The sequence below is a fragment of the Scophthalmus maximus genome, chromosome 20 (genome assembly GCF_022379125.1).
Source record: "Scophthalmus maximus strain ysfricsl-2021 chromosome 20, ASM2237912v1, whole genome shotgun sequence".
Taxonomy (NCBI): domain Eukaryota; kingdom Metazoa; phylum Chordata; class Actinopteri; order Pleuronectiformes; family Scophthalmidae; genus Scophthalmus; species Scophthalmus maximus.
The window spans coordinates 13679163-13967520 of record NC_061534.1 but is presented as its reverse complement, the minus strand read 5'-3'; the positions used below and the strand labels follow the sequence as shown (position 1 = coordinate 13967520).

The 288358-nt window shown below is 42.6% G+C and overlaps 8 protein-coding genes and 1 long non-coding RNA gene across 19 annotated transcripts; 7 read left to right on the top strand and 2 right to left on the bottom strand.

Moving 5' to 3' along the window:
- The first annotated feature begins 51742 nt into the window (after window positions 1–51742).
- lamc3 (laminin, gamma 3) lies at window positions 51743–147483 on the top strand. 4 transcript variants are annotated; one of them, XM_035608548.2, is made up of 28 exons: window positions 51743–52356; window positions 60517–60821; window positions 75864–75994; window positions 78298–78464; window positions 90239–90427; window positions 91441–91558; window positions 96014–96112; window positions 96975–97111; window positions 97370–97489; window positions 107800–107998; window positions 118798–118907; window positions 121531–121758; window positions 132726–132914; window positions 133287–133532; window positions 134714–134867; window positions 135040–135182; window positions 135367–135545; window positions 137784–137964; window positions 139043–139287; window positions 140363–140439; window positions 140731–140865; window positions 143009–143213; window positions 143655–143801; window positions 144425–144527; window positions 144872–145074; window positions 146185–146325; window positions 146438–146537; window positions 147127–147483. In XM_035608548.2, the coding sequence occupies exons 1-28, from the start codon at window positions 51969–51971 to the stop codon at window positions 147387–147389; spliced, it is 4902 nt and encodes a 1633-aa protein (XP_035464441.1). In that variant the 5' UTR covers window positions 51743–51968; the 3' UTR covers window positions 147390–147483. The 4 variants fall into 4 exon arrangements, with proteins under 4 accessions (XP_035464441.1, XP_047185478.1, XP_047185477.1 ...); XM_047329522.1 differs by lacking the exon at window positions 51743–52356 and adding an exon at window positions 55320–55474; XM_047329521.1 differs by lacking the exon at window positions 51743–52356 and adding an exon at window positions 55452–55589.
- On the bottom strand, window positions 71902–74132 carry LOC118285145. Of its 3 annotated transcripts, XR_004785035.2 has the most exons (3): window positions 73891–74132; window positions 73573–73718; window positions 71902–73384 (listed from the first exon to the last, which is right to left on the bottom strand). It is a non-coding gene; the product is annotated as an uncharacterized LOC118285145 (long non-coding RNA). The 3 variants fall into 3 exon arrangements; XR_004785034.2 differs by lacking the exon at window positions 73573–73718; XR_004785037.2 differs by lacking the exon at window positions 73573–73718 and having other exon boundaries at window positions 71902–72474.
- A 17385-nt stretch (window positions 147484–164868) lies between the features above and the next one.
- aif1l (allograft inflammatory factor 1-like) lies at window positions 164869–179622 on the top strand. 2 transcript variants are annotated; one of them, XM_035608760.2, is made up of 7 exons: window positions 164869–165056; window positions 165203–165264; window positions 168381–168447; window positions 172155–172182; window positions 172347–172388; window positions 173508–173670; window positions 178008–179622. In XM_035608760.2, exons 3-7 carry the CDS (start codon window positions 168409–168411, stop codon window positions 178093–178095), a joined length of 360 nt encoding a protein of 119 aa, XP_035464653.1. In that variant the 5' UTR covers window positions 164869–165056; window positions 165203–165264; window positions 168381–168408; the 3' UTR covers window positions 178096–179622. The 2 variants fall into 2 exon arrangements, with proteins under 2 accessions (XP_035464653.1, XP_035464652.1); XM_035608759.2 differs by lacking the exon at window positions 172155–172182 and having other exon boundaries at window positions 164870–165056.
- A 4001-nt stretch (window positions 179623–183623) lies between these two features.
- On the top strand, window positions 183624–193008 carry prkaa1 (protein kinase, AMP-activated, alpha 1 catalytic subunit). The gene is made up of 9 exons (XM_035607205.2): window positions 183624–183837; window positions 185254–185395; window positions 187089–187182; window positions 187446–187590; window positions 188332–188419; window positions 188543–188767; window positions 188883–189399; window positions 189496–189622; window positions 190219–193008. The coding sequence occupies exons 1-9, from the start codon at window positions 183741–183743 to the stop codon at window positions 190500–190502; spliced, it is 1719 nt and encodes a 572-aa protein (XP_035463098.1). The 5' UTR covers window positions 183624–183740; the 3' UTR covers window positions 190503–193008.
- A 754-nt stretch (window positions 193009–193762) lies between these two features.
- ttc33 (tetratricopeptide repeat domain 33) lies at window positions 193763–207429 on the top strand. 2 transcript variants are annotated; one of them, XM_035607206.2, is made up of 5 exons: window positions 193763–193916; window positions 194368–194602; window positions 199780–199861; window positions 203084–203215; window positions 206376–207429. In XM_035607206.2, exons 2-5 carry the CDS (start codon window positions 194370–194372, stop codon window positions 206748–206750), a joined length of 822 nt encoding a protein of 273 aa, XP_035463099.1. In that variant the 5' UTR covers window positions 193763–193916; window positions 194368–194369; the 3' UTR covers window positions 206751–207429. The 2 variants fall into 2 exon arrangements, with proteins under 2 accessions (XP_035463099.1, XP_035463100.1); XM_035607207.2 differs by lacking the exon at window positions 193763–193916 and adding an exon at window positions 193967–193989.
- Window positions 207430–209199: 1770 nt separating this feature from the next.
- Window positions 209200–219053, bottom strand: ptger4b (prostaglandin E receptor 4 (subtype EP4) b). Its single transcript, XM_035607204.2, has 2 exons — window positions 214323–219053; window positions 209200–213012 (listed from the first exon to the last, which is right to left on the bottom strand). Exons 1-2 carry the CDS (start codon window positions 215100–215102, stop codon window positions 212428–212430), a joined length of 1365 nt encoding a protein of 454 aa, XP_035463097.1. The 5' UTR covers window positions 215103–219053; the 3' UTR covers window positions 209200–212427.
- A 33933-nt stretch (window positions 219054–252986) lies between these two features.
- Window positions 252987–272307, top strand: map1b (microtubule-associated protein 1B). 2 transcript variants are annotated; one of them, XM_035608719.2, is made up of 7 exons: window positions 252987–253369; window positions 255513–255614; window positions 262453–262535; window positions 263287–263427; window positions 263763–268932; window positions 269026–269264; window positions 269923–272307. In XM_035608719.2, the coding sequence occupies exons 1-7, from the start codon at window positions 253186–253188 to the stop codon at window positions 270076–270078; spliced, it is 6075 nt and encodes a 2024-aa protein (XP_035464612.2). In that variant the 5' UTR covers window positions 252987–253185; the 3' UTR covers window positions 270079–272307. The 2 variants fall into 2 exon arrangements, with proteins under 2 accessions (XP_035464612.2, XP_047185529.1); XM_047329573.1 differs by lacking the exons at window positions 252987–253369; window positions 255513–255614 and adding an exon at window positions 260970–261179.
- Window positions 272308–275672: 3365 nt separating this feature from the next.
- Window positions 275673–279683, top strand: ptcd2 (pentatricopeptide repeat domain 2). Of its 3 annotated transcripts, XM_035608257.2 has the most exons (10): window positions 275673–275989; window positions 277266–277358; window positions 277452–277581; window positions 277786–277903; window positions 278018–278096; window positions 278180–278271; window positions 278378–278491; window positions 278587–278661; window positions 278750–278863; window positions 279134–279683. In XM_035608257.2, the coding sequence occupies exons 1-10, from the start codon at window positions 275872–275874 to the stop codon at window positions 279353–279355; spliced, it is 1155 nt and encodes a 384-aa protein (XP_035464150.1). In that variant the 5' UTR covers window positions 275673–275871; the 3' UTR covers window positions 279356–279683. The 3 variants fall into 3 exon arrangements, with proteins under 3 accessions (XP_035464150.1, XP_047185430.1, XP_047185431.1); XM_047329474.1 differs by lacking the exon at window positions 275673–275989 and having other exon boundaries at window positions 277260–277358; window positions 277481–277581; XM_047329475.1 differs by lacking the exon at window positions 275673–275989 and having other exon boundaries at window positions 277260–277358; window positions 277478–277581.
- A 747-nt stretch (window positions 279684–280430) lies between these two features.
- cacfd1 (calcium channel flower domain containing 1) lies at window positions 280431–286903 on the top strand. The gene is made up of 5 exons (XM_035608258.2): window positions 280431–281064; window positions 282663–282735; window positions 283639–283764; window positions 283907–284014; window positions 284464–286903. Exons 1-5 carry the CDS (start codon window positions 280956–280958, stop codon window positions 284552–284554), a joined length of 507 nt encoding a protein of 168 aa, XP_035464151.1. The 5' UTR covers window positions 280431–280955; the 3' UTR covers window positions 284555–286903.
- The last annotated feature ends 1455 nt before the right edge of the window (window positions 286904–288358 follow it).

Here is a 288358-nt window from a genome sequence, read left to right as displayed (position 1 = left end):
ACTAATATCCTTTGTCTGGAAGAGTTCGGTATAAACAGAGTCCAAAGGTCAGTTCTACTCAAGACAGCTGGGTCACCTTCTCAGTCACAACACACTCATCAGATTATTAAACCCGAATAGCTGGAGACACCAAAAATGTAACCGCATATCAATTCAACCGAAGGAACAAATGAACTAAGAAGGTTCAATAGCTGAGTTATTTGTCAATGAAAGACTCTATGGGATATTAGGATCTGGCCTTATGAGCAACTAAGTCTTACTTTTTTTTGTTCTGTCCTTCTTGAAAACAGTTAATTAGTTTGACTTAATAAAAGGTACTTTCGAAATGATACTTAATTTGATATACTTTGTATATCTAATTTTGCATGCCAAAGAGTTTTTCCCACACTGCTAAAACTTTGTCAAACTTTCAATCTTCTTATGACTGCTGTTAGGGTTCTGCCCCCACTTACTATTGAACTTTAAAATATTTTGGTTGTGAACTATTTTGTTGCTTTTTGCTTGCTTTTGTGATTCTGCTCTGTGGTTGCCCTTTGGTGAGGTCGAATTGTCAAATTGGCTTAGAAGGTTTCCTAAATCACAAAGTCACCAGGAAGTATTTGATCACCAGCCATGATAAGAGCTGTTTAGAATCTCTAGATGCAAAGGAAAGGAGCTTCAGTGCTTCCTTTCCTATCTCCTTTAGCATAGGGTACACTGGAGCTTCCTATGCAAAAGGGTAAGAGATATAGACGCCCCACAATTCATTGCGGCATATTGCGATAGGCGATATTTAACGTGATGTGCCATGCACGAACTTTAATTATTTAATCCGAAATAGAAGTAAAAGAAGTAGAAGAGTATGAATATGACCCAGAAGTCAAGGACATCATCATGTAAGATACCGTTACATCTGATGTCACACGGTGGTACAACACTCCATCTTCGAAAATTTGTAGTTTCACCACGGCAGGTGCACGTCAATGACATCCACCGTCGCGTGATGACGTAGTAAAGTGGAGTCGGATTCTCTGAGCAGCGCTGTTGGTTTTTTCTAATTCCTATCAGTCCTCCTTCAGATTAGATTAGATTAGAAAACTCTATTAATCCCGAGTAGGGAAACTCATTTGCCACCCAACCAAGCCACACAGACGACAAACAATACAGACATTGCATTTGTAATACAAAAACTAAAAAACAAATTCATCCACACTCAAATAAATAACAAAATAAAAAAAGCCACTTGAGACAAGATTAACAACTGAGAAGTGCTATGGATACAGGTCACAACTAAAAATGTTGATTAAAAAATCTGATTGCAGCTGGAAGAGAACGTTTACACCTTTCCTTGACCTCATGACGTTTCCCACTGAGGTCAAGGAATACTAGATAGGAATACTAGATAGGAATACTAGATAGGAATACTAGATAGGAATACTAGATAGGAATAGTAGATAGGAATACTAGATAGGAATACTAGATAGGAATACTAGATAGGAATAGTAGATAGGAATACTAGATAGGAATACTAGATAGGAATAGTAGACAGGAAGGACATTTCGACCGCACCCTGTGTCTCCTCCCCCTGTGATTGTCTGCACCTGTTCCTTATGTGTCTCACCTGTGTTCAATTGGCCCCGCCCACCTTGTGTCTATTTAGTCTCTGTGCTTCCCTTCGTCTACGTCAGTCCGTCTGTGACCTCCAGTCTCTTCCTGTGTTCTTGGCTCCTGTGTTTGCCACCTGTTAGATATGCCTGAGATTACCTGTTTCTGCTCGCACACCCATGGACACCTTGAGTTGTATTTTGTTTTTGTTTTTTATATGGACGGATTAAGTCTGTTTTATGTTTCATTTTATTAAAAATAGTTTTTCTTCTGAAACATTTGCATTTGGGTCCAGTTCCTGCACCACCGTAACAGACTGCAATCACAACTGAGCCCATGAGGTCTCTTATCAGGAACATGCAGTGAGTTGAACAAATGATAGACGTCAGAAAACACTGCTTATGAAACATCATCGGAGTTGTGTAACGTTGCAAACGTTAATCTGCAGTTATTTTAAGATTGAAGCAGTGATTGCCTGTATTCATTTGAAACTTTCTAATATTTTGTAACCTTAAAAAAAAATCCATTTCAAACTCCTAGTTTAATATTTTGTGCATTTCCTCCAATGGTTTAACCCCATAGATTCCCAGCTACCTGTCCATTCTGTGTGGAACTAATATATATTATTAATGTTAGTGTATATTCATGTGTAGCTAGCTTTTTTTCTGCACCTCCATATGGTTACTCTCATTTAAAGACAAAATGCTGACCTTGGTAAGACGCAAATGGATCTTTAAGAGACAAGCTCTTCCATCACAGTGAAATGGAGCGCTCCCCATCTCACTATACTGCTATTAAGTTTCATCAAGGCTCATTACATGCTGACTATGTCATCCCCTGCGTACTATAAAAATAGTGCAAACACACAATACCACAATATTATCACACATCCTTGCTTTTGTTGTCAGGGAGTGCCTTTTTTTACAATACAAATTGATTATTTGGAGGTTGCTAATATAGAAATGTGCAGGGCAATAGCCACTGTAGGGGGACCGTGGTTCTCCGATTGAAAGTACACATTAAATGCTATTCACTGTGTGATCTGGAATTTGCTACAGACACTTAATCTAGTATTTAATGGCAAAAACTACAATACAGATTTAAAACACAATGTAAAAAAACAACAATGTATGACTTTAATCACTCATCATTCATAGTACACGAGATTTTATCCCATTCACCCTCTGATTGAATTAAATCCACTGGTACAGTATATCCAAGGCGCAAAAGCAGAGCAATACACTAGAAAGAGAAACAGAGAAACTAAAACCGAGAGAGAGGGAAAGCTGGAGAGACAGGCATGATAGTGGGTCGCCGTAGCAGCATGCTTATATGATCTTGACCCAGGAGTCGGTAGGAAAAGGCGGTGAAACCTGATTACAGAGAGCCCACATCCCAGCCTGCTGATTTCATTTCCCTCACTCTGCTCAGTTGGGTATAACACAGAGGTGTGGTGCTCTGCACCAGTACACCAGCACTGGCTTAATTAAACTTCAAGTTCTTTTTGCGATGTTGTGTACACATCTGTTTTACTCACTATCTGCCTTTTCATTTCACGAAATGCTTTCCTGGCCAAAGAACAGAACGTGCTGCATATTTTTGAAATGTTTAGACACTAAAAACTAAAGAGTACACCTTCAAAGGCTGAGTAGGTGTACTAGGGGATTTTTCTTAAATACATTCACAGCACTTGGCTCCACTAAATGGATCTGAACAAGGTGATGAAACGGGTGGGAGTCAAACAGTCTGTGAAGGTGGTTGTCCATCCAGCTGCCTGATGAGGTACTGTATGAATTAAGACCCATCATGCCTCGTCAAGTGCACTCTCCGTACCAGAACTAGCTGTAGTGTCCCACTATTGCTTTACCTTCGACTCTTGACTGCACACACAGGTTAGATTTGTCCAAGAGGCCTGTCACCACTTGCGATTTTGTGCGACCTCATGGTTTTGATCTCTCTCTCTCTTCCTTGCTGTAATGCAGAATGTGAGGAAACGTTCATCTCAACTTTCCTCCACGCCCTCCCTATTTATGTAGGGTTATTTTTACCTATCTTTGCAGAAAAGCACACCACAGTCATTGGTGGATAATGAGCTCTAATTGCAGTGAAAACAGAATCAAATGTCCTTTCCTCCACTTGGAGCTTTTTACTCAAACTCTGTTTTAAATAATCTTGTACCGATGACCAAGAAATCATTGAAATGTACTTTTTGAAATGCACGAGCCACTATTTTCTGTGGAAAAACATCTTGTAACTCAATCAAACAAACCCATAAAGGCACCATTGAGAATTATTTAATCACAATAAAGAGCAAACCATTCGAGCAATACGCATTCAGTGAAAGAGTCTAACCCAGTGAAACATTTTAATGTTATGGACAGTAACAAAAGTGCCCACTTGTTCTGGGCCATAAAATGAGTGGATGAATAAGATTAATTTGAGACCATCTAACTTTTTAAGCATCGCCAAAATTCTTCTCTATTCCCTTGTATCAGCAGACAATATACCTTAAAACATGGCTTTTCATACACCAAGTAGGAATATTGTGCTGTGTGGCCATGTGAACACAGCTTGGTTAACTGGATTGAATTTGTTTATTCTGATATCAGATCCTTCCAAGGTTCCACTGCCAGTTTATTATTCTAATGTTTTTGACTCTTTTGGCAATTTTTATAAAGGAGTAAGTGGTAATGTGCATGTACACGAGAGGCCAAGTGTTTGACATCACAGAAAAATTGCAATTGACCTCTGTTCCATTATCCACTGGGAACAGATGATTTAACAGCCAGCTGGATGGCTGATGTTTTGATGTCAGTCCCAGTGTTGCTTTTTGTGTGGTTTTATACTATGACTGTGTGATAGAATATTCAATTTTACGACCATAAAAGCATTTCTAAAAGGGCAAATATCACAGACTTCTAATTAGAAATGGATATGTTGAAATCATAGACAACAATTTCTTGATTTCTTGAAAGTAGATGAGAAATTATAATGAACTGGACATTTATGTTGTAATTACTGCTTTTCCAAAGCCAAAGAAGTATTTAAAGAGGAGAAGAGAATAACGTTTAAGGCCCATCTCTACGACACTTACCGAATGAGTTTAATTTTACTTAATGTTTGTGTTCTCAATGTTTATGTTGTTTTAGGACGCTGCTAAAGGCAACAAAAGGTTCATTGCAATAATCAATCAGTTTCTGCTGCTTTGGACTTAGCTTGCTAGGTTAGCTAGCATGGCTGTAGCGATGACAAAGGCAGCATCCTTCAGAGGTTGCAATCGAAGATTATCTGTGTCACAGGTGCACAACTCGGCTATCCCTTTTCAAAGGCTCCTTCAAACATTGCCAACACATTTTGTCCTTCCATTCCCGGACAGCAAAGGATACAATGGTTGGATTCATCTCTGGCCACCCAGGATTGATTGTGCATCAGTGACGTAGCTAATAAGCTCACTATGCGGATGGCTGGGCAGTATGTGCAGCGAATGTCGTGGCCCCTGAAATAGGACATAGCTTATGTTGGTCTGTAAACCGCTTTGGACATGACTGAAATATTTCATTAACTAATGGATGGATTCCCTTGCATTTTTGTACAGGCACAGAATAAATCCATTTACAATTTTCTTTAGTGCAACCATGAGTTGGACATTTTCTTTTTTTAAATGAGATGTCTCGACATCTACTAAATAAAAGTTTACATACCCTGACTTACGACCTCATTCCTTTTAACCTCGAGCAAGCATAACAGATTCTACATAACATTGCATAAAAAAAACAGACAGAACACAAAACAGCTTCTGATATTTGATGAATGCCATTTTTTGACACAACACCTTCCAACACTGGAATTTTCCTTTTTGAATATATAGCTCATAAGCATGATTCTTCAAGTCGTGCGAAAGTCCACTATTCAAACAGATCATTCACGGGAAATAGTTTTCTTGGTGATATTGTTATTTTTTTCAGGAACTCTGGTTCTGTAGAAAATGTTTTTTTTCATTGCACAATTTGGAAAAATTAGCCAAGGTGAATGGCAGCCCCCCCCCCAACACCTCTGTCAAACTAGGAGGCTACTAATGATAGGGGCAGCACACTTTCACCCCGAATATATATGAATTCCCATATGAGGACACTGTCAGCTTCTGTTCTCAACCATCCACTACCGCTGTCCTTAGAGAAATATAATTTTTTTGGTATATATTTCTTTATGCATACACATAATTAGATGAGCTATTTCAGGCTTTCGGTTATGCCCTTTACAGATCATTGTAGTGGAATATTCCTCAACCTGTAGCATGTTTACTATCAGCTCACTGTACATAGCTCTGGTTATACTCCAAATTTCCTTGTAGGACAAAATATGTAGTAACACTTTAGATCATAGCCCGCAACATGCAGCGTAATCACTCCAGACTCCATCACGCTTAAAACTATACATTTTCTACCTCATAGTGCTGATGAACAAACTTCATCAACTAACACCGTCTTTTGAGGTTGCTTTTTTTTCATACAAGAAATACTTCAGATAAAATGCAGGAGAAATAAATGTAAATAACCCAACTTTGAAAAAGCTAATTCGGTATGCATCTTAACATCCAGAATAAAGAGGAATGTAAATACAGTAACTTTGATAGAATTCAGTTGATGTGGACTGTTGAACACTAGATTTTCATGAGTCACATTTTTCAATCAGTGATGGAAAAGCTTTGAAAAAAGTGAAAAAAGTATCTCCTCTATATTGAAATGCAGCACTAATCCACAGCCATTGTTTGATAAGAAAAACTTTTGAGCATCCCATATAGGAGCCATATAGAGTACCTACTGCAAGTAGTGATAATCAGGTAGGCTATTTTTCACACCATGGATATGTATAGTAAACACACTGCATGGAGATCAATCTATTCTACATAACCAAGGACTCAAAGGCATATCTGACAAGGACAAATTACTGCCAGGGAATAATGTGGATGTGTTAGGGCCATTGAGAGTCTGCACAGTCACTAGTAGTTGATATAGTGACACATTATTATTTTAAAAATCACTGCTGCGTGGGTTCGAATGCAGTCCAGGGTCACTGCTTTCACTCCTACCCTCACTTTAAGCACACAGCTGTTTTTAAATGTTTTATATATAAGATTTTAAACATTAATATACAGTCACAGCAAACAGATATGGTGGAGTAATGGTGTCCTGAGCAGAGGATGAATGAAGTCACACTCCCTCTGTGGGTGTTATGATCCCAGCTTCTCTGTTCTTTGTTTTGCAGTCAGGGCACGGGTGTACATGCCCATCAGTGCATAGTGTCTTCATGTTTGTGCGTGTGAGTCCTTCCCTGTGAAACCATCGTCCCTGCACACACACTGATCCATAGAGTCAGATGAATCCAGCTCCAATCTGCTGTGATGTAAACATGACACATAGGTGGACTCACTAATCTCAATGCTATGCTAACTAGCTGCCATGCACGTCCGCTGAGAGAGTGCTATGCTCGAGGCTGCAAAAGTGAGCATAGCTCTAAAATACACTTTTAAAGGAGGCATATAGTGCTCATATTCAAGTTCATAATTTCTATTTAGGTTATTACTTGAAAAGGTTTGCATGCTCTAATGTTCTGTTAACACAATGGTTTCTTCAGACTGTCCATTTCTTGTGACTCTTTTCAGCCTCTGTCTGAAACACTTGGTTATAGCTCCTGTCTCTTTACGACCACCGTCGCAATGAAGACCATTCAGCTCTGATTGGCCAGCTGGGGTGTGTATGTGTGTGTGTAGCGGTCATAAGCTACTTTTGGGGACAAATATTAGATTTAAGAATTGCTTGCAGTGTTCCAGCTCCAATTAGGAAAAGGCTGATTTTTAGGTCAGTGGTTAAGGTTTGGGTTATTCAAGTAGTGGTTATGGTTAGAAACTTAATGCAAGTAGATATAATGCCTCCAATTGCCATATGTCAACTGCAAGGTTCTGCAGTTTTATGGAAGGGAGAGAAAATTATTTGATTTTAAAAAGCATATGGCGCAGGCCTTACTCCAATTTAAACCGGTTATTTTAAAAATATATTTCTTGACATTTTGTGTCAAGAAATACAGGGAAATACAGTGTATAACTATACAGAAATGTATTACACAAATAAGGTCATGTCCATGTTACCAGTTTCACGGCATTCAGTTTCTGCTCATCTCTGCTGCAGTTTGTATGAATTTTATCTTAACTTATTTTGTGTAAGTGCAATCTCACCTTGAAGACTACAGGTTTACAAATATGAAAAGACTGAGTGATGATGATGGTTATGATGCAGGGTTTAACTTGCTGCATTATCTACTGAGTTTCCATTGAAGCCAGTGTTACCATTTAATGAATTATATAATAATAATTGAAGGATGTGTTTCTGAAAGAAAAACTGTAAATTAACAAGGTGTTTGAGTCTCATATGTTAGCTTCTTAGCTCACTGGGGCATAGTAAACAGAAAGATGAATCATCCAAATACTATACCAAGGTGACCGTACTCTTCCTTTCTTGTCCTGAACGAACACCCTCCGTTTCAGTTCAGTCTCTCTATGCAGTCTCAGCCGTCTTTCAGAATCACATATGGCAAGCCCACCAAAGGTAGATGCAGCCATGTGAGCAGGACTGATGGGAGCGCAACCAACCGTAAGGCACACACTATGGCAAAAAAATAAAAAATAATGCTCCAGTTCCAGTATCATCCCATAAGAAAAACAATATAGCAGGCAGGAAAATGTTAGTCTTGACACACTCCAGTTGTCTCTGGTGAGGGGAATGCATGCAGTTTGCAGTGCTGAACCTCATAGAAGCCGTCTCTGACCTGGGGGCTTCACATTGTGTGTACATTAGAGCCCAGGCTCAGATGTGTATGCAGTGTGTGGTAATGAGAGCACAGGGGCAACACCAGTGAGGTTTGTCGGAGGACCGGGTAAATGATAAACTGCACAGGGTGGGAACAAAGACAGATCAGCGAAAAATGTATTTTAATAGCAGAGGGTAGGCTCTTCAACTGTTGTTGTTGTTGTAGCTTCGGACATGCTCTTTCATGGCCTTTCAGAAGACAAATAAACTACAGAATACCAAAAATATGAAGAGATTCCTTCAGGCGTTTTCAACACCTGAAAGTCTGGACCAAGGCTCAGTTCTTTGTTTTATTTTAAACATTTGATCCAGTTAGTTTTGGTTTCACATTGCAATTTAGGGAGCACCTTTCAAGAATTGTGTATACATTCACCCAGTTGTCATCACCCATGTGGGCTGCATCTACTTATATTTGACATTCTTTGTTTTGTAGACAGGCCTGCTTCGGATGTCAGTGTGTCGTCAATTCGGCGGATAGTGGGCCTGCCACTTGAAAAAAAAGAATGAATGAACAGGTTCATTTGTTAATTGCCACAGTAACATCATTATGGTGTCCCTAGCAGCATCATCAACTTCTGGCGCAGAACTAGACACTAATTTGAATGCACCAAATGAACGCCATCGTCGTTCAAACGTATTGTCACACGCAATAGTGTCGGATGTGATTACCGCAAGCATCGTTTTTCAATCAACTTTACATGTCTTCTGTTTCTTTCTTCTATTGTTTAATGCTGTCAAAAAATGGGTTCTCACACTGCAAATGAACCGAACCATGGTTCAGTTTGATCCAGACTGAGACCACCTCTTTTAGTCCGACTAAATTGCGGTCCGTTGGTCCGGACTGTGGTTCCAGGCACCTTTCACACAAATGTTATTTTGGATAGGACTAAACTGAAAAGGCTTAACGTCTGGACCAAACATGGGAAGTGTGAAAGCGCCCTTTGACTGTTATAGGGACTTCTGTGACGTCTTCCTCTGTCTGTACCTGTCCTGTTCACTGCCTTAAAAACCTGACTCACCTCCTTGAAGGCCGCACGTATACACATATCTTAACCTTCTGCTTCCGGCCTATAACTGTTTTCAAAATCCCCATAGCTACACGAAACAATCTCAGAAATGCTACCTATTGGTGGATATGGCAAACTGACAAAGATTTGGACTGTTGACACACAACTTTGTTTTTGTGGCATATCTTTGTAAGTTCCCAAGACACCATTTTGCAGGGGACACTGTCCCTGCACCCTGGGCATTGTGAGGATAATCACAAGACTATTGTGATTGGTTTCAAGAAATACAAACAACCTAGACTTTTTTCCCCCCCTAAAGCAGAATGATAATGGATATGGTCAGACCATTCTCTAGCACTGACAGTGCTGTGGAGATAGGTCTGGCAATGCGAGACTACTGCCTGAATACAAATATTCAGACCCCCCTCAAACCTGAAGACTGGCTGACTTAAAAGTGCATGTCTCCAGGAGTGTCTCACATTTAATTCAAGGTATAAATATACTATAGGTATATGCACATTTTAAATACTGTTGTTTAGAATTTCTATATTGTAATCTGTAGAGGCAAATGTTGATTTTCCTCCATGTAAGAAAACAAGCTGACCTCCTTTTCATGGAATTGTGGATTGCCTACTGCGGGTTTACTGTCAGTAGGCTATAGCATTAACAGCGCTGTCAATGGTTAGCTATTTAAATTATTGGTAAATGTTACAATGTACATCCAACATTATACTGTCACATAAATAAGACAATTGAGCCAGACTCTGCCTCTGTGTGTGTGTGTGTGTGTGTGTGTGTGTGTGTGTGTGTGTGTGTGTGTGTGTGTGTGTGTGTGTGTGTGTGTGTGTGTTACTTAAAGAGATTATGTGCTTAGAAAATACTTTTAGAAAATGGAATACCATGGTGAGAGTTACAGCATTGAACATGTCCCTACTAATACTTGAAGATCAGTGGACTTCACATCACTCATCGACACAATGGACCCAGTGGAAATGTGTATGGTTCAGCATTTGGATTCAGCATTTGTGTTGTTTTTCATCTTCCTGCCTCCTGAGCTGCTTCTTATAACATAATGAGTAGTTGTTTTAAGCATTTCTGTCTTTTTATCTGCCTTATGACGTGATGACATATACCCTGTCTCTCACTGTGATTGATTCAAAAATGAGGAGGAATTCATACAGCGAGGCTTACAGTGCAGATGCTTCATGCAGGCAGCTACTCACAGTCCACCGTTTCAACAAGTAGTCCCACAGTTTTTAAATGCTGGTCTGGTTATGCATTTTTTGAGAATGTCCAGACATGACCAGAAGCACAAACTCAATCCTGAGGCCTGTGCAGGATACGAAGCAGGATTTGAGGTTAGCGAGGTGCAACCCTGGGTTTTCAGCATTGTGTCAGGTTTTTGTTGAAGCAGGACCCCCAAAATGGGGAAAAGGAGTATTCACTAAAAAGTAACAAAAAACAGACTTCCACTTCCAGAAAATAAACAAAAATCTCCCAAAACTCAAACTCAGCAAACACCAGGGAATGGAGCAACAAAGTGCAGAACTGACACATAACTATAAGCAGACCAACCTACAAGAGCAAAGGGTGGCACAAAGACTATACACACAAGAGGGCAGAGATAATTGAACACAGGTACACAGGACAACAGGAAGTTAATGCAAAATAAAACAAAAAGTACCAAACTCGATGATGAACAAACCACAAGGTACCACAAGAAAGTAACCTCCACTTCCCCCTGTTGTTGTCAGAATTTTCAGGTTTCAGGAGGTCTGCAGAAAGACAAGTCAGGGAAGCCGATGAGCAGTTCAGCGGGAGACATTTATTCCGGGATGTGGTTCACAGCACAAACCGAAGATGAATCAAAGTCCATATGTGTGTACGGTTCTTGTGTACCCACCATCTACGAAACAGGCCTGTGGTGTCACATGTTCAATTGTTCACAACAAGGAGACATCTGCGTCATCATACTAAATAAAGTAACTATCTATCGATCCAGATAGCCTCAACAAGAAACTGGTCACAGCAAGGACACGTCGGCGCCAGCATGATTATGTTAAGCATCAACAAGACATTGCTCACATCGCCCACAATCAGGACGCCGTCTGCCACTACATTGTACACGAATGAAAATATGGATGCCGCCATCTTGTGCTTTTTATGTAATTTGGAGCCATAGTCTGCGCAGGAGTGATCTTGGTTTGGAGCCGCGTTGTCGAGGTCCTGCCGATACATGTGCTCGGCCAATCCCGAGTCGGTTTCACCCGTCAATTATGACATTTCAAACTGCTTTCATAGTAATAACTTAATAACACCAGGAAAAATAATTTCATGTGAACTTGACCTGTATTGCAGTCAGCCACCAGGGGGCAATTAAAATAATGTGGCTTCAGTTTTTGGGAGCTGTCATGTCGTCCATCTCTATATAGAGTCTGTGGTTATGACAGTAGTTCACTTCTTACCAGGAAATATCGCTCAATATCAGCTAATGCTACACACCTATCCTTACCTGAGCAGCGTAACTTCAGAGGATCAAATCAAAACATGTCAACAGCCCTACAACCAATCAGACCACTGCACAACCAGAGTCATCCTTCCTACAATAGATATTTTTAAAGATAAATGGTTCTTGCCGTTCAAGAATCTCCCATGTGTCCATTCTGTTTTTTAAAAATGCTTCAAGATTATTTGATTCCTAACAGAGTTGAGGCTTTTACTCTTATTCCATCACTGCAGCTCGGAACAACACGAGGCGACTGTGTGACGATAATTGGAAATAAAAACTCAACCCTCTGATGTCTTTTATTAGAAAAAGGATCCACACATTGTTAAACATTCCCCGTAATTATAAATGACCATTTCAGTCCGATTGGCCTCATCAGCCTTGAACGACTGTCTGCTGTGCAGCAGAAACAGTTTGACATTAGTTAAACTCTTTTTTTTAAATCTGTATCACAAATTCATAATGGTCTGTTCAGCAGAGAAAAAGAGAAAAGGACAGAGGAAAAATAATAATTCAGTAATAAAGTTTATGATCCCAGAACATATTTTTTCCCAAGCCTGACTTTAATACCCGCCAATTATTTCTAGTTTTTTCTTATCTTTTCTGTTCTAGTTATGTGATCCTATCATTTAAATTTCATCTTGTTTAATGTCACTTTTGTCTATCGATATAATAAATATACCTGTAGGTATTTCTCCCCTTGTTGGCTACTTTATTTGTTCTGACAATGTCAGACTTGTAATTGGCAACTCTGCACTTTTGATATGAACGTGTGCGTAGCTGAATATGAAAAGCCAGGGTTGACTGAGCCACTTGATACCAGCCTTCATAGGTTATCCAGGACGGCACAAGGTTAGGCTTAGTTTAAGCCTGATGATGAAAGTATATCGTGGGTATGTTGAGCTTGTTTTGTATTTCAGGTTCAGAAGGCTGCCATCCGGGGAAAAGAGGTTACAGGCCAACTTCTGCCAGGAGAAATCTGTTTCTCGATTTACAGACACAACAACACAACATGAATATTTAACACCAAAAATGGCACCAAGGTAAAATGTGCTCATCAATATTATACTCGTCCTGTATGTACACTTGGTTATTTTTCAGAGAAAGATATCTTTGAAGTTGGATTACAAATGGAAACCTTTGCCTGTGTTGCATTTGCAGAGCGTGTGCGTGTGTGCGTGTGCGTGTGCGTGTGTGTGTGTGTGTGTGTGTGTGTGTACATGCGTATCTATTCTATTTAATACAAATGCACATGTTTGCAATATTGATCCCCTGATACTTTAGCTTGATCTTATTCCATAGAGAGGTGAAAGGGTGAAAACTGCTGGGGAATGAAAGCAGTCATTACCACCAAGTGAAGGTTTGATTTTATCATTGTAAAGGGATCATGGGTGAAGGTTAATAGACCTGGTTATCGTGCGCTTCGTCCGGGGTCAGCAGCTCAAGGCTGGGAGACAAACACAATCCGCCGCCCCTCGGCTTGCTGCCGTGTGTGCTCCTGTGCCAGGGGGAGGATGGATCAACAGGAGCGAGGGGCATGGGGCAAGGACAAAGCTGTCAGATGTTGATTCTTCTCCCTGTGTTTGTTCATAGTTGGGTTTTAAAGTACATCTGGTTGTTATTGAGTGCTTCAAAATTGACTTGGTAATTTTCTGAGAACCACAGAGTGCCAGCGAAGAATACCAATGAGGGAATGATGGAAGCTCGCCACAGGGACAGACAGGGGAGGACGGACGGGGGAAAGAAGGGAAGGACAAAACCTATCAATATGCAATTAATTCTAATAGGTTAAAGTTGGGTGTGCGCAAATAGAATCGGTGATGCAGTGTCTGCGATGATCTCCTCTTTATTGTGTTTGGAGTCAGATTATTTTTTGATGAAAATACTGTCAAACTCATAAACACATGATTCAGCTGAAGGGTATATAACCAACAGATTTAAGCAGCAGAGGGTTTGCCGAAAATCTGTGGGGGGGGGGTTTTAACCCAGGAAAAATGCAGATCTGTTTTCAATCGTTTCTTCTTCAGACACCTGTACAACAACTGTTTATCTTGGCATTGTCATGCTCACGACATACCGTGGGCAATATTTTCCTATTTATCCCATAGCCATGGAGCAACATCAATCATCAATATCCTATTCAGATAACCACAGGGATTATATCACAGTGGCCTCATCCATATTTCCTATTTCTTGCTTGACTGTTTGTATGAATTGGCTTTTGTGAGACTGCGATTGATTTTAAGGGATAGTCTCTTTAGTCACTCAGATTAAATTCTTCTCGTTCATGAAATGGAATGTCATAGTTAGAGCTGACCAGAGGCTGCCTTCCACAAAACATTATATCTTCTAGGGCTCCCTAGTGGGTTCTTTTCCTCAACTCCACTCTTTCTTGGACATTTTTTTTTTTTTTTTTTTACATGCTGATGGGCTGTGGATCACAGCACAGGATTACAGACATACATGTCCCCGTCCGTCCGTGATCCACGCAACCATCACAGGTCGCATTTCAGTCCATCAGCCGTATACAGTGCAAGACTGCATAAACTGGAGAAATGTATGTGACAAGCTCCCTTTGAAATGCTAATTTTACTATGGAGGAAGTACAGAATTTTAATTAGATTGTCTTTGCAGTGTAATAGTTGCTCTTTTGTTGCCGCTATCAAGCACTGATAATTCGTTAATTGCCCTTTCGGCTATAGCTGTGGCATTTAATTAGAAGTTCTGTTGGAATGAAAAGACTTTATCGAGACTTGCTTCAAGACTTCTCAGTGTGTAAAGTGGATACAAACATTACCCGATGCTGATGAGGCTGACTCTTCATTTAAAATTTAAGAGGGAGGTTAAACATGCTGTAATCGATGGTGATAGTGGTGCGCACGTGAACACACACACACACACACACACACACACACACACACACACACACACACACACACACACACACACACACAGTGGTGCCGTCAAGGCGCCCCCCGCCCATGAAATCAATGGCCCCCCCAGTGGCCCCCCCAGGAGAGTTGCGGTAGCAAACGCATAATATGCTACATGGTGGTAAAATGCTTCTATCTGGGTACTATTCATTTAAAATATATTTTTATATATATAATATATTTTTTTGTAATAGTTAAATATTTCTATTAATTGTGCATACAGATTTTTCTTTTGTGTGTGTGCGCATTTCTAAACCTTGAGAGAGGCCTGGCGATTTGCTGTTTACCTACGTAACTCCAACTGTTCTACCTGCTAAAACCTGTCCGACTGTGTGTGTGTGTGTGTGTGTGTGTGTGTGTGTGTGTGTGTGTGTGTGTGTGTGTGTGTGTGTGTGTGTGTGTGTGTGTGTGTGTGTGTGTGTGTGTGTGTGTGTGTGTGTGTGTGTGTGTGTGTGTGTGTGTGTGTGTGTGTGTGTGTGTGTGTGTGTGTGTGTGTGTGTGTGTGTGTGTGTGTGCGGCCCTACCTAGGAACTAGCTGTCACATCTGATCAGGAATCATATCACTCATGTTTCCCAGATTTAATTAGCAGAGCCCGGCAAAGCTGCCCTTGGGAAGCCAGTTTTCCTTTTTCTTAATTGGTGCATTAATTAGATCAGAAAAGCACATTGTGTTTGCCCACTTGAAACTTGACACCGTCGAAGCATCTTGTGTATGTAGGTGTGTCTCCGCATGTAATATGAAGGATAGGAGGAAACTAATTATGGCGTCAAGATGGTGGGGTAGACAGGTTCGAGGGGCTGAGAATGGCGTCTAATTCCAGACAAGCTACAGGTGACGGGCGCAAATTATCGAACATGTCCCCACTCTGATTTCTTTAGAGCTACTGCACTTCACCGAGTCATTACAAAAGGCGCCCACCGTACGCCGTGGTTCCGTTGCCATTCAGCTGTTCAGCGTTCCCAGATCTCTGCGTTTGCCATATCTAATCATGCTCCAAAACCCAGACAGAATATTGAGAGGGGGGTCATTTTCTGTGAACCCACGGAGATAACGGCTCACACTTTGCGGGGGCCCATTATATCCAGATGACAAAAGCCCACAAAAGAGCCAGGTGACGCCCAGCTGCCTACACACACACACACACACACACACACACGTTCTTCCTGCACACACCTGTCTGTATACCATCTCACACGGGCGTTAAACTGCCCACATAATGTGTCCAGCGCAGATGTTTCTTCAATAGAACCGTGTTTTCTTCCTCTGGAATGCCAGAGAATAGTAGCAGCATTGCTGGCTTTCACAGTAAACAAATCTTTTAGTATTTCACACACATCTTGTATCATTTTATCCCTCAGCCCACAGATTTCCGCCTCACTTTAACACAGTAATGACCCCTGAAAGGAAACATAGTTATGACCGGATTTAATAGAATCCGGCATCTAAGAACATCCTTTCTTTCGGTTAGCTGACCCGTTCCCAGTACTGAATTTCCATGTGTAATGGTTGTGCTTAATGAGTGCTTTTTTTTCTGATTTAGTTTTTCAGCCTGACTTTTACCATCTTTTCGTTCCGCAGCAGATTGGTATTCTAGTGGATGCACATGTCCAGAATAACGGACGCTGCATCCTCAAGTGACTGAAGAGCTCTGGCACTGCTTCGCGGCAGCAAGACACATGACACTGGCTGTTCTTCTTGTCGGAAACAGTCAGACAAGGAGGTGATGGTAAACCAAGTCCTCCAACTCATATGACGAACTAGGTCGTATGTGGTAAAAACGACCAAAGTGACCGTTTTCCTTAAATAGTGCCTCTGCTGGTGACAAGAGGTAAGCCACAAATGCTCATTGCCTCAGAGCATTGTGGGACTTTATTTGCTTTACCGACGCATGGTTGGTGAGCTTGTGAGCTTGTTTAGGGTGACATGGCAGAGAATAAGTGCGATTACTTTAGAGAATTTAAGCAAATCCATTTAAATACACAAACTCGAAAGACTTCCCAGGTCCACAGTTGACCTCTAGCGGCCGTGTACATAACTACCGCTAGAGGACTGCGCTCTTAAAAACGATCACATAAGTCGTAACTACGCTGGTTGCTGGAGGACAGTCTCTGGTAAACATATACAGTCTATATACACACATACTGTATATAAGTAGAAAGTGTTATAACATTGCAATTCATCCATTATTTCCTCTTTTTTTTTCTTTTTTGTTGTTGTTGAATTTTTAAAAATTCAAGTGAACAAACTCACACCTGGAACAAAAGGTAAGCGGTTAAGTGCCTGAGGTAAAAAATGCAAACTTTAGGTCACCAAAAATGGGGGAAGAAAACATTCTTAGATCGAGCAATGGGTCAAGAACTTGCTTGCAGCTTCTCTTCAGTGAAGTAGAAAGTAAAATTATAAAGAAACGAAGATTTTTTTTTGAATCACTTTGTTCAAGCAGTTGAACAACTGTTCCCCGCCCCCGCCCCCCACGGCCACAGTATTGAATGTTGCTAAATGGTGGTCTCACAGACCGTATCACTCATCCCGAAGCAAATCAAGCGCATTATAATCCACTGGTGATCGTCTCAGGGTTCCCTGTGGGCTGCGCGGAAGCATCGCTCATCTCAAACCTCAGCGAGAGACAGGTGGCCCTCAGGATCATCTGAAAGTCTGATCATTTTTGGGGATATTGCCAGTGCGGCTGAGGGGGGCGGTGTCGCTAGACCGCACAAAGCATCATCGATTGAACAGCTAGCCCGTGATGGGTGAGGAGAGAGTTGCAGGTCACGCGGTTCCGCCTTATATGTGTAACTGCCTATTTCAGAAGTGAGAAGAGCAGGTCAATTGAAAAAACTGTTGGTACCCAGACAGTGTTCCAGCACATATGCATGCAGCGGATCCCCTCTCTGATGTGTTGCAGACCTACATGTAAAACCCGGGCATTCGGCTGTCGTTCACACAAACCCCTTATAATTGACTCAATTAGCCATCCTCGCTGTCCCAGTTCTCCAGCCCGGGGACTGGGGGGGAAATATGTTCAAATGTTTCCATCTAAACCTCTGCCCGCCTACGAAGGCAGACGGCCTGAAAACTGCCAAGAAATTAGTCCCAGTGCTGCGATCAAACTGCAGCTCAGCTGGAGAGAATAAGTGGAGATCCAACAGTCTTGTCATGTTCCATTTTACACTCCCCCTACCCTCCTCTCCTCGCACTCGGTTTTTAAAGTGCACCATGCCCGTAGCTGTCCAGTGCAATGCCTCAGTATCGAGTGCACCCCCCTTTTCTCCATCCCCGCTGTCAATGTATTCATCACACAGCAGGCCCCATCCCCATGGAACAGGCATGTACGACTGGAGACTTAGGGCTCAAACACGGTTTTCCTGTGAAACAGCCTTGCGCACATTAGAGAGTGGCACTTTGACCTAACTCCAATACTCTACCTACAAAAGGAGACATGATTAATAGGAAATGTTAAGATGAAATCCAGAGTCAAACCCAGCACTTGAAGAATACAGATACTGAAAGAATTGAAAGAGGTGTGATTTTTGCACAGAGCACATTCAACACATACTGTAGCAGCTGAGAGGCAAGACAGTAGAAACCACCTTGACAAGTTGAGTTGTGTTGAATGTGTACTGCTCCCAGTAAATCAAACCTCCCACTCCCTTTCTTCTCCTACATTGCTCACTATACGCGTCAAGACATTTGACTTTCCAAAATGATCGGTCACACAAAAGATCATTCAGTCAGCTTGCAAAGTCAGTAAAGGTAGTAAAATGCTGTAAAGAAGGAAATAAAATAACTTACAATGACGCCAACAGTAATTGTAAACCATTCCCTAGTGAGTCACAGGATTTATTCGTCACATGGGCATGCAGTTTCAAAACTGCACAACGCGTTCTCTGGCTATTACGTCAATGGGAGGATCATACTGTTTCAGAACCTTGGAGAGAGGCAAAGAGGCAGAGAGGCAGCGAGGGAGGAGGCGTTGACAAAGCAGAATGAGCAGACTGAATACAGGGTGATTAAAGAAGAGGAAGAGTCTCTTATTACTTGCACTAGAAGTGGTCACACAGGCTGTAGGTCTGACATTATGGGACCAAGTAACTATACAACTCGGGAATGCTGGTTCACGTGTCTCTGGATAGTCGGCCTTGTGTACCGTCGCGGAGGAGGCGTTGTGCCACGGCTTCACACAGCGTCGTTCACACACATACCTCGGAGCTGCCTCACCGTGTGCCTTTTACAGCCGGAGCTGGAGAGCCCTGGCGGAGCCCAGTAAAACATCCTGCCGACTCTTCTGTTCACCGACAGGGCAGCAACAGAAGTTTCTCCTCGCAACCAGGCATCACAAACACAAACATGACCACATCACGATACCATGGAAGATCAGATTCAAGTCATTTACGCGTCTTGGTATTTGTTTGAACCCATCACAGTAGTCCCGTGTGTCCCTGCTGCATAGTAGGTTTGGTCTCCGCTTTTGCATTTCATTAAAATCGAATAATTATGAACATGTCTATAAAAGAAAAACATAAGAGGCCAAAAGCAGAAGCAGAGGGGAGTGCCAAGTGAGACAGACAGCCAATGGCTACATGACCAAAGCCTATATGTAGTGAGTCAGACCACTAGATACATTATGAGCAGATAAACTTCTCATTTCTGTCATTGAAACGACTGATGTTCCCATATTTCTTGGGAGGATTTTCTCTCAAATTATGGTTCCAGGTTGAAAAAAACCAAAATCCGGTTTTCTTCTTCATTTGAATGCATCTCATCGACAAAGGAATCGAAAAATCAGCGGACTCCTTCAAGTCCTTTTTGGTTTGTGTCGGGTTTATTTTTAAATTGTTGATATTGTTTGTTTATTGGGGAATTCTTGCAGCACTCTTTGGGTTGTTCTGGACTCTTGTGTTACTTTGTGTCTGGTATCGTGGTGTGCGTTCGTTGTCTTTCATGTTACCTTCCCTTAGTTAGGTTAACTTTTGTTTACTTCCGCATTGTCTCGTTTCCTTTGTCGGTTCGTCTGTTCTGCGCTCATGTGATGTCCTCTGATCCGTTCATTTTGACCTCTTCTTTCTGCTCCTTGTGTTTCCCTGATTACCTGTGTTAAGTTTTTGTTATTTTCCCCTTCAAAGAGTGTAAGCTTGTTTATTGTTTCTCCCTTAATTGAAATTCTGCGTTTCCTCCATCTGTTTTTTTTGCAGCAAAAGCTCCTGATGCGTTGAAACAGGTGGTAGGGTTAAGGCTGTTTTCTGCTCATTGAATTCATAATTGTTCAAATGAACTCACTTTGACAAAGACGCTGTTCGGCCCATGGCCCAAAAAGAAATCTGACCAGTGATAAAAGTATCTTGCATGGCATCGAACAGCCACTAAAGGTGGCGCCCAGCAAATGATTTGGGTTTTGTAGATAATTGGTGGACTTTCGTTGGAGGAGAGATGCATCACCTGATGGATGGAGCAGCTCATATATATATATATATATATATATATATATATATACATATAAAAAAATCCAAATTTGATAATGGGGGGGAAAAAACAACTCAGTGTTGAGACCAGGAGGCAGAATTTCAATCTTGCACAGCCGAGACAGCCTCAAGCATCGTGGGGTCTACTTCAAGAGCTAATGTGGGGTCTCACCCCCCATAAAAAGACATAAAGTGGGGGGTGGTTTCAAGTTGGTTTAGTAATGGTGTATTTTCAGACTGAAAACTGAAATGCATCATGTGCACTTTCAGAATCATGAACAGCTTAACATATGCTACAAATACTCTCTACAACAAACTCTCTTGATTATAAAGTGAAATTGACAATCGTTGCTTCGGAATGAGGCGAAGCCTCGTCCCCCGATGGAACTAATATTCGGCAACTATATTCCAATTATAGAGGAAGGAGAAACTGGCCATCACGAAATGGTCACATATGAAAAAAAAAAAAAGAATCGCCTACTTCATGGAATTAAAAATTGTGGCATCTTTACACAACTTTTTCTAAAATGCAATAGGAAGATTCAGAGGGCAGCAGCAGGTTGACGGGGATGAATTGTGAAAGGAGTGATCGACAGGAAGAAAATATTATATCGGCAGACACCCTAGTCGTGTTCACATTAGATGAATCTGCCAACTGTTTCTGCCCCTGAAGCTCCTAAATTAGCGCCTACACCTTTGCCTGGTGACAATTAATTAAGTTCCTGGGATGTATGCATGTTTGTTTACTTATATACATGCAGTACATCTCCGTCTCGTTATGGATAGCTTACACTCCTCAGTCGAACTTCCGCAACGTCGTCCACCATGCAGCGGCCTGTTGGTCGTCCCCTCCAACCCTGTCAGGCTCCGAGCTCGGCCGGCCCTGGACCCTGTTGTGAAGCCTCAAAAAGGGAAGGGGTGTGTCCCTGTGTACAGTGAGGGGTGAAATAGAGTACGTGCTCTGGACTACTGTCGCCACAGGATCAGTGCAGATGTGAGAGCAGTGATCCTCAACTGGAAATGATTAAAAAAAAATAACTAAATTCATGAAATAGGTATGACTCCCAAATGGTGTACCAACAAACTGAAAAAAAGCTGACTCAGATTAACATAACATACATGGCAGCCCACTGTAATGCCATTCCTAATTAAAAGAGGGAAATAAAAACAACCCCAGGCTTCTTTGCAGGTCTTTGGCTGGGCTGAGTCACAGCTCTACTGATCCATTAAATTACAACCAAATAAGCACAAGATATGAATAATTCTGCTCAAAGGCTGACAATTCCATCCTTTGCTTTCATCCACCTCAGAAAATCATTTTTGCTTGTTCCGGAGACTGTGACCCATGTATGTGACCAAATAGTAATCCGTTTGGCCTCACATTAACAAATTGGGTATCATAATCGTTCTAACCGGAAACTTACAATTTAGGGCACAATGTTAAAAGTTGGAGGATTATTATTTCTGTATTCTTTCCATGACTCCATTCCATTCCAGAATTTTAAAGAAAAAGTTGAATTATAAACTCCCTTATTAATGTTTTTTTTTTTATATTTTAAAGTACCACAGACTATTGGTAAGGGATTTCATGATTCGTTTTGTCTTAATATTTTTCAGAATTTGATCTTTTGTTCTTTAGGAGGAGCCTTGAAAAAGATGGATTTCCACCAGTGTTCTTAAACAGTATTTTTAATTCACCCTGCTTTATACAAACCTATCACCCAAAGATGTTATTGTGATGAAAGAAATCTATTTTGTATTATTCTACAACAACTTCATACAGGAGCTCACCCTGTCTTCTAAATGTTAATAAAGCAATAATTTTATTTGCCTGATGTGAAGATCAATCTTCAATCAAATACAGTTTGTTTTACTTTGGTTTTAAACTTTTATCCAGATAACACCCTATTATACTCACCATATTTTAACATTCATGTTAGTTGAATTGGTGGCATTAACTGAAAGCTGACAGATATTTGGTGCTTTGAGATAGGATATATTTAATGAGTTACAGTTTATCTAGGGTCATTGACCTGGGTTTGATTTCTGACAGAAATTAACATTAAATTTAGAAAAGTGGCCAGGATCATCTCAAATGATCTGTTCAGATTAAAAAATAATTAAAAATGTCTTTTTTTTTTGGGGCAGTATGGTGGTGCAGTGTTGCCTCACAGGAGGAAGGTTCTTATCACATGTATGCCTCATAATGCTTGTGCAATGTGAAACAAATAGAGGACACAAATTTTGGCCTTTTTTTTAAATTAAGTAAAACAATCAACTAAATGTCACAGAGCAAAAGAAGCTGGATCAACTCATCGTCAGTTGATAGTTTTAGAAACAGACTCTATAAATCCTTTTTCTTGTCAGTCACATTCTACACGAGCATAACTAAGAAAAAAAGTATGCATCATCGGGCAGATTCTTCACGCATTTGTGAGAGATGGATTTGACAAAAAAAGATATTTGCCTTATTCGTCTCTTTATGAATGGCATACTTAAGCCCCCTTTTTTTATGATCTTTTAATGTTGCCCCTTTCCAGAAATCAATTGTCCTTTTATGATTCATGCCTGGTCATATCAAAGAGCTGAATGATCTGCACAGAAAGTCAATGTGTCTTGCATGGCTGGCTTTGTAGCAACGCTCCTGAATGTGAATATCCCCGAATCAAAGGTTATAAACATGCATCGCCACGTGGCTCCTTATCTCTCACCGGGGAATAGCTTAAGCCTCAGATAAAACAGTGTTCTTATGCATCAGGATCTGGCTGCAACATGATGTAAGTCCACAGTCACAGTCCTTTCAGACTGACTGTCACTCATCTAGTTTTTTTAATACATATAGTTGAATGCGGCAGTTTAAAGAAGTTGGTTTATTTCTTATTCAGCTGCCTTGGTAACATGCAACTGGCAATGTTTTCAAGTAATAAAGTCCCTTATCACACTCTTGTAAAAAATGTATCACTGATATTTAGTTGCCATAGCCACATTGTCTGACCTACTTGTGTTTACTTTCAGGGACTGTGTTAAGTCACAGTGATGTTCCAGTTTTGGAGTTGTGATGCAAATCTTTATCAAAGCATGCACATTGCCCCGACCCTCAAAGGAAGGGCAAAATGTGGAGACCACACATTCGTCTTCGACGTTAAAAAAAATCAAACCATCATCCGTAATGTATGCGGTGTGGTGTGTGTCAACCAATAAATCAACCGTCAGCAGTCACACCGTCTCAGGTATCACCTCTAATCAGCCACAACCCAGCGACAAGGATATTGGTGTTGGCCGAGGGGCAGTCTCGGTGTGCAGAGGAGGGGGCCGAGAGTGCACAGGGGCCTGCCCCTTTGCCCCTCGACGTCCAAAGTGCTCTCTTGTCAGTGGGCATATTAAGGCCTGTCTTGAACATTCATCAAATAATTCTTGAGTTATTCTTGTGTCCAGTCTTACAGGTGGCAGCAGTTGCTTCTGATGCATTTGCAAGCTGAAAGACATGGACCTGGCCGCATTTACAAAATTGTAGATGGAGTTTTGCAGTGGCTGGCCCACGGCAGGAGTCTGAGGAGATGTACAAACAGGCTACAGAGAAAAAGCTTCATCTGTGGGTCTGGATCAACCCCAGCTGAAGTCCCTCGACGAGCCGGGAGGAGAAAGTACCACCAGTGTTCAACTTCAGTTCCACACCAGCAAAAACGCAGACCATGCTTTCCCAGGTCTGCAAGACTACTACGGCACAATAGTGCACTGTGCTTTTTGGACACGACGACACTAGAGCTTCCGAGACGCTTCACAAGGAGGACATAGTTCCACGTGGGAAATCTTGTATGCCACCCACTGCCTGTCAGTCTCACCCGACTGGAAAAACAGCAAGAAGGCGCTCCGAGCTGCGAAGAAGCTCTTTGTGTAATATTGGGAAGAAAACGACAAATTGCAGACAGAACTTTTCACACAACACACTCGTGTCCCCGAATCAGTCAATTTGACATCTATGCAATCGGTGCTCAAAGAAAACAATGCACTGCATCTGGTTCACACCCTCTGAGCTGCCCAAGACAAACGGCACATTTCAACTGTCCACAGCAACTGTGGAACGTTCTCAAAACTGAAGCTGGTGAAAAAAAACATGGAAATCTGACCAGTGATTTTTAATAGGGGATGAAAAATAATATCCTGTAACATGCTTTGTTTCAATGATACAAGTATGTTTCAAAACATATATATATATATATATATATATATATATATGTGTGTGTGTTCAAATATGGGTTGCTATAATTCAACAGGTTCGGCTGTGAATTATGTCGATGTATGTTGTTTTCAAAATATTATTCCACATGCCCACTTTAGGACCAGCTGCTGCTCTGTAGGTCTCTGCATGGCCCTCATCAAATGACAGGAACACACAGTGAGAGTGAGAGTGAGCTGATGCCTCTGTAATGATTGTTATACTGGTCACATTTACTTTAACAGCCTGCTCGGATTAATACGAGTTCATCAAAAATAGAATGTTTTCCAGCACCCAAACTGTATCCAAACATAACACTTGTTGGCTTTGCGTATTCTTAAAAAATATTTCTCTTCTTCGAAAAGAAGCCACTGGAAGTGATTCATTTTTTGACAAAGAGCCCTGCGGAATAGATCATTTTATTTTATTATTTCTTCCATTTGGGAGTCACAATGGTAGGTCCCGGTTAATGCACACATTAGTTACAAAAAGCTCTCAGCATGTCTTCTGATTTTCATCACCGTTGTCAAAACAATGTTGCAAAACAAAATAAAACCCCTTGGGAAATTTTTTTTCTTCCTCCTCCATTTTCCCCCATTCTGCTGTTTTCCCCTCCTCCTTTTTTCCGTCTACCCGCCAATGATTTAAAAGCTCTTGATCATATCAGGTATGAACACCACTGCAGGGAGCAAAAACAATAGGGGCAGTTGACTGGCGGGTTTTTAATTAGATTCCATTAGCTGAGTAATTGCATCAGGAATGCTTATAATGAAGTATAATTACTTGTGGAGGTCTAAATGAGAAAATCAGTGGCGGGCAGCGGTGGGCAGGGGGAGAGTTCAGGCGGGCCGCAGGTGTCTCTCCTTGGGGAAATGTGCATGACAAATGGCTCAATGTTCATGTGCACTTATCCAAACTCTTAACAGGGTCTGAAGCCATGTTTATTAACCCTATTTTTTTTTTTTTTTTGCATAGATGTCCTTCTACTCTTTGCTCCCTCTATATATTGTCAATCACTGTTTTTCCACTGCACTCTATTTCGACGTCTCTCTGACTTTCTGCCTATATCCAGAGGCTGAATGTCCTGCAGCGTCCCTCCACCTCCGCCGGGTCTTTGTCTTTGTGTTCTTTCAGTCTTGTTGTGCTGTCAGAACAAGAGATTAGTCTTTCAATCAGGCTGAAGAGGGACTCGTTCTGCAGATAAGGGCCCGTGCAGAAGGAGCTCCTGCTCCACGCTGCTCCGTATGAAGCATGAGATTGCCTCCCTACTTATCGACACAGGACACTTGCATCTTCCCCACTATTTCTTCCCCTTTCTGGCTATCTTTTTTTTTTTGCACTCTCCCTCAAACTCTGCCTATCTCTGATTTCCTCCCCAAACTATCAGAATGACATACTTATTCTCTCCCTCTCTCCAATTGCTTCTCACTCTGCTCTCATCCAGCTATCTTGAACTAATGCCTTGTCGAATTCTGCTTTTATCTAGCATGAGAGGTTGGATAAGTAAATGGATGTTCTCTCTCTCTCTTTATTTGCTGCCTATACAATCAATTATATCCGTTTCATATTCACATATTCAAAAGACACAAGAGTGAAATTGTTGAGCCTGCAGCCATGTGTAACCCCCCCTCTGTGTATTATAGTCATTTCTGCCTAAGTGACTGCTCGGTGTGCCTCTGTTATGCATGAGAGAGTAGACCGACGGATGCAAGTGACAGAAAAATAAATGTGCAACGTGCATGGAAATAAACATTTTAAACTGCCGAAAGTAGGAGGTCATTTAAACAAAGGTGTTGTTTTCCCGCTCGCCTAATGTCTGTCTGTACAATGAGTTTACCTTTGGTACTACAGGTGTGTGTGTGTGTGTGTGTGTGTGTGTGTGTGTGTGTGTGTGTGTGTGTGTGTGTGTGTGTGCGCCCGTATTCATGTTGAGTCATCTTAATTGAAACAGGCCAACTCTGCATTAAATGACTTTACCCATAAAGCAAAGCAACATCTGCTGTCATGCCTCCATCACAGGACCATGAATAAAGATGGGGCTTTTCAAGCAGTCCGTTTCAGTTCTTTTGGTTTTCATCATCACAGCACGGTGCGTTTCGTCAGCGAGGACGAGGCGACCAGCTCATGTTGTTTGCTAATGAAAATAAAAACTGGCGGATCTGGTGAGAGGAACATCAATTAGGTGTTTTTTATCGGTGATCATAAAGAGCGGTTGATAGCAGCTGTGCCTCCATCATCCCACACCGAATGGAGCCATCTTGCACATGAACGGCAGTGGAAGCCACAGCCTACAGTCATGTCCGCTCACATCTCATTCGCGCCCACACAAGGATATTCATTCCCTGGTTGACACCGTCAGCAACGTTGTCTCTCCTAAATCACCTGCTGTTCCTATTTCCAATTTCTTCAGTTAATGAGCGCAACACATTTCCCCTCCTTTTTTGGGGTCGATAAGATAAAGGATGTATGAACACACATCATTCCCTTCTTTTCCCCCTCATTACCTTGCCCCTTGCATTTTTCCACTATCTCACCAGAAGAGCTCACTGAGCTGGTCAGTACTATATTCATTCAGCTTCATCTGCTTTCATACATGCACTGAAGTCCATGCAATTTTTTCCCCCAGAGGAGCTCTGTACGTGAGACATACGCAAATGTCTGCAAATGCAGCCGACATTCCCTGGAACTTTTCCTACCAGCCCCCTCGTCAGATGTCCAGAGCGTGTCCGAGTGAGCCCAATCTGGGACTGCGGCAGGAGAATCTCCGGGGAATTCACAGCGAGCGAGTGGGGGCGTTGATGACTGAAAACAATAACGCTGCTTTCTGCAGTGGAGTTATCGTCGTGCCCTGCCTCCATACCCTGCTGCCTTGGACGCGTCCGACATGGACAATCTCTCAAACGACAAAATCGCGTCCAGGGACTTTCAGTCTGTACGGAAAAAAAGCTTTACACTTAATCAAGGCACACATCAACATCAACATTAAATATCCATCCCTCCATCGTCTACCGCTTTATCCATTTAAGGGTCACGGACGGGCTGGAGCCAATCCCAGCTGACATTGGGCGAGAGGCGGGGTTCACCCTGGACAGGTCGCCAGCCTATCACAGGGCCACATACAGAGACGGACAACCATTCACTTTCACATTCACACCTACGGTCAATTTAGAGTCTTCAATTTACCTAACCCCATTCTGGTCTGTGGGAGGAAGCCGGAGAACCCGGAGAGAACCCATCCATACACGGGGGGAACATGCGAACTCCACACAGAAAGGCCCTGATTGGTTTGAACTGGAATTCACATTAAATATAAGTTTCATATTTATTTTTCCAAAGATCCATGATGGGCTATCTTAATATGTGTAGCAAGTGCCTGAGGCAGGTACACGGAAACCGTCCTGCTGCTGCTACTCTATTCGAGGCCTTAGCGCGGCAATTCTTATTCCGGGGACACGAAACAATCATCCGCACTTGTGAACTTCATTCCTCCCCTTTTTCGTCTCTTCCCGCTTTTTTCTCATCCTTCTCATAATCCTCGAGAAAACCTGCCCCTCACACTCTCGCGTACCCTTCCTCCTTCCTGCGCCGCATGGCATGAAATATGATCCTGTTTGCAGAGAAAGGCCCAAACAGTGCAATTTATCAGCGTCAGACACATACAGGCGGTAAGACACAGCCTAAACATCCTCCTGAATGAACCAGACCTCCTGTAGGTAATCAGTGGCGGCACCACGTAATTTCTGTTTGTTACACTGCATCTCAAAATGACTCTTCCATTTGAGAAATGTGCAGGATTATACATGTGTAATAAAGAGTTACAGACACGTGTGTACATTAATCCAAACTCCCTCTTGTATATTCCATGTCTCGTTTGCTCTCACGTTCACTTCTTCTTTCTCCCTGCATCTCACTGTGTTTCTCTGTTTATTTATCCTGGGTCTGTCCAGGCTATCACCAGAACCTTTTTTCTGCCTCTGAGCCTACCATCCCTCTAATCATTATTTCCCTGGCATCCCGTTTCTGTGGTGCTAGTCCAGAGAAGATAAAGACCCCAGTCTGCCTCGACAAAATGCAGGTGGCCCTGGAGACCATGTGGTTTTACTGTAGACCCACGGTGCCTGCATGTAAAATGTGTCCATTTTCTCCCCACTCACACCAACTATTTGGCTCCTTGACATAACCTCTTAGTGCATTGCATTGACATTCTGTATGCAGCATTTGGATTCGTGGCTAGTTCTGCAGAGGAGCTCAAACTATTTGAATAGCTGAAGGACAAATGGATGAGGATTGGTGAAAAAGAAAAATGTTACAGTGAAGGATAACAAGACTAGGAATTCTACAGCTATGCTGTCTATTAAAGGGGCAGTAAGCGATCTTGGAGAAAGATTGTTTCTCTTTGTTGTTGTTGTGATTCTGCTTCCCTGTCCGGGCCGCGGACCAGCGACCTCCGGTATGGGAGGCCGATGCACTGACCACTAGGCCACACCAACGACATTGCAACTCATTAACACGTCTATTAAGGTGTTGTTCACAAACTGCACTCGCATTGTTGTGTGGTGGGGTCCGCACCATTTATTTGTTTTGTCGATTTACAGAGCCTGGGCTGCGCCGAACACCCAGATTATTTTCCTTCGCACACACAAAATCGGCAGCTGAGGGACGGTGAGGAGATATTCGCTGATTTTTACAAAAACGTATATTGCTTTAGAATCCCTTTCTGCCCCTTTAAGCTGCACATTGGCACAGTGGTGCTTTGAGCTAAATGCTAACCTCAGCATGCTGACACGTTCACATGGACTATGTGTGCCCTGTTCACCATGGTAGAATTTGCAAAAATTAGCACTGATAATATATTAATGCTGAGGCTGATGGGAATGTTTTTTTTTAGTTTTCCAAAGTTTTGGGCAAATTCAAATGATGATTGTAATGTAGGAAAAAGTCACGCCATCACAAAGGTTAAAATGCATCCTGAAGAAGATGTATGTGCTCCAAATGTTTTGCACCAGTCCACCCAATGGTTTTTAAGACAGTTCACACAAAACAATAAATCAACCATGGAGGAGAAAATGTTAAAGGAATTACCAAAGGCAGTGGGCTTCAATCCCTGGCAACCATAGATTTCATGAATGAAATTAAATTACATGACAATATATCCAGTGGTTGCTAAATTGTTTCACTTTGAACCACAGTACTATTGGCATTCTTCTGCAACTGAGGCAAAAAAAAGCAAACCAGAAAGGGGCATTTTGAATTTCAATGAATTGAAATGTATGAACTGTGACTTTCTCCATAAAATTATCAATATTTCATAAAGTGCTATTGATATAATTTGCATTCCAATGTTTAGTTTACACGACAGACGACACTCTGGACGGATTTCATCTGGTGCGGGCGGACAGGACAGTGCACAGCGGTAAGAGAAAAGGAGGAGGGCTGGCTGTGTTTGTGAATGATAGATGGCGTAACTCTGGGCACATCACTGTCAAAGAGCAGCTGTGCTGTATGGACATTGAGCTGTTAGCCGTTAGCATGAGGCCCTACTAGTTACCCAGGGAGTTCTCACATGTTATTGTGATTGCGGGGTATATTCCCCCCTCTGCGAATGGCGACGCAGCTTGTGATGTCCTGCACTCAGTTGTGAGCAGACTCCAGTCTCAGCACCCGCAGGCCCTCTTTCTTATCTCTGGAGATTTTAATCACGCTTGTCAATCCTCCACTCTGCCCACATTCAGCCAGTATGTCAACTGCCCCGCCAGAGACAATAAAACACTGGACTTGTTCTATGCCAACACCAAGGAGGCATATGAATCAACACCCCTCCCTCCCCTGGGGAGATCAGATCACAACCTGGTTCATCTCCTGCCTGTGTACAAACCTCTCGGTCACAGGCAACCAGCTGTGACCCGCACAGTTAGAAGATGGTTTGAGGAGACCGAAGAAGCTCTGAGGGACTGCTTCGATACAACTGTGTGGGAGGAACTCTGTGATCCTCATGGGGAGGACATCGACAGTCTCACTGACTGCATCACAGACTATATAAACTTTTGTGTGGAGAACACTGTACCCACCAGGACTGTACGGTGTTTCTCTAACAACAAGCCCTGGATCAGTCCTGACATTAAGGCTCTCCTTAAGGAGAGAAAGAGGGCCTTTAAGTCAGGAGACAAGGAGGAGCTGAAGACTGTGCAGAGGGAGCTGAGGAGGAAGATCAGAGAGGGGAAGAATGTGTATAGGAGGAAGATGGAGGAGCAGCTGCAGCAGAACGTCAGTGGAGTCTGGAGAGGCCTGAAAACCATGTCAGGTCACAAACAGCCAGACTCCCAGACTGCGGGGGACCAGAAGTGGGTGAACGACCTGAAATTGTTCTTCAACAGGTTTGATCAGACCCACTGCAGTTCGCCTACCAGCCCGGCATTGGGGTAGATGACGCCATCATCTTCCTCCTCCAAAGAGCTCTTTCTTACCTGGAGAAAACCTCGAAGCACTGTGAGAATCATGTTCTTTGATTTCTCCAGTGCCTTCAACACCATCCAGCCAGTGCTCCTGGGGGACAAGCTGGAGTACTCAGGAGTGGATCACCACCTCACATCCTGGATTATAGACTACCTCACCAACCGCCCACAATATGTGAGGACACGGGACTGTGTCTCTGGTACAGTAGTCTGCAGCACAGGAGCTCCACAGCGAACAGTATTCGCCTCCAGATCAACAAGGGTAAAACCAAGGAGCTGGTGGTGGATTTCCGCAGGCGCAGTCACCCCCCCACAACACCGGTGTACATCCAGGGAAAGGACATAGAGAGAGTGGACTCTTAGAAGTTCCTGGGTGTTCACCTGAACAATAAACTGGACTGGACAGACAACACCATGGCACTGTACAAGAAGGGCCAGAGCAGACTGTACCTGCTCAGGAGACTCAGGTCCTTTGGAGTGCAGGGGGCGCTCCTCAAGACCTTCTTTGACACTGTGGTGGCATCAGCCATTTTCTAGGGAGTGGTCTGCTGGAACAGCAGCATCTCAACAGCTGAGGAGGAGACTAGACAGACTGATCAGGAAGGCCAGCTCTGTCCTAGGATGCCCCCTGGACACAGTGCAGGTGGTGGGAGAGAGGAGGATGATAGCAAAGCTATCATCAGTGATGGACAATGACTCCCACCCCATGCAAGACACTGTCTCTGCAATGAACAGCTCCTTCAGCGACTGGCTCCTTCACCCTAAGTGTGTGAAGGAGCGGTATCACAGGTCATTCCTTCCTGCTGCTGTGGGACTGTACAACCAGCACTGCTCCCATTAGAACACACACAAACACACACAGGACTCAACCACTCTACCTGTGCAATATTTATATTTTATATTTTTTAATATCCCATGTGCAACTATTGCTACTGCTCTGTATATAGCATTTATATACCTTTGGTGTTTTTTTATTTAATGTTATTTTTTGTTAAATTTTTGTACATACAAACCCTTTTTTGTAAATTTCTTATATATTCTTCTGTCCACTTTGCTGCTGTAATGCCCGAATTTCCCCTTTGTGGGACGAATACAGGTATATCTTATCTTATCTTATCTTATCTTAGTTTACAGTGCTTTGTTTGAATTAATTAATTAAGTATTAGAAATTATAGTCAATCTTTGCTCATGTGGTATTGTAACAGCCTTGAGTATAATATGAAATCTATATAGATACATTTCAGTTCATTTTCAAACCAGAATATAAACCCAATGTTGTTTTCTTTTTGTACCTGGACTGGAGAGTGATATCACATCTGGACAGGAAAAATCTAATTCTCTTTCAGTTTATACAGATTCGTCTCAACTTGGCTGAATTAGCTAATATTCGTATATCATTGTCACATCCAAAGTGCAGTCCGCTGTGATGGTGGCATGAAACATTGCTGCACCTCTTCTGTCTCTGACGACATCTAAATATCTCTACAATGAAACGTACCAAAGGACACATTGTGATGTACACATGCCGGCATGTGGTGTTACCATAGCAACAAATGCAGAAGACATGGGCACTGCCTTGACACACAATTCAGCCTGATGGCTCGCAAATTGCAGCGCAGACAGTCAGCCCCTAAAGGTCAAATTTGACAAACAAATTGGATTTGCCAGGACCAAATGGACATGTTAATTTGTCTGTTATTGATGCCACAATGTATCAAGAAAAAGGGTGTCAAGTCAGCTTTTGTAAACTATTAACTCGCTGCTATTAATAACAATTTGGCATGTGTTTTTTTGGAGCATCACGGCGTCAAATTCCGGATACTGCTAAAACCAGTCTGCTACGCACAATCATGAAAAGGACTCTTCTTCGTGGACTTTGTGCTGTTGTGGTAGGAAACTGGCCAATGAATGTCAATGACTCACAATTACAGCTGCTGTAGTTACATGCCAGGATCTGCCGAGCATGTCGAGGAGAGGAAGGAGGCAGGTTACTCCGACTGCTGCGGGACTCCTTCCCCCAGGTGCCGTGCTGTGTTGTGTGGAGAGCCCTTTTATCGATTGCACTGGAAACAGCTACTTTATTAAAAATCCACATCTCAACCATCTGGTGTAAAGATCCTGCAGACTGCGCGAAAAATTCAATCAGCAGTGTCCGTCAAGTGTGACTGCATTTATGTAACATGTATCATTTATGCATGCAGGCTCTACCGCAGATGTCCTGTTGACCTATGAACTATACTAGCCCCTCGGTAACTTCATGTGAATACACTTAGCTGACACTGAAAATACGATACTGTTGACCTCATAAAGCACTGAGTAGACGGAGGATGTTCACCAAGGTCGTCCACTGCCAGCAGAAACATGTGACATCAGCTCTTACTCCCTCGATACCCAACTTTTGTGTCACCGTAAAGGCGCAGACGTGTCTATATGGAATCCATTGTGGTGCAACGGCGTTGTGATTTAAAGATCCTAGAGCACGCACACACTTCCATGTGCACACAGTCACATGCACATGCAGAGGACACAAACATATACACTCCCCATCGGATGGGGATTTAATATCGTTTAGAATGTATGTCATGACTGCAGCAAACAGCTCCAAGAGTTATTGCCCGGCGTCTCAATGCTGCAGCCAACACATTCATGGTCATACATCACAGAATGTCATATATATGCACAATTTAACAGTATCGGATAACTCATTAACGTCCACCATGTGTTAAACAAGCCCGGTCTGCATCAGTAAACGAGGCCAGCAGCTGTCATTTGACAAGGACTATGGGTGATCCAACGTCCAAAATCACAGGACTTGTATTTCATCTTCAAGATGCAGACACATTAAACTGGTCGGTTGCCAAGAGTGCAAGAAAAGCTTAATTGTCTTGGCCAATGAAATAGCTGCAAGCTAAGCTGGGGGCTAAGCAAGAATGCCTCAACAATATCACAGCAAAATGAGGGGTTTAAATACTTTTGAATGCATTTGATGTATTTTAATTGGTACCATGATGCTCCATTGATTCAATTTCATCACAGTTGTCAATATTTGATTTCTCTTTGTTTTGTTGTTTGGCTTTGTGGGTATTTTTTCCCTTCATAACACAGTTTATTTATTTAAATCAGTTTGTTTGACTTAAGCAATATATCCTATATCTTACATTAAATTATACAATTTCATATTATCAGCCACTTAGGTTAAATTGCTGAATACAGATAGAAAATCCCAAATTAAGCTCTACATCTTTTTGTCTTTCTTTCCCTGAAACAAAAATGAATTCCTCCATCTTAAAAGCCATCACAAAACTTTAACCTTGAGTTATCCACAGAGGAGGGCATGTGTCACTGCCGTACACAAATAAACCCACACTCGCATGGCATGAGAACTGTTTGCCAAAGTCACTTGTGTTATTGGAAAACTGAATTTACTGTCAAAATCATAACATGACTGAAGTGTTTCCCTGCCCCACAGTGTTTGACTTTAACCAGTTTTCATTCACACCCGGAATCCAGGATAAATTATCAAACAAAAAACAGGAAAATTATTTTGAACTTCAAATTTACTTCCATTAACTCATTTGTTTGAAAGAGACATTAAGACGCAATCAATGTGCACACCGTAATAATCTCAATAGCAGATGAGTCATGTGTAGAGGAATAACTGACTGTAACATTTCTGTCGTCACCAGTTGGAGTTAGCCTAGCTCAGAGGCAGGACGCGATGGAGCAGAGGCACAGAAAGGGTTTAATGAAATGGAAATACAGAGAAACTTAGTGAAATGACTGAAAAAAGGTCAGGAGGAGATACAGAGGGAGCGAGAACAAGGAGGAATGAAAGGGGGGAAAAAAGAGCAAAGAAAAGAGATTGACCAGGATCTGCACTGGCCCAGCAGCAGCTGTCACTAGACTTCAGGCACTCCCCGCAGGGCCACAACTGAGCCCGATGACGAATAATGAGCTTTAGAAATCCACAAAGGTCAGTCACCGCAAAGATCTCCCTTCCCAGGCCAGCCCAATCAGAAATGCCAACGCTCGAGCTCAAAAAGAAAATTCTATAGTTAGGAGAAGGGGATGAAAAAGAAGAAGAAAAAAACCTAAAGACGGAGAAAAGCAGAGCCAAGCACTCTAAAAAGAAGATCTTCACCTTTATCTGACAACCTGAAGAGCAGAAGAGCAGTGGGGGGGGGGGAGATGAGAGAGTTGAAGAGCGAAGAGAGACAGGGAGGAAAGGAAAGGAAAACGGGGAGGAAAGGACAACATTAAGGATGATACGAGGGACACTGTGTACTAATAGGGAGGCAGAAATTGTGGAACTGAGACAGCATACGGCTTTGGTGGCGCGGCAGAGAGGGAGATGATGGGATTTTAATCATGAGAGGCAGAGCAGGGCAAGACTCAAATGTTGCTCTCAAGCCTCAGTGTGTGAAAGAGAGCAGCATCAGTGAGGATACACAGAACTTCTTCAACCCCGGGTAAGTGATCTGTCCGTCCACTTCTTCACTACTGCATCAGTGGGAACAGGGAAAGAAAGAGCGGGGAGAATGAATGTATTATCTCTAACCTGCAATACATCATTCGGGACCATATGGCACTTAATTGTCTCACTTGAACTTTACAACAGCTGAACTACTCCGCGCTATAACAGTGCCTTACATTTTAATGCCCCAATATGCAATTAATGTACAGAGCTGTTTCTGCCCAAGTGCAAGGGCCCATATGGCCTGCATTCACCTCACAAATAATATAGCGGAAAAAACCTGAGCTGCAACTTAAAAGGAGCATTATTAAGATTTTAAAAAGCTAGATGCTCCCAGAAATCCATATGGGAAAAATCATTAAAAAAAAATTAAAAAGCAAATCACATAACACAAATTGAGCATAGCGTTAGTTCAGGCAGGCCATGAAGTCAAGTGCCGCCACTGTGCAGCACATCAGCTGACAGTAGAGTTCTCTATGCCAGGCCACATCAGCTGACTGCTCAGTTGATCCTCTTCTACTACGCATTCAATTGGCAAAGCTCATATTGTGCGTTGGCTCTTATCGCTTGGTGCACGGCCACTTCGCAACCCACCTCCATCCCAGCACCTACTTTTCATACGTATCTGACTTAAAGGTGACTTTTCTATGCAAAAAAACACTTTTTCAATGTTTTGGCACATACATGAATGTATCTGTGGAGCCTGCGAGAATAGAACTGTGAAAAAGACCACCCTGTTGTTTTTTTGTGGGCTGGCTAAACTTTTCACATTGGCCCTGAACAACTGGTTCAGATTTCGCCCCCACTCTGATGTCACAGTTGGACTCTTTTGGAGTAACCCCGCCCGCAGTCTGAGAATCTCCACCTTTCTGGTGAAGGGGCGTGACAATTTCTCTACATTTTGAAATCGGTTTACCAATCACAACAGACTGGGCCAGCTGGCCAATCAGAGCAGACTGGGGTTTATTGGGAAAAAAGTGGCTAAAAAAAATCCAGGCGTTTTAGACAGAGGGTGAAAAGAAGAGCTGCAGGAACGGGCAGTGTGAGAACACTGATGCCTTTTCTGAACATTAGAGCATGCAAACCTTTCAAGTGGTAGCCCAAATCAAAAGTATGAACCTGAATATGAGCATAATATGTCACCTTTAATCAATGTCATGTGTTGTCATTAATGCCTGCTCCGTTCTGCACTGTTTGTTTTTTTTTGCTGCGACAATCCGTGCCTCACATTCCATGAAGGCTCATGGAATGGTAAGGAGATTCTCTCCCTATCTCAGACTGTCCACGTAGGCCACGTGGAAGGGTAGGGAGGTCCCAGAACAGAGCCATACCCCCAAACATTATTATTGAAATGAATCTATTTTGACCATAGTGGTCCTGACTTAACTGAAACCATCAATTAATTTTAAAGAAGTGGGATTTTGTGAAATTTACTAATTTGCCTCCTTGCTGGGCAGTAGATACCTCATAACACTCTCTGTGTACTAAGGAAGCTGCGAGCAGCGAGCTTTAGATCAGCATTAGAGGCTGGAAACAGAGGGAGGTGGCTCTGTTCAGGGCTGAAACAAAAGATATGTGAAGACCACAAGACAGGCAGTCACATTCTCCATGTACCTACCCACATCACAAGGACTGCATCTAGGGGCACGTCCTTTGATTGGTGCCCATCACAGTGAGAAATAAGTCCAAAATTAGCAACTTCAAACTCTGCAAAACATTTAGATGACTCAACTCTTTCCAAAGCTCATTAGCAATTATGGGAGTTAACTATTGTACACATTACTAAAAGTATTATAATTTGGGAGACATCTCAGCCTGGGTGCAGCCAGACTAATATTAATTAATTTTATTCGTCATGGTATAAATCCCCGCCCATTATGAGATAATCAGTTGTGATTGGACCGGCAAGATTTCTGCCGGTGGGAAATCACTTCCCAATGGATGGTGGCAGTCATAGTCTGGCAGAGCAAATGAAATGAGCTCCCAGAATTCATCTGGGTGCCAGGCTAGAGAAATCTGGCATGTTCAAAATGATTATATAGATTGAAAACTCGAAGCAAAGACCAGTGACGGCTCAGAGTGATGTGCGTTTTGTTCAGTCAAATGTAGGAAAAGGGGTTCATGTGAAGACGAGGAGAAATGTCAATTATCTATTGGACTGCCTCTCCGAGAAGTTTGTCTCAAGCGTAGTCAGCCATGGCGCTGCCAATGCACGGTGGGGAAGGCAAATATTGTGGATGGCTTTCCAGACTCAACAGCGCTCCACACCAGTAATTCTATACACTTCGGATACACCTCACATAGAGCAGGACATGACACAATACCAGCTGAACTCTGACAGGATCCTTCAATAAACAATGGCTAAAAGTTATGGGAAAAAGTTAGTCTTCATTCAGTATGTTGAACCTCTGGTTAAACCAAAGTATTTTATACAAGGTTAATGTAATCTAATGTACTCATGTAGTCTACTCATTAAGAAAGTGTCCATTAACAAATTCCAACCGCTGTTAGATCTGTATGTTACCATGTAGAAAAAGAACAGTTATAGCATAGAGCGGTATGACATCAATATTAAATAAGAATAGAAGAGGTAACTCGATTCGAGTGCCTTTGTTCCTCTGCCTCCTCCCGAGAGCGTTGTACCTGGTTATCAGTTGACTCATTGTGTATGAAGTTAGGGTGAGTAGGAGGTAGTAACATATTTCAATCCCAGCGTGGACTCTGCAGTACGAGCCTACTGTTTTGTTTTGTTTTAATCACAGCAGCTCAATTTTAAGCAAATAGATAAATGGAAAAAAACAGATGTTATGCAGTATGTGCCCAAGTCACTCATTATTAAGTTTCTGCACAGACAATGATGATTTGTAAAGCATTTTTCATGAGGCTCTTTAATGAGAAACCTGTCTGGGCTTTCAGATTATTTCGTAGTCCCACCAGAAGGCGAAATTAAAAAAGACAAATTGGACTGTAACAAACAAACACTGACTATACATAAAATGTCTGTTTAGATCTTTATTTCTCAAAAGCCCGGCCCTTCATCCTACACCCCTGAAACACAAGAGGCGTGCCTGTTCAAAACGCCATTGTATTTGCAATTGAGTGGGAAACTATTATACCTCATAAAAAAAATGAAATAAGAAAAGAATCGAGGACAAACAATTCACGGCATTGGTACAGTACATGTTATCTATCACACACTGGTCGGTCCTGGAAGTGGGGGGCCTCCTCCGTTGGTTTCTCCCATTCTGTCCCCGTTAAAGAGGTTTCAGGGATTATTTTTTCCTTTATCTGCATCGGGGGTCTAATGATGGTGGGCGTCATTTGCTGTACAACCGTGGTAGTAAAGCTCTTCGGGGTTTCATTATTATACCATGAATAAAAATTGACTTGATTTGACTCGAGGACAGAGAACAAGATTAACTTGTGTCCAGGGGAGACACGGGGAGTCATTGATGAACGCAACGTCCATTACCTGGAACAGCGGCGGCGGCGGCGGCTGAGGACAATGTTGCTGATGAGTGTGTCACGGGTGAACAGGCTAAAACGGTAAGAGGCGTGCCCCCATAGTGCCCAACCTCACTCCCCATTAATCTTTTTGCTATCAACTGAACTGTATAGAGAAAATTCCCCCCAAATATATGGCACAATGCCACCTGATTGGGCCTCTGATTGAGTGCATTGTCTGTCTCAGCACGCTGGAATTCAAGACTCTCAACCGCATGGAGCCTATAGTATTGATCTGTGGATGCAGGTACTTACACAAACAACTGTTGCTTAGTTTTTTTTGTCTAAATTGATTGACACTTGAGTCCCTTGAGCACAGAAAAAATAACAGTTGATCTCAGTATTACTAGAGTAACACTGGGGATGTGTTCACCGCAGTGCTTGGATTGGTATGATACACACGTAGAAGGGACGGTAACAGGAAGTCCAGCACTAGGACCCCGGTGAAGGGGCAGAGTCTATGAAAAGGCGTGGGATCTCACCTGGGCCTCTCCAGCTGAGAGAGGCCGAACACCTGAGGCCAGCATTCTTTTTTGAAATCATCACCTCGATAGCGAAACTGTAAATTAGTTTTAGCTCACAGAATCAAAGTTAAGATTTGTAAAATACTTCCGTGTGAAATGTGTAATTTGTTAGATGCTTCGTGTTTGGTGAGGGATTAAACTTGGAGTGATTGATGAGGCAGTTCAGCCAAGTAACAAGGTATGCTCAAGCATAATAAATATGCTTTTGATAGATGTTTGGTCCCTTTAATATAATTATAACATTACTATCTATGAATATAGATTCCAGTCACCTGCAGGTCAAACTGGGGGAAAGGACTGTGTTCCAGTGGAGCAAGTTATAGCCTATTTATTACAAATGTTTGGGTTTTTTTGTATTGTGTTTGTAAGGTTTTCTTTTGAAACAAAATCTGCATATTCTGGTACAGCAGACTCTGGTTCCAGTTTATTCTGGGTCTTGTGCATTGAGACACCCTTTACATTAGTGGTTGAGTCTTGAATGAAAGATTATTTTTGGGGTAAACAAGTCGATTAATTGGGAGACTGATGAAATGCTGGAATGAGATCATAAAGGTTATAATATAAAATGAATACGAGGGCCGAGTACGAGGGTGCACACTGATATATGCTGAGGCGTGTACTGTCCTCCAGCTGAGCTCCGGATGACTTTTTTCCAGTGCAGCCTCCCTAATGATTCAAGCTTCAGAAGTGCTGAGATCATCACGAGTGTGCTTTTACGCAACACACTCGTCCGAAGTTCGCACCCGTTTAAAAACACCCACGACACCCACGGGCTACATGAGTCGACGCAGTACTGACATTCAGGTTTAAAGAAGCTCCCCCTGAAGTTGAAATGTCAGCAAATGAAATGAATGATCTCCCTGCAAAAAAAAGAAAGAAAAAGTAGTCGTTTACCACCAAAGGCAGAAACGGCTAAGTCTCTGTGTAGTTGCACCTGACATTATTAACTAAAAAAGAGCAAACCTTTCCTGTAAGGCGTGGAATTAATTCACGTTATTAGGTTTTGTGCAGGCTTGTGTGCAATGCTGGAGAACCCGATGAGGGTGAGGTCACCCATGATAAGCAGCAGATGCCGACGTTCACCATATAATTCCTGATCCCCTCCAGAGAATCACTATTTGCTGATTTGGGTAAGGGGTTAACACCAATAGACGTGATGGGGCCATTCCCCTAAGCACGTGTCCGGTGCATAAAGCCACATTCATTCAATAAAGCACTCCTTTACATAAATCAATACCAAAAGCCCCTTTACCTTTCCTGTCACATACAAACCAGGTACATACATCGGTAGTCGCAACTGGAACACGGGGGCAGTGCAGCCAGGTTCCTTTGAGGATTGAAATATCCAGTGCACTTTAAACCTAGCACCTGTACAGAGTCATTATTTTTTGCCTCACGTGTGAATTATTGTAGAACGCTCCCTGGTGGAATTTTTCCTTTTTTTCAAAGCATCAACACTATCGCAGAGTGTAGGGTGAAGCCATTTTGAGGTACGTGCACAGAGTCGGTGACATGCAGCTGCAGACAGGGCGGAAAAATTCCCGCCAAGTGTTCCCACCAAAAACACAGGGTGAATCAATTTCTTGGCGCGGCGAAATTTTTATCGGCTGTGCTCTTGCAACCACCGAGAGAATGTTGCAACGACTTTTGTTTTTCTCGAGGCTTTGCTGTTAAGAGTGCCTGTTTCTCTCAGTCGGCGTTGAGATAACGGTTTTGTTTGAGCGAGAGAATACATGACAAGGCGGGGAATGTCACTCGTCCCCCCCAGTAACATGCAAAGTGGGAGAGTTATCACAAACAAACAAATCAAGTACAGTGAGCACATTCCCATGAACGCACATCTCTTCAATTGCACCAAGGAGAAAGCAGACGCGTGCCGTGCGATTGCACCAGCGTGCACGAACATCTGCATGAATTCTCCCCCCTGTGCTATTCATCATACCAAGAGCCCTTCCAAAACAGTGAAGGACACACACACGCACACACACACACACACACACACACAGATGGAGACAGTCTGGAGATGTGCACGGACCAAACCCGGTCAGGTCAACCACCCACAAACATTTCTACAGTTGAGAGGAATCGGGTGGTTAGGAGAGGGGAAAAAGAGGACTTGGCCCTCGGGACTGATCACAGCCACCACGCCGAGATAAGCCTCTGAGGGGTCAATGAGGGAAGTCATTAGCTGACAAATAGCCGCCGCCGTCACGTCATTGTAAAACTTGGCCTTTGGGAATCCGAGGGTGCATATCAGCACGTGATGAAGGAACGACGGCAGCCGAGACTGTAAACTCAATGCTCCTCTACTTCGAAAACGATCCTTAAGTCGCACTGCTCGGACGTACACGGGACTTTGCGGTCAGTCCGGTGCTTTCATTTTATGCTCACGAGCTCCAATCCTACTGTTCAGGCTCACAGCTCAGAGGGTGTCCCTTAAATGCAAGGTGGGCCGCCAGTATCAGGCGAAAAGGACTTTTTCTCCTCTCAATTTCTGTGCGTCCTTTCATCTCGGGCTTGTGCTATTATAGCACCGCGTGAGACCAGACAACACCGGACACTGACAAGCAACACAGGCCGTGACCCCCCTGTGAGATCTTCAGAATATTCAGTGCACCCCTGTGGTCTTGTTTAAACCTTCACATTGATAGCCCTGATGTAGGATTAATGTTGTCATTTGCTCCTATTGTTCACCAGCCCGTCTCCATCCATGTGTCCCGTCCCCCTTGTGTTGCGGTTTTCTCCTGTAGCCTGTAGCCTTTCCGCAAATTCCCGGCTCGCTTCCCGTCCTCCCTCCACTGACTTTTAAATGATCCAATGGATACATCACTAACTCCAGTAAGCAGACACTGGTAGCCTTGAGGTGCGCCGCCGCGTGTGACTATATGTGCCCCGTGTGTGTTTGTGCGCACGTTCATGCTCGTGTACACGGTGCGCTGAATGTGCATAGAGAGAGAGAAGGGGAAGAGAAGGAGGGGGGGAAAAGACTGGAGGTAAGGAGTGTTCAACGGTGTGTGTAGTGTGTGTGTGTGTGTGTGTGTGTGTGTGTGTATAAACGCACGTGTATGAGTGGGCGTGCTGCTGCGGTCCAGTACCATGGAGGTCAAATTTTCAAAGATTCAACATAAATACCCACATTCCTCTTTTCCATTCATCTGAGGTACAACAGCCATTAGGTATCACCGCCGGCACGTGTGTGTGTGTGTGTGTGTGTGTGTGTGTGTGTGTGTGAGTCCGTTTGTGTGTAAATAATGCATGTGGTTATGCTGGAGCACAAACAAGAATTCCAAATCATGTAAATGATTTGATGAAAGATGATAACATGATTTATCGAGCACGTTATAAAACAAACCATGGTCCAGCTCTTCGTATATAATAAATCATGTTTTATCTGTCACAGTATCCATAGTTATAAAGGTTACTGGAAGATATTTTCATGTTTCCTTTTTGTTTGCCTTTCCTAGGGAACTCCTACATGTCGCCTGTAGACACAGAAGAAACTTCAAGAGAAGGGATCTGCAGCAACAATGTGCCACCACCTTAAGGTGTCATCTCAATGATGGAGTCGGACACGACGGGTAATGCATTCTGGGTAAGTGTTGCATTCCCGGTATAATGTACAGGCATCATTGAGGTGGATCAGAGCGATGGGGAGAGGTTATTAGTGCCATTAGTGGAGGTGAACCTCGTTCTTTTTCCTCCCCCAGTTTACACAGCTCTCAGGTGTATTTCTTTCATTCGCACCCCGCACAGCACTTTGTCAAGCGTCGCACAAAATTCTTGCCACATTACACATTTATTAAATACTGTGGCCAGTAGGAACCAGGCAGAAATGAGGTGTTTCCATGCGCGTTAGTGATTGTGTTTGTGACTTGGAGGCAAACTTTTTTTTTGTCCTGTTTTAGCCCCACCGCTGCGGTAGCTGTAATTTTGAAAAATTTTAACAAATTGAACAGAACAGTGGTTCCACTTACAAACCAACTCAAGCACAAAGCAGGTATGTCCAATTATGGGCGGCGTAAATTAAAAGTGTAAATTGCGGTGTTAAAAAAACCCAACCTCAGAGTCAAATTTAAATGTAAAACTTGAGGCCGGGCTACACGGAGCATTCTAATGAAGCCACTGAAGGGGATTAATATGCCTGGTAATTGCTGGAACTCTTCTTTCTCTCCAAAGCCCTTCTTTAATCAACAGTCCACTAATAACTAAACCCAGGGGCGTTATGAATAAAGAGCTGTCGGTTTCAGGAAGATGAGTGGACGGAGAGATAACAGAATGTGGTCTCCCCTCTCCGGGATTTTTAAAAAAAGTGTCTTTTGGATATTACAAAAAAAAAATAATGGAAGGAATCACTGGAGGACGTGAGAGCAGGGGCGAGGCCACAAATTCTGGGCGTCTGACAACAGCTTAACAACGGCTCAGACACAATAAATATCTACAATCCCGGCTCTGTTACAGGGCCTCTTGTCCGGCTCGTCGCTCCCTAAATCTTTGAAAAGATTTCTCCCCTCAATGGCACCCCTGGGCAGGAACGTCATGTTGCCGTGTTTTGTCAGGTTCTCACGGAACTTTGAAACAGTTTGGGAGGACTCGCCAAATCGATATGTTTATTCTGTACAGTGTTCCCATGGCATTTTATATCAGCCTTGGAAGCTGACGAATCACCCGAGGAGGAATGACACCGAGTGGACTAACACACTTTATAGTGCAGAAAAAGTGGGGTGAGTTACACGTGCGTTATCTCCCATTGACGATGCACTTCCAACATTAGGACGGGCACAAGATGTCCCTGGTGAATCAGTTTTGCAATTTGTTGCAGAGCTGAACAAAAGACGAGTTCATTTTCTTGTTTGTTGTTGTTTTATAGTCAAAGGTACCAAACTGTGAATCAAAACTGTAGAATTTAAATTGAAGTCCCAGTGAGCACTGTTGTAAGAGAGACTGAATTAAATTCTGTCCACAGCTCCATTCATTCCCGGGTTTGCAGTCGGAGGTTTAAGCTCAGCTGTGAACAAGCTCTGTTTGAGTCCGAAAGAACAAAACATATATATATATATATAGGACGAGTGTACGTAAAATAAAGGATAATCATGGCTGTTTCAACCTGTGTGTCGCGGCTTCAGGCAAAACTTTCTGGCACTACGCTTGTCCAGCTTACAAACCTCTCCTTTGATTCCCGACCCCCAGCACTCCCCTCAGCTGCCCGACCGATGGTCTCCAGCGTGTTACGCACCCCAGGCCTATTACCCAACCAGTCACCTGTCTGCACATCCATCCCTCCATTAGAGGTGTCAAGCAAGGTGCTTGAGAAAATTTAATAAATGACTCATTATGTATTCCCCACTGAAAAAGTTATTAAATTAATTGCCTATTTATTAATCACCCAGGGGCAAAAATAATTACTTATAACAGCAACAACGTCAGTAAGTGGCCCCGTCACCGTTTGTACCATGGATACATGCAAACAAAGATGGAGGACAAATTAATAAATTCATATCCGAGATACGGGGGCTGCCATCTTGCACTTCTGACAATTGGAGTGATCGTTAGTAGTTAGATAGTTCCCCGAAGGGAGCAGCAGCGCATTAGAGTAGCAGCGGAATGGAGTCAATGGACTCATGTTAAATCAAATCAACGTGCGCATTAAAGTTACAGTGTGTAATATTTAGAAGAACATATTCACAGAAATTGAATATACTGTCCATAACTGTGTGTCCATACATGTATAATCCCCTGCAACAAAGAACAGATGTTTTTTCGTCAACTTTGAAGGAGTTAAATATAGTAACATTAGGGGGACCCGACCTCCGTGTAAATCGCCATGATTGCTACGTCGTGTTGTGCTGCGTTCCAGTTCCCCTGCGACTCGGGAGGTCGGACAAAAATCACCACCCCGACTTCCAGGGTCCGAGTTCCGAGGTATAATCGAGCGCAGCATGAAATACGGTTGCAGAAAACGGTCCAGAATACGCGCATTTGCGTAGAATGGAATTGGCGGTGCGCCACCATAAAATGTCCCGTCGGATGCTCAGTTGGTTGCGGTTTGCAACTTTACCACCAGATGCCGCCAGAAAAGTAAAAGAATTGCACACTGGGGCTTTAAAGCATGTTAGTGGATTATGTCCAGATAAATTAGTAAAAAGAAAAATTGTTTAAAAAACTTATTGACTAACTACATAGAGTAACTACATAAGCATGTCTGTCTGCTATATTGTAAATCGATACATTTATTGATTACTAATTACCAAAAATCACAGTTCTTTCTCTCTGAATAATGGATCCTAATTGAAGTCCAAATGGTGACGTGGAAGCATTTTGGACTTGCCGTTGTCGCTACTCTCTCTCTCAACGGCTCTGGTGTCGGCCGGTAGTTCTCTGCCAGCAGCTCCGCTGACACTCAGCAGCGTTACTAAAGCAACCTGGTGAAGTCGCCGGGGGCGCCTGTGATTTCAAATTGTTTGTCGCTAGCCAACAAATTGTCACTCTGTTAAAAAACACGTCAACTTGTGTGTGACACTTTTGCGTCGTGATAAAGGACAACTGGACACTAGATTAGTTAGTTTGATCTAGTCAATTTATGCACCACACTAGATAATTGAAAGTATATTTTGTACTCGGGAGTTATGGGTGACGGCCGTCTTGTGTATTGTTATATTTAGACAGAAAAGGCCAGATAGGTTGTTTTGTTTATCTACTCATAGTTCAATTACAAGATTGTTGGCGATCTCCTTGGATTGTGTGTTCACTATTGTGGCTGATGGCCTTATTCCACCCTTGGTTTGTTACTTCCCTTGCCCCTAGACAAACCGGAGGGTCGTAACAGCTACCCTCAAATGACAAGCCATCTTTGAGAAAAAGAAATCGATCGTTTTTACTTTTACGTGGTAGCTTGGTCCATGTCCCATCTATTAACATGGAAAGGGTGGGCTTTCTGACCCCTACTGCAGCCAGCCACAAGGGGGCAATCCAGATGATTTGGTTCACTTCTTCACTTCACTAACATCAGAGCGATAAGAACTGAACTAACTAACGTTCCGTCTGCAAACATGTTCTGGGGGCCTCCGTGACAAACTGACACGCCGACACACAGAAGTTGTCGTTGTGGCGGCACTTCGTTAAAACAGAACAATGAACAGGCAGGCAGCAGTTTGCTCATCACAGCTCCACATGGACCATGGCATATCTTCTGAAAACAGTAACTTGTCTGCGTCAGGATGCTCTGTCAACTTTCATGTTTAATGCTTGAAGCTTTGAGTGACATGTTTTCAGTATTTGCGTATACTTTTTTTTAATGTTTATTTATAATGAATTCATGCTGATAAGGCCACCGGGAGCAGAGGACTCGGTACGCGTTAGTTAATCTAGAGATGATATGCATAACATGCTTTGTACGTTTTTGATACTTCTGACTACTAGTTGGTTCTTGGACCAAACAAAGACTGATTTTCTCCTCTGCCCCATAAGTCATAAGTCTGCGTTTGGATCCACGGTGATCCGAGCTTCCTGAACTGTGACATTGTTTTTCTTGTTCTGTGAAATATATATATATATTTTTACTTAAAACACTTCAGAGCTAGTACTACCATCCCCTGACATGGCCCAAGTGGTGCCGATCACCACCATCTCCACCAGTCAAATCCAAAAAGCAAGTAAAATAAATGAATTCAACCTTTAATCCTTTGATCACACGTGTGTCCTTTGCTTGCAGCTGGTCTTCTTTCACATTGACATCATAGAGAGGCGGGCTCTCATTGTGACAGCTTGAAAGCATTATTGTGTTTCACTCATTTGAACACCCACATCAAGAATGACTGCAAGTATGCAATCTATGAATGAAATCAAATCTAAATAAAGGTTTGACGTCGCGTCTTTCGATTATTTGGCTAGGGTGAACATGACAGAGGAATATGACTTTGATTTGAGCTTCAACATTTGATAGACAACCACTGTTTTTTGAAGCCAAACACTCCTATTCTTGTGTTTAATGTGTATACAGTCAGTGCAGTGTATTGCTTTTGGTCTGTGGCTTAATGGATAATCAGCCAGTTATATGCAAATGAATAGCATGGATTTTTATTTTACTCATCTTCTTCCAGTAGACACCCATGGTCATTAAGATTTACAGGTTTTTTTTTACTGTATTATATGAAGTTTTATTTCATTCAACATTTACTCCAGTGACTTATAATATTGCACTTGGACGAAGATGGGTGAGAGACAGATTAAAGAAGAATGATCAACTTCACTGCGACAGAGCCTGGAACATCCTGACGTCATGGTCCCATTTCCAAAATGTGTGATCCTCAAATTCCCATAATGCACCTCAGTAGCATTTTCTTTTCTTTTTTTTCTACATCAGATTATCTTGACTGAGTAAAGGTCTCCATCTTTCGAAGCCGATGTCACAAGTTTGCAATGCAGCCTCCCTATTAAAAATCGTTCACCTCTGTATTTCTTGTGAGAGAAGTAATGACATATGTTCACTATATTCACTTTGTTGTTATTACTGTATTACTTATGCAGAAAACCAACCACATCCAAAATATTTACTCCAAGTTAAAATTGGAAAAGTGACTAATGACATGTTTGTTTGTTTTTTGCACGCATTAGATGAAATTTTAAAATGTTAAAGTCTGCGTTTCATGACAAATGCTGCTACTCACATGCCGCAGTGCATGTTTGAATACAAAAGAGTTGTAAAACCAAAAAGTATTAAGCTTTCTGCAAAGTTCATTGTACGTTCACTGGGAGCACTTTAGCTATGTGCGTCTATCAATATTGTGACCAAAATATCACACCGCATAAACCGGGTTATTATGCATAAATGCAATATGGTTTTGTCAGGCTAGAGAGGACTCTTCATAAGGAAGCGTGATGGCAGGAAATTTATATGGCGTCGCGGAGGTTGTGCAGCGCTCATTAGTTTGTCAGATATCCCGTTCCCTGTGGGGATACGGCAGCCGCCTCCTGCATTGCTAAGCGAAGCGCTGACAGCTGTGACATCAAATCACTGTTTGAAAGCGTAACTCATCGCTACGACATTGTGTCATCATAAAACGGAGGCCATACCTGCTCGTCTCGGCGCAACAAGCTCCACATTATGACAACCACCTGCACCAATCTGCAGCATGAAAGAGGTGGGTGGCAGGTGGGGGGCCTACAGCATCCGTGGCTTTGAGAGGAGGTGCGGCGAGGGTGAGAGGCAGGGGGGGTAGCACGGGAGACTGCGGGAGGGCAGAGTGGAGTTTGAAATGTATTCAATGGAACTGAGGGAGTAGGACATGAGAGGAAAGGAAAACAAAAGGAGAGAGACACAAGAGGTTAAAGCAGAGACGGCAGATGGACGAGAAGACGTTTGAACTGTAATCTCATTTAAAGACAACATTTGAAATGTCCATATTCACAGTCGTACTGTGTCATGGCGGTCTTTGGACACTTTGTCCAATCACAGGCTTAGGCACAGAATCAAAAAGGAGCCGCAGCCAGATGGCTGCCAACGCATTGTGTTTCCTCTAGTGTCGAAAAACAGAGATGCATTTAATTAGACCGTGACATTGTGACGTTTCCTTTTTTGCGGCTGGGGGGGGGAGCGAGGTGGTGTTTTCTAAGGCAAAACCACAGATTCCTAGGCGACACAGGCGTGACACTGATTCACAGAAAGCACGTGAAGGCAGCATGAAGGGTACGTCTCGGCAGTCGTGTGCCACTGCATGTGTTTTGATGCGTGACGTTCCACGAGAACTAGCTCTTGTGAAGTCAGCACGGTGACTTTGACGAGCCGAGTATCGCGCTCTCGGGTGGTTGACTTGTGTGAGTGGTTTCAAAACAGTCGGGGGTCCCAGGCAATACCCTCCGGGTGCTTCCCCCCCACTTTCGGCAGGTTCCACGCTGAGCTCGTTCAGTCAACTCGTAGATTGGCCACAGTTCTGAAGTCGAGGATAGGTAGACTTGTTTTTACCGAACTTTTTTTAAAGACTTTGAATTTGCAGTTTCATCCTGATTTACAAGACCCAGACAGGCCGCTGCAGCCGCCTCGAGAAGAAGAAGAAAGAAAAAAAGCACTGCAGGTTTCTGCTGGATCCCAACATTTCACCGCATCCCCCTTCCCTTCGGTGCTTCCTTGGTATATGATGCTTTGTTTGCATATTGCTCAAACGTGTTGCCCCATGCAACGGCTGTGTCCTCTCGCACAGGCGGAGCAGTAATGAGCCTGCTTGATGAACAAAAGTCTGTTTGCAGAGGCATTGGATTCTTCATTATGAAGGCTGATCCGCGTCCAGCCAAAGGGATTTGCAATCAGGCCTTGCTCTCGTCCAAAGCCAGCAGAGGATTTCGCTGCAAATTGATGTGGTCCCTTTTACAATGTCCCTGCCTGAGCACTGATAGATCCCCAATAAATCAAGGCAATCACAAGGAGATATGGGAGAGACTTTGCAGTAAATCCCGCCGGGGATCATAAATGTACGGCGTGTAAATGTGTCTGTCCACTCTACCTGTCTCTCTGTGTTTCTCGCAGTCCATTTTCTCTTTGGCCTTTTTTTAGTTGTTCCTTCGTATCTTCAAATACTCCCATGTCAACCTTGAGCCCATCGTTTATCATCATATTTTCAAGCGCTGTATTCACTAGCTTTCTGGATGATTGAGTCAAACTTCAAATGGAATTCAGTAACAGTGAAATCACAGGAACAGGATCAGAGTGATCAGTAGTACACATCATTGCGTGTCGCTCTCTCCACAACCACTTGTTGCACTTGTGAGACTCATGCCACTTTGACACTGCAGTCGGTTCCTGTGCAAAGACGCACGTAGAGAAAGCACACTCAAGGAGCCACCACAGCGTCATGATTTTCAAACTTGCGCTCATCTCGACAGTTCCACATTTCCAGCGTTTGAAAAATTGAGACTATTGCCACAGCTGGACCCGCATTCATCACAAAGAACATGTGTTCTACATCCCGTATGTCCTCATGTGTTTGTGTACTGTACAGTGGAACATGCACAACATTAATAAAATAAAAGAATTCAATATTTGACTGTCCTGGGTGACTAGGAATTGATTAGTTGGACAGACTATATAGGAGACAATCATCAATGTGCAGACATTTCATGTCAGGATTTGCATTGCATCTAACCAAAGCTGCAAAATTGTGCAAAGAGCGCATCAGCTGGCACAAAAGACACGCAGTGGCCTTCAGACAAAGATTCCCAGGCTCACTCCTGCCTTTGCAGATTTCATCCCACTTCCCTTTGTATAAACTGATGGATCATTTAAGATGCCACTTGCACACCGACTAATTTGAAATGTGTTGTGAGTTTTGATTGATCTTGATGTCCAATACAACTTTTTTAGTAACCCTTGCTCAGTAAGTAGTTGCATTGGTGTGAACATTTTGTATTAAGATAAGATAAGATAAGATAGGATAAAACATTTATTCATCCCACGCTGGGGAAATCTACTCAATAATAGCAGCAGAGTATCACAAAGAGTAGCAGAAATATACAATAAAAAATACAGGAAAAAACAATATATATATATACAGTATACACAAATAGTCTGTTTTTCTGACATGTTAAGTTTATAGGAGGGACTATGAATTAATTACAATAACCTGTCATTGACTTGCGACCTTTACATCAAACACTGATGGATGGGTTACATGGGACCCCGGGCAGTCAGTAAGAATTACACAGACAGCGGGTCTGGAGAAATCGGGGGGGGGAGAAAAAAAGCACTGCAGTTGTCTCGCTCCATTCTATTATTATAAATTTATCCCCAAAATGGATAAATTGTCAATTCATCCCCCTAAGTGACATCCCTTTATGTATATAATCTGTGCCTGCTGAAATATGTTCCCGGTAGTCTCCACTGTGAATCACCACAGTCAGCATCTACCAGACTGTCCTGCTGCGGGGCCCAGCTGCCGGGTACGTTGACCACCATGTCGGTGATATTCTGTGGTGAAGGCCGGCGCTTCGGCATTTGTTAGCTGAACGCCCAGAGGTGTAATAACCTCCCTACTGCATCGTTTTTGCGATGTCATACAATGTTACCCACGTCCGCTTCACACCCAAAGCTAACGGTGGGTGTGGTGCTTATGTTGACCAGCAGGTGGAGAAGTTTTATGGCCTTTTTTTCTTTTTTCTTCTGATCCTCCAACCAACCCCCCGTCCCCCCCCCTGTCCTGCCTGCCTGTCTCATGCTGCTCCCGGTGAAAGGAGTTCCTGCACAAACTTCATTCCAGTCCACATAGGGAGAACACATGTTGGAGACAGAGGCAGAACAGGGAGAGCAGTGGGAAACAGAGCTCCCAGACTGGACTTCTTTTCTGCCATTGGATTACTTCTCTCAAATCAGGGTCTGTATGTGTTCAAATCCCTGCACCGAGGTATATGAGCGCGCGAGTCACTGTGTGAAGTGTGAATGGGATTTTAAGTGTTCTCAGACATGGGTGCATCATCTGCCGTGAGCTCTCTTCTCCTGGCCCTTCTCCTCTCTCTTCACCTACACCGCCACCTCCCTGTCTGGGCCGCGATGGACTCCTGCGTCGACGAGGACGGCGCCCCGAGCCGCTGCTTGCCCAAGTTTGAAAACGTCGCCTTCAATCGCACCGCGGAGGCGTCGAATGTGTGCGGCTCGCCGGCTGAGGACTACTGCATGCAGACGGGCTCCACGCGCTCCTGCCACCACTGTGACGCGTCTGACCCCGACCTGAGCCACAACTCCGGCCTCCTGACAGACTTCCACAGGAACGAGGAGCCTACATGGTGGCAGAGCCAGTCCATGTACTATGGTATCCAGCACCCCACTTCTGTCAACCTCACCCTCCACCTTGGTAAGAGCACAGCAGGGCGTCCCAAGCCCGGTCTGACCCCACAGAAATCTTAAGTTTGACTTTTCCTCAACTTGCAGTGTAGTTAGTGGTCAGGGTGAGTGATCCCAGTCGAGTACCTCGTTTATGTGCTCAGGGTTCAGATACAGTCTCCGTTCTTAAAATGTCACACGGTATATGATGTCCAACTATACTTGTAAGTGTTTTGTGCACACTGCATTTCCTGTGTCCAGGAAGATAATATGAATATCAGGGATAGATTTAGCTCTCCGCTAAAAGAAAATGGTTTTCGGGGGTAATTTAAATTTGACTATCATCAGTTTCTCACTTTTATTTTCCTTGTGGCAGAGTGCATTGTTTCCTGTACTGCGAGAGTATTGACCGGGAAACCTTCAACACAAGACAGATGTCTTCAACAGCACATTATGTTTATTAATATTTAGTCGCAGCTCTAAGCTACATGTCTTCATAAAAAATAATAATAATCTTCGGCGCAGACAAGGATTATGAGTGAGTGCATAGCCACAGGGGCATGTCTGAGAATTTGTATGGATTTAGTGTGGATGAGGAACACACACAGTTGCATTTATGTCCAGATAGCAACTGCGTGATGACCCAGGTTTGTTTAAATTTTGCACAAATGGAGTATTGGTGACAAAACCATGCAAATATGGCAATAAAACTATGAGGCTTTTTTTTTTTAAGGCATGATTAGGGCCAGAACTTGACTAGAATACACCCACTTCATAGAAAACCTGTCTCCTGCTTGACGGGTAGTAGGCCGTGGCCACAAAGCAACTAATGTAATCGTTTTTGCTTTGGAATCTACATTTCACATCATATCAAATTATAAATGCAACACTGATCTTTTGCGACAAGCTCAACACATTGTTCTCGTTTCATGATTCATAAGGTTTTACTACATCTGACTGTGAAAGGAAACGGCAGCCACTCAATATTCTGTCATAAGCAACTGGTAACCTGCAGAAAAGCCCCAGTGTTTTGGCAGGAATGAGTCACAGATAGGAAAAGCAGGACCAACCTTAGTAAGGCAGGCGTTTACATAAATGCATTTGGAATTCAGAAGCTACATTTGCTTGTCAGAATTGTAAATGTAAATTGCCCCACCAGTTTTTTCTTTTTCTCACACAACCAGGAACTTGGTCAGCAGATCTACTGTCGATTGAAATTATGGTCATTTTCCATTCACTTCAATGAAAGTTGTCACAAACATTTAAAAAAATAAATCCCTTCAGAAATTCATACACTGTAAGATTATTTTGGAGCTTTGTAATGTAGTCAAACCTCAATAGTTATTACAGTTCATTTCTAAGCCAATTGTGACCAAAAGGTCAATAGTTATTACAGTTCATTTCTAAGCCAATTGTGACCAAAAGGAAAATCAAAAAAGTTGGTCGTGTGTTACTTTTATAAAAGTTGAAACATTTTCGTCAAGGTTAAGCCTAAGATCACGTAAGGTAAATGTTTGGATGTTTGGTTTAGTCATGACAAATCTATCAGCTTAAACAATTTAACTTCACTTGACTATAAGCAAACATTTATCACACTGCATTACTGTACTTCAATTCTGGTAAAGCAATCTCCAGGATTTCCTCCTTCACCCAATCTCTTCTTTGGAGAAAATGCATTCCCCTCACTTTTTTTGTGTACTGCATATATATTTGCATTTGACGACATTCCTAATTTTTACAAATTTTTATGGGACCGGCCCGAGCCATAAGCATCATTATCCGAGTTCCATGCTGCGAAAAAACTGCCAAAATATGTAACAGAGCCCATTTGTCACTTTAACTGAATTAAATTGAGGCGATTAATGTTACAAAGAATTAATACAAATCTTTCTATGAAATTATGTTTTCCCACTTCCATTTATTTTCTCAGCCGTGTTTAAGGGTGTGTGTGAGTGTGTGTCTGTGTGTGTGTGTTTGTGCGTGCGTTTATAATGTGGGGGTTTGATATTGACAAGGGTGTTCTCACAAATTTGTGGCCCCCTGTAAAACTATTGCTCCTCCTCTCCTCCTTTATTATTGAACTTCATTTGATACATTTTTTTTTGGAGGGGTGAAAGTATATTTATTATAAATTGAATTTGTTCTCAGCTTGTATACAGAGGCAGAAAACAGCAATCCCCTTGCTGTTTATCCTGTCTCATCTTTGCTTATATTCACAGTTATTCCTCTCTGGCTCTGCAAGCGACAAATTGCACAATGTATAAACACCAAATATAGCGCCCAAACAAGACAAGTCACCGGCGAATTTCCTGTCCTGTGTCAGAGGCAGGTTGCTTCCAATCCAACAAAACCCACAACACATTAACCTCCCTAGGAAACAATTATTACAGCCATTTCAAGAAATGATCTCATTGGCTTTTTAAAAAAAAATAAAATACAATGATCATTTTAAATAATATTATGACCTATAATGACCTGACTGTTTTGTAAATTAATAAATACCCAGTGAGTGAAATATGAACGGTATGGAAATCAATAATTCCTTCATTTTTCCCCAAAGTAATGTCACTGTCTGGTATTAAAGTTGTAAGTTGGTACACAGCCTTTTTAGAAATTATTATTAATCTTTATTTCAGACACATACAGTAGGTCCATATAGGCGATAAAGAGAATGGATTGCCCTTTGATGAACAGCTGGAATGAATCCCATATGTTTGAATGTGACCTGTTCTAGAGACCCGTACTGGAATATACATCATCATCACCCTCACTGCTTTGTGCAGCTCGAGTGGATAAATACAAATAATAATACTAAAGAGCTGACAAATTGATAATTTTGGACAGCCCTTTCTTTCCAACAGTACAGATAGGCCACACATTGGGGTCTTGAATTGTAGATTCAACAGGTTGTCAGCTTGTTGAACAATGTGTTGCAGAACTCAGTTGGAGTTTCAAAGCCGGTGTTATAATCTCAAACATGCAATGACAACTGTTGGCCACCAGGGGACAGAGAAAACGCGCTGTAAACGCGACACCGGCGCATTATCATCGACTAATTAATACGTCAATATGGCGACCTTGTTAGCCGGCGGTCACAGAGGCGACGGGGCATCTTCGCCTGTCCATGTGGAGTCAAGTCTCTGGCGGATGTGAGTCCAAGAAGTCCAAACCCTCTTGCTCCGGCTCCTGGAGGGAGCTAGCTCTGCTAAATGCTAACGTTGCGTTCAAAGACGCCGCGAAGCTCCGTTTGTCTCGATGAGGAGGGTCAGTTTGTAACAGCACTGTTTATTAGAGCTGCAACAGTTAATCGATTAGTAATCGACTGCAAATTTAAATGGCAACTATTTTGATGATAGATTAATCGACTCAAGTAGTTTTTATGGGGGGAATAAGTCTAAATACTCTGATTTCAGCTCTTGAAATGTGAATATGTTCTGGTGTCTTTGCTTCTCTGTGACAGTAAACTAAATATCTTGTGGATAAAACCAAACATCATGACCGGGTTTTGGGAAACACGTTGACGTTTCATGGACCAAACAGCAAATGGATTAATCGAGAAAATAATCGACAGATTAATCGGTGAGGACAATAATCGGTAGTTGCAGCCCCTATTGTTTATCCCCTCTTGAACTGCAGTTAGAATCACCTTCACTTCCTCCTCACTCAGTGTAATCCAGCCCCCTCCATTAATTAACATCAGACAAAGTGCAGCAGACAGAAAAACAACAACAACGACTAAAATTCAAAAAGCTTTAAGGAACTTGGCAGAACATCTCGGAGAGATTCAGGCTTTTCCCCATCGCTTCTGTCTGACCAGCCCAGGGCCAGACCCAAGTTCTCCTCGTCACTGAAGATAGTTCTCTGTGACTCTGGCTGTGTGTTTGGGGTTTGTTGTTGTTGTTGTTGTTGTTGTTGCTGTTGCTGTCAGGCCGCAGATTTGATCTGGATCAGGGTAGGGAGATTCCTCCTCTCCACTGTCACCATGGTGCTCTGTGTGCATGGTGCGGATTGTTGGGGTTTCTCTCTATAATATTGTCAGGTCTCGACCTAACTTTTAAAAGTTAATTCAGATAATATGCTGTACGTCGTGGTTCGGCACTATATATAAAATGTATATAATTGAATCAGATTCCTCCGCCGAAAGGTATTGCAACCACCTCAGTTTCTTTAGTACCTTAAACCTTTGCTCAGAACTGTGTGTGTGTGTGTGTGTGTGTGTGTGTGTGTGTGTGTGTGTGTGTGTGTGTGTGTGTTTTGACTTTCAGCGAGGGAAGGCAGCTCTTGCTCAAAACTATGAATTTTCTTGACAGGTCAGATCTCAGCTCCCCGCCTCAGTAGGTGGAGAGTGGGCGCTCCCCCCCCCCCCCATGAAAAAGCTCTGCTTCAAAGGAACAAGAGACAGGGACAAAATGACGACAGAAGATGGAAATGTCAGCGCTTTGAACGCAGACATGACTGTTATATCACGTGCTCTGGAAGCAGGAAGTGCGTCTGTCAGATGCAGAGTATTGATTTCCAATGTCAGGCAGTTGTCTGGCAGTGTTTAGACGCTTTGTTGTTTTGTAATCTCTGGGTAGAGTTCTTTTCTTTTCTTGCAGAGTTATGGTTTGCATTATCTGCAGGGTCTGTTGTTCATCAGAAGTACCAAACAGTCTCAAACAGTCAGTCTCACGCAGCGTATAGCTTGACCTTCGCTCCTTTCTGCACTACTCTCAGACATGTTTTTCTTTTATTCCTTCCGGATTATTCCGCCATGGTCTCGGCAGTCTTAAAATAAGGATTAATATGTTTTCATATCACACAATTTTGTGTTACTGCAAACCCCTAAATGTTGTGTGGCCCCTCTGTGGCCAGTGCGAAAGCTCTTGTGATCCATCTGGGTTGCTGGTGGGAGGCGCCTTTTTTTCGACACGACTGTTTTCCTTTGCCTCTCCAAACACAACAAAGTCTCTCTGAAGGGAAGACAGGCAAATGCTGGGATGATAAACACAGCACCGGGACGCGGGGGCACACATTGCGGCCAGGTCAGCATGGCTCTGTGGAAGAGTAGAAGGAGGACGGGGAGTCGGGCTGCTTCAAGGGGAGTAAACAAAACATAATGAGGAGGAAGGGGTGAGGGGAGAAGAGGGGGGGAGGGAGAATGCAGGCTGGTTTGCTGGTGAGGAATTGGGGTCAGCTTTTTCCCACAAAGACTTGGTGAGAAATAACACACACACACACACACCCAACCAACCAGCACACATTGACGTCTACAGCTGGTTCTCATTCAGCGCCGTCAAAGAAAAGCAACATCCTGTCTCTGATGTAAAACAATGATAAAAGTCTGCCACAGTTGGCGTGGCGCTTCCCACTGGCAGATTATTAGTGAGCACATGAGACATGACCCTTTTGCAAGACACTGAGAATTTATCTTTAAACTTTGAGACGTACAGCAGCGAGATTAGAGGACTTTAATCCACCCCAACATCTGTGTATTTGGCGATCGCACAAAAAAAAATCCCATCTTGAAGTAAACAGTAAATATTGTGTCTACAGTTCTTGTGGCGAGTTTAGTCTATCAGGTCGCCTCAGCATGGGGCGACCGGAGCAGCTGTGTTGAGTTGACAAGGATGACTCAGCACGGGGTCAGACGCTGCACATCTGCAGCCCCCGGCCCTCGCTCTCAAAGTAGTCGCTGTCCAAACGGTCCTTCAGTTACTGTGCCTGTGTCCGTCTGGGAACAGCTTTTGACATGTGACGTCACAAAGCTCTGACTCAGCCCCGTAAAGTCACACCAGGCCTTATTACTGCGTTTCCAATCTTACCTTTTAATTCCCCCCTGACTGGAAGACATGTCACTTGTCGGACAACGAGAGGCCCCTGCTTCAAAGTGAGATGCCCAATGTGTGGGAGGGGAAATGTGACAGTTCTTTCTAGGGCTGCAACTAACGGTTATTTTTGCATTTAATCGTTTAATCTGTTTATTATTTTCTCCGATTGAACGATGTTGTTGGTCCATAAAATGGTGAAAAATGTTGATTGTGCTTCCCAAACCCCAACATAATGTTTTGTATAGTCCACACCCCGGAGATAATGTCACAGGAGCAAAGAAACCAGAAAATATTCACATAAAAGCTGAAAATTATTTTTTCATTAAAAACTACATGAACCGATGAACCTATTATCAAAATAGTTAGCGATTGATTTAGTAGTCGATTTACTTAACGATTAATCGGCCAACTGTTGCAGCTCCAGTTCTTTGACAAAATGAATTTTCCCTTTTTGACTACTTTTTTTTTGTTTTATGTCACTCTGCTTTGTTAAAAACCCAACAGCTAAGATGCCTCTCTGCCATGCCCGTCTAAATCTATATCCCTCCTGAAAGTGATTGAATCACGAATCATTATGCACGAAAATATCCTTTGCAATTAGTCTGCAGTTCATCACAGGGGGGGCATTCAACGAATGTTTCATCTTCTGCTACTTTTATGTTTCTTCTGCCTCCGTCTCAGCAGGGCTGAGCTCACCTCATGCCGGGAGTAAATGAAAGCTAAATGATCTTTGGGCTCCTAAAGGAAGGATACCATTAGTGTTTGCTGCAGAGACAAGACACTTGAGTTTGCCGGTTTCTGACTCGCCAGAGAAAAAGCAACAGATGTCATTATGGCTGTACCAGAGGATGTCATCCCCTGTATGAAAATGTAGAGCGACTGAGACTTGGTGTCTAATGATGTAGAGAAAAATCCCCCAAGAGTGCGACAGAGACGCCTGTTAAGAGAGTTCCAGCATGTTACTTCTGACTCTGGTCTCAATATGGCTTCAGTTTGTGTCTGCTCACTTAATCCCTCCTCGAGTTGCACAACATTTGACAAATTCAGAACGTGTGTTTGTACTCGGGGAGGGAGTACAACTCTGCAAGTGCAAGAGGAAGAATATGTCAACTTTCTTACCAAACCAAAATAAGAACACTCAAATTTGGAAGCACTGTAAGGAAAAACTTTCCCATCAATTCAAGCCATGCCAGCTTAAAATATGCGAAAAATGCATAAACCCTAATTTAATCAAACCTGGACCTGGGTAATCCTGTCTCCTAAAAAGAAAAGTATGTAACAAAGCTAAACTGTACAAGTAAATATTTTTGTGCGAACTGTGAATCCCTGTATTTAGCGGTTAACAAATGATTACATTGACATTCATTCAAAAAAACATGTTGCCTCTGAGCATAATTTAGGCCAGTTATGATGATTCCTTCAATTTTGCTGTTTCAGGTTAGATGTATAGAAATATAATATCTAGGACACAGGGTTGAGCGAGAGACTTGTGCCTCCACGTATTATGCACCTTAAAAACGACTTTACAGACATTTCCTATGCTGCGACACCAATTACAGCACAACTTGGTCTGATGTGATAAATCCCCTATCGCAAACCCAAAATGGAGATCCTGGTATTTCTCTTGTTTGCTCCGGATCCTTTGAATGCACAGACCCATTTTGAAAGTGAAACCAATTTGACCCTTTTCACGGATTGAAGTCAAATCACTGTTTTATAGGGGGATACAAATCTACGAAAAGTCTTACTTCTCCTCCTCTCAGTTTTTCCCTGTTGCCGCCACATGGCCAACGTACCACTGATTCTCAGCAATGCTGTTCAGTCACAGACATGAAGTGTGTGCCATCCTCAGCCCCTCATGGCTCTTCTTAATCGAATAATAACTTTTCTGTTTGATCAGATTTGTTGCTTTTATATCACACCTCAAATGTAGTGTCAGACCAGCAATTTAACAATACAGGCAATTTCCCCCCTTTTGGGTGTTTGAACTCATTGGCCTTTTCTATTATATTAGCTAATATTTTGCCGAAAGACATTTTTGTCTCTTTCCTTTTTGACCTATTTTTCACTTCTTTGGTCCATTATGATTTGGATAATAAAATAATAATCCCGGGGATTCTTTGACTCCTGCAGGGACGACATTCTTTAACCCTGCACAGAGGCACGGGAAATTAAGCCTGTCCCCCATTGTTTTCCTTCTTTCTATAATGCAATTATGTCAGTTTGATTTCTTTGCTCCAGGGCCTTAAACTATCACCCCACGGAATTTGCCTCTTACACAACCAGCCCTGATCTGGCTGTAGACTACAATGGATGTGTTTCTAACACTCCTCCTTCCAGCGATTCCATTCAGAGCTTAATCGTGTGTGTGTTTTCCACAGGCAAGGCCTTTGAGATAACCTACCTACGATTGAAATTCTACACCAGTCGGCCGGAGAGCTTCGCCATCTACAAGCGAACGGAGGAGAATGGGCCCTGGTTACCTTACCAGTACTACAGCGCGTCTTGTAGGAAGACCTATGGGAAGGATGCTAAGGGCTACATTCGCCCCGGAGATGATGAGAGGACTGCCTTGTGTACGGACGAGTTCAGTGACATCTCCCCGCTCAGTGGAGGGAACGTAGCCTTCTCCACCCTGGAGGGACGGCCCAGTGCATACAACTTTGACCAAAGTGTGGTGTTGCAGGTGAGGCCACATGTTCCAGTGTATCTTGTATATACAGTAAACATATCAGAGCTATGATTTTTTTTCCCCCATATATTTTAGTGGACATGGCTCCACTTCAATCTGCCACTGATCGAAGTGATTTTGCAGAAAGAACTTAAAGATTCCCATTCAGATTTTGACCATAGCAAATAAAAAAAGTGACAAAAACTATTGAAAACGATAACTAAATGAAAATAAATATTTCTTAGAATAGACAAATGCATATTATAGATTAAACATAGCTTGGCGTAGCCAGACAAATACTCAAATGAGTATTAGCAAATAGAAAAAAAGTGAGAAAAAACTATTTAATACGTTTAATAAATGAAAAAATATATATTTCTTAGAACAGACAAATGCATAATATAGATTAAGCATAGCCTAGCGTATACTATATAATACTCAAATGGGTAGTAGTCTGGGACTGCTTTGTTCATTTTTGATTTCCAAGAGGAGTTACCAACGGACGCATACGATGTGATGATGATCATATCTTTGATAATCGGTTGTGATTGGACCGGCAAGTTTTCTGTTGAGGGGAAATCACTTCCCAGTGGAGGGGATCCAGACCGTGTTCTGGCAGAGCAAATTTAAATGAGCTCCCAGAATTTGTCTGTGTCGCAGGCTAGATTAAACATGAACAAAAAAAATGTTTACTCCTTTTTAATGCATTACATTCCAAACCCTTCATGATAATCCATAACGGACCATAGATCCCCATAGTGTTAAACTTTCTGATATTTCTTTTTCAACAACTACTAGCAAAGGAATGTGTCTCGAGCTGCTTTCAGACATGCACTGAAGTCTGGACATTTTCCTGAACTTCTCTGGCGGGGGCTTATGTGAGAAAGCAAATATCCACAAATGTCGCTACGGACATCGTCCAAAACATTTCCCTCCAGGAGAAGCAGGAAAATCTCCAGAGAGCGAGTGGGTGTGTTGATGACTTGTGAACAAACCACTGCTTTCTGCAGTGGAATCATCGTCATGTCCTGCCTCCTGTATGATCTGCCTAGATGCCACAGAATGGTCCGGAGATTTTTCCTGCTGTCGTGAATGCCTCTGACATTTTCACACAAACAAACACTGTAGGCGCTCAGATATGCATGCCTTTGACCCTTTTCTTCTTCTACGAAGCAGTTGAATATAATGTTATGTTTAGCTCTGATTAACATTAATGAAGCCTTGAGAGGGCTGTGCCGAATTAATGGCCACCTCTTGGGGGCGAGTCTGGGAGGGGTGGGCACAGTAAAGCAGGGCTAAAAATGCAAATAAAGCCCCTAATGCAGCCACTCTTTCTTTCTTTGACACGGCTGTGAGTTATGCACTCGCGCATTTGTCCATGCGCGTGCTTCTCATTTCTCCTGAAATTGACGAATTTTCTGGATATTTCTTATTAATTACTGAGCATTTCACTTTGTCGCTTGTGCGTATACAGCGTCTGCCTTAAGGGAAATCTATATACTTCCAGGTTGCCATATTGCTTGCAGCCACGTGTAATGGTCCAGATACAATAATTGCGGTTATTAGAGCAGAGATCCTACAGAACCACCCTACTGAGGGGAGCTATATAGAGCAGATTTGTGTGTATAAGTCTCAAGAAATAGCAGCTCAGGATATAAAATTATGATCGTCCTCTTCCAATAAGCAAGGAAATCTAGTTGCAGGAGATTGCAGGTCACAAATCGTTATCAAAACCAATATTTAGTCAATAGTCGAGAAATAATTTTCCATTTATAAAGTATGCTAGTATCTGGACTATTTTGAGCAGCACCCTGCAAACCCTGCAGGGGTTAGAGTTTATGGTGGGCATACACAGCACATGACTGACAAGATTATATTAGGTTATATTTCCTTAACGTACTTTGACTGCCTATACATAATCATAAAAAATGCTGTCAATCAAAGATGAGGTAACGGCAATAATACAGTAAAACTGGTCGCAAATGACGCCAGCAGGAGTGATGTGAACAAACCTCATTCAAAATCGCATTTATTGTTCCATAGGTCTGATTCAGATGACGTGGGCAACATCCTGGCCAGCAACAACAAAACCTCCGTCCTTGTCGTTTTCATACGTCTTCAACAATATTCTCCCATTAGTTCAGGGGGAGATTCATGTTGCGATGATCGTGCCCCGCTCCTGCCACCAGCAAAATGCTCCTTTTAGACAATAATAATGAAAACACATTCTTCTCTCTGACCTCTCTCCGAACATACAGTAGGTCTGGAATAGGTCCGGAAATGCAAAGACTGTCACCTCTGTAAGCGAAGCTGTCCTCCTCCACATCATTAAATATGAAGAGTAAGAATGTTTTTTGGAGTATATTTGGAGGATATGCAGTCCAACCCTGCATAACCAGCTCCTACCTCTATGGAAGAAAAAAAAGACATCTTCCTAAACTTAATATCATAAGGAATATGCATATGCATATGTATTTCCTGTGTACTGAATATGACCGTTATACATCGATTTAAAGAAAATTCACCTCTAGAAAATTCAAATCCCAATATCTCTTCCCAGCTCTCTTTTTTACGGTTTAAAACTGGTCTTTGAACCAATCAAATCTTTGTATACAACATTCGAGAAGAGAAATGGCTTTTTTAATCGCTGCTAGTTCTGTAGTCCTCGAATTATGTTTTATTAATTTAGGTCAGATTTAAAAGTCATGACATTATATTATCATGAAAGTTTGTAAAATCTTCAAATAATTACTCTTGTTGAAATATAGAGTACATGAGCTGATTGTGATTGTATGTCAATGATGAGGATTTATTGTGACACCCTTATTGTGTCATCTGAAGTATTGTTTTCAAATGTAAACAAAGACTTGCAGCTGACAAGCCCTATCTCTGTCTGTACAAATACCTTAACCCCACCCACCCCCTCACATGATTTGTGCGCCATTTGCTGTCTCCTCATACCCCCCCCCATGCTCTCATCAACCATGGAACTTCAAACGTGTGACATATCTGCAACCTCTTAGAGAGTAGAACGAGGATGCCTTCCTCGAGAGCGATCCCGTTTTAAACTGGGGAAGGATTGAGGGGCGGACAACAGAAGCGGCGGAGCCACATCAGCTCTCAAGCATCTGCTAAGCTATGCTGAGCAGCAGGATAAAGACATTTTCTCCTCATCCCAGCTACGGGAGGTCCCCAATGCATCTGCAGCATGTGAAAATAGAATTAAAGAGCACTATTGGATTAGCCTCAGTGCTGCGGTACGGGTCGGGCACATTGTGTGACACGCTGCTGTCAGTTACGACAACATGCAGCCGCGTGAAAGAGGAATCTGTACGCCGGACTGGATTTGCCTCCTTAGCCTCAAGCCCAGAGATTCTGCTCTATCTGTCTTGCAAGGACAACACAGAGGGTGAATTAAAAAAAAGATTCCTGTGGCTTAGCAATAGTCACTTAACACAAACTCAAAAAGACATCTCTGTTTCCGCGAGTACAAGGATCTTCTCTCATCCACCCCGTTATTCCCTGGTTCATCCCTTTTCTTCCTGCTCAGTGTGTATTACTTTGCTTCACCCTCTTGCACTGCTACTTCTACATTTATTTATTTTTTTGCTTGAGAGCAGTCTCAAAGTGCTTGGAGGAAAATGTATAGCTGCAGCACACTTTTCTGGTTGAGAGATTATTAAACTGTTATTTTCCGATTAATCCCTTCATACTCGCCCTCTACCACTGTGCCATGTTGTCCTCTCCCTCTCTACATAATCTGACATAAATGTGGAATCTGGTAGGCTGGGACAACGGCAGGCAGGAGTCCAGGTTTGTATGACATACAGGGTTGAGCCTAGTCCGCTGTAATATATTTAAGCCAGCATTGCATTTCGTAGTTGGACATCGCGCTCCCTGCATGAGCAGAGTACTTTTTCCTCACCACAAAAAGATGATGTGGGATTAAGGAATTAAAGGGACTGGTAATTTTGTGAAGGCGGCATGTTCAGAAACGGTTCAGGAAAACGGGTAGGGAGTCAATAGAGTGATCAGAAGAAAGAGGAATGTGGTCAGGGTGGTGGACACTTGCCTTAATCTCTAATGACCCAGGTTCTGTTACAAATAAAGTAAGGAAAATAATTATTTTTTAACTAGACTGAGATTAATTGAAGTTATTTTACCTGCTTATATTCACTTGTTTTTTTATGCATTTATCCAAGTATTTTAGTTATACTGTGTTGCTCTGCATATGGCAATGATGATTACTTGTTGCACCATATTGAAATATATTAAAAAATAATGTAAATAATATATGAATTTATAATTTTGTGCCACATCCATGGTTCCCAGGCGACGTAGTTGAAGGAATTGAGTTATCTGCATTCTACTTATTATTTTAAATAATAAGAAAGAAGTAGAAGAAGAAGAAACTCAAGTAATCTAAAAACTACACTATATATTTCAATTTTTATATTTATAGTGTATTATATTTTTAAATTGACTTTTAACTTGATGTTTGAAGACATTTTTGTTCAGCGGCACTGATGCCAGCTATCAGACAATTCCAGATATCAGCCTGATTAATCGGACAAATGATTAATCAGTCCGTCACTTTCAAATACCCTTTTCAATTCCAGTGAATATCGTAATGTCTAATCAACCAATTTAACCTTTTGGATGTATTTAATTTTCCCAGTGGGGCCATGTCAAGACGCGAGGCCTGTGTATGGGTGGGTGACTGGTCCTAGCTACGTTTCAAGCTGATTACTAATGGCGTCGCTGGCTTTATTTCAGTATGCTTTGGATGACATCGACCCGCTGATTATGGAGCTGTGGGGGATCAATATAAGCCAAGAATACATAGATTGGGTGGCAAGTCTCTCAACAGACCTGCCAAATACCCTCTCTCCTTCACGCCGCTGCTCCCTCTCGGCCTTCCCCTTAAACAACCAGATGAGAAAGCCCATAATCGAGTGTGATCTGTTCTCCTATTAGAATAAAAGGTGGATCAATTCCACCATTTCGCTCATTAAACCTCTCATTCCTCCTCTATTTTTAAGGGTGATGGGACAGATGGGGATCGTGAGCACAGAAAAAAACTCCAGCCATTCTCTTGATGAAGAGCGAGTGGAATGCAAAAGAATATTTATTTATTTATTTTTACCCCCACACGGTGAATCAGAAAAAATAATGTTGAGGCTCCTCTCCCACTTGAGCTACAAATACTACAAAAACAAGAAGACGGCGGGAAGCTCGATACAAAGGGGCGGGGATGGGAGTAGTCAAAAATATCATACCCACTACAGCACTATTTATTGAATATAAGATGAAAGGTGTAAAACGCAGGGAGGAGAGAGAGAGAGAGAGAGAGAGAGAGAAAGGGAGGGAGGTACATGGCAAGCTATTTGTTTTAGGCAGTAAATGCAACCCCTTGCACAAATCCAAAAAGCCCTTTCTCCACGTACTGTAAATGGTGAAAAGTTGACTTTATTTTACCAGGATAATCCGTTGGTATCATTTCAGGGAGTCCTGGGAACACGCAATATACATATACGTATAAGACGCTTAAATCATATCAAACAGATGGTACAGTCTTTTGATCATGTGAAGCGGTGTCCAGATTTTAGTTTCTATTCAAAGGCATGTTCTTTTGTAGATGTCCATCCATCCATCCATCCATTATCAATACCGCTCTATCCATTAAAGGTTTGCGGGGGGGCTGGAGCCAATCCCAGCTGACATTGGGTCGAGAGGCGTGGTTCACCCTGGACACGTCACCAGCGTACGCAGGGCCAACGTACAGAGACGAACAACCATTCACTCCCACATTCACTTCAATGGTCAATATAGAATCTCCAATCTACCTAACCCCAATCTTATATCCACCTCTCCAAAACCATTTCTGCTAACGTGACGAGCAGGGCCGGGTGGTAAAAGCCCATCTGAACACTTGTGTCGGGTGTGGGTGAGGCGGTGTGATGCACTGACCTATAAAGGCCACTGTCAGTGAAGTAAGTCAGGCTATACACTAAAGCTTGTCATGAGACGTGCAGCTCTGTCGATCGCTCACTGCTCCTGGTCTAACCCTTTTACTGCTTTAGTGTTTGGAGCCAGGTCCTTCCACACTAATCTGAGGAAGGAAGAAGTACATTGTATACACTGATGATGATGAGGAGGAGGAGTAGGAGGAGGACTTTTCTGTTTGCGAGCACCTTTGCTCTACATATCGCATCCAAACCTGCGACAACATTTTTGCTGACCATGGTTCCACTACAGCTTCCACTGTAGACAAGTATCAGACCTGCGTGAGCAAGAAGCCGGCAGATGAGAATCCCATGAGTAGTTGTCAAATTGCTTCAAAGTTTCTAAGAAGCCCAAAGAGCATGAAGTTTGGTGTTTCTTCAGGAATAGTTCCTTCACTTCAAACCTGCACTTTCCACATCCTGTGCGAGCGCCTGCTGACATTTGTCTGTCATTTTTGCTGAGTAATAAAGATCCGTATCAGCAGCCAGTGTTTCCTCAAGGATTTTTTATCAGCAGTGCCCCAACGTATAAAGGTTGCGCTGAATATCATCAGGTATTAAAAACTTGGCAAAGCTTGCAGCCTTGGTGAGAGCATTTTTCGTCTATAGTTGGATAGTACACATTTCAATTCAGTGGAGAATACCTGGGTTTAAAGGGTATGTTTTTCACCTTGTTGATGAACGTGAAAAATAGATGGGGTGAGAGTTGTCTTTTCACAAAGTATCCACCAAAATAAACACGGTTGAGGTGGAGAAACTTTTATTCGACATGACTGTTCTGTATCAACAATGTGCATTGTTGAGTAAAACTGGACCAATCCTTATCATTTCTGGTTAGAGTCGGGATGGATTAGGATTGTCTTTCCTATCTCCCGTCTTTTCCTATCTACTATTCCTTGACCTCAATGGAAAACGTCATGAGGTCAAGGAAAAGTGTAAAGGAGGACTGATAGGACTTAGGAAAAGCCTCATTGCTCAGAGAATCCGACTCCACTTTCACTAAACTACGTCATTATGCGACGGCGGATGTTATTGACGTCCATCTGGTCCTCCACTGCAGTCGCTACCAAAACTATCCCAGCTTTGTTCATTCTAGATTATCAGAAATTGTGACAGTAACAAAATTAGCTCTCAACTTGGGTTGCCATGGTAGTCTGTGTTACCGGTGTTACGTTGTGTTCAGGCACATACTGGTTACATTACTTGCCCACTTGCCACACTGTCTGTTTGGTTAATTTTTGTGTATACGTGGAGCTAATATGTAAAATACAAATGATTAATACTAAGTCTGACACTGCTGTTATAACGTGAAAGTGGAGCAGCCGAGTCCCATCGCTCTGGCACGGTGCGAGGCAACCGAGTGGCGAGTTCTTTTCCAATCTTGAAGCATCGGCCGAGGGTCTAAGCACGTTTCCCTGCGGCGTGTTGTATCTGCCATGGAGCAAGGCTGGACGGGGCATTTTGAAAAGGACCGTGCTGACTCCTTCCTTGTAAATGTGTTTCAAACCACTTAATTGTCGGGTGCGGCTGCAGAAGGGACTTCCTGTCTCTTTGAGGCTGATTTAATATCATAAATCACTCAAGGGTCAAATAACTGTGTGAATAACATAACTCCTAAAAAAAACCCCCATCATGATACTCTAATCATGTCTCAGTCTCAATGGAGGTTTTGTGAATCCCATTATGTTGGTCCACATATCAAGTGCACATCTGCTGTCATCTCCAGACGAGTCTGGCAATTTTGCTAAATAGCACTTTGGCAGCAGTCGCTCTCCCTGAAGGAAGTCAGTCCTCTTCACATACCTCTTCATTAAGCCAAACCGTGTCTGTATGAATATGATTATGTTGGAATATGCAGGTGATATTGGCTCACTTGGAGGTTTTTGTACGGCTAATATGGGACGAGGGTCGTAAATGGAGGGGCAGCGTCAGATTTGAGCACCTTCATGAGTCTCCTCCACTTTGAGCACCTTCATGAGTCTCCTCCACTCCGCCACACGACACGTGATCGCACGTTGTCATTGTCACGAGCTGACCTTTTTTGTCACGGCGAGCTGAGGTACAGCAGCTGGAGAACGCTCCCACCCTGCAGTTAGATGTTTTGGGTCGAACTCCCGAACGTTCCTCCGCATGCAAGCCTTCAAGAGCTCTCGCACAAGTGGAAGAGAGGCAGGAAATATTTTGAGTGTTGTGATTGTAATCAGGGATTGGCTCCTGGGAAAACACATCTATAAAACATGCCTTTAATCTCTGATTTTGTGGAAGCTGTTGCTCAGGCAGAATGTGTTTTTCATAAAGTGGATGTAATCAGAGTATAAGCCCCAAGCAGTTTCTGCTGAGTTTCTTTTCCCAGAATTGTTTATAATGATATTACATTTCTCTATACACGAGCAGTGATCCAGCTAGTGCAGTAAAATCAAGCCTGGAGGTACGTAAGAGGCCATAGCCAACCATATTTTGTGTGTCTGACTGTCGGTGTGTTTTTTGTTTTGTTTTTGCCGATTACATCAGAACAAGGGGAAACATTTTCAAGTCAACATCAGCATCAATAATTAGTCTTGACGTCTAGTTTGCACATACACTACATTATGTTAAAAAAGCCACTTCAAAATGCTTTTGGTGTGGACAGATCACTGCAGGAATTCCTTTTTATTCCCACATTTCACATCTCAGTTGGCTTTTGTTGCTGGGAGGAAAATATTGGGCATTTTTGTGTTTCGGGTTGAAACCCCACTCTTTACATTCAGATTGTCAACGGAGCATAAAATGATCCCTGTTCCTCTCTGTGCCATGTCGGGGTGCCACTTCCTCTGCATATGGCTCATACCGAGCCATGCATATTTCATGAGGCTTAAAGCAGGAATTGCATCCTGCCTGGTTTATTAGCATTTTAATCCCTTTGCAGATTTGCCGCGTGTGCCTCAGTCGGAGGAGTGCGTAGTTTCAATATAGAGACTTCACACGCTTCATCCGCCACTTTTAAGATACACCTCCTTGTCATTTCGAGAGGTCAGAGCAAAATTACACTGCGTAAGAGAGAACGACGGGCGGCACTTAAATCTGCAGGTGCGCCTGTCTCATGTATGCTGCATTTCATCTGCATAAATATCGTGCTCTGTGTTGTACCAGTGATCTAAGTCGTTGTGTTTTCGTTGGTAGATGATTTGATTTGGAATAAACAACGGTCACATTCGTAACGTGGCGTTTAGACGTGTTCTCAAAAGTAATGGCTTACTTCAAAGATGGGGGGGGTTTCAAGTTTGTAGAGCTCTCTTTTTTTCAATAATCAGGAAGAAGATGAAAGCTGCTGTATGAATTCAAATTTAATTTGTTCAGTCATCCATTGAAACAGTTTGTCTGTCTCCCCTGCCACCAGTCCGTCCTCTCTCTCTCTCTCTCTCTCTCTCTCTCTCTCTCTATCTCTCTTTCTCTCTCTCGCTCCATCTCTCTCTCTCTAGAAATCTTGTGTGGCAAATTTGAGCTCCAGCATTGAATGACAATGAGTAAAAGGGGAAATATATATATTGAGGGCACAGTGAACTTAAGCAATTATATTAAAAAGTTATTAACTTTGGAATGAGGCACACACATCTCTTTCCTGTCACCGCCGGCAGCCAGGGGCTTCAGAGTTCAGGAAAACACACTGAAACGGGGGGAGGAGGGAAGGAGCCAGGCAGGGGGAGAGGGAGACGTGATGGATTTTTACAGGTAAGGGCGAAGGTTTATGAGGCCCCGAGCAGGTGATGACCCCTTAAAAACAGCGTTTGACACTTCAAAAATGTTTCCGAGCGCGAGCCCGATGCGTGTCTGCGTCCGAGTGATCCTGCTCATTTGTTCATGAGGCGGCGAAAGACTGGCTCATTGCCACTCTCAACGCCTAAGTCAGCATCATTGGAGCATTTTGAGCCCGGGAAGTGAGAATCAAAGTTAATTAAGCTTTTGCTGTGGTTTGCACAAATATTAAGTAATGGGCTGACTACTAATTAACCCTAAGAAACAGCTTCCTTTCAGTTGCAGTAAGTGATATTTGGAACCATGTCTGCTTTTTCCTTACACAATTAGTACTGTTCTACCAAGCCTAACTAATAACTCTTCCGTATGATATGGTCTCGTACTCTATGATAAATGGAAGGGAGTCTTTGGTTTTTGTGGCATGAAAGAATTTTGAAATGCTAACAATGCATTTTAAACATTTTTGTCATAAGCGAGTGTAAACAATAGCAATACACCACCAGCATCCAGAATTTCCCCTCATTAGTAGAGAGACATGAATCTCATGTATTTACACATTCACACTGTGATGATCATGAGTGTGTGCTAATCATTTATTTAATAATTTAACAAAAGGTCGGGTCATGTCCACCGTGCCCTTTCCTTGTTATGAATTGAAAACATAATTTCAGTGGAGTTTTGGTCACATAAAAACCCAATTAAATATAGGTTTGTCTAAAGACGGACATAAGAACACATAAAAACGAATGAAACGGTTGTCATGTGACGAGTGCACAGTTGCACTCGTCATTTTAAATAGATTTGATCCTACGAAGAGCAGGGACACAATTCTTTTGTTGTGAAATGATGTCGCTGTCCTTGAGTCTTTCTGTTGTCAAACCCAGCAAGGTGAATATCAATGTTTTGCATGAAACAGGTTCTACTTTTCTTTTCTTTTTCTCGACAGTCAAATCGCTTGTTGACGTTTGGCATATTTGTCTTTCTTCTTCATTTCTTTTTTTCACAGGCTGTGTCTGCTTGTATTCCGTAGCCCCTAGCTAGCAGCGAGGCTCTAGAGACACCAATGTCAATCCATCACTTTGGTCCAGACTAAAACAACTTTTGAGTGAATGACCAGGAATTTAACACTCGGCGTTCCCAGGAGGATAAATGTTATTGATCTTGGTGATCCCTTGACTTTTGGTTTTGGCTCACGTTAAAGTGTCTCAACATCTACTCAATGAATCTCTGTGATTTGTGATGACTTTCATGATCCTCTGACTTTTCCTCCAGTGCTGTCATCACGTCACGATTTAAATTTGTTGTCATGACCAACTCAGGATGACGATGGGTGACCCAGGTGTATACATTCAGTTCAATTCAGTTCATTTGAGTTTTATTTGTATAGCGCCAATTCCCAACATACATTATCTCAAGGCACTTAACATAGCAAGTATTACAGAGAAACCCAACAGTTGCCGCAATGAGCAGCCACGTCGTAACACTGGAGAGAAAAAAACCCCTCTCTTTTAACAGGAAGAAACACAGAGGGGTGGCGAGGAGAAGGAGAGGAGAAGTGGGGAGAGAGGGAGTGAGGAGCGTGAGGGGGGGCATCAGAGTGGCTAAATGAAGAAGAAAAAAATCTGTTACTCACTATAGAAAATTGTTAAACAGTCTGTAAATTGGCCTCTGTACAACAGAGTAAAAGATCAGATGTAACGCCAGTCCACGACGCTGACCTCTGCCCCTTTTGTGTTCCGCAACATTGCTTCCGTGTCGGACTGCTCCCTCTTTCCATTCATGTTTTCCATTTGCTATACAATGTGAAGCTGGCCTCATGTGGACTCCATGGGCTTATGGTTATGAGGTGGGAAAGTTGTGCACGCGGGAGACTTGGCGCTCAAGCGGTTCAGTCGTGAGAAGACCGCCGCCAGGCACCAGCAACATGGACGCTGGAGATGTTAACAATTTAGAAAACTATCAGGCAGGTAAAGTAATATATGAAATACAAAGGCATGATGTCAGAAGGAAAAGAGCAGACTATTGGGAATATCAACAACACCCTTGTATGTACTGTAAAATTACAAAGACAAACTCTCAAGCAAACACGTCACTTCTAATGAACTCTGAGCTGTCAGAAGATTCTGAGATACGGGTTAGGGTTCGATACGTTCATATGGATTCTTCTCATGCACACGGTTAACACGACGCCGATTGGAGGCAGCAATTATTCTCATTACACTGAATTTCAGGAGAGCACACTAACCCAATATTAGCTGTAGTTGTGGGGATTTACAGCATGATTGAGAGGCCAGAAAAAAAGAATGTGCAATCAGAGTGGATAGATGAGGAGAAATTTAGTGAGCAAGTTGCTGTTGATTCATTTCTTCACCCTTGCGCCTCCTCCTTCTTTCATCTGACCACTTTTCTCCACTGGAAAGTGAAAAGTGCAATTTCTTTTTCAATTTCTTCAACCTTACTGCCCCTCATTTTACTTCAAGTTTTTCCCATCTCAAACTTCACAGCCCCTCTTATAAAACATGGGTGAAAACCGTGTCATATCCAGGTAGTGTAACACAAAATGAAGAACGAGCGTCTGTTTTCCCTGGCAGCTGCAGTGCATCAGGGTCCTTTGCTGTTGTCCAAACCCCATTAGCTACCAGAGCCATGTCAAGCAGGGGCAAAGTCGATAAGCGAGAGCCGGAACAACAGTGCGGCAGCCAACTGCATTCAATTCTGCAACGCTGTAGTTACGGTTACTACAAAATAGCAGCTCTACAGCCTTCAATGGGCCGCCAAGGCACACGACTCTCTGGATATTCTGAAGTGCACTCCAGCCAGAAGGAGAGTGTAGATGTTAGGCTGGCAAAGGTAGACAGAAGGAAATAAAGAGGTGAAAAATGAAAGGATCATTTCAGGTAGGAAAACTAAAGATGGGATGAGTTACAGCTTCAAAACTGGCCCAACAAAATGCATCTTATCTCCCTACAAAGACCTGTTAATTAGATTTTCTCATTTCTCATTAGACTTTCCTGACAAAGATAACCTACAGGTGGCACCGCAGTCCGGTAGCCGTGCTGACACCCCGTCCGTGCAAGGGTTAAACCAATCAGGAATACATGCGTAACGGATTCCCACCAGATGTTCCAATAAGGGGCTGTGACCTCTTGATGCCGCAGCAGTAAGTCTCTTGGAACTGCAGGCACAGACAACGCAGGTGGTCTGAATCCCAAGACCCTCTCCTTTGAAACGGGGGGTGGGGGGAAAAAGCCCCTAAGAAGCGACTCTTTAAAAGATAACTCGGTTCCAAACTTTTTTTTCTGCAGTGCTGCACAAGCTATTTTAAGCTGACAGATCATGTTAAGTACCTGTGAAGAAAGCCTCAGAGGGCTCAGTCGTGCCATCTTTTTCTTGTTTCCAACCAATTAACTAACTTGCTGACTGAAGAGCAAAGCTGTATTGTTTTGCATGCACTATTATGAAGCAAATGAATTGGAATGTCATTACATTTGATTAGTGATCACTAGCATCCATGCAGATTATGTCATGGTACTTTATCCACACCGTGCTATGCTTTTTCGTCTATAAACACTGAATCTTGTAAACTTAATTTTCCCCCTTTTGTCTACAGTATGAGTATCAAAGGGCAGGCATTCCTGCCCTTTGATACTCATACAGACAATCCTTTAAAGTGGACTGCTTTAGGTATGACAATTGCATGATGACGCGTTATCTGCCCCGACACAAAAGCACATGCTGCAAAAACCCCTAACCTTTTTTTTATTCACATTTGTTTTTTATTCATCTCTTTCTCACAGCATCCTTGTTTGTTCAATACTTGGAAGTGAATAAAATAAATTAAAAAGCATAGCAAATTGGCGGCTAATGTTGGAGTATCCCTAAATGTGCCATTCCATTTTCCTAATGGTCCCTGTATTTCCACATTAACAGCGGTAACCTTTAGAAAAACTCTAAAAGCGAAATGCAGCTGAAGCAAATGGTAATGTCATTAATTACAAACTAAGATTTTGGACAAATTTAAATTTCGATGTGCTAGATGAAAAGTCAGGGGACCAGTACATTTATCACTGCTTATCTGGAGGGTTCATGAATGTCGTGCCAGATTTCTTGCTAATCCATCCAACAGTTATGAAGACATTACACTCAAAGCCAGAGAAAAAAGTCAGGGCATCACCAGAGTCGTTGAGATGCACCCTGGGTGTGGATGTCTGTACCAAATTTCACGGCAGTTCATAAAGTTGCGATCACCAAAATCCAAGTTGCGAAACCAATGGTCGCAAGATAAATAGAAAAGGTAACATACATGGTTTGAATACATCATTTTGTACTTACTGTATGACAGGCAAAGCCAGTCCAAACAAAGGACAAAGGATTGTCTGATCGGCTTCAACGCTGAAACAGACAAAACTGTGGCGCCTGAGAAAACCGTGAATGAATGAACCCGTCACACATGCTTTTGGTCTGAGGCCCATCCGCTCCAATCTCCTTCTCTCCCATTGGCACACTTCAAAGACACCTCTGGGGAGAAGCTTCAAAACGTAGCGCATTACAAGCTTTTCCAGGACTGCCACAGAGTCCCAAACCAGCCAAGAATCTGACAGAAAGTTTCTCTCCAGCTATTTGTTTTAAAGTTGCTTCACAGGTAAGAGATTCCTCATGTCATTTTCTCCCTTTACCTGGTCTGACTTTTATCCTCCACCCACTATTGCACTTCCCCGTTTGCGTTTCCTCTGTTTGCGTTATCCCTCTTTACTTTCTTCCCCCGCTCTTCATCCCGTCTTTACCTTCGCAGTGGGTTCAAACAGAGGAGCTTAAATCATATCAGGCAAGGGAGCTTTGCCAAGTGCAATCCATTATCCTGAATTAGCGCTGCAGTGTTGTCTCTTTTCTCATGTTTTTTTCATATTTTCTTTTGTCTCCATTAATTCCCTTCTCCCCCCCCCCCCCTTTCTGACATTAACTCAATTTTTTACACCATACTCATTATACCACCATTACATCTGCTCTCTCCCCTGCCATCACCCCATCACCCTGGTCTCCCATTTGTGATCCACCAACTCTCTCTAACAAACTTTTCTTTTCTTCGCTCCATCAGCGTTTGCTGTCTTACAAATCCTTGGATTCTCTGGTCTCTCTTCACTAAAGCTTAGTTCCTGTTCTTCTTTATCTTCCTTACTGTCTGCCCCCCCCCCCCCCCCCCCCCCCACCCAGTTTCTCTTTCATTCCAATTTTTAAAAAATGGGCAACATCAAAAGGTGTTTTCTTACTTGTCTCTCACCCCGCTGGTCCTTTCTTCTTCCCGTCCTTTTTTCTTTTCCAGGAATGGGTGACGGCCACTGACCTGCTCATCTCTTTGGACAGGATTAACACCTTTGGAGACGAGTTCTTCAAGGACGCTAAAGTGTTGCGCTCGTACTTCTACGCCATCTCTGATTTCTCTGTGGGTGGCAGGTAAGAGACACCTAAACATGTCCCCTCCAAGGCAATGTCACCCCGCATAGCCAACCACCTCTCCAAAACTTTCCAATTGGCTTTAGGCTTGTCCAGTAACAGCTCAAAAACGTTTTGGTGTCCATCTTTTTCTTTTCTGGCATTTGTGGTATCAATATCAATATCAATGACATTCCTGTCTCCAACAAAAATGCATTTATGTAATACAAATTGCCTTCGCCTCACAGCAAGAAGGTTCTGGGTTCGAATCCAGGTTCAAACCTGGAGTTTGCATGTTCTCCCCGCCTCTTGCCCAATGTTAGCTGGGATTGGCTCCAGCCACCCCGCGACTCCTAAATGGATAAAGCGGTAGACGATGGATGGATGGAAATTGGCCTACCCAAATATTTTTTTGGAGGAAACACAACTGCTGTTTGAGAAGATATGTGGCATTTGGGCATACCAAACTCAGATTGGACACAAGAATGCAGGACTCATGTCCAGCATCTCGCATGTTAGATTGAGTTCAACTAAACCCTAAACCTTGAACTAAATATCATTAAAGAATCCATTGGAGGCAGCGAATACGACCTATTCTGGACCGTTTTGTGCAACCGTATTCAACACGACATAGCAAACATGGCGACTTACACGGAGGTCAGGTCCACCTGATGTAAGTTTATTTAACTCATTCAAAGTTGAGGAAAAAAACATTGGTTCTTTGTTGCAGGTGATTATACATATATGAACACATAGCTATGTGGACAATATGTTCAATGTCTGTGAATAATTTCTTCTAACTACTACGCACTGTAGCTTTAACCAACATTACAAGCTTTTTCAGATGCGTTCAGTCTGAACACTTTCTGTTTGCAATGAATAGTTTTTGCAGTTGCTTTATGTTAAAAAGACTGACATTTTCAGGTAGAATTACCTTTCCTTCGAAATATATTTGATAGTGTAAATTGGCTGTCTAAAAATATTCTTTAGAGGGACCGCTGTTTTCGAAACTGATAAAAAAAATTAAAAAGACACCTTGTTGCCTGTCAGGCTGCCATCAGATAGGATAAACCAAGATAGTCCTCCAACCTCCTTTCCACTTTTGACTTATTACTCAAAGTAATGAGAGAGGACGTGGTGCCAAGGACCTTGGTGCTGCAGAAAGAAGTGGACGATTAAATAGTTGCAATGAAGCCTTCAGAAAGAATATAAACTTGATCTGACACCTGTCATAAACACTTAGGATCTCTACAGCCGCATGACAAATTACCCATCAATGTCACAACACCTGGGGGAGAGACCCACATGACGACATGTTAGCTTTGTACCAGTGCTCTCTGTACGAGTACACATGCCTTTACACCTCGCTGCTACACCTCAACAATTCGACCAGTCCTGATGCTGATAATGGGAATTCTTTTACACGATATTAGTGCAACTATAACCCAAGTTGGTCTAGATAAGTAAATGCTGGAATTTGTTGGTATATATGGAAAAATACATTTTGTGCATCATTCTGGTGTAACTCGGCATGTTGCACATCACTTTTTATATTTTTTTGCACTGCACATACGCTGCCTGGACAGTCCAGGTCGCCAGCCTCATAACATATGCAGTTAGAATTACGATTATGAGGTGTGATATGTGGATTCGGAGCTACAAGGTTGTTGTCATCACGGCGACCGCAGGACTAACTGGGTATGAGCCTCAGGCAAAGCATCCGTCTGGATTGAAGACAGCTGGGTAAATTTGACAGAACCTGCCACTCGGCGTCCCCTTCCCCTTTCACAGCCACTCGACAGGACCAACAACGCTGCCGTGAAACAACACACACACACACACACACACACACACACACACACACACACACACACACACACATAGTGAGGTATTGCTGCTTCATTGGAAATGATAGGCTTTTTACATGCAGGGGAGAGGTGATTATCAGATATTAACAATGTTGTGAAAACAGATCTTTATAATGCATTCTGACTTGTGTTTTTGAAAGTTTTACAATTCTCTAATTTGGATTTTAAATAAGTAAATGTACACATTGAATACAGGTGCAGTTGATGAACAGTTATGAAAAGCCCACCTCATCTCAGGCCATGTTCGTAAGATAATAGAAAGTGACAAGTCCTTACGGTGGAAATACCTTATTACTTTACCCTCCCCTAAGGCCTCTACTCCATTCTCTGTGAAGGCAGTTGAATCAGCAGAGAGAGAGAGCGAGAGAGAGCGAGAGAAAGAGAGAGAGAGAGTCTGTGTGTATAGGAAATGTACTTGCAGCCTTTACATAACTATCTGTCCACGTTTCCCTTTAGATGTAAGTGTAACGGTCACGCCAGCGAGTGCGTTGAGGGCGAACACGGTGGCCTGGTCTGTTCCTGCCAACATCACACTGCGGGAGCAGACTGCCAGAAATGTCACCCCTTTTACCAGGACAGACCCTGGGCCCGGGCCACTGGGGACTCCGCCAACGAGTGTCTGAGTAAGTAGCCTGTTTCTGGGCCGCTGTCACAAGCCCGTCGGGTGCAGCTGTCTGCAAAATCCTTTAGGGCAGTGTTAAATTCAAGTGTCAGACTCAAGTCATGCTTTCAATGCCCCCCCCCCCCCCCCCCCCAAAAAAAAAACCAAAAAACATCAGCCTCCAGTCTGTGTTGATTTCCTCACGTGCAGCTTTTTATATTTGCTGCATGGGTGAGCTGATACTACACTCCATCACTTTGGAGAGAACAATTCCAGTCCGACGGTCTGTGTGGCATTCAATTGTTTATGGAAACTCAACTTTATTGACTTTCATTATTCTGTGAATTGAATGGTGCTTTATTATGTTGAACTCCGCTTCACACGGCATTTAACTATTTGTCTGCCGCCACATTGTAGGAATCACTTTTTAAACAAACACAAACGGCAACGGAATTGATTTTGTGGCTGCACCGCAGCACATAATGATCTAAATAAGGCGGTATTGTAAAGCCTTAATGCTCACAAGTATTGGTAATAACAGCTTCCTGGAAGATATTTGTATATTTTAATTTATTCTTATGTGTGTATGAATTAGCATGAGCTTCATCGGGTCTGGCTCATCTCACTGCACTTTTACCGAATGCTGTCGAGGATGAATTTGTAATTGGCTCAGGAGTAAAAAACCATAAAGGAGAGTGACTCATAAATTGTTTTTTTTTTAATGAATTTTGGTAAGTAGCAAGCTTGTTTTAATTACTCTTTCTCTCGGTTCCAAGCAGATGGTGTCTTAAATAGAGTACAGCACCCAACTTAATTAATATAGTATATTAATAAATAAGTCTACGCCATATAGAAGAGACACAGAACGTGAAAGCGTAACAGTGAATGCAGAGTGTAATTGCACATCTCTGTGGCGTTTTGACACAAAATTATTTTCACCAAACTGATACATTTCCGTGTGATGCACCAGAACAGCAATTATGGCCGTAAAAAAAGACACACTAAGGTTAGAATTACATATGTTTTTAGACAATGTTGTACATATATTAATACAAAAACAGTTCGGCATTAAACAAACAGTTTAGAATTGGGGGGGGGGTGTATTTGTGCAACACAGTTTTGAAATATTACAAATTTGCTTCTTAACGTTGTCTTTAAATCTTTGTATTTAATCTGGCAGTGGCATAATGAATCTTTAATTGTCTTTCTACTTTTGAAATCAACTGTTTTTGCTGCATTGCCTACAGTGTCCACACACTCTTATTTTGTAACTTTTTGGACGTGTGAAACAAGGTCAACGTGGTCCTGCCTCTCCACTCGCTAGTTATGGGGGAGATGTCTTCATGCTAACGAATACAGGCTGAGCTGTCAGGGGTTTGAAACATCTGTGGGCTTCAGGGGGCTGGGACGTTAGCTGCACCAGAAATCAAAGCGCGGGTTAGCAGCAGCAGCAGCACCATTTGCAGTGTGAGACTGTTGTGGCTGCTTGAAACTCGAGACGCCACTGAAATATGGTGATGTGAATAAGTTGCCTTTTCAGAAAGAACATGATCTCTGGCTTCTTTGCAGGGAACTGAGGGAAAAGGTTTTATTTTTATTGCATGCATTAATGAACTGTACTGTTTTTAATTGTGGATTTATTTTCAAATTGGGACTTGGGGATGTTGAACACTATTGGGTTTCTACTACTGGATAACTAGTCGATAGTCACGTACCCTGGCACCTGCTTGTGTTGTTGTTATGACTCAGATTTGACCTGGAAAACCCCCGGAGCCATAGAAAATAAACACAAACCGAGAAGGTCTTGTGTATCACATACCTTGTGCATTTAATTAAATGGGTCTGTGACCCAGCGGCTGAATACAATTAGTAATTGGAATAAAGAGAAGAGCTCAATACTGTAGTTTTATTTTCTAAACGCTGATCTTCTTCCTTGTGTAAACACTGCTGCAAGATTTAAAATGCAGAAATTGAAATTAATCAAACAAAGAATTACACTGAAATACAACACACACACACACACACACACACAATTCAGTTTTTTTTAATTCAGGCATTTTTCACACTAGCCACTGTTTTAATAATTGTTTTCAATCGTGCCTGAATTGTTAAAACTTGCATTTATTAAGTCACATATTGTCAACAATAAAACACCCTTTATTCTTACTCAGCCCTCATTCTGATCTCAAAGGTCAAAAGGTGTGTGATTGGTATTTTTGCAACAAGAAATCTAGAGTGATAATTACATATGTCTATGCAGTTGTAGCATGACCTTTTGGTATTTTCATAAAGCTATGCAAAAACACTATATGGACATGGGCATGGTCAGCTTTCAGAAACCTGACAGACTTTCTTATTGACACACGAGGAGTTGGATCAAAGTGAGACTTCACTTGAACATGACCTAAATACGAGAAAACTCCCACACAAAGTGTCTCTTACTACTGGAATATTCATTTACGACTTTTTTGGTTTTGTTTGCCCTTCATCATGAATCTGTATATATTTGGATATGGCTTACAGAAGTTAAAGACCAGAAGGGTCCGCAGGGTTTGTAGACTTACTTTCATCTTTTTTGTCTTTGCTGTAGTCTTAAAAAAGACCTAATATTAGCACATCTTTCACTGAAGCATTTTCCCACATTAGCCCACTCCTCTCTCCCTTTCTTCCTTTCTCCCCGTCTCTCTTCTTGCAGAGCTGGAAGTATCTTAGTGGCCAACAAAAATAGGTCTCACTGCCATGTCCGTCACTGAAGCGCTGCCCTCCCTTTCCATCGTCCCTCTCTACTTGCATCCCAGGCTCTTTTGTGGGTCTCAGCTGAAACATTTAGAAACAAAGTGCAGGGAGTCAACTGAGAAACTGCAAGTCTACTTGGGGCTTTCTTGACTCATGGTAGGTAGTGGTTCTTTGGGGGTTTAATTTTTTTTCTCAAGACAGTGTCAAGCTAGTAACTTCCCCGTCTTTCTAGTGTTCAACTCAGCCAGGTGCTCTGTATTTAGCGTACAGAGATGAGTGGTATCAAACTTGTCACCTAACTTTCTGCACAAGTGAATAAGGATGTTCAATATGGGGTTAATATTGTAGCAATATTAGTCTGTGTGTGTGTGTGTGTGTGTCGGGGGGGGGGGGGGGGGGGGGGGGTGTGTAACTGTATCTCAATCCCTGTGTGTGTGTGTAAACAATCTGCAAATGCGTGTATAGATCTGTGAATGTGTAGATAAATCTGTATATGTGAAATGGCTGAAAGGACCTGGAAATACAAATCCCAGCTGACATTTGGAAAAAGGCAGGCTACCTCCTGGACCAGCTGATATATAGAAGTTGAAATGGCAAAATAAACATCCTTTTTTTTTTACATGCAATGTAAGCATAAATGTACATCCTTTCTGCTTTGTTTATTCTTTCTGTAAATGTTTTTTTTTATCAGAAAACAAACGCAGATACCGATATACCTGTGAAAGGCTTGTATCGTCCAATTTAATCAGCCAACCATATACTGTATTTTTTTTTTTAAATAGACGCATACTCGAGGTCTAGAAAGTGAAGTCAAGTGCCTGAAGCCTGTGTTCACTCAAATGACCAGCAGATGGGGACTCCACTGGTTGCAAAAAGAAGTCAGTTTCTATAGAAGTCAATGAGAAAATGACTCTGCTTCTCACTTGATATTATAACATCTGTAAATATTTTCCTTAGGAGTTTATAGTCTCAATATATAGTTTCAAGTCCTCTTCAATACATCATGATGTTAAGTTTGGTTAATTATGGACTCATTTAGAGTTAAATAAAAATGCAGTACTTTGAAAGACTAAAATAATCAAAATTGCAATCTATTTATTGAAAATATAAGAATTTGAATTGTTATGTAGTACTCCTTCTGAAGCACATTACAGCAGCAAGGATTGACAACACAACAGCAGAAGCTGACTGAGATATTAGAGTTGGGTATATGTGCACTCATGCAAATAAGAGGCAATAATTCAATTCAATAATTCACAAACACATCAACTCCAATTATTGAAGCACAAAAGAGACACTTTGAAAGGTGCCGGCAAGACAAAGCGCATGCCGTGCGATTATACAGGCCGTTTATGATGACTGCCGTCACTGCTGATAGAAGCCGTCAATTTACGACAAATCTGGCAAAAATGTCAAGTGTCTCTTTCAAGCAAATACACTCATTCTTTTAGCTGGGAGGATAAAGTATAACCGGCGCATGACCTTTGGAGGCTTATAAAACCGTGAAAACGCAACAATAAGAAAATAATTAAGATAAAACCTGAACTTTGCAAAAATAAAAACAAAGTGATATACAATTTATAAACAACTTATCAGTGTGACGGCTGTGGATTATGAATTAAAGCGCGTTGTCCACGAATCAGAAGGTCGGTGGTCCGAGCCCAGGCTCCTCGGGCCCATATCGCTGTGTGTCCGTTTGAGTGTGTGTGTTGGAGAAGCTGTATTAGTGTGTATGAGAATGGGTGAATGTGACCAGCGGTGTAAATTTCTCTTTGTGTGCCTGTTAAGACCAGAGCAGCTCTAGATAATCGCAGTCCATTTACCACTTATTTTCTGTATTTGTGTCTTTTGCCTCTTGAACTCATCGACTATGGATCCTTTTAATCCGACTCTTCTGGCAGCGCATGCAGTAAATCACACTGTGAGGATGTGAAACTCACTCCTCATATATCGTCTTTCACAAAATCAACCTCACATTATCATATTATACCAGTTCAGTCATGAAAGTCCGACTGCAGTATGGGTTTATCGTGCTCTGTGCACCATGCGTTTGGATATTTACAGCTTTATGCAACTGATATGAATCAAACATCAAAATCCTCCGACGGTCTGTATGTCAAGACAGGATTAAATGGTCGTGTTATGCGAATGACAACCTACATGTTAAAGTAACCCCACTGATGTGACCTTTGATGGTGTCAGTATAATGTTTTCCGACCTGCCATATGCTATGACTCAGCGCCGACCTACTTTAAAGACACAGCATGGTTCCATCATATTATCTCACTAAATACCATCAGACGGCAACACTGTCAGATGATATACTTCCTTATAAACATGTCGCATGTACCGTTGATAACAACATATGCTTCTTTTTCCGTCCTTTCTTTTCCGTTTTTCACCCCCACATGATGAAAAATAAACAATGATTATTACATATCCGCGCCATTTAAAACAAACAAATAAAAAAAAACCTGTTGCGTGCCGATAGCAATTGTTGTAATTTATGGAGTGAATATCGTGCAGACTGGTTTAACTTTCAGACTAACAACGTCTTTCAGAAAGCAAAAAAAGTAGAGAAGCGGTGACAATCATATGTGATTATTGCCGCCATCTTTGCTTTTGCTGTTGTGTGAATAGTAGTAGCAGGTGGTAAATGGAAGCTTTAGGGGGCCCGTTACATGAGTTTACCTGAATGTCTCAGTGTCTGAGCGTTTTTATTTGGTAATTTCACTATCGGTCAAGGTTTGCTTGTCTTAACTTGATATTGGACTGCAGATTTTTTTTTTTTGTGCTTGCTGTTTGCTTTGTGGTCTTCAAATTGGTGTGGAGAAATATATGCAAAGGGTTGTGGTGCAAGAGTTTACTCTCTCTGTGTGTGTGTGTGTGTGTGTGTGTGTGTGTGTGTGTGTGTGTGTGTGTGTGTGTGTGTGTGTGTGTGTGTGTGTGTGTGTGTGTGTGTGTGTGTGTAATGGGGTGTCAATCTCCTCAAGATTCTCACCCTCGGAGACTGAAATCATTAACAGCCCGAGCAGGTTCCTGCAGGTCTTCATGATTTCCGTTGTTTGTTTGACGCCGTCATCGGCTTAGCCCGAGGCTTTTTCCAGTAGGTAGACGCTTTAAATCCCTTCTTGCCACAGATTTAAAGTTGAGGGCTGCGGTTGAAAGCAGGACACTGTGATCACTTTCTCAAATACCAATAGTGTGCATTATAATACTGTAGATAAATCCAATATTTACAATCTAAGCCTCCTAACAGTGGGAGATATAGAAATAGTATTTATGAACCTAAAATCTGTTAAATCTTATTCGCTTGGTGGACTATAAACTTATGATCCACTGAATTTTTTTAATCTTTCAACAGGCAAATGGCAAAAGATATTCCAGGCACTCGTAAGGGAACTGTCAATACATGACTTATTAAAGATGCAATGTGTAATAGTAGTTTCAACATAGTTTAAACTGATCAACTCAGATTTTCCTAATATGAAGAAATAACTATTTGGACATTCGTTGTGTTGTAGCGATATCCCCTGAAGGTGGCATGCTAACCAGCTAGAGCTGGCCGATCATACCCAGTCCACAAGTACAACGGTATTTTCTTGTGCCTTTCGTCTGAATGCAAACGACATATTATGCTGCTGAAAAACAGAGCTTTTGCAAACCTCCATCCAATTTTGCAAACCCAGTTTTCATTGTTGCTGTGAGTTTTCACCTTGTAGCATCATTGTTGTCAGTCTCCCCGAACTGATAATAACGACTCATGAACAACTCAAGGGTTAGGGTTGTATTATATTGACAGCTGTTTTTTTAGCTTTTATTCGGACAAAGGTTTTTTTTAATTTTTTTACAAAGTTTTGATAAATACACACTTACATGGTCAAGGCCAGATTGTCAACTTTGGAAAATACTTTACAATGCTCCACATAGACTGCTTTCTTCCTGTTTGATCATTTTCAGCTGATAGAGGCCTGTCCTCTCCAAACTCACTTGGGTCAGACAGATGTTATATCACACTGTTGAGACAAAGACAGCAACTCCTAACTGCTGCAGTAGCTGTTATGATTATGTAAACATATGAGTAAATGACCCCGATACTCCCACAGACCTGTCAAATGACAGGGACTGTATATTTAAGCATGCAATGCTGCCAATATGACCAAACAGTTGCCATCCCTTTTTCCTTTGGTTGTAATGAACACATATATTTTTCTACTCTTTAACATGGCATATCCCAGTTCTGCATATATCAATGCAGACTCATTTCTGTGGCGTGGGTGGACGGTAGATATCAAGGAACATAAATTATGAGAATTTTTATAAAATCCTAAAAATGTTGATGGACAACTGAGCCGATCTTGTTTGTAAATGCTGCTCTCTTTTCCCGAGGCCTCTTGTCAAAAGTCATATCTCAACCTGAATAGATGATTAATGTGTGAGGTAGACAGAGGTCTGATTTGTCTTTAACACTACTCTAAAGGTCGTACATACATACATACATTCAGCATAGTCCCTCATCGCTGCTGATGTTCTACTGTCTCCGCGAAGGCTGACATCTCATCCGTCCGGCAAATTCGATGCAAAAATGAGAAATTGTTGTGCCTGCAGGGGTTGTGTTCCCTTTTTGCAATGCGTTCTGCAACAGGACTGGGAAACTATTCATATCAAGGGCAAAAAGACAACAAGATGGTGGATTGCATCACCTCTAGCAGGTAGAGAGAGCAATGGCCGGTGTTACGCCGAGGTCTGCATGCTCCTCGTGAACACGTGCACAGCCAAAGCAGAAACTACCCATGCTATGCCTGAGTTTTTGCCTGCCAAGGACAGTGAAAACTTTATGGATTTTCCGTTGGTCGACCGGCGCACTGATGCGGCAAGATTTCTCCCCTCGTGCTCCCAATGGCCCGTCCGACTATGACAGACAAGTCTGTTGCCAAGGTTTGAGAGATAGAGAGACAGAGAGGCACCAAGGCAGATGATACCACAATACAGTTTGAGATCAACCGTTATATAATTCAACAGTGCATCTATGATTTCATTTGTCTTTATTCATTTATCTTTGATTCTCATAATTTTGCGTAGCTATGCTCTGCTATGGTCATTTATTCTGAATTTTTTTTTTTTAAATGACTAGAGATGAAAAAGAAAGAAAGAAGAACGTGGCTTTAATTGTGCCCAGGCTAATCTCTGTGGCCCTGTTCCGTCTCGTGTGATCCCATCCCAAGTGGACAGCTTTAAGTACTGGCATGAACGCACCCAAGACTCATTGAAGATGCATCTGAGGGCCGCTCACTCAGGCCGCAATCGGAGGTTGTCTGGGACGCATATGGCCAAATGATTACAGCTTTGTGAATGCTAATGCGTCAGCGTCGTCCCACCTGCTGCAGTTTCATAATGGCCTGAAAATATTTCTACACTTCTCGGTGTTTCCCACATTGATTTATTTGTGCCGGCCTGCTACAATATCAACATTGAACGCCGCGTATTGATTTTCAATTTTTTTCTTATTTCATTGTAGAGCTGTGCACAGTGCATTGATTTGCCCAGTCCCTTATTGCTACTCTTTCCCCCTCTCGCTCTCCCTTTCTCACACACAAACACATTGACAGTAGATCTGTCTGTTATAGTCACACTGGCTAAAAACAACACATTTGTTCCTTGTAAACAGCGATGATGTATGTGTTTATTTAGATACAGAGCGAGCAAGTTGGATTGGGGAGTGATGCATTTCCCACGCCAGCTGTGCACTGACGTAATCGAAGCTGTCTGCGGTGGGATCACCTGAGATGCATGTTGCTACCAAGAATGAACACGGTCGGTTTGACAAAAGGCCTAAATGGGCATGATAATCAAATGAAATGTCCTTGGAAGCCCTCAGCTGGATTGTGCCACTGCAGGAAGTTTTTTCTGTAGCTAAGAAAAGTTGGTCAGACTATGTAGTGAAGGTTGATTTTAGATATTTCCAGATGGGCCCTGACCTTGATCTTGTCTCTTGACCTATTGTACTGACAGCTGTTACCAAATAAACAGCTGTTACCAAATAAAACCACATGTGCGACACAGGATCATAAATCTGACCGTTCGTACCAGACTTCTGTGACAGGTTGCCATCTTTAACACTAACCCTGTTAATAACATTAATAACATTTTGGTTTGTCAAATACTTTAGGTTCTGCGGCATCATCATTTTGACAGGAGGAAGTGCCACCTTCAATTAAATTTTATTTGTATAGCACCGAAATCGCGACATGCATTATTGCAAGGCACTTTACATAGTAAGGTCGACGCCTCACAATATTACAGAGAAATTCCCACATTGAGCAAGCACTTGGCGACAGTGGAGAGAAAAAAATATTCTTTGCTGTACTGCGCGCAGGGTCATAGGGATGTGGTTGAAGCAGAGGACATGCTACTACCCCAAACTGTACCTGAGAAAAATAGAATTTATGGTTGTGAAGACTTCAATGTACACTTCGTTCTAAAGTATTGCTAATTAATCCTTTCTTTTCTTCAATGCTCTTTGATAAATGTGCAACATACTTTAAATTATATATTTTCGGTGTGGACTACATCAGATATAATAAGTAATTCCGTATTCTCCATTCCTTCAGAAAACCGTCATTGTTTCATTCTGTGTATTTAGAGCTAGAAACCGTCGACTACACCTTTGTGGTCCCAGGTTAACAGTTGGAACAGCTGATTTAACAGTTGGTGATGGGTGGTGGGTTGTGAGAGGGTATCGGCTTATCTAATCAGATTTTTTCTGCTCCAAACTATCAGTACTGTATCGCCCTTTAAAAATCCACAGTCGCTCGACCTCGAACGCTGAGTGTGAAGCTTATGTCTGCCTCCTCACTCGCGCTGAGCCTCCACAGTGGCGACCACGCACATGCTGTGTGGTCCCCAGGACAGGATTGACGGAAGCGGCATGTGGAAGACGCGGTGGTGTGTGGGCAGACCTATGAATGTGGTCAAGATGGATAAACGCGGGGCTCTGCAAAGCTGTGCAGTGGTTTCTATCTTAAACCTGTCAAGTGATTTGCCCTGTGTCACTTCGTATGTGCGCCCTCTTTGTGTGTACCCCCTTTAAAGGATTCTGCCACCTGGCAAAAACATTAAAAACTGATGCGTTCGTTACAAATTCACATACAGCTACATGTTTAAAATGCATTTAAAGAATATTTGTGTTTTTAGTGGAGACAAATCAAATCAACTGAACGAAAACAAAAAGTTAATGGGATCAGAAACGTAATTTACAGCTTGCCATAAATCTCATTTTAGCATGATGAACCATAATATAGAGATATATATTTTTAAATCCTCACTGATCTAACTTATTGGTAGACCTGAAGTTTCATGAGAATGGCCTTGGACTATCACCCCCCCCCCAGAATAACAGTAAAACATAATGGATCACACCACATTTTGAGAGATGTCAACATGATCACTGAAGGAAATCCAGCAGGGGCTCGGGTGGCTGTTGACAGTTTTTCTACCTGGGTAACAGCCAGCCAGACCAGCAGTGGCAGCACAACTAGCAGGTATTATAAAGACACAAGGGGACGGGCGGAGCTGAAGAGTAGAGTTGGCCGCTCGCATTTGTGCACTAGTTGCCTGCCAGTGCCAATCAGAACGGAGTCGTGCTGGAGCGCCTTTCTACGTGAGGTGTCAGATTTTATTTTTTTTTCAGATTCTGTTGCCCCATGGGCAGAGGGATTGCAGATGTGATTACAAGGGACTCGGCATTCGTCAAATGATGCATGTTGTGTTCAAAAGACTACGCCTGGCGGTGCAGAGGCTGGTCCCAGCAGTATCTCAGTTTATTCATCAGACCCGCAATTCCAGGATCACTATCTTTGTTATCGACAACGGGACGGATAACCATGTATAATGTGAAAGGAGTCGCTTGTAGTGAAAAACTCACGGAACTCAATTTCTCCCCAGCTCTATTGAGCTGTTTAGCAGTTCACTCTTATTTATCATCAGTGGAAAAGACAATTTCCTTGGAAAACACATTTTTAAATGTTACTTTACTCAACAGCAAAAATATGTTGTTACATAATTTGTTGCATTGCTTTCTTCACTCACACCTAAAGGTGAAATGAAACACGAGCCATGTCATGTACATGTCATCATCCTTATTCAGCACATGTACAAACAGAAAATGAGACATTGGGATTTAATAACGAACCAGCCTATGGTTTTGAATGACCGTATTTACTATAATCCATAGCCGGAGAAACATAGTACAGCATTTAGCTGCTAAAGAGACAAGATATTTCCACCAGGAGTTGGTAGAGACCAAAGTGGAGCTAATCGAGAGGGAGTGTTCGATTGACATTCACTAGCGAACCAAAGACATCTGGTGGATTTGTAAATAGTCAATTGACCGCTACCAAGTTAGCCATAAAGGGAGTCTAATCACAAGGTATGCATGCTTTTTTTCTAAGACTAATACTACCCTTATTGACTAATTAGAATTTAATTTGAGCAGAATTACTTGAGTTTTCAAGCAACTCCTTCTCATTTTTCAAATGAGGTGAACCCGCTTGGACTTCTTATCAACGGGGAGGAATAATCATATGAACTCATATCCAGCACAACAGACAGCTTGATTCATAATAAAATGGGCAATTTCACCTCAACCCCCCCCCCCCCCCCCCCCCCCCCCCCTCAGGGTAACTGGTGAACTAAGGAGGGATTCGATGTGAGGGGCTTGAGAGCTGTGATGGTGTGTTATCAGCTGAGTAATTTGCTCTTGTATAAACATGAATTACTGTTATCTAAGTGCCCCCTGACAGCAGATTGGCTCCTCATTAGGCCCGTGTGAAATGAGATTAGCAGCGAGCCTCTAAATTATGATCCAATCCCAGAACGCATAATCTCTCTCACATATCCTCTCCCGCGGTCTCTCCCCTTTGTCTATTTCTGTCGTTCTCTTTCTTCACCTCGTTGCCTCTTCTGCCGACTTCTCCCCCTGTGGCTGCCCTTTCCTCGATCTCCACGTCTCCCCTCGCTTGACCTCTCCCTCTCCCGCGCTTCCTCTCCCGCCACACGCAGAGTGCAACTGTAGTGGGAGATCAGACGAGTGCGTGTTTGACGTGGAGCAGTACCGCAGCACTGGCAGTGGGGGGCGCTGTGTGAGCTGCAGAGACGACACCGATGGGCCCCATTGTGAGCGCTGCAGAGAGAACCACCACAGAGAGTCTTCTCAGGAGCCCTGCCTGCCCTGCAACTGCAACATCAATGGTAAACTGCAGATACAAAAGCCCCTTAATTGTTTTGATTATAATGAGAGAACTCTAATTATAATCCATGCCAACACCATTACTCACTACTTTTCCCCCCTGGTAAAAGCACATTTAATTATGTTTAAATTTGAATGCTGTATTGGCACAGTAAGGCACCATAAGCAAGATTTAGCGACAGATAAAAAGGACTGAAATGATTAATAGTTGCTAATTTGATAACCAAATGTTTCTAAATCTTTAATCACATTGCTTTAATATTTAGTCTAACTCAACTGCCAAGCCTTGCCAAAGAGTAGAATCTTTTCTAATTCATAATTTATACAATCTTGTTCCTCTCATGTCTTGCACATCTCATCAGATTTATCGCCTTCGCTTCCCAAATGATCATTAAGGAAATACACGTCTCTTCTCGGGCCCCCGCCGTTGTAAATTGATCCAGTCGAGTCCCCGAACGTGATCAGTGAAAAGACTCTGTGCTCATTAAACACAGTCTAATTTTAGGTGGAGCGACATTAAATGTTTGGCCTCCTAATTGCACCGTCCCCCGGGTGAAGAGCGAGAACCAGAGGGAGAAATGAACAAATACATTAGCCATCTCTCCCTCTGCGTTTCCTACACAGTGTAAGGTGCTTGCACAGAGCTGTTGGAGTCCATTATATTGATCAAAGGTTAAAGCAGACTCCATCAGGTTTCCCTTTTCTCCCGCGTTCACAATGCCCCAATGGAGCTTTTTTTTCTCCATTAACTAAAGCTTCAGTGTGGCAGCTACTTTGTGGTTGCAAGGTTGTATTCAGATCTTCAACGCTCATCTCTGGGTTTTTGAATATGAATCCAATAACAGGTGCTAAGTAATCCCCGCCGTGAATAATTATGAATTAATATATTGATCCATTTCATTGAGGTTTTACATTTTTCTTGAAAACGGTCCTCTTATTACTCCTTTGCACCTTTTCCATTCACTTTTTTCCTTTTTTTCCCCCCCCTGCACTATCCGTCTGCTGTCCCTTTCAGGGTCAGTGAGTCTGCAGTGTGATGCAGAAGGACGGTGTGCGTGTCGAGTTGGCGTGACGGGGGAGAAGTGTGACACGTGTCGGGCCGGGTTTCACTCGCTCGGGCCTGGTGGCTGCAGGTGAGCAACGCACACAGTCGCACAGCATCAGGGACGCGCAGGCATATTGACATTCATGAAATGAAAAGGAACTGACAATGTCGCAAAGAGCTAAGCTTTTAAAAAGAGGGAATGGGTTAACAGAAACACCAAGAAAAAGGACCTAACTATACTGTAGATCGGCTTATCAGGCAGACTTTGTTCAATAAATCTTCCCTGTTTTGCAGTAACCATCAAACTTCCCTAAGCCTGAATTTATCAAACTACAAGGCAGCTGTAAACAAGAGGATTCTCATTTGTCTATGTGACACCTCTGTGAATCAGCGACCTTCTTATCATGGAGTATCAGGATGTGCCAAATGCAGTGTCAAACCGCTAACAAGTATTCTTACTGCCCAGAGCGCTGCAGTTTTCCACATTGAAAAATGAACTGGGGGTAAATTAACATTTCAGTTCCATCAAGATTTTAGCCAACATTTCAATCTAACTCAAACATGTGCGGTATTTTATTCATTCATTGATTTAATCCATAAAACTCTAATAAGTCATCCTAATACTAGCTGAGTTGTTTAGTCAATATCATCTCCTCACTGCAATTAGCGTCCATTTCATCCTATCTGACAAGGTAGTTTGACAGTGGTGATGTTCACTCAAACAGATCAATCACCATGGCTCCACATTTTTACATACATTTATCTGTCTGCATTTCATGAAGCAAACTATAATTATTTCTTGGATTAATTTGAACCTGCACTCTTTGCATTTCATTTAATGCAGTTGACAAGAATGAGAATATGTTAATTCTTAGGCAATATAATATTTACGATAAAGTTAAATACAACTTTCCCATCATGCATCAAGTATGTAAAGTGTAGTGCTAAGGCCACAGATAATTCACATCAGACTCTGCAGTTCCCCTCGACTAGACTGAGCTTTTCAGCGTCTTTCATCCGATTGTGCTGTTTTCATAGCCCCCAGCTTTATTGTTTTGTTTCTGTCTCGCTGCTCTCATTACCCCCTGCGGGTATCAAGCAGGCCAATGAAATTAGCCACTAGCAGGTGAACATTGAGGAGTATTTATCAAATAAAGAGCCAGATACTTGCCTCTGGAGTTTTCTGAAAACAAAACAGAGCTAAAAGGAAAGTTAATATATGACATGGAATGAATGATAATGTTGTACATATATCCTTGACTAGAAAAGGCAACTTCATAAGGTGATGTGCTTTTCTCCGACCCCCTAAATGGCCAAAAAAACATGTTGCAGTTTTCAGAAGTAATATACACAGTCCAGCGTTCAAAACATATGGCATGTGGCAAGCTTGATGGTGAGCCATCTTTTGTTTGGACGTCTTTTCGTGTAGTGATTTCCATATGCCCGTGTTTAAAGGTTTGCCACATTATGGCAATACCAGCCTATTGAATGATTCAATAAATCAGAACACCACTCTTAAATACTCTAAAGCAAAGACCGGCCTGCTGCCGTCCGATATGAAATAAAACCACAACTCCCAACTTTTGCCGTAAATTCTCAATACTGCACATGATCAGTGTTTTTAGGTTGGTCACCCAGACATCCTGACCAACAGGCGAGGATGATCTGGTGAAGATCCGTTAGAGCCAAGCCAGAAACTATGCGGGCGTCCTCCATCTGTTGCCATGGTTACTGGATCCAGCCTTCGCTGGAAACTTCGGATGATGATTGAATGCTTAATGCATAATATGTGAGATTGGTTTCATCTAGTTTTGTATAGCGCACTTGTTCCCCATGTTAATATTAGTTCTCTGACCAAGACCCCCCATTATCTGTTTTTACTATAATTTGGACTGTTGATAATTCAACTTCTTAACCCTTTTACTTAATTAATGAGTGATTTGTTTTGTGTGTTTGACGACTAGAAAACCACAGGAAAGGTGACTCAAATGGACAATTCAAAAAACAGGCACAACAGGCAATCAAATCTAGCAAGACGTTGGCAGAGGTGAGGTCAGAGTAAGCATAACAAAAGTCAAAAGGCAGAAACACATTAGGAGAAATAAACAGTGAAAACCACACAAATGGGAGGAAAATAAGGAAATCATGACCTAAGCAGCAGAGCGGGGCGAGACTGTGTTGTCAATGAATGCCTCTCTTTATTCAGAGAAGTAAAGTTTGGTGTTTTCCTTGCACAGAAAAACTAATCACCGATGTCACAGTGGTCAGATTGGTGGCTGATTGTAATTGTTCTCCAGAAAAGTGTAGAAACACTGAGCGGGAACAACACAGTACATCTATTGAAATATTGTTTTGCTGTATTTGTAATTAGCTCTGATTTTGATCGTTTCATTATGCTAAGCTCAGTGGGTGAAACTCATTGTAAGATAAGCAAAGCTGCTTTCATCCCTAGGATGTGGGAGTGCTTTAAATGCACACACACACTCACACACACTCAGTCTGGGTGTTTTTCGTCTATGGTTGCAGCATGCCTATGCAGTGACCTGCTGCATACATTTTGAGGATGAAAAGCAAATTCCAACTTTCTCTGACCTGAGAGCTCTTCTGCTAAGTATGTGTGCATGTGAGGCTGCATATTGTAGTGTGTGTGTGTGTGTGTGTGTGTGTGTGTGTGTGTGAGTGTGAGAGAGAGTTTGTGCATGTGTGTGTGTGTGTGTGTGTGTGTGTGTGTGTGTGTGTGTGTGTGTGTGTGTGTGTGAGCATGTGTGTGTGTGTGAGCATGTGTGTGTGTGTGTGTGTGTGTGTGTGTGTGTGTGAGCATGTGTGTGTGTGTGAGCATGTGTGTGTGTGTGTGCGTGCGTGTGTGTGAGCGTGTGCGTGCGCGTGTGTGTGCGAGAGAGAGAAAGAGAGGTATGATGCAACATTTGTATTCATATACCATCCCAGCTCTCCCTGACCCCCTGTACCCGCCGAGGGAATGCTAAGTTGCGATGGTGCTGAATCGCATATCAATGACTGTTTGGTGTTAATATTATTGCTACCACTACCTAACTGAGGATACTGTGACAACAGGTAGTGCGCTGACTGTCAAACAGACAAACACACGTTCAGTTTTTTGGGCTTTTAAAAACAACGCAGGTGAGCGGTTTTGATCTTCATTCTTGCGACATTAAAGCTGCTCTAATAAATATTTATACACAACCCTAATGACTACATGCAATGTGAAAGGGGTCACTCATAGAGACAAACCCACACACAATTACCAGACTCTCAGTTCACCGGAGCTTTTTAGCATCTCTGCTGCTTTTTTTTTTTGAATTTACAGCCCCCTTAGGTTCACTCTCACCGCTGTTGTTTACAGCCGCACCACTGACCCTTTTTTCACCTCTAAAAAAACTTTTGTACACTTCCTGTCCAGCACCAAACACACAAACAATGCTGGTGAAACATTTAGCGGCTATGGAAGTTCAAGATTAAGAGCCAGTTATGTTTCTCAGGAGCTGGTGGCGAACAACCCAGAGCTAAAATTAGAGTAAAAAAAACACATCCATATCTAATGGATGTGTAGGGAAATGTTGGCTTAGGTGTTTGCCACATCAGCTTAAGGGGTGAGAACATGTCGGTATTGTGTTTTACACTTCATTGCCACTGTCCACACGCTGTGGCCAAAAACATCAATAATGCCGGTTTAAAGTTTTGCTGTAGATGCAGGCAGCTTTATTGAAAATCATTACAGAATGTCAACTTACTTTTAGCCCTCGAAACTCATTCATTGTTGGCGATAACACATTTATAAATCCAAGTGTGCAATGGTCTAATTCTTTTGATTTTAACCTTAGTTTACTTGTAATTATTGTCACGGCAGTGCTTAAAATACACACACGTAAGCCCGCACACACACACACACACACACACACACACGCACGCACGCACGCACGCGCGCACACCTTTCCCTCATTCATGCACCAAACTCAGGCTGTTGAGTTGAGGTGTGAATTACTCAGACCACTGGAGCAGAAACGAGCAGAGGCAGCTTGCCTTGGGATAATTGAATTATTTGTGTGGCACCTCATTAAAAATAGATCCCGTGTTACATTTTCAAACAAAAGTAATCAATCAGGGACGGTGATCAAACATGTCTTGACATGATCCGAGACACTGCTGACCCGCACTACCTCCTCACTTGCTTTTATCAAGGTTGTTTTCACAGCCTTTACATTTTGTATGATGGATTGTGTGCCATCAGGCATCTCAGCGATCCGCTACAAGAACACTTGTTACACTTTTTTGAATGAGTGCAGGGATGACGGGGGAAAAAAGCCAAAAACCATTGACACGGTCAGCTAGTCATTAGGGCCCCGGACAAGTATCCATGTTGTCGAAGCGTCCATGAGCGAGACACCTCACAGGTTACAGATCTGCCCTGCTCTCCAGTGTTCTGGGTCTCTCTCGGTCAAAAGCACACTTCCTCTCACGTACACATGACTGTGAAGTGTAGTGGATATAAATCTGTCGTCTTCACCTCACCTTTGTGTCTGTATAGGCCGTGTGAGTGTAACCCCAGTGGGACTGTGGACCTCTGCTCTCCTCTGGACGGACGTTGCCACTGCAAGCCAAACGTGGAGGGACAGAGCTGTGACAGGTGGGTTACAAGCTTGTCGCTCTGGTCACGTACTGCATGCACATACGTGACATGTGGTTACCTAGGCAACTGTGAAATCCCTGCCCTAAAGGGCATGATAAATGATTGGTTGTGTTCACAACATTGGGTTTTTGATAATACCTGATGTTTTGATTTCTAGAATAAAATGATTTGCATTGTCCCTCCTAAATACAGTAGTGATGTAAAATGTGTTCATTTGTTACAAATTATGTATTAAGCATATTGCAGCAAATGGGTCAGGTGCGTCTTACAGGTGCAGCACCACACTAAAAGAAAAGCTTTGGAAAAATTAGCTTTTGAGGCTATCTCTCATTTTGGACAGTAAATATAACTGTTACAATACTTACAGTAACCAAGTCTCCGCTTCTCCCCGTGTGCTTCTCTCTTGTTCCTCTGGGACGCCGGATAAACTCACTGGGACATTAGTAATGCACACAGCTCCGGGTCTCCAACTATTGAATAATTCTGTGCTCCCTGTTTGTTGACTCTTTTTTGCTGATTTCACGGCTCGTTGGGCAGGCCCCCTCTCCTGTGTAATGTGACTCGTGTAGTGCCCGATTTTTTTTAGCAGTGCTCCTTTTAGCAGCTTGTGTCTGTAGGTCAAAGGTCAGGGTCTGTGCAGCTCCGCTCCATTTTGGTCCTGTCTTCCTTAATAACGCAGTCTCCAAGGGACCAGCATCCTCCACTGCTGCGGTGACAACGACTTAAAGAGATTAGTAAGAATAACACTGCAGCGAGGGTGTGGTATACAGCTGCATTGTGGAGAGGGTGCAGCATAAGCGTGTTGATAACATTTTATGCATGAAGGTGCGTGTGTGTGTGTGTCTGTGTGTGTCCACAGGTGCAAGCCAGGCTTCTTCAACCTGCAACAAGTAAACCCCGCAGGCTGCCAACCTTGTTTCTGCTTTGGCCACTCGCTGGCCTGCTTCTCGTCCTGGCACCATGCAGCTGTCAACATCACTTCTGACTTTATCGAAGGTATTGTCTCAGGCTCAGCAGCAAATTAATCGGGTCCCGTTATTAACAAAATATGCAGTTGACATTAACCGGTAATGTTCTCTCAGAATTCTAACCCTCTTTATGTATTTACCATCTATTTCACCGTGCTATTATCTATACAAACAAATAAAAAGTGAATCACAGACACTTAAAAGACTACTGGGTATATGGTGATCTTCTGTGATGCAGAGGGGACTAGCTGATTCATGTTTTCAAATGCCTTCTTTTATTCTCCAGATCAGGACGGCTGGTTGGGAGAGTTCTCTGGGGGACAGGAGTATCCCCTGCTGTGGAAGGAAGGTGAAGTCTACCTGCTGCCGCTTACTGAGGAAGACATTGGCTTCTACAAAGCTCCTGGTGAGTCACAAAGGAAAATAGTAGAGATTTGACTTTTATTCATGAGGACAAATTGTTTCCTCAGTTTGGGCCGTATGGGGGAGGAGGAGTAGCGGGGGGGGGGGGGGGGGGGGGGGGGGGGGGGGGGGTCTGTTTTCCCGCATTAGTTGATAATAAATCCTCCAGTTGTTGCTCTTCTAGCAAATATAATGGATGATATTTGTGTTACCAGCATCCGTAATACCCATAGCTTGTTCCTCTTGTTCCTCACTGAGATTAATCAGGGTTTTTGGCAGTGGGTCATACGCTTGTTATTCTGACACCGCTCCTTCCAGTCCCTTATCATAGCCATTAGAAGATAAGGGAATAAGTTGGCCCGGCAACAGGACTTAGGGCCCATTTCTATCAGCATCCCCAGCAGCGAAGGCCTGATGGAATTGGACGTCTTGGCCATGCTGGAGAGGCAACAAAGTGAAAACTGGCTTGGTTTCCTCTTGTCTCCACTAAGTCAGTTCTAGACATACACTCCCAGCCCCTCCGGGCCTCCAAAGTAGTTCACGGCCAGAAGCAAAAGAGGAGCAATCCCATTAACTCCGCATCCTGGAGGTTTAATGCCCAAAACGCGCAAATACAGAGAACGACTCCATTTGGAGGCATCTCTTTTTTTAGAACGACGGAACGCTCAAAGCTGACAGATGTGACGGTGGTCAGGCATAATTTGTAGAAAGTATGCTCATAAGTTGTGGATATGCAAGTGTGACTGTTTTTTTTTGTGTATGTATGTGTGCGCCAGACATGAGCATAAGTCCATAATTAATGCTTTCATCCTCTGCGATATATATAAGTAATTATAAATGTACATAGTTATTAGTGTTTTTTAAAGTCGCTTTCTTCTTCACACAGTGCAGAGTGATGTCTCAGTAGGCCACGCAGATTAGTGGCCCAACTGGCCAAGAGCAGCTTTGTGGCTGCCTGCTTATCTGCTTCACCCAGTGCTTGTTTATGTTGTTTCTCCACGTAATAAAAGCACAAATCTATTGCCTTGCCATCCCTATTAATGATCTCATTTTCTCTCGCCTTTTTTTTTTTTTGTAGTGGAGCATGTGTATAGTTACTTTTAAGATTAGACTAGAGCGGCAGAGGCTTTGGAAGTAGCTCTGGAATGCTCTCTCACACTGGCACTGCCGCTGCTCTTTTTACTTTTAATTTGTATTTGTCCTGAAATCCCTTCACAGTGTTCTTCAGCAAAGTGCAAGATAATTCTGAGTGACAACTCAATGTCAAACATCATACAAACTGCAATTTCTGCTGTTCCCCGAATGTACATTATTTGTGACCGTAGTCTTTTCCCCCCTTGGCTTAAGCTGCCATATAGGAGACGGGATTGAATCAGGATTCTTTTTTTTCTTCTTTTTATTGAACTGATGAAGCAAGAGAGAAAAAGTGTTTGGAACCTGAGTAGCTCACCTGGCTTCAGAAATAGTTGATCCTTGGACAAGGAGAGGACATCACAGGTTCAGTCTCAATAATGTTTGACAAGGTGTTGATGGACCAGGCAGAGCGAGGGCCAGATAGCATGAGGAAATGTATTTCACTCGACTTTCCTGACAACCATGCCAACGTTGCACTTGTGCCTGCCAGGACATCAGAATTGTCCCCTCTTTTCCATGGCATGAAAAACATTGAGTCTTCATTAACATCTTGGATAATCCTAGCCTGCGTAACAAGTAATGAATCTCTGGCAGTAGTAGTGATGCTCGGGATGACCGATAACCACCGGAGGGGTTGGGGTAAACTTCCTAGAAAAAAGTTGTGGTTTATGTGTTGGTTGCAAAGTGCCAATGTAGCATTTTGATCATGTTATTGATAGCCTCACTGTGTTGATGTTGTTGTTGATATAGTTTAACTTTACTGTACTGTAGATGTTTGGTGCAATGTGGAAGTGGGGCAGGTAATGTGAGTACAGTTACCTGCTGCGACCTCACCACGCTCAGCTGCTGCGGTTACATAATTCAAAGTCATTTAACCTAGAATGACTTTGTCTCACAGGCCCGTGTGTTGTGTGGAGCATTAATACTGTATGCAGTGATAAAAAAAAGGACAACAGGGAGAGAAGGAAGACAGGTTTAACTGGACAAAATACAACTGTAGAATTTGAAATGCCACAGTTACCGTTACTGCGTCCTGCTATAGCCAGTTGGATCGGGGTTATAGATGAAGACATATTTATGGGTGGGGTCGTAAAAAAAACCTTGTGCTGCGCATGATTAGTAGGTAAGTTTGTGTGAGCATTTAGGAACACGTTTCCTCCGAAACATGTGCACTGCCACTTGCTTTCTTCCTGGTTCCCGGACATCTGCTTGATCGTTGACACTGGCAGAGTTCAAGTCCCTCTGGTGACTCAACAGACAGAACACTTGAGCGCAGCTGCCAGGAACTATCATAGACAAACACGCTGTAAACCCCCCCTCCTTAAACAGATGCTTTGACCTGCCTCCAACAACTGTGGCCACCACTTGAATCTGCTGGACAGTAACAGTGGTGCTCTTGGCTGCGCAGCGCTTCATGCTGAAGGGGACAACATCTAACAACGGTCCTTACAGCCATCTGTTGAGAAGCTTGCAATGTTGATACTTTTCATATCTACAGCACAATCCAACCTGCCTAGCCTGTAGCAGCAGGGAGGCTGCAATAAAAGAGGAAAGAGTGGGAAAGGGAGACAGAATTTTAATGAAATCACCCTCCCGTCGAAGGTGAGAGAGCAGCATATGGCTGCTCTTGTGCTCTGTTGAGGAGTGGAAGGGAAAGGGAAGAGCAAAGATCCATGAGAGCAGCTCCAGGCTAACTGTCACTCTGATTCAAGCAGCGATTGCAGCTTCACACGACCTGAGCGCTACCTGCATTTCAGGTCTGCATGTAATCCAGTCTGGAGGAGCCTTGCCGTCTGGTAGAATAAGCAAAAATCCAAAAAATGAGTGGGACATAGAGATGAGAAGAGGGACGCAGAAGAGGAGGTAACATCAACTGACTTGGAAACTGACTTGAATGACTTGATATAATTATTATTAAATGGTGCCTTTATACCTATTATTAAGGTATTGCTATTATTCTGGTCACTGGAGCAACCAGTCAGAGAGCAATAGTATATATAACTACCCCACCTCTCCCCCCTATTCCTGCCCTATTAACCCATAAAATCCATAAAATATTAAAAATATAAAAGTATTGTAAGGTCTCAACCTCAGTAAGGTTGAGACCTTACTGAGATAATGTGTGATTTGACACTATACAAACAAAACTGAATTGATTTAAAATTGAAATTAAATAGAGCGCTTGAGTGCAGGTCAACTGGGAGAGAAAAGGAGTTCAGTATAAGGAGAACGGTGTTTCGTCTGACCACATTTTGAAATAAAAACGTTGATAGCCATTCCAAATGGCCACCTTCAGTGGCCTGGTCAAAAGCCTGCCACTGTGGCCCCCTCCTGGCTGCATCCAACTGCCTCCCCAATTTTCTCCGAGAGCCTTCTGCCGTCTGCGTTATTGATTGGGCAGTCTCTTGCTGTAATTCTCATTCAAGCTTAGAGATTAAGAAAGAGAAAACTCAAACCGGGAATATTTCTCAACGCGACACACCTGACCAATGGTTGGAGTATCCGTTTTAGGAGGTCAACAAAAATTGTTGGCGCACTATCAGTAAAGTGTGGGATGCTGTTTGACAATCTGACAGGTACTTTGATTAAAGCTACCAGGGGCCTTAAGGCTTGCATAGGGTTGTCATTCATTTCAGACCACAGCATTTTAATAAGCCCTCTAATAAAAGAACAGTACGACTCCTGCATTTACATTTGTGCCAGACCTCTTTTGCGTTTGTTGGATTAGAACCCTCCGAGACAGCACGAGTCGTTCTCTGCTTGCGCGCGACCCCAGGTTGACTCCGCTCCACACTCCCTCTTGTTCCCTGTTACTTCAACCAAACAACAGAGCTATATATTTAGATATCATCGATGCTATCATGGTGTTTTGAATTTGCATGCATATCAGTCTGCATATGCGATGTACTGTATATTGCTTTAGCAGTTCCCTTGAATATAAATAAAACTAACCTCATTTTGTGTAATTAGGTTTTGGGTCACCCATACGGAGATTGCTGGCAGTGCAATTCAGTGCTGGACGTCGTGTCCTAACAGTACTCGACCTGTTTAAAAGTTTAAAGGCGGTCCATCCAGCCTTTTCCCTTCCAAATGTCTGCATGGTGGTCGATGTTAGGGCCTCAGTGGGACTTGTGTTTGTGCAAGGCGGCAGCGATTTAATTGAAACGGAGTTGATTTAATTTGTTTGGAGCAAAGTCTAAACCCCCTGATTGATCGTGAGCTCCTCCGCCATTCCCCTAAAGTTATACAGGCATCCATCACTGGCTGTGATGGTGGCTTTGTGTGTTCCTGGCAGAGTGTCAACGGCAGCGCAGTCAGTGGACTTCACATCATTCTGCCACACTCATAGAGACAAAATGGAAAGAGAGTGGCACAGACCGAAGCTCTGCTTTATTGCCGTTCTATTGTTTCAATACGTTGACTGAAATACAAGCATCATTTATTTGGAGTACCACAGGGCCGGAACACTTAATTTTATTACCAGATAATCTTCTGATCATTTTTCAATTCCTGGTGCCCAAGTTGACATCTTAAAACCGCTGGTTTTGTCTGATCAACAAATAGAACCCCAGAGATATTCAGTGTTCTATGATAAACAGACAACAAACAACAAATCCTCATATTGCAGAGGCTGCAACTAGACAATGATTCCTGTCTAGGAACTATAACTTAAAGTAGACAAATTATGCTTTTTTCAGTTTTTCCCTTTCCTGTAGTGTGTTGTATAGTTTTTTTGTATTAAATAGCCAAAAGTCCGTGGTAAAGGGAGCTCCTCTCCCGACAGAAAACACTGCTCCTGAAGCTCCTTAAGTCAGTTCGTCGGGGCCGATACATGCTTTATGCACTTCCGTAATATGGTGACTCACCATGTAACGAAAGTGCAACAAAGCTGTGTAAAGCGAGAGTGAGAGAACTTCCTACATGCGCTGGAAGCGGTTGACCAATCACCACAGAGTGGGCTAGCTGGCCAATCAGAGCAGACCGGGCTTCATCGGGAGGAAGGGGGGGGGGGGGGTCCTTAAAGGGACAGGAGCTAAAACCAAATGTCAGGACAGAGTCTGGAAAGAGGAGCTGAGGAAACTGATGTGTTCACTGAACATTAGAGCATGTAAACCTTTTCAAGTAATAACCCAGATTAAAATTAAGAACCTGAATATGAGCATAATGTGTCTCCTATAACATATTTGGAAATAAAGTACACCTACTGGGGGTATGAGCACAGCTAGCGTTGCCCCGTCCAAACTTTAAATCCAACTGAGGAGTGTGGTGCTGGTAGGCAGGTTTTTACCTTTTATTAAATTTTAGGCCAGCTGTGTTTCCCAGTCTGTGTGCCAAACTGAGCTAATCATTTTTCGGCGGTATCTTCTTTAGGACAATTTATAATTCTGTGTTGAACTGACGTTGCATGTATGATGTAGCCGCATAACCTAAACCATGGCCTGACGTGCACCTCCCTAAAAATGTAACTACATGTAGCCATGACGCAGATTGCAACAACTCTGATCGGTCCGCTTGGTAGAATGTTTTTTTTACATGTTTCTCAGTGGCTGTACCTTCACCCTCCTCCAATGCTTACTATCTTTTTTTTGTGTTTCAGTCATTTCAGTAAAATGAACTGGTCGTTCAACATAGTTACCTCCCAGTCCAAAATGATCTCCACTGATTCAGTTGCCATTGTTTGAAGAACACACACAGTGGCATAGGAACTCCTATGCAGGTGATTGCAGAGCGACACAGACACACCAGTGCATAAGAATAAATGCTTACAATAATGTAAGCCTCTTGCGTAGGCTAAGGCGTTGATCCTACCCAAAATTGTAAACCAGGCAAGAAAAGCAAATAGGTAGGTGTATTTTTAGTCGTTTATTTAATCACTTGTTTAAGTCATGGTAACTTTATGTTGACAAATTAATTACTTGACGAATGGTTACTGTAATACACTGAATGTTACATTGTAAGAGGAGATACATTGCATTCTCACACAGCTTGCACACTGTTATTTAGGGATCGCTAAACTTTTTAATACGCTCCAATTTGTCATGTGAGATAAAATAATGATTATAAATACACGGACAGCAGATCAGACCTACACATTATTAATCCTTTCATTTTTGTTTTTTTATGGTGATTCATTACTTTGGAGAAGGGCCCGCCAGTGGGGCCTTTCTTGGATGGTCTATTAAGGTTGTGAGTAATTATTGCTGTGGTACTTCTATCATCACAGGCAGAGAGCGAACACCCAGGAAAGCCACACTGACCCCAGCAGAGTAATGGCCAGCAAGCTACACCTGAAACATTAACCACTCACAGCCATTAGAGAGCACTTTATGGGAGAATATTAGCTTAGTCACACAATAGCATTACGGGGCTCATTACCCACCGTTATGCAAGGAATGTGCAGTATATATTTTCCTATTAATCATTTCAAAACTAATATCCATTGACTTTTATTTTTCTCTGAACATGAGTTCTTACATTACTCATTGTTACTGTGCGTCACTCCCCAAATATAGGTAATTGCCTCTTCTCTTTTCACAAAAAAATATGGTGGCTCTGCTAAGACTGTTGTCATTTATTAATTAAATGCAACAATGATCATCTCCAGGGAGATGCTGTTCTGTTGAGTGCAACTTAAGGAGCATGTGTGTGTGTGTGTGTGTGTGTGTGTGTGTGTGTGTCTGTGTGTGTGTGTGTAGAGGCCAAATGTTATGAAATGGTGAATAAACAGCCATATTATATTATCAGACAAGTCAAAAATATCCTCAGTAAAGGAATCAGTTAGTTAAATAATGAAAATGGAAGAATTAATATTTTGTTTTTTCCTCTTGATTGACATACTGTATGTATGTTGAATAGATAACAACTTTTATATTTACTTCATCCCCGAAGGGTGAGTGAATTATTGTTTTGGGAGTATATGTGTGTCTGTCTGTGTATATCTATAATATTAATACCTAACTGTAGAAGCGGTGGGTGGATCTTTATGAAACTTGATATACAAATGAATATGTTTATAATTATCTGCATGCGAATACATTTTGGGTCACCAAGGTCACGTGGGACAAATACCCCCCTAAATTATATTCTCTTACATCTCATGAACAGTGGTCATATTGACATGCGATTGGTGGAGTTGGAAAGCTTATTGAAAGACCTTTTGGGTTTGTGCATCTGATTGGACCCTTGCAAAAAAACTAGAAAAACAAAGTCCACCTACCTATCAAAAATGCATTTACTGGTGCCCTATCATCCACTTGACCATCCATATCAAAACCAGAGCCAATTCAAAGGTCATATACCACATTTGACCTGAAAGGGGCAAAGGTCAGGGTCACAGTACCAATTTTCATGACTATAACTTTGAATTTGAAGGAATTGCCCTTAGAGGTCCTCATTCAATGGCCCTATTGGTTCATAGAATCAAATCTGTACTGAACTTGACAATGACGTCTGCGAATAAAACTTTGGCTGCCAGGGAAAGTAAAGTTAACCAACGTCAGCATCATGCATATAAATAAATGGTAATGTAATCTTTGTGCTATGTTCTGCTGAAGGGACAATGTGCCAACTCTATGGTAAAGCTCATGTAAAAGCGGAAGCATCTTAACTTGCAACCCGATGCTAATAGAGTTAGAACTGGACAATCTACAGACTTTTGTGTCAACAGTATTGATTTTAAATCGTGCCTTTGAAAACTGCAGACAGCAGTGGGTAAGAAAATAATTATTTGGAAATTGTCAACTCAAACAGTCATGAAATACTCACATTGTTTATGTCCATTCACCACATCCTATTAAGCCATTTATATGATTGGGTCTAAATTTACCCTGGTTATTAGTGGTGGCGTGTCAGACTCACGAGCGTGTATCGATCAATTGTTTATTTTTCCTATTGTTTACACTGTTTAGATGTGAGAGAGCTCATTTAAAGCATTCCTGTCGATGTAGATTTAATCTTACCGTCCCTTCTTTTTGGACTTGTTTATTTAAAAAAAACATATATATAAATATATCCTTCACCATCAATATGCATCGATTCTAAAGCTACAACCGAGGTCTGTGACAGCTCATTTCACTTGAGAAAAGGGTTTTGTCGTCTCTGGTGATGATTGGTGGATGTTGAGCCGCTCCCCTGCTTCTGATTGGCTGTAATTACCTATTTCTATCTATTCTCAAGTCAAATTGGCATGAGTAATGTCTTGTTGGACTGAAAAGTGCTATTGATTAGTCATGTAATTGAAGCGTTTCCCCTATCAGCACGGCCTGTTTTTCATTTCCTACAAATACTGATCACACAGCTGGATGATAAATATTCCTGTTGCTCTTCAATCATTTGTGTGTCCTCACACTGAAATTGAAATTGTTTTAACAGGTGAGAACAATGATGAAAGCAGGATTTGTTGTGTCATGTGGTAAAAATAAAAAAAAGGTTGGGGGGAGCTGCAATATTTCACTATATATTATATATTTTCACATATTCATTTATAAGCTCACACAAAGAGGGAAAATAAAAGCATTGAGTAAAAACAGGAGCTGAGGAAATGCTATCTCACTAATTAAGCTTTGAGGAAACACTAGAGGCAGAATTAAAAAAAAAAAAAAACAATTCACAATAGGAATTTTTTTTTTTATAAAATATACATAGAATTATTATTCAAATAGAAATAAATAAAGAAGATATAAAAAGAAGATACAAGTATAAGATCATGAGAGAGAATGTGTGTATTAAAGTGAGTAACATCTAAGAAATAGTGTGTTCAAAGGAAAACAATCTGGAAATAATAAAATTAAGTTAAGTTGAAGGCCATACTAAAATGGTCTTGGGTTTGCCTTTAAAAAATACCATCACTGTGCTGCCTTTGGGGTTAGTAATAAAACAATATGATAAATGATAAACCACATTAAGTGACTTTTAGAGCAAATATCAGTATGTATTGGACCATGAAACCCATGACATGAGAAGAAAAAGCTGTTAGGACTTCACTTAAACAATAATTGAATTGCATTTTATTTCAAGAAGAAATTACCTTTCACCTAAAATAATCACTTTAACACATCGCTGAGTAATACATTACTAACAGCAGCGCAAAGCCCCAATTCAGAGTTTCACAAAGTGGGTCCTCACAAAAGCATTGCAGGTCCAATAAAAAAGAGCAGAGATGATAAGAGGGGGCTGTTGGCCGAGCAGATATTAGACGATCAGACAGTTTGAATTGCTCCGAATGACGCAGCGGGCCCCCACTCGCAAGCAAAATAACCCCCTCCACCCCACCCCAACCCCCAGAGGAGCTCGAGATGAACCTCACCCACGATCACACTCAAAAACAAGGTGGCAGCCGACCATGCACCCTGTCGGTCTCGCACACTCACTCACCCGGGAGCTGGCAGAGAGTGGCAGCGTAGCGGTTTTTGTTATAATCTCCACTTCTGGAGCTCCTACAATCGCGTTGTCTCGTGTCTTCGTGCAGATGGTGACCGAGACTTCTGTGTATTTTTGGTTTTAAAGTACAGCTTGTGTGTTCTTCCTTTTTCTGGGGGGTTGGGAACAGGGAGGGTGGGGTGGGGGGTCTTTGAAGTCCTGTTAATGTGCTGTAATGAGCCATAGATGAGAGGGTGGGTAATTACACTTAGACTCCTGCAGTGTTCCGTGTGGACTCAAGAAACGCATGCCCATGCATACAGGCTGAAAGAGAGACGGGGAGAATATTGCTAAATTTTAATTTCTAAATTAATCCTACTTTAGCTTCCGCCACAACACACTTGCCTGCATACAATTACATCCCTGTGTTTACTGCATATTTTGGAGTAGAAGTGGTTTGGGCGGCTGTGGTTCGGGCGGCTGTGGCTCTAGAGTCGGACGTCCACCAACCCGAAGGTCGGCGGTTCGATCCCGGCTTACCCGAGTCCGCATTGTGTCCTTGGGCAAGACACTTAACCCTAAATTGGCTCTAGCAGCTCCTCCGGCAGTGTATGAATGCGTGTGAATGTGATAGAAAAAAATTGCGGTAAGTGGCAGCGCTGTATGACGGAGAATTTTAAAAAACAGGTGAATGTGACTTGTGCTTTAAAGCGCTTGGGAGTGGTCACTAAGACTAGAGATGCGCTGTATAAATATAGTCCATTCAATAATGAAGCTGCCTTCATCCAACCTCTGACCCCACAACTTCTCCCCCCCCATTAGATAAATTCCTGGGTCACCATGCCCACAGCTACGGCCAGCTCCTCTCCATCACCTTCACCTCCGAGACCCCCGAGCTGCTCCCCGGCCACGTCGCCCTGCTCCTCCAAGGCTCCGGAATCGCCCTGTCTGCTGACCTTTCACCTCAGCCAGTGCTCGACCACGACCCTGGCCTCACACCGCGGCGCTCCTTCATCGTCAGGTACAAGGATGCGTGCTTGTGGCTGTCAGTTAGTGAGTCTGTGCACATGTTGTTCTTTCTTTCCTTTTCTTTTCTTTCTTTTTTTTTTTTTTTCTTTTTCTGTTCAACTTGAGCCTCTGCTGAAAATACCAAAGTGTTTGTCTGAATGTGTGTGCATAACAATGGCTGTCGTGATGTTTGTTTTCCCCCTGCATCCCACTCGTCCCCGCTTCCTGACTTGTTCCTTGTTACAATATATATAGAGCCTGCAGAGTAAGACTATCCTGGACACCCATGTACTGACTTCAGCTCACCCACACTGACTGTGCTGTCACGGTCCCAGCAGTGTCAGGACATGAATTTAGTGATGAGCCAGCTCCCCCCGTGCGCTGGCTGTCATGTAGGTCTGGCAGGTACAGAGCAGCGGCATTACATTTCCATTTTTACACTTTATACATCTAGCAGATTGTCTCACCCAGCGTGACATGGAATGTGTGCCGCAGTGAGCAACACAAAAAAAGTGAGACTAAAGGGTAGCGACAATCAAAACTCTCGCTCAACTAAAATGATCATGGCAACGGCAACAACTGCTCCTCAAACATACTAAAGCCTCTTGAATATGTTGAGTGGAGAAAAGGGGACATTCGATACTTTTTCAACAAATTAAGCTCACAAAGTCTTAATTTTGTGGGAGGGTCACTCAACTATTAGGCTCAAGGAGGCAGAGTAGGGGGCTCCTGCTGAAATGATGACCACGTCGTAGCAGCGAAAGGCGAGCCAAATGGATTATCGCTCCAGCATGCAGAGCACCGTGGCCTGAAGGCAGAGTACGTGGGTAGTGGTCCCTTATATGCCGACACCAGGGTTTCACATTTGGAAAAGAAGCAGCCCCAAAAATCAAGGATGAAATGAAATGTGGTTGATCTCGAATGAGAATGCTTGGCTGTTGAAGGAGTAAAGGCAAAGTAGAATATGAATAATATTGCACCAAGATATGGTTAAATGAAAATTATGCATGTAAAGAAATATGAATACATTTTATGTGTGTGTTTTTTCAAGTTTCTTTCCTTGGGTGAGGCACTTTGTAAACTGGGTTGGGAAAAGTGCTTTATAAACAAAGGTGATTATTTTTTATAACCATTACTATTGTTAACTAGATCACATGCAGAGAGTGTGATGGTGTGACCTAGGATGAGCACATGGAGAGAAAAGTGTGATATCACAGCTCTGTTCTCATCATGTGAAGATTAAAAGCTACAGAGGTTTGTTGGTGGGGTGAGTGCGTGTGTGCGTGTTGCACAGAGCACTGCGGAAAAACGTACCCCGCGTGCATATGGCATTGGCTGCTGGGGCTTGACGTCTTTGGCTCAGTGATTTTCTTAGTTAATGGCACAGTTAAGTTTGAATTAAAAAATTTGTTCACATTTTTTAATCTCTGAATTTATGAGTCGAAACGTCTTTGACCTACCGCAGCACTTTACTGTTAAGAGCTGCAGTTTTGAAATGTCAAAGTGGGCATAATGGATTCTATATCCTCCCACACCTACATGTACTATAGAAGAACCCTTGTTCACAGTCGTACACCTCCAAATATAAACTCATAGAGCGATTTCATATGAATGCATATTTTTTGCACTTTTTCACCAGTACTTTGTGACACATCTTAATATTATTTAGACCTTGCAGGTGGGTATAGTTCCAGGACAACTGCACCTCCCTGAACACTGCAGCAATCAGAGGCCGGATATTGTGATAAAAATGGCAGCAATCAAATCATGCCGCGACACAGTTCCTGTCAAACAGAGCTGATGGCGTTTACGTCACCCTTAGTTGCTCTCTGTGTTCCTGGTGTCTACTGTTGGATTCTATCAAGTTGTACATGTGTCAGTTGTAATGGCTTGTTTGTGCCGCAGACGGTTGATTAGCATCTCCGTTTGGAATCTGGAACTAAAGCACTGATTGAATTGTCTTGTGCCAACTTGCGTGTTGCTTTTACTACGCAGGGTCCTTGAGTTTATTTGTTAAACTTTCTTTTTTTTTTATTTATCCAAGCAAATACAATACACAGTTGAGTTAAAAAAAATAGGTTTACATACTGTATACTGAAAAAGTCATTGTAATTTTCCCCCTCTACATACTGATTAGAAATGATCCCTTTGTGTAGGCCACTAGCCTGGCGTAGCAAAAGTAATACCCAAATGCATATTTGTCCGGGACGTCTCGATTTCCAAGAGGCGTTACCGACGGACGCTGACCGAAAATGCCTCCGGATGCAATTGTATAGACCCAGAACCAGTGAGAGCGACGAATCATGTGACGTCTGTGAGCGACGCGAAAATGTCAACAGACCAAAGCCGAGAGGAGATGCCTGTGAGGAGGATTCCACAATGTCTGTGAACCATGTGTAAATATCAGGTACTTTTGGTTAGTTTTTAAATGCTCGTTCATCAGCGGAAGCCTTGGTTGTTTACAAAAAGTCTCTTCTCTCCACGTCACTGCATAAACCCCGCCCATTATCAGATAAACGGCTGTGATCGGACCGGCAAGTTTTCTGCCGGGTGGAAATCTCTTTCCAATGGAGGGGATCCAGGCGTAGTCTGGCAGAGCAAAAAAAAAATGAGCTCCCAGAATTCTTCTGGGTCCCAGGCTCGTAGGCGTTATGGTTGGGGACAACAATCCACAGTCCTCATCCTGCTCATCAATTCATTCCTCAAGCTAATATACATACATAACACATAATGAGGCTTCAGCAGTATGCAATTATAAGTACAGTCTGTTAAGTGTGAAATCCCCTCTCTGTGTTTCCCCAGACATTGCTCTCTTTTCTGAGCCGTGGCAGTTGCATAATAACGCAAGGAGAGACTCTCACAGAAACAGGTTGTGTCTTTTGAAGGCACCTGCTAGATTTGACTAACCCAGACCGCTAAAGCCTCATATCAGTGTGGGCCTTTTTTTTCCCACAGAGCATATGGGTTGGAAAAATTGTGAAATGAGCTGTTGTTTTCAATTCAGTGACAAAATCAATCCGTGTCCTTCAGGTTGTTCCAAAAAGAAAGATTTGTGGCTGCCCCTTGAATGGGATCGTGGCTATACCACTTTTATGTGTTGAAAACTTGTCATCTCATTCCCAACCGGCTGTGACTTTAGCTGAGCCAAAACGCAGAGTCACCAAGAATCAGGGGCTCAACATCCAGCAGAATAGAGTAAAGAGAGTGCATGAACGTGAAAGGAGCACAGAGGTGATGGCCAAAAGGAACGTGTGAGGAGACATCAGGTATGACAGGAGAAGCTGAACACTGGCTAATGAGCACATTCTTCACTGACCCGATCGTTCTGTGCTCTCGGGTCAGTCCGGCTTGTTGCTCCTATTGACCCTCAGCTATTTGCAGGATTGTGCCACCGCCACTTTCTCCGCCGCGAATCCTCTTGCCGGATCTTTCATCTCAAATTAGACTTGCAATGGCTCTCCTCGCACCTCCGTTACTTTCTCTCTAGCAAGACCCCCGCGGGCTTTATCAGTCACTTTGGTGTGGAGAGTTCTCTGTAAGTCTGTCAACCCGGGGGAGTGGGTGCAGCTGTCCTGGTCTCCACATTGAACCTGTTTATAATCAAAAGGAATACAGGCTTTCACTCTATATTTGTTCTCTTCTCCCGCTTGGCCTGGCGTCGTGAAACCAGTAATCCTCCTCATCCCACTCAGCTCCTCCTTCATACTGTTTTGTTGCACTTTGTCTTCAATCGTGCCCCTGTGTTTTTATCTTTAATTTCAGCACCCACTGAACAACTTATCTTCATCCCTTGAGCCCACCCTGGCAGCCCTCTTGTTCCCCAAGAAGTGATTTAATTTTCCCATGGTTTGTTTAAATTGAACCAAAAGAAATAGTTGAATGGGAACCTGTTGGGTTCACATGGAAAATGACATGTTACGCAGAGGCAAACTGCTTTTGTCGTCTTCGTCTGCTCCACAGAGTATATTCAAGTTCATTATTTCAAAACTGAACCATAGAGCCTCCACATACTTCTGGGGTCACATTCTTACAGTTTGATAACAATGTGCGGCTGGCTGTTGACTGCTGCTGAAAGGAATCTATAAAAGCTGCGATATAATAAGAAAAATGATAAGTTGAAAAAGAGAAAGGTAAGTTTCAGCAATGTGAGCAAGCGTGTTTTTTGTCTGTGGAGGTGGAAAACCGAATTTGACAAAGGACAGTTCAGTCTTGTTAAAGCTTGCTTCAGTGTGGTGGGTAAAAAGCAGAGATTACCACTTCATCCCCAGGCAGCGTCAGGTGACGGTAAAGAGAGGCAGAGCGTCGCGCTAGCCAGAGTTCTCCGTAAGCACCACCTTTTGGCCGGTTGGCCAGACATAAAACCATAGACTTTGAATAAAAATAGACATAGTCACCGGGGCCGGAAAATGGCTAAAACCTGTGTTCTGTCGAATGACCAGCAGAGGGCGACTCCAATGTTCTGCAAAAATAAGTCAGTCTCTATAGAAGTTTATGAGAAAATGGCTCCACTTCTCACTGGATTCCCCCCCACCCCCCACTATTGTTTGAAGGTCTCAAAGGCAGGGAGCAGCTGCATGAAGAATTATATTCATACAATCTGCATACACGGTTGAAGGAAACACATTTACAGTTGACAATTTCTAATAGTGGGAAGAAAGGTGGCAAACCGTTAAGTTCTTCTGAATTTCTCAGTATCTAATTAGACATCAAGTCTGCCGGTGTTTTGGTCCAGATGCTCTGCGGCTCTTCTTCAGAGGATTAAATGGTTTAGATGGTCCATTGTGACCATAGACTGTATATGAAATGGAAGAAGTCACCGGGTCTGGAGAGAGAAGCCAATGCGAAAGTGCCTGACACCTTTTTCCTGATGAGTTTAAGGTTCAATCTCTAGTTTCAAGTCTTCTTCAATACGGCATGATTTTCATTTTGAAAGTGATGGTGCCATTTAGAGTAAAAAAGACAATAAAGCACTGTATGAATCGGGCCGTCGATACAGCGTGATTCACAGAGTACTGTCCAATGGGTGCAGGTTGCAGGGGTCTGCGGACATGCAGTGGATGAGTTCTCAGTCAGACCCACCCCCTGCTCCTCAGCACTTCACAAACCAATACCTAACCTGACCCTATTTTCTCACTGTTTCAAGTAACTGTCACCTACTACCTTCAACCTTTAGTCATCGGACGGCCGGATCTCACGTTATGAGACAAAGAAATCGGAGAAAAAATAGCTTGCAGCCCCACTTGGAGCCCGTCCTCCTATCTAATTTCTGCCCAAGCGCATCAGAGAATCACAGTTTTTAATTTAGAACTGCTTTTGATTTATTTTTTTTTAGTTTTAATTATCGGTCTGTTTGTGTTGGAGAGGAGGAGACCTCTGTGGATAATTCGGCTCCCAGTAAAAAATGTTCCAAATAATAAACATTGAAGCAGTCCTAAATACAAGCTGAGCTAACATTAGCAGCAGCTCGGCCAACTGCCCGGAGCCCCTCTGAGATGTCCCGTGATAAACACAGTTTTTTAAAGTGAAACTGGTTCATTCAGTGTTTTAACTTGTTTTAGTTATCAATTCTGTTTGGGGGGGGGGGGGGGGGGCTCTTAGAGGTGGAGACTTTTGTGGATGATTCAGCTGCTGATGGAATCCTCGGCAACTCATGGCAATGAGGTGTTTAACAATGAAGACATATTACACGGAATGTTGCAAACTAGTAAAATTGAGATGAAATGCCGCTTGTTACAATCTTAACATCAAATAACCCCCCAAAAAGTTACAGCCTCAAATGTGTGTAATGATAGACAACTTTAGCTCCCATTGTTCAGTGTCCCTCAACATTTCCTTCAATGGAGAGGTCAGGCAATCTGCTTTAACTCAGTCATGACGTATCACACATCTACATCTACTAATATTACCTGAATTGTAGCAGGGGAAAAGCTACTGTGGGGGAGAAATCCCTCGAAACCAAGCACTGACAGTGACACTGACTGCTTGTGTCGCTGTTGTTGGGTGGCTGTGGCTCAGGAGATGGAGATGTAGTGAGTCATCCACTAACTGAAGGGTCAACGGTTCCATTCCGGACTCGTCCACTTCACACACCAAAGCGCCCTTGGGCAAGACTCTCAACACCAAATCAACCGTGCGGGCGGCGTGTGAATGGGATGCATGATGCTTCTAGATATAGATGCGCTGCATGAATGTGTGCGCGTGAATAGATGCGGAGGACACCTTCTTAGAGGGGCAGTAAGCGATTCTGGAGCAATACAAGTTTTGTAAAAAATCACAAAACGCCCTGGCTCTGTAAATAAATCGAAAACAAAAAAAACAATTTCTTCATAATAAAAAAGGTCTAGGAGCTCTGTTAGTACTGTAAAAGTGTCAAAACGGTCAATAAACTGCCTGCCTTCAGCAGCTGCTTTTTTACGATACCCAAGGACCTCCGTATAAATGTGATGTCATAGCAACGTAGTCCCTGCCTTCAGCCTTGCCCCCAGCGCTCAGCCGTCATTCCGGCTCTGAGCACGGTGGACAGACACGCGGTACAAATTGACCTGTTTCTTTGCAGAGCTCCTTAAAAAGAGCTATAAAACCATATTGAGATGGGGTTTTTTTCGGTACTAAAAAACCCAAATATATCTTAAGGATATCAGAACTTCTAATAAAACATCAGAAATGGGTACAATATGGGACCTCTGAGAGATGTGCTGGCGGGTGACGCTGCAACTCCGCGGTTTTGGCCTAGTGGTTTTGTGCGCCGGTCCCCCATGCTCGAGGTCCCGGGTTCGTTATCCGGCCAGAGCAGGGAAATCACAACAACAACAGAGAGAGAGAGACATGCTCTCTCCAAAATCGCCTCCTGCCCCTATAACCCCGAAGCCCCGGACTGGGACAGAAACTGGGACACGGCTCGCCTCTTTCCGCCCCCCTCTAATACTTCCAAGGCACGCTCTGGTGTCTGCGCTTCAGTAATGACTTTCCCCCCTTGGCACAAAGAGCCCAGGCCAAAGTTGCTCTGTGGTTCCCCCGCTGAAATGCTGCGGAAGCTTGGGGCACAGAAACTGTCATTAAGTGTTCCTCTCTGGAGAAGTTCTCCACAGATCTCACTAGACTTCTCAGGTACATGCACAGCTGCACTTCAGTACGTCTTTTCCTCATACTCCCTCTGTCTTTCTTCTTTTCTTTATCAGACACACACACACACACACACACACACACACGTATTCAAGGGATTGTGCAAGTTTGAGCTCATCTCACAGTGTGATTTCCATGTCAGGTGCAATATGTGCATCAAGAATAATCATGTGAGGGAATAAGCGATTCATTAAAGGCATCTGAAAGTATGAATAAACATGAGTAGGAACTCACACACTCCACGTCTCCCTTGACTGGTAAACACAGTAACCTGTTAAGTGGCTGCCTGTTCCCACCTGGAGAGCCGCGATCATTTCAAAATCAGATTAAGAAGAAACATATGATAGCGTGGGGATTCACGCTGCGGGGATTGGTGAGAGGAGGAGGAGGTGGGGAACGGCTTATATAAGGCATCATCCATTCTCTGATGTTCCCTCTGTTCCCTCTCTGTTCCCGTCAAACCAGTGGGCGGGGATGTTTTATTGCCGTTCGTGTAGCGCTATGTGAACGTCTGCAGCGTGGAAGCGTAACATTTATGCCACCGGGCGCCCCTCGGATGCTCAGCCACTTTGTACAATTTACCGATAAATGTTGTACATGCGGTGATTCACTGCTGATCAGCTGCCCCACTGTTCAAACGGCCGAAAGAAGGGTTTCAGGAAACTGCTCACATGAAAGAGGAGCGGGCCAACGCGCAGCAGTCAGTAGAAGCACTGGTAGTCGTGCGGGCATGTGGTCCGTCTAGCGCTGAGCTCATTTCTGTCATGTTTTTTTTTTTTTTGAATTCACTGACTTTGATCATAGATCAGCGCCAGCTAAAAATATTGAACGGAAGCAGACGTTGCTGCCAAAACACGTTTGCTATAGGTGACTGAGCAAAGCCAAGAGATACTTCATATTACCATATGCTTTAATACGTGATTTATTTATGATTTAGTAACCTAGGCCTAAAGCCCCATCCTTGTGCTGCTTGCATCTACAATACCGGATAACCATGAGGGTTGTTGAAGAAATTACTTAAAATGAATTACAGCATGTCACATTTATGGATTATGTACTGTATAAGCAGACTGTGAATTTACATTAAAAAAATATTCTGTGACTAAATCCAACAGATCCATTGGAAATCTGTCATGGTTTTAGTTGCGACTGCCTACAACAGCATCATACCAATAAATACAACATTGATAAAAATAAAAAAAAACAAACAACAACAGCAAACCTTCACCCAAAGAATTTTAAACTCAGGTTTCACTCGACTTTAAACATTTCACTGGTCTTTCTGTCTTCATAACTGACTTTTGAAGTAATTACACACAAGCAGTGGTGACGGATTACTTTTGCTCTTGGCGACGAGGGCTTTTTAGTTGTCGGCAAATAGAGAGATATGCTGATTTCTTTATTCAGAGCAAGCCTAATTTAAAAAGCCTTGTCCACACTATCTATTTGTTATTAATAGATAATCTGATTAAAGTGTGTTGTTTTTCAAAAACAGAATGACACAAAATACATGTTATATTTGAGAAACACTGTAATTTTCCATGTTACAATGAATTATATCCTGCGCCTCATCGTTTCTTTGCCTCGCCATCTGTCACACACTGTTTATGTCTTGCTCTCTTGCTCACCTTGTATCTTTATCTCATTTTTTTTTCCCTAAGGGTGGACACATACACTGCCTCTTTGTGTGTGTGTGTGTGTGTGTGTGTGTGTGTGTGTGTGTGTGTGTGTGTGTGTGTGTGTGTGTGTGTGTCCAGTATTCTTCTGGGCTTTTCTCTCTTGATCATCTCGCACTCATCCTCCGCGGAGCAGGCTTAATTACAGCATGGCTCTCTGCTTGGTGCTGATTAAAAGGGACGCTGACGCTCCATAGGGAGAGCATGACACGGAGTTTGTTCACTTTCATGCGCACTCCGCTTATCGCTGTCTGACCAGCTCCATTACCATGGCTTTCAGGGCCCAGTTTGTAATTGCCTCTCTTTATTACTGTGGCAACATGTTAGGCCAGGGAAGGAGGACCCGCCGCATCAATGGAGAGTCTGTGTGGCAGGCCAGGAATAGACACACACGTACACACTAACACACACGAACATTTTCTCATTTGCACAGTGTAAATGTGAATCTAAGACAGAGGCCATTTGCAAAATAAAGCATTCTGAGAAACAAGTGCTGAGAACAATTGACCTAATAAAAAAGAGGCCAGTGAACACTTACACATGAAAGGCCTGACTTCAGGTCAATATGGTCAACACACCAAAGGTTTTACATCCTCTTCTTTTATTTCAGGTCTTTGCCTTTAATTGCAAGGTTCACGCATTTTAATTGGATACCAATTCAATTAAAGTGGCCTTTACAAATGCGGTTTATAAATTGTAACAGTGGTGGTAAGAGGGAAATCAAGGATTCACCCATTGGGAGCCAATTCATGTCCATACAAAACGTTATGGCTGTTTATCCCATAGTTTACATTTCTGTTTGAAACAATATGGTGGAGCAATGGAGCAATATTGCTGTGCATGGAGCCGCACAAGTGGTGCGGCTTACAGTAAGACAGCATGTGTTATAGATAGAGATTACAATCAAGCGGCAACCCGCCGTGCGCCTATTGGGATGGTATACTAGCTGTCAATCACGCTGTAACCACGCTCCAATGCATGCGATGCTTTATAGTCTATTTTACTCTAAATGAGACCGTCATATACTAAATGAACATGTGCTGTATTGAAAAAGACTTGAAACTATAGGTTGAGACCACAAACTCCTCAGGAAAATATTTACTGACGTTATTATCGAGAAGTAGATTCATTTTCTCATAGACTTCTATAGAACCTGACTTCTTTTTTTGCAACCAGTAGAGTCGCCCTCCGCTGGTGATTTGAGAGAATAGGGATTTCAGGCACTGTCGCATTGGCTTCATTCTCTGAAACCCGATGACTACGTCCATTTTATATACAGTCTATGGTCACAATGGACCCTTTAAACCCATAAACCCTCTGAAGAAGAGTCGCAGAGCATCTGGACCAAAACACCTGCAGACTTGATGTTTTATTAGATACTGAGAAATTTGCAAAAACCTTTTTCCCAATATTAGAAAGTGTCACCGGTAATGGTGTTTCCTTCAACCGTGCATGCAGATCGCATGAATATTATTCTTCCACGCAGCTGCTCCTCGCCCTTGAGACCTTCAAACAATAGTGTGTGTCGGGGGTGGGGGTGGGATCGTAACACAAAATCAGCTGTGTGGAGCTGACGCAGCACCTGTCATCGAGATGGAAAGAGTGCACAACACCTGGAGTGAAACAGGCAGATGTCAGCTGCACAGTCTGGCTTTGCAGAGCAACCTTCAGCAGATGGCAGAGCTCAGTGATCAAGACCCTGAATATGTGTTGAAGTCAGCACTTTACATTTTTTTCTTCCTCTGCTATATGTGTCGGCTGGTGGTGCTCTGTATAGCCTGCCATTAAAAAAATGCAATCACATGTGTGGCAGGGCATTTCACATCCTCCTAGTTAGTTGTGCAGAGTAATTAAACTCCTCTTAACTGCTCCAGTTGTTCATAAATCTGTCTCGCAAACAAATTAACTCTGTTTGGGTTTTTAACATGTGACGTTTTTGGTGTTTAATCAAAGTTCATTTGCGTTTGAACGAACTGAACAATCTTTTTTCTTCGTCTCTCTCATCATTTCTCAGGCTCCATGAAAATGAGTCGAGATTCAAACCTCCGCTGTCTGCCTTTGAGTTCCAGCATCTCTTGTACAACCTGACCGCGATCAGGATCGGCAACGCTGGAGGACAAAACTGTAAGTTTGTGTGCGGATATAATATTATGTTTGATATGTTAATGATGTTTGTCTTTCAACCTGAAGACCACTTCGTTTATGTGTTATACTGCAATGACAGTTTACAGACATGCATAATGCATTATTGTTGGCATTTCTACACACTGCTACATACCTAAAAGCAAACTATGTACATCTGTAATTGCATTTGGTAGAAAAATAAATATAATTTGATTAAACCTTTTATATTTGTGGCTCAGGTAGAGTCGGATGTCCTCCAGCCCGAAGGTCGTGGTTTGGTCCTAGTTTCCCCCAGTCCGCATGCCGATGTGTCCTTGGGCAAGACACTTAACCCTTAATTGTGTATGAATGTGATAGGGGGGAAAAAGCAAGGGAAATAGCAGCACTGTATAAATTTGTGTGAATGGGTGAATGTGACTATATAAATACAGTCCATTTAGCAGTTTTCCTTTCCAGCAATGAAATTGAAAAAGAATTCCATCACACAGTGGCACAAATTGTTAAATTTGCACCAAACCATACTTTCCAAAACAAGTGTTTGTGTTCAGGGAATGGCTCAACTCTTCCGAATCCGGCTTAGCCGAAAAACAGGCCATTTATTCCCAGATGTTAGGAGCTGCTCCTTGAAATCCTCCTCCTCTTCTTATCGTGTTCCTTCCCCCGTTCTATCTGATAGTCGGCATTGTCGAGCACAGGCCTGATCTGAGAGGCATTATGGCGGATTAAAGCACCGGGACGACGGAACAGCTGGCCCAAAATCACCAGCTCTCGCGCTTACTTACACCCATTTTAATTAGTCGCAGGCAGTGCGGGCAGGATGACACACTCTCATGTGTAGCTCCGCACGCGTGCAAAGTAGAGACCGACACTGGAGTTTGTCGAAGCACAGTCATGCATATTCCATTAAACTGTTTTCCTGTAACCACCCACCCACATGAAAGTGCAAACAAAGTCAGGCACACAGTTTGCACTGCTTCCAATGCACATGGCAAAGCGTGGCAAACTTTTAACATCAAAATCCCTTAAAGTTGTCCTCATCTTTCTCCGCGTCGCTCTCCTGCAGGCCCCAAAGTACTCTCTCCTCCGCAGAAGGACTCCCGTAACAGAAGTGTCTTATTTTAAATGACAGTATTGTCATTAGACTATAAAGACAGACGTGTGTGCAGCAGTCACATTGAGGGCCTTTCATTTTCTCCGCCACAAAAGATGACGTTTTGAACAGGGAACTGGCTTAACGACTTAATGTAAAGGTACCTAAAGGATGGAAATTGTCATAATTGGCAGGGCTGCAGTGAGCCATTCAGGGGGGATTTAAACTCTGGTCGCCTGACAAGGTTTCCTGGAAGAAGGATTGATGGGGAGAACTCGGACGGCGTGACTTAAAATGAAATGTGTTTAATTAACTTAAATCACCCATTCTCTCCCGGCTAACTGAGCTAATAGAATTCGGAGGGTAGAGGAGGGTGAACGGTGGAGGCCAAGGTTCAAATGTAGAGCAAGAAGAGAGACTTGTCCACTCATTATCCTTCAGAGCTGCACATGAACTGGGTTTCGTCACCGCTGAAAGAATGGCTGGATTGCGACTGGTTAGTCAACGTCCATCCCCTCCTCTAGTTCTTCCATTTTCCCACTCCTAACTGTTTTCCTCTACTGTGATTTTCCTCATTATGCAGCTGCTAATGCCTGCCTGTCAATCTGTCCGTCCTGTGCACTCTCTGGGGCCACGAACAAATATATATTTGTGCTCAGTGGTTTAGAGACTGCAGGGTGAAAGGGATCCGATTCAGGATGTCCTGCCCCATCACTATTCATGAGAGGGAGCGGGGGATCTTGAGACCCCGCGGGAGCTGCACGTCCGACATACCTCCACCAAATCTCCTCTGTCTCCTTTTCTTCTCTCCTCTCTTCTCGTCCTGCTCTGGTGCAGTGATTTATTCATTTGCTATATCAGAGATTCCCTGTGTGTGTGTGTGTGTGTGTGTGTGTGTGTGTGTGTGTGTGTGTGTGTGTGTGTGTGTGTGTGTGTGTGTGTGTGTGTGTGTGTGTGTGTGTGTGTGTGTGTGTGTGTGTGTGTGTGTGTGTGTGTGTGTGTGCGTGCGTGCGTGCGTGCGTGCGTGCCTGTGAGAGAGACTCTGTCTGTGTGTGTGTGTGTGTGTGAGAGAGAGACTGTGTCTGTGTGTGTGTTTGTGTATTTGTGTGTGTGTATTTGTGTGTGGGCGGCTGCGTGCACATGATATGCATGTGCATTAAATATGGCATTTATGGGCATGTGGGTGGATGAACCTGTCTGTCTGTCTGTGTGTGTGTGTGTGTGTGTGTGTGTGTGTGTGTGTGTGTGCGTGTGCGTGTGTGCTTGTGCCTGTCTGACTGTAAACTGTAAACACAGGCCAGAACCTGTAATGAGACTGGGAGGGAGGGACAGCACCGCAACAAATGCTAATAACCTACTGTTTAATGAGATAGACACACACACACACACACCTCATTCCAGAGGAAAGCAGGTGCCTCAGACACTTCAACAGGTCTCCGAGGCAACAATTATCAGTTTGCCACTGACTTCTGTAAGCGTCCCATTTTTGACAAAGCACTCATCCCATTTTTTTCCCCCTTCCCCCCTCTCCAGACACGTCGCAGCTGGCGGGTGTATCCCTGACCTCGGCTCTCATCTCCTCTGGTCCAGCCAGCCCTCCTGCTCCATGGGTGGAGACTTGTTCCTGCCCCCCGGGTTTCGCGGGGCAGTTTTGCGAGCGCTGCGCGCCGGGATTCACGTGGGAAGTCCCCGCACGAGGGCCTCTCTCCACATGCGTGCCGTGCAGCTGCCATCAGCATGGGACCTGCCATCCCGAGACAGGTAAATAAGTGAAACATTTTACAGTGTATCGGGCTCGTGCACAAATGCGTCCAAACAGTCAATCCGGAAAATGTCAGCAGGCATGATGACTTCGGTGTCACTTCACTGACAAACAATCAGCAGTGTTTCTGTTCCAGCGGCTATCGCCCAGGTAGAAGCAGCCTGCAAAAGTGAGGTTATAAATCAATTGCAGAATATTTAGTACTCGTGGGGGTCGTTTCACACTGCCTGTGAAAAAACAGCCGCACGATGTCAGCGATGGTTTTATCACCGAGTGTCTCGGCTGAAGCTTGACACTGAGGAGAGACGACGGAGAGTAAAGTTAACGTTTTTACGATCTGGGACAGTCGAAGGTTGTGTTCACGTCTACCAGTTTCCAACGTGTAAACAGCATTCACGTCAACATTTCAAGTCATAATTACAACAAACAATATCACTATCATTAGGATTTTTCTGCTAAAATATGTACCTGGGGACTGAACATCTATAGATGTTTCTTGTTTGCCAAAATCTCTGAGTTGTCCAGTTGCTTGCGAGTCGTTACCATTGCAATCTTTCCGATCTCTATCCATTTCCCATTTCACTTGAAGGCAGCATGATTAGAGATGGCTATCGTGATAGCATTATGGGATGTGTATGGTCAAGCATTTTTGGAATTTGACCCATACAAGGAACCAAAAGTCAACTTTGACCATTCTCCATCTTTTCCATGTTGCTTTGTGTGAGTACAATACCGAAGTGCTGGGGGAGTCGCTTAGGAATGGTAATTCAGAACCATCCCCATATGACCCAAGAAAAAACATAATTTCCCATTTTACACTAAATCCCGACATAACAAACTGTAGCTTGAATAGCTTTACAGAATTTTCAAAAAGCCATTTAAAAGCCTGGCCACTTCATAAGTCACCGCCTCAGTGTCGCTGCTCTGGGGCTTGAATATGGCAACATATCCTCATCGGTAACAGAGCAATTTGGAGCGGTGCTGTAGTATTATGCGACATAAAAGTGATCCAAGTTGCCGGTTGGACAATAAAGCCGTCCTTCTGAGGCATCCGGCCTGTGTAACACGAGATGAGCGATCATCAGAGGTTGTCGAGACAATATTTTCTGTCGCCGTGCCTCTCGCAGAGCAGCGGGAACAGAAAGAGATGCAGGCTGTTCGACTGAAGCATTTTTTCTGTCTTTCCAGCACTGACATTCAGTCATCATCGCATCAAGGGGAACATAACGCAGTCATCCCTCGGGGGCACTGGCAAGCTATCACTCAAAATGAGAACTGGATGGCTGTGCTAATACCGCTATATCCTCGTCTCACACGGCTAATCTGTGTAATAACAGCCAAACTAGAAGTGTGTGTTTTAATGCACCTGACCTTTTTTTTTTATGGGAGATAACAACAGCAGTTGAAGCTCCCTTTCAGGTTCCCATCCTAAACACAACGTCAGTAAAACGACAGACGTAAAACAACAGCTGTTGGTTGTGTGTAAACAAGTCAACTTCAATGCGGTTATTTATACGTGTGAATATTATATGCACTTTTTTTCTTCCCTTGAGATTTTTTCCACACTATCTCACTCTCACAGCTTTAAACAAGTCTCTCCATCTCACCAAGAGCAGACAACTATCCCCTCCAAGGTCTCACCCTCCATCTTTTATCTTCTCCCAATATCTCTCTTCCCCTCGATCTCACTCTCCTACACCCCCAACTTAAAGTCTCAGAGATCTGACCTAGTTAGGAGACGCCTGAAGCTTTGGCTGAGAGTGTGTTGTGATTGTGTGTGTGTGTGTGTGTGAGAGAGCGAGACTGTGTGTGTGTGTGTGTGTGTGTGTGTGGGTGTGTGTGTGAGAGTGTAAGAGAGACTATATGTGTGTTTATATGACCGTGTGTGTGTGTGTGTGTGTGTGTGTGTGTGTGTGTGTGTATGTGCGCGTGCGTGCGTGCGTCCGTGTGTGAGTGAGTGAGTGATAGAGAGACTGTGTGAGAGACTGTGTGTGTTAATATGACCGTGTGTGTGTGTGTGTGTGTGAGAGTGTAAGAGAGACTATATGTGTGTTTATATGATCGTGTGTGTGTGTGTGTGTGTGTGTGTGTGCGCATGCGTGCGTGCGTCGTGTGTCCGTGTGTGAGTGAGTGAGTGAGTGATAGAGAGACTGTGTGAGAGACTGTGTGTGTTAATATGACCGTGTGTGTGTGTGTGTGTGTGTGTCTGAGGTCCGGAAGCAAGTCTGGTATCACTGCCTGCCTGCCTCCCCCCTAATTAGACTTGTTAACCGCCTCTCGGCTAATGATGTCTAATTTGCTTGCAGATTTCCTGCGTCTCTCATGTCTCTTCTCAATCTGGTCGTCTCTCTCACTGTCACGCACACATTTCTGTCAGACTCCCCTTGTTCCCCAGACTCCCTAGTGAGCCACTCGCCATCCTCTACTCCTCAGCTATAGGATTGCGACTGCTCCCTCCAGTCACCTTGATTTGTTTTCTTTTGCATCCTTGACTCCCCCCTTCTGTGCGGACTCCTCTCAAGTTCCCACTCTTTTGAATTACTTGCTGACTTTCCCAGGTGTATTCCCAATTTGTAATAATACAGTACGTGTCTATACAGCTATACAGTTGGACCCACAAAGTTATTTCATGCAATGTTTAATTTGTAAGTGATTTAATAGTGAACAGGGTATAGTGTCAACAATTACCTCGACTTGTGAGAGCAGATTCAAATAAAAAGTTGGCTTTATTTTTGGTTTTTCCTAACAAGGCCTGAAAGTGTCAGGAGGAAAGATTTATTTTTTATAGGTTTTTTGGGTGGTCTGAACACATTGTGCTTGTGCTGTGGAAGGAGAACTCCATTATTTATGAATGAACCCGTTTAACTGTTTAACATTAAAGTAGCATTGGTTTGCACGAGGCAGGTTGAGTCGAGCAGCATTTAGTCAATCTTTGTACAGAGTTCACACCTGACGAGTCCCCTCAGGCCAAGATTCCTGTTCAGCGCACGGACATGCTCCTCAGGATACTTTGGAAAATATTAATAGAGCCTCACAAATGATGAATGAGCGTTAAATATGGAACACCATGTGTCCTCTGAGTCACGGATCCAAAAATCCCTTGTGTGCTGTGTCCTTTGGCATGGAGCTCTTGGTGTGAACGGCATTAGCTGATTATCGGCAAAAGGGAGCTGGTTAAAATTAGACCTTCTTTTTGAAATGGACGACGGCGTGTCATCTTCTGATGGCCTGCTGGCTTCTCTTTTAATAAAAAGTGAAGCAAACAAGCTTCTCCATAAATCGTTAAGTTCAGGTCAAGGGGAACTATCAAAGTGAGCCGACGATCTGTTCATCAACTGTCACCAGGAGGGCGGACCAACCTGCTGTTTCCCCCATCAGAATCCTAATTGCTGTATAATTACCAAACCACTTGAATCATCGCGCAGGGTGTGCCCACCGACAGAATTGGGAGGGAGTTTGTTCTCCGGCTGCCGAGGGAAGCCGCGGCCAATGGTGCTTCATAATCATGATTTATTAACGCTCTCTGAGTCGTGTCGGTTCTGTTTGCCGTGGAGCAACACAACAGATTGCAAATGTTAATGCTTGCGGTGGGACGAGCGCATCGCGCTTTGCGCCGGGCACTGGTGCTGCGGGGAGGATGAAGTCAGACATACGGTATGTCCCTTTGATGCATGCAAAAAAAATGTGTCTGTAGCACAGTTTTGGACATGCTTTTCAGTGGACTGCGTGTGCTCGGTGTGTACACTGTGTTAATTCGATACACAAAATACAAAATTGAGCTCCGGCCATAATTCACAAGCTCCAGGGAAGGTGTGGAGGAAGAAGAGAGATGATTGCAATGTATAGACAAAATGGAGACACTCAATTTTCTCTGCCGCCCCACACTGTATGGGAGGGCTCATTAATCACCGAAACAAATGAAACACATGAGGCCCCCGACACTGTCCTCTCTGCTCGACGGTGCCGCGTCAGAACTCCCCTGTTAGCCCTGCGTCCTCTTGTGTTCGTCCTCTGTGGGGCGCCAGCACCTCTGTGCCCAATTCCAGCCTCGCAGGGCAGCGAGCCTGGCCCTGGACTCTAAGTTGTGTTCAATCAGTCTGTCTCACAACATTGAGGAAAGTGCAGTGTCTTTACTTGTATGATATCTAAAAGAATAAACTAAAGCTGCAACAGTTGAGTGATTAATCGATTAGTAATCGATTACAAAATTAATCGCCAACTATTTCGATCATGGATTAATTGATTCAAGTAGTTTTTAGGTGGGGGGGAGTCAAAATTCTATGATATCAGCTTTTTAAATGGGAATATTTTCTGGGGGTTTTTTGCTCCTCTATGACTGGTCTAAACTCACCAAGGGAATGGCAAGATCCTTTTCAAGTGGGGAGGGGGGTTCAGACGTGTGCCTAGAAACCGAGGCAGGCAGTCGAAGTGTGCACATTGTCTATCTTTCTGTTTATTTTTGTGAGGAGATAACTAAAGCGTACTGAATAGGATCAGCAGGAGAAATTACATGGTAGGATTCATTCAAGCCGACTACATCTGTCGTTTTTACTCCCTCTCACTTCCCTTTTCCCCCCGTCGCTGTCGCTGCTCGTTTCCCATCACGCTGATACAGGCCAGGCATCTCAGGGCTTAGCCTGCAACAAACACAACCCACCAGAGAGATTAGGGAGTTGAATAAGCCAGCGCCGGAGCCAGCTCCACTCCCAATCAGTTTGTCTGACTCAACTTTCTCCCATAGATTTTTGTAACTAATGACCTTAGAGGGCTGAAGATGGCATTTAAGCAGGCATATGGGAAATGCACGCCTCGGCTTCCTCTCTCTCTCATTGTAAAGCGGCCCTTTGTTGGTAAACACTGAGTCACAGTATCCTCCATTTCCCCCCCTGCATTCTAATGAGTATTGTAATGAGCAGCATGTTTGGTCATTTCTTCATCTGTAGCCTAATTGATGCAATGAGACGGGGACTCCAGGTGATGGCCTTTGTGGGGCCGACTTGAATGCATTTTCGCTGCAGGAGCCCCTGGTGGTCCGTTCCCCTCCACGGGGCCGAGACCAAAATAAGCTTCTGTTCTCCAGCAGACTGCAGTGGGCGTGACATTTAGCTATGCAAAACCACCGTGCGTTATTCCAAAAAATTTGGCCCCACACAAATGTCAAAGTGAGAAACAAGCATATGCTGTTATGAAACAGAACGAGGAACGCAGAGACATTATTTATGCAAGGGTTTCCAGAGCAGATGCACAAGGTACTTGTGGTCAGCGGAATACATCTTCCTACAGCTGGGCCACACGATTATAGCTAGATTTAAAAGGAAAGTGGAGAAAACATAAGGCCCTTACATCGATCCACATCGAATTGCGTCTTCAAATATTCAAGCGCATCACATTCTAAGTCTCAGAATGGCCAACAGGCCTTCTGAGCAGGACATATGATGAATAAAGCTGAGGTGTGTGGTTAAATCCCTTTTAACCTCATTGATATGTTTTGTCTTTAATAATGTGCCGTCTATAATTAATCAATTGATCCCTTCCGTTTGCTTAATTAATACAGAATGCACCAGTGTCGCCTTTGATTGTGTGACTTTTGAAATAAATTAAAAAAGTACTGAATCATAGTTTTGTGCCACATCAGCCTGCTTTTGTGAATGTTAATTATACTCCATTCTATTGTGTCGTAGTGCTTATCGTTGGAGACAATAAGCAAAGCCATTGAGACAGAGTCCCTCTGCAATAATCTTCATGAATAGGCTAATTTAGTTTTTTGTTGTTGTTTTTTTTGTCCGCTCACGCCGATTTTAAAGAGTCTGCGGCTATGTTAGCAACTCTGAGGCACTGTGGTGCTTCGACCAGAATGCTAACATCAGCTTGCTTGCAGTGACAATTTTAACATGCTGATGTTTAGCAGGTGTAATGTGAACAATCTTGGCTTGTAAGCACGGTTGCAGCGTGCTAATTGAAAGTATTGGAGGCTACAGTACGATTCATCCAAAGACGGGCAGGAATGTCTGTATCAAATGGCATGGCAACATATCCAATCCTCATAAAATAATTCACTCCAACTCAAAAATGTCAACCTCATGGTTGCAGGAAAGTGACGGGAGGACTGCAAAGTTTAGTCCCAATCAAGCAGATATTGAGATATTTCAGTGTCGTGACACATTTGACCTGCAGTACACGAAAGGTCAGTTGGACTCCTATGGCCATTAGCAGCTTTCACACATGCACCGCAGTCGGCAGGCGTTGCACTAGAAATTCTCTGAAATTGTTCCCGCCGTCCCCGTAGTCAAATGTCCAGAGAGTGCCAGAGTGAGTAAGAAAAGCTCTGTAGGATTCACAGCGAGCGACTGGGTGTTTTGATGATTGCGAACAAAAACTCCGCTTCCCGCCGCGGAATTATCGTCACGTCCTGCCTCCCGCACGCTCTGCCGAGACGCCGCGTGGTGTTGCCGAGATTACCCCGCTGTTGCGATTCGTTCGGGGTTCATGTCTGAAAGCAGCTCATGACTTCTGTCATGACAGACTGCCATTACCATCCGCTAGTTTGGCTTAAGAAGAGCAGAAAGTAAAGTGCGATTTAAAGTTCCAGACGAAAGTCTCCCCCTAGTTGTTAAATGAGCCGGATAAAGGTGTAAACATTCGAACACAATTAATCTATGATAATTATCCGCTTGCTCATCTTCCATTTCGTCAATGCACTGGCCTTCGATCAGAGGAGGATGCGGAGTAAAGTGGTTAACACAGCTCCTCTTTAGGTGACCTGGGTACTTTGGGCGAGTCGACATGAGCTACAGCCACTGTTGTCAGTGTTCCCATCCCTGTTACCCGAGGGCCTTGGCCATAACAATTTGGCTGACAGCCTCAATGCACAAAACGGGAATTGATGCATTTATTTTCCACAGTCACAGTGTGACAAAACATATTTCCCCAGTCATCTGCGTTGTGCACATTATGCATGGGGGGGGGGGATATACAGCCCCTCCTCGTTTCTCGCCACATCCTCCCTCTCTCCTCTGCAGCCGTCCACTCATTCAGACCCCACTTACGAGTCACATCTGCAGCTTCCGGCGATGGCAGCATATCTGTGTTGAATTAGAGAGTAACATCCCCCTCAAACAGTCCTGCAGCAGATTTACCCCCCAACTTCTCCCCTGGAGGCCTCCGAGCGGCAGACAACATTTTCTCTCTCTCTCTCTCTCTCTCTCTGTCTTGTTTCTTCTCTCCTTCATTAAACAGGGTGTTCACATGCATTAGTAAATAGATTCAACAAGGTCGAGCTTAGTCTTGGATTATCTTTGCTCGAGGTTCTTTCCAAAAGCACTTGGGCTGAGGGGCAAAGCAAAACACAGCCTAAGCAGGCGGAGAATTGAGCAGCCACGTGTTGCTTTGAACTCGTGCGACTTTATTTTCCTTGCGTCCCTGGGCTTACACACTCATCAAAGACCTCACATGTTGCCCCCTCTTTAGAAAAGACCTCCCAAGATGGTGCGGAATGACGCACAGTGATCTTTAGGAACTCAGTTTGGTTAGTAAATAAATGTGTAGAGTTCGAGAGCAACAATGGCAGAAGCGAGGTGTGCTCTCATCTTCTCCTACACAAAAAAAATATATATAAATCCATTTCTCCTTGGATTTTCTTTCACACTTTTCTATCCCCCATTTGGTGTTCAAGCTATCACCGCCCTCTGCAAACATTGATAACCACCATCTTCGGAAGATGTACTCTCTGCACTTGTTTGAGCGGAACACTGAATGAAGGAGTGTTAATACGGGGAATAAAAAAGAAACGTGGAGTGCAAAAGCACCAGTCTTTCATTCATCCCGTAGTGCCTGTCCTCGCGTCTGAGGCTTTCATAGACTGATGTATCCAATGCATTCTCATCCTCCACAAATGGCTACCCTAATGTAGTGCATTAGTCCGGAACATGTGTGTATTACTGTGGAGAGAGTGCACACAGAAGGGATGGAGGGAAAAAAACCCTCAGACGGTTTGATTCAGGCGGAGTGGCGAGCTGGAGTGGCGAGCTCTGTGGCTTAAAGAGGAGTAGTGCATGAGCGCGAGAGCACAACAGTGGGACTGTGTGGATCTGTCAGCGAATTCAAATGTTTGCAACTCCACTGGAGTATCACAGAAAGCCCAGTTCATCACGGCGGGATGAACGGCCGTCGACTCATTGATAAAACAATGCGGATGAGATGCACTGATGTGGATTGGTCCTGACGACGACCAGGGATATGGCGGGGGGGGGGGGCGATCCTGCCGCCCGGCGACGGTTTGTGGCGCGTATCGTTAGCTTTTTCTCCGTGGAGCCGGCGGAATGATAATAGTGTCGAGGAGGCCCTCGGTGGCTCCACTGCCTCATATCACGCTCAGTCATCTTCACACTCAGTAAAGTCAGCACATTTCTGCTGCCATTAAATTTACCATGGCTCATTGGGGATTGACACTGCACACCATCAGTGTCGCTGTAATGCCGTGTGAAATTCAAGAAAGATTCACACGGCTCTGAAACAATCATTATTACCGAATGCTAATATGGTCTTTAATAGAGTTGCGTTACATGCGCGGTGGTCATGTATTATTCACCCCACCTAACTGACGAACTAATGCTTTTTTTTTTACCCAGACATCTATACTTCATCAGGCAATAGGATAATTGTTGCCCCTAATGGCTATGTGATCAATTCATCTTTGCAGCTGTTATTCTATCTCATATACTTGACTTACTGGTCTGAAGTTAACGGGGGACCTTTATTTAGCAATGGTAGACATTGGTTGCAGTGACCCCATGACTACAGGCAAGGACTTCTTTGCTCAAATATTCAGCGGAGCGAGCTGATTTTTAAAAAATGCCAAGTGAGGAGCTTCTCGCTGTTCAACACCGTAGGCAATGAGGGAGTGTTGGCAAATTTTAATGAGAACTCTTAAGTCGCACGCCTGCGGATTATTTGCCATGCATTGAGATCTTATTGCTGTTCTCCGGGAGAATCGGCATGATTATTGTTATCAGCACATGCTGAAGTCATTTGAGAAACTTTTAGACATTTTAGAAATGTTTTATATTAGTCTAGTGTAGCTGTCTGATATCCAGGCGCTCGGTGAATACTGAAAGCAAAAAAAAAAAAAAATCATGCAGTGTAGCAGGAATGTTAATTATCTTCTTGCAGGTACACGCTGCAGAACAGAAGCACCTATTGTTAGTGTTACACACTAAGATGCACAAGTGGTGATTCGATATATGCTCGTTGTGATGCAGGATGAATCAAACTTTGTAACCATCTGCTTTTTTTTCTTTGTGGTTTTCCAAGAACGTTAACACACCGCACGTTGTGCTGCTCTGTAAGCTTTGTATGTAATTAGATTAGAATGTGAACTGTTTCATTTCAGAGGTTTGAAGTTTCTGGGGGATCTATACGGGTCCTACCATCTCTGATCGTGTCATTAGAGCCAAAGCAGGTCACTGATCTGCAGCAGGAGACAGGGTGGTTTCACCCTAGATCTTTTTTTGGGGGGCTATTTTACAGTCATGCTACCTCCTACCTCCTCACTTCACTGCTGTGGGTATTTTCTCTGATTATCATGTTCCATCATTCAGCACTGCCTGTAGCTTACTGGATTAGAAATGTGGCATACATACTGAGGACTGAAAATCTGCTCAATAAACTGAGCAGAATTCATCAGAGAGTTGGTGTGTGTGTGTCTACGTGTGCTGTATATCAACACGTGTTTGCACGAGAACAAATTACGAGTCCGCTGAATATCAACTTTTTAACCTTGTGAACGTTTCCATATGGTGTAGAGTAAAATAAGCGGTCACCGCCAGGGCTAGTTATTTCCACCTTGGAACTGTAGCGTACCAATCTCCACAAAGAATAGTTTGAGACAGCCAGGATTTCATAGGTTACGTAAGTAAGGCAACAATCTTGCATACACATCATATCATTTACATATCATTTCACCATGGCATACCTCTAATAGCCTTCGGATTGAAAGCAGTATCCAAAGTCACTGGTGGCAATCGGGACCAAGGTTTATCTCACATTAGAAACACATTATTAGCTATTTGATAGTCAAGGCAAAAACTGTAATATTTTATGTTTTGTAATATTTTAGAGGGATAAAATACATTCAAATACATTGACTTGTAGGTGACCCTGTACAGCTCGCTCTTCCTCTCTTAATAGTCTGGTTCCAGACCTTGATTCTCTAAATTACTCCAATTTTACCCCTTGTCATTTCGTAATGTATCGAAACATTAAAAACAGGTGGAGGATTGTGTTTGATGAGCAGACTCGGAGCTGCGGACGAGGGGTGGGAGGACATTGGCAGGGCTAATAAATAAAAACTCATGAATATGTAATTTTGAGGAACAGAGATGGGTTTTTAGGGGGTTTAGTCAATGCCAAGAGACAAACTTTAAAGTTGCTCAAAACTCTTGAGTTGTTTCTCTTCGGCATTCGAAACAACAGTTTCTTTTTAGGACATCATAGAATTGGTAATCTCTCCTGCTCGGTAGGGGAATTGCTTTACTTCTTGAAGGTCTTTCGGACTGCATTTGGCTCTTATATTTCCCAAAGCAATTATAGCCAGGGTGAATTTAGTTGTCTTCTGCTCTCCATGGTGGGCTGTGGGGAATGTTTTCTTACCGGGTTGGGCTGTAGAGTGGAGCAATATGTGCGGGGGAGCTGCACGTTGTGGTCAGAGACACAGCGCACTCTGCTGGAGAGGCCTCTCACTGCCGTCTATTTATGTCAAAACCTTTATACAGTCTATGGTCAAAACTCAAGAGTGACAAACAACAACGAACAGTATGTGAACAGGTGCTCTTTTGTGTGTGTGTGTGTGTGTGTGTGTGTGTGTGTGTGTGTGTGTGTGTGTGTGTGTGTGTGTGTGTGTGTGTGTGTGTGTGTGTGTGTGTGTGTGTGTGTGTAGCGGGCAATTGTTACACTCCTCTCTTTGTTTCAGGCGTGTGTGATTGCTCAGACTTCACCTCCGGGAAGACCTGTGAACACTGCCAGGATGGTTACCATGGCAACGCTTTGATTGGCACACCGGGCGATTGTCAGCCCTGTCCTTGCCCGGACCGTAGCAGCTGTGCGCAAATTGCGGAGACGGGACAGGTGGTCTGTACCAACTGCCCCCCGGGACAGACAGGTGAGACGATCGGCTGAAACTGATCACGTTGTCATGGACAGCAATGAGTAACCTGGTTAAAACAATAGTCTGAATAAGTTGGAATATTGCTCTCCATGTAAACATAGTCAATTCAGTATCATTTAACGGCAAACGCTGTTCATAATTATTTCGTGCAGAAATTGATATATACATTTCGAAATGAGATTGTGTTGCTGAAAACGTCTGTGGCATTAAAGCAGCTCATTTGCAGGGACACTCATCCCACAATGCCACCTGAGATCCAGGCACACACAGCGTCTGCGTTGACATGAGACTTGACCTCCAGCGGCGCTCTGGCTCAGTCATCCATCTAATTCCTGCCCATCTCTTTCACCTTTCCCCCTTGTGTAGGGATGCGCTGTCAGATGTGTGAAGATGGTTACTATGGCGATCCACTGGGACAATCGGGGGCAGTTCGACCATGTGTGAGATGCGACTGCAATGGCAACGCGGACTTCAATGCCGTGGGAATATGTGACCGTGTCACCGGGCAGTGTCTGAAATGCCTGGGAGACACGGAGGGCGACCACTGCCAACGCTGCCGGCAGGGTTTCTACGGCGACGCCCTGCTCCAGACAGCTGGCCAGAAGTGCAAGCGTGAGTAACTGAGGAGGGACTTGGATCGAACATTTGTACTTTATTGAGATTAATGGAGAAAAGAAAAGATCTTATTTTGGCAAAAAATAATGTTAAAGTCTGCCTTGACTCAATTAAGTGATGTCCTTTTCTGTTCCCTGAAAGTTTGAGCTTTGCTGTGCAGAATGATGTACTGCGTGGCAAAGTTTGAAACTAGTATTAACATTCACCGGCTTTGTGCTCAAGATGTTAACATGTGAGCAGGATTTTGTGATTAGAAGGTAATCAGGGTCCAGAATTAAACATGAACAAGCATGACGATGACTAAACTGGAAACCTGAGAATAGGAAGGAGACATTTTTCATGTCCATTAGTTAAGCTTTTAAAATGAACAATAATTGCATATATTGAAGGAGTAATAATTGCTACTAATATAGCAGGTTTTTTTTTTACAATGTGCTAAAAATGCTTTAATATAAAAAAAAACACAACAGACATAAATTAGAACAATTTAAGTGTTTATATATATGCGTGCATATGTGTGTGCATATAAGATGTACTGTATATGAAAGGAAACTTGTGAATTCTTCACAATGATGTGAGGATTCAGGTCGTTCCGTTTACTAGAGAACAGGTAAAGTCATGATGGTATGAAGAATATTCGGAACAAGTTACACTGATGCCTACGTGGCCTTGGGTTGAGCTCGTAAAGGCGCACATAAAGCTGCACTTGACAAATGGATTCAGTAGTGCAGATTCAACAGGTATTAAGAACTCTTGAATCATGAAAGGCAAACGCTGAAAATGGGACGAGCAAATCGCTGTGAAGCAGAAAGATACTGACAGAGAAAAGGAAAAAAAGGAAGGCGAGAGTCATTGGGTTGGGAAAATTAAAAATGAATGGAACTCAAGTAATGCTATGAAAGGCAGACTGAACCAATGTGTTTAATCCTTTAAATGTTCTTATAATATTTCAGTTTTCTCCCTTAAGCGCCAGGTTGTAAAACCTTACAGAACAATTTCAGTTTTAGGCTAAGGATCCATGAGTCTCTGTGGCGCTCCCTGTCATTTCCTTTCCATTTTTACTCACAAATCAATAAAAAGTCCTCAAGGTGAAGGTGATCCATGGGGGAGAAATGTGAGATATTAACAATTCAAGATGTTTATTTTAATTATGAAATGGTTCTATTTGGTTTGTCTAGCCTGCGGCTGCAATCCCTCCGGCACCTCGGGGCATGTGAATAAATGCCACTCTCAGACAGGACATTGCTCGTGCCTTGGTCAAGTGACGGGTCGCGATTGCGGCTATTGTGAAGTCGGATTCTTCAACCTCCAACCAGGTGTGGGTTGTGAAAGGTAAACGGATCCCAGCGCTTTGAGTCCATGAAAAGCGCTTTATAAATCAAATATATTATTATTATTATTATCCCCGGTGCAATCCAAGGCGGAGATTTATGAAAATTCATAACAAACTGTGCTCATAAACTGAATCTGTTACTAACAATTTTTTTTTCCTGCCGGCCTTTAGGTGCAAGTGCAATCCAATTGGCTCATCGTCCGTCGCGTGTCATCCAATCACGGGGCAGTGTGTGTGTCGTACAGGAGTGGAGGGGAGACTGTGCGATTTTTGCCGCGTGGGCTTCTTTGGATTCTCGTTTCAAGGTTGCAGAGGTACGAGACTTTAGTTGAGGCATCACAGCTGCACTAGGTACCATCCTCTCATCCTCTTAATACGGATCATATATGAAGGCACTTTTAACTCTTATACTGTTTATCTCTGTCCCTCCGCTGTTCCCCTCATCTCCTTGTGATCCTGTCCCGCCATCCCACCATCCTGTCCTTTGTCCTCTCCCAGCCTGTAACTGTGACCCCATGGGCTCCGTCTCCATGCAGTGTCACGGTAACGGCACCTGCCACTGTCGCCCGGGCTTCGTCGGTTACAAATGTGACAAATGCGAGTTGAACTATTTTCACAACGGTGCCACACACCAGTGTGAGGAGTGTCCAGTTTGCTATGGCCTTGTCAAGAAACAGGTGAGTTCATGGTTGCTTATGATTTATTTATTTTTATTCTGAAGTACGACGGCGTATTAGGGCCATTGTAGGAATACAGAAAGAATTACGGAGCCCTCCCCCGGCTCCGTAATTATTCAGAGGAAAAAACTTGGATTTTCTCTGAGATGAAAACTGGTAGATTTACGTCTGTGGTGATCCTGAAGCGATGTAGTTCCTTGAAAAACACAACCCCATTTTTCCGACTTTTTTCTTGCAAATTTAACACTTTAATGTCAAAAAGGTTATTTTAGTTAGCCCCTCCCCCGACTATATGTTATTTTTTTCATATAATGGTGTATCTGTCTATATATTATTTTTTTCATACAATGGCCTTTATACGCCATTATATATGAGACTATGCCAAAATCTGAAATTTAGAGTGACTTTAAACCTACAGAAACAAGACGTGATCGATTAGCAAAAATGTTGCCAATCTGTATATATATGCAAAGGCATAAGGATCCTCAGCAGTCTGATAAACGTTGTGAAAAGTGCCACCACATCCTCTGAAAGGTTCGGGGGGACAGATGTGCAACTTTACTAAATACCACAATGAAAGTAAGCGTTGGTGTAAAAAAGTAAATTTAATCTTTATTCTCTTCATCGTGTTCTGTGTTTCTCCATGTTCCCCTTTCGTTTTGCTGCACATCTTCATGTCAGTTTTTTTTCCAAACCTATGTCAAATACAGATTGTGTCTTCTCACTATTAGGAGGTGCAATGTGTTCTTGAAATAGCACATTCCCCCACGGCACCTCCTGTATTTGTAGACCCTTATAGCAGCCATATGGCTCCTATTGTATTTGTGGATCGCAAGTAAACAGTGGATGTGCAGTGAAACAGAAAGCGACGTTTGCCCTAATGATCTCCTGTGCACCCTCTTTCTGCCCCTTGCAACCAATGTCCCTTCGCTAAGGCCACCGACATGTTCTGTCTTTCCCGTACATATTCTTGTTCAAGGTAAAATGGCTGTGTGTTCTCTCCGGACAAGCTTGTACCTGTGTGAAAGCATGCTGTGATTTCCACAGCGTTAGTAATTCAGTGAACATCCCAAGCCTTGTCTGCCCTGAACACCTGCAATTACTCTCACTGCCCCCCACCCTCCTCCTTCCTCTGGCTCTCTGCCTCTCCCGCTCTCTATCTATCTGCTCACATTTTCCTCTGGCTTATGCACAGGAAGGAAAAAAGGACTAACAACCACAAAAAGAGAAGAAGGTTGAAAAAGAAAAGAGTTGTGTGCTCGATGGTCAAGAAAGATATTAAAAAGAAACTGGAAAATTAAGGAGTGGAATAAAATAATGAAAGAGATGATACTTGTTCACAGGAAATAATAAATCACTGCAGAGAGGGACAGTATTTCTTTATAAACCGTTTAACACTAGGTGCAACTATACGTTGCATGCCAGGTACATACATACACTTGAACTCCACGCTAGTGGTGTTAAAAAGACTGTATTTGAAGGTGTGAGTTTATTAACACCTCGATGCTGAGAAAAATGAAGATCACGCATCTTTCAATCTTAGATATTCCGCCTAAAAGGAAAGCCCACTTTGAGAAACATGTGCGACAGGCTTCCTGGTTTGAATAAGAAGAAAAAATAGAGACATGTTCGCGGCGAGATTACAGACTCTTTATAGGTCTGGACCATTTAGGTGCCAGGGTCAATGAATTGGTGCCAATCACAGCACCTTCCTTCCAGCTCGAGACCTGCACTTCCAATCTGGAGTTATCCATCAATCTAGTTATCTCCTGAGCTGCCGTCCTCCTCGGCCACATGCTGTGCAGGGAACGGGGTGAGTGGATGCGGGTATGAAAGACCGTGTTCTATCCTTATCCTGTTGTTGATATTCATTTATTCATTGCTTTTGTTGAAATACTACATTTTGATGTTATAGCGTACCAAGAATCAGAGTCCTATCTCAATCCCTGTGTCTGAATAAATAAATACAGATCCGGATGGATGGATTTTTTTTGTGCTATTTGTTGTAGCAGCACCGTGTTTGTGTGTGTGTGTGTGTGTGTGTGTGTGTGTGTGTGCGTGCGTGTGTGTGTGTGTGTGTGTGTGTGTGTGTGTGTGAGTGTGTGTGTGTCTGTGTGTGTGTGTGTGTGTGTGTGTGTGTGTGTGTGTGTGTGTGTGTGTGTGTTTTGTTTTTTTTGGTCTTGTAAAAATCTGTATTCTCATTGACACTGTCAGTGATGAATCTTGGTGCTATTACAGGCAGAGAAGCTGAGGACTCGCCTGCAGGATTTGGAGAAGCTCCTGGCTCACTTTGATTGCCGGGGTAGATCTGGGAAGCAGCACCACCTGCTGAAGTATCACATAGCCAGGCTTTACGAGCATGAGCACCAGGGGGAGGATACTCTACCCAATGCTCTGGAGGATTTTCTGGCCTTCCAAGGTAACAGCATCCAGGATCCGAGATAATTCCACTTGGCCTGTCAGTCTTTTTAATGTTTCCCTTTGTGGACATCTGAAAAGACACTTTGCCGCCCTGAGTTTGCAATACACAAAGCTCTCTAATGTGCCAATCGTAACTATTTTGTCACATTTTGGCTGTGAGATGATAACATGCCATATCAGCACATACAAATACCAGCAAGCACGGCTACGGAAAACGGCATGAAACCGCCCCCAGTGTGCCGCAAATGGGCTTTTTGCTCCGTCTGCATCTTCTCAGTGTGACGCGGTTACAGAAACAGCACAACAAAGCAATTAAATCAGGAGGCAGGCGACAATACAAAGCTCTCCCAATTACTTTAGCACAATGCTGATATATCGCCATTATCTTTGGAAGGGGAAGGGGCTTACAGGCTCAGCTGCACAGGCCAAATGGAGACAAATCATAACAAATATAGAACAAGGCACCATGTGACCAACTTAATCCCAATTTATATGACACGCAGCACATCTCTAATCCCTGGTTTACTGTGATTATAGTTGCAATCGCAATAACCGTTTTACTAACAATATCCCTCCCAACACTCACATACTTATATACACACACACACACACACACACATATTTACCAGCCATTCTTCTTGAGGCACTGGGTGGGCCACTAATGTTTTAATGAGAATGTGGCAGTGACAGGCTCACTGTGTGGGGATACCGAACTTATCACTCATTTTAAAAGACACAAAGACAACGAGACAAGCAAAGTATGTAACAAAAAGAAGCATCAAGCGTCTACATTTTGTACGAATTTGTCTCAGTCCCCAACTGGCCGTGTGGCGAGTCAGACTTAAAACAGCTCCGAATACAATGTGAGGCCGTGACAAACGGTTAACATCTGGGCAGAAATTTCATTTTGCTTTTGATATCTCCGACTACAAACAGGAAGGACAAGAGTCTGAGTTCTCACATTGTCTGAAACAGATGTGTTCAAATGCAGCTGACTAACGACAAAGGAAGAACAATATTTTTTGGTGAAGGTCTGAATGTGGTTTTTATTCGCCTTGTGCCCGTTGTTCTTCCAGAAGCACGAGAGGCCTTCATCAAGCAGTTTTCCTCGCTGGGCGATTCTACGGGCGAGCTCTTGGCCCAGCTGCATGGCATTACATCTACTTTGAACTGCAGCATCAGCATGACAGAGGAAGAGGCGGAGGAGAGGGGGGAGGACGGGGGGAGCAGGGGTGTGTGTCAAACCTTCACAGACACTGTGTTCATGATCAGAGCATCTCAGAAACAGCTCAAGCAGGCGACAGTGGACCTGGACAACATGGTAGGCGGATCACACGTACTTCATCCTCAGCCTTACGTGCGTTCTTCACATATTTAGATAACAATTTCCCGTCTTCTGGGTCATTGCACACACTTCTCAGGATAACTATGAGGATTTTTGTCCCCCCCCCAACTCCCAAAGCATATTGTTATTGTATGTAACAGCGATTGATTTCATGTCCTTTATATGAGAAGCTGCGGTTTACTTCTCTTGGTGGAGCTCCTTTGTATAGATCCACAAAGATCCCCCAAAGCAAAACAATATTTCTTACCCGCTCTCGCACCACCAGCCTCCTCCTTGTGAGTGGCAAACTCAAATCAATGTTTGGCAGACGCTAAAATTAACAACTTGTTCTTCGCCCACCGTGAGGCGCTTCACTGTCTCTCCTCGACACTCGCCGGAATCTATTATGAACACTGCTGCGATGTTCTTTAGCATCGGGCAGATGAGGGAACTTGTTTTTGCCAGCGTGCACAGTACAGTAGCTCTCTATTTCTGATTGCGCGCGTGTGTTTGTGCAGAATTACCTCTATAACCCATATTGTGCTGGTAAGCCTGAAGCAGCTGCAGTTCAATTCCATTTTATTTAGCAGAAAAAAAATGTGTCAATTGTTGATTTCGTTTTCCCCATTTTTTTTATTTGCATTTTCTCAAATTAAATGTCTCCCGGGAGGGATCCTGCCCTCCACTGTATACGCATTACATTTATCAGGACAAAACTTCAGGGGATTCATTCTGTAGGAGGGTTTTTTTACGTCCCTGCTTTGAATGAACTGATTACATACATTTAAGTGGAGAGGCTCGTTGTCTGTGGGGAGGTTTAAATTCTGTTTGCAAACCTCCACGCCGACACTTTGAGGCAGACTTCTCTGGACTGCACCCAGAATTTTCTGACGGCTTTCACATGGATGCAAAATTCAGTAAACAGCGTCGGTTCTAAAAAAAAATTTTTTTTTTAAAAACTACATTCAACTTGAGTGTGAAAAAATCTTTTGATTATCAGATGGAGACTTTACAGACCTTTATGTTTCTCATTCATGAGACCTGTTCATTGTGCCGCTTTCCCTTTCCATAGATCATTCCTTTTGAGTTGGTGTCGGGACCTAACAAATGGAACATAATGGTCAATGACTCACAGGTCCTAATGAAAAGGTACGTTCAGTGAATGGACTTTCAGTGGCCAATTATGAGCAAAGACCACTGGAGTAATGTGTGGAACTTCCTCTGCCCCCGCCCTCCCCCTTAAGCTTGTCACTGACATTGCGGTCGGGCAACTGTGTATCGATGCCCTCCGCTGCTCAGTGTATGCAGCGCTATTATGTGTTAGTTACAGAAATCTGAACCGGGCAGCCAGTCAGGGGAAGCATTGATGCTGAAATCCATTTCATCTCTCCGTAGGCAGTTGAGGTGGTGTGTTATTGTGTGTTCGTCTCCCCCATGTAGACGCAGAGAAACAGCCGACCGCATCGAGGCCGTGGCCAGCAGGGCGGTCAGAACCTCAAAGCAGGCCTTCGCTTTCCTGATGGATCTGCTGCAGGACAACTCCACCGAGGAGTACATCAGGAACCTAACTGAGCGGTGAGCGCACAACAACCAACCCAAACACACGCCCACGCAGACAAACACAAGCAGAAAAAGAATGTCTCCCCATTCTCATAGAGCGCCCTTTATTGCCAACTCCCAACAAGCGGCATGACTCCCCAGATTATTACACTTTTACAGTATATTTCAAACAAAAGTGCACCTATCCCTGTATTACAGCTCAAGGTCCTCCTCTTCACAGCAGCCTTTTTAAAGCGCATTGGCGTTTAGGAGTAAGACATTTAGCCGCAGGGGGAAGGCTTCTCCCCACTGTAAGCCTATTGCTTTCGTGGATTTGCAGCACGCTCGCTGCATCTCCTAGCGTGTGATTGCTCTGAGGATTATCCTGAACGCTAGACAGAATGATGCAAAAAAAGCCCTCCGGTGGCTATGATGAGAGCGGGAAGCGAGGAACTCAAAATTGATTACCCACTTCAAACAGTATAGTCGGCCTGGTTCGGGACGGTTCTGCTAATCTTTGGAGGACTGCTGTACAACAGTGCATGCATGTGTTTGTGTCACTTTATGGGATGTGAGGACTGAGCACTTTATGCACAGATAGGCAGCATGAAATTGCATTTCCCACACATATATGCCCCATGTGGCAAATGGATTTTATAGAGGGAGACGGCCATCCAATCAGAAAAATGACAATATTTAAAAGTCACTGACAATAGGGCTCTATCAATAGACTTTAAATACAAACTAATATCAGTGGTTTAGACACGTCTAACACTTTAAAACATAGAATAACCAAATTGATTTAACCTTTGTCCAAACAATCTATAAAAAGCAGCGGCAGTATGACTGGTGCTGGAGCCTATTTCTGAAGATTATTTCATAAAAATCATATGATAAGCTTTAGAAATACAATTTATTCTAAATGTGAGCATTTTGACACTAATGTGAGCATTAGTGTCAAAATGCTCTGAGGACAGTCAGATCTCAAGGTTTAGTCCAATCAGAGGGCAGAGGATTCGTTACCTTTGTCTCTGTGGCAGGTCGTGACAGATTAAGTAGCTTCTTGAGACGGCAGGGGCCCTTCGGCAACCCGGCTGGGTGTCATTATATTTAATGATTCTGTTAAAAAGGCTGGTAAATATTTGATGTGCTGTGCATTGAGGATGGATTTTTATTGTCTAATTAGATTTAGATGTGAAGACAGGGTCTTTGTGAAGTTCCGAAAAAACCAAGGGGTGTTTTTTAGGTTTTTTTTCTAATCTTCTCTGTTGGAGACCCACACAGGTTAGAAAATATCCAGAATTCTACATTTTTAAAGTCCAAAAATAACATACATTTGTGTAGCATAACTTCTCTTTTTTTACTTCCCAACTCCATTAATCATCTCACAATGCCCCAGACTTATCTTGTGACCCTTTAGAGTAGAACTGACCCATAGATAGGTAAGGTAATTTAGTCCAATTTCCTAACTGTATATAAAGTTGTTACAACTAGTTCCACCACGACCCACTACAACAGTAAAATGGATGCATCAGTATTAACTAATAATGTCATAAACGACAATATATCAGACACAGGGACCATTTTGCTACTGAATGAGTATTTTACTTTACCTACAACGGGATAGTCGTACTATTTGTATTTGTGAAAAAAAAAATGTGCAATGAAAGACTTCTTGTAAACGTTTTTTCCGGGCCAAGGGAGCTTTGTACCGTCTACCTAATGGTGATGCCTGGAAAGAGTGGTGGACGGGATGGGTGGGGTCCTCTGTGATCACGGTGGCTTCCCTGATCACCGAACGGTTGCACAGTTCCGATAGGGGGGTTTTGGGTGAGCCGATTATCTTACTGGAGTATTTTATTATGCGGGAGAGTTTTGTGTTATGTTTGGTGGTGAGGAGGCTGTACCAGGAGGAAATGTTGAAGGTGAGAATGGATTCAATGAGTGAGCAGTAAACCAGAGTGAAAATGTCCTTGCTCACATGAAAAGCCCTTAATTTCCCCAGCAGGTGGAGGCGCTGATGTGTTTTTTGAACATTAGAGCGTGTGAACCTTTTCTAGTGATAACTCAGATTCAAATTCTGAACCTGAACACGAGCGTAATATGTCTCCTTCAATGCTGTTATTACAACTGTATTTTTACTTCATTTTTCTGTGTTCTTTCTCGTCTTTCATCTCAGAATAACACAAATGCAGCAGCAGAAGGAGAATCTGACAGCTCAGGTGAATGATACCGTTGCCGAACAGTTGGCCCTGGAGGAGGAAGCTGCCGGTTTAAAGCTCGCCCTGGGTAACATCACATCATCCTTACATCAGCTGCCTTGGACAGATTTCGGCGCATCGCCGGAGCCGGACCAAACACATCCAACCAACCACACAACAGAGGTCAGTTTGGAGACGCACCTGCAGGGTACGGATGGGATTTGAAGTATCGTTATGTTGCATTAAAGACCAATGAGTGAATCATTTGGTCTAATTAGAGCGGCACAGTTTATATGAGGTACCGCTTCATGTCATTCAACTGGGCCCATGCAGAGATGAAAGCATCTCTAATTTTTGAAGAGAAGGCCTAATTCTTTTCCCGATTTAACACTTGGCAAGCGTTCCTTCAGAGGGGGGACACTGAATAGGCACACAAGAAAAGATTCTGGCAGGATGTGCTGCTCGTAGGGATACATGCTGTTCCAGCGGAGGCCGATTAACCGCTGCAGCATCTCTGAGCGGACGAAACACTGTTGCCCGTTGTAAATGTCAGCATAAAGGTTTTTCTAAAGTGTTAGAGGAAGCCCAAAGTACTGAGTTTGTGTATTCCTGCTTCCTGCTTAGTGGGGCGAGGAGCTGCTAAAACAGACAAAAGAGCTGGACCAGCGAATTCAGACCAAAGACGATCACATCAGTAAAATCAGAGAGGGGTTGGAGCCTCTGCAACAGGCTGCCAGGAAGAACCTGGAGATGGTGGATGGCATCAGTGAGGTGAGTACATTTACTGCAGCAAGTTGTGTTTAGATATGTTGAATGCGTCCTCTTTAATGCTAACTGGAAAAGGGAATGAAAAGGTTTTTTGTTACTGGATGGATTGCTGAGGAATTTTGTACAAACAAACCCCTAGAGGGGGAATCCTGCTGACTTGATCCCCTGTGACAGTATTTCTGCTGCCACCAGCAGGTTGGCATTTTGGGGGCTTTTATGATATAATACCTTTTGAGAATATTGGACATATTTCCAAGCCAGTTGGTTACAGTCGTTCGTGTTCCCCTAGGGATGAATTGTAAAAAAAAAACTTTGCTGATTCCTCAACTTTCTATAAAACATCATCATCAGGTCAAAATTTCAGTTTGTCCAGCGCTTAACAAACACCTCAGAGACATTGTTGTACCTGTTACGTCTGCATTAGTCCTGCGAGCATGTTAGAATGCTGAAATTAGCATTTGGCGCAAAGCATTGCTTCACACAGCTGCGAGCACCACTGTGGTATTTCTCTCATCGTCCCTGCAGTTTACAGCCCATTAAAGATTTGGATTTTGCCGTAAACTCTGAATGCGCTCGGCTCGCTCTGCTAAGGTCGTGTTTCACCCTATACGTGTCTCGTTCTACAGCGTCGGGCTCGTGCTCAAGGGGCAAAGGTCGAGGCTTTGTCGGCCGTGGTAGCCGGGAAAGAGGTGGAATCAGAAGCCATTTCCCTCCACAGAGAACTAGAAAGTGAGTCTCTATCTGTTGTCTGTCCTTTTCACTCTATTGTACTGAAATGTAAATGTAAAAAGGACTGAGACCAAAAACAAACAGGGCTACAGAGTCAAGTACCACTATAATAAATGTGTCATCACCACTGGGCTTTGATCTAGTTGTCATGTATTGAATGCACAGCAGGATGAAGTAGTTTTGTCTGTTCGGACTTTCATTGAAATAGCAAAAGGTATAATGAGCAGATTTCATTTTTCATCATGAAGTTAGACGTAGTAGACGTAGCGATCCATCAGAATAATATCTTTTTTGATATTAAATACAACCTTGAATCCGTCGTATTTCTGCCACCTGCAACTCAGACATGGTGAGGGAGTGGCCCCATCGGGAAGCCCAGACCAAGGCTGCCGTGAAGAAGGAGAGACCCCTGGAGGAGAAGGTGCTCGCTGACGTCAGGAAAAGAGTCTCGCAGATCGAGGAGATGCTCAAACCAGCTCTGGAGAACTCCAGCCTCTCCGGCAACACCACGAAGGAGGCGGAGCGAACGGCACATGCTGTGGCGAAGGCACGGAGTGTTTGTTTTCATTGGCCGTGCTAATGACGTGATCTGTTCGCGCGTCGTCACTTGCGAGACAAATGTACAGTACATTTATTCAATGAGATGTCAATATAATTGATTACCATGACACTGGGTCATATATGTCCCCTCAGGATTCATTCTGTGAGTATAACATTGGTAATTCCAAAACTTTTCATCTCACGCCATCATCAGGTCAAGCATGTCCAGTAACTTGGTTCAACGACCAAATACCTTCAAACTAATGACATCAGTTGGCATGACAACAGCCAAAGATGTGCCATTCCCTGGCTATTGCTCAACAACATTTAGCAGACAAGAATTATACTATGAGATGAATTGTTAAACAGAACAATGTCACCATAATGAGGTGAAATTTATATATAAATGTATTTATACATTTCATACCTTTTGTTTAATTTATATATGTATAATTGTTTCAAAGTGAAAAACTCGGTTTGATTAACAGCAGACTAAATTAAGTGACTCCGGTCTGGACTACTCGTAAATTCTGTTCGTATCTGAAAGAAAACTCAAAAAATACAAGAGCATTTGTGACTGGGTGTTCTCCTTAATCACATGTATGCAAGATTTAAGAATTGTTCTTGCATGAGGCCCAATGTGAGCGTGTTAGCAGCATGATGACATTAGAATTTTGCACAAAATAAAAAGTGTCTAATCGTAGCCTTACAGAGCCGTTCCATCACAGAAGACTATAGAGCTATTTTCAGATCTGAAAAATTCGGTCCGAACATTTTTCGGAGTTAACCATTCACATATGTAGAACGCAGCAGGGGATTGTCCGAGTCAGACGCGTTCACGACTGCAGCGAGATTACCGAAGCATTCAGACGAGGGGTGGCGCCTGGGTTTAGGAATAGGAAATACTGTACGAGGAGGCTGGCAGGAAAAGTTCGGGATGAATGTCTGGTGCAACATTTGAGGGCATTTGCGTTCTCACATACAAGCCCCTCCGGAGAAGTTCAGGAAAATGCGCAGGCTTCAGTGCTCGTCTGAAAGACGCTTTGGTCTTCTTCTGTAAGTAATCGGTACACCTTCGATAGTCACTTTCTATTTTTCCTCCTTTCTCTGTGTTCAGGAATCCAAGGCCATCTTGACCCAGGCCAAGCACACCAGGACCGCATCCTCTCACCTTAGCTCCCATATCGACTCCGCTTTGCAACAGCTGGCTGAACATGAGACGCGAACTGACAACGCAAAGTCCCAGATCCCCTCAGAGGTGCCCTAACACAGACATACACATTTATGAGGCACAATGTACGGATATTGATCTGCACTTGCTGTGTGCGGCTTTAAAGACAGTTTCTCGGCTATGCTTATCTTATTCGCAGGCTGACGTGTCCCTGACCGGCGTTAAGGAAGACATGGAAGCAGCCAAGCTCCAGTTAGAGGCCTATTCTGTCACACTCACTGACCTCATCAGTAAGATTGGTAAGTCACTCCCTTATAGATCATTTCCACTGTTGCTACTATTTGGTCTTTTGGTCCACAAAAAACCCCATAAATCTTCATTATACCTTAAATGTCAGATCACTAAAGAGCTCTGTGCATTTGAACGCCTCATTTAACTTGGAAATAATTCCCTGATTGTTATCCCCGTGGTAAGGTGAGACTAACTGCTGTTCATGGGGCCCAGCAGCATTTTCTTGTGGGTAAATTTCAGTGCATTAAAAGAATTCAGCAGTGTGTTTACGGCCCATTATTGTCCGACCGATTCTTTCAGCTGCTCTTTTCTTGAATAATGGGCTAATAAAGAGTTATGGCACTTCTTGATATGTGGTCAATATGTTCACATCAGACACCAAGAATAATGACAAATCCCCGCAACTGGGTCCTCATGTATTTGTATCGATGACTTAGGACCGGCCATTTAAGAACCACCAATCTGAAAAACAGAAACTCTCGGAAGCGCCTGTCTTTTCACTTTTTCCGTCTGTCCTCTCTCTCTCTCTCTCTCTCTCTCTCTCTCTCTCTCTCTCTCTCTCTCTCTCTCTCTCTCTCTCTTGCGTGTACGGACCAGACGGGAACGTGCCGCTGGAGCGCTTTGACCGGATCCTGAACGAGACGGCGCGCCGCCTGAGCATGCTGCGCGGAAGTGTGGAGAGCCCGACGCTGGGCTCGAAGATCCAGAGGCTGCAGTCGGCCGCCAAGGAGCAACAGAGCCGGATGTCCCTCATCGAACAGGACTTGCAGGAGATCAGGGAGGAGAGAGACAGTCTCAGGGATATTACTTTAAACTTGCCTCAGTCCTGCCCCCAGGCCACGGGCACAGGCAATGGGTAGTGCGCACGGAGATGATGGGGATTTAGTTATTGATAAGACAGCTGAACATCAGAAAAGTCTGGGAGGATTTTGTTAATAAAAGGGTCTGTGGTCATTTTTTTATGCCGCTTCAAAAAAAGAAAAGTCAAAGATATCCTTTTATATTCTTCCCTCTTTCCAACGTAGAACACACGCACACGCACACACACACACACTCTTCTACCAAAAGCTACAGACTTCTTTTTGGGGGGGGGGGGGGGGGGGGGGGGGCTCCATTTCTTTCTCTCTCTGTTTTTACAAACAGCATCCAAACTTTAAATGCACCATCAATAATAACCGGCCCCTCTGAACTGCCGGAGTGCACCGTCAAGTTTGAAACAATGCTGATTTCCCTTCGCGGGGCCAAACGGTGCGACTGAGCGCTCCTGCAGACTGACACGTTCATTTACACTTGAGCTCTTTCTCATCAGCGGGGCTTAATTAACAATAAGTCGTCTCGGCCTCGGTGGGGTTCAGGTCAGGCTTCAACGGCACACAACCTGCGTTCGGGTTTCTGACTCGCCTCCAGCGGTCTACCTCTCTGCTGTGATGGTTTCTCAGTCGTTCCGTCTCTGCCACTGCTCAAACATCGCTTGTCTTGGGGTTGCGTTTTGACCCCCAAGTCTTGTGAAGTGATAATATGCCAAAATGATGTAAGAGATTTTCCTGTTCCTCCAAAAGCCAAAATAGCTAATCAAGACTACAGACGACCAATTACGCATTTTGACCTAATTCTTATCATAATCCTGAGTATGTAAAGCCTTCGCATAGAATCCATTACACAATCAAGTATATTTGAGAGGTCTTGAGCTTGAGCTATTCACACCTGATCAAAACCTTAAAAATTTAGATGGTGGTTAAAAGGAAAACTTGGTCAACACGAACAATAAAATGAATGTCCCGTCTTCGGAAAAAAGAAAATGCCTGTTGTTTGTGAATTTTTCAAACTGGAATTTGGCAATGTCACATCAAAGTTTGAATATACATATATATATATATATGTATATATATATGTGTGTGTGTGTGTGTGTATATATATATGTATATATATATATGTGTGTATGTGTGTGTATATATATATATATATACGTATATATATATGTATATATATATGCATGTATATATATACAATAGTATTCAGAAAACACTAAGTAATATCCCTTGTACTTCCACATTCATGCTGGTTCACTGACCATCAACCGTCCACCGGTAGTTTAGTTTCACAAGACCAGTGTTGGGCAGTAACTGATTACTCAGTAATACCTTACTGTAATATATTTACTTTTCCCAGTAACTAGTAGTGTAAGGGGTTACAATTTATGAAATAGTAATTATATTGCAGTCACTGATCCGATCAACGCTGCATTACCTATTACTATATGATGACGTGTACGTTGTATATCGTAGATAAGAGGTTGGAGAAGCTTCTGCTGATGACACACAATCATTGTTTCACTGCTGAACATTAGGACCTCGCTTAATACGCCAGGGCACAAATAACAGAACAGGAAGCTGCACACAATATCACCCACCTGACACCAAGCGGTCGAGATGACGGGAGCGCGCCAGAACTCTCGTGATTTTATACCGACACAAAGGACAGTGAAATCGCTTGAAAGTCGTCAGGTGTCGGGCCGGCATTATAGTTCTGGTTTTCCTATTTGTAAAAATTGATCATGAAGACAAAGGTATAGGGCCTGAGCAATATTGCTCTTCCAAATATTTGTGTGAGGGGGTGGAGGCACCGCAAAGGGGGCATCCCGATGGCCGGCAGCGCCCCTGGTTACGGTGAAAATGACACGGTCGTCATGTCGTCCATTGTTTCAAGGACGGAGGAGTCGGAGCGTGGCGAGGCCGGAGAAAGAGAGCTGCCTCTTGAATTGCAACAAGTGGAATCATTCAAGCGGAAACTATAAAGAAACGGTTCTTTGCATGATGAAATCGATGCAACCTCATTTTCAATCGCACCTCACGCCTCAAGTCCTGTTGCATTTCCCCCGCTGAAGGAGGATATTGTGCCGGCTCCCACTGGGAATGGTTGAGCTTCGACAGAAGCCAAATTAACAACGACAAAGCCATGGGTTTTGTCGAGAGCCAAAATCGCTGTCCGCCGAAGATAAAAGCCAGAAACCCGGCGGATGAATCAGAATATTAAAAGACAGTGGATTGATGGGAAAGCCGACTAATGCTCCGCCTTGTATGACCAGTGCGCTTCAACCTGAGTTCAATTGAGTTTTTGCGCACTGGCATGCGCGTCAAGAAACAATACGCACAACGCTGATGCACCATTCGTCAGAGCTGCCGGTTGCCTTTTTACACCTCGTCCAGCGTTTCATCTTCATTTGGTTTTGGTCTCTTCCGGCTCCTTAGTTGCCAAATCTCAAATATATTCGCTGGCTGGTCGTTAACTTCCGCGGTGGCGATTCTGAGTGAATAATTGGATAAAGTCAAGCCCGCTCGTTCATTCTTTCATTCATTCAGGCGTCTGCAGACGCACTCACAACACGTTCAAGCACAGTCCAGCGCGGGAAATGTGGGAGCGAGAGCAAGCGAATCAATCGATCACACTCGATTGGTGTTGCACCTTTCCCTGCAGGTTAGAGCAATTTTAAAGTAATTTGATGACTGACAGGCTAAAGACAATAAGACTGAACAAGCTTGAACAGTTGCATGGTGCCGGGGCAGATGAAGTCCAATGTGTTGGGAAGCAGCCCGCTACACAAGGAATACAATAACTCCGGGCCATATATGAATGGCAACTTTGACATCACGCGGGGGAAAATGTCCAGAACAGTCGGGTGCAGACATTTCCCAGGGTTTGCCTTCCACATGTGACGAACGCGGCAAGGAGAGCGTCCGACTCGGACACGTTCACACCAGCAGCAACATCCTCCGAGGCATCCTGTGGCCCCCCGACGGGGGGTCGGCGGGAAAAGTTCCGCAAAATACATTGGCAGACATTTGCGTTATCGCGTGCAGGAGAATGTCTGGAAGCAGCCGCAGCCGCTTGAGCCATTGCGACTGTACGAGTTCTGTCGGTGCAGCTTTTAGCGAAGCAAAAAGTTGCAGGAGCTAAAAACCTCTCCAGACGCTAATGACACATGGTCCAACTGTTATTAAGGAGGAGGCATTGTGAGGGGAGACAAAAAAATGTTTTTTCATCATTACCTTTCAAACTATTATTAAAAAAAAATTGGGTTTTTTTTCGCCAGAAATATGAAAGAGGTTGCCTCCAAATCCCACCGGGCGGGGGGATGATTGTGCGTTTGCGAGGCAATTATGTGAACTTTCCCCGTTCAGCCCCGAGGCCGTTTATGGACAACAGTTTTGTCAGAGTGCTGTCAAGCCGTCAGCTGAATATGACTCTGACGTGCTCTTTCCTCGGCTAGATTCATTTGGAAAATAGATTTAAACAGTGTTTGAAAGGAGGAGAAAGAGCGGACCGATGCGCCGCGATTACCCCCCGGATGTGAGGAGAGGGACGACAAGGCGACAGACGTCCTCCGGATGTAAGACAGGCCATGGCTGGGAGTGAGAAGGAAAAGGGTTTTTAGTGAAAAAGCAGTCGTGCAAATATAATTGCACTTTGGGTCAAAAACACTGGCGTGATGGTGACTTGAAGTTTGGGGAATCTCAGAGGTGGCACAGCTTCTTGTTTGTCTTTTCTTTTTTTGTCATGGACCCGCTGTCAGAGTTCCTTTGCTCTGAAATTCATTTAAACATATCTTAGAATAACCACAAGCACAAGCACCAGCTGGGGGAAGATGATTCATAGCCGTTGGCTCATTACAATATTCATCATATTTATTGTTTATGGATATGTTCGTCTCTCAAGCAACACATTTCTCCGGGTTGCAAGTTATCTAATGAGACTGATGAGCTGATTCTAAATGCCGTCCACAGACATGAATACTCTGATATTAAAAACATTATAATTGATGTGAGCTGCTCTTTTCACCTGGCCCTGTTCCCCGACAGTGTCATGTTTTGTATTGAAACATTAATTATAGGTCTTAACTTAGTAAGTGAATTTATCAGCCGCAGAACACGAGATTTATAAAGTAGATTTATTGTAATACAGAATTATGATCTGTTTATAGGGTCACAATCAATGTGATGATGACTGATGATTGAAAGTTGAACGTTTGCAATGTTAAGTCCTTTAAAGAGGCCTGGCGGTTCCAGGCGGCATTCATTTTTTTATTATCAATGTCTTATAGACGCTGCAGTAAAAAGAAGCCGGTGAGGACGCAGGTGCTTTTCATTCAGAGCTCCTGAGGAAGTCGTCAAACGTCCACTTTGGAGATAACGGAGGAGAAGAAAGAAGAAGTTACTCTGAAGCTCCTACTTCGTGTCTAACTTAATGCCAGCAGCCTGGCCACTGTCCAAGGCAGAAAACAACTTTAAAAAAAATCCCAATTTGAACAAATAACCTCGAGTTGAACAACTGGTAGTATCAATAAGTGGGCTCGCTCAAATCCCACAGGTTGTTTTTTTTCTCTTACCAGGTTGAGTTGTCTCATGTCATTGAGACATGAGACAACTCAACCTGATACCGGGTGAACATTATTCTCTTCCTAGTTTTGGCTACGCAACAGGTGACGCAGTTCCTTTGTGCCCCTCAAATGGAGGCGCCCTTTTCCCATGACAAGTGCGTCCCGGTCGCCGAGAGGATAACGTGGCAGAAGCGAGGCTCATAGTGGACCAATATATGCGCGGATCCTCCTTTTGCTATCGCCATCACACTATAGTGACAAGTTTAAGCCAAAAAGGTGTCTATTTACGCTTCGAGCTATATGATTGGGCCCCGTCAACTAATGAAGAAAGCAAATTATAAGAAATGTTTGTATTTATTGGGGAAGAATTAAACCCAGTGGGAGGATATATGACAAAAATCACCTCTGTCCTATGATGAGGGTCACGTCCTGCAGCACGGGACACGGACTAAGAGAAACCACACGAGTGAACAGACACTGCGAGAGAAAGGAGCTTTTTCATCCGTCGAAATTTTTAAAAGACAATAAAGTGGCACAATTACCGGAATCCACAGACATCAGCGAGCCATTGGACGCCATGATTAGAAGACATGACTCAGTGCTGCACTTCAGGCCCAAGTCTTTCCCCCCCGATATAGCCTAGTGATACAGCACCCCGCCATGCAGATCATTCCGGTTCTGAGAAAAGAATGGCGATGACAAAGTGGGACTCTTCAAGCTCAGTATATTTTCCTCGGCCGTACAGCTCCCACCAGCCTTTGGACAAGCTCAGCACACCGTCCCGCAGTGACACAGTAGTGTGTGACGCAGGAGGTGGTGGAGCAGCATTTTCACTTCTGAGTTCCCAGAACGCGGTGACGTCTCCATTGTGTGTCGCCTAGTGGCAGTGATCGAGCTCCGGTCACAAACATCATTCCCTGAGTTGCTGTCGGCAGAGGGACAAACCCTGGGAGATGGAGACGGGAGGGAGGAAAACTCGGTCCCAGTTGTTTTTCCTCCCCGACACAGGTAAGTGCAGTTTACATTATTATCTGGCACTTATTGCTGTCAGTGGGAAACTGGTACAGCCTTAATAACTCGACTCGGAGAAAATCAGCCCGTGCAAATAGACAGAATAGACAAAGGCCCAACTCGTGTTTTACACAGCCCAAATAGATGTGTTTGTAGCGGTGCTTCGTTGTGATCGAGGACGTCTGGCAAGCGGTCTTCTCGATTTAATTCCGGAAATACTTTCATCAGTTACAATATGTGGGGAGATGTAGATAATAAAATATCCAATCACTTGTATTTATGTTATTCCTGAGGGCTGTGTGTGTGTGTGTGTGTGTGTGTGTGTGTGTGTGTGTGTGTTTGTGTGTGTGTGTGTATGTGTGTGTGCGTGCGTGCGTGCTTGTGTGTGTGTGCGTGTGTGTGTGTGTGTGTGTGTGGTCGCTACGTCTGATCTAGTTGGCCTCCTACCACCTTCCTACCCGTTATGTTCAGGCTGCCCCACTCGATGCGTGCAATGCGCGAGGGGTCGCTATCGTAAGAGCCTCTCCTTTTGCGAACCATTCTGCTTTTACAACCTACAAGGTTTTGGTTCAACCGCACCAGGCGGACCACCGTAGTTTTCAGGCCACAGCAGGCAGCTCAATCGCAGAGAGACAGAGCGATCAACATGGCGGCTCAAGACCCAGCGATGGGGTCAAACCGAAATGAGAGAGATGCACAGCTCCAAATGAATGCAAATACTGCATATCGACTGAAACTGGGACAATATCCTGTACCACTCCTGCGTCCACTGCTCCTTGACAGCTTCTTCCCACTGCCGCAAATGAATTCAGATTTAATATCACAGCATTTAATGTCCGATAGCAGCAAATGATGTAGCGTTAATCTCCGGGTAAACACGGCGCTCTGCCACCTCGACAACCCTCTTGTACTGTACCCAGGAAACAACAAATGCACCTTTAATGTGCAAAGTGATTCCTTTGTATATTTCATTACGCGGTCGAAGCGAGGCGCCGGAATTGCTTTGAATTGGGCCATAATCTCTCCAGCTGCTCCGGGGGAACGGCAGGCGAACTGGAGGAAAGAGAGATGCGCACGAGGTGAATGGAAAGTGTGTAACACCCACTTCAAACCCCACTTCCCACTAATCCCTACATGCTCTCAACCTTCGCCCAGGGAAAGCGCACGGCTGACACCCGAACGCCGACACTATACCTGCTCATCCAGGCCTTTCCGGAAACAGACAGGGGCGAGAGGCTGGAAAGGGAGGCCACAATCTACTCAGAAAGAAAAAAAAAGAAAGAGACCCTGCATCTGTCTGTACATTTGCACAGCATTTTGTCCTTTCGCACAGATACGAGTGCGTTACTAGACCTACTGTCTGCTGCCCGCTGCCATCACCTTTCTTTTTCCTCTTTGGATGCACAATCACATCGGGGATATGACGCACGACTGTCCCAGTCATATCTCGGATTGTCTGTTGTCAGATGAAAACCTGAAAACAGCCAGATTGTGGGTCGATCGGTGACCACGGAGGCATGTTGTGGATCTATTGCAGATCATTTACAGAGAAGGAAAACAGCAAAATGAAAAATCGGCATGAAGATGTCATCAGAAAAACTTGCTAATCGTACACTGGGTCATGTAAATAAACGGATTCTGCAATGGACGGTGAAACAGTGGCGAAGTGTGCACGTAGCTCTACGGCTACGCTGCATTAAACATTCATCTGGGCAGTGTTTGATGCACGGGACCACCGACATGCTCGATGTGGATTCGAGATTTGCTTTTAAAAGCTGCGGCTTTTCCCAAATATCCCTCTGGGAATCCCTGGAAAATATATCCACTTGAATATACTTGAAACCCAAGTGTGAATCCGGTACCACGCGACCTCCGAGGATCTTCCCCGGGTCACCAGAGGAAGACCCCTTCGCAGGCAAACTCCACATTTGCTATTTCTCACTGACTGTCATCGAGCGGAATGGTCGGAAGAGATGAAAGGCCTTTTCTGAGAGATGACGCTTGCCACCGCAGATCAGAGTTTTGGCAGAAAGCACAATCAGTGGACGGAGATTCTCCAGACCCGCACTCCACGCAGAGAGCTGTGAGATATGCCTTGCCAATCACGGGGCAAGTCGGCCGAAAAAAAGTCCAGGGCGACCAAAGAAACTCGCAAATTTGTGTGACGACCTTCGGCCGTTGTTTCAATGTATTACGGCGCGTTTCTTCATAAAAGTCACACAAAAGAAGTCGCCAGTCCCAAAGCAGCGTTACGCGTTACATTAGTGCCGCATATGTAACGTGATCAACTGACGTCATGTGCTGTTTCGTCGTGATAAGAGCACGGGGTGGTTTTCAGTGGGCTTCACCTGTCACCATGGTAACTGCAACAGCATCTTTACAATGGTATATCTTCGGTGAAAGGGGGTGTCCCATTACGTAGGGGTAGATTTTCAACCCCCCCGCCCCCCCCCCCCTTATTTACCTCTAACTCCGTTTCAAGGGGAAGGGCTAGATGCCCCTCCAAACGGAGATTTTCCAGACCCACACTCCAAACGGAGGGCTGTGGGATATTTCCCAGAATGCCTTGCGAATCACCTGCAATTTGGCTGAAAGAATGTCCAAGGCGACCGAGGTGATGACGTATCCCGTTCGAAGGGGGTTTCCCTTTTCGTAGGGGTCGATTTTCAACCCCTTCCCCTTGTAACTCCATGTCAAGGGGAAGGGGTGGGGGGTACAAATGAGAAATGGGATTGGGCCTAAAGCTCCATGTGCCTGTAGAGGAGTAGGCGCTGGTATTAAACACGATAACACTTTAGTTTGAACACACCTAACAGCTCACAACAAGCTGCTTGGTTACTCGTGTTTTTCCACTATGTTTTCGCCCCTGACGTTACGAGAGACAATGCTTCCACAATGATGAATAGCCAGTGTGCCTCGCAAACACAACTCTATATCTATATCTACATGTACTGTATGTATATAGCAAGTTTTGTTTGAGTGTTTACTTAACTAAATCTGATAAAGAGTCTGTGGAAATACAATTCACTGGATGTGCTAATAGTAAGAGGTTCTGTTTTTGTTTTGTTTTTCACATCACTAGTATCGCACAAAACAGTATAGAGCAAAAAAGATGTGCGCCGCCTTTGAAATAATATATTAATAGTGAGGATAGTGAGCGAATTATCCAGACGGGCTAAAGCAGTTATTTGGTCGCACTTACTTTATTAGATGACTAATGTTTCCAAACTCATGCAAGCACATAGAAGCTCAACCTGGCTGTTGTACTGTACGTGTGTGTGTAGATTAATATACTTTAAAATAGTAACATTAGCAAAGAGTATATGATCAAGGTCACAAATTGGACACAAATAAGCTTTAATTGAGTCAGGAAGGCAGATCTCGTCCTTGCTTCGGTTGTACCTCCCCATCACCGCCCAGTCTTTATTGACTCAGCAGTTCATCTGTCTATCACCACCCGTGTCCGGACTCCATGGGGGGTGAGGGGGGGGGGGCGTTAACTTGGCCGCTGCTCAGCCTTCTACTACAATATGTCCCCATGGAGTCTAATACTCTGTCATCCCATGACGCTCCGCTCGATTGTGTAATAAATATCACCGTCACTTCATTCACTTCGATGTGAGCATGGATCACAGTTGAGGACAGAAGTTGATACGGGAGAATGTGTCTACAGCGGCGGCAGGTCAGCTGCAACACAACAGTGTATTTTCGATCAAGCCACAGGGGTCACTAGCCCCTGCAAGAGCCCCCCCCCCCCCACATCTTGGCTCCAAACAGGGCCCCCGGTGTGTTCGTTCTGTCCACAGTTCTCTTTACTAACACTCCTCATCTGATACCAGGTCACCCCGGGTGTCCCCCAACAGGAGCTCCTGTTGTTCCAAACACTGTTCCCAGGGTCACTGAAGGACACACACACACACACACACACGCACGCACGCACGCACGCACGCACGGTTGGGTTTCAAGAAGCCACTGAACAAAAAAGGTGGTTTATTCACAGGTGGCGGCAAAAGGAAATCTCAAGACTGACCTCGGTTAAAGGCACCGGCTGCGGAAAAACAGACTTTTGTATGGGACCACGGCGGTGCACAGAGAGCTGAGGCGCGAAGTCAAGCTCCTGAGTGTGCAGGTGGATCCCCGGTCTGACGGTCACCTCGAGTCACGAGCGCTCGGCCAAAAGATTGCGCACAAAAGCAGATGAGTGGAGATTTGTTTCCGGGAGGTGGCTGCCATCACTCTTCTGGATGGGTTCAGTCGTACACAAAGACACGCTGGTGCAGCTGCCGCTTCGTCACACGCGTCCAACATTTATCTGTGTGTTTTCATGAAAGCGTCCGAATAGGTCATAATTACCTTGAACTAATCAGGTACGTGGCCGTGTTTCCATTATTCATGTGTGTGGAACACCCACAAAGACATTTCCCATGTGGGAAATCCTGTCAAAGCGGCGGGAAAAAAAATGATTCCTCCGGGGGCGAAGATGGGGACATAATAAATGATGTTGAACCAGAATAAACAATTTTGTAGTTTTACAGCTGACACATTGAGGTTTTTCAGGGCTGTCCCGCTTCTGCCATCATTGCCGTCACCTGGACAAACGTTAGGAAAAATGGACGGACAGATTATATTATATGATAGTATATTGCGAGATTGAATGATAATGGCACATTTACCAGCTCAGTTTAATAAGCGATAAGAAATTAGTACAAATAATTAGTAATGAGTGAAAAAGTTCATCTTTAATGCTTTGCTAATGCAAAAATGATTATATGGTGCATTAAAAATATAATTTTATTGTCGTGATCACTGATAACTTTTTAAGCAGTGCATCAGTCATTGTTTCATAGTTAATGGAAATCTAAAGGGGGAAAAAATACAGGAAGGGCGCTGTGTTCATTTTCCCGCATTATTTACTGACATTGAATCATTTAATGTGCACTGTGATCGTAACTGTCAATAATGGGATATTAAGTCAATTAGCCCAATTATCTGCTATGTGCAATCGAGTGCTCTATCAAACCAGTCAGTTTTGATTGCGTGCCCAAAGATCAACAGATGTTTAGTAAGTAGTATTACACTTGCTCGATAGTTTAATAGTACTAGTATAGTACTTATGATCTAACATGTTGATGAACCCACAGATGCTCTGTGAAACATGGCCCGGTTATCACAGGGGCCCTTGAAATTCAATCGATGAACGCCGTTGAACCTGATCTTTTTAACACACAGGTTCAGTTGGGGGGGCGGGGGGGGGGTTATCATCTTTTCTCCTGTTCACTTTTCTCAGAGTATGATCGACGTCGTGTGGACTCTCCCGACATTCATCCTTTGTATAAGCTGAGCAGCAGCTCAGAAGGAAACTTAGCGGACTAAGTCCCCCCACTCGATGAAGTATATACGGTCCGGGGAGACGGCGAGCTGACTCCTGCAGTTTCGAGCTGGCCTTTATACTCCTTATGAATAACTTGTCATGCTAATTTCCACTGTCTTTCGAAACGTTTACCTCCCTGGTACTTCGGCACTGCAGCATACATAACTACACATTAATCTGCCGCGGTGCCACTGTGGACAGCCGTGATAGATAGGGGAACGAAGCCCGGGGGGGTCTTGTATGGTTAAGTTAGCGTCAATATTGTTTTCACATTGAAAAACAGGTTGGAATTGCTCATCTTCATTCCGCTGTCGTGATTTCTGTTTTATGGTAATGTTCGTATCCCTTTGCAATATTTTTTTTTTTTTTTGGGGGGGGGGGGGGGGGGGGGAGAGGGTGTATTTGGATCTTATTTCCTTTAACTCTCCACATTTGAAATGAAATACTCGCATGGAGCATAAACCTGTTCCCACTTTCTCAGAGGCAACGGCGGCGTGAGTCAACGCTGCCCTCATGTGGTGTGTTTCACCATCAGTACCGAGAAGAAGAAGAAGAAGAAGGACAAGGAAACAAGTTGTCTCCATCTGCCAGTGGGTCAGCAAGACTTGGTGCATATGGTTGGGGTGTTCACTTTATGGATGCTCTGATATACGATCGGCAAAAACTTTGTTTGGGTGTTTTCTTTAATCTGTGATGATTATGCTTCTGACTCAATTGCCCAGGATCCCTTTGTTTTTGTGTCACTGACTTCCTTGAGGACACGCTGCATAGCGTCCCCCGTCCTGTCCCCATTCCTCATCCCGCTGCGCTGCTATATGGTCTCGCCTCATCATCACTCATTGAAATACATACCGCCACCCCCCCCCCCCCCCCATATTCCTTCCTCTCGTGTTCCAGATGCAGATAAAAACCTTTTTCTCACCTGGGCTCCCCACAGCCATCCATCCGTCTTCTCTGCCCCGCCGCGGAATGTGTCTTCCACTTTTCGGAGGAAGTTTGACATCCTCCAAGGATGCAATTACCCTTCAACCCTTGACCCAATTCACTCACAGCCTCTTTTTTTTCTCTTTTTTTTCTTGAATTACAATCCCTGTCCGCGCAGTTGCCTAAAAGCTCATTTCCATCATCGTACCTGCCGCCTGCCCTCCTAACCCATCTCCCATACACCCCGCGGTCAGATCGTCCAGTCAGATTGTCCTGAGCATCAAACTGCAGATTGGGGTTTTTTTTTCTTCTTCTTCTTCTTCTTTTCAAACTTTTCAACTTTTCTCATCACACCCGTCGAACCACACGATCCACTGAGAGAGAGCACTCTGCCGTCTCTTCTCACTGCTGGAGCTCCTCACCGTTGACCTCTCGCCCTCAGTCACCTTTGACCCCTCCGACCACCAGATGTTCACCGGTGACCGGAGAATCTCCGCGGGACTTTCCAAAAAAACAACAAGAACAACAACGAGGGGAGGGGGGGGGGGGGGGGGGGGGGGGTGCAACTCCCTAATGGTGGAACTTGTCTCACTGTGTGAAGTGTGACAGGCAAGAGATGAAGGAATGAATCTGTTTTCTTATGGTCAATCGAAAGTATCGTCAGTGCGAGTCTCCGAAAATGATCACATATATGCTGTTGAATATAGAAATTAAAATAAAAAAAGACTAATTTAGTTCACTTTAGTAACAGCTGGGCACTGTTTTGTGTTTTAGTGCTATCGTGCAAATTTATAGATGCAAAACTAAGACGCTGAAAATCAAACACCATGTCTACAAAACATCGGCATATCGGCATCGTCACTGTGAGTATGGCAGCATTCAGGGGTTTGGATACTCCATACAAATTCTGTAAAGAAAGTACAGTATTAATCTTCATATTACACAAGCTTAGCAGTAATAATAAAAAAAACAGTTTAAACTGACAGGAAATGATGTCATTTAAAAAAAAATCAGTTGTTCGAATTGTGACATTGGAATCCCATCGTTTATTAATCTTCACAAAGACAAAGGGGGGGGGGGGGGGTCTTTTAGATTTAATAGTGCTTTTTTTTCTTTTCTTCTCTTCCAGGACTTTTCAGGAGCGAGCGCAAATTGTTCAAAATGTTTCCCGTTGTGAGCAGCTCCTCCATTTCCTTTGTGAATTGAATTTGGATTGTGGAAGAAAGTTGTCCATCAGCCGCACACTCAGAAATAGGCCACACGTAATCTCCTACGTTTTGTTTGTTTTGTTTGTTTTGCTTCTTTTTTTTGGACACATTTCCAGTGACAACCTGATTAGAATAGATTTTTTTAAATTCAAGACACAACTTTTGGACAACGATGGAAGTCTGTGGTACAGAGGAGTGAACTGTGTGTTGTGAGGCTTTTCATATGCTTTTAAGCAACACTAATTCGAAATATTGAAACTCTGACAGAGATTGTTTCTCTCTTTTGAGTTAGTCACCTAGTTTTTGTGATGATAATGAAATCCTCCAATTTTTCTGACGTTCCTTTGCTATGCTAATGTTTAACAATGTAACAAGATGTTAAGAGTGATACCAGATTCGCAAAAACTTGATGAAAATTTACACTTTTAAAACATTGGTGTTGCCCATTTTATTTATTTACACTAGCTGTCATAATCACATCTTTACCTGAGATAAATCTAATAAAAGACTAATGAGAATACAAGATATCTTGATGGATACTGTGTTGCTTTGTGTGGATCAATTTGTTGATGTTTCCCTCCTCGTGTGTTTTATCATGTGAACGTTGAATTATATTGCATCATTGCTTGTTTTCATGATCTGTTGACATATTTACAGATGCTATGGCAAAAGGGAAGTATTCAACCAATTAATTCCATATCTGCACATCATACACAGATAATTTTGAGCATTTCTTAAACAGATCAGTGATTATTACTTTCGCCTCATGGCAAGAAAGACTGAACCGGAATGATTTTCCAAGATTGTACTTGTCAATCTCAAACAGTCATGAATACCTGAAATATTACTACGTCCAGCCTTTTTATCATACATATTCCTCATGATGAATGTTAAGTGGACTGTTTTTATATGACTCCTGTATGATGTCTATAGTATCATATAATGACCACTCATTCTTTCGCTTTTGCCATCGCACACTATTCGCACACAGCCGTTCGGTGTCTTGCCCGAGGGCACTTGCCGGGGATCAAACCGACGACCTTCTGGTAAGTGGATGACTCGCTCTACCTCCTGAGCCAAAGCCGCCCCGAGCTCAGTTCAGCTGGAATATCTCATTATCATCTACAAATAAATGAAGAGGGAACGTTTCATTTTGCAACCCCAGAGCTCTTAATATCTAAAAATCTGCGAATTGTCCAACACTGAAAAAAGATAATTGCTTACCAAGTTACAATTTGTAAGACACAGATGAATCAAGTTTAGTTCAGCAAGTTGACAAATTAAGACAATTCAAAACTTTAAGTTGAACAAACTTCATTTAATTTTGTGTTGCCAATCGACTTATTTTTTCTGAGCAATTTACTTTTTTCAGTGCAACTTCGTGACACCTGTGAAGACTTTTCATAATCGCATGTTGACCATTGTGACGGTTAAATGATCTTCCCCTCAACCCAAATCTGTTATGATTGATCCAGGGGCCTCATTGAGAGCGGAGCAAAGAAGCAGGACGCCATGGAGACTCTTGTGCAACAAGTCAATGTGTGTCAGCGACATGTACCACAAAACATTTAACAAGCAAACATCTGTAGGCCACTCATTTCTGAATTCTGAACATCAACATAATCATGACATAACTTGAAACACATAACTTGGGCGGGCAACAAATTATATTGCAAAAGGGTTTGGCAGTCTGTTCCCTTTCTCACCAGACTGTGGTCTTGCCAGGTCATAATTTATTGAAAACCAAGCATCCCAAAGATCGGGGATGCATATAAATTCCCAGAGTTGAATCTCATTGATTCATGTGACAAAGTCAGATGTGGTTGTTGTTTCATGGCTGCGTATTAAAAGATCTATCGACCAGTGTGGGAAGGACTGATGGTTTTATTGATTTGTCTTGAATCTTGGTGGTGAGAATTTAACATTAACACAGCATTTTGATCAGAGAATGTGCAAAAATATATTTAACAAAAGCCAAATAGAATGATATAGCACAATAATGATTTAGCCTGACCTCCTCGCGCAGGTCATTCCAGAGCCAACAGGCAGCAGGGACCTCAAACGACTGTGTACATGTGTTTCCCCTGTATTTGTACGAGAACAAATTTATTATGGAAGTCACAGAAACTAACTGATAGAAATTGAAGTGATGAAAAAGCATGTGAATTGTAAAAAAAAGTAAAAAATGGAGCAGTAAAAAATGGATGTGAAATGGAACACGGAGTGATAAATTATCAAGTGATTTCATTCGTTTTGAGCTGATTTGATTAAAATAGTCGTGGTACGAAAATGGAGCCGTGCTTCATCGTTTTCTCTGTCTTGCATTCATCATTCATAATTCACGACGCAAAAATTTCCATTTATCATCTCAGGAAAGTGGCCTCAAGGGTGGGAGCAACAAAAAAAGGAAAACTAAGGAAAAGAAAACAACTGAAGAGACGAAAATGCTCATAAATCTGTAATGTGGCTGATGAAATGCGAGTGAGTTGAAAAGTAAAAGTGATAGATGATGTGAGTTATTTTGATAAACTATACTGGCCTTTTATTTTTTGGAACAGGGAAATTGAAACAGATCATCATCTTGGCTGTGTCACTTTCTGCCATTCAACATTGACGATCAATATCTCAACGGATGATTTCTTTTATTCACAGCAAGCAATTTCTGTTACGTCCACCCAAGATATGAATCATGACTATATCCAGACCCTGAGCAAACTTGTACAGCATCACCAAGCATTGATGAAGAACTTTTTTTATTTAAAAAAAATAATAATAATTTGTTGACCCCCCCCAGAGGCACGGATACTGAGCCAGTGCCCCTCTACCCCTTTTACCCCCCAGCATGGACACTGGACAGGTTTACTTCTGTATATATCTCTGTATATGTTTCTTGTTATTGTCTTTAGTTATTAGCCAAATGAACAGAAGAAAACTGCAAAGTTGAGAAAGTACATTACTCATCTCTTTTCGCGTACTGAGTGGCTTCAATGCGTCACGCTCTCGTTGTGTGCGGTTCCCTCATTCGCCACGTGATGGCGACCGCGAGTACAAAAAACGTTCCCGTTCACGCCAAGAGCATCACTCGCTGCTGTGATCTGTGGATTAGCGTGATAACACCGGAATGTAGATGTTGCAGCCTTCAAAGTAAGAGCTTAACGTGTATCGTCGGAAAGTGACATTGTTTATATTGTGGCAATCTTGTGTTATTTATTTTAAATGTGCATGCACGTTGAAACACTACAATATATGGCAATGCTGAAAGAAACAAAAATGTTTTGGTACTGAAGTGCTAAAAACTTCTTACAGAAAAAGACAGAAATATATTTAACCAACCTGCATTAAAGGGGCAGCAAGCGATTCTAAAGCAGTACGCATTTAGTAAAAATAAGCGAAGATTTCCTCACTGTCCATTAGCTGTCGCTTTTGTGTGTGCGCTGAAAAAAAACCTGGGTTTTTAAACCAAAAAATGGTGCGGACCGCACCACACAACTACTGTAGTAGTGCTGTATTGCAGTTTGTAAACATCTTAAGAGACGTGCTGGTGGCTGGCGCTGCAACTCCACGGTTTGAGCCTCGTGGTTAGTGCGTAGGACTCTCATCCCGGACGACAGTTCGCGGCCTGGTCGGAGAAGTAAAATCAAAACAACAACAAAGAGAGAAACAATCTTTCTCCAAAATCGTTTACTGCCCCTTTAATAGAATAAAACCGGGCAAAGAAAATAATAGGTATGATAAGATAAGATATTACTTTAATCATTCCACAACGGGAACATTTGGGTGTTACAGCAGCAAAGTCGACAGCAAAATATTAAAAAAAACAACCCACAAATACTATATACAGGTCAGTAACAATTATTGCACATGGAGAATAAATATTGCACAATTGGTAGTTGCACTGTTGCACAGAACAATTGAAATGAACATTGCACTCAAAGTGTTCCAGTGAATCATTACAGTGGTTGAGGCCTGGAGAGAGAAAGAGTGTGTGTGTGTGTGTGTGTGTGTGTGTGTGTGTGTGTGTGTGTGTGTGTGTGTGTGTGTGTGTGTGTGTGTGTTTGTGTGTGTGTGTGTGTGTGTGTGTGTGTGTGTGTGTGTGTGTGTGTGTGTTCTACTGAGAGCAGAGTGCTGGTTGTGCAGGCTCACAGCAGCGATGTGATACCGCTCCTGGCTGGTCAAACCTGTTGAAGAACAAGTTCAGGTCGTTCACCCACCTCTGGCCCCCCACGGTCTGGGACGGGGGCGTCGCACCAAATTCTGGGCCCTATAAATAAGCCGTCTCTGTCTGAATCTCATAAGAACAATTGTTAGCTGCAGCTGTATTCATGTCACCTTCCAGCATCTAGCCACAGCTACATGTGAACAAATTGCATGTAATCCATCGCAGGGTCAAGCCCGCGTAAAGCAAAAACGTTTATTTTGAAAGGCCTGACCGGATGTCCTGCTGCTTACTTTTGTCCGCCTTGACGCCGGTGCGTGAGTGGCCCTTTGAGCCCAGTCTCTAGCCGGAGAACAGGAGCATCGCCCCGGCGGACGGTTGCGGCAGCCTTCTGGCTCGGATACTTTATCACTCTCTGGATTTACACATACGTCGCAGAAAGAAAAACAATTCCCGGAATGCCTTCGAATAAAAACACCCAAGGTAACGAATAACACAGCAGCACTCGAGTGTATTGTGATGCTCGTCGCTAGCTAAAGCCGCCGAGCGTGTACAATAGAGCATCGGCCCGTGTCGATATTCACTATCCCGCTGTCGAAACGAATAACTCGTCCTGCTTCTCTCCGCAGGAGGGAAAGCCTTCGGACTGTTGAAGGAGCAGCAGAGGCAAAGACTGGAGGAAGTAAACCAGGTACGCTGCACGTTGTCGTTTCACTCGCCTCCTGCGTGTCTTGGGGGGGGGGGGGGGGGTCAATTAGCTTGCGTACACTTGACTTGGCATTGGCCTTGGTTTTTTTTTTTTCTGCTTTTGAACGCCACATTGATGAGACACGGCAGTGCTGTGAATAACGACTCCCCCGGAACGCCACGCACGTGTATCGTAGTTGACCACAGGGATGATGATGATGATGATGATGATGATGCATGTTATCGATTTCACCTCGCAGGGTCGTACTTGTTGAATGGCTGCGTGACGTCACACACGTCCGTGTGTTTCCCCCCTCTGACGTGAACATGCTGAATTAAACTGTTTTGTTTTTTTTTTAAAAATCGTGTTCTTGTGGCTGCTCATGTGCCCGGGACACAGGTGGGTGTGAATGGGGCTCTTTGTCTCCCAGCAGCAGCGGCAGCAGCAGCAGGCCTCGGCTCGTCGGATCACCGGGCGGAGGTTCCCACAGATCAACGAGGTGTCTCGTGTTTAAGCTCTGTTCTCCCTCCCTCGCCAGGTCGCGGCCCCGGAGCGTCTGCACGCGACGTCCCCTGCTCCCCTCGCAGAGATTCAGCCCGTGTTCTCATACATGCCATTGGTTCCTTTAGAGAAATGGGCAGATAAAGCGACCCCCCCTTGAGTCCTAAAGGGGGCGACCAATTATCTTCACGATCGATCAATCCGTCGATTAATCGTTTGGTCCATCAAATGTTCACTTCACTGTCACAGAGGAGCCAAGAAACCAGAAAATATTCACAATTTAAGAAGCTGAAATCTTTTTCATAAAAAAAACTGCAGATCAATCGATTATCAATATAGTTGGTGATTCATTGAATAGTCGATTCCTAATTGATTAATTGATTAACTGCTGCAGCTCCATTTTTTGTAAATAGACTGTATTTATACATTGCTTTTCTAGTCATATAGACCACAAAGCACTTTACAGGAAAGTCCCATTCACACACATTCATACAGCCCTGCTATTTATCGCGCATTTTTCCTGCCACATTCATACACATTCATACACTGTCGAAAGAGCCGTCAGAGGCAAGTTAGGGTTAATTGTCTTGGCCAAGGACACAACGGCATGTGGACTGTGGAAGGCTGGGCCAACCTTCGGGTTGGTGGCCAAGCGACTCTACCTCCTGAGCCACAGTCGCCCTTTGTACTCTGTCTAGAGCTGCAACAGCTAATCGATTAGTCATCACTTACTAAATTAATCGCCAACTATTTTGATAATTGATTAATTGGTTAAAGTAGTTTTTATGAAGAAAAAAAAAGGGGAAATTCTCACACTTCAGCTTTTTAAATGTGAATATTTTCTCCAATGTGACAGTAAACTGAATATCTTTGGAGTATGTCGACAAAACATCATCTTGGAGTTTGGGGAAACACGATCATCATTTCTCACCTTTTTATGACATTCTATGGATCAAACAACAAATTGATTAATCGAGAAAATAATCGACAGATTAATCGATAATGAAAATAATCGTTAGTTGCAGCCCTAGCTCTGTCATCCCTTTCCATTATATATTTCAACATGAGTACATTTGCATCAGGTCCCTGGGAATGAAAACTTAAAATCCTATTCAGTTATGTTTTTTCCTTTTGACAAATACCTCAGAACTGATAAATTAGCAACACTTTTTTTTTGCCAAGCAAAATGCCCTCAATCTAAAGGTTCCAGCTTCTCTAATTTGAATATGTCGCAGTTTAACCAGACAGAACATTGTCAGTCGTTTCTGAGTGACTGCGGTGGACACAACCCGTTCACCGTTTCCTGAAAGTTTGTGGCCCAAACAATTTACCGATTATCTGAGGATAATAACTTGATAGAAACTACTGGAGTCAGCCAATGTATTGGCTCCTATTAGCTCATTGCAGTTGTATCCTTATTGGAAGACATGTCAGCCAATAAGTGCCAAGAAATTGAACTACATCAGTGCAAAATAAAAGTTTTGAAACTGTCAAAACAGATTCGTGACAAGAAAAATGTCATCACAATTTGCTTGGTATCAAACTATGAAAAATGAAACAAAAAACTAAGGGAGGTATGTGTTGTAGACCTGTAACCTCACAAAGACTAGAAACGGGCTCTCGAAAACATTCTTTCATTGTTAAGAGTGTCAATGATTTGCAGATTAATGAATTCATTACAATCACTTTTCAAGCAAAACATATATGTTTTCTCAGAGGTTTTATATCATTTCTAACCGGGTTATAATTGGATTTTGGATTGACATAACGAGACCATTGAAGATGTAACTATGGACGGTGAAAAATTTCCAGTAGTTTCTCTCATTTTACAGGCATGACAACTCATCGATTTAACAGGAAAATAATTTGCAGATTGGTCAATACTGTCCGTTTCACCCGTGAAATAAGTGCGAACGCTGACTCCTCAGCTAAGGATGTACAGTATTGGACAGAGTTTTCATGCCTTGCGATACTGGCCCTCTGCACTTGTTCAAATATACTTGCATACCGACGGTGAGAGGACATTCCTGTGTGTGGAGGCTGCGCGGCCTGAGTCAGGTGTCGCCCGGTAAACATCCGCCTGTGGTGTTTATCCTTCTTCACCCTTCATTACCAGCGGGACGGACACGCAGAGGTCACCGCCGAGGACAACGCTCCTTTCTGTGCTTCTCCTCGTTTTCATCAGGATTTGGAGCTGAATCCCACATGGCAGATTGCGTCATTATGATTTCATTATAATAACTACCCCCGGCTCTTTCCTTTACACCCTCGTGAGGTGTTCCACTTAATCATCACACTGAGTAGTAATGACAACCCAGGGAAAGAAGTACGTCTGAAAAAGATCATGAATCATCACTGTCGAGTAGATTGGACACATTTGACAGGAAATTATCAGTTTAAGTTCAGTAATGCAGTGATTTGTGTACATGCGTGCGTGCGTGTGGCCTGTCTGGCCTCTTTCCCTCTTTGATGCTGTATTATTTAACACTGCTGGAATTCCTCAGGGAAGTTAAGAAACTGTTTTAAGGGGTTTCAGTTTTAATGTCAAGCCTGTAAAACTTGTTTCTTCTCATCACCTTCAGTTTTGTTAATTCCTCCCGTCTCTCGCCCCTTGTCAGGAATACCTGGAAGACCAGAAATATAGGGATGAAGAGGACCTGGCCGAAAAGTTGGAAAGTCTCAAAAGTAAGCAAATCTGCCCCCTCCCCTAAACTCCTGACGGTATCTGCTGGTGTGCATGTCATCTGTTCAAGGGTGTGTTCCTTCTTCCTAGCTTTTGTCTCACCGCCAGTGTTTGTATATTTGTTGGCAGTCTGCAGACACACACACAAGTCCACAAGCATTTTGTTGATGTTTTTTCTCTGTTGGAAAGAAGGACTGCTGTGATTTCTAAGAGGTCTTGAAGGCCAAGTCCTCAGTGGCCTTGGAGGAATGTGCCGTGGGCGTTCCTCAGATTGTTGCTACAATATTCAGAACTTTACTGGGTGAACTCAAAGCCTCTGGGAATCGATGAAACACCGCGGCTTGAGCTTATTACGAGAATAAAATTGATATACTTACCAAAGACCTGCTCCCCTTCCGCTCAGATATGAAACATGTTCTGTATGCTGTGGGTGCATGTGGACTGATTTGTTTCCCTTTTCTTGTGGGTGTGAGTTTTATATCTGCAATTTTCCATCTAGAATATCTTCAGGCTGTTTATTGTAATGGGGGAGGGCGTAACTCTTGAAATGAGAAATATGCTTCAGTGTCCTACTTACTCTCTCTGCTTGCTTGAGGAAATGGAGCAGTAATGCATAATCTGAAAGGGGACGCTGCACCCAGGTCCCGGGAGTATTACTAATTTATTTATATAAATATATATATATCATTCTATTTATTTATTTTTATCTTTTCCCTTCAGTTTCCATACTGTCCCAGTGACCCAGAGGTCATCATCTGTCCTCTCAACCACCAATCTAATCACAGTAATGCAACTGACTACAGAATTGTTAAACATATGCTGTGTTAATGTTCACATGAAGCCTGCAGCAAGTTTTTCAATTTGTTTTGTGGATGCCTTGTAAAAAGAAAGGTGTATTTTCATAATTTTCATGAAACAATTCCAACTCATAACAGCTGTTATGGGACAATATTTATACATAAAGCCAGGTTTCCCCACAGTGTGTTGTTGTACAATTTCCCAGTGTGAAATAAGTAGTGCTTCCACTAACATAAGTTATAAAAATTGATGGAATGTGATAAAAATAACAGAAGCAAGTGGACTTGGTTGTAGATCGCTGGAGACGTTTCACCTCTCATTCAAGAGGCTTCTTTTTTGTTCTAACTTAGTTGTGGTGAAATATAATAAAAGGCTCATTAATGCTGCATTTGCAGAATATTGGTGCAGTTACCAGTTTATCAAGTACAAACTGACCAGTCAATTCTTCCCTTCATGAAGGTTTTAATATCCTGTTTTTGCTGAAACAGTTTTCATGTGTGCGATTCAACACTATGGACGTTTTAGAGGATGTGCTACTACTGCTGTAGTGCTGTATTGCATTTTACTGACTTTTTAAATATTCAGTCTATTTAAATAAATGGGACAGACAAAATATTAGAAACATTTCTCTGTGTAATGCATTCAACAATTCTACATCTGTAGTTGTGATGATGATGAATTTGAACAGTATATAGCCCCTGTTTTTAAATGAGCTGAAAAGTTTTACTTTAGAATTGAAGTTCTGGATCATATAAGGTGAACGTGGCATACGAGCCGTGAGCGACGCTTCATCACACAGCAAATAAGTTTGGCTGCTGTTTAAATAATTTCAAAGTAACTACAGTGATTATGAAATATGACACGCCAGAAGAAAGTTTGTCGGTAAAAGTGGCGACAAACAACTCAATCAGTCATAAACAGATGCTGAAACCAACATCATGTGTTTTTCATCTGTTTTTGTGTGTTAAAAGAAGGTGGAGGTGCCAGAAATGCAGCTCACTTTGTCCGTGTGGTGTTGTCAATCAGATTGACAAATATTAAACCGCAGCGGATGATCCTGAGTCTGATTTTTCATTCGGTTGATGCGCAGTAATAATTACTACATCGGACTACACATCTGCTCTTCTAATTTTCCATCTCAAGATGAATAGCGAAGATAACAGATTCTGTGAATGAACAGAAGCCCGGTGTGAAGCTCTTATCTGCCTTCAGGTTCAGTGTTTCTTTTTTTAGGCTGGGAAATTCCTTGCTTATCTTTGGCCAAAGTGGCAGAAGAAATAATCAGCCCCTTCAACTATTTTATCAGCAAGTTTCTTTCTTTTGTGCAATGTTACTGTAGCTGCCAAAGTGGACTGGCCAGCGTATAAACTCTCCATCTACAGCTCAAATGAAATCCAACTCAGATCACTGACCTCTCTCTGAACCTGTGTCAATTATTGCAGCATAAAGTCACTTCATAAGCTTATGTCACTGTCATCATGTCACATCAGTCGCTAATGGAATTTGGGTCAGGAGGAAGCGCTGAAGACTTGAGTTGTGTTTAGCTGAGCCCATTTTCTGTGGCTGCAGATGATCAACAGGCTGTGCAACGACAAGTGGCCCTCAAGAATGTGTGTGTGTGTGTGTGTGTGTGTGTGTGTGTGTGTGTGTGTGTGTGTGTGTGTGTGTGTGTGTGTGTGTGTGTGTGTGTGTGTGTGTGTGTGTGTGTGTGTGTGTGTGTGTGTGTGTGTGTGTGTGTGTGTGTGTGTGTGTGTGTGTGTGTGTGTTGAGGCCCACTCCTCAGAGTTTAGGAACAGTCTCAGCATTGTCCTGTCCCACTCCCCATGGGCTCTCGCAGTTACCACAGTTCCATCTCTCTCTCTCTCTCTCTCTCTCCTTCCCAACACACACACACACACACACACACACACACACACACAGTGCTTCCATTCTTTCATTGTCGTACAGAAACAGCAAAAGTAATCTCACTAAAGTGGTCTTCTGGAGAAATGAGATTGCTGAAATTTAGGCAGAAGTGGGAAATGTCTACTTTTGGTATTTCAGAGCAGCACCCACTTCAGCAGCCTGGTCATTATGAGCTTTAATACAGCAAATAGATCACAGGATTTAATATTTACTATTTAAAACCTCCTGGTGTTTTAAAACTACTTTGAAGATACTATTGGTTACTTTTTGGACTCCTCTCACAAAACAACATTATAATTTGTGGTTCAATAGTTGGAACTTGTTCAATGGAAAGCTTGTCCGCTCACTTTTAGCCTTCAATAGTTGATTGATTGTTGAGTCTTTTATTGTCATATGCACAGTAGACACAGGTGTCGTACCGTACAATGACATTTTTACTTTGCCAGTCCTCCATTGACACCATTTAAGGTTTAAAATTATGATATTGAATTAGAACAAAATAAAAAATAAAAAAATCTATAAACATACACTTGCAAATATATCTATATATACACACGTATACATTGTAAATATGTAAACAAAGTTGGTGTGCATAATTGTGAAAGAAAAAAGCAAATGAGTTCATATCCAAAGTTTAGACTCCTCTCCTAATGCTTAATCACTCTGCGTATTCTCTACATTGTGATAATAAAAAGAAAACAGTGGTCAGTATAGTCTTCAAGAGGTACGAGTCAAATGCCGAATACTGCTGCATGTCTGAGCCTCACAATTTTCCGCCTAAGTGTCTTTGTTTTCCTTCCTGATCGCTCGGTTTGAACTTTTAAGTTCTGTTTTGACTCCCCGACCCTCTCAATCTTCACCTGTCTGTCTCCCACGTCAGCTTCGCTCAGCTGCCCTTTGCCTGCTCTCCACCAACAGACACACACACACACACACACACACACACACACACACGCACTCACTCACACACACCTGTCACTATCATCTGCTTGTGTCTCTCCTTCAGCCGGCGCAGCTGTCAGCAGTGCAAGTCGGTGAGATCAGCAGACAGTCAGTGTGTTACCGTTTTGCCGACATGTATGTGGCCAGCTGGGGAATGGTGTTTGTGAAAATGTTCCACTAGATGTGGTCTGTTTGTGTGAGATGAGAATGAATTACCAGTGTCCGTAATCACCTGTTGTGTGTGTTTGTTTTGCAGATAAATATGCTGAGTTTGACCTGAATGACCAAGGAGACATTGGTGAGTAAGAGCCAGCACTAAAGCACCAACTGCACCCTGGGTAACAACTGTCAGCTGACCCCCGGGTGCAGCGTTGACGAGGGAACAGTAATTAATACTGTGTATTGTCTGAGCAGTGTGAGTGCAGAGCAGGCTCACATGCGGTGTCTATGTCCTGAATGTAAAGTAAGACCATACTGTACATCAGTGTGAAAGGCCTTCAGTTCCTGAGCAGATGTGAGGCGAGCTGTCGTGTCGAAAGTCAGACAGGAGGCTTCTGACTGCAGAAGCCTCCTGTCGATGGACGATGTGTCCCCACTTCCTCACGTTGTGCAAAAATGAATCCAAAGTTATCTCGGATACAGGTGTCGCCACCTTGTGCTCTTGACATCTTTTGGAGCCAGAGTCTGCGCAGTAGTAATCGTGTAGTTGAGCTGCAGCGTCGAGGAAAATTTGGTTTATTTGTCATTTCCTGGTGCATTTACATACAAAAAGAGACGGAATACTGTTCCCCAACAGCCTTTTGCGTTGACATTTTGGAGCACTGTACTGAAGTAAAACCTTACAGAGCCTCTAGCATGGCAGCAGAATCTGCAAGCTAAATGTCTCACCTGTTTCCACATAAAGCTCTTTGTTGCGTTATAATGAAAACTCCATTAGGGATTATAAAGTAAAAAAAAAAAGGAAAAACAATTTATTTTTCTGAATTGTTCTCCAGCGCTTTAGTGTTGCACCTCCATTACAAGGGGATGAGAAAGCTAAAAAACAATGGTACAAATTGAAGCAGCACAGGCCTAGATACCCTGACTTTTAGTCCCTAGCATTAGTCATACTCTAAATCCAGCATTTTCCCATAATGCAACTCAAAAGGCATCTTTCATTAGAATCTCCCTGTCCCATAAATGCTTCCCTTTTTTCAAATCCCACAAAAATGTGGGTTCAAGCCCAGAATGAGAAAAACTCTGATGACATTTAAGATTAGAGCCACAGAAGACATTATTACTCCTTTTCCTGAGTAAACTTATCTTCATTTATAGGTAGATAGATATATATAGTGTCTTTTGTTGAGAAAAACAGATTTACAATCTGACATTCTCGCACAGAATCATGGATGTGATTGTAAACTGAACCCTGTCTCAGATCTGATGGGGCTGAAGCGGATGATGGAGAAGCTGGGGGTGCCCAAGACCCACTTGGAGTTGAAAAAGATGATAGTGGAGGTGACGGGCGGCAGCAGCAACACGATCAACTACAGGGACTTTGTCAAGATGATGCTGGGCAAGCGGTCAGCTGTGCTGAAACTGTAAGTGCACCTCTTTCAATTTCACATACTTTGTTGTGTCGTGAAAAAAAAATCTGCTGATTCATTGTGTGTTCACATGTCTGAGAGAGACACAGAGAGAGGATATGGATCATGTGCTGTCAGCCAATTGTTTCATCATCCAGGGGGTTTGGGGGATGACAAGCGATGATGTCACCCCCCACGTGCTACTTAGGGTGTTGATCACCATGGCAACAAAACCCATCGTAGCTTATCCATAGTCAACCCATCCTTATCCTTAGCCAGGATCATGTGCTTAGATAACTGATTATAGGCTGATTAACCACTGACAGTCACGTAGGGCTGACGAGAAAAAAACGTCAACAATATTCGTCTTTGATAAAAGCAATTATTTCTTTCAAATGTAATGACGATTGTTTTTTTGTTTTTTTCTTAATGATCCCTGGCGGATAAGGTGACAAACAGTATTTATGGCTGTTTTTAAGAAGGTTGGTGTAGCCAGTTTAAGCCTTTTAAAGCAGCCTCACTCTGGGTCACACTGCAGGAGCCAGCATTGGCTGCTGAATTTCAGATCTGATGGATTAAACTGGCAAGACCATTCAGTGGATAAATCTCATAATCCCAAAAACGCAGAGCAGAGAAAATTCATGTCCCTGACGCCTTTGCCCTCAACCATTTCTCGAAAGTGTGTCCCGTAATCCCACTGCCGCTATTTATAGGTGAGAGAATTTCTCCACTTGGTAATATTCCAGTAAAATAGTCTGTGCATTCCAGAGAAAGCTAATGTTTGTGATTATTTTCAATCAAGAGGATGGCACATCAGTGATCATATTTTGTATTTGACATAGTAGATTACCAGATGATGCTGCAGTGGTTTCCAAAATCATTCAAAAAGTCATAGAGCCACAGCTTGTGCTGGGTTGACGACGGGCAAATCCAAAATACACTGATCCTGCTGATCCAAGTTAACAAAGGGACTTAAGTGACCCTAAAGATTTATGAAAAATATTCCTCTTGACAAAGATCTTAACAACAATAGACTCATCAATCGACAGTATGCCATCTATAAAACTGTTACGCATCCATTCTCACAAGTGAAACACTCTCATTCATTGAAATAACCTATCCAACCCCCACTTTACTGTCAGAGAGACAGAGCAACATAATATTCCTAAGAAATAACAGAAATTAATATTAAACCTGATACAAATTATACAAAATTTATATTGAACTATAACCAAAATTCATTTGGACTCCGACACTAGGTTGAAACATGAGCTGAAATCTCAACTTGATAACATTGATCCTTCGACGCAAATATATTTCAGCACCTTTCCATGGAAAGTTTTGTTTTCTAAGGGTTTAGACCTAACCCTAACTTAAGAAATTGTTAACGATAAAGAATTCTACAATTTCATGGCAGTGAGCTTCGACATGCACCAATCAGTCGCAACATTAAGAGCAGTAACTGTTTTTAATATTGAGGCAGTTCAGTTATTTATTCTTTTTACGGATGGGGGAAAAACATTAGTCGCACTCTCTCACAAGTTTATTTACCCACACAGAGTATTTCTTAGGGTTTTGTGCCTTTCCAACCCCCCTACACTCTGATACACTGATAACTGCAGATGTCTACAACGCCTCTCCTGTGTGCTGCTGTTTTTGTCTCTCTCGAGGGAGAGGGGGGAGGAGAGGGGAGGGGGAGACGGGGAAACCGCTTTGGAACAGTGTTATTTAAAGCATTTGGCAGGACAACAATTGTTTTAATTGCAATTAGAGAAAAATGATTGAGGTCAGGCTCCACAATTTGGATCAGGTTGTGGAAGCTCCTTGAATTAAGACACTAGTAGTGCAAAAGTGCTAGTTTTATTTATTTTAATATATGTATTTCATTAGAAGGTACCAACAGCTGTGATTAATCTTGACCCCCAAAAAATTATGTTTATTCCACTTTTTGCCAAGAAACTCCATAAAATAGATAATGTTTTGAACGAGATTATCACAGGGTCTTATTTGCTTCTGCGGGCATGTGTGTATTTCGGTCAGACTTTCACACATTAACAGGATGAATTCAGCCAATCACTTTATCCATTTAGCTCTTCTGTCTACATAGGGCAGATGAACCACATTTAGCAATATGCTAAAATCATAAATCACTTTTGATTTATTTCCAGGCAAATTTTTCAATCCACATATTTCCAGTTATCCACTCATTTCCAAAAAGAAGAAGTTTTTATTGGATTAGTCGGTGAATCAGTGGTGGCTGATTGGTGACTGACAGCGGCGGCCTGACCGACTTCATCCAGCTTTGTCGAGCGGAGGAGGTGCCGGTAATGTGAGGAGAGCGGTTGCCCGAGTGATGTGCCAGACTTTGAGTGCCGGTTTCAGCGTCGGGATCATTGCTCCTTATGGGCTTAGCGAAGCTTTGGAGAGTTTTCCAAAAAAGGAAATTAAAGTCAGGCATTCGCTCTGAATAGCTTCTGTCAGATCCCTCACTCTGCTGTGCGCCAACTAAATCACTATTTCCCTCAGTCCCTTTGTGGTTTCCCCCTCATTCCTTTCTCTGACCTGCTCCGCTACTTCATACCCAGACTGTAACTGTGGCTTTCTGTATCCTGCAGGATCTGATTATCCCTCCACACTCGCACATCCTGCTTTTATTGCTCCTCTTCTTCTCCTGTAGTCCAGCCTCCTGTCTGCCTGATGCATTTTTACATTTTAATTTCTTTAGGCCTTTCTTTATTGTCCTGAAGCTGTCAAACTAAAATATTTCTGTCTCTGTTGTTGCCTCTTTAAATAATTCCAACTAAACCCATCAGTGGATTTGCGGATTGACAGAAAAATTTAGTTTTTCTGTCTGAAAACACAAAAACCAACAGGACCTACTTACCGATTCCCTAGTGCAAAGAGTTGCTGCTGTTCTTTGTCTCGTGTGATAATGAATGGATCATTTTAAGGGGTTTTGGCACGTTTTACAGATAAAACAAGCTATCTGAAGACATTTCAGAGACCAAAAAATGATTCCATTTATCGTAATCAATAATTTCAGATAAATTGTTTGTTGCAGACCTACTTTAAGTTAAACACACACACAATCATATGCAACAAATCATTTATCAGCCTCTGCATTTTTACACTCTTCACTGCAATATGAGCAATTATTTTTCTAATGTCAAGAGCCATATTAAATTGTGAATTAATCTGTGTGCTTGCTGGGCAGCACACATTAAAATAAGCATTTGTATTGAATTAGTGTACTCGCTGTCTAGTAGTCATACAAAGGGATGTCATCAAGGCCATCAACATTTGTTACGTACTGTTCAGTACACCAAAACTATTATTAGTGTTGTTGTTGTTAGTTTAAATCTTACAGTTCACTCTTGTAGGCTACATCCACTCTTTAAAACATGCGCTGCTACCGTAACCCCTGCCGTCCACACTTCTCCGGAGTTTTTCAAACGCCTGAAAAGGAGAAGTTTGGTCTGCTCGCCTCCTTTTTAGTTTGAAAACTCTGGGGCTGCTTCGTAGTCTGGACAGGGCAGAAACAGAGATGCTTGGAAACGTGATGCATTCGCTTCCTGATTGGTTCTTATTAGTCACGACTTGACTACTAGTGATGAATGCAAAGCGTAACAGTCCAACCTTGTCGTCGGCCCGAGAAAATCAATCCCAGCTCTCACTTTTCACAATTGTTGTTTGTCGTAAGCAGTATTTTCTATAACTAAGCAACTGACTGAGAAGACAATTTGCTTCCTCTTTACACCGTCACACACAGTTAGTATGGACGGAGATTACTTCTGATACAGAGCAACAAAGCTTGTGTGGATGGACATCGTTTAAGTTTTAAAGTGCCGTAGTATGAAAAGAAATGGATGTATGGATGTAGCCGTAGATTCTTACCCCCTTCACCCAACACAGGTTTTTAAGTTAAGGCCTCGTGCATGCTGATTTTCATCACGATCAAATAACTTTAGAATTCTTTGTGCTCTGTAAATTGGAAATAGACTGATGCACTGGTGTGTTTATATACTGTATATTTATTATACGTATGTATTTGAGTAGTGTCTTAGTAATGTTTTGGGTCACTGCGAGCCACCAGAACAGCTTCCTTCTGCCTCGGCATTGATTCATTGGTTCTATATAAATTCTATAAATGGCTCATTCTAAAAAAATAAAATAGAAAATAAAATAAAAATACTCTTTCAGGTACGGATACACTAAAGAAAACATATTATGTCATTAATATTACTGTAGACTCTATTTAAGCCAGTAGATCCCGTAAATCCCATTCTCTGGGCCTTTGAAATGAGTATTGCCTTTTTTTAACTCCCAAATGTTTCTGACTTTGTTTCTGACAGAGTCCTGATCTTTGAAGACAAAGCCAACGGCTCCGCCTGCAAGCCAGATGGACCCCCTCCGAAGCGGGACATTGCTAGCCTGCCTTAAGTGTAGCCGTCAGCCTCCGGACTGCCAGTGGAGCAGAGGGACCATCGCCGGTTGCCTGGATTTGAAACCGTTTTCCATAACATGTGGAGTGTTGTTTTAGTGTGGGACCAGTGAGTGAGGTTATGAAGTTATTTTGTGAATAAACCGCTGTGCGCAAGGTGTCTGTTGTTTGGAAGACTGAGACCGCGACTCACTAAAAGATTTTTGACTGTGAATATTATTATTCATCCCCTTTTTCCTTAATTGAAATGTAGCATTGATTAGTCGTACATGTAATCCGCTTGATAAATTACATTTTGTAGTGAGTGTTTCATGGTTATATTTCAAGGGGAGACTGAAAAATTCTCCAGATGTGCCCCCCCCCCTCCCCTTTTCTTTGTTTCATTGTTGGAACACTTTCATTTTAACAATGTGAGAGAAGGATCCTTTCCGAGCAGCACAAGGCAAAGTAGCAGTTCTTCCGACATATTTTTGCACTGTCCTCAGTGGTCTTGAACGGATTCCTGCCAAGCTAATCTTAGTCAGCGTCTCGCTTTAGATCAGGTGCCAGAGATTACAGGCCCGGCCCATTTCCTCTGGGACAAAGTCATGGGCCCCTTCGAGCCAGAATACTGATCTGGAATATGGCCACCTCATGATCTGAAAAACATTATTTTTTTAGACGCGTGTTGAATATCGACTCAGTGAGTCAAGAGTTTGAGATCACGCTTGGCCGTGGAACTTTCAGTGTCAGTATGTGGCTCGAAGAACAGCAAAGTTGACTCACCTTGGGATCTGTACGGTTAAGCACATGTTAGATTTGGAAGGAGTGTGATTTACAGGCACACGAGCAGAACAAATGTACATAGTATACGACACACAGTACAATCATATTCTTTCCAAGTGCCTCAACATGCAGATACTGTAGAGCTTAAACACAGATTGAGAAAGGAGGGAGTGGCACACAGGTGTTCAGTTCAAGCAGTCCTCTTAGATCTTCGGTGTTCGATGAGACGGTTTTATCGATATTTGTTGATGTGTGTTGATGTTATGGTGTTAATTACGGTTTCCACAACATTCTGAGTGAGTGAAATACACAAGTGATGGATTTTTGTGTAGTGTCGGTTTGTTTTTTTCTTCATCCCTTGTCATTTTTATGCCACTGCATCGCTTAACCTGCTCATTGGTTGATTTAAATCTTTAGGTCTATATTTGTCATGCAATTCATGAACTGTGTTATTCATTTCACTTTGTTTTGGATTCATATTTTGCCCCATTTTTATTTAATTTTTTCCAACAGCCAGCCACCGTCTCTCTGTTGAACTGGGTTCATTGTCCTGTGAATTCTGTAATTTGTGCCTCAGTGTTTGTCTCCACTTTACATTTTTTCCCTCTGAACTCGCTTTATTTACTGTGAATTTGCTACTTGTCGTACTTTTAACACACATAACATGTTTTAACGTATTTTTGGTAGTAGTTAACACCTTTTTAGTGTTGTTAAGGTGCACATTGTTTGCAGACACCAAAGGAATTAAAATTCTTGTTACACTGGCGTGTTACGTTTTGAATTGTTTTTCGCAGTAAGGTCGATCTCTGTTAAACTGAAGTCCCATTGGCTGAAAAGTGACAGGTAGTGAACACATGTCCAGTAACGGGATTATAGCAGGAGATTACTACATTGAGAAAGATTAGATGCAGTAATGTAATGTGCTGTAGCCTCTTACCTTATACATTGAAAGAGGAGATTGGCTTTCAAGATGAGGGTTTGTATCGAAGAATCCGTGTGATGATGAAGATCGCACGGCAACGCATTTGCCTTTCAGTGCAGATAAATGTAACGGTGAAACCTTTGCATTATTAATTTCACAGTTGAGCACCTCCGACGCGATCATCCTCCAGTTCTTTCACATGCAAAGATTCTGAGTGCGTGCGAATAATTGGCTGTGACTTCTAGATTGGTGTTTTCATTCCACGTTTGCTTTTTCTTGTCATCAAATGTCCATGTTGTGTAATGTATGTGCAGCTGTATTCATACATACTCTTATGAGCAATAAACCTTTTTTCATGGAAAAAGTAAATAGCTGCTAGTGCAAAAAAAAGAAGAAAAAAACCCTTGAATGAGCTCGATTGTGTCTTGTTTTCTAAATGTGAAGGCCATTTGTGTTGTGTTTCATTGGGAGGGCGGTTGGCCCTGGTGTGGAACAGCGGTAACGATTTAACAAAGCATGTTAACTGGCAGATCCAGCGGGATTATAATAAGCACCCCCTGTAATTAAAATGATGATCACTGTCCCATGTGATAAACTGCCAGGGGCTAATGTAGGCACCGTGGGAGAAGTAACGGAGTTGGACAGTGATGGGATCCTCATGGAGGGGGACATTTTAACTCCCAGCTAATGACGATGACACCCCGGGGCCCAGATTAGGTCTAGTTTTATCTACTTTTGTTTCTATACTTAGCAAGATCAACGTTTATTTCGCACTCTCTTTTTTTTAATATAATCTGGTTGTGTCAGGTTTGATCTCATTACATTATCTGGTGAAGTGCTGCCACTTTGAGGATTCTCTCAGTAATGATCCTTACTTCACCAACTCACTCATCTACTTGTTCCTGTCTGTCGTCAGTCGGCGTGTTTCAGCTTCTGCTCTAGTTACATTTACCATGATTCATTTCTTGTAACTGTGCTGATTCAAGAACCCATAATTCATAAGTAGTACCAGAATGCAATGCTGCACTGCAACCAACCTGGGGAAGGGCATCATCCTCCTCATCTCCTCTCTTGCATAGACACTCCCATCTACTGGACATTTAGAGGCAAGACATGAGAGAGACTTTTTTTTTCTAATGAGAAAGTCCCAGCTCTTTTAGCGACCTGGAGGTGAATACCACCTATAAATGAATTCATGAAAAATGTGGAAGCAGGTTTTTTCCATCAGTAACCCAAAGATGATGCGCTAGATTCGTTAAGATCAACGTCAGCATATATTTTCTGATAGAATAGAACGTGATAGAAAAGTCAGATACACATTTAAAAGCACATCACAGTCAAATTTACCAAATGCCTTACATTCAAAAGGGGCACTGCACAGATTTTACACCTGAAAATCCGTTTAGTTGTGAAAAAAGAACAACACAGGTCGATCCATCATTCATCACGTCATCATTGCATCTCGATGATGTTGGTTATCTCGTCTCGGACTTTACAGACCAACATTTTTTACAGAAAGCCTCCCTCACCAAAAGTATTTTGGTGGCAATTGGGAAGACGATATTGAGTTGCATTGTGGGAAACGTTGCCAGCTATGTCCTAGTACTTATTTATGTGATATAAAGAGTAATGTACTGTATTGGTCTATCTCACTACTCACTTTAATATTCTGTGTGGTTGTTGCATGAAGCCTTTTAATTATCTTATAGACCAAACACATGTAGTCCAGGTCCAGCCCTAACCCTCACCCTAACTGGATCAGAGTTTATCATAGTTGATTTAGTCAAAAATGTATTTATCTTTGTGGCACCACAGCCCTAAGCTGATATCATTAAGCTGCTTCAGTCACTTGAATGACCCTATTGAGATTTGAATTGTTTCACCCTGAATAACCTGTTGTACCTTCTATATTACAAATGACATGACAGGATGTGTAGTAGTACAATTACTTTAAAGCCCGGAATATCGGATTCAGTATCTTGTAATCAAGCATCTCATTTATTCAACCTACTGAGCTGCTATCATCAAGAACAAACAGCCACATTGGACACGGGACAAATTACGCCTGCAAGCTCCACAAGTGACCACAAGATGTCCTGAAAAGACTTTGGTTGATGCCTCTGTATTCATCTGATTAGAGTTTGGCTATAGACATTTGTCCAGTTAACCAGAAGACTGAGAAAGTCGATTACAGACGGACATTTACTAAGGAATCACTCTTCAAATGTCCACCCGACAAACGCTGGCGTGACAAACAAGGACAGAGACAGAACTACACATACCAGATTATATGTCCTGCTGCGATGACTTCTTGTGCTCTGAAAAGAGGAGACTGTCTACAGATAGACAGGCAGGCAGACAGGCAGGATGGATAGATGGATAGATAGATAGATAGATGGATGGATGGATGGATGGATAGATAGATAGATAGATAGATAGATAGATAGATAGATAGATAGATAGGCATACAATGCACTTATATATAATATATAAAATATATATAGTAAGTAAGTAAAGTTTATTTGATATAGCACCTGTCACAGAGCAGGTCACAAAGTGCTTTACAAGAATACAAAAGAATACAATGATCAAATTAAAGATTGAAAGACTCACAACACAAAGGCCAGTTTGAATAAATTATTTTTGAGCTTTCGGAAGATCATTCCATAGATACGGAGGCGAGGCTTCAAATGCGCGGACACCTTTTGTTTTTAATGTGTGTGCGAGGGACAACAAGTAAGTCCTAGTCGGAAGACCTGAATGACCTGCTGGTGATGTAGGATAGCAGAAGGTCAGGAATGTACTCTGGGGCCCTGTCCGTGGAGTGCTCTGTAAGTTATAACAAGAACCTTAACGTGAATTCTGGAATAAGGAATAGAAATATAAAGAATGTACTTGAAATAGAGCAAGCATGTGCAATTTGTCAACGGTAATGTGCACAAGAAGGTTGAAAGTAGGCAGAGAGCAGCAAAGCACAAACACGCACAAACACACACAAACACAGTGCCACTGGACCTATGGGACAAACTGTTAATTCTTACAAGACGTCCAAAGGGAGTCATGGTAACTGTTGACAGGGCCTCTCTTTCTTTAATGATCACTCACTGGCTGAGTGAGTCAAACGTGTATTTGCTCAGTCTGTACTTTGAGCTATGCTTTGGGTCGAGCAAAAAGTAGTCAAGGACATCCTTTGAGGGTATGATTTAGGTCGCTCTGAGGCTGCTCACTGCCACTCACCACAGTGCATTCACAAGTTCAGTCTGCAGTTATTGTCACATCCTGACCAGATCATTGTTATTCTCAAAGTGTCTATGAGGATTCTAAGTCTCTGGAGTGGTGTGATACAGTAAGAGAGGCTCTGCTCGGAGTGAGGATTCCTCACTGAGACCACAGAGCAAGTCGCTGCTGCTGCTTTTTCTTTTTCTTTTGACTTTGTCTACGTCGCTTCTGTTCGCAACTCACAAGTAGAGCGACCGAGACTGAGCGACAGTGGACAAGGGACACCAACAAGGAGCAGGACTGTACAACTTTAATTGATCCCAAAGGCTTATATGGTTTAGGGCAAGTAAAAACAACAACAACTACAACAGGATACACACATGCACTGATAAACATCCACCACCACAACAATAACACAATGGAAGTCCTCAAAAGACGGCTTAAAAAGTCACAGTCAATATGAAAATAAATGAGGATTACATACACCCCAAGGTTTTTGCAAACAAGTTTTGTGCATGACACGTTGAAGATCACAGTCTGATTTAGGAGTTTACCGAGTGCACGCGAAGGCAACGCGCGACGTCGCCTACGCGATTGACGAAGCGCACGGGAGCCGGGGCCCCTCCCACTCCGCTGCACGGAGCCGAGCCGCCGCCGGAGCTACAGACGCACTCGGCGGAGTTCGGTTCGTCTCTGCCCCGCAGCTCGCTAACCTCGCAGCAAGGCCACTGCGGGAAGATGGCGACGGAAAAAACCAAACATGAAGGAAGAGTGAAAATCGGACATTACATCCTCGGAGACACGCTCGGAGTGGGCACGTTCGGGAAGGTTAAAGGTGCGTCCGACCGTCTCGTCGGCGGTTCGTGTGCGCCGCCGACGGAAAGATGGTGGCGACGGGAGCCGTTAGCCGCTAGCTGCTAGCGTAGCCGGCTATCGAGGCTAACTCGTCGCGGCGCCGGCGAAGGGAGCACACTTGTTGTCCGCCGCCAGTTTGTCTCTGCTCGGGTTTTGCCCGACGCGACCCTTCGGCGACGGCCTGGCAGCGGGAGCTTTAACGGCACCGACTTCTTTGGCGCGACGGGTGTTGCAGTTAGCGTCGGTCGCGTTCCGAGCTAACCAGGGAGCCGCAGGTCGCATGTCAGGACGTACGCCGGACAGCGACCCCCCCCCCCCGCGAGCAGACAGCCGGGGCTTTCTCTCGCCTTAATCCGCGTCAACGCTTCAAACTCGTGGCCCATATCGCACAGGTTTTTACACTGGGACCCGGCTCTCCCTTCTCTGCCAGTTGCCTTGGCCCATTCAGATGAGGCGACCGTGTCGCTCCGTAGGCGTGTGGTGGGGCAGACCCAGCCGAACACCCGCCCCGGCGTGTCGGGGCACAACTTTGTCCGAATCGCCACGAACTACACGCGATACCTGTTGGATTTCAGCGGGGGGGGGGGGGGGGGGACCGGTCACGTGTGTTTGCTTACATTACAGGCTGTTACACCACCAGTGACTGCTGGGAACTTATTAATCACCAATCAGACCGCCTGCAAACAGAACAAGAGAAGCTGGAATAAGTCCCAGTTAGTCGTCTCACTTCATCGTTCTGCTTGTGCTCGGGGGTTGACATGCAAACTACCAGCATGACTGGTGGATCTACAGCAGCACTTCACCACCGTCAACGTCCCGCCGTCCACTCAGATGTGACATTCACTCAGATGTGACATTCACTCAGATGTGACATTCACTCCTCTCTTTGTGAAGTTTGTTCTGATGTGTTTGGATTGTGTTTGTGTTCTTTCCCCCAGACTGCTGTATGTACACTTCTGTGTAAAACCAACCCCCCAATTTCTTTTTATCCTTAACACATCTGGGTCTTGTGAATGAACGGCGTAATAGATATTTGTTTAATATCCCATTCATATCATCAGCAGATCAAATGACTGCTAGTATGTTTAAAAGGGTTGCCCGTAATAGTGAACCCACAGAGAATTGTCCCTCAACTTTACAGTTCCACTTTATCCAAATGGTGTCTTTTAATTGTCTATCAGCAAGTTCACCACATCAACTTTATTAGTCATCGTTACATGTGCTGCTTTTGTTTGTGCTGCTTTCACATGGTCGTTAGTTCGCGTTCAAAGCGTTCGTGTTTATTTTAGACGCAAGGTTTCCACCCCTCGTAGAGACGGCGGTTCTGCATTGTTCTCTATAATATTTCTCCTTTTGACGTGTCCTCTCACGTGCTCTCGCCCTTCTCATCCTGCAGTGGGCCAACACGAGCTGACCAAGCACCAAGTGGCGGTGAAGATCTTGAACAGGCAGAAGATCCGCAGTCTGGATGTGGTGGGAAAGATTCGCCGGGAGATCCAGAACCTCAAGCTTTTCAGGCATCCTCACATAATTAAACTGTAAGTCCTAGATTACACCCTGCTTGCTGCTCTGTAATCCCCCCGCCACCACTTTAATGCCACCCACTGTGCTATTTCCAGGCTTTTAATGGTGTGTGTTTTTTTGAACATATCCACTCTAGGACGATGGCTGTCTGGGCCAGTCACCGCTCCAGTCAGCCCTCTGCTAATTCTGTGTTATCGCATGTTTTGTTTATCCCCTCTGTTGGGCTTTCATTTCAATGTACAAAGGTGCTCCATCACTGTCTATTGTGATGCCTTTGGTGTGTAACCTCTTTTTTTTTTTTTTAAAGATACTTAATGTAAATTCACTGTACTCGCATGGGTTGGGACTGTGCAGATGCAAATGTAATTTTGTCAACTCAAACAAGGTATGTCTTGTTACCAGTCGTTTATAGTATTGCTGTCAACATGTGCACGCATTGGTGACGATAGTTTAGTAGGTGAGGCACTGTAAAACAAATTTGATAACGGTCAACTATCGATCAAAGAATCGCTGGTCTAAAATTATAGTTGGGAAATTGCCAAGGCACCTCCTCTCTGGTATGTGGATGTCTGCCGGCTGCAAGGCCAAAGTCAAAGGCCCATTAAACGGACCAGCAGGTGTGGCTAACTGCCTGAAATACCAGCTCATATCATGCATGCACAAAAATGTAAACAGGGGGAGGACGAGTGTGTGGGTGTGGGGTCGGTCTGAAAACTGTCTAGAAAAGACTGATGTGGCAATGTAACACAGTACTGCTTCATCTGATCCACAGGATGTTTGTATCAACTGTGACACAACAGATGAGCAGTTAGTCAACATCTGTCGCATCTAGTGAAACTTTGGTGATTTTTTTTTGTTCCCATCTTTAGACCGTAGCAGAACCATTACTGAGTTTACCTTCAGGCAAACATGGCTGTTGTTTGATTTGAAGCTTGTGGATACAACATGTTAACTCTGTCCCGTTGTCATTACTGTGCAAATAAGGAGTGTAAAACGTGTGCATTCTGAACTGCAGCGTGTACAGGGTGGTTTCTGTGAAGCTGACAGGAATTTCGGCTCTGGTAGCTTATTCGGCTGCTTGATGTTGAAAATGACAATCACAGGGATTAAGATTTATAATGTGCAAGTTGAGCTGCACGGCCGTTGTAGTGTAAATAGATGTAGGTTTGATAGGTGCCAGTGTGGATACTGACGTAGAAGAATTTCTCTCTAAGCTCCGGACCGAATGACAGTAACCAACAGCACATGTAGTTTGTTAAATGTTGTCTGAACCATGTAAATATAGTATGGGTTAGTTCACAATCAGCAGATGGTAAAGTTCCTCCTAGCAAAGGAGGAGAGTGATTTCGACACCATCTTGCTTCTGTGACCAGGCGTTACTTTTTGGGATGGGATTTCTTGAACATTTATAGAATTATGAACAACTGCGGGCCAGGGAGAGGGAAGGCACGCACGAGAGACATGTTTCTAAATGTATTATACAGTGTTTTTATTAACGGAGTATTTTTCAATTTGTGAGACACAGAGAACATATATGTCCTTCTGATGTTTCTGCAATCTATTCCACAGTTTATTCCAGGAAATATAATAGCTCACATTCCAGTTCATATGATATAATAATCACTTATAACCTTTCTAAGTTTGTATTTGTGTAATATCAGCTACTTGAGTATAACAATGGTTTCAACATTGTGCTCACCGCTGCAGGTATCAGGTTATAAGCACCCCGACAGATATCTTCATGGTGATGGAATATGTCTCGGGAGGAGAGCTCTTTGACTACATCTGCAAAAATGGAAAGGTAAAAGAAAATGTCTTGTCTGGTATCACTATGTCCAAGAGTTTCTTTCAGTCTTTCAGTCTTGTCGCACTTTATGTAGCACATGTATGTATAATAGATAGTCAGCGGTGGGACCAGAAGACAGATCCTTTAACTTTGTGAACCAAAAACCAACAGCGATTGGAAAAGATGTGAAAACACAACAAGTGCTGCTTAGTCAGCAGTGATGTGCCGACCGAGTCTCTGAGAAAATCACACCTAACAGATCACTTCTGCCTCGACAGTTGGATGAAAAGGAGAGTCGCCGGCTGTTCCAGCAGATTATTTCTGCAGTAGACTACTGCCACAGACACATGGTGGTGCACCGAGACCTCAAGCCTGAAAATGTGCTGCTCGATGCACACATGAATGCCAAGATTGCTGACTTTGGTAAGTGTATCTCTGTCCAAAACTGCCGAGTCTCTACAGGTGGCAAGTGGATGCGAACAGCTGTATGTCAGCGACCTGTCCAGGGCGCACCCCACCTCTCACCCAGTGTCAGCTGGGATTGGCATAAACCCTCCTGCAACCCTCAAAGGATTAGCGATGTAGATAATGGATGGGCTTTCTTCAATTACTTAAAATTAAATGTACTAGGTGGAGTTTTTGAGCTCTAATATAAAGCAATATTTAATGCATTAATTGATGAAAACAATCTACGTTTCAGAAATTGTCCCTTCTCAAATGATATATAAGGAAGAAGTACATTAAACATGATTGTTAAGCCTTAGGAAATACTTTAAGTATAGTGCCTTGTGGTGATAAACTGTGTAATGTAATCGTAATAATGCTTAACCTTTAAGGATAATTCCCGAGGCACATATGAAGAACTTCATTTCAAACTAGAAGTTGAAACTTGATGTTGTTGTACATTTTCCAAATTCTTTTGAATACTTTGAATATCTACTATTCTTTATAGAATCCATTTATCAGAATTTTGTCAGAGCAGTGTTATTTCACTGTGACTCATTTATGTTGTTAGAGAAAAGAGCTTCTTCTCCTTGCTGGCGGAGCACAGAATTCCTCAAATGTTTTAGTTTGAAATGCAGTACGACAGATAAATGTTAACAGCAAGGGAGCAGCAATCATTATCATTATACCAATCAAAGTCTTCTGTAAAATGCTCTGCAGGTTTATCAAACATGATGTCGGACGGAGAGTTCCTGCGAACGAGCTGTGGTTCTCCAAACTATGCTGCTCCTGAGGTCATCTCAGGGAGGTAATGTTTTTCTTTTCATAGTATTTTAAGCATTCTTCCATTATGATGCCAGAAGTTGGCATTGAATTAACACATTTCTCCTTCACAACTGTTGGGTTTGTGTTTCCGTTTTTCCGTCCTCAGGTTATATGCTGGTCCGGAGGTCGACATCTGGAGCAGTGGGGTCATTCTCTATGCCTTGTTGTGTGGGACTCTTCCCTTCGACGACGACCACGTGCCAACGCTCTTTAAGAAGATCTGTGATGGGATATTTTTCACCCCACAGTATCTGAACGCTTCGGTAATAAGCCTCCTGAAACACATGCTTCAGGTGGACCCCATGAAAAGAGCCACCATCAGAGAAATCAGGTGAGCTGGCTGAGATTAATAACAACCATAACCATCCTGGCTTTCTGTAGATCGTAGAGTGAGAGTGAAGATGTTAAACTGGTACATCACGTTCTAATGTCACCTCCCCCCGCAGAGAGGACGAGTGGTTCAAACAGGACCTACCCAAGTATTTGTTCCCGGAGGACCCCTCCTACAGCAACAACATGATTGACGACGAGGCCCTGAAGGAGGTGTGCGAGAAGTTTGAGTGCACAGAGGAGGAGGTCCTGACCTGCATATACAGTCGCAACCATCAGGATCCGCTGGCCGTCGCCTATCACCTCATCATTGACAATCGTCGTATCATGAACGAAGCCAAGGATTTCTACCTGGCGTCCAGCCCCCCAGACTCTTTTCTAGAGGAGCACATGACCTCGTCCGGAGCAGCTGTTGCCGGCGTCGTCAAGCCGCACCCCGAACGCGTACCTTTCCTCTTGGCGGAGACCCCTCCGCGGCCTCGGCACACACTGGACGAACTGAACCCCCAGAAGTCCAAGCACCAGGGTGTCAGAAGGGCCAAGTGGCACCTAGGTATCCGCAGTCAGAGTAGGCCCAATGACATCATGTCGGAGGTGTGCCGTGCCATGAAACAGCTGGATTATGAGTGGAAGGTGAGGAAGAAAATAGGAGAGATGAAAATGTCCGTAAAAAGAAATGAAATGATTGCATGATACAAACTTTATTCTTCAACCTTCAAAACTTTTCAGGTAGTGAATCCGTATTATTTACGTGTGAGAAGGAAGAATCCTATCACCGGGATGCAAACCAAGATGAGCCTTCAACTCTACCAGGTGGACAGTAGAACCTACCTCCTAGACTTCCGTAGCATTGACGGTAAGTTTGAATTCCACAATACAGTGATGTTTCCTTTTACTAAAGTGTGTGTGAAGAAACACAGAACGATGGCTATTACTTTTTTTTCCATAAACCTGACAAAGAAACGGGTATATCATTTAAACTGGTCTTATACCACAAAAGCAGTTTATAACCCAAGATTTGCATTAAGTTATGAATTCAACTCCTTGTATCTAGGTGTTGTTTTACTGGATTCTGTCCTGCAGTGCACAGCGCCAGGGCATACTTCATTAATGATTGACCCGGGTCCGAGGGCCGTGGCTTTTTGCACAGTCTGTGTAGGTGCTCAGCGGTACCTCAAAGGAAAAATCTGAGATAAGAGGGTTTTGTTACGGGCCATTTTAATGAGCTCAGGATGTAGCAAGGTCAGTCACATTAGAAATACAGAACATCTACTGGGGATTGTTGTGACCTTGCATTTCTATCATGTTTAATCAACATTTATATCAAATATTCTTAATCGACCGGGAGATTCTTTGGTTCTAGGTGTTGATCTGGAATGAAATAATTTTTTTTTAGTTGATGTTTTTGTACGTGAATTGTGTAGAAAACATTGTGGTTCTTGTGTTATACAGATGATATGCTGGAGACAAAATCTGGAACTGCGACCCCTCTGCGCTCTGGGTCTGTGGGCAACTACCGCACCACTATTAAGAGTGACGTAGATGGGGCTGATACTCCACCTGCATCTAGCACCGTGCACCCCACCAAGGCGGCGGAAGGCTCCTTAGCGTCATCGTTAACCTCATCCATTGACTCGGCGGGAGGGGCGGACAGTGTGCCCGTCCCTCGGCCGGGGAGCCACACCATCGAGTTCTTTGAGATGTGCGCGAATCTTATTAAACTGCTCGCACGATAACTTGCAAAACAATCGCTAGCCTTTTATCCTCTCTGAGTGTCTTTATAGCAATAAGCATGCAACCGATTCATGGCTCAGTTCATCCCGGCGGAGGATGAAGTGGTTGTTCCATGGCACTGATGCAGGTTGGTGTTTCCCAAAGCCGAAGGGATGTATACCGAGCTGACGGGGGATGTAAGGGGTTATTGGAAGAGTTGAATGACAAGCTATGTAATAGCTACGACAGAGCAACACTTCAGATGGTTTTTGGTTTATTTTGCAGTTTCCTGATCAGTTTGATAGCAAAAGTCCACGTACTGCCCATACATAAACGCTCAAGTGAGTACACTGAATTTTCTGTACTGTAGCCAGTGAGCATTCCAGTACAGAGAACCAATTTTTTGCCTGCAGAGAAAGGAAGCCACATGTTGAGGGTCGGGTAGTTGGGTGGCAGACGTGTAGGATGCAGGAAGCACTTTTGCACAGAGTACCCTTTCTTTCCTGCTGCTCCGTGTTTTTTTTTTTCTCTCAGTAGGGATCAGAGAAGTGGTGCAGATGTATCGGGGTGCTGCACTGGCTATAAGGAGGGCTGTCAGGCCCATCATTCATTGGACTACAAGAAGTGCAATGGCCCCTGTGTTTCTGTCTTGCGTCAGGGATAAAAGATGCTTCATCAGATTTGAGTTAGGTTTTCTTTTTTGTGAATCTGAGTTGTCAAACTAAATTTTCATGGTATTGTCCTTGTTGTAAAAAAAAATGTTTGAAAAAATTGTCTGTCCCCAACATTTTTATATATATATATATAAAGAGGTGAATATATTTATCAGTACATAAAGTGGACAGTGTTTTTTCTGTTGGAAATTGATTTTTCTTTCTGCATTAAGATCTATTGCTGGATGGTATATTATTTTCCTTTTTTACTATCTTGTTGTTGTTTTTTTTTAAATCAATATCAGTTTTGTTTCCTTCAATCACAATTAATCTGATACTTGATTGTCTTTCCAGATAAATATAGCCTGCTTTAACGATTCAAGAGATATTTTGCCATGGCAGTCAAAATCTAGAAATATCATATTCAGCTTCACATAATACCATTACATGTTTTATTTTTACTTTTTGTTGTATTTTTTTTAATTATTAGGATTCAAGAATGATTTCTGAGTGAAATGCCTTTTGCCTACATTCAATTCATAAATGCCAATCTATCCCAAGCGTAAAGGCCTCAATTTGAAAATGAGTAGCAGCAATTACATGCAACGCATGGTCGGTGTCTATCAACAGTTGAATACATCCAAAATATTGTCATTTTTTTGAGATATGTCCATATTTTGATTTGGCCACATTCCCTTGACTGTTCACCTCGGTAAAAAGCTTCACATGTATTTGAACCTGAAACAAACTTGTGAGCTTGTAATTATTGAGTCCTACCAGGTAAATCGCAGTTCTGACAAATGACAAAACATCACAAGTATTTAGATCACAAATGTGCAGCTGAATTAGTCATACAAAAATGTCAGACAGAACGTTCTGCTTACAATCTCACAAAGTTTTATGAAGTGTGTCTCTCAATTTCCTGTCCAAAGTTTTTTAAGTGGTGTCTGTTGTTTGCCTGCCTTAATATTATCAGTACTGTTGATGAGTTTTTGCGTCAGTCCAGGTTTGAATTCAGTGCTGATCAAAATTATCGCCACCTTTTACCTCTTACTATTAGTTAAAAATACACAGATTCTTAATAAGTTGACATTTCAGAAGTGGAAACAATAAACAATTATTAACTGGAAAACTTAAAACAAAGTTAAGGTGCTCTTGCCAAACTACTGTAGACATCAGTATCCAACTTATGAAGTAAACTGGGTTTTCATATTTTTGTCTTTTGTCAATTGTAAACCAGGTTTTAAAGAACGTTGCATGTTCTTGTTGTAATATCAGATACTTCAACAAAAAAAGTTAGATTTTTATTAAGAGTTATCAGCAGTTGCTGAAGTCTAAGTTTCCAGTGTTTAGCTCTCCACATCTTTAAAACAACAATTTTACATTTCAAGAAGACATAATACAACAAAAAGGTGTGACAAAGATTGGGATCATCTTGTCTCCTTGCTGTCCCACAGAATAGGTTTGGGCTAAAATATTGAGTTGATATTTGACCTTTATGTCTCACTTTTAAACTACAGTTTATGACACACGGTGGTCTTGAAAAGATGTTGTCAAACAAAAACTTTTTTTTTTAGTCTGGAAGGGCAGTTGCAAGTTCTGATTACAAAACATGGTCATGGCTTTACATGATGGGTTTTGCAGAAAACATGAATGTGTGAAACGGTGACCCTTTTGACAGCTTATGAAGTAGTTTCCTAGTAGACTGTGAGTTCTATCAGTCTGTCTGTTTGAACTGCTTCTAAGAAAAAATATTGTTCTATTTTTGTTTGGTGTGTAAAGGGACCCTACTAGATTGATCAGTGTATATCTGAACGGACAGTGTTGAAATCATTTGTATACACAACTGCCTAATAAACTGCTAAATTGCACAGTTCTGCTGGAGCTTCTCTGTATGTTTCTAGTCTATTGACATTTGTTGTACACATGCTTACAAAAAGCCTAGTTAACTAGAAATATAGCATAATATAGTATGTTATCCCATTCTTTTGCTTGTAAACAAATCAAGTCCTCTGTGTACTCTAATTAATCAGATCATAGTGGAGCCATATTGCTGTATGTAAGTGATTGAACGGGCCCTTAAAAATATGGGTTGTGTTTCTTTAAGCGACCTTGAACACATCTCCAGTTTCCGGGTCATGCTGCATTCACGTCTTGTTAGCAGAATAGAAAGAAACAAAAATCACCCGTTATTCCGGTTATATACAGAAAAGCAGTGTATTGGATGTTCTATTGATAAAATGGGATTCATGGGATTCATTTTGATGTAACAGCTACCCATGGTGGATTAGTTGCATTTGCAGATTGCCAGCAGCTTGTTGGCATAGCTATTTTCACAGTGTGGAGTACACTGTGCGATTTATATTATTTATTAATTATTAATTTTCAAATCCAGACCACTGCACATTTTAGCCTCCTTTCGCAAGGCAATATTTTGTATAAGATGTGTATAGCTTTATACAGTTTTTTCTACTATACTCTACTTTCTGTATGTTGTACTACATTTTTTTATATTTTCTTCCTGTTCCTGATGCCGTTTTGACTCTTGCTGTTACCCAATAAGTGCATTTCCCCCTGCGTGGGAGCAATCAAGTCTTATCTTATGTTGAATATGTGTCGCTGTCATGTGGAACATTCCTGGGCGTGAACGTTTTCTCGTCTTAGTTTCTCGAAATTACGATTTAAAAGATTTCCGTGAACGCGGCACGGGGGTCAACAAATATGGCCATCCGTTAGCTTCCTGATAGCTGGTTTAGTCTTGCTCACGGAAAGCTCTAGTTACCTGTGCGTATACCTTCCCCCCTGCTGCCTTAAAATGACAATATGCAACATTTTATTGGCAGAAATTGAATAAAATGTAATTTTGTGTGGGCAAAGATTTCTGAGGTGTTAAGAGTTTCTAAGTGTTCGCTAGCTAGTTAACCAAAGCTAACGTTAGCTAGCTTTGTTGTGACACGGTTATGTTTTGTTTTATTGACTTGTCTTAGATTTGTAGCTGTTGGATAAATGTCAACATGATGTCATGTATTTGAACAAAAGAAACACTTTCGTTTAACAGCCGTGCGGAAACCTTGCCGTTCACTCCACTGAATATCATTGTGAAGATTAGGCTAACATTTAGCCAGTTTTCGGCGAAATTTCAAAATAAAAGTCTCGATTCTCCCACTAATAGCTAAACGTTGTTGCTACGCGAGGGAGACCGTGAGTGTGAACCCGCGCCTATGCGTCCCCACAGGAATGGCGTCGTTCGGCTGGAAGAGGAAAGTCGGTGAGAAGGTCTCCAAGTCGGCGGTCCAGCAGTTCGCGGCCGAGGCGCAGGAGGCCGGAGATGATGGAGCGGGTCACCGCGAGCAAGAGGAGGTGGACTGGCTGCACGCCATCAAACGACGGCGCGAGATCCTGATGGAGGACTGTGCCGCGATGAGCAAGAGGCTGGCGGACGAGGGCGCGCTGCTGGCCGGCGAGGGCAGGTGAGGTCAGGCTGCTGTGTGCTCATCGGGCCGGTGGGCAGCTTTAGAAAAGAACACACGCAAACTTTCAATCACCCGCCAATGGGTCACCTTTGTCACTCAACGTGTGCGTGGCGGTATTAGATTGGATGTTTGGGCCCAGTTGGTCAAAGGTTATCCAACTGGACTTTTGGATATAATGGATTGGATCAAATCTTGAACAGGGGTTGTTCAAAACAAGATTAGTTTGAGATTCGGCTTTTGGTGTAAAGTGTAAGGTTACACTAAAGGATTTTGTTCCCCTGCAATGATCCTCCAATTAGCTGTCAATATCAAACAAAATGAATTCAATCTAAACTTTCATTTATCACTTGATGTTCATTACAATCGCACAATTCAAAGTGTGTTTGTCAGTCAGTTTGCCTGAGTCTTCAACAGGTAAATTAATAATGTATATACCTTTTTAATTTAGTTGTTGTTGGTCAGATGAGAGATCTGACCATTTAAAAGACATTGCTTTCTGATTCTTTAAATAAATACACTGTCTATTCTACCTGTTGTTGTTTACATGAGATCACTGGTAATCCGAGTGTCGTTATGAATTCTCCAGAGGAGGGCGCCATTGTACAGAGCATATATGTCTGTCTAACAGTAATTGATTACTTCTGACTTGCTGGTGAAAATAAAGATTCAAGAAGTACTGTAGTTCAAAGACACAGGGTCACTTGAAGCCATCTGAACCTGAGGTTTTCGCTTTATTTCTCTCCATTTGATTTAATATCTCTGACAGTAAGGTGAGATATATATTTGACAATCACGTGGCAATGGGGAGATTTCCATTTAAAAAGCCGAGTAGCTTCTTAAAATTTCTTTTCAGGATGAGATCAGTTAGTAAAACATACAAACATATTTAATGATTTGGTCATGGGAGAAGCTTCTCTTCAAGCCTGTCAAGATGTATTTAACATTGTGTTGGAAAAATAAAAACATAGGGTCATTTAATAAAACCTTGTCAAACAATGTTATTAAAAGTACATAGTTGAATTATAGTTAACCACACATTGCCCCTAAGTCTGTTCCAAGTGGAACGTTTATGTTATGCTGAGTAATGGTAACCACTGCTTTAATTTTAACTGATAGTTATCTGCTATTAAAAAAACCCACATCTAGCACAGCATTGATCTTGTGAAATGTATTGATGGGATTATGCATGACGTGTGATTCTAACCGACACCATTGCTTGAATGCAGAATAGTCATCCCTCAGGGGAACGCTACCTGATATTTCTGCCATGGTTATTGCCCTTTTTGGCCAAATAACAATCACTTTGTGAAAACCCCTTAGTCCAGGAGACGTAATCCCATCGCCCTCGATCACTGCCTGTAATTGTATTTGCGAGGAGGAAGTGGATCATGCCGGGGAAATGATGTGGTGCTGCTCCATAATGGCTGTTCAGTGGTTTGAGATGGTGTCTGGCAGGGGGATGTGAGCCAGGAGTGTTTTTTCTCCCTCTAGCAACATTGACCTCTGATGTCAGTCTGTCATTACCAAGGTTAAGATGTTTCTGAACTGAATAGCTAGAGCCTGTTTGTGAACTGAGTGCCCTGGTTTTATGTGACTTTTGGCTGTTTTCTTTTTTTTTTAAGGTCAACTAATAATGTTCTATGTGAATTAATCAGGGTCACTTGAAGATAACATTTTCCTGTACTCCCACATTCACTAATGTTTTACCAACCAAGGACAATATTTTACAGCATTGGGCAGTGTAAATGTATAACCTTACTTAAGATGTGGCCTCTTGAACAGCACAGAAAAACACACACTCGCACACACGTCTTCATACAGCTGCACACCAAAATGTTTTCTGTAATATCACCTGTATCTGCCATACACAGTGGAAATCTTAATAAGGATGATAGACTGCCTTGAATTTTTTTTATATATTAATGAATAGGCTGGTTGATGCTTTCATTCATCAACGGCTTCAAAGAAATGGAAAATCAAACATAGCCATTGTCCATTGACTGACACATGGATTCTTTTGAGGAGAGGAAACACAAAGCAGTACTAGATGCAGTCTGCATATTCATTTGCAAATATAGCTATAGTTACTTGTTGACTGTGGAGATTCTCATTCAATTGGGAGCAACTGGACTTGATTGTATATCAATCTATCTAATCTACAACCAAGTCCAGTTGCTCCTGATTCAAAAATCCCCATTGGATAGTTAAGTGCTGTCGTCTTTTGAAATGAGAGTTGAAAGCTCATTCACAGCCTTTAGAGGGAGTTATGTGAGGCAACTTGTCACATCATCCAAATACTGCACATAGTTTGCTGATTTGTCCGGCTTCCAGCTGCCATGCTGAGTCAGTTTCTTTATTTATTTTTCCATCCTAAAAAACGTAGCTTGCAAAATGAAATCTGGCATTAATAGTGTACTTCAAATGCTCGAGATTTGGAGATTTGTGGTTTATTGGTTTAATGTTATTTCACATGGTTACGAAACCATGTGTTGGGGATGTTTCTTTATTTTTTGGACAGCAGTGTGTAACGTGTTCATTATGTCCCAATACTACGTTTTTTCAACACAAAAGCGTTACCCCAATTAGTTCACAATTGTGTGCACTTGCATCTTGCAAATATTCTATTTGTGTTTTCTTTAAACTTTCTTTCTTATTCTCTCCCTGTCTCCACCTGTCTCGGCCTTTGAATTGTGCACAGTTGTTATAACAGTAGAAGAGCCATTTTTTTTAATATTCCAGGCTTCACGGGGTGTATTGCCTAATTTCCTCACATTCTCAAGCAGTGTCCTTTGCTTCATCTGCTGGTAGGATTTCCTCATCCCAGTTCCATTTCCCCACTCTTTGACTCTAAAATAGCAACGTGCAGTATATGTCTTCTCACGCTTGGTCCAGGTTCTGTTTTTTATAACTAATCTGTATTTAGGTTCTCATTGTGTGAGTTTTAATTTCTTTTTATTTCATGTAGCCCCTCCTCCACAAGGCTATAAAAGATATGACGGATACATTGTCAAAACCAGGATTTCACCTCATAATCTTTCTAAATCCTTATCTTGATCAGGAAGTGATTCTTGAGTCAATATTGACTCGAGAAGGAGAGGCTGCTAGAGTGAGCACGCACATATTCACGAGTCCATTCGTTGTGTTATGACCAGTGAAAATAGGTTTGTAAAAATCCTAAAGAATTTTAAACCCCTTTACACAAATCTATGCCGATCAGATAAGTAGGCAAACGGCGGTCATGATGTCTGCTTGGAGTGAGGCTGCACGGTGATGCATAGATAGATACAGTAGATAGATAGGTAGGTAGGTAGGTAGGTAGGTAGGTAGATTTACTTTATTGATCCCAAGTTGGGAAATTTCCGGTGTAACAGCAGCAGTTACACACAACACCTGAGACACCTGAGACTGATGCTATTCACCTCAGTGGACCTGTTGTGTGTTTATTTAACCTGCAGAGGCCTTTGTATACTCTGTGCTATCAGTCTGTCAGTCAGGAGGTCAGGAGTTGTGGAGTCGGTTTGGAACTTAATAGCTTCAAGAAGCACATGTGCTTTGGGGCCCACTCTCCTTTTTCTCACTATTACCAAGCCAGTGGAACAAAGATCGGTGAATTTCCTTTAGAAATCGTTATTAAATTACAAAGTAGCTGCAGAAAAAGAATGTGAACAGTGATGGTACAGTATAATATTATCCTACCCCACAAACTACGTTCTGTAAGTCTAGATTAAGGCCACGCCTAAGTAGTTTCACTCTTACCTTGCAAAGAGAAGTCTGTTGATGCTGGTGGTGCTCAGTCGAGTCATCTCACCATCAGAGACGGGAGGCCACAGGGCTCTCTCCTTGGTCCTTTGTTGTTTACACTATACATGAATAATAAATACTTGAATGGCCATTATTATGCAGATTATACTATTTTTATATGCCCCTTGCTATTCTTCAGTCTGCCTTTGATGACTTTGGATTATTGCTCTTTAATGACATACAAGTTTTAAGTGCAGAAAAGACCGTGTGCGTCTTTTTTTCCCACCTCCGCCTGTGACTTTGACCATCCTGCAATTGAAACTTTAAATAGTGCCCATATTGCTCTTGTTTAATCATACAAATACTTTGGTATTTGGCTTGACAGTCATATTCAACAATTGATTCCAAAATCAAAAATCCAATCTTTTCCAACTGTAAAACTGTAATGCTGTCCATCTTTACATCTGTCCTTGACAGTGGACATATCCAGTCCTGTCTTGCTTCCCATCGGTATTCCAGCAGTTTAACTCTGTGCATCAGTGCATTCCGCTTTATCAAATATGACAAATCATACTCATCATTGTTCTTTGTATCACACAGTGGGTTGGACCTTCTCTACAGTCAAGAAGAAATAGCCATCTTTAAGTTATTTATTCATGAAACTCTACCGTTGAAGCTTCCAAACGACCTCACGTCTCTTCTCTCAGTTAAACCCAGTATCTACAGAACATGATCCAGCTGCTGCTTTACCTCAGATACCCCTCACGTATACGCAATAACGTTGGCCGAACTGGTTTCGGGCACTGTTCACCATTTTAATGGAATGAACTGCAAATTGTCCTCAATCTAACTGTTTCTCTGAAATCCATGTTTCTTAGTTCCTTGTGTTGTTGTGATCGGTTTGTGTTCCCGGGTCTCTCTTGGAAAATAGATTTTAATCTCAGTGAGACTGTCTGACTAAATAAAGAATGCATGAAGAATAAAATGAAATATGACCCAGTTTATGTTTCATTAAAGTCAAGTTGTCTCAGCTTTTGAGAAGTTGAATGGAAAGGCATGATCAGGGCAGCTTTCCAGTCATACAAGTGACGCCTCTATAACGAGAAACAGCAAAAAATGACCAGGGAAAATATCTCCATATCCACTGAACAAACATGTGGGCCTTTGTCATGTTACATAACATATCACATCTCTGGGTGGACACGATTGTAGTGGGGGGCCCATTTTTACTGTGTGTCCGTGTCGGCTGTCGATAGCTCAGGGAAATCAACAAACAATTATGTACTAAAAATAATTCATGTCTTTTTATTTCGTAGTGCATCACATTTCACATGTTTCCCAGTACACGGTGTACCTGAAGTAGCCAGGTTATTATCTATTTTTGTATACTTATGAATCCCTCCCTCAATGAATCCCCTGTGTGTTTTCTTCAGGCACTGGGAGGCCATTAAGAAGTGGGACGAGGCCATTCAGCTGACTCCAGACAACCCACTACTGTATGAGATGAAGTCTCAGGTACGTCAGATATAAACCTATATTTTATTGTTTTCAGTCATTCTCAACATTCTTATCATATCTCCTATTGTTGCTGTTCAAAGGGTAGTTTTACGTTTTTTCCAAGGTTGTCTTGAAGGAAGAATTGCTCTTATGGTATAAAGAGGAATGAGATATTGTGTGAAAACCCCACATCGGCCCTTTCACTTCGTTCCTTTTCCAGAGGGTAGAAATCAGCAAACATATGTTTGAAAAATGCTTATCGATTATCAATCGACTAATCATTTCAACTCTAAATAAAAAAGTTACGTCACTATAAGGGAAATATGCTCAGACTCCAAAGGGTTAAAAAGAACCAGGAATAATGTAAACCTTAAAGCTGCCAGTCTTTGGGTAATGTGTTTTAAACTGACCATGACTTCATGGCTGATGCACTGTATGTTTCTGCTGTTTCCTGGTACAATTCAAATGTGTCTAAGAGCTGATGCAGTCCAACAGCTGCCTTCGGAGTTCGGGGGGTATAGCTTTACATCTGGGTAGAGCAGTGCTGTATATCTGACAGGGGCCTTTGTGTTTGGGATATAGCGAGCAAACCATGGCCAACATATCTGTGTATGCACTTCAAGTGTGTGTATGTGATTAGTTATCAGCCACCATGGCCACATGGCCACATGGCCCTTCTTTCAGCTGCCATGTTGGTTTGGTTTTCAGTCAGATAAGCGACAGCAACAAAGCGAGGACGGTCTGCAGCTCGTTTTACAATAGATTCAAGGTTTTGGCTTTTTAATGCAATTTCCTTTTTTCTTGTCTCTTGTTCCTCTCACTTCCACTCTTCCTTTGGTTTTTTTTCTCTAAGTGGTTAATTTTAGTCTCTTATTCTGCTGCCATTCCTCAGCTGCTACTTCCCCCTGTCTTCTAACATGCAGTAGGCATGTTTGAGGAAATAGTCCCCATATTAAAATAAAAAGAGAGAAGAAGCACAGAGCCCGCTCCATTATTTCTTATTCTTATTCATCTTAACACAATAAAACTGCCCATAGCCATCAGCATTCACATCCCATGGAGTATTGCATGCCTAATATAATATTGTCCATTGTAGGATATTTGAGAAGGAAATCATTAGAAGACCAGGCCTGGAGAACAGCACCACAAAAGGTTTTTTTTCTTTGCCCCATGCCTTGACTGCTTTGAAATATGACATATACGCACAGACGTACGCTTTTACGAAGTGTCAGCTGTGACTACAACACATCTAACCCATTAGTGCCAATTATCAGTGTAGCTGTTATTCTCAATCATTAGGCCGAATATAGGCTTGACCTCATCGTGTTCCCATCACTTGCCAGATGACGGGGGCGGTTGCACATGACGCTGGCCGTTCACTTCCCCTCATCACTTTCCCCATATTTGAGTCAATCAGCTTTTCTTCTGTCTGCCTGTGTGTCTGTCGCGGCAGACTCTGGAGGAAATTGGCCCCATTTGTAAAACTGTCACCGCATCCATCTGGCCTCGCGAATGATTTCAATCCAAAGGGGCTCTCGCTGACACAGAGAGAGAGAGGGAGGGAGGATTATTCTGGTCATTAAAAGTGTTGCTGATCTTGTGGTAAAGTCATGAGGTCACTTGGGTGCTGGAGGTAACTTGGGCGTTTCTGATTATCAGTTGCCATATTCCAGAATGAGAATGAGATGCTCTGTACTTCATGCATGGTAATGACTTTCGAGCTCTCGTGTTGTGCTTTTCAGTGTTGAGGCAGAGACATTTGCAGTGTTAGTGGCTTATTACCGGAAATGCACATGTAGTTAGGCAATCGATGAAGCTTCTATCCAGATGCTAGACCCAGTTTGGTTGCAGTGTACTGCTATAAATTGAATCTTATCAGAGAGTGCTGCAATTTTATCTGCAATCTTTTTTTAAAATCTTAATTTCTTGTTGAAGTGTTACTGAGGAGGCACTGGTCACATTCCCTTTATTTCTGTACACTTTGGTCAAAAGTGTAAAGATGAGATAAAAAAATCATGTGAAACACATGACACTTGGAAACCTGGTATATTCTGAGGTTACACTTCCACTCCAGCAGAGAGCTGCTCTGTCAAAGTAGACTTGCTTTACTAAAACCACATGTGCCTACCACATGTATAATCTTCTGGCTGACAGAGCAGCTACACAGAGTCTTTCAGGCACTTTTGTTACAGTCGCAGCCCGAGGCAGAAAACTACACTGTTCTGGACAATAAAAAAAACACCTTCCAGCGCTGCCAATTATTACTAATAACAATCTGTAAAAAAATAAATACAGATTGTTGTGCGGATAATGTTATATACACAATAGTATCACCTCTTGGCAGCTTTCTTTCCCTACATGACAGTGAAGCATAAAGTGTCCCTGCGAAATATTCTTCACATTAATCTACTTGGTGTCTGAGTAAAAAGATTATTCATCAGATTCTGCGAGGTTGTAGAGAGGTTGATGACTTCAGTGCAATGCTGTTTAATGTGAGCATATAATCGGTGGACAAGTAAGTAGATTACAGAGTAGGCTTGTGTTCATGACTTTGTAATTGTTCTACGGTGAATGAGTCGCATCGGTTGGGCTGCGTGGATGCAACAATTATTTACATTAAAGATTAAATTGGCAATTGATTTCTCAGTTGACAGTCTGGTCTATACGATGAAACCATCAAAAGTTCCAAGTCCAATGTCAGATGTCATGTTAAGGGTTACAACTATCCATGTTTACTTTAATAATTTTTTATTATTTTCTCAATTAATCGCCTCATATCTTGTTGGGGCATTTCCTCTGGCAGCAACATGCGCTGTACGCTCCTCCTTTATATAGATGATTTCGTTTCTCCTTTTTTTTGAGTTTTTATGCATTTAATGTTATGTATCTGACTACTTTTTTTGGGGGGGGCAGATAAAGTTTTTGTGTTTTTCCGTCGAGGGGAAGTCAAAGGTCAGTTGCATACTGACACTGTGGGTTATTTCCTCTTTCCAGCTACATGTTGAGCAGCAATTACAGAGCTACAATGTTCTGATTCTGGTTCAGTAGTAAGGTAGATTTAATTTTGAGGATTAAACAATTCTCCATCAGAAGAACAGTTTTTTTTTTGTAATGTAATTACATGTAATAATGCTCTTTATTTTGCAACAGCAGTTTTAAAAAAGGGGGACTTTTGCGAATGTAACTCCATGCTCACCGCAGCAACGTAAGAGTCTGTGTCCGTGTCATGTGCTTCCACAGGTGCTGACCACTCTGCAGGAAGTGTTCCCAGCAGTGAAGGCTGCGGAGATGGCCGTCAAGTTCCGCCCCCTTTGGTGGGAGGGCTGGCAGACCCTGGGCCGTGCTCAGCTCAACCTCGGTGAGGTGGACCTGGTGAGTAAACGCTGACACCGCACTCCAAATGACAACAAACTAGAATACGGGATGCGTCCGACAGCAAAGTCGGGAGCAGTTGAACTCTCCTCGCTCCTCTCTCTACACTGCAAACGACGCACAACGAAGCAAAACATTTGGTCCGACTCTAAAACGAGCCGTGCATCTCAGGGATCGGACTCAGGCCAGCTTCATGAACGGCTGAGGCTGCGTTTGCTGCGGTGATCAAAACCAAAACCAGCGTTAATTACATTTTCCTAAATCTTCCAGAGGGGGACATTTTCTTGAACTTTTCCTGCCAGCACCCCTAGTCAGATGTTCCTGTCGGTGTGAACGCGTCTGCCTCGGACAATCTCCTGCTGCATTCGTCATGTGCGAAAGGCAAACTCCATAGAATGTCCGGACCAAATTTGAATCCCAACATTTTCCGGAGTTCATGTCTGAAAAACAGCATTAGGTCGTCATCAAGAAGGCGCCATTTTGCTTGCGCAAACACATCAAAAGTCAAACTGGCACGCACAGTCTATACCAACATTCGCTCTGTCGTGTTGCATTATGATTGATGGCTTGTTGCTCAATCACTCATTAATGGCCTTGACTGGAATGTTCACATTCGAATGTATGATTTTGCAATAAACTACACCTGTTTTTGTAGCTGTCTATAAATCTGTCTTTGTTTTCGAGGAGCCGTTACGATATGTCAGCCTGTTTACTACTTTTTGCAAACTCCCTGTCTGTAAGATGTAGTGCCTCTCTCAAAGCACGCCCAGGCGCCCAGGGCTTGGACGATTGCACAAATTGCCCCAGAACATGCCGGGACCTGTGGGTGTGCGAAACCTTCGGATCCCGGTTCCACTTTTCGCACATTCTGATCCAAACAAGCATGACTGAACTCAAGGAGCCTTTCTTGTAATGACACCGTGTGTCGCTCCTACATGTCCTAGAGCGAGAGACCTGTCCTCCGGCACCAAAAACAATAGGAAGTGTTGAAAGTTACTTGAGCTTCGACTAAACCAAATATAGACACACCTCCTTGTGTAATGAAGCTATTGGTAAGGAAGGGGGGGGGGGGGGCATCGCATCTATTTTTAGGGAGGCTTGTTCAGTCCAGTTTTACGATTTTGTATGCATCGACATGTTCGAGAAGCGCCTGTTGGTGCAAATAGTGACTTCAGTGATTCTCCTCTTTTCTTTTCCGAAATTTCCACTCCTCTCTGTCTCACTCGAGGAACACGTCGCCTAAGAGAACAAACTGATAGCTTCTGGTTTGTTTTTCTGCCACCTCTTGAGGTTTTAGAAATATTGAAAACTGACATTGACAAACATTGCGGCACGTGAGCTCTGTTCCCATTCAACTTATCGTTATTATTACACCATTCTTTCCCCTGAAGATGGTTATCTGCCGGCAGCGGCATTTCATCTTGTTGAAGACACTGGATAAGACTCCAGTCTGTTCAAGATCAAACTTGACGGTGTTGTTTTAGGTGTCATTCGTCAGAAATCTATCACGGTTCCAGTGTCAAAAACTTTGTAAGATGAACCTTAATGTGCAGGCCTTTTATGTCACCGGTGGGGAACGTGGAGATGTTAGCAATGTTGGCTTGATGTGAGATTCACATGAAGAGGTTAATGAAAATGCTCAGCGTGTTGCATAGAAACCAATGAGGTATTTTAGGCTCATAGAGAATTTTTGTCAAATTTATTTAAGGAAATCATTTGAACAGAAAATTGAATCAATTACTTATTGAACAGGATCTTTTCGTGGTGTCGTAATAAGTCCCAGTTTTGTTAAAACCATTTGTATTGCCCATGGGGGGGGAAAAAAAAATAGTTTTTTGTTTCAGTTTTTAAATCCTTGATGTTTGGAGCCTCAGTGTGCGACAATTCTACACTATGATTTCAACCACAGGTTGTCCACAAGGCTTTGTTCTTGGGCTGTCACTGGACTTGATTTTCATTAGAGGTGTGACTCTAATTTGTAGTTCTTAACTTCAACTTATTATACTGTACAAAGTCCCGGAGGGGCCATGAGAAATATAGTGTGCTTACTTTTTTCGACACTTTTATTTAAGCTTTAAGAATGTACATCCCAATGCTGCCCTAAATAAAACGGGGGAAAACGCAGATGCAGGAAAGTCTGTGTTTTTTCACACTTGTTTGGGAGTTTATCCAGGCCTATTAAAAACTGTTCCCAAATGTTGTCGAACTTTACACCAGAGCCAGTTCTGTCACGAACTTTAAAAGCAGGCGGAGAATCATTTCCAATTCTTTGAGATAAATATTTTTTATTGTAGCAAAACAATGCTTCTTCAGGGAAACCAAAAGAGATCAGCTGGAAATCCATCAGTATGTTTTTGTCACAGATGAAAGAAAACCAATGAGAAATGTACTTGAATTATTTGACGAGCCAAGAGACGGTACTGATGAATTAAACTGGTTCCCCTTCATTTCTTTGTAAATGAACGATGAATCACTTTGAGCTGAATGAGTCAAGCCCTCAGATGTTCTGAACATGAAATGATTCTTTTCCAACCCAATCTTGAAGATGGAGCCAAGTTTGCTCATGTCGATTTGTATTTAATCAGCTTCATTAACATTTAACATGACACTCCCATCGCTAAACTATTTTTCAGCCACTTGATTTTTGGATTAGCTTGACAGGTTTCAGACAGAACCATCCATGAGCTCATCACTCACCTCAAACGGCTCGTAAGGGTGAATCTCACAGACGGCAATTCTTCACAGCTCAGGGTTGATATCATGTCCCATAAATACTCGGGAGGCCAATTTAATTTCTGTTGAGCGAGATAATCATTTTCAATTCAACGTGAAAGTGCGCAGTCAGCAAAGAAATACTGACGGGCTTCTTAATGAAACGATAAATCTGGCCGCAATACCGCGCGGAGAACATTACGGCCCCGCTTGTTGACGTGCCGATGAAACAGGCCACTTGCTTGTTCAGCTGCGCCAGTGCCAGTGTTTTATGGTTTATCTGCGAGGTTTACGACGAACCCACAAACGGGCCTGAAAGAGATCAAGCTAACTACTCAACTTGTCTGAGACTATAAACTTCTCTTCGCTGACAGATTAAGTGCTCCATCTTTTTTTTCCAGCACCTCTGAAATCTCATGTTTGAATCCTAAACTGATTCTCCCTGCAGGCTGTGAGATCTTTCCAGGTTGCGATCCACCTGTGCCCATCAGAGCGCACCCTGTGGCAAGAAGACCTGGCATGGGCATGGAGGTTGCAGAGGCAACATTTAGCAACCAAGGAGAAAACTCGGCAAGAGGAGGAGACCAAAAACCAGATCCTCAACGCCCCCGAGCTTGAGCAGGACTATGATTTTGAGTCTGACGAGGTGCTGGCCGCCTGCGTGGCCGTCGCGGAGCGACAGACGCGTTATGAGGAGCTGAAGAGGACCGCGGTGGTCATGGACTCAGAGGGGAATATAAAAAATGTACTCACCGGGGAAGGGCCATCAGGGGACACAGCCACAACATCACAGGAGCAGTTCGTCAAAGCGAGAGGACTTTAATCTGATCTCAGCGTGAATCAATCGCCCTGGCTCCTTTTTTCTGTTTTTTGTTCTTTTTTAGGCCTGTTACACAAAAAGGCAACAAATTCTAGCTAATAGTTATGCAACAACTTATAACCATTCACTGCTGTTCTGCTGTTTTTAAAATTTACATATTGATTGTGTTAAACGTGCATGTCAGGTTTTTCCCGTGCATGCACAAAGATGAAAGATATTTCACACATCTATCCATCACAGGACGAGAGGCACCTAGTCACATGTTGCAAAGATGCATTGAGACACTAATGTGAAGCTACAAACTTTCCACATCTGTTTCGTCTTAACGTGGACGTTTATTATAGAATTACACAAGTGTTTCTCCGGAGAAGCACAATAGCAGCTAATGTTCTCTGTGGTTTCGCTACAATCTACTTTCTGATGCTTCTAAAATAACAGACGTCTGTTGCTTTTAAATAAAAAGAGAAAAAAAAACAGGAATTTCAAACGGTGTCTGGTTGACATTTGCTGTCTTTTTCAATTCACTGCGTGAGCTTGAAAAGTCCGAAAATTTCCCTCGAAAGGCCTTTATCCCCTGTGAAGGTGTCAAAGTGAGTATTACTGTCTGTAACTAAAAAGAGAACGCAGTACACGCTCAACAAATCTGTGATCAGTGAGCGAATAAATAATCGAATGTGTGATAGTTTGCTGTTTTTTCCTGCACGTTTCTTTAAATGTGTGTGTAGTGTTTGTCTTGTAACCATTTGTTTTCTGGAGACGACCTTTGAGATGTTTACCAAGATTTTCCAAGGTTGAACAACAAGTGTTACCAGTATATTAGGTGAGTGATTAAGTAACAACTGTAAGAGTCTCCAGCCACGCTAGTAGCTCTGGAATGGGTAGGTTTTAAGTAAAAAACAACTGTTACAGTGGCAGTAGAGGAAAAGTCGGAGGAATCAAAGACTCGTACACTAGAGACCGTCTGTGTCCGTACAAAATGTCACGACGGTCCATCCGATATCATCCTCGGAAACCTCGAGGAATGGCACATTTTTCAGAACAGTAATCCGGCAAAGTGATTCACAATGGCAGCATTCCACTGCAAATGAAAGTTACACCCCTTTGCCGCACATCAGAGGAAATCCTCACGCCAAATCCAGCGCGCTTCAAGCCAAAAATAAATACATGCATAATTAAGTCGATGCATGTGTTACGCACGTTGCCCAAGTATGTAATTAAGAGGCAATTTTTGACTGAAGGCGAATTTGTTGCGTCTGTGGAACGATGAGGAATCGGGTTCCTCGTTGAAGCCGAGTCCTCGCTGCAGCAGCCTGGGCCCTTTGCTGCTGTCAGACTTGTTCTTCCACTGTGAGTTTCTGTAGAAGGATCCACTGGAAGAGAATACGCAGGTTGTGTGTGAGTGAATTCAAAGCCTCTATCTGAACATACACTGTACATTTTCTGTGGTTAGTTAAAGGGTCGGTAAGCGATTTTGGAGGAAGCTTGTTTCTCTCTTTGTTGTCGTTGTTGTGATTTTACTGCTCTGGTCGGGCCACAGAAAACCCGTGACCTCCGTTTGGGAGTGTGACGCGCTAACCACTAGGCCGAACCGCGATGTTGCAGCGCGCCTGCCAGCACATCTCTTAAGGTCCCGGGGAGATGTTCACAAACTGCGCCCCCAATGTTGTGTTGTGTGGTGCGGTCGGCACCACGTTTTCAATTTACAGAGCCTGGACTGCTAATTATTCGCAGATTTTTACAAAACGTGTACTGTTTTATTATCGCTTACTGCCAGTTTAATTGAGACCTATAATGCTCACATTCGGGTTCATCATTTAAATTTGGGTTATTACTTGAGAAGGATTAGAAAACGCATGAGTTTCCTCAGACTGTCCATCCCTGCAGCTCCTATTTCACAGCCTTTTGTCTGAAACACTTAGTTTCAGCTCCTGTCTCTTTAAGGCCCCACCCTCCCAATGAAGCCCAGTCTGCTCTGATTGGCCAGCTGGCCCACTCGGTTGTGATTGGCCAACTGCTTCAAGCGTGTGTAGGTAGTTCTCTCGCTCTCGCTTCACCCTGCATTGTTGGGGGCGTGTGCCAGACCAGTCGCTAGACATGCTGTACGCACTTCCGCAATATGATGATGTCACCATATTACGGAAGTATCGTCCAGCAGTGTTTTATGTCGGGGAGAGGAGCTCTCTCTACCGCAGACTTTGGGCTTTTTAACTTTGCAGACCTTTTTGGACCTTTTGCAAAAAATGGATATAACACAAGGAAGCGAAAAACTTAAAAAGCATAATGTGTCTCCTTTAACACAACTGTAGTACAACAGTGTATTAGGTTTTCTTTCAGCTGCTGTAAATATTGAAACCACATTCTTTTAAAATGTCACAGTGTTCAGGATCTCCTTGTCAAGGAGCAGGGGACTGAAAAAATCCCACCTTTGCAATAAATCAAACTGGACCTATTAGGAAAGTTGCCGACGAAAAAGTGCTACCCTTTATTAAGTGTATATGGCACAGACACAGAGAACAAATTTCTACAAATTGTTTTAAATTCAAACAAAAATATTTTAACCAGGAAAAAGAAAAACATAATCACACATAATCACACCCTCGCCCGTGACACACCCAAATCCGCGCTGGTTGCAGTTGTTGTTTTTGGAGGTTGCATAATATGATAAATGGAAGGCACCTGTTGTATAACCAGGGTGCGCCAAGTGAATTTAGGTTAAATACACATGTATCTGGAAGGTGCAACTGCGAGTCAGTCAATCAAAGCTTTGAAAACTGAAGAAGGTGAAATAAAACCACTTTAACTGATTGTTATTAATTGCCTACAGTGTTTTCACTCATTCAAACCTACTCTATCTCCCTCACAGCTGCTTGTGTCTACGACACGAGAACATACACACATTTATTTTTTTTAGTTTCTAATGTGAGCTTAAGAAATTCCCTGTCTGACAATATCGGGGGATAGCTTCTGCCCTGGCTTGTTCCGATTCGTCCGTGGAGTAATCCGATGTTTACACTGAGCTCTGGCACCACTTTGGCGCGGACTGAAATATCACAAACACAGTGGAATTTTTTTGGTAAAGACGTTGATGTTCGCCAGAGGATAAAATTTATACGCTTCGGTAATCAGCAGCCATTTCCTGTGGTGAAATATATCTTGAGAACTTTTGGATGGATTCCCATGAACTTTGGTAAAGAGAGAGAGAGCGGGTTTTAATGGGTTTAATTTCCCGGAACCCCTAAAATGAACCTTGATTTCATTTCAATCATTTCCTGGATTCCTCATTGCCCAAAACTATGTTGCTGTGCCGTAAAGGCCACAGCTTCAACAATGACTGTTTAAATTTTTTTTTTTAAAAAGGCACCCTCTAATACCCAATTGTTTTCACAGGCTTCTCAAGACGGGAGCTTGAATGTCGAAAAAGCGGCCTGTGCGATACACTGTAGTGTATCACTGGCGTAGGTTGATGAGGTGAGGACAGAAGGGGACAAGTTTCCAGGAAGCATCGGTTTTCTTTCTGCCCTCTGTTAACAATCCCATCACCACTGTTTTGTTAATCATTACTTCCTGCCTCCCCCGCGAGACCCCTACGGTTTCAACAGATTCCCCAGTCTGAGGTCGCAGCTCTCCTTCATGTCTTATTGTTTTGTGGAGGGAGGTTCTTCACTGCTCCGGACTCCGGCCCCGGACACGGGCCCCGGGCCCCGGGCCCCGGACACCGGCCCCTGACACCGGCCCCGCACGGGACCTGGGGATGGGGCGAAGACGGCGTCTGTCCCCAGGTGAGTGGTGACGCGCCGTCTGAACTGGCTTATTGGTTAGAAATGGTTTAGCCATCAGCAGATGCTGCAGGAAGGGCTGAAAGCTGACCTGTACTTTCTCAGCAGATACATTGCCAACTGACCCTGATGTGCTGGTGAAAGAAACTGTTATTTAAAGACCGGGCTTGAATTTCAGGATGTGTTTTTGCCATTTCTGGCTTTATTTTAAATTAATCGAACAGGAAAATTAGAGTCATTAGTGTATTAGTTTGTGTTTTTCCACAACAGGCTTTGCATTTATTTGCACATTTATCTTCACTGGGTTTTGTTGTGCTTTTAAAACTCAATCTATTGAGTTTTGTTGTGCTTTTAAAACTCAATCTATTGAGTTTCTCAGCCTATGTACTGTATTTGATAAGGGATTATATCATTATTCATTGATACCTAAATGATTTTCTTGATTAATTCCTAAATCGTTTTGTCTAAAAAAAAAAGGGGGGGGGCATCACTGTTATCTTTAAATTCTTTGTTTTGTACGACCAAATGTCAAAGATCCAAAGATAGTACTATGGTAATATAATCAAGAAACCCTTATAGTGATGTTTTTGACATTCTTGCTTAAAAAAATGACTTCATTGTTTAATCAACAATCAGTTGCGGTTTCCTTTTCTGTCTGACGACTCATCCATTGATCGACTGAGCGCCGCAGCTCCAAACACGGCTGCTTATTCCCACTGTTCCTTCTGACCGCGGGCGTTGAGCTTAACATCATAAACCGACTCGGTTCACAGTTCACACTGTTTCTATTGAAAACTTATAATATGAATATTTACCAACTTTTCGTTTCAGTTTATTCACGTCTTTGCTACGACATTACTTGGTTCAGAAGAGAATCAACATTCAGCGGTAAATTTGATGTTGATGTTGCTACAGGGAGAAAAACAAACAGACGACAACTTTAACATTGAAATCTGAAAAAGTTTTCATATTCATATCGTTATAGCGACAATAACATTGGTCTCCATGTCGAACCATGAATACATTTTTAGACAAAGAAGAAAAAGACCCCAAAAGGAAGCTCAGTGTCTTCAATTTCCCTTAACTCCATTAGATGCACATCACATTATGGGTAAATAAAATGAACTTGGACTAATCCTAAAGATGTCAATGGACTGAACAAAGTAAATAAACAAGTTTTATATCAAAGCTTTACTTTCGGAGGCCTCCTCACCTCCTCCACTATCTAAGCTGTGGAAAATCCACAGTGTAGCTGCCTTTTGTTCTGAAACACAAGGGCTGGTACGAGTCGAGCTTTGATGTTCGAGCTGCTCTGTCAACCAGTATGACCCAATTTTTTGCAAATGTTCCTCCGAGAAAAAAAACGAAACTATGGAACATATTCATATTGTACCAATTTAAAGTGACTCCAAACTATCTGGACCTTCTCACAGAGAAGACAATACTTAGAATAAATAAACATCATCACATTTAACAGTAATTCCTTACAGTCGCTGCAGGTTGTCAAAATGCTACGAAACAAAAAAACAGCTGAGCGGTGGATTTAGAAATTACGAAGTGCAACAAAAGAGCTCCCCCACAACCACACGTTGCTCTCTTATGGTTTGGTTGATATAGCAGTCGTGGCGGTGCTGAAGTGTATTAAGTGATTTGGTCCTTGTGGTGAGCGATATGACTGAAGAGTAATACATAGGTAATGGGTGTTTAGCTCAATAATACATCTATCAAATGCCATTTTATTAGCGGCCCGCTAGATATCTCCGGATTGGTGGATGATCATTCAGTCTTCAGAGGCTTTTCCTTTCATCGGAATGTCTTTTGCTACGCTCCCATTAGTCCCTGTCTTCTGTGCTGGCACAGTCCTATTGCAGTGGTCAGTGACTGCGGAGCTAATGCTGACCCTGTTATATGCATTTCTCCTGCGTGCTTGCAGTCTCGTCTGTGAAGGTCACATGTAGCGCCGGGTCCTTCGGGCACACTGGAACCTCTTTCAGTGGCCTGCCCGGTGCCGTGTCCTCTAAATCGCTCGGTGAAAGCCCCCCCCGCGGCCCCTCAACCTCCTGGGGGCCCTGCAGTGTCAATGTCTGCACCACTGGCGAGCTGGAGCCGTCCTGTGGCCCCGCTCGAAACGGCCCCGGCCTCCCGGTGTTTCCATCGGACAGGCACAGGAAGGTCTGCGAGCTGCTCACCATTTCCCGCAGCTCGTGCGACAACTGTGACGGGGAGTCCCGTGAGATGATGGAGGAGGAGAGGTGGCCATTGGCACAGTGGAACTGGCTGCCGTCCCTCCGCCCCCGCCCGCCCATTTTGCAGAACAGGCACTTGATCTTCTCCATCAGCTTGAGGACCACTGTCTTTCTGAGCAGGATGTAGATCCAAGGGTCTAAGATGGGGTTGATGGAGGCCATGCGGATGGCCAGCAGGTCTTTATTCAGTCCGAACGTCTCCTCTTTTTGGTTCCTGTACAGCTGGTTCTCAAAGATCCTCAACTGTCAGCAAAGGAGATAGATAGAGAGAGAGAGAGAGAGAGAGAGAGGGGAGAGAAAAAAACAGTGGCAGATGAATTTGGGAGATTAATGAGAACCCACAAATATTTGGTTGTCACACAGGAAACATGGAACAACATTTCCAAAGTGGGAAAGAAAAGAAGAAAATCAGAGCAAGCCCGAGCGTGCTCACATTTCATTATCGCTGGGTAAAAAAAAAAGATTGTTTAGTTTACATAGTTGGCATGAAAAAGTCCCATCTCAATAGACATTTGGCTGAATGTAACTTCTGTGCAGCCGTGGCAGTGTGGACGTGGCAAGTGGCCAATAAAAGCAAGAGTTCTCACTGTCATTCACGGCATGAGAGCCTTTGGCCATTGGGTTTCCCCCCCAACATCTTTTTTTGCAAAAATCAAGAGGCACGAAAGACCTTGATGTTTCACTTTTTTTGGGGGGGGTCAATTAAAAGTGAACTTTCAAAATTGTTGCTATAGCTGTAATCATTCCCCTCTGTTCACACCGACACGAAGAGATGCATTTCTAACGTGCTTTCGAGTATGGAAGAGACTGGGTGCACTGAGTCTCTGTCCCAAAAACAAACCCCCCAAAAAGTTATGTTCGATGTGAATGTGGAGCTTTGGCAAAAATCAAGAAGATATTTTGCAAAGTCAGTCTTATTTGAACTGTGACTTTGTTTTGTTTTGTCACTTTGGGGAACCGGTGGGAATGCTCGTCCTTGCTGCGCTGCGTGGCAGAGGGACCTCGGTCTCCTCCGACCCTCGTCTCGGGCCGAGACCCCCGACGACGCGGCGACGACGCGGAGAGCGCGCGAACTGCCTCGGACTGTTCGCAGACGAACTCGTGAGAGTTTGCACTAATCACCCGCAGACCCTTCCATTTCCGACCACGTTGAGCTCGAAACGACGCGAATGCGGTTTCAGCATGGTGGGCATGCTATGAAGACGACGGGGGGAGCGTGAACGATCTCGTCCCAGTGTGTCATCTGTGAAACCACAGAGATCTTGAACCTGGAACACAGTTCAGGCTGCATATCGTTTTTAATCAACCAGCCGCTGTCTGCGTCCTTGTTTTCTTTGGATGCATGGGGGGGGGGGGGGACACTTCTCCTTGTCTGTTTTTGCTGTTAAGAGGACGCACTTTAAAAATCTAAAGCCTCATTATGTTCATCATTTTTTATAGATTATTTTTGTTGCCATCCAGTGCATTTTATTCCACACGGCTCTGTGCGTAAAACAAACTATTGCGCACAGAGCGAGCCCATTGGTCTGGTATTTGTCTCTTCCAGTACTCACGACTAAAGGTATGGAGCAGATGAGAACCACAGCCGAGGTCGCGATGAGCAGGATCACCATCTGGATCTCTGCTCCGGCCAGTCGTCCGAAGCTCCGTCTGCGCCGGAGCTCCGCGATGCGCCGCTGGTCCGTGCCCAGGGACGTGCGGCGGATGAACCTCTTGTGCATCAGGATGAGCGCGCCGCACACCATCACGTTGCATATGACGGTGGCCAGCACGATCACCGAGTTCACGCCCGCGTACATCAAGTTGAAAGTGGCGACCGTCGTGAGGTTGTTCTGCCAGTCGATGAAGCACCACGTCCCGGGCCGCTGGAGCTTCACCTGGCCGAGCCCCAGGCCGGGCAGCGCGCAGAACACGGTGTTGGAGACGTAGATGGCCAACAGGGTCAGCGCGGCGAGCTTCTGGTTCACGTACTCGTTGTAGAAATACGCGTGGTTTATCGCCAGGAATCTCTCCACCGACATCGCGAACACGATGCTGAGCTGGACCAAGAAGAAGAAGAGCAGGATGAAGCCGGAGTACTGGCACAGCGGCTCGCCCCCCGGCCACGAGCCCTTCATGTAGGTGGCGATGGTGACGGGGCTGGCCAGCAGGGTGCCCAGCAGGTCCGTCACGGCCAGGCCACACACGAGCGTGTAGAAGGTCGTCTCCTTTTGCTCCTTGCGCGATATCCGCAGCACCACGATGGCGATGACGTTCCCCGCCACCCCGAAAATGAACATGATCGCCGGGATGGTGGGCGGCTGAAATCGCCCCATCGGCGCCGTGGTGTTCATGCCTGCGGGGAGGTCTGTCACTGTTTCACACTTTGCGGCCACTCTCCTCTGGGACTTCCGAAGCGGCGACCCTTTCCATCAACGCGCGTCTCCCAAGTTTCCCACCGACAAACAAATCCATCGTCTCCAGGAGTGTCTTTCAGGCGCAGAGGTAAAAAAAAAAAAAAAAAAAAAAAATCCGCACACCAAACAACAAGAAGAAAGTTAATGAAAACAAGAGCAATCCACGGGAGACACTGACTCAGGTGGGTGTTATTGGTTGGCGAATGATGCTCGGAGAGAGCGCGAGCTGCACCTCGCGTCGCGGTCACGCTCACTGACGGACGGGGGAGTTTCTCCCCGGGCCTCTGGCGCAGGCAGCTCCTCCTCTGCGCGTCGCGCAGCCAGTGGGTCGTCGGCGCGGCGCAGCAGCCGAGCGCCACATGCGCACCGCAGCCAGGCGCCGCGCTCGTGGTCGAGGAGGTCACAGCGCCTCGCTTCCACTTCCTCCTCACCACGCACCTTCGCGCCGTCCGCAGCCCTGACTGCATGACCGTCATCCTCTCTCGGGAGACACCGGCACTGTCCCACAACGGCTCGACCGGCTCAAACAAGACCATGCGCGGAGAAGTCATGCATGAACAACATGTCAATAACCGTTCATTAAGAATATGTTGGCTGAAATGGAACTGTAATGGCTTTCGTTCCACTACAGGTCTAAGAACACGTTTTGTTTTGCTTAAACAGTAATTCATTTCTTGCTCCTCTATACTTCTATTCCTCTACATTTCAGGAAGGGACGTGATCTTATTTCATTGCACTTTATCTAACAGATGAAGATATTTCGTGCAAAAACACTTGAAATTATGATGCATTGATCCCTGCAAAAAAACATCTCATTTTCTGTCAAGTCTTTTGTTAGTCAGTAATTGAGTCCAAACCCTTCCTTTTTTCTCAAAAAATTTATAATATTCAAGCATGTTTTCAATTTGTGATCCACTGTTTTTTTGGCATAGTTTAATATATTTTCAGTTCCGTTATTTCCCCGTTGTGGGGACGAATAAAGGAACAGCTTGTCTTATCTCAGTGCAACAACCTGCACTAACAGATTTTTTCTTTTCACTTGTTTGAAGAAAGTGACGTTTTTCGTCCCTAAATGAGATGAGACTTCTGCACTAGAGACCGAAGCGGCCAACACAACATAAAAAGGTCCTCAAAAGCTCCACCTCTGCTGTTAGTGGAGAGTAAAATGCAGCCAACACAGTAGATGCATCAGCCCAGTCAGCAAGAAAAATGAGTTGGTTCTGATTCATTCTATCACCAGTCAAAGACTTCCATCTAAAAGTTAGAGCACGCAAGCAATATCAGCCAAATGTAAGTATCCTGTCACCCGCAAAGTAATGACTTCTGCCATCAGATAAACACGGTGGAATAAAGACAAACAATATCGCTAAACTATAGTGGAATAGAAGAAGAATCTATTAAGTACCTCCAGAGTTGTACTTATGGGCAAATAGCAACATCCCAGGGCAGAAATACTCATTTGCAAGTCAAGGTCTTTGTTTTGTTTTAATTTGTATAAGTGAAAGTGTTCATTATGCTGCACTGCAGAGTGCTTTGTCGTTTTATTCTTATTATCTGATGCATTGACATGCTATAATATCGTCTAGGTCATTGTGTATGGAGACAAAAAGAATCAAAAAAGTTATCCGGTAAATACAAATGAACACATCAACAAAGAACACTGTTAGAGTTAAATTCAAGTTCAAAAAGGACAAAACATTAGTACCTTTTTCTTAAACCTCCACTGGACAAAGTAAATCAAAAGCAGCTGACCGCTCACATTTGACTATGTTTTGTCAGTTTCAGATTCAATTTGGGTGTGATGTATATGTTGCCGTATAGTTAAATATTTGATAAGATCATAATAAAGGTTTGACGTCAGAATATTGATCTGCAAAGTACTTTCGAATAAATGTTGCACGTAATTGGTGCAAAGTGGAAGTACTCAAGACGACTTAAGACTTTTTTTCAATTATGATGTGTTGTTTTTAGATTAAACTATCCATAAACGAATCAACTTCAACATTAAAACGTTGTTGTCGATTCAGCTGTACATCTAGTGAATCAACATTTCTAAACGCGGGACTTTTACTTGTAGCAACTAGTAAACGCATGACTCATTTTACATTCACTGTGCGCCATTTGCTGCATTTGAGTAATTAATAGTTCCGAGCACTTATTCCACAAACACAGTTGTTCCATATATACCGCGCAACGACAGACAGGCCAAAGCTGCTCTTCAGAACGGTCATGGTGATGAAAGGTATGATCCTGAGAAGAGGAGAGTGACGCCATGTGCTTGGAGTTTACCCTATAGCTGTAAATCTCCTCCCAAACTGTCAGAGCGGACGCATATGACTACAAATAAAAGTGACATTTACATTTATGTCTTCACACTTAGCTCAAGGTCGGGAACACCGCAACACACCGATATGTACTTTTCAACTCAACCTCAGGTTCCAGCTTTCACATTTTCCACTGAGTCATCTCAAGTTCAAGTTTCAGAGTCAAACCATCTCTTTGTGAAACACAAATACTTTTCAAGAAACATGAAGTGAAACATGAAGTAGGTGATTCAAAATACAACTAAAATGAATTGTTTTTCATTTAAAGTTGTGTCAGAGTACATCTTAAAAACGTGGGCATCACTCATCCTCGGCGCCTATCAGTACTTTTCATCTGTTCATTTTTGTCGTCGTTCTGTTTCATTGGCAATTGGACTGTGGTCTCCGAAAGACAGCTGCCGCAGATAAATATCGAAATGTTTGTTCAGACTGTCGTCAACAAGGAAGTTCGACGCTGCGCTCAATGAATCAAACAGAGTGACTAACAAATGAATTATGTCATTTGTTGCTTGTAAACAAGAGGTTTCAGAGCAGGATGTTAGTGTTTGTACACCATCACAAAGAGGTGTAAGGCTCTGTGGTATCCTGTGTTGCGCAGGAACAGGTGGCTGGTGTGAACCAGAAGAGACATTCAGTCCAAATCATTGAACAACTCATGACGCCACTCAAACTGTGATTGCCCTTGTTGTAGCCTTTATGAAGAAAGGCACACCCCGACTTTTTGTGTTGTGTCTTTAGCATTAAACTAAAGATAACACAGTGTCTGTGCTATACTGCTGTACCTTTATCAACTTCCTCGGGACCACTTGCCCCCACCTTGTTCTTTTAGGGCCAAAAATACCTCTGATCTGTACCTAGATTCAGAAAAGTCCATGGTTAAAATATAGCACGACTAACTCCTGTACTGTCACCGTCGTATCCAAACTGAAACATAACAAGCCAAGATGTTACTGGGTGGCCTCCGGTATGCGCCAGATATTCTCCTGAACTTTCTGGTGCGAACGCAAAAGTTTCTGGTGGGCACGCAAACATTGTAGTGGGCACACAAAAGTTTTGGTAGGCACGCAAAAGTTTTGGTGGGCACGCAAAAGTTTCTGTTGTGCATACAAAAGATCATATATTTTCTTTTTGTCGCCCATGGCCAGGGCTCCATACACTCACAAACTTTTTCCTCCAAACCAACCTCCCCCTGCACCAGCACCAGAATCTCGACTGAGCTGCCTCCACGTGTCATGAGATTGCCAAGAATCTGCAATGCAAGGGTGCCAATACTCGCACCTTAACAATAGCAAAATTACTTTGCCCCTTCCAGAATTCCCTCTCTGCAATTTTAAATGTACAGAAGCAGTAAACAACTCGAATGGCACTCAGCACAGCACACACACCTCTGCCCATTAAGGCCCCATAAATTCAATCAAGCCTTGGAGCTTGGCCAACTAAACAATGCAGATACTGAAAAATCGTAATCTCCATTGCAGAAAAATTGCTAACACTCCTACATGTCAGGAGTGGAAAACGTCAAATCTAGCAATGTTAAAGAAAGGGATTAAAGAAAATAAAAATACTCGACCTGCCCCTTTGTTAGGATCTGCGCCAAAATTGAATTAGTCCTGTCTTGGCCCACGTCCCATCCTTCCACCAAGTTTCATGGAAATCAGCGCGGTGGTTTCTGTGTAATCCTGCTGACAAACCAATCAACAAAACACAAAATATTATCAGCACAAATATGGATACAAAACCTAACTCATGATGACAGGGGGTTTTTCTTCTTCTGTCGTTTGTTTTTCACATGAGAGCAGGAAGTGAAACATTCGATCTTCCCTGACCTGCTCAACTTCCTCTACTGTAACACCTCTCCGCGCAGTATGTGAAAGGTTTACTCTTTCTCGAGAGACCCACGCTTTCATTTGTTACGAGCAAATGTGGCGCTGTGCCTGTCCCTGTCATCTGTTCTTCACGTCTGTTGAAGACAGGTTTACGCACATTACACTCGTGCTCATATATGCACACCAAGTTTTTGGTTAGTGTATTTGTTTCCTCCGTGCAAACTGGCTGCAAAGAGACGTCCGTGTGATTCAAGTGATGGGGGACAAACATTGAATTCTTTTTTCCTGTTTACAATAATGGATTCTAAAGTTCAGCAGAATCAAATGTGAGGCGACTGCAGTCAGAGTTAGACAAATGAAGTTGGAACTCTTCCAAAGATGCCGTATTTATAGTCCTAATAGCGCAGACGTTATTTCTTTTAAGAGTTGCAGTGGGGTTGGGACCTTTAAAAAAAGGGGGGAATTTGGTGCTGAAACTTTTTTATATATATAGATACCCACTTGAATTGTCTGACTCAGACTGCCTGACGTCAACATCACAGAGAAACCATGTACATATGTGCATATAGGTATTGTTTTATATTTTTAGAATTGTTGGATATTTTTAACAGACATTTATCGCACTTAACGTTGCCTGAGAAGGCCTTTTGCTAATACTGAGGCCAGAGCAGAGTTGGGAAAGCCAACATATAAGTTGTTTTCAATTATATAACAGAATGGATTTCAAACCATATTAAAAGAGAGTGGAAGAGTTACTTGAAATCATGCCTTTACATGATTCTTATTATTTGTACAGTCTTTATTTCATTATGCTGTTCAATATGCACATTTCTGTTTTAAAAATAGACTCACCTCTTGTTCAGGACGGCAGTTTGGGTTGGGTTGTACACGAATAACCCCCGAGGGCAGCAGCTTACATACTCCCTAAACAAAATGACCAACTGGATTGCTCAGTCTGATTTGCACTTGATGTGGCTTTCACACAATGAAAAGAGGAACAACACAACATTCAACTTGAGAGAACTTGAGACACAGAGAGTAATTGCAATCACCCAAGGGTGTAGATCGTAAATGTAGCCTAACAGAAGAATAATGTAATCTCTGATGTGGCTCTTTCATAAATCAGTCTAACATTTGAGGTGGTGTAAAATCTGTACAGACTATAGGCATAGAGCTCAGTTACACTTCTGATCATTACAATTAGGCTTTAACCTGCAGTAAATAATTCTTCCGGCCACTTGGAGGCACGGAATCATGCTGCTAACGCAACAGTGGCCCACATCACTGTTGGGTCCATATGGTGAACCAAGGCTTGTTAGCAGTCATTTGGAAAATGTTTGGGGGCTCTAGCTGCTGAATGCTCCGTTGTGTTCAGCACCTCGTCACTGACTGTGTCTGCGGGGACGGTGCAGGGCAGGAAGGTGGAGCTGAAAACACTATGACTGGGCACTCGCACGTACACGTTGCTTTAAAGGTGCAGTAGGCGATTATGGAGAAAGGTTGTTTGTTGAAATATTTCAACTCGAGTGAAATGATGTGGTAGCCAATGAAGGTGTCGGGGAGTGAGTACAAACTTCACACACAGTGTTGTGTGGTGAGGTCCGCATTACATTTACAGAGCCAGGGCTGAGCCGAAATAACAGATTTTTTTCCCGGCGCGCACACAGATCCGACAGCTAGGAAAGAGTCGCTGAATTTGACAAAAAGTGTATTGGATTAAAATCGCTTACTGCCCCTTTAATACTTGACTGTGGCCGTGCCTGACTCTTGGTGCTGCACAATCTTCAAGTCAAGTCAAACTTAATTCTCAATTCTGCATTATGTGCCAGACATGCAGAAGAATCGAAATTGTGTTCATCTCCGACCCGCGGTGCAATAAGTATGTAATATGATCACAAAAGCAGGGACCGAGTTGGAAGAGGCCATGTGACCCACTTTTCTGATCCATTAGCAGTAGCTGGACATCACAGATTCTCAGTAGAACACTGCTTGTGAATTCCTGTCTCCTGATGCATTTTTCCTCTGTTCCCAGAAGTTAGTGATAGTGAGGACATTCACCATTTGGAATGACAAGTATGAGGCAACTTCAAGAAAAGTATAATCTAAATTGCACTGGTGCAGTTTTTTCTGCCAGGGTGTATCAATTAACATGTGGAATTCAAGTTAATACTTTTATATAATACTATTTTAGAGAGACATCAAACTGGAAGAGGGAGAAACTGCGCTGCTCTAGACAGCACAGAAAGCTTCTTTTTTTTTTAAAGGAGAATTTAGTGCAGTGTTGACAAGTGCATGCATGGAAAGTAATCCCCCCCACCCCCCCAAAAAAACAATAAAAGTTTTATTCGTCCTGTTTCTACTCCAGATAGATTTAAAAGCAACACATGATTCTTTTCAAATATTCACATCAAAGAAAGTCACGTCTGTTAGAAAATGTGCAATATGAGCTAAAAGTCTGGTGAATTTTAAAGATAATCCAAAACAAAACAAAAAGATTTGATGTAAAGCTTTCGATGGCATGTTTCGAATCTTTTCAGATTAAAAACACGCCATCCCTGGGGTTCTGTTATGAATAAAAATAATCAAATAAACATGCACTTCAGTTTTTTTTTTACTGTATTGCCGTAGCTTTATACATACTAGTGGTCTTTCACCAAACTGGAGCCACATTGAATTCCCTGCGTATGAAATTGTGTGGAGGTCTGAGCAGGACAACCTTTTAATATTCAGAATACAACAATGAAGCTCATATGCTGTTGGGGATGAACTTAAACCGAAACAGAATGGGCGACTGTATATGAGAGCAGAAAGAAATGCTGACTCCGCAAGAGTTAAACACTGACAAGAAATAGTGCCCCAGCCTGGGAAAACCAAAGAAATTCCCTGAGTTCCCCAGAGAAGCGAACACACCAAATTGACCACCCACCACCACCCCCAGCCTCTCCAACTCAGGTTCACTTTGCGGAATTGGGTCATGTGACGAAAACAGCATTTACTGACTTGTCGGAAATCCCTTCCCCTTGGTTTTCTTGAGTAAAATGATTTCTGACTTGATTGGAATCATGGAGGAATCCGATTATCTCTTTACATCTGCGTTTGCTCCCGTTTCTGTGTGTGTGTGTGTGTGTGTGTGTGTGTGTGTGTGTGTGTGTGTGTGTGTGTGTGTGTGTGTGTGTGTGTGTGTGTGTGTGTGTGTGTGTGTGTGTCTGTGTGTGTGTGTGTGTGTGTGTCTGTCTGTCTGTCTGTCTGTCTGTCTGTCTGTCTGTCTGTCTGTCTGTCTGTCTGTCTGTCTGTCTGTCTGTCTGTCTGTCTGTCTGTCTGTCTGTCTGTCTGTCTGTCTGTCTGTCTGTCTGTCTGTCTGTCTGTCTGTCTGTCTGTCTGTCTGTCTGTCTGTCTGTCTGTGTGTGTGTGTGTGTGTGTGTGTGTGTGTGTGTGTGTGTGTTTGAGTGTGTTTGAGTGTGGCTTTGCCAGTGAGTATCGCATTCTCGTTTTTTTCTGCCCCACAAGTGCAGATCTGTTTTTGTGTTTGTTTATTTCACTGTTGCGGTTCATGACTCTGCTTGCTTTGTTCTCACACCGTCTTGAGTGCCAGCGGTTTGAGAGCCTTATTAAAACCTAAAGATCCTCTTTGTTCTAAATAAGGGAACAGGACAAGTCCTGATTTGTCCCTTCTCCCCTGTCGATTCTCGAATTCCTTCAGTCAAATCCAATAATACTTTCTGATTCTAAAACTGCCAATAAAATAGGAGTATGTCATCTACATGTATGACTGTGTCCAGCTAATCACACATTCCACAGAGTCTTCCCATGGCGTTAATGGAAAAGAAGGAGTAAACCTCCCTCGTTGGAGAAATCAGGTTACTCCCCCGGCTCTGTGAAACTGCAAGGGTCAAAGGTGGAACTCGCGGGATAAGGATGTCATCTGTGCTTAACCCCAGTAAACATTCCAAAAGTTATATCAGCAGTGGGATCAGAGATAAACATGAGAAATCCATGAACACAACGGAAATTGAGCTAAATGGGAGTCGAGGCACATTTCATTATGCTGGATTCTTTTTGCAACAGTACGGTCTCTGAAACAAACCTAAGATCTATTAATCTGAGAAACATGTCCCATGCACATGCAGCACTAAAACGTCTCATTGAACCTGAACACAACCTGTTGCCCTTCAAAGGTGCGGGTTGCTCAAGTGATGCTGAGAAGTGCTCAGAGCGACATGCTGTCTGACCACAATCATAAACACAGCAACATTCAGATGTAGGTGGCCGCAAAAAAAGTTATTCATAATATGAAGAATACCATCCGATTAGAATGCCCGAGTGATGCAGTGTTTGTTGGTGGTGACCACAGCATGTTCGTTACAGCTGCTACATGAAGGAAGCGCATAGACAACTTCTGCCAAACCGATGTACTCACACTGACCACATGTGAATGTTGTTATCGAAGTGCGACACGAGTCATGACAACACCCCTCTGTGTCTTCTTGAGCAGTCACAAAGCAACAGCACAGATCCTCTCAAACGACACCTAAAACAATAAATTAAAAAAAGACAACCTGCCTCATATTTGTTCTGCGTCTTTACTATTAAAAGTTTAGTCGTTCATGGAATCTCATCACAATTCCAGACACCAGATTATGTGTGTCTGCTCGAGAGCTCGGGGGGGGGGGGGGGGGGGGGGGGCACCTGAGGTCAATTCTGAGGAAAAAAACAAACATGTCAGATTAGCAACATTGTCCGAATGAGATGAACAACAAATGATAGTGGCTCAATTCACAGAGCACTTTGTGAGTCTTGGATGTGATTAACGATATTTAAAAATGGATTCAAAAAGAGACTGGGAGCCGGCGCCACGCACGAAGCCAAGATTGTTGTGATGTGAAGGAAACGGAGGGAAATAAAAGCATTTCCAGTTTACTCTGTAGGACAGACATGATACAATTCATTCCTCTGTTCAAAAACATGACTTGATTAATCTGTTAGTATGTGGCTGACTTTAGGTCAGGAGTGACTGGGTCTGAAAGTGGCTATATTTTGAATTTTGAGAAGCGCGATCATAACCTCTGTATTGTCCGAGGTAGAATTTTGGGAGTTAGTTCAGAGGCACCCAGTGTTTTGCACTGTCAATGCAGTGCAGCTAATGCGACTAGGTTCAACTGGCAGGTACAGCCGTGAATCATCGTTTCTATAACAGACGACGATGTGGTTTGGGGTGAGTGATATGTCGCATGGGTACTGTACATGTTCACAGTCAACACAGAGTAAAACAGGTCTCGCGGTGGCGAGGTGGACACGGTGTGAGAGCAGTGAGTTTTCTCGCTGCAAACCAAACCTGTTTCCATTCCTCCACAGACAGTGTGTAACTCGTTGGCATCGCCCCGTGAGCCCGGCCATCTGAGCTAACTGTTTCAAGAGGATGCACGTGAAAATATGCAACCCCCTTAACTTTGGAAACTGTTGCAAAGTGAGTTAAGCCGCGTATAATGTTGTTTAAACTGTATCACTGAGCGCTGATAGTGGCTGGGCACTGCGTCCACACTGTCACTTTGCTTGAGGTTTTTCCGGACAGATCGTGGTTTTCGTCAGATGTAAGTAAACATGTCGTGTCTGAAGTCACTGAGAATGTTTTTCTGTTTTAATCCAGACCAGACCCTTTCCCTGGCTGGTAATGGAAACACGGCGGCGGCGCAATTTCAATGCATCAGGCAATACATTTCTGGAATCCCGTCCATAAATGTCTACACCTGTGACGCTGGCAACAGCAGTCGGTCGGCGCCAGGACAGAGTGAAAAGTGCAAATGAATTAGAAGTGCGGTGTCTGCACTAAGACACTCACAGTGACAACTGACGGTGATCAAAACAGGGACTTTGTCTCTTGTTGAAATTGATTTAAATGAACCAATACTGTGTGTACCGGTCGTGTTCTTGCGCAGCCTTGATGTGCATATGTTGGTGAAATATGCTCGAATCATTTTTTCTTTAGTCTTTCATTTTCCTCGGTATTAGTTTGGCACGTTGATGTGACGATATTTGCACAATTTGTAGCCTTTAAATGTCACGGTCAGCTAAGGAAAAAGACTGAATTTGTTGCTTTTGGATTAGCCATTTTAAAATCCATCTCATCTGGATCCAGACACAACCTAGACACATTTTGACCAAGGTCAGAGATGATTTGAGGTGATGTCAACTTCCAGTTACTGCCGTCCTTCCTCACCAATTATGTTTTGGTTTTTTAAATGGAAGTTAAACGTGAATGATTAACCAGTAAAAGTGTGATAACAAGTAAAAGTCCACAGCAATGTTTTTTCATTGTGTAACCAATATGGATCTATTGTATCTGAGTAGAGGAAACGCCTGGAAAAAACAGTGATGTTAATGTTTAACTATTCTCAAATAGAAGACGCCTGCTGTTTCACCAATAATGTACCAAAAGATCTGGACTCTCTTAAAAGAACAGCTTTGATTAAAGCACAGTGGTCACAAATGTAGAAAAAAAAGAAAAAAAAGAAGCAAAAACAAAAATGTAAACATCGCCAAGCTGAATTTGAGATTATTTATTTGGTAAGTAGATGTAGAGGAATGTGGAGGAATGAGAAGCTGCAAAACAAGGAGCACAAAGTGAAGCCAGATGACTCGTCTCTGCCGAGTGATTTTCCCTGTTGTCTCCGATGCAGAGAGCAGACACAACCTGTAGCTTCAAATTTTTTTAATTTTTTTTTTATATTCTCTCCAAAAAGCCATTCAGTTGGAAAAACAGGAATAAATGTAATTAGTTATTCCCACGCCGGGACAGATGTAATGTCTCTGTGTCATGACTCATTGCCTAATGGCACCGACTCTGAACATGCAGCCTGTTCTCTGCTATCTTGACAGCACATGCTTGAGAGGGAGACCACTGAGTTTTATCGTTGCCAGCTGCTGAATGGATACGTTGTGTGTGCGCGTGTGTGTTTAGAGATAAAGAGTCGTGCAGGAGGCAGGTCAAACTGTCACAAGTCTGACCCGCCGCTTGGACGGAGATGGATCCTCCCTGAACTGCTGGTCATGTGGCAAATCTGGATCTTTTTTCTGTCAGCGTGTGCTTCTCTCTTCTTCTGCCTGCATTTAGACGTTTGTCTTTTAAAACCTGCCCCGAAAGTTTCCCCTTCTCAATCAGTACTCTCCTGGAGAACGTCAGACACTTATGGCTATAATTATGTTCATCAGCTCGACACTCAGGTGCGGTTTTAACATAAGCTTTACAGGAACAAGTCTCAACAGTTGCAAACTATTTCCCTCCAGCAGCCCGAAGGAGACACAATCAAGTACTTCATGTCCCACAGCTTTCACAGTATTTAATTTTTGTATGTGCGAGAGACGGAGATGAAGAGATACATATGTACTGTATAATTACCAAATTGAGATGCATGCCAAAACCTTTCATGCACCTTTCCGTATGTACACAAACAACACAGCTAAGGGTTGTACCTCACCTAGTTTCACCGGGGAACACGACAGGCCTAAGCAGACACCAACTTTGTGAGCCGTTGACCTTGTCTGACCTGGCTGTTTACACTGCTGGAGCCGGCCCCTCTTTTGGTTCGGTGTGGTGCATGTCCTGTGAGTGATGAGGCATATTGCTCTGAGGCAAACATCTGAGAGGAAATCCACCCTAAAACAGAATTGAAGTGCCTTGTGGTATGGTAGTGTCTCTTGCTTCAGCTAAACGGCAAAGAGACCATGGTGATGGATGGTGTGAGTGAATCTGGTGGCGGTGGTGCTGGTGGAGATCGGTTGGACCCCAAACCTGAGCCCACCCTGCATCATGGTTCTAATGCACAGCTTAGAAACATATTTTCGCCCCAAAGGACAAAGGACCAAACCCGAGGATCCTTAAGTGTTTAAAATTGATGTTAAACGTGACATTTCTGACTGAAAAAGAATTCATAGGTGCATTACTGTACTAATAAGTCCACAGCAACAGTAGTTACTTGCATTACTATCTTTTCTATTTAAAGGAGACATGAATTTGTTCATATTCAGGTTCCTAATTTAAATTTGGGTTAGTACTTGAAAAGGTTTACAGCCACTAATGTTCAGAACATGCATACGTTTCCTCAGACTGTCCATTCCTGTGGCTCCTCTTTCCAGCCTCTCTCTGAAACACTTGGTTTTAGCTCCTGTCTCTTTAAGGCCGATGAAGTCTGCTCTGATTGGCCGGCTGGCCCTCTCTGTTGGGATTAGTCACCCGCTTCCAGGCACGCCTGTCGGCCTCCGCTCTCGCTTTACCTGGCCGCCAGGCGTGCCTAATGTACTTCCGTAATATGATGATGTCACCATCTCACGGAAGTATCGGCCGGACTACTGACGAGTCTCTTCAGGAGCAGTGTTTCCTGTCGGGGAGAGGAGCTCCTTACCGCAGACTTGTGGCTTTTTAACTTTGCAGACCTTTTACACACACACACACACACACACACACACACACACACTCACACACACACACACACCCACGACTTTTATAACACACTAGAGGAAAAGGTGGGAAAACAGAAAAAAAATGCATAGTATGTCTCACATAACATGCAGAAATGGAGAATAACACATTGTGCTTTTTTACGAGCGTGTGGTGAGAAAGTTACTGACCGTCAACAGCTTGCATTAGCTTAGCCCTGGTGACAGCATGAGGCACTCCAGAGAAGAACAGCTCTCAGCAGAGAGAGCCAGCTGGGAGCTAAGTAGACGCAACATGTAAATACACCTCCAGCCCCTGTGCCATGTCCCACAGCAGCAAAGACCCCATCCCACCAAAAGTCTCAGATCATTGTAGGGATAAGTATCTTTTATACGATTACTGATTTTCAAATTGTAATCCCTCAACTACCAGTACTGAAAAAATTAATCCCATTTCTTTAATGCACCACTGCCACTGTTTGCACTTAACGATTGTAGTCAACGTGCTGCACAACTTGCTTGTGTTTGGGTTAAACACAGAATAAGTTACTAACAGCTGCTGGTGGTGGTGATGTCACACACTAATCTTGGACCCGCGATGTTTTTACAGCACATTAATCTTATTTCTTTCATTCATTAATGGACGCCCTGACGGTCAAACGCTAATAACAATTTCACCCGACGACGGTAAGTCACATCTTAACTCTCTTGATTGTGGCTATTGACGCTTGTTGGGAAAACTCATCAGAACGGCAGGCAATGCGTTTCGCATTTTTGGGGTGTATTTTTTCCCTCTGAGTTGAGAAACAGATGTTATTCCTGAGGAAGATGTTTTTTTCCAGTTGTGTTCCATATCGCAGTTTAATAAGACAGTTATTAGTCTTCAGCAGCCGGCGCTGGCATCTGTTGTGATACCACAGTGCCACACCTGTCCTCGCTGCTGCATTCCTTGACATGAAATGTTCTGAGGATGAGGATGAGGATGATGATGATGATGATGATGGTGACGATGATGGCTGTGCTACAAAACTCTGCCGTACATGGCCGTTAACTGTTGTCTGTGTGCATGTCTGCACACTTTTGTTTGTTTCGTGATCTTGAGTAATTTGTTTCATGTGCTGAGGTTTAGATAAACACTAAGATTCAGGTTTTATAAATGCACATGTGCATATGCTCTTCCTCTCTCTCTCTCTCTCTCTCTCTCTCTCTCTCTCCCCCTCCCTCCCTCACTAGATCAAGCATTTGCTAACTACTGTGGAAATGTTTTTTTTTATTGGTGCTTTCCACCATTTTACTCCTCGGGCATCCTGCAGCTTACAAAACCAAATAACTGCTGCTACCTTCAGGGACACAAAAGAACCTTTGTCTAAACAAACTGGCACTCCGACTTATCTGCATGCCAGCTATATAACGGCGTGGAAAAAATTCACTTTAATTTCAGATTCCTCCAGAGTCTCCTCGGGCGCTTGTCTTTTCACACCTTCATCAACCAGCGAGTAAAAATAAAAGGTCTCATATCGGCACACAGGCTGCATGAAAGCGATGCACTTTATTTGGCTCTTCCACTGTGTTTGGTTTGGGGGATTTTTGTGGTTTCTGTGAAATGAGTATGGGCTGTGGTCATCCTCTCCTGTAAGCAAATCATGTAAATCGAATTTTAAGCCATACCTACAAAAAAAATTTTTTTAAACCAAACCGGAGTCATTTTACTGTATTTGGGTCCATAAACTAAATTTTCTTGCTCGAAGCCCACAGGGTGTGCACATGTTTGAGTCTTGTTGAAACCTTTTGACTGCCAAGTCGCCATTATGTTATTACATTAACAAAACAAAGACATGTTTGTTAGTGTTGTCAGAAGTTTGGCACTTACATAAATACAACTTCTGAGCGAGTTCTTTTATTTTATTTCATATTTCATTCATTCTGCAGACATACATGTACAGTTGAAAGACTAGACACTGCAACCTGGTCGGTAAAACATCAGGGTGCATCCCCAGGGGATCATCAATATGCAGTGCAACTGTCATGGCAATCTGCAGCCATTAGTTCTCGGAACACCCTGTATCCACCTTGTTCTCGGGAGCGCTGCTGTAAAAATTATTATAGGTGGAACTGCCAGTGAGATATGGGAAGTTGTAGTAAGTTTGTTATTCTTGGCTTACAGTAGTTTTTTTCATTCTGACACAGTAGTGGCTGACTCCCGATGGTGGCTCTTTGGAAAGCAGCTGATTCACCTTTTGTTATTGTTGCAATACCGATTTAGTTTTTAAAAATATTTAACTGAATTTCTAAAATGTCAAAGCTTTCACTCTGTCTGACTGCATTCTCAACCCACATTAGAAAAAAGGGGCCATTACAAAATACATTCAGTAGTTGCAAACTGGTACGAAAAAATTATTTGAAGAACAAAACATTTTTTTTTCCCTTTGCACCAGAAGAACAATACTCAGTTATAATAATGATAAGTCATAAGAATATTGATTGTTGGCGACAAATTGTCAGAGAATGTAAAACCTCAAAAGATTTCCTCAAAAGGCATTTCCTGAACTAATTTCCTGAATTAGCCCGAGCACATGAGATTCTTGTCAGTTTCATCCCTGTGCGTTTCCATGCCCCTTTTATTGAGCAAAATTTAAATTTGCATCTGCGGCTGGGGGTGGAAATGATCGCTCAATAATAAAAGCAAAATGCAACCACGTTCAATGGAAACAGATTCAGTAAAACAATCGCAGAATGACTTACGTAACGGAAATTTTCCTGTGAAAGGCCAAACATTTCTGTAGATGAAACCAACAGATATGTGTGGACCATTGAGGAGACTGTAATGATCCTCAAATTAATACATGAAAAAATTACATATTTCCATCATGTATGTTTTCAACATTTTAACTGACACTCTGATAATTGATGTCACCAACTGTTTCTTTCAGATGAGCTCAACTTTGCGGTCTGTAAAACCAAAACAATGAGCTGAAAGCCGCTAACACATCTGAAGGGAATTGCAGAGTTTGTACCGAAATTAAGTTATTGATGACATCACTTCGTAGAAGCTAGAACATATTGTCTGATTTTGATTTGAAAAGCAGAAGTTTTTATTCTTGTAATTTATAATCTCATGTCCTCTGAAGTGTGTGTGTGTGTGTGTGTGTGTGTGTGTGTATGTGTGTGTGTTTGTGTGTGTGTGTGTTTGTTTCTAAGGACAGGATATGTCTGTATGGTGAGTTTTGCCCTGCCTGTTCATAGAAAGTTGTTCTTGTTGCAACGAGGAGGAAAGTTCTTCCACTCTCTGACCTCACATCCTGAGGCACAGGTATGATTCCTGTCCATCTGTCCAGAACTATGGGCCTCTGGACAGACGTTCATCTTTGACACTCACTTCAAACAAAAAGGAAAAGGGTGTCGGTGGAAACCAAATGACACCGGCCCTAATCCTCTTTATTTTCCAGCTGCTTCATATTGCACTTTGAATGCCAGTCACAATGGATTCCAGAGGTAGGGTATGGAATTCAAATTGCACAGAACCATTGACAGATTTCAGTGAATCCTTCTCAAAAGTTTAACATCACAGCTTTTACAGTCTCCTCGCAGATGAAATATGATAAGGTCGAGCCCCGAAACAGGGAGGGTCCACGCTGCGTTGTTGAATTTCGTTTCACAGGCTGTTGAGGCCATTATCAGTGAAAAGTGCGAGAGATAGATGCCAGGGGGGGAGAGGATGGATCAAAGTAAAGAGTGAAAACTTGGGAAAAGACAAATAACTCTCTGCTCGCATTTGGCTGAACTTAGCAGAGCCTCGCAGGAAAAGACAGCAGAAGTAATTTACTTTGTGCCAAAGAGAAACATTGCTCGGGCAGCAGTGGGTTGTGATGTGCCACAGGCTAGAGGAACTGAAGTCAGTACGCTGGAAAGGCCAGTGATCTCATTCCTGCTGTGGCGTTTCATGTTGAGATCCAGAGCACGAGAGGTTCGTTTTTTTCACCTTCGGATTTTTTCATTTTTCATTTCATCTTTTTTTGCACAAGAAAGACACTCGCATTAATTTGGAGTCATGTTTCTGACGTCTGAGCAAAGTCCCCGTTCGAGGGCTAGTTGTACTGAAACCTGAGTCCGTATGTGTTTTAGTGCCGAGCATTTAGCACGCACTGGGTTCGTCACAGCCTTTTTCACCGAGAACAGCCTTCTGCTGGAAGCCATGAGAGTGAAACAGAGTAAAAGCATGAAAGGCCTCCTTCGAAATGATGTGTATAAACAAACTCATTTAAAGTCATCATACTGATATACTGATATCGATGTAGAATGATGTTGCTTAAGCTTATTTCTTTTTTTTACATACGTATATCTATCTATTATGTTTGCAAACAGGTGGAGAAAAGATTGCACGCCACAAAATCCCAACTACCGATAAGAATGGTAACAGGCCACCGAGACATCCTGCCAAAACAGGTGCTACAGAACTAACAGGAGCGTGAAGCTGCCCGTCGAACCCAAATCGACCGCACCCACATGCGTAGCCCATGTGTAAAAACTATTGCTTCCTTATATCAGCCATGCGGATGGAGTATTGGTTGGAAGAGGACAGTCAGTTTTTTTCTTAATTAGAAGGAAAGGTTTAAACTTTTCCCTACAGCATTCAAGAAGTCAACAGCAGCTTGTGATAGAATGACCTGGATTTGATTAAGACCCAAGGCAACATACAGTACATCCACACGTGAACTATGGAGGACCACAGGTGTCAGGGAAACGGTTACGGAGCATCAGTTAATAGCTGCGATGAAAAGTAAGCACGATGGAGAGAAAAAAAGGCAATGAATAAATGTGACTAAATCAATTTGACCAAATTCGAAATGAGTTCATCCTTGAGTCCAAGTGGACAATGGTTTAGTGAAATTCCCTCGTGAAATATCATGATACGGATGGAGAACCGTGCCTCTGCACCATGGCTGTCGCTGGCAGAGGCATAAAGAGCTGTGTGTTTACTTTGATGAACATGGTATACTCGCCAACCTGTGATATTCCAGAGTCTTATCACTTACATTGTTTTTCCGCAGCCCGTGAAAAATATACTGCTCATATAAGACAGATGTGTGTGTGTGTGTGTGTGTGTGCGCGTGTGTGTGTGCGCGCGTGTGTGTGTGTGTATTTTCCTGTGCCCTTTTTTTAGAATGACGGAGCCGTTGGAGCCTTCAAGCAAAGTAAGGAAATATTTGTGGAGAAAAAAAGACATCACTTCCTGTTGAGTCAGGCGGCTTTGCACAGGCGGCTTCCTGAGTGTCAGACTAGCTCGGCCACGTCGCGGCTCCACACTGACAGGAACACGAGACGGAGAGGAGGGGCAGAATGTCATTCGTCTTCATCACGGTGCCGCGAGGTGCTACGAAAACAAGCGCTGGGTCCATGAAAACATAGAGGAGAGTCTGGTCTTGCTCCAGTGAAAGTGGACTTGCGTGACTGGCACCCATGTGTGTCCCGAGCTGACGTAGCAGCACGCCACCGCGCTCTTTCCGAACTCAACTCACACTCCCGCGGTTATGATCGCAGGCAATATTCTGTGTTGTTTTAAATATATCTCTATATGCACACCTGCCAACTGTGCCACAGGTGTACGTGCACTGTGCGTGACCAATCATGTCTTAGTTTCGCCGACAAAAAGGAACCTGCGGCACTTGGCTGACCCCTCGGCCTGAAGTGGAAGTCCACAGAGCCCACCTACTTGCTCTCTTAGTCACTCATTGCGCAGTTAAATCCAAGTTTAACACATGGCGAACACATTTCCCTGGCTGTCCGTAGATTTGGGATTAGTATTACACTAATGTAAATTATATTCGCTGTTTAAGTTTTCATTTCTCTGCAACATTTGCATCGCCATGTGAAATGACTCTGGTATTTGTTATTGTCCAAAACAGGTGTAACTAAAAGACAGCTAATTGTACAACCGGGCAGAGGACGCAGAGATTAAGTCAGACTTTATCCCCAGATGGTCGACCCGGACTAATTTAAGAATTAGACAGAATTGCTCTCAGATCACTTGCTGTTTGATGTGTGGTTTGAGGCAAGTCATGGAGCCTGATTAGTCGCCTGAACAATTACGGATCAGTGGCGATCCGTCTGGCGTGTCGGCACATTTCGGCTGGCCTCGCGGATAGAGGAAATCCTCGGCGCAATTTCCCACATGGTCGCAAAAACGGGGTTCACTCGTAGTTAAATGCTTCTTCGGGCGCTCGCGCTGCACGGCAGGCATAGTGGGCGCTACGGCGCCTCTCGAGGGTTCAAAGCGCCGTGACTGGATGGGACTGGCTGGTTTTCGGCAGATGTCTCTGCAACACAACTTGACGTCTTTGATAAACGTACGAAATAGTAATTTTTTTAGTTAACCGCCCATTAACCCTTCAAAATATCCCCTTATTTAACACACAGAAAAAAAGGAACCCCCAGAGAAATATGTGCATAAATAAATCTAAAATACTATTTGTACATTTCTTTTTAGTCTTCTGGTGTTTGTCTTTAAAGCATTGCTGCGTCTTTTCACTCCACAACACAACACCTCAGTCAGCGCAGGAGAATCTTATCAGCAGATAAGTCGCTGCACTCGGTTTACTTTTACCTCGTTCAGTGTTGTGACACCAAAATGAACATTGATTGATGAAGCAACAGTGCTTAAAATAAAAGTATATTTTAACCCTTATGAACTGTGTGTTGAATTGACAAGAATGAAAATGTTCATGTCCTGCAGATTACATGTACAAGTACGACCACTATCCATACCCGGAGTGGCATGGGAAGATGTCTGGTGACAGGCTCAATGATAACAATGACTTTATGAATTTGTAATCACACAAAAAGTGGTCGGTGGTAAAGGCTAACTTGACCGTGACGGACTCTGCTTGGACGCACATGCTGTATGACCCCTAAGCTCTGAGAGTTGATATGCAACACCACAGATGCGTTTGCGAGGGGATACAAGTGAGAGAGATAGAGGGGAGATTAACTTGACAAGATGACGAATAGAAAAAGATAATTTCTTCATAAGCTTCATAAGCTCATGCATCTACTGTGCCAAACTCAGCAACTTGTTTCAAACAAGCTCGCAGCTCAGTAACAATACAGAACAAGCCGCAAAAGTTGAAGGTGAATATACAGGTATGTGTGCTAGTAACATTCTCACATTACATATATACGCAATTTGAGTGAAGGCTGTGATAAATGTGTAAATCGTACGTTGCAGTGGAGTGAAATACTGTGACTATAAGTCACAGCGGCAGTAGACCAGTCTGCTGCTCGCGGTGCATTCCTCTTATCACATGACTGCTGCTCATGCATACTCGTGCATGTCTTTAGCCTCCGGTTAAATCAACAGTGTAGGTGCATCGGAACGGGTCAAATATGTTATTTGGCCCATTTAGCTGCACCTATTACCTGGAGTTAGATTGTTGTAGGAAAACTGAAACATTATCGAAGATTTTTTTTTTATCAATAAGTAATTTGTATGAAATTACAATTGCAGTTTTTGAACCTTTATTAGTGCTGATGATTTATCTCATACATATTTGAATTCCTTTGTCGAGCTGAACCAACTGGACGAAACGAAACAACACAGCTTCTCTGAATTTAATAATCATTATTTATGAACTGTCATCGATCACAAGGCCCAGAAGTGACACTAATAAATCAATAGAATAAACCAGCGGGTTCAAACAAAAGAATATAAATGGAAGGTTTGCCGAAATGAATAAGAAGTAAGCAGAAATAATAGGTTTTAAAAAGTAAAATTTTTCTAAATCTGTTTAATTACATATGATTTATGATATTGTATTTACAGATACATACATTTCTTATTTTATGCATTTGATAATACAATCCATTTATTTCCACAATTATGTTTATTAACATATATTTTTTACATTGTTTCACAATATTTATTCATGTTTTCATTTAGACATACTGCATGTCTACATTTATGTATTTACATGTTTTTAGGACATTTATTCCCACATTTCCACCATCCCACAGATCAAAGAAACATGGAACTAAATACATGACATCATATTCCCCTTTTTTTTTTTTTAAATTCTTGAGATTGTTGACCTCTGCACTATCTTCATATTTTGTAAAATCTCAGGGCCTATCCCCCATGAGACCCAATACTGCTCCGTCATCCGTAAACCTGGGCTTTGAAATGATCTTTGTTGTTCTTATGGAGCATCACATCGTCTTAATTTCAACCAAAAACACCCGATGGATGAAAAATGACCTATTGAGACCATCAGGTAAAACGAAGGAGTAACCTCTTAGTCTAAAAGGCAAGAAGTCCATGGGTACAGAAGAAGTTCCAGCACAAAATGCCCTGTGAAAACCACAACTTTGTGTTTTTGCAATACATTTTCTTGTACAAAATATACATGATAAACATTATTCATGTTAATTACTGAATTTGTCGACAGTTTTGGACAGAGCCTGGCTGGCTGTGTTCCCCTTGCTTTCGATCATTACGCTAAACCGAGCTGAGTGCCTGCTGGCTCCGGTTTAATATTTGCCCCACAGACACGGGACCAGTGTCAATCTTCTCATCTGTCTGTAAACAAGTGTATATGTTAACATGTAATACTTCAACTTTGAGGTCACTCACGATCAGGACATTTAACCCCAACATGCTTGCCACCGCCACATGGTTTCCCCAGGGGCACAAAGTGAGCGCTCTGCCGTGATGGATCGCAGATGTGTGTGAGGCAAGTGAATGAAAGCCAGCTTCTTCTTGACACATTGCAACTTCTATGTTTTTAATTTGTGTGCTCTCAAAAGGACACAGAGACTCACATGACCACCCAGTACTATCCCTCGGAGTGAATCCTCTCAAAGAATGTGAATGTTTATTAGCGAGAGTGGAATGGAAAAAAATTGCTCCCCAACAGGGCTTTGAACAGATTCATTGATAAGCCCGTCTTTATAAATGCTGCAGACATAATGATATAATGATGGTCTGTTTGCATATTATTTGTTCGCAGATAACTATGGGATTCACGCCGTGGGCAACGTTTTAGATGAAAAGTGCATTGGGGTAATCATTAGAGATAAACAGAGTCACATTTTTACACTTTCACGCTGCGCCCTGCGTTGGATGCAGTGACGTAGAGAAGCTTTCGGCGTCTATCGTTTTGTTTAATTTGAAATTTCCCCCAGCCCCGCAGATTATATGTAGATCACAACCGCTGCCCACTAGATACTCTCTCGGTCCACAGATGAGTCGCATCCTCCACATCTGCTCCACATTGGGGACATGACAACATGAAGCAATGCCGTCTGAAAAAGTCACTCCTCACAGCAACAACTTATTTGCTTTCTGTGCATGACAAGATGAATGCTAACTCAGATGTCTCTGTAAATCTGAGGCTACAGTCAGCAGCCTGTTAACTTGCATTTGATGACCAGACTCCAGAGAGTCACGGTGACATAACCTCACATTTAAGTTCTTGTACAGGTTGAACAAACGAGACTATGTGTTTACCTCTGCAGCCTTTATACTAAGCTGAGTGTTACTCTTCATACATTAAGACAGATATTTGATCTGTATATCTGAACGTGGGCGTTCATGTGAAATATCACAATAATGTTGCGGTGTACCAGTTCGGAAGTGCGTCAGTGCATTTTGTTCCGACTTTGATGGCATCAGTTGTGAAATACAATCACTCGCGCAGTCGTGCTCTCGTTCGTTCTCATCGACCCCTTTCACAGCAGCCATCTTGACAGGATCGTGTAGAGATGAAAAAAGATACCAGGACCCCGAAACGAAGCAACTAAATGGAATCCAGCCATCATTTATTTTTAATATTTACTGTGCTTTTCCGCCCAAGGGGCATGTCAAAAATGTCCGCCACCAAAAGGGACTACTCTGCCACCTCCCACCTGCACGTTTGATCACATGACCTGCCCCCCCCAGCCCCCCCCCCCCCCCCCCCCCCCCATGCCCCCGTACCCCCCCATGCCCCCCCACTCACCTGCTCACTTCTTCCAACTCCCTCATTAGCTCCCCTGTATATACACTGGTCCCGTTCCATTTGCTCTGTGCCAGATTGATTTGTGCCATGTGCCTTAGCTTTCCAGTGCGCTCCGCTTTCCCTGCCTGTTTCCATCAGTGTTTCAGAACTTGGCTTGGAGATTTTCTTTTGGACTGGGTCTGGGCCCAACTCTTTGTACTTTTGTTTGCCTGCTTGGATATTTGTATCTTTTTCTCTTTCTTTATTTTTTGGAAGACTCCTGACTTTTACATCTGCCTCCTGAGTCATGCTCTTGGGTCCCTTTGCTGACAACTGTGACAGTTGGCCTGTGCCTGCCAGGCCTGTTCAGTAATACATTCATGGAAAGATGCCAAGAAATGTGATTATATTTTCATTATTTCATTATTTCATTATAATTATTAATCCACAGATGTAATTTATATGCAGTCGAACAGATTAAAACTTACTGTATGTTGTCGGTCCGTAGAACACAAACCTAATATCTTGGTGGGCACATCTGCTGACTCTCAGCTCCAGATAGGTCATTAGTAGGACAGATCTTATCACCGAGAACCTTTTGTATCCATCAGCCAAATAACTTGGAGTTGCTTAAGCATTGAAATAACTCGGATGGTTGATTATCAGGGAGCAGCTGATCGGGATAAAAGAAAAATCAACATCAGCAACTTGTATTAACAAGTTGGATGAAACTACAGGGAAAAACAGTTTGAGCTCAGGAAGGAATAGAGTGAGATAAAGGGAGTATGAAAATATGTACAAGTAGGCTGCCAGTAATGAATGAATGGAAACTGACACCATATTGGCCAAACTCGACAGATAACGTGGGCCAGTCTCTTTAGCAGAAAACAGCAAGTCGATTTTAAGAAAACTGTGCATTGCTAACAGACTTATCAACAATCGCTTTTAAAAAATATTGTTGTTTTTCCTTCCTGAGTAAAGTGGAAAATGGTCAGGATCATATCTTCTCCATAAACCGGCCTTCTATTGAACCCATTATGCAATTTTGCTAATTGCTGGAGGGGATGATAAAAGACTTTGATAAAAGACTTGATTGTGAGGTAGTTTCCATACAGTTTTCAGCCAGTATTCCTATATGCCCCAGTCTTAAACATCATGACCTGTTGAAACCTGAAGGGGAATGAATACCTAAGATTTATGTGACAAAGTATTGGTATGTAAGCAGAGAGTTATGTCCTGTAAATGATCTATGCACATAACGGAATGTCATATAGAGACGGGGGGGGGGGGGGCGAGGTCTTGTTGAAAGAAAAAAAAATAACCAAACTGATAACTAAGAGTTAAATTGATATTACGTGGCTGCGTGCTCATCAGGGGGGTTCTGTTTTTAAGATGAAATAACACAATGAAATAACACAAGTTAAGGTACATTTCTTAAGTCCAGTTGCAGTAAGAAGAAAATACAAGATCTGTATAAAAAATCGAGACTTTTCTGATTCTCATATTCAGGAAGATATTTTTGTGCTTTTTCGAGCACCTATAGTCGACTAGTGTTCGCAATAAAATCCTTCCCCACTTCAGTTCAGGAGAAAACTTAATTACAGAGCAGCACAACGACACCAAATGTCCCCCAGGGACACCTGGGGAATATGACACACCTTTTTATTGCTTAGACACATCAACACATCCCATTATTTATTGTAAATTTATTGTAAATAGTGTGAATTTTATTTCATTTTATCTTATTTTATTCTATTCTTTTTTATTTTATCATATATTCTTTTTCTAATTCTGTGTATATATGTTGACTTCTAAATGCTCCTCAATAACATGAAATAAAAAAATCCTCGTATGTAACCTGTTACTTAGCTGGCAATAAAACTAATTCTGATTCTGATTCTGATCTGACAACTACCTGTTTTTGGAAAACATATTGATGCTAATAATTCTAAACAAAGAGACAAAAAAATACATTTTAAAGGCAACGCACATATATATATATACATATATATATATATGTATATATATATACATATATATAAATAACGCTATTCTGTAACGCTATGTCACCATATGAATTACGCACACAGTGAATTTTACATTCTCGAAGGTTAAATGTCAAAGTCTGACCAGTAGCATATAAAAAGACTGATGAGACTGACGCGATGTCTTGCTGCGGATTGTGTCTGCTGTTCCTTGAGCCACTGCTCCTCGTTTCCGTGGGAAAGGAGTCTTTGCCGCGCAGCACTTTGCGTGACCCCGGCGTGACCCCGGCGCGACTACGTCTGGGATCGGGATGCAAGCTCTGCTGTCCTCCCCTGCCCAGGGACTCCAGACAAAAAAGAATTAGCGTACGATCTGTTGACGATAAACTCTTTCCCAGAGAAAGCGAGGACAGGATATGCCTCTCTAATTCCAACGGGGGGGGGGGGGGCTGGTGAGCGTGTTTGTGGCCACGGGTGATGATGGACTCACTCGGAGGAGTGAAAATCCGTGTGGGATCCCTTCTTGGGATTTTCTGGACGAGCATTTCATTCCATCCCTGCAGTTGTCAAGAGCTGCTCTGTTCTGTCATGTCTAATGCCCCCGGAATGATGGATGAGGAGTCAGCTGCAATGTCTCACTGGCACATCTTTAAAAAAAACAAAAAACAACCAACCCTCTAACACTGCCTCAACATATAGTATTCTATCTCTGTAAACCATTGGCAAGTAGTGTTTGCCCCGTGTTTAACACTAGTATATCGTATTTAAATGTTTAATTTGAAGTCTCAAACAGTTTTGTTTAATACAGGCGAGAAGTGTATAGAGGCATAGGCAACAATCTTTCAGAACCATCTGCAAAGAAGATAACTGTGCAGCATAATGCACCAACGTTCATGTTTAGATGTATATGCAGCAGTGACTACGACAAATACAAAGTTGTTTTTTAAAATGCATTAACTGAGACAATTGTTTGTCAAACCTTGCACAGTTGGTCTTTAGTTTAAAAATAAAATAAAATAAATGACAAACAAAAATGTTCATTTTTCAAATCCCTTTTGCCATGTCTCACCGAAGGAATATATAAATCAAACATCCTGGCCGAACGACAAACAGAAAATGTCGTTCGTCATTTTATTTGCGGCCGCAAAGAGACGAGAGATGAGAAGTGAGATTAGGTAATGTGGTCGCTCATTCTGGGCATCTACTTGGCAAACTGCAGGCAGCAGGTCCCCTGTTCCCACGTGACCGTAATGTGACGGTTCGATTTTGCCCAGACGATTTCAACAAACTTCTTCTAAAACATTCCCAAGGATGCCTGTCCCTTGGCCTTTTAAAAGCTGGCCTTACTTGGTTTTGTAAACACTCTGCCCCAAAGGGTGGGGGGGGGGGGGGGGGGGAGCCCAGGGCTTGAAGGAGGATCAGTACAGTAACAAGTTGGCATCCCTTGGCAAGAGACAGTAACACTGGCCAGGTCCGATCACTGCTGCCACACGGACCAGATTACACACAACAGACACACGGGGTCTGGTTCAGACTGTGTTGAGACGTCGGAGGGGCGAGAGAGAGCACAGACAGCCACAGAGATTGACATTAGACTATTAGGAGATGTGAGGGTAGAGAGACTGGACGGTTCTGTGACACATTAAGAGCCCACTTCTCTGGGCTTTATTGATAACACCAATATGCAGAACAATATCAAATAAAGCGAGACACGCACCATACACTGGATCAGGGCTACCGTTATGGACACAAAGTCATTTTGTTTGTATTTTTGCTGAGAATTTGGGAGATGCAGAGTACTGTGGAATTTAAAGCTGGTCTAAACAATATTTTCATATTATCAGCGGATCATCTGATGACCTGTAATGTAGAAGGGGTTGTTGATTTTGAAGAACCCTCTGTTGTAATGGTTTGGTTTTTCTGTCATTGCTGCTGGTTTTGGGTAAAAAAAAAAATCAAAAATGGAGATAGACCATAGACTGTACTGTATATCAAAATGGACAAAATTAAGCCAGTGTGCAAGTGCCTGAAGCCTGTATTATCTCGCATGACCAGCAGAGGGGGACTCCACTGGTGGCAGAAAGAAGTCCATTTCTATAGCAGTCTATGAGAAACTGAATTTACTTCGTTCTTGATTTATCACGTCAGTAAAAAATTCCTGAGGAGTTTATGGTTCAATCTCTAGTTTCAAGTCTTCTTCAGCATGATGTTCATTTTGTAAATTGTCGTCTCATGTAGAGTAGGATAGACAATAAAGCACCGCATACACGGGGTGTGGATACAGCGTGATTGACAGCTGGTCCGTCCAGCACGGTTGCAGTTGTAGGTGGGCGAGCAGTGGACGAGCTCTCAGTTAGACCACACCCCCAATCCTACGTCCGGCTGCAAAAAACAACAACACGGCGCTGGTCAAAATGCCGAACTCGAGGCAGATCACAAACCAACGGGTCACGTCACGGTGGTTTCTCCCCAATGTCAATACACAAACTTTTCATGCTCAGCATGTCTGTTTGTACATGTGCTTGTTAATCAGTCATGACAACAGCTACTGTAAATGTCATAATGTGTTCATAATGATTCATTAGCTGTTTATACACCAGCATGATTCATGAGGTGTTATAGCTGTTGGAAGCTAATAAACTATTCCACACTGTATGTTTTTAAACGTTATTAGGTGTTAGTATGCTGCTTATTTAAAAGCCTAGATAAAAGCATAGAGTTTAAACCCCTGGCTCTGACTATGGGAAGCTGTGTATAAATAAAGTGTGTATAAAGTACAATTAAACGGCATGTCTTTAAAATATTTAGTATTACAATATCTAGCTGTTATATATATCTATATCATAAATCGTTGTGATTTTTCTTCCATTTCCCGAGTAACTTAAGGGACTTGTAACGTTTACACATTGTAAATGGTTATAGTCCATTTCATAATTTCTCTCTCTGAAAATATGTGTTATGAAATAAGACTGTACAGAGATGTTTCTAATATTCAGTCCCAATATGTCCCAATAGTCAGTGATATAAAAGGGTTGAGCCCACAATGACCAATTCAAAGGAAATTAGTGAGTAGGCAGTTCATACAAGTGTGTTCGTGTTTATTTTGTTTTATTTTAGTGACTAATAGCTGTTACCATTGTAACAGCGGTGTCATGTAAAATAAAACAACACACCAATCCCAATGATACAACTGAAGTGTGTCAGGGGAGGTCATAAGGAAGGCAGCCAAACTATAATAAGTGTGTGTGGTCTTGGTGTTACTCATGTTGTGGGGACCTAATGCGGGTTAACAGGGACTTGTCTTCCTTATGAAGCCAAACAGCTAGTCTCCATAACGTGAATACATTTACAATTTTAACGTGAGCACATGTTTTGATTAAGATTAAGGCTGGGTTAGGTTGTGGTAGGGGTAAAAGTAAACCTCCACAAAGTGAATTTAATCTCATGTCCTCTGAAGTCATGGGGTTGTGTGTGTGTGTGTGTGTGTGTGTGTGTGTGTGTGTGTGTGTGTGTGTGTGCGCGCGCGCGCGCGCGTGCGTGCGTGCGTGCGTGCGTGCGTGCGTGCGCGCGTGTTGTGTAAGACCTTTGGATGAACATCAGTCAACCTGTTGGTAGATAATGTGCGGTGATCAAACCTTTAAACTGAGTGGAACCAGAACAAAGTCCCACAGAGTAGAAAAATAGCGGAGTGCGGACATGAGAGAGTTGATTCTGCACATATTGGCACATGACAACATGATTCAACTTAAAAATAACACCTGAGGCGGAGTGTGTGCAGAGCTGACCACAGGAAAGATTGACTGATAAATAAGAAGCCTTTGCTTTTCACTGGAAATTAGCTGTTACGGCGCAACCGGTTTATACTCCCACACTTTCCCTGACTGGAGGATGTTGAGTCTTTATTAAGTAACCTCCTTTGGTGCTACTTTGCTTGGCTAATATGAGAATATTTAAAGGTCCACTGCATGGCAGTTTCAGGCTTCAAATAGGTTTTCATATTTTATACTTCTTGCACTGATTTATGGTGAACTGGGCATCGGACTGCATCAATGTGTTTCACAGTTATAGTAGTACCCGGCTGAGAGCACCGGTCAGTGCCTTGGTGTGACGCTGGTTGAGAAAAGTTTGTGACGTGTTGTCACTGTGTTTTCCTTCAGTTTACATGCATCACCAAGCAGAGTTGGCTCCATGAGCCGCCTCAGCACACTGTAAGACGTCGCGACCGGTGCCTGCCAATGCGTGTTATTGTGCTGCAGGTGCCAAGTATTTCCGCTAAATGGTGACAGGGAACCCGATGTAACCCAATGTTGTCTTAATGCCCTCGTTGAAATGGAAACGCTTGGCACTCAAAGGCAGCGTGACTGTGTATTTTCACGTACACGCACAGAGGTATGTTAATTCCCTGCCCCCAGGGCCAAAACGTAATCATCGACTCTAAATGTATGAAACTGACTCAAACCCAAATGTAATATTGACCTTCGCCTTTAAAGGTAAAATTGTTCCACATTTTACGAAATAGACGAACGGATCAATGCCACCCTCATATCCGTGCGCTTAATATGAAGCCTCAGCAACAGCCAGTTAGCGTAGCTTAGCATAAAGACTAGAAGCCTGGGGAAAAAGCCCTTGTGAAGGTCGAGGCGCCTCTACCTGTGTGAGAGTGCTTCTCTTTTTATCCTCCTATACTTGGGTGCACTCACCACCACCAGGCATTACAAGTGTTACCCATGTTGGGGGGGGGGGGGGGGGGGGGGGGGGGGGAAGGCCAAAACAACACACACCAACTTTACAGGCGTTTGATGGGCACTCTACGGAATACCACAAGTAAGACCACAATGGTATTCAGCGCTAAGTTTATCTCACAGTTCATCATCGCGGTTTACTGCCCCGTCCCTGAGGAGTTATTTACCGTCGCGCGCCAGCAGCCTGGCGTTCGGACCAACAATTGATCAGCAAACATGGAGGAAGTTTCCCTTTTATGACATGTTGGATTTAGTGGGAAGATATCATTCATTTCCAAACATTTCTGCTACAACCGCTATAAATAAAGATATTGATATCTGTTCTTGACTGGGACTGATAGTACTGTTTTTCCATTTCTGACATAATATATATCTTACCCTAATCCCTGAACCCTTATCAAAGGTTTTCCTTCCATGCCCGTGTACTTTTTGATAACATGATTTACTTACTCCTCTCAGCTCCTGAATGTGCGTGCGTGTGTGTGTGTGTGTGTGTGTGAGTGTGTGTGTGTGTGTGTGTGTGTGTGTGTGTGTGTGTGTGTGTGTGTGTGACACACACTTGTGGTCTTAATGGGCTCTCAGGCACAGTGGAGATCACCAGGCATTTGGCACGCAGGCCGGTCCTGGATTACATACAAATACCACAAGTTGTGATATTATTGCGATGGACACCCACACGCACCCGCAGAGGATGTACCTTCCTTCGGCAGGTGTTGTTTCTTCGCCTCGTGGTGCCACAGCTCCACTCTCTGGTTGTATTTTAATTGCAAAGCGGACTTTGCATGTAGCCTCCCTTAAATCGCTCCTGATTGAGGAGAGCTGACACAAAGTTGGCAGAAGATAAAAGCAGCGGTGGAAAAACATGACCTCACAGTTTGTACTCTGTACTTTCTGTAATTTACGGAGAACCGCCACTCAGCGTGTTCATACACGTTTAAATCGGACAGAATCGGAGAGGAACTACGTGTTGTCATGATGTTTTATCAGGGTCAAGATGTTGATCCTGTGAAATGTCCTCCTCTGTGTCCAACAGGAGCATCCGTGAGACCTTCTTTTTTATTCTTTTCTTTTTTACCTATGAAGTAGGCTGCAGGACGAAGAATATTTCAGTAACAACTTGAAGGGCTCACTCTCGCAAAAGTTTAGTCATCTGGATCCGTGTCCTTGAATAACGTAGCACTAGCTATTTGGGTGTCGTATTGGCAATAGCACATCCTGTGTGTAATTAATTCAAGTGTCAAAGTGTTTTGTGGTTTTTTTCAAAGTGGGATCGTGTTTCCTGTGTCCGCTCAGTTGAGGATAAGATAAGATAAGATAAGATAGGATGAGATGAGATAATCCTTTAATAGTCCCACTATGAGGAAATCTGCCGTGTTGCAAGGGGATAGTCAAAATAAAATAAATAATAAATAAATAACTAAGTAAGTAAGTGAAGCGAAATATAAAATTATATATTATTATTAATTATGCACAATGTAAAAAAGGAATATATACAGTGTAACAGGATTGTCAATAAGACATTGAAATTGCACAGAGTGAGTGTTGCACAGATTAATACATTTTGCACAATACTAACATAGCTGCCCCTTAAAAAAACATAATGAAACCATATAAATACAATTCTCTATAAACCTGTGGTTAAATAATGAACATAAAACAAACAAACAGTAGTGAATTACCTCAAAATTCAGCTAATTTACTTTTCCATTTCCATTTTAGATCACCCTATACCACTGCTGCACTGTTGGGTGCCTTTTACTCCTCTTCCATTATTTATCAGCTGTGGTTTACATGGATCTTTCATACAAAATAAATGAAGAGTTTATTAAATGACACATTTGTAAAGATTAAACAAATATTATTTTATGTAGTGAGTTGCCTCCATCTTGATCAACCACAAAACTGCTGCTTACACATTCAGTCATCAGCAATATTGATAAAAATAATGTCTAATTAATACAAGGCACATTTTTATGCATGAGCACTTTGACTTTTAGCCCCTTTTTTGGGATAATATGTCAGTGTACTTTACTTTTACTGAAGTGAAATTTCCAATGCAAGACATTTAATTGTTATTGAGTTTTGTAGATTTTGTGTATTTTTTTGTGGTGGTGCTTTACTTTTGTAACATGGTTTTAACACTGACAATCGTGGCTCTGAATACTTCCGCAACACAATAGTATTAATATTTTCCCTAATACAAGAATGGGCCCCAAACTATTCAAGATGTTGGATTGTTTATTGTCACTTTCTAGGGCTAAAGTAAAAACAAAGTATTTTGTTTGTGGTGCCACTGAAAAAAAATACTGAATATTCACTTACTGAGAAAAAGAAACACCTGAAATCATTTGAAGAGAATCTTTGTCACTGTTGACACCACAAGAGGGAGCTGTCAGTCTGAGCATAGCAAAACTCTTATCTGTACTTTCATCTGCAAAGTACCAAACGGCTGCCTCATGTGCTAAACTAAAATCAGTCTCCAATGTATTAAAAACAGGTGGCATTGTAAAAGAGTACTTCTTTTCTTTTTTTTTTGCTGTGTCACTTTAAATTTTGCACCGCTCTTTTTTACTGCAATGCCCTATTTTTTCTTTCTTTTTTTAAATCCTAGGTTTTTTAATCCGAGTTGTGAAACCGCTGTGACATCTGGGTGTTGGTCAAGAGGAGAATTAATGCCTCCTGGGATTGTTACCAAAAAGCATTCAAACCCTGCAGCAGCCAATAATAATTTCCTTTCTCAGTCGCAGCAGGAGATCCCACAGTAAAGTTCAGATTAGTAGATGGGGGGGGGGGTGGTACTTCAGTCTTTTTCCCCTCCGTGAGTTCCAGCCTCAGAAAAATATTAGGCCTCTAAGTTTTACATATGAGGCAAAAGCTCCTGTTCTAAATTATCAAATGTATGCTATTAAATATAAAAGGAGCTGATACAGAGATGTTGGCTACTAAAGCTTGAAGTCAGCTTCCTCAACCTGCACATTTTCTGCAAATGGTACAATTATTGCGAAACCACAAGTCCACAGTAATGCTGAAGGCTCTGTGAGGACGTGCCTGCAGGGACAATGGTGCTTTAAGGTAAATGCTAATGTCTCAATGACTGTTAATGTTAATGTTAAGACATTTCACTCAAAACCACAAATGTCAACCTCATTGTGGCATTAAAAGAAAACTCCAAAGTAACAGGGATACATCAGCTGGGAACCAGGAGTGTCTGTAACAAATTTAGTGCCAATCCAAAGGATAGACTATGAGAAATTAAAGAAAATTGACTTGTGGCACAAGAAGAAAAGTCCGGGGATCATTTGGATTGATCCTTGAGAGAATATTCGTGTCTGTACTCATTTTTTCAGTCGTAGTGAACCAACCGACAGACCGACTTCGCCATCCCCACAGCCACGCCACAAGCAGGGCTGCTATTCTTGTCGTCAGTCATCCAACACAGACAAAGCAAGGTTCAGCTGGTTCACACACACACACACACACACAAACACACACACACACACACACACACACACCACAGTTGTCATGTCTCTGCGTGTCACATCCAGACAAGCGGGTCAGACACTGTTATTTTCTGCCTGACATTTTTAAATAATTCGATGCTAGGACACCTCACCAGACACTGTAATGTCTGGCTCTCACAGGAAAGGTATATTGCAGTTGTGATATACTTAATACTGTATATATACAGTATGCAGTGCGTAAAGGGCGTATCAAACTCGCATGACCTGTGATTGATCGAACTCTCTGCTTCACTTCCCCTCTGCATTCTCCATTTCTGTCAGTCAATTTTTTTCACACACACACACACACACACACACACACACACACACACACACACACACACACACGCACCATAGAGATGCCACGCAAGGAGCGAGGGACTCCTGTGTGTTCCTCTCTTGTGCTTGTTATTAGACTTATATTCATCACTTAATGCAGCGCCTACTGTAGAAGACCATTTTTTTATTTCAGTTTCTTACTCTCTTTTGTTACTCCGTTTTTTCCATAGAATTTTGCAGTGACAGTTAAAAAGAAGAACCCGGACGTGGTGGAGGAGTCCAAGTCAGTGGTAAGATACTATCACAATCTAGAAATATTACATTACAAGTATAAGTCCTGCATTCAAAGTTTTAAGAAGAAAAAAAAAAGAAGCATATTAAAAAATATACACAATATGCAGAAGAAACTCTCACTTCGGTGATGCACTGTACAGTAAGCATCCATCCATACCGCTTATCCTTTGAGGGTCGCAGGGAGGCTAGAGCCAATCACAGCTCAGGGCTGACATACAGAGACAAACATATTACCGTCCACAGTCACACGTTCACACCCAGAGAAAAACCCACGCGGGCATATATACAAATCAGAAAGGCTCGCCTCTGCGACAGGTTGAAAGTTTCAGAGCCTACCTGCTGTTTGAGGTGCCAATGCTAACCACTGCAGCAACAGTGTATGAGCTACTCAATACACTGTTTTCGTAGTTTAATCTATAAAAACACCATAATTGGAAGCTGATCATATTGTTCTTTTTTTTTTTAAAGTGGAGAATGTGTTGGTGGACAGATTTTATTTGTCCAACACATGGTTCCTGTTGGCCTAGTCACTGCTTGTTTTTCCAGATGCTGGCTGTGACATGGCTTATTAGGACGCCTTTCTGAAATGTTTTTATCCCCTCCTGCTATGTTGATGGTCTACACAGCACGTAAATCTTAATATTGATATGCACATGATGTGCGAGCCTGAACATTACGAACCAAAAGTGAAAAAAATTATGTTTTACCCACAATCCCCCCTTTCTCTCCTGAGCTGCACCGACAGTAAGGTCTCAATTATGGCAGATTAGTGTCGCCATGCCGACAAATCATGAAGATAAACCCTTTCACCTCAAAGATAGGACGCAGAATAAAATGATAAACCACCAAAAACGAGGAGGAGCATAAAATATAATGAATTTTGTTTAATTAAGTAATACATTGAAAGTGAGTGTTTAGAAGTGGGAGTGGGAGGCCCGGGCTGAAGAGGCTCAGTCACCACAAATAAAATTGGACTTGGAACAACCAGGAGACCCCCAGCCTGAGGTTGTCATGAGGGATTAGTAATTCAAACAAAGACGAAAAGGTTAGTAGTAAAATCTCAAAATCAGTTCCGAAACTAATGTGATGCAATTTCGCTGAGGTAAAAAGACGGATTACTTTCTCAAGATCTGCAGCTGTTGAGAATAATTTAATTTTAGCAATTGTCATCAGATGAATGGAGCATGACTGTACTTTCCTCAAATTTAGTTGTCGAATAAAAGTTTGGACTCCATTTCACTGAGATTACAAACAGATTCTACTGACTATACTGAAATTAGACAACCTCGTCGGGAACTGTAGAGTTTTTGATTATTGCATTAATTATTTAATTCTGACAGAACAGGTACCTTCTCAAAAAAAAGGGTTAGTTAAAAGGTTATTTCATATTTAAAGGACAAACAGACATATAATCAACAATGTGAAAGATATATGTAATGTATGAATGGGTGAAGATTACTGTTTGAAGGCTTTAGTCTTTCAGTAATAAAACACACTTTGGTAAAACCGTTTTCCCTCAGCGTTCAAGTCATTTTGTTTTTGCTATATTAAACGTAGTCCGTGTACCATATGGGTTTCCAGTCACAGCCAGTGCATCGCTTCTTTGTTGTTTTTATTAGTGACCTGGGGCATCACAGGATTTGATGTTTCGTAGGCGCCGTGAGGGTTTAGGGATTTTGAATTATTAAAATCCTTCCATGTTCATTTTTTGAGCTGCCACTGACACACACACACATACACACAAGTATGTGGAAAAAAATCTTAGCTGTCATATCCATCAATACACACACACACACAAGCACACACACACACACACACACACACGTCCATCTCACCCTTGTCTGTGTCTGGGAGACATTTGGCTGCAGCCTGTTGTATTTTTAATGTCTCGGGTCTTCCCCAGCTGTGCATGATGAATGTTTGATACAGCCTCCCATGGCCATAGGAGAATGGGACCAATCCCAGCCCACCAGGCCACAAAGGCCCTGAAATATTCACATTGGGGAGCTACTGAGTGGACTCCTGTTCCTGATTGCACCCCCTTTTTTTTAAGTCAGTAACACACCTGCAGTCACTGCATCCATGTGAGTGTGTGTGTGTGTGTGTGTGTGTGTGCGTGCGTGCGTGCGTGCGTGCGTGCGTGTGTGCGCGCGCGTGTTCACGTTCTTTTGTATCTACGCGTCCTCTCAAATTGGCGTTGTTTTCTTCTGGAAGCAGTCGGGCCGCAGCTCTGAAGTCTGTCAGCTCTCACAGAGGGTAAAGTTTCAGATGCTGAATTGTTCTCCTGGGGAAAGCGGAGTGTCTTTTATGTTCATATCACGACATAGACTGGCTGATTATTTACTGCCAACTATATTTAACATCAACACATACGCCGCACTACTTCCTTTTTAGTAAAATACGACAGGCTGTAATCCTGTGATCTCCGTTCTTTTCATTTGCTCTTCATTTGTAGTAGTTGCCCATTAACCTCCTCCTCTGATCCAATCTTACTTTCATATGAAAACTTGCTTTTGGTTGAGATGGAGGCTTTCCACAATCAAAGAGGCTTGTACTTTCTCATAAATCTCTTGAAACTTCCCATTTGACCTTGAGGGACCATCCCGAGATCAGATCAAAGATTGATACTGTGATCATACGCTGATGATGGTGTTCACTATCTCTACACATGAAAGCTACAGCTACGGTTAGAGGCCAAATACGATATGCATATATGGGTCAATAGATAAAGGCATAAACAATTAACTCATCTACCCTTACCAGGCCTGTGATCACCGAACTAGATTAATTTTAATTATATTTCTCAACATCTATCTATGTATCTATCCACCTATCTATCTATCTATCTTTTTATCCATCTATCTGTCTATCTATCCTCCTATCTATCTATCTATCTATCTATCTATCTATCTATCTATCCACTATCTATCTATCTATCTGTCTATCTATCTATCTATCTATCTATCTATCTGTCTATCTATCCACCTATCTATCTATCTATCTATCTATCTATCTATCTATCTATCTATCTATCTATCTATCTATCTATCTATCTATCTATCTGTCTGTCTGTCTGTCTGTCTGTCTGTCTGTCTGTCTGTCTGTCTGTCTGTTTGTCTGTCTATCTATCTATCTATCTATCTATCTGTGTAGCTATCTATATATCTATCTATCCATCTGTGTATCTATCTATCTATCTATCTATCTATCTGTCTGTCTATCTATCTGTCTATCTATCTATGTATCTATCTATCTATCTATCTATCTGTCTATTTGTCTGTCTGTCTGTCTATCTATCTATCTATCCATCTATCTATCTGTGTATCTATCTATATATCTATCTATCCATCTGTGTATCTATCTATCTATCTATCTGTGTATCTATCTATCTATCTATCTGTCTGTGGACACTGTCATATATTTACTTTGTGAGCATGTGATACCTCACAGAGATTGATAGAGGAGTGTGATTTCATAACGGTTTTAAGCATAAAATGAAAAACTGTCTGTCCTGTATTTTCTTCAACTTTCTCCTTTGCTTTCAATATAATTACTTTTTAATAATTACCTATACGACTAAAGAAAACCCACAACTATGGATCATATATAAGCTGCTTGCACAGACGACCTGAAGGCTCATTAATTGGACGTCCTGTGGCAGCTACCAACATTTTGTTTTGTGCAAGGGTCAAGGGTCAGGGCTGGGGTTGCTCTCTGTGATCACATCACAAATGTTGATTGGCTGAGGCACTTGTTTTCTAAGGACAACAGCCACTCGGTAAAATCAGGATGTCTCCCATCTGAAAAGAATATGAATATAGCTTTTTATAAATAAAATAAAAGCACAGAGTCTACATCAGTGACAACAGATTTTTATTTGACTCAGCAAAGTCCCTCGTCTGTGTAAATTATCATCAATGCACTTGGCAAAACATTTGGAAACTTCCTTTCATATAAAGGGAACCGGACAGCATCTTGGAGTCTCCCCGCCTGATAAATACATTCCTCCTAATGCAGTCTTGTGAATTTAAAAGCAGCTGAGTCCCCCACTTTAACAGCTTCGACTCATTTCAAGTGCAGAATCTTTGGAACATAAATAACATATAACCATTCACTGGGTTTACATGCAAAATTAATCAACATAAGTTTTGTTTATAAATCCTTTTCCAGCTTCTCCACTTTTCTCGTTCCATTTTTTTTCCGAAAGAGAAATTCTTGCATTCAAATCCATTGACACAGTTTTTCATTAACATGTCCATCTAAACTGGCCTTCACACTAATATTCATAACAGAGAAAGAAAAAAAATACTTTCAATTAAGCCAAGACGTTTGAAGGGGGCGAAGTGGTTTAAAATAATTTTGTATTTGTATCAAGCACCTGATGAATATGTACAGTGCAAAGCATCATATCTCGGCAACTTCCGGAGGCGTTTGATTCGTTGCGGATGACATCAGCTGCGGACTGAGTTTGCGAGAAGAGAAAAAAAAAAGAAAAACCCGGCGCCCTGCTCTCTCCCCGGTTACCGAATATGACACACTGTCTGCTGGTATAAAAGAGCCAGGGCCACTCCTATCAGGGCTCCACTTGTATGTCTGGAGACCACTCCGGTGCTCTGCGGCGAATAAAGGGAGGAGGCTGCTGTCAGAGACACAGAGGGAGCGAGAGGAGAGGATGGCCACACTCGTCGAATCCGCAGATATGGAGACTCTGGGCGGCCAGAGCGTCACCGGCACATCCCCCACAGCCCCCGGCGCCTCGCCGCACTTCAACGACGGCAAATTTTACCTGCTGGTGGTGATCGGGGAGATCGTGACGGAGGACCATCTCAAGTGTGCCATTGCGGACATAGAGAGAGGTAAGACGGGGCCCTGGGGGGCGGGCGGGTGCGTAGGCCACCGAGCACTGAACTTACCGTCTCCATAACAACTTGCACCAGAGATGTTTATCTCAGAGAGTCGAGACGTATAGATTTAAAAAAAAAAAAGCCAAAGCTGTCGATGCACCCGTTCGCCATGTCGAACTTTACGCACGGGATCATGCGATTGACGCACATTTAAATATCATGAAGCGATTCATTTGAGGGGTAATTATTGGGTTGCGATCAAAATTGGAACAGATGTTGTTCATAACATGGATTATTGAACAGCCCCTCCCAGTAGCATCACCATCAGCTGTCTCCAAGAAGTCCCACTCCCCTCATCCTTTCACTCACAGGTCCCCTCCCATGTCTCCTACCCCACTGTGTTTAGGAGCTGTTTAATTCATTGAGATTGTTGTGTCCCCCCCATATCAATATCACTAGGCCCGCTTGTTGTCATCCACTCACGTGGGCCGGGTCCTCTAATAAAGCTGACAGCGGTGATTCAGCAATAAAATCCGGACTATGCGTCAAAAACGCACCGTATCGCATTTCGTTGAGTCCGATGCAGCTGCGTTTTCTCCCGCAGCACCTTCGCCAGGCTTTGAACCGGGCGCGTCAGGCTTTTGTTTCAGGACAGCGAAGAGTCCCACACGTCGACTCATTGTCAGGAGGAGACAATGAGGCTTATAGGTTTCTCGCTCTTTGTGTTGACTGTGTTGAAGAAACAGCGTCTCTCCTCCACTAGGCGGGATGGACGTTGTGTTTTGAGACTGGATATCATTATGATAGCCAAAGAATAATAAATAAAAGTCCCCGTCCATCCTGTGGGGACATGTCTCCATCATCATCACCAGCATCCTCATCATCCCGCATCCAGCTCTCTCATCCCACACCAGCCGGTGGGCGTGGCTCTGTCCGCAGTGCGGTCCCTACGGAAAGCCACAAGGACCGATTTTCAACAGTGAGCAGGGAGGTTTTGAAGAGATGCTCAGCTGCTGTGGAGGAGGCCTGCCTCCCTGGCCTTGGTGCACCGTGTGTGCGTGTGTGTGTGTGTGTGCGTGTGTGGAGATGAGCATCAACAATGGCGCAGTTACAGTGTCGAGTAAAGTCAAGTGCTTTTTAAAATGTAGGCTGAGGGGAAGCCTCTGAAAAGAGAAATATGTTTCTTTCAACTTGTTACACTAATTAAAAAAAAACTCAGATCAACAAAGGTAAAAAAAAAAAGAAGCTTCTATACAGAGATGTCTGTTTTGTTTAAAGGTTTTACTTTACGTTTATAACTAAATTTTTGAATAATCTACCAACCAGTGTTTAACCTGTTGGAGCCATTTTATTTTTGCCTTTCTATTTTGGTAGAGCTGTAGAGTTGTTGTTTTTCAATTTCTCCGCAAGGTTCGTTTAGTTAGAAGCTGCTCTGTTGCTTATCATTGCATATTGTATGATCATGCACAGCAGAAAAGGGTTAGTTTTCTTTTATATATGTATATATATATATATATATATATATATATATATATATATATATATATATATATATATATATATATATATATATTATCTTCTCATCGACATTAGCTTGAAAGTTGAGGACAAAAGTTGATTCTATATTTGTCAACATTACGACATTACTCTGGTCCCTTCAGTAGTTAATTGATCGGACAAAGAAAAACTAAATTTTATCATCTTCGCCATTGTTAATCGATTATTAGTGCATTGGGATGAAATAAAGTATGCGGTTTTATCTCAGAAAAAAAAAATCATCCTCTGTTTTAAGTTCGTTTCTCTCCTGTCACTCTGCAGAGGCCTTCACCAGGCCTCCATCCTGCGTGATAGTGTGTGAGGGGATGATGCCACCATGACTCAGCAGCTTAGTGTGGCCACTTGTGTTTATGACCCGTGGCAAAACACATTAAGGACTATTGATTTCCCACTGTAGATTTTTCTACCTTAAACCAATAACAAGATATACTGTATGTTCACATGTTTTTCAATGAGCTGGAGGTAAAGGATCAGTGAAAGTGGGTGAGGGTGAGACTTTTTCACATAATATGCTAAATCTGTTGCCAGACAGTCTGCTGTCTTTCTTTCTTCTTGCTCTTTTTTTATTTACTCGTCTTTATCTTAATCTATCTTGCAGGGATCCGCTCATGGGACACCAACCTCATTGACTGCAACCTGGACCAGGAACTCAAACTATTTGTCTCTCGACACTCCGCTCGGTTCTCTGCAGACGTCAAAGGTAAAACTGGGAATAAGAGACATTTTCACTGATGATAATGATTAATGCCTTAGTGCGAATAATAATGGCTTCAGTTACTTTGTAAACAAACCCGCAGAGGAGGTGCGGAGGAGGTGCGCAGCATTTTAAGAATACTAGTAAAGCATTAATTTTACTTACAGTTCAAGTATTAATAGCCAAATATACCTAAATTATTCACAGTAAAAGTATAAGCATTATGTGCATAGTGCAGCAGAATTTTGGGGGGGGGGGTTTAAGCACTACTAATAGACATGTGGCCATTTTGTATATAACCAAATCCAGTACACAAAAAATTGTGATGCAGTCTGAACACTGTCATGATGTTAAATTAAAATGTTTAAAATAGTTCTAACAATGTGTGTTTTTTTATATCTGAATATGAAATAAGTTGAACTATCCCGGCTGTTTCTTTCGCTGTAATTGTTGAAGTACATTTTTAGTTCCACATTCAAATTATTTAAAGGGCGTTACGGTTGTCATTGTAAAAAGCTGTCATTGTAAATGTTTTATATGAAAATAATCTGCAAAATATAAATACAAGTAACCTCTGTCAGCAGTATAAAGGAGAATATTTTTCTCTGAAATGTGGTGGAGTAGCATTCATTAGGTAACCGTACACTGTCATATCGCAGTCATCTATAACTTCCCTGTTGTATACTCAGCAGAGGGGCTTTGTTGCTCATCTCTGGATGTGTCCTCTCTCAGCATTTTGTTGCATGGTGCTGTTCAGGCTGTGTCGATCGCAAGGTATAAGGGAGTGGCTCCGTAAAGATGGAACGGATCCAGTGTGTCAGGACATGTGGTCTGTCTGGGCAGTATGGCCTTGACGGTCAGCAGCAGTCAAACCCTCTGCTTGGCTCTGCTCCATATTGGATATGACCAGCAGCATGAATCTATTGTGAACAATAAATGGAGGCACACAACTGCTACTGTAGATGGAATCAGCTGATTTATTTATTTATCAAGCGTCATGCCCGTATCAAATCTCAGAAATGGCCTTGCTGACTTGAAGAACTCTTCAGAGAACGTTGTGTTTTGTCGATTAATCCAAATCGCTGCTCCCTTTTATCCTCAGCTTGTTTGTTCCATTTTCCCATCCTCCATTAATCTCGCTTGGTCTTCGTCCTGTGTGCTGTTGCCTTGCAACCCGGTGTGCGAGATGCACAGTTGATTTGGGAGTAATTAGCAGTGCCGTATCCCCAGTGGCAAGTGTCTGTCTGTGAAAATAAAGAAGGGCGGGGAACAGAGAGGGTGAGGGGACTGACTGGAAGAGAAAGAGGATAAGGGGAAAGGCAAACAAGGGAGCGAAGGAGGGAGGATGATGAGGCAGGAAAAAGAAAAACGTACAGAAGGTACAGTTCTCATTGATGAAATAATGTGTTGAATTACAGTAAACATTAATTCTAATGCCTCAGGCTTTTGCCATTTGTCTTTCTCAAGGGGAGGGTCTTATTGTCTTTTGAACTTTTAATAAACTGCTTTTATGATTTATCCCTCGAAAACTCTTGTGTTTACAAAAGGAAAGTACTGTAAAAAAATTAAAAAGCTGAATCATTTTAAAGACATTTTTGTCATAGACATTTTTTGAAAATAAGCTCATTCATTTTCCTACAAAGAGTTAGACAATAAGATAGATACAATGTTCATATATGGCATTAATCGTTAAAAGTACCTAAAGGTCACGAAATTAGCATATTATCCCATTTGTGTTTAATCTTTACAAAAACAACGTAGGAAAAACTCCTGACAACTGGACTGAGCCGCGCTCGCTGTCTCCCCCTGTTTTTAGCCTTTATTCAAAGCTCACATTGACTGGAAAGATATGAGAGTAGACTTTAGTATTGATCTCCTCATATTATCTAACTCTTGGCAAGAAAGACCGAAAACCAACCCAAATTGTGAAACTATTCCTTTAAATCTGTGAATTTTTTTGCACACGCACAGACACACAAAATCAATCAAACAACAGCAAACAAACCAGCGGGTGGTGCTGCAGTGGAGGAGGGTGAATACAATTATCTGTCTGCTTGTACATGACTTGCCATCCATCACATTATGTTAGTGCACAGGAAGGCTGGATCCCACAATGAAGATGAGGAGGAGGAGGAGGGAGGGAGGGGGAAAAGGGGCAGGACAGGAGACCCCCAGAGTGTCTCTGATGGACATATGATACCTCTGGTTACGCATAGATTTCCCAGCACTCTACCGAAGCCTTAAAGGCGACTGGAGAGTCCAAAAGGCCGTTCCATCCATTCGACCCTTCCTTTTGTGATTTGTGGGGAACAGCACCGCTGCTGTTCTTGATCAATACATCGTGTTTATTATTGTGAATAAATTTGCCAGGGATAGAGATCTTCTTGAAGTTTTCACTGACTGCGAATCAGCAGACTGATCGATTGTTCGTGCATCAGTTCAGTTGCATTTCCCCTCGTATTCGTAGCTGGGAGGAATGGGAAACGGACAGAATGTTGGGAAACGCTATCCTGTAGTGATTATTGTCTTTGTCTCGCGGTGTTTTCATCCGCTTTGACAGGCTAATTCCTAACGAGTTTAAAGCCCAGTGTTATTGATAGGCATCAATACTACGACACACGTGATTGACTGGTCTGTGAATAAGCGGGTCTTTCTGCAGTGGCAGTGCCTTTAGGTCCATATTCTAATATGTTTGAGTATGTATGTGTATTCTAGTTCCCTTTTAAATCCAGTTGTGCGGGGACATGTGACATTGAAAACTGGTTTCAGGGGGCCCCCCATCACTGCTGAAGGTCACCGGGGTCAGTTATTCTGTTGTGGTGGAAAAAGAGTTGACAGGAAGGAGAATAGTGCTGAAAAGAGAAAAATGAAATCCTAAATTGCAGTTTTTTGTATGTTCTTTTCTGCGGTGCAAAAGGAAGGCGTCACTGAATTTAGTTGTTCCATAGATCTATTTTTGGTGCGGGGCCATCCACATTGATGTTCCCCTGTCTGGTTCAGTCTGTGGCAGGCAGGATATCCCAGTCATTCAGCCAGGAGGGGAATGCTCAGCGGTGCATGTCGCATTACCTCGCCTCCCGCTGAGACAGAGCTGCACTGAGCGTTAAGGATTTTTATATCGATCGAGGTAATTGTCAGGGTCAAGCAAGCTCCAGTGCATCTGTCATTTTTCCTGACAGGTTAGGCTAGACACACAGCAATTTGGCAGGTTGATGGTGGCGGTGGTGATGATGATGGTGGCAGCTTTGTTGTGCTTCACCAGTCCATAACGTGTAAGGACTTTTCTGATTCATCACAGAAAAAAGGCCAGTAAGCGGGGCGTTACCCACACAGAGACTCAAGGAAGGAGAAGTTGCTTTTCAATTTCATTGGCAGTTGCAGACACAACTTGTGTACAGTAGCACAAGCAGGATGAACAACTGACGTTCATGATTGATTGTTCTCTCGTTTCACAGAGCACTGAAAACTGTTTGCTCAGTCACTCACTGTAAGCAGAGCTGTGGTAATCGGTTTCAAACTGCTGCGTCTTGAGAGCAAAGCGCAGTGAAGATGGTTTCTACCAATTCAAGTCAATTGTAATTTTGATAATTCTGGAATAAGTCCAACACAGACCTACTTCAAATAGCTAATAAAAGGCTCATGCAAAGAAAGTACAGAAGGACCTGTTACAGAACTATATCCAAAGTATCTAAAGTAATTTTGGTCTTCATCAGTAGAACACAGAAGTAAATCACAAACCATCTGTTTACTTCCTGATTTCATTTGTTTATTTGATGTACAAAAACAAAAAAAGTCAAACATCAAATCTGATATTAAACTGTTATAACTATAGCCTCCATCAATGCAAAAAAACCTGTTTGCCATTATTACTTCTTACAGTATTGTTTTCTCTGTCAATAAGGATGAATTAATAATGACAATCAATGACACCTCCCTTTATTCTTTGGCAACATGCTCACAATGACATTGATGATGGCTCTGGAAGTTAAAAAATTAAAGGATTAATAAAGCGATTCAAAATTGCCAGTCAGGGGGATACGAATGTTTGAATAGAACTTTATATCAGTCCACTCATTAGATGTTAAGACCAAAAATGTCATTCAAGGTGGCGTGAAACAAAAAACCGAGGCATTGCCTAAGTCATTAGGTTTCATCTCCTGGGAATCAAGAATGTGATAAATTTCAAAGCAGCCCATTCAATGGAACGACATCACTGTGCCATGCTGCTATAGCAAAACTAAACTATCATTATTACTGTCTTCTTGCTCAATTGTATTAATTTAAAAGGAATACAAATAGATCCACAGGCTAAATCTCTTTTGAATATAAAATATATTTATTTTATTTTTATTTTAATATATATATCAGCCACTGCTTAGTTCCCTCAGATTTCAGCTACAGTAGCATGTGGTACCTTAACCTTTTAGTCCAGTTACATTCCCTGGTATGTTTGTGATAGCATTATGTAAATGAACCGTAATGTAAGCAAAAAATTAATTTAAAATTTCTTTTAAAAAAGGAAAGCAATAACTATTGTGCCATTTACGTATCTGTCAAGACATTGAATTAATATAAAAGTTCAAACTTAAAGTCACACTAAGAATAATTTTAGCCACAAGACAGGCTCCATAAAACAAATGGAGTGCAACATCTGAACTGCCATAAGGTCCACTAGTGCCTGGGAAATAACTGAACACAGAGTCGTTATTTCTTCTTTCCCCAGACTGTTATAGTGAGACTAACAGTCACATATATAGAAGAAACTTGACTATTAACAGTGAATGAAAGCATGTCTCTGTGTGGAGTGACAGCCCTTTGGGAGGACGCTGCAGGGTTAAGAGCTATATGTGCTCCATGATGAGAATCTGCTATATGAAATATGTATGGCGGAATCAGCGCAGCAGTCAGATAGCTGCTGCAGTATCACGTCTCCGGGGATGATGCCTCTGAAGTTTATATTCCAACACCTCAGTGCCCTGCTCTGAACCTCACGAGGAACATATTCTTGTTTGTCTAATTCACAGCATTCTATTCTTTGCAGCGCATCCTTTGCATTTACCAGAGATAATAGACATACATTAATGAAATGAATCATGCATTCTATCAGTTTGGGAATTCAATGATTCATAAATGACCAGAAGAAGAAAAAAACACAGATTTCAGGCCTGAGTGATTCAAGCCTGCTATGGAGAGTGAATGATGATGCTAAAGATCCTGTGTATATGTCATCAGGTGGGTCAAAGGAAAACTCGTTAACACACACAGAGATCAAAGTCATTATTATGATCAATCATCCAATACCAAAGGCAATTGATTGCTGGTACTTTGGTCCTTTTTGTCCCCATTATAGAAAGACGAGAAATCTGAACTTTACTTACTAAATAATTAAAGTAGAGGTGAAATGATTAGTTGATAAATTGATAAATAATGCATCAGAAAAGTAATCTGCAATCGATTCATATTGAATAATTCAGGAATCTTTCTATGAAAAACTATGAAAAGTTCCCTCATTCCACCTCGTCGAATATGAACATTTGCTGGTTTTCTTATAGGTTGTTATTGTTTTTCCAGGTATGAAACTGTTGAGCAGAATTATCTTTTACTCTTTCTAACATTCTATACACCCAATTAAAATGATAAAATCTTCCAGAATAATTTCTCCCAATTAATGATTTGCATAGTGGAGCACTTAGCAGCTAAAGAGCCATTATTTCCCACGTTGGAGTTGGTAGAGACCAAAGCAGAGTGAATATTGGTCTTACATTTGTAAGGTGGCCAGAAACAGAAAATGTAAATCAATGTATGGCGCGTTTGCAACGCTGTCCTCACTTTGCTGAAAAATCAATTACTGCTGGTTTAAGTTCAGTTGATTGATAAGATTAAGAAAATTATTTTAAAAGAATCAATAAAGAATAATGGAGGAAATCAATGGTTATTTAATTACACTACAATAAGTCGTATTATTGTACCCCAAAATAAAGAGCCATAGAGTTGCTATATGATGTTTTATAAGAATGGGGGATAGAGGAGAAATTAATCATTAAACAGCATTTGATGGCGAGAAGTGGGATTCAGGGTATATTAGACTTCCATATCTAGAGATTCCATCCATCTTAGTGATAAAGAGCGCTGCTCTGCAGAGACCATTAACATTTACACAGCAATAATAGAACTGCCACAACGTCTGAGTTTGATGAATTAGTTGAAACATTTGTTGAGCCCTGGCCCTTATATGAACCAGAGAAGTAAAGGACAGCAGCATGTCCCTCCTGAGCAGACGAGTCAATTCACATGAAACGTGTTTTTGTGGACTAGGGCTGTAACTGACAATTCAATTCATTGCTGATTATTTCCCTGAGCAACCAACTGTTTAGTCTAAAAAATCTGAGAAAACTCTGACTTCTACCCCTCACAGTTCTCTGATCCCCAAGATGTTGTGCTAAACTTCTCTTTTTTGTTCGAACCTAAAGATATTTTTATGTCACTATCCCATTAAACAAAGTTAGAGAAAAAAATCCCAATTACTAAGGAGCTGGAACTGAGAAACGTTCGGCATTTTTGATAAGAAAATAACAAACATTTATTACTATTGAAAACAGTTGCAGATTCATTTTCTGTTAAACTAAATGAATAATCTGCTAATCCTTTTGGCTCTATTAATAACGCAGATATATTGTATTTAGTTTGTGAGAGTGAAATTAGTTTTGGTAGAAGCACCATATCAACAAAATAACTATAGGCATGAAATAAAAATTAATCAAATTTCTTGGTATGATCAAATTATGTGACAATGACTTTTTTTTATAATGTGCAACTATTCATACTATTTTCTATCATCTTGCAGGGCAGAGAATTCTTCACCATAAAAGTAATGTCCTGGAAACGGTGGTACTTATCAACCCGTCTGATGAAGCAGTCAGTACTGAGGTAAAATGAGCTATTGCTGTCTGTGACAATTTATCGTATCATTATATCCTCTTACTTATTTTTACTGTAACTTGGTATACGATCTTATATCTATCAAAGAAGAGTGATTCACAAATTTAAAAAAAACATTTCCAGGACGAAGCAGAAACAGCTTGAAAATGATTAATATTCAATCCAAATAGGAGCAATTAGAAGCTCAAGGGACAATGTCTCATGTACTGCTAGAATAACAAGCACAGCACTTTACCTTCTGCTATTGTAACATTTTATTATATGAAGGAAGAAATATGGGCAGTTGGGAGCACAGATGACTTAAGATTTTCTCCCGGGTCACTGCTCCTTTTCAGTGTTGCCTCCTCCTCTGGTCACGTCTGCCGTCAAACTGTGAATAAATGAGTTCAAACGACCAACAAAGAGGCAAATGCAGGGAGAGAGAGAGAGAGAGATGAAAGGAAATATTGCTGAGTGGTCAGCAAGAGAACAGATGAGCTAATAAGCTTATGGATTTAGGTGATGTGAAACAAGAGATTTTAAAGCTGATTGCTGCAGCAATAAGACTTTGTATGTCCTGTCTCTGTAGACAATCATTTTATCATTTTATAGTATTCCCTCTCTTTCTAAAGTAAGTTTCCAGTTTCTTTTTTGCAAGGGTCGTAAATGTTTTCCTCGTAATTTCTTTCACTTTTTGTCCACCTCCTTTCATCTCAATCATAGAAAACTATAAATACTATTTTTCTCTTTTAATATCCAGGCTCGTTTGATGGTCTCAGACACCTCCAGACACAAGCTTCTGGTTCTCTCAGGGCAATGCTCTGAAAAGACTGGAGAGCTGATTCTTCAGTCTGGATCGTTCTCTTTCTTCAATTTCATTGACATATTCACAGACCAAGAGGTGAGCGAATATGTTAACTATTTTGGTGCATAAAGGGATTCTTTCCAAAGGTTTATGTGCACTCATTGTTGCCATGAAAACACTGATGTTTCATATCATTGGTGAAAATATTACATATTTTGGTTTGTACAATTCTTTTATGGCAAGTTGAATAAATTCAAGAGTGGTTATCTTATTGAAAAGCAACCATTCTAGCATGACAGAATAGACTTAAGATTTACATGCACTGTATTTACACATACTGGAGCTGTGATTGCAGGGAATAATTATTTTTATTTGACTGATGCCAGTATGTTAATAATTAAAAGCCCCTTAATGTTTTTTCTCATGCCTAGATTGGTGAATTGCTCAGCACCATTCACCCAGCAAACAAAGCTTATCTTACACTCTTCTGCCCTGAACAAGGCGACTGGAAAAACTCCAACTTGGACAAACACAACCTGCAGGACTTCATTAACATGAAACTGAACTCCACTCTCATACTCCCTGAAATGGAGGGCCTCTCAGAATTCACTGAGTATTTATCTGAATCAGTAGAGATCCCATCTCCTTTTGACGTATTAGAACCACCAACCTCAGGTGGATTCCTTAAACTCTCCAAACCATGCTGTTACATTTTCCCCGGTGGTCATGGTGACTCTGCTCTCTTTGCTGTGAATGGCTTCAACATGCTCATTAACGGTGGCTCGGACAGGAAGTCATGCTTCTGGAAGCTGGTGAGACATCTGGACCGGGTTGACTCCATCCTCCTGACCCACATCGGTGACGACAACCTCCCAGGCATCAATAGCATGCTGCAGAGGAAGATTGCAGAGGCTGAGGAGGAACAGTCACAGGGTTCAACAGCTAACAGTGACTGGGTGAAGAACATGATTTCTCCAGATATTGGTGTTGTGTTTGTGAATCTTCCTGAAAACCTGGATAACCCCGAACCTAATTACAGAATGCGGAGGAATGTTGAGGAGGCAGGGTTTATGCAGCAGTTTCTCACCAAGCTACATTTGAGGACAGAGCCTTTGCAAAGGCCTGTTGGAAACACTATAGAACCAATAATACTTTTTCAGAAAATGGGCGTTGGAAAGCTTGAGATGTATGTGCTAAATCCATCAAAGAATAGCAAGGAGATGCAGCACTTTATGAAGCAGTGGACAGGTAGTGAAAAAGACACTGCTTCTATTTTGCTGCCAAATGGGAAAGAATCTCAATTCCCTGTCTCTTACTTGACATCTATTTCTACACTTATTGTGTGGCATCCTGCAAATCCCTCAGATAAGGTTGTGCGTGTTCTCTTTCCTGGAAATGCCACCCAGCATCACATCTTTGATGGTTTAGAAAAGCTAAAGCACTTGGACTTCTTGAAGCAGCCAGTTGTCACTCAAAAAGAGATGTCTTCTAATATGCCTTCAACCCCAACACTCAAGCAAGCTAAGATGAAACACAGAACAGACAGCAAAGAGAGCTTAAAGTCTACTCCAAAGCCATCACCAAGCAAGAGCTTCAGGAAGGATTCAAAGGAGGAAGCACCAGAAAAGGTAAAGAGAGACGCCGACTCCACTCATGAAAAAACACAAAAGATAGAGAAAAAAGAAAAGGTCCCACTGAAAAAGGAAAAGGCAAAGGCACCTGAGAAAGAATCAAAAGCAAAGTCAGAGCAAACAGCGCAAAACGAAACTCCTGAAAAGAAGAAGTCTGAAATAAAACCCAAAGCTGAAAAGGAGAAGACTATTAAGAAGGAGACCAAAATGCCTGTGGAAAAGAAAAAGGAGGTTAAAAAAGAAATAGCTAAGAAAGATGATATTCACAAACAAGAAAGTAAGAAGGATGAGAAAGTAAAGAAAGAGGAGGCAAAGAAAGTTACAAGAAGGGATATCAGAAAAGACTCACCTATGAAGGAGAAGAAGGAGGAAAAGAAAGATATCAAAAGGCCCCTAAAAAAGACAGCTGAAGAAAAAAATCTAGCACCAAAACCAAAGCCCATGAAAAAAGATGATGCCTCAAATAAAAATGCAGGAATACCTTCAAAGTTAAAAGAGAGAGGAAAGCCAAAGGTTACAAAGAAAGATGCAAAGGTGGATGGTGGTAAACTTGCAGCTAGTGCTGCTGCTGTTGCAGAGGTAGAAGTAGAAAGATCTCTGATGTCCTCACCAGAGGACCTCACCAAGGACTTTGAGGAGCTCAAAGCTGAAGAGTTGACGGAAGATGATGCGACAGTGCAACAAAATCAGGAAAAAGCGGCTGTGATGATCCACAGTGAAGAAATTATCCAGACCAAAGAGTCACCCGAGGCCTTAGAGTCTGTGGACGAGGGTATAACCACAACAGAGGCTGAAGGAGACAGTGGAGTTACCCCAGATGAACAGGTTTTTAAGGTAAAACTCAACGGAAGTGCAAGTGAGAAGTTTGAAGATGAGGGTACTGTGATGGAGGAGACATCTGAAGGAGCAGATTATGAAGAGAAGGGGGAGATAGAGGAAGTCTATGAACCACAGAGATTGGAATTAGATAAAGATAAACTTGCTCTCAGTGACGATGAACATCAAGACAAACATGATGATGTCAAACCAGGGGACAGTGTTGAAGATAATGATGATGTGATGAATAAAAATGTACAGGAACAGCTCAGAAGTGAAAGACAAACAGAGAAACAGCATCTGTGTGTATCAGCCTCACCCAAAGTGTCCTCGCCTGTTTCTCCAGCTGCATCTATCCATGATGAAATGCTTCCAGTTGGCTTTGAGAGTTCAACAGCCTCAGATGATGAGAACCTAGATGAAGCCCCAGAGGATTACACTGTCACCTCTGGCTACACTCAGTCCACCATTGAGATCTCCAGTGTGCCTACTCCCATGGATGAGATGTTGACTCCCAGGGACATTATGAGCGATGAAATCACCAATGATGAGACTGAATCTCCTCCACAGGATGGTGACAGGTTTGCGAACTCAGCGCCTGGAGAGTATCGGAAGAAGATTTCTCCACCTCAGGATTTGCCAGGATCAGATCGTTCACAGAGTGACGCCACAGAAGGCCAGGACTACAACCACTCTGCTTCCACAATATCTCCACCTTCATCAATTGAAGAAGATAAATTCTACAAGGACTTAAGCACTGTAGGGAAAGCAGAGCAGTATGACACAGCTCAAGAATCATGTGAGAAGTATGATGCAGATCCACCGAGACTCAGTTCAACCTCTACAACAGCACCTCTTGTTCGTTCTCCCTCAGTGGACCGCAAGGATATATTTGATTCTCCATCAATTTTTGCTGTTCCAATAGAGCTGTCCACCACAATGTCAGGGTACACCAGAGCAATGGCAGATTCCTCCATTAGCCCAGATGACAAGACACTGGAAGGAGCAAACTCGCCTCAGTCCTCTGGTCACACACCTTACTATCAGTCACCAGTAGACGAAAAAGCAGCAAGTCTACCAACTGTTTCAGATGACAAAATGCAGGGTCCAATTATTGTGGAGCTCATAAGTGATAAAGAGGATTCCTCCAACAGAGTTACCCCAGAGCCCAATGAGCCAGAACAAGAACGTTTCTCCCCTGTAGAGAAGGCAATGTCCTTTCCAAAAACCCCATCTCCAGCTGAACCTGATTCCCCAACAAAGAAGGAAAAGTCACCCTTTGATGTAGATTATAAGGAAATTGGAGAAAACAGCCATTCAGTCTTGTCCTCAGCACCAATGATCAAACATGAAATAGACACCAATCCATTTACAACTTTCAAAGAAGAGAGTAAAATGTCGATTTCAGAGGGCACCACATCAGACAAGTCAGAAACCCCTCTGGAAGAAGCAGTAGCAGAAGATACATTCTCACATTTAGCGTCAGCATCAACTGCCTCCCTGGCCACCAGCTCCTTGCCAGAGCCAACCACCGACTCTCCTTCCCTTCATGCTGAGGTAGGCTCTCCTCATTCCACAGAAGTAGATGACTCGCTGTCTGTCTCTGTGGTTCAGACCCCAACCACCTTCCATGAGGCTGAGGGATCCCCTTCTAAAGAAGATAGCCCAAGGCCCATGTCCATCTCCCCAGACATCTCACCAAAGACAAAAAGCAGAACACAGATGCAGGACACAAAATCCCCTGAGCACTCTAGCATGTCAATAGAGTTTGGCCAGGACTCCCCTGACCACTCCTTAGCACTGGACTTTAGTAAGCAATCCCCAGAGCACCCATCTGTGGGAGGCAGCTCACGTGCTACAGAGAATGGCCCAACTGAGGTTGATTACAGCCCCTCAGAGGGAACAGATATTACACCACCAGGATATACTGGTCCTGCAGTGGAGAAGCCTTTGCTTTTTGAAGAGAGTGATGTCCGTGCCGCTTCTGCAACCCCATCAGATGCATCTCAGTCCACACCCTCTGTTGCAACCCCATGCCTAATGACTGAGATGCCACATGCCGTGGCTGAACAGACAGATCAGTCTCCAGTCACACCCAAAGCATCCTCTCTCACACAGTCTCCTTGTTCCAATGAGCAGTCTCCAGTACTAGGAGGTCCCTCGGCTAAAGACAATAAGAGCTCAATTTCGCCATCTGTGGAGGGCATTTCTAATAAATCTGACACACTGCAGAAATACGACAAGTCACCTTCACCTCCCAAAGCCACTTCTCCCTTATCATCTTTTGCCTTCTCAAAAGAGGAGACGTTTATCCCAGAAAAGGAGACAAATCCCTTTAAAGGTGAGGATTCTACAGTCAAAGCTAAATCCCCTGTGAGTTCCAAAGTTCCTTCCCCATCTTATCTACCGCTCTCCTCTGACCCGTACAATTATAATTCTGCCTGTGGGTCCAGGGACCCAGACACCACCAAGAGGAGCCCTTGTGCTCCATCTAAGACAGATGTTGACCTCTGCCTAGTCACTTCATGTGAGTACCGTCACCCCAAGACAGAGCTATCTCCATCTTTTATCAACCCTAACCCTCTGGAATACTTCATCAATGAAGAGAACGCCTTGGCTGAGGAGAAGCCTCTTGCCAAGTTAGGAGGAGGTCCCCCACCCCCAGAGGATAAGCTTTCCACCAAGCAGTGTGAGGAGACCCCACCAACATCCATCAGTGAATCGGCCCCCTCCCAGACAGATTCAGATGTTCCACCAGGAACAGAGGAGTGCCCCTCTATTACAGCAGATGCTAACATTGACTCTGAAGATGATTCTGAGACTTTACCTACCGACAGAACCCTGACCTACAGGCATGCCGATCCTCCTCCAGTGGTTTTCAGGGACTCTGCTCCATCCTCGGGCCACCATGATGTCTGTATGGTGGACCCAGAGGCCCTCAAGGCTGAAGAAAACCTCCACAATGCTAACATAGATGAAAAGGCCAAGAAGAAAAAACTCACAAAAAAGACCTCATCACCAGCCAGGAAAAGTGGTCTATCAAAAGTCAAGGACACAAAGACTGCCTCTCCAAAGAAAACTGTTGGAGAAGGAAAAGATGCCAAAAATGCAACAAATACCTCTGCATCCCGAGGTGTGAAAAGTGCTACGTCAGGTAGGTACAATGTAATCATTGTCATCATATATCACATTTTTTACTAACTATATTTTATTCTTTACTTAATAGGTATATTTTTGCCTTTTTCAGGTACTGGCAGTGGAAAAGCATCAGGTGGGGCAGCTCTGCCCAACTGTCCTCCCATGTACATGGATTTGGTTTACATCCCCAATCACTGCAGTGCCAAGAATGTGGATGCTGAGTTCTTTAAGCGGGTGCGCTCCTCTTATTATGTTGTCAGTGGCAATGATCAGACAGCCCAGGAGCCCAGTAGGCCTGTCCTTGATGCTCTGCTAGAAGGAAAGGCCCAGTGGGGAAGCAATACACAGGTAGGTTTTGAGTATTAATCTGACAGTTATACAGTATGTAGTAATTTAATACTGTGGATAATATGCTCTACATACAGTACATGTGGAGTCCTTGAACACGAAGGATATTTGTTTTGCTTGGCATGAAGTTTGTGAAGTTGTTAATGCCTTGATTATTTTGAATTAGTATCTTCATTCCAGGGGCCATGTTTGGATTTATACAAATTATATTCAATAGATAACTTCATTTTAACCTAATTTTGCTGGTTTTGTTTGACTGATTATTTGGACCTCACTACATTAATCTGGGATAGAATGGAGTAAATTGCAGGGGTTAACTGGGAAAAATAATTTAGACAGACCAGCCTCAAATTATTTTCCTGCAATTGATCAAACAGATCTTCATAAATAACTTTAATTGTTTTCATTTCTTTGTAAAAAAAAAAAAAAAAAAGCCCCACCATAAATGCCAACCTCTGCATGCAAATATAAAAAAAAAATCTTCACAGCTAACAAAAAGTCATACACAAGCTACCACTGCCATGTGATGTGATTTAACATGATATGATGTTACCTAACATTCAGGTATAAGGGAAGAAGCTGAAAGATTTTTAAAAAAAAACGTTGAAAGGATGAGTGCGTACTGGAGCTCAGATACCTTCCTCCTCTCTAATGTCAGGTCACTCTGATTCCAACCCATGACACTGATGTGATGAGGGAGTGGTACCAGGAGACCCACGACAAGCAGCAGGAGCTGAACATCATGGTCCTCGCCAGCAGCAGCACTGTCGTCATGCAGGATGAGTCCTTCCCGGCTTGTAAGATAGAGATGTAGGCCTGTACCACAAGAGATCTGTGGATCAGGCCTAGTGACTGACAATGAAGTGGATCATTATTTGTAGGAGAAAACAAATAAATGTAGCATAAAACCTAAGCAGACACTTAAACACTTACAGTATATGCTTAAGTGAAACTTCTTGTGCCCTAAACCATGAAAAATAAATATCTGAAATAAGGAATAACACTGATAGAAATTAGCTTTTGCTCCATGCAAAGGACAATGATTACTATAAAGTAATACACCCTTGACATCCTCAAGGTGTTATCTGGTCTTTAGGAATAAATGGATTATACTGGGAGGAAATAAGAAAGAGAAAAAAACAGCCATGCCAGGTTTGTCCATAGTGCTTACTCAAGTACAGCTTAAGTAATGTTGTTGTTGTTTATGTTCTGACTTTATTCTGCATCCTCAGATCAAAACGTATGTGAGCTTTCAATTAATTCAACACCTGTTTATGAACAAACATCGCTGCATATGTTATATTCTTAAATAATGGCTGTTATCCACACCAAAGGGTGAAACAGTATGTTTTCTTTTACTGCCTTAGGGAGTCAAAATGAATGTACAAGAACTGGTGTAACTAGCAGAAAAGCAGAAACTCTACATGACAGGTAATCCTTAAAGGACTGTTAAATGGACACATGGTTCAATGATGGTTGATATAAATTAACAGCATTAATATGATGCCTGACTTCATATTGATCACCAGTGAGATGTGCGTGAAACTGTTTATGTTTTGAAGTCTACTGAGTTGTATTTGATTTTTTTATTGGGCTTCGTCTGCCTGGTTTCTTTTTCTGCTAATGATGTATGAATATTAATTTATTCTTTGAAATTTAAGTTAATGTGCGTGATTGTCCAGATAGCCTTTTACACTGTGCAACATACAGTTGCCTCAGATTGATCTCTCCCTTAACTTTGTCACAGCTGTATAATCCTATAATTTTCCACAATGTTAAGGCTTTGTAGATGAGAGAGTCTTTTATTTCAGAGTGGCTGTTTTATTTGGTGAAAATCAAAACTTATTTCTATTGCGCTTTTTTTAGGTCATCGTTGCGCTATGGGGGAGCTAGCCTTTTCCCAATGTAAAGCTGGTCAAGCAGGATATTTTCATAAACCTCAAAATGTCTTGTTTTTCTAAAGCATTGTACTATAATTATAGATAGCTTTGTGGCCAAATGGTTGAAAGAGGTGCATGAGTTAAGATATATTAGGATTTTTCTCTTCTTTTGATGTTTTTTTTTCTCAGACTTGCATTAAGACCAACAGGGCTATGCCAAATGTGAGGAGCATTTTTATGATTTTTGCAAGTTTGTGCCATGACATTGTATAGCACAGTAAGTTAAGCAGTTGCCTATGGCATTGTATCACTATAAAATTTCATTCTGGGTGCAGCACAGTTTAGATTTTCAGGTTAATGTGAGCATAATAGGCGGCTGAAAACTTCTTGGGGCTATAGAGTTTCTCCTCTGTGGCCAGGATGTAAGGGCAACAGCTTCCAGTAGAGGCAAAGCCTTGAGAGGGGCAGCACACCGTGATGAGAGTGAGTGACTTGTGTGTCTTAGAGGAAAGTATGTAAAACAAAAAACTAGACACTTTAAACACAAACGCGACACAAACCAAACTAACTGTACTGAGGCCATAGATCAACTCTGTCTGGCCAGCTTCTGGATACATTTTCGACAAATGGACACAGAAATGACTACAGGCTTTGGTACTTTGGGTTATTCAATCAACTAACCAAACTCACCAGATATTTCTGATATGATGTCATGTGTTTATAATACCACTATAGACTACTCCTCTGCAGGGGGTTGTCAAACCAACATCATTCTGTCAATCAACAGCAAACCAACAAACACTGAACCGACATTTCTCTTGAACTGACTTTTCTCTTTTCTCAGACTTCTTTCTCTACACTTCCTCTATTCCTATCTCTGTCTATTAATCTCTGCCTTTTTCTCCCTATCTTTCTCTTGGGGGAGAACTTTAGTAATGTTTGTCTGCAGCTGTGTGGTATATCTGTCTTGTGATCATGCATCCTCTCCACACTCTTCCCAAACTCCTATAAACCCTATGGCAATTAGTGAGTATTCCTTAGTGCTTTCTGATATTTGTGTGCAATATTTCCTCTTCCCATATGGCAAATCTGATGTAAGACGAGCTACTACTAAAGGACAAACATTCAAAGACAACCACAATAAAATCTGATGTGAACAATAAGGACTTTTGTCTCTCTTCTATAAACAATGTATAGAGCCCAATCTGTGATATTATATACAAAAGCAGTGTGTTTTCTTAATGTAATAATGGAAAAAAAATAATGCAGCATTGCTTTTACAAATAGCTTGTAAATGTTATGGGGCAATAGAAAGATATAGATGCTTCAGTCTGGACTAAAGTGGTTGACCAGCCAACTGACCTTGTCATTCTCCCAGCCACTCCCCTATTCTGGCTATAAATATTTTATACAGACTCAATACTCGTCCCCTGTCTCCAATATTTTTAATCTAGTACATGATCAAACGGTTTTTAGTAGTCACTGAATCAACTAAGTCTACTAAGTATGTTTACTTTGTGTCAAAATTAGTGAGCTCACCTGTCTTATTAACACATAAATCCATTTACAATATTATAATGAACTGGGGAATGCAGTTCAAACGCTATATGGATTATTGGTGCTAATTACACACACACACACACACACACACACACACACACACACACACACACACACCAAACTGGCTACAAACACACTCCTCTACGATAATGATAGAGAACAGAACAGTGGCTGCCAAGTCAATGTCGTTCATGTGCTCACAGATGATTGGCTGCAAGTGTCGAAGTGGCCGAGGGGAAGTCATAATTCTGCTGGGACATGCTGTGGACAGAGACAAGTCAAACTGCAGTTTAAATGGGTTTCTTGATTAATCCCTGTGGTTAATTTGTCCTCTGCATTTTACCCCAGATATTCAGATGTACTCCGCAGCCGACCCAATAATAGTACTTTTATCATAATTCCTTACATGCATATCCTTTGTTGTGCGTACCCACATTAAGCACCTGCAATGGCCTAACATAACAGCTGCAGTAAGCAGGACTGAACACAGAACCATGCAGTGAAGCGGCAGTGCTAAGCCTCCGCTGCTGCTTAAAATGCAAGTACTACAAAAAACAACGATTTGATTAATATGTCCAGCAAATTAAAAGATCTAAAAGGATATCTAAAATATATGGATATGAGGAAAAATAATAATTGATGGCATATTGTGCTCCTCCAATATGAAGTCCTCAGAAGGGCGTCTCAGATCAGACGCCCCAGAGACACTGACTGAGAGAGCAGAGCATGTACGGCACAGAGCAGGATGAGAGGACATGTCTGCACATTTCAGCATCCTTTTGTTGTACAGTGGGGGACCACAAGTCCACGCCTTTAATGTCTCCCAGCAAGTGAACACTCAGCTGGTGAACCGGACTCTGAGAGTGTACTGCCTGCTAGTATCTGGAAATCTTTCATATTTCTTTCCATATAATGTAAATTTATCATACACAAGCTATGCAAATGAGGGAGCAATCCGAACCCGACAGGCAGCCACAGGCGTTTGCAATTTAGTAGAAAATTGTTGCTGAGTGAATAGGCATGCATATAAATGAATGGCATACTTCTTGCAAAAGATGGAAGCCAACCTATTTAATTGTCTTTCAAGGACAGTGCCTTTATAACCGTGGCACACTGGCTGACACAGGAAATAAGTACCAGCTGTTTTCTTTTTCGGTGCCAAAACTGTTTCAGCAAGGACATTTATTAATGATGGGGCACCCCGGGCACTTTCCAAAACCAAAAGGAAGGGCACACAGGGATAAATCAAAGAAGATTTAAGAGCTACTATCTGTCAGCAGAACACATCTGTTCTCTGAGTGCTAAAAACAGACCAACCACAAACAGTACTGCATGAGATAAGCAACTTAAACGAGCTGCAACCACAATAAACACTCACAACTTATAGCTATAGAAATGCTATATGTAAGAAATCTGTTTTTTAAATGAATGCGAACACACACATATGCAGGGATAAAGGGAGAAACCCTCAGAGACACATACACCTAGGATGCCATAAATTATCCAAGGCCTTGTGTCTGATTGGCTGAGCAGGCAATCTCGGCTGGATGGGCTGAGATCTTGTTGCCAAGGCAACAGAGGGGAACCTCCCTGTCCCAGCCCTAGTCTCTCCATGCAAGATAATCTAATTTAAGAGTTACTTTAAGAAGCACCTTAACCATTTTCATCATTTTTATAACAATTTACACATACCTTACTTACTCAAATGGCTGCAGGTCTGGCAATTTGTTTTGACATATAGGTCTACGTACATCCAATAACTCATGTGTGAAGAAAGAACAATGATTAAATAAAAATTCTTTACATTAAATAATAATAATGCAAGACTCAAGGTGAATCAAAATTTCAAATGTATGAACAGATAACGCAGCAGTGATCTTTTCTAAGGATGTTAGTCCTTGGTTATGTAATGCTGTGTAGGTAAGATGACGCACTTACTCATGGCAGGATTGAGTTCTCACTGAGGCCGCCCATACTAAAGCAGAGAAGTCAATGTAATTTACTTAGAATAAAAGCGTATCTTAAATTTCTTTCAACATAAAATTTGGACCAAAAAACAATGACTGTACATTGAATTCTGAACAGTTTGGCAATAATAACGTAAATAGTTTGATTATTTTCACACCATCATTCGATTCATACAATCTATTAGATACACCAAGCTAAAACCTATGCAGTGTGAAACAAAAGTCCAGCAAGAGATCCTATCTTCATGGAGGTTATAATGTTCCGCTTCTTCTGAAAGGGTTATAACGACAGGTATGTTTATAATTTTGCCCCTAGATACTAGAAACACCTTTCTGGTGTAGTTGGGTTGAAAGGGTTTTGCCAAACCATGGCTGTATATACATCTCCAGAGATTAAACAAATAGTCGATTGATTGGTTGATTGATTGATGGGTTGATTGATTGATTGATTGATTGATTGGTTGATTGATTGATTGAATGGTCAACTATTTTGAATTAAATTACAATCATTTCATTCATTTTTAAGACAAATATTTGCTGGTTTCAGCTTCTCAAAATAGTAGGATGTTATGCTTGCTGCTTACCAAACTGAGTACGTTCTGCTTTTTCATGTTGGGCCAAAAATGTAAAAGACTTTACCTGCACATACATGAGCAAATACATACTCATTGACAATGAACGAGAGACTAACAAGGCGCTTATATATTAAACATAACGGTGATCCCCAAAACGCATCGCCCCACGCGCTTCAATCACAGTGAGACAGCACCACCTGCTGGTCCAATCGTGAACACGTTTATAGCGGCTGCGTTGGTCGGAGGCACGAAAATGCCTATCACATTTCAGGTGAAGAAAACAAAAACAAAAATGTTCACCGAGTATAATCGACTACAAACAAATGATAACGTTAAAGATGTGGACGTGAGAACTTGTAGTCCGGCACTTGTGGATGTACCACAGTGGGAGCGGATGCGCTACTCGCTGCCATGTTGGACGATACCAACTGCCAACTGCGTATTATGAATTTAATAATTGACAGGTAGATAGATTTTCCTTGCCAAATTGAAATGCGCATTGGGAGTTCGTACATTTGAAACTTCTGGTTCACTATCTTGGGCATCAACGGGCGTGTTAAACTTTCTAACACGTCGTTAAACACCCCCCGGTGCGCTCGTCGCCGTGGTACGGTCAGTGGGCAAAATGGCGCTGAGGAGACTCGGTGAATGTTCCTGGTCGATGCTACGTGCGTCGCGTGTTGTTCGTACGCGCGTGTTGCTCGCTCGTCCAAAGCGGGGATGGCTGGAGAGCTGCACTGGAGGTAAGACGACCACTCGGTCCTGTCTGAATCACAGGTGTCCGGTGACACTGGCTGGTTCGCGGACAGAGAAGAAGCTACATTAGCACCATGTGATTAGCCTCCGGGCGTACAGTCAGAGTGTAACCGTTTAAATACAATAATGACCTGGCTGTCATTGCTTCAACAGTCCGCGCTGCCGTGCTGTGCTTGGCAACAAAATCCTTACACTGGATTTACACAGCAGAGTTGGTAAAAGCTGGGAACATTTCAGGCCCACGGCTAAATACGTATAAACTCTGGTCCAATCATCTTCGTCAAGGGCAACAATCGCAACAACACTTACAGAATGTAACTGTCATGGAGTCTCACAAATGATTTGTCATCCAATCAATCAAAGTGCCAAAAGGCACTTGTTACAGCCTTAAAAATATGAATGTACTTTCAGTGACAGTGGGGCCAATGCTGACATGATAACGTTGATTTGGAATCCAGTGAATAAAAAGAAAAATATCCACTGATTCCTGGTAATCGTCAAACTTGATGACGAGATTAACAGTTGGTTGCAGCCTTGCATTACTCCTGCGATGGATTATACCACCTTGCCCCAGGTTTACTGTCAATTACGGTACACAGCAAAAGATGGGAAGATTGAACACAAATTTCATATTTCAAAAGGATTTATTTTGTTCATTTCAGTGTAACCCAAACCAACTCTACAAAAAAGCAATACACATTCCTTGAAAGAAAAATCTTATATTGCCTGTTCCTTTCATATGAATAACATCAATACAGATGGCCAGCCCGTTTTTTGACTTCCTTTCTTTTACAAATAAAAAAAAAATCAATTATACCTTTATATAATTACATCAATCAATAGCAATCATACAAACGTAATTATTACTCTATACATACATACAGTTCGGTTCTTTTTCTTTTTAATTTTTTTTAAATTGAGGAATATTTCAGCAACATTTTAACATGAGATAAACAATCTAGAGTTTAACACAGCATCCCTCTTCAAGACTGCAGTCAGCAACATGATAAAGCAAATAATGTTTACAGAGGTGCACATCTGTAACACATCTGAGACTCAAAAGTGTATAAAATATGCAGAGGGCTTTTGGGCAGTTGCCTGTTGTGCTTGGTTGATAATCAGCCTCGTATCCAGCAAGGCCAACTTATGATATCAGGGCCTGTCAAAGGAGAAAGCTTTTCTTAAAAGGATAAGATATTGAGTACCCATAACATTACTTCATTTCTATACCTGCTGTCATCTGACTGACTGTTTTCTCTGCAGCCAAGAGGCATCTGTTGTCAGAAAATGTGATCAAACTCCAAAACTTTCAGCAAAAGAAGCTGGAAGTAGCTCACCTCGCCACTGGATTGAAAGGTGATGTAGTTCTTGTCACTGGCACTATAGCTGCAGTAAAATTGCATCATGTCACAATATGAAAATGGCTTATATTATTACCTAATTTTAAAGGAAATTTTATTGAACTATTCGGTAAGAAGCTTCAAAAGAATGAGCTGATCCTGAGAGATGAGCTGAAGCTGCTTCTTCACCTGTGCCAGTCTGCGGATGACATGGTGATAGCCAAAGATGCCATCTATAGGTATAGTACATAATTTACTGACAGTTTTCTACCGCACAAACAAACCTTGCAAGACCTTCTGACTTTTACACATAAAAAATAAGGAAATTTGATTATACTCTCTGCATGGCGCAAAAACAATCCATGTCTCCAATGTGGCTTTGACTGTCAGCATTTATTAAGTTTCTTCATTCTGTATAGATGATCCTTAAATTTGCACTCAAGGTATCATTCAGAGAACCGAAATATGGCATTTGGAGAGTTTAAGTTTGGTCCTCTCTTCATGAGACTGTGCTATGAGCTGGGTCAGGAGGACATGGCTGTTGCTGCACTAACAGATGAGGTAAAACATTACATCAGCCACTACTCTGACTATTGACAAAGTGTTTAAAATTATGTTCCAGTTGTGTAAAACATTTTTTTATAAAATATAATTTTCTCCCACTTGTCTGAACAGAGTATGAATGGATTTTTCAACGACACAACGTCCTTTAACATTGCCATAGACATGTTATTCATAAAAGAATCTTTTGAAGGTAAGTGAAATTAATCTTCAACTGTTTGTTTTTCTAAAATGATTACTACATGCTCATAATATTGCAAACAATAATTGTTGCAGATGCTCTCAAGGTATTGAGGACCATGTGGAAACAAGGTGTACAGTTCAATAAAGACACAGTTTTACTGACAGCTGGCATCTGCTATAAACTGGTAACATTTGAATGTTTTGATATACAATTTTAATAAAAGGAGAGTTTGTTTTATAGAATGTATCAGATGTTTGTTGTAAGATTATGTCCTGTTTCATGTTGGTCAGAACACAACAGAGTCCTACCAAATCTTCGCTTCTCTGATAGACGACCAGCTGAGCAAGGGGTACTTCATCGCGAGACATGCTTACTACTTTGCTGTAGCATTAGCACTTAAGCAGGTTAGTAATAAAAAAAAATTATATTACCTTCATTCATGCAATAATAGAATATGAAACCATCATTAATAATCTGTTGTCTTTCTTTTTTTCCCCAGAGTGACATTAAAAAAGCCGAGTCATTTTATTCACAAATTACGAAAACAGATGACAGATTGTACCAAAATTTTAAAGTAAGGCTCCATCATAACATATATTATATCATACATTATTGCTGTTATTGTTCATTTATCATTATTGTTTTTTTTATTTTTTATTCAGGTTGTAATACTAGCTGTGTCAGGAGCAGTGGACGGGGCCATGTCCATCCTGTCTGCAACTGTGTCGCCTAAAAGCCCTTCTTTTGTAAGGAAGCCTGAATTTTCACGGGAGGTGGTAAGTTTAGCACATGAATGTTTGCTCAATGACACAGATGCTACTCATGCTTAACTTAAATACATTTGTGCTCGCATCCTGGCTTAGAGTTTGTTTTTATAAAATTACTATACAATTTTATTCTGTCAACAGAAGAATATAAAACCTAAGGTACCTTTATTCAACTTGTTGACCAGAATGATCAGGAAATAACAGTTAAAATAATCAGTACAAGCTACAGAGATTGATCTGTAAAAAAATAAAATAACTGTCTGATGACCTCTTTCACAGGTGGATGTGCTGCGCTTGCAGACTAAGGGCGGACCGCATATGATGAAAGTGGAACAGATAGTGACTCAGCTTGAACAAGCTGGTCAGGTGTCTCAGCAGACCCTCGACGACATGCTGTGCCGCACGCCCAAAGAGAAGAGTAAGCTAGCGCCAATAATGGAGGAGAGGAGGTACAGCCGGAGGACTCTGAGGCCACTACAGTCCATCCTGCTGTCAGAATGAGGACTGTCTTCAGTGTTACACCTGGTTTCTTTAACACACAGGGGACTTTGTCAATAGTATCAAATCTACCTCTCAAACACTGACGCAGCCATCCCTCTACATATTGGATTTTGGTCCTTTTTTTGTCCCCCTATCCAACATTTAATGAAAGGGGTCACAGTCCAGGAGAAGCAGGCATTTAAAAAAAAAAAAGAGAGAGACAGAGACGTCGCCTTAAAAGGATCTCATATGGATAACGTGAGTGATTTGAGAAGAGTGCTTGTATTCCAAGTGTGAGTGAGTGATTAAAAAAAGAATGTGGCATTTAATAATAAAAAAGTATTATTTGTTTTGCTTTAATGTTTATGTATCTTGTAACCTGTACAGGAGCAGCCAACATGTTGTGACTCTCATCCATTACAAACACATTACATCCTTTTATCCAAAAAAATCAATACCTGGTGGAATATAGTTTAACGGCACTTACCACAGCCCTGAAGGTCTTTTCAAAACAATCAACCACTCGTAACTACCTTGAGAGAAAAAAATACCATCAGCTTTATGGTAATTTAGATTTACTGAAGCTAGAAGTTACACATTTTAAGTGTATTTAAGTCCCATATTTTCATTTTCAGTTATATTTGCCATATTAGTGTTTTCATATTTGCATACAGAATTAGGGAGAAAAAACAAGGACATATGTAATTTATGCTACTGCAATAGGAAATGTCATAGTTGCTATAAAGAAAACATGGTAAAATGTATTTAAATTAAGCTGTGGACAACATTTTTTTTTTTCAACAAAATGGTTAGAATAGCATGGACGGATTCTGGAGATAGATAGATAGATAGTTACTTTATTTATCCCAAGCTGGGAAATTCGGGTGTAACAGCAGTACGTTTCACACAAAACACTTAAAAAAATATATACAATATCTACACAAATAAATGTAAACTATACGAATTGCAAAAAATATAGAAAATAAGAATAATACATTTTGAATCTTTGATGCACGGAAACGTTAAAAACCGCGAGCCCACAGCAGCTGATCGCGACACATGTAAACAAAGCGTGACGTACGTGACATATCTCCCACAATGCACCGCGCACCCCCTGGTGACCACTTGGACGACCCGAACACGAAGCGCAGCGGAAGAACTATAGTTGTGAAGCAACAGAAAACGCGCCGAGGGGTTCGTTTCTTAGTTCACACGTTCGACAGCTGAGGCGCAGCGGGACGGAGGCTCCGGTGATATCGGCTCCTGGCGGCAGCTGGTGGCGGAGCCTGTTAGCATCAGCTAGTCGGTTAGCTGCTGGCGCTGACTGACGGTGGGTGGGGGGATGAACAGCTGCTGGTAGCATCAGGCAACTGGCCCCAGCAGGAGCAGACAAAAGAAAAGACAAGATTTTAAAATATATATATGTTTAGATACTAGCAAGTGTTAAATACGTCTGGTACCACTTGTAATTAGCAAGTTAGCAGGTAGTTTATTGAGACGAGCTAACTTCAACTTAGCGATTGTTCGGTCGGTGTCGGGCCAACATCTGTAAACACTGGCTCTGTGTAGCATCTAGCTAGCAGGGGCAAACAACAACAACAACAACAACAAGCAGCCCACCATGAGCTCCGAAGAGACCGCAGCGGCCACTAAGCCCTCCCCGGACGACGACGGCATGACGTGGTGGTACCGGTGGCTCTGCAAGATAGCCGGGGTTTTGGGTGGAGTATGTAAGTGGTTGTCAAAAAAAGACGATTTTCTTTTGTCTTTTTTTTTTTTTTTTTTTTAAAGTTTAAAATTTGAAAAACACACCATGTGTAGTGCATGCAACTGACGAGTGCGCTGCGTGCCACTTGTCAATGGCGTCCAGTCTCTTTGTGCTGTGTTCCTGTGGCAGGCAGTCTGAATATTAATTGTCCCGTCAGCAGACTCCATCCTGCTGTATTTTGTGGGCCTTTTTTGTTTTCAGCTCTGGATTAATACGAGGGTCAGGGCAGACACAAGGAGGGACAGTGCATCAGATTGCTCTTCATTGAGAAAAGAAACAAGTGGGGTTTTTTTATTTGGTTAAATGCCCCACTTTCAACCGCTCAGCCAGAGCCAGACAAAAGCTTTGTCCCAGCCCATTGTCCCCCGTCACCGCCGGGCACCGCCTGTGCGCCTGGCGACGTGCCCTGTACCCAAGAAAACTGCTTGTCTTTCCTAATCAAACTTCATGATATGACGACACCGCGGCCCTGTGATAAACCGACCCCCGAAGAATTCAGTCAGTGGCATAAGTGTCTTTTTAACCAGCTTGCTTTGCAGATTCACAGCAGCACTGCAGCCCCCCCCCTCTCCCCATCTCCCCTTCACAGCAGTGACACCAGACTCCCAGTGCCTGTGTCACATTAAGCGACTGGCGGCAATGCATATTCAATGGCCTCTGTATTATTTAGGAGGCTGGATTTTTCCTCGAGGAGCAGGATATGCTACACAGTGCGTTCCACACTTTGTGACGCTGACTGTGAGCTTGTCTGGCCCCTAAGTCCGAACAGACACCACGCTTATTTACCCTCCATCCACACTGTGGAGTTTCAGCCCCGAGACACAAGTACAGACTGAAATGGAATAATAGATGGAGTGGATGCTGATCCAGGAAGACGGAAACCGTGGATGTCTTAAGCAGAAGTATTTATTATAAGAGCTCAATATTGAGGAGACTTCCGGTTCGCTACACAGATCAACAGGTTCGCAGTGTGCGGCGTCCTAAGATAGTCTGCCCATCCCCGGTCTCTGTAGTGTATTTAGTTTAGAGTAATGTCATCATCTCCCCGCGACTATGCGCCTCGAGTGAGACTTGTTTCGGCTTGCCATAGATAAGATGACCTTGCTTGGTGCATGAGAAGACTCATCTTCAGTTTTCTCAGGGAGGATAGACCAAAATTCCTCAACACAGACGACCATGTGTGCACAATAATTTTTTTGCAGCTCTTGGACTACATTTTGGACACACATACCAATTAACCTGCTTGTTGGTATACCTGCAGCTCCTTTCATGGCAGTATATTCAGTACATATTTCAAACCATGGATAATCATTGAATATCAAGACTAGTATGTAGTTATCAAAGTTTACAAAATAGGAGTGATTGATCTGAATCTCTTAACAGCCACTTCCATAAGATCTGAACTTCTCTGAGATATTTCATAAATATAATGTAGACAAATGGGGAGAGGGAGATGGTATTTTATTAATCCCAAAGGAAAAGGGTAGTGTAAGTGGAGTGCCTAATAATTCTGTATAACTGATCTTTTCCTTTGTCTCTTTTTTTGTCCTAATTACGCAGCCTGTGCCGTCTCAGGGGTGTGGAACTGTGTCACTGTGAACCCTCTAAACATTGCTGCGGGAGTGTGGATGGTGTAAGTCTTGAACACTGTTAAACTTAATAAACATGGATGCTCAGGTCCATGTTGCTTTCAGAATATGGTTGTCTGAAAACAAACCTGATAATTTAATCTGGAGAGTAAGACCATCCTTGAATTGCTCTGTTGCAGTTTGACTGAGGTGTCTTTTTGTGCTGGTTCAAGTTGAGTTTAATTGAGCATGAACTGAAAGACACATACAAACCGTCCTAAACATGAATGATCGATCAGAACTTTAGTGCAGAGCTAGTTTTTGTAATATATATATATATATATTATAGGTTTAGATTATTTATTTGTACAGTATTTCCTTACAAGCAGTTGTCTCATGTAGCCACGTACCTGACCTTCAACACTGCTAAGTTGTAGAGAACTTTTTGGTGTGAACATATTGGGCCAAAGGCTGCAGTGATTTGTTCCGAATTGTAAACATGAGTTTTTAAGAACAGTTTTTTTTTCTTTTTTTGCCACAGATGGTTAGTTTTTCGACGCTGCTAGGAACCTGTTTGCATCACTAGTTTTGTGACAATTCTAAAAGATTGATTCATGTTAATTACAATACAGATATTTTTGCCATATTTTAAAGAAATGGACATGAGCGATGGGCCTTTGTCACTGTTACTGGGTTTTGTTTTTGTTTTCATCAGGTAGATCCTTCACATTTCCCCTAGAAATAAAACGTATTTGCATGAGAGGGATGAAAACCTCATGAACAAACACTGTCTCCCATTTGCTGGGAAAAAATGACAAATATTGATTGGTTTCATGTTGATTCGTCTCTTTATTCGTCTGCCGCGTCCTCCTGACCTCCAACATTTGAGGCTCGGATGTACAGTGTTTGAGCGGAAAGTGCTCAGGATGATTCTTTGCTGTATTTCTGCCCCCTCCTCCCGTCTGTAGGTTGAATGCCTTCGTGCTGTTCCTGTGTGAAGTCCCGTTCTGCTGCCAGTTCATAGAGTTTGCGAATGCAATTGCAGCCCGGGCAGACAAATTCAAGCCGTGGCAAAAAGCCATCTTCTACTGTGGGTGAGAAGAACTATGCATTGTACAACATAGCTTATATCATTGGAGACTGTGTTCGACAAACTTTACGGAATGTGGTTGTTTTTGTTCTACACCATACACTGATGTGATTGATTCACTCTGTCGTTGTCTCCTCGGTTTCCAGGATGGCTCTGTTTCCCGTGTTCTTGAGTTTCTCCTTTACCACCTTGTTTGGGAATGCCATCGCCTTTGCTACAGGAGTTCTGTACGGCCTTGCATCTTTAGGCAAAAAGTAAGATGTCTGGTAGTAGTTGTAACAACGTATATCAAAGCACTTGGTTATCATCAGAAAAAGCTGTTATGTTCAGTTTAATTTTGAATATAAGCTGTGCAGTACAGACATTTTGTAATTACTCATTGTCTTGATGTCTCGCCCATAAAACCCTCACTTCTAAAATGTTATAACAGGCTCCCATATTAAATGCATTATGCCACATTAATATCAGCTAATAAGATTTTGATTGTATGCATGGAAGATGTAACAATTCTAATGAGCCTCGTTTTTCATGCAGATTAACTTTGGACAAGGTCAACCGTGTGATAACCTTGTGATTAACATTGTCCCATCACACCTGCCTTTTCCTTTCATTTTGTTTCTACTCACCTTTCCCTCCTCATAACTTTTTTTTGCTGCCATCCTTCTCTCGCAATCCCGACCCTCCTCTTATTTTACTTTCTCAGGGGAGACGCTGTGACCTACGCCAGACTGCAGCACCAGAAACAGGGCGATGAGGAGAAGATGGCAGGAACGGCAAACGGCGCTCCTGAGTGAGGCATTCACCATTCCAACATCCTCCCCCTCCTCCTCTCTTCTTCAGCTCTTTAAGTTCCTGTCCTCCATCCACCCTACCTCCTCTTCACTGTCATTTCTGTCACTACATAACAACGGTACTGAGTTTACTGTATATATTCCCTTGTGATTGCTGCATTCTTGTGACCTAATAACATCCCAACAGACTGATGTTGGACTCAGTCCATTATTTGGTACCTGGTGTTTTATTAATCTCCTTGACTGAAAACCTTGGATTTAAAAAAAAAAAAAAATGATGGGTTATATTTTATTACTTTGTGTCTTCCTTTTTTGTTTGCTGCTGTTGGTTTTAAACCCTTTTTGCGGAAAGAAACGTGAGGTAAACTTTGGGACTCAAGATCCTTTCAGGAAATCTGGATAGAAATGAATTATGATTGTAAAATGTAAATAATTGACTTCAGGTTATTCATTATGAGTTTGGGGCCTGTCTTGTAAAACCTGCGGATGAAGAAAAACATCCATGCGGTTCAGATTTGATCTGTGTATTGTCTTTTTTTTTTGCCAGCACTGTCCAAATATTGATACAAAATTTTCTAACTTCCTTATCGTTGCCAAGTTTGGGGGAGTGGGGTTTCCGGTGACATTGGTGGCATTTGCATTGAATGATTGTGAAATTATAAATGCATTTTTTTTTTTTTTTGATTTTGAAACTCAGGGTAACACCCTGGTCCCCTTGAATGTTCCTTCGTTGGTGACGGCCTGATAGAAGAGAAACTCTTTTGCATTCAAAGTCATTTGAGGTAACAATGCAGACAACTATTAGAAGTGTTCTATTTCTATTCATGATTTGGGTCTTACTTAATACAGATTAAGAGGACATTAGAGTTGATGTCCAAGTGTTTATTTGTTGTTACTCTTAATCATGTGCAAAAGACTTGAGTATCAGGGTTTTTTGTTTTTGTTTTAGGAAATCTGTTTCCTTCGATGAGTGGTTTTTACTAGATAGGTTCATGTATATCATAAAATCATGTAGTACAGAGTAGGATTTAAGAATTTCCTCTGACGTGTATTATTCTGAGTCACACACTCCAAGCTGCTGCATTTAGACTAGAAACAGTTGTTATATAAAAGCATTGTGCTTTTTGTAGAGTAGAATTTACTGTGATCCAAAACGAAACTATTGAATTTCCGAAAAGGATCTTTGGAAAACCCCACCCCAATGTGCCCACGAGGCACATCATACAAATGATTAGTACCCCCATGCAAACGGAGGGCATTTCAGCTGCACACATACAACTCTGACCTGCAGCATGAAAGCATTTATGAACTTCTATGGGCATTGGAGATGTTTTTCTCATCAGGGAATGTATCTGGTAGACCCAAAGATAAGTTGACTTAGTTATTCTTTGTGCTTTAAGAATGACCATTGACCCCTTTTGGATTAAGCACTGTTAAAGCACTGCTTTACTAAACACTACGTAGCATGAATTCAGGGGGTATTTTGTAAAAAGCTTTCGGTGCATGGGCCCTACTTGTTTACATACACAAGCTTCTGTCGGAGCAGCCGGTAGCCAGAGTGTGGCTGCAGATTTGGTCGTACAGAAAACTGGAAAGTGCGCTAATTTTAATTTACATTTTTTCAACTGTGTGGTACCTTTTCCTTTAAATTCAGTTCCTGAATTATGTTTGATTTTGAGTCTTAATAAGTACATTACTCTTCCATTACCCATCACGTTTTAATGAGGGGGAGGTGAGTTGGTTTTGCTCTGTATCCCAAACAATCATCAGAGCCACGACTTGCCTTCGTCACTGAAATGAGTGGCCGGCAATATACAGTTTGTGTTGTTTTTGTCGCCCTCCCTCTGTTTTATCATCTGTGATCAGGATGCTTTGGGAATAACTTGCCTGCACGTACCTCTTACAGCTGTGTCAAGCTCACGTCTGTTACCCGCCTGGTCAGTGACTGTGTTTTTCTATGTTTGCACACTACCACACCAACTCTCAGGTGTCATACTTGACAATGCACAGCGTGCAGATGCAGTTAATAAAATGGCGTACATAATGTAAACAAGCATGACGCTATCACTATACCAGAGCCAATGGCAAAATATTTGTGGAGCATTTTAAACGTCCACGCCCAGTGCTCACAAGTGGTTAAACACCAGGTACACACCAGCAATGTGCTACGGTCTGACACTACACACTCATACAGTTTTAATAACACGCGAAGACTGCTTTAGTTCAAAGCTGTCCATCCACCTGTCTATTTTAGTTTTTATTGTGTGTCCTCTTCTGTAAGGGATATGTGTATGATGTGTGCAATGCTGTGAATCCTCATCCTATTGTGAATTAAAACACATGCTTCTACTACCATGGCTTTGGCTTCATATGTTTTGAGCACTTGAATATGTGAGGTTTCAAGTGTCCACATCACACCAAAGTAAACTGTGCAGTTTCCGTATGTTAATCTTAAATTTAAGGAATTTGAATTTGTATCGGCAGATGAATGACTACATCCTTCTAGTGCCAAACTAGTTGTGCATACATTGCTATACACAAAATCACTAAGCAGAGCACATTTTCATAATGTGTCTTTTGAAACCAGTGCACCTGTGATTTTGGCACAGGTTGGTCTTAATCTTCGTTCAGCGTCAATTGTTGCTTTGAAAACTTGCATATCAAAGGGCTGATGTCTTTTCTAGCTTGTGAATCCTGTTTATCGCCATTGAACCTAAGAAGGCAGCAGAGGAAATCCTTTTCAGTGCAGTGCTTTTAATATTTTGTCTTTCGTCTGAAACAGGGTTCGTCACATGAATGGCTCTTGAAAACTGACGTTGTAGAGCCAGAACTAGTACATCCTTGAGGATTCAAGTATACATCTAATTTATTTGCAATCTATTTTTTTTTTTTATTTCCTGTTTCATGGTCGTGAATGGGACCGCTTGGTGTGCCCATGAAAAATGTTATTTCTGGGAGATCTTCACTGTGGGTCAACCAATCATAGAAGGAAACTATATCTATCTATCTATCTATTTATTTATCTATCTGCTTTGTCTTAGTTGCTTTGTCACATCCCCCGTTAAAATATATGTATATACATATATATAATTGCACATTGAGTGTAGATTAGTGGGATTTAGTTATGATTGCCCTTTTGTCATATTTACAGATCTGAAAACACACACACTCAAATAAATACATCCTTGAATAAAATCAGTAATACCACAAAGTAAAAACTCAAAAAAACAAAAGTCAACCTCACTCACAATCCTGCATTCCAAAAATGATACAAACACAACAAACTAATTTAATGTATGAAAAGTGTTTGACACCACTGTTTTTTGATTGCACATTGCTCTTTCTGCAGGAAAGTGTCGCCTCACAGCGAGAAGGTTCTTGGTACGAACCCGTCTCGAACCAACCAGGGTGCGTTTCTGTGTGGAGTTTGCATGTTCTCCCCGTGTATGCGTGGGTTCTCTCCCGGTTCTCCGGCTTCCTCCCACAGTCCAAAGACATGCAGAATGGGGTTAGGTTCATTGGAGACTCTAAATTGACTGTAGGTGTGAATGTGAGTCAATAGTTGTTTGTCTCTGTATGTGGCCCTGCAATAGGCTGGCGACTTGTCCAGGGTGAACCCCGCCTCTCGCCCAGTGCGGTAGATGATGGATGGATGGATAGTGTGTTTGTCTCGGTATGTTGGCCCTGCGCTGTGTTGGCGACCTGTCCAGGGTGAACTCCGCCCCCTGTCCCAATGTCAGCTGGGATTGGATCCAGCCCCCCCAAGTTTAGAACAGGTATAGTACATGCACGTGACAGACAGACACA

Bases quoted from the DNA above. Each gene is read 5' to 3' on its own strand.
- map1b (XM_035608719.2), top strand. From the start codon at position 253,186: ATGGCCACACTCGTCGAATCCGCAGATATGGAGACTCTGGGCGGCCAG. The intron at 253,370-255,512 runs GTAAGACGGGGC...TCTATCTTGCAG, and splicing joins CATTGCGGACATAGAGAGAG to GGATCCGCTCATGGGACACC. The intron at 263,428-263,762 runs GTGAGCGAATAT...TCTCATGCCTAG, and splicing joins ACATATTCACAGACCAAGAG to ATTGGTGAATTGCTCAGCAC.
- ttc33 (XM_035607206.2), top strand. From the start codon at position 194,370: ATGGCGTCGTTCGGCTGGAAGAGGAAAGTCGGTGAGAAGGTCTCCAAG. The intron at 199,862-203,083 runs GTACGTCAGATA...GTGCTTCCACAG, and splicing joins TGTATGAGATGAAGTCTCAG to GTGCTGACCACTCTGCAGGA. The intron at 203,216-206,375 runs GTGAGTAAACGC...TTCTCCCTGCAG, and splicing joins ACCTCGGTGAGGTGGACCTG to GCTGTGAGATCTTTCCAGGT.
- ptcd2 (XM_035608257.2), top strand. From the start codon at position 275,872: ATGGCGCTGAGGAGACTCGGTGAATGTTCCTGGTCGATGCTACGTGCG. The intron at 277,359-277,451 runs GTGATGTAGTTC...CTAATTTTAAAG, and splicing joins CCTCGCCACTGGATTGAAAG to GAAATTTTATTGAACTATTC. The intron at 278,272-278,377 runs GTAACATTTGAA...CATGTTGGTCAG, and splicing joins CTGGCATCTGCTATAAACTG to AACACAACAGAGTCCTACCA.
- lamc3 (XM_035608548.2), top strand. From the start codon at position 51,969: ATGGGTGCATCATCTGCCGTGAGCTCTCTTCTCCTGGCCCTTCTCCTC. The intron at 52,357-60,516 runs GTAAGAGCACAG...TGTTTTCCACAG, and splicing joins CAACCTCACCCTCCACCTTG to GCAAGGCCTTTGAGATAACC. The intron at 143,214-143,654 runs GTCAGTTTGGAG...CTTCCTGCTTAG, and splicing joins CAACCAACCACACAACAGAG to TGGGGCGAGGAGCTGCTAAA.
- prkaa1 (XM_035607205.2), top strand. From the start codon at position 183,741: ATGGCGACGGAAAAAACCAAACATGAAGGAAGAGTGAAAATCGGACAT. The intron at 187,183-187,445 runs GTAAAAGAAAAT...CTGCCTCGACAG, and splicing joins ACATCTGCAAAAATGGAAAG to TTGGATGAAAAGGAGAGTCG. The intron at 188,768-188,882 runs GTGAGCTGGCTG...CTCCCCCCGCAG, and splicing joins GCCACCATCAGAGAAATCAG to AGAGGACGAGTGGTTCAAAC.
- aif1l (XM_035608759.2), top strand. From the start codon at position 165,032: ATGCCTTCGAATAAAAACACCCAAG. The intron at 165,057-165,202 runs GTAACGAATAAC...TTCTCTCCGCAG, and splicing joins TTCGAATAAAAACACCCAAG to GAGGGAAAGCCTTCGGACTG. The intron at 168,448-172,346 runs GTAAGCAAATCT...TTTGTTTTGCAG, and splicing joins AAAGTTGGAAAGTCTCAAAA to ATAAATATGCTGAGTTTGAC.
- cacfd1 (XM_035608258.2), top strand. From the start codon at position 280,956: ATGAGCTCCGAAGAGACCGCAGCGGCCACTAAGCCCTCCCCGGACGAC. The intron at 281,065-282,662 runs GTAAGTGGTTGT...CTAATTACGCAG, and splicing joins CGGGGTTTTGGGTGGAGTAT to CCTGTGCCGTCTCAGGGGTG. The intron at 283,765-283,906 runs GTGAGAAGAACT...CTCGGTTTCCAG, and splicing joins AAAGCCATCTTCTACTGTGG to GATGGCTCTGTTTCCCGTGT.
- ptger4b (XM_035607204.2), bottom strand. From the start codon at position 215,102: ATGAACACCACGGCGCCGATGGGGCGATTTCAGCCGCCCACCATCCCG. The intron at 213,013-214,322 runs GTGAGTACTGGA...CTTTGCTGACAG, and splicing joins TCTGCTCCATACCTTTAGTC to TTGAGGATCTTTGAGAACCA.